Source organism: Neomonachus schauinslandi, chromosome X (genome assembly GCF_002201575.2).
Source record: "Neomonachus schauinslandi chromosome X, ASM220157v2, whole genome shotgun sequence".
NCBI classification, from domain to species: Eukaryota; Metazoa; Chordata; class Mammalia; order Carnivora; family Phocidae; genus Neomonachus; species Neomonachus schauinslandi.
The window spans coordinates 1-269,686 of NC_058419.1; the positions used below are offsets into that span (position 1 = coordinate 1).

Genomic DNA, 269,686 nt, shown 5'->3' on the forward strand with positions numbered 1-269,686 from the left:
TAACCCCTAACCCCTAACCCCTAACCCCTAACCCCTAACCCTAACCCCTAACCCTAACCCTGCAGGGCTGAGGCGGCGGGAGCACGAGCACCACAACAGGCAACCGCTCCCTGACTGCAGACAGCCTGAGGAACCGAATCCGTGTGGCGCATAAACACAGACCCGGGACCCCTGGAGCGGTTCAGAGCCCAGAAAGGGGAGACCCGACAGCCCCCGGCACAGCGCCCACCGGGACCCCACGTCACCGCACACAAAGCCACAGAAACCCCACCGTCCGCACAGCGTGCCCTTCCTCCGCAGGGTCCTGTGAGCACGGGCGCCCTCAGCAGTCCCCGCTCAGGCGGCTTCTCCTCACCTTCTCCTCACGCAGCGGGTCCTGAGGAGTCTGGACTCCTGTCCGCGTGGATGAGCCCGGAGTCCTCCCCAGCGGGTCCTGTCAGCGTGGACGCGGCCCCACGTCCTCCCCAGGCCTCCACAGCGAGTCCTAAGGACGCTGGGCTCCTGTCATTGAGGATGCGAACCCACGTCCTCCAGAAGCCCCCACAGAGGGTCCTGAGGAGCTCCGGCTCCTGTCAGAAGGGACGCGCATGCCCCACACGGGTCGGGGAGCTGGGCTAGGCCGCCCCCTGCAGGCGCTGGAGGCAGTGCAATATGTGGTGCACTCAGTTCAGTGGAGGCACCTGTCCCCTCCCCTGGTCCAGCTGAATCAATTAAATTTTGGAAATTAAAACTGAAATCGACCCCAATATCCCCTAACATCTCCAAAAATAGGAACAATTATTTGGAAACTATATGTAATTAAATTAAATGCACATATAAACTTTACAACTTATACCAAAATTCATTCAAAATTATAGATAAATTTAAAATGCAAAACTATCAAAATACCAAAAAAAAAACACATAAAGGAAAATCTACATAGCCTTGAGTTTGGTGAGGAGTTTTAACGCACAACACCAAAAGCCAATCCACAAAAAGAAAAAAATTGATAACATGAACTTCCTAAAATTAAAACTTTTACTCTGTGAAAGACCTTGCTCAGAAAACTAAAAGACAAGCCACACACTGGGAGAAAATATTTGCAAAGCACATATCTCATAAAGTATTTCTTTCACAATATACAAAAAACTCTCAGAACTCAACAAAAAGCAAATAACCTAATCGATAATGGGTAAATATCTGAATAGATGCCAGGACAAAGAAGATATACACATAATAAAAAGCACACAAAATATGCTCAACATCCATTATCATTAGTAAATTACAAATTTAAACAACAGTGAGATAGCACTGCACACCTATTAGAAATGCTAAACTACAAAAAAACAAGAGTAACAATTGCTGGAAGATGACACATGACAGCAACTGTACTTCACACCGGGGGAATGTACCAACTGCCACTTCAGAAGACAGTTTGGCAGTGTTTTCCAAAGTTAAATAAGTCTCACCTTTAGGAACCAACAATCGTGTTTCTGGTATTTAGACAACTGCTTTGAAAAGCTATTTCCAAACAAAAACTTGCAAGCTTACACACAGCAGCTCTGTATCTAGTGCTTAAAATCTGACAGAAATCAGGTTGTACTTCAGTAGATGAATCCATAAGCAAACTGGAGTGCATTCATGTGAAAGAAGCAGAATATGCCACCCCAAATATGCCTCTTTGGTGCAAGGATTATTTGCGGCTGATTATTTTTAAGTAACAGCAGATACAGAAGAATCTCTGAAAACTGAGCAGAGGTTGCCCATTTGGTGACTGAAATGTACACTTATAAAGGAAAGCTCCGTTTGTAAGACTGTCTCCCTCTCTGTAACAGAACAGAAGAATGACTAAATCTCAATACACTCTTATCAAAGGAGAAGGCACAGACTTGAATCTGTGTAACAACCATACCCTCCTTTGCTGTGCTTGGCCTGATAATGTCCCTTAACTGGGCTTCCCACCGCCCAAAATGTTTGTGTATTTAGCTGAAGATGGCATTTAGGGAGATGGCTGAGCCATTTCAGGGAGTTACTCTGTTTTCCTGGGTATCTTCCATGTAAACAGGACCTATGCATGTTATTAAACTTCTGTTTTTCTCCTGTTTATCTATTCAGCAATAAAAAGCAGTGAACCATCACCCCATACAATGACATGGATGAATCTTACATGTATCTTGGTAAGTGAAAGAATCCAGTCTGAAAAAGTTACACACTGTATGACACCATTTATAGGACATTCTGGAAAAGGCAAAACAATAGACATGATAACAGGATCGAAGGATGGGGGATTTCAAGTATTCCATGATATTTTAATGATTTATACCTGCCACTATACATCTGTCAAAATCCAAACATTTTGACATCCCAAACAGTAATCATAATCTACTTAAATTATTTAGGATGTGGGAGTATCACAGGATGGTGTAGGGGCCAAGAGCAAGCCAAATTGGCACATTGATCATTTTGACTAACAGTTACTTAAGAGACAGCCTATGCAAGAAAGACACTCAGACTCCCCCCTACAAGTCCCCCTGGAAGCAGGAAATAAATATCCCATGTGAAAATCTCCCTGTACGAGGAGGTGAAGAGACTTCCTTATCATCTGTGATGGGAAATTTAGAGCCAAGAAGCCTATTTGAACAACCATTCTTACTTTTTAACTTATTTACTACCCCAGCCTAAATTCTGTTTAGAATTCCTTACAAATTGAAACTCCCAAGGTTACATTTTCTTTGTCCTGTGAATTCCTCACAAGTTTACTTTCCTTTGGTCCAAAAAGTATAAAAACTGACTGCATTGGTCATTTCTTTGAGTCTCAATTTCATTATTGAGCTTCAGTATGTCCAGTTTCATTCTTCTGCATTTTTTTGTCCACTTTTCCCAACACCATTTGTTGGAGAGACTGTCTTTTTTTCCATTGGATATTCTTTTCTGCTTTGTCGAAGATTAGTTGACAATAGAGTTGTGGGTCCATTTCTGGGTGTTCTATTCTGTTCCATTGATTTATATCTCTATTTTGTGTGAATACCATACTGTCTTGATGACTACAGTTTTGTAATATAGCTTGAAGTCCAAAATCGTGATGCCTCCACCTTTGCTTTTCTTTTTCAAGATTGCTTGGCTATTCGGGGTCTTTTGTAGTTCCATGCAAATCTTAGGATGGTTTGTTCTAGCTCTGTGAGACATGCTGGTGGTATTTTGATAGGGATTGCATTACATGTGTAGATTGCTTTGGATAGTATGGAAATTTTAACAATGTTTGTTCTTCCAATCCATGAGCATAGAATGTCTTTCCATTGCTATCCTTCATCTTCAATTTCTTTCATCAGTGTTTTATAAGTTTTTTTTTTTCTACTGGAAACTCATTTTCAGGGTACAGTTCTTCCACCGCTTTGGTTAGGTTTATTCTTAGGTATCTGATTGGTTTTGGTGTGACTGTAAATGGGATTGCTTTCTTAATTTCTCTTTCTGCTCCTTCATTATCGATGGATAGAAATGCAACAGATTTCTGTATGTTGCTTTTTGTATCCTGTGACTTTACTGAATTCATGTATCAGTTCTAGCAATTTTTTTGGAGGAGTCTTTCTGGTTTTCTATATAGAGTATCATGACTTCTGCAAATAGTGAATGTCTGACTTCTTCCTTGCTGATGTGGACACCTTTTCTTATGGTTGTCTGATTGCTGAGGCTAGGACTTTCAGTACTATGTTAAATAACAATGCTGAGAGTGGACATCTCTGTCTTGTTCCTGACCATAGAGAAAAGCTCTCGGTTTTTCTCCATTGAGGATGATATCACCCATGGATCTTTTGTACATGATCTTTATTATGTTGAGGTAGGTTCCCTCTATCCCTACTTTGCTGACGGTTTTTATCAAGAATGGGTGCTGTGCTTTGCCAGATGCTTTTTCTGCATCTACTGAGAGGATCATATGGTTCTTATCCTTTCTTTTACTAATGTGGTATATCACATTACTTTCTGAATATTGAACCACCCCTGCAACCCAGGAATAAAGTCTACTTGATCATGGTGAATAATACTTTTAATGTACTGTTGGATTCAATTTGCTAGTGTCTTGTTGAGAATTTTGGCATCCATGTTCATCAGGGATATTGCCTGTAATTCTCCTTTTTAGTGGGGTCTTTGGTTTTGGAATCAAGGTAATGCTGGCCTGTAGAATGAGTTTGGAAGTTTCCCTCCCATTTCTATTTTTTGAAACAGTTTGATAATTGGTATTAACTCTTTAAATGTCTGGTAGAATTCCCCTGGGAAGCCATCTGGCCCTGGACTTTTCTTTGTTGGGAGATTTTTTATTACAGATACAATTTATTTGCTGGTTATAGGTCTATTCAAGTTTTCTATTTCTTCCTATTTCAGTTTTGGTAGTTTATGTTTGTAGGAATTTATCCATTTCTTCCAGAAGGCCCAATCTGTTGGCAAATAGTTTTTCATAATTGTTTGATTTTCTGTGGTCTTGGTTGTGAACTCTCCTCTTTCACTCATGATTTTATCTATTCGGGATCTTTCTCTTTTCTTTTTGCTAAGTCTGGCTAGGGGTTTATCAATTTTAGTAATTCTTTCAATAAACCAGTATTTCTGGTATTTCCAAATTTTTTCTTGTGGTTGACTTCAAGTTTCATAGTGTTGTGGTCTGAAAATATGTATGGTATGACCTCAATCTTGTTCAGGCCTGATTTGTCACTCACTATGTTATCTATTCCAGAGAACATTCCATGTGCACTCGAAAAGACTGCACATGTATTCTGCTGCTTTACAATGAAAGGTTCTGAACATATCTATTAAGTCCATCTGATTCAGTGTGTAATTCAAAGTCATTGTTTCTTTCTTGATTTTCTCCTTAGATGATCTGTCCATTGCTGAAAGGGGGGTGTTAGAGTCCCCTACTATTACTGTATTGTTCTCAATGAGTTTCTTCATGTTTGTTATTGACTTATATATTTGGGTGCTCCAAGTTGGGAGCATAAATATTTACACTTGTATCTTCTTTGTTGGACAGTCAGTCCCCTTTATTATGATAGAGTGCCCTTCTTCATCTCTTGTTATGGTCTTTGGTTTAAAATCTAATTTGTCTGATATAAGTATGGCTAGCTTTATTTTGATGTCCATTAGCATTTCTCCATCCCCTCACTTTTAATCTACAGGTGTCTTTAGGTTTAAAATGAGTCTCTTGAAAGGCAGCATATAGATGGGCCTTTTTTTTAACCCATTTTGATATCCTGTGTCTTTTCATTGGAGCATTTAGTCCATTTACTTTCAGAGTGATTATTTTTTTAAGATTATTTATTTATTTGACAGAGAGAGACACAGCGAGACATGGAACACAAGCAGGGGAAGTGGGAGAGGGAGAAGCAGGCTTCTCACCGAGCAGGGAGCCCAATGTGGGGCTCGATCCAAGGACCCCGGAATCATGACCTGAGCCAAAGGCAGACACTTAATGACTTAGCCACCCAGGCGCCCCAGTGGTTATTGATAGATACGAATTTAGTGCCATTTTATTACCTATAAAGTCATTGTTTCCGAAGATTTTTCTCTGTTCCTCATCTAGCCATCTAGATGTCTTCTTTGGAAAAAATGTTTATGTCTTCTGTCCATTTCTTAACTGGATTATTTGTTTTTAGGTGTTGAGTTTGGTAAGTTTTTTATAGATTTGGGATACTCTTTATCAGATATGTCATTTGCAAATATCTCCTCTCATTATGTAGGCTGCCTTTTAGTTTTATTGACTGCCATGACTTTCAGGAGCAAGAAACATAATGGGCTTTCCTAACACGCAAAAGAAGAGATCCAGACAAGATGCCAAGATGGAGGAATTCTTCCCAAAAGAAAAACAAGAGATTACAGGCAGGGATCTATTCAAAAGAGGTGTAAGTAATACGCCTGAACCAGAATTTAAAACAACAATTATATGGATACTAGCTGGACTTGAGAAAAGACCACAGAGATAAAAGACCTAAAAACTAGTCAGGCATCCAGTCTTTGTTGCTTTTGGTCTTTCTTTCCCAAAGAGTCCCCCTTTAGTATTCCTTGGAAGCTTGTTTAGTACTCATGAACTCTTAGTTTTTGTTTGTCTGGGAGACTAGTTCTCCTTCTATTCTGAATGACAGCCTTGTGGATAAAGTATTCTTGGCTGCATATTTTTCCCATTCTGCACGTTGAATATATCCATGCCACTCCCTTCTGGCCTGTCAAGTTTCTGTGGAGAGATCTCCTGTTACCTTGTCTTCCCCTGTAGCTTTCCCTTGCTGCTTTCAGGATTCTTTCCTTACCTCTGTATTTTGCTAATTTTACTATGATATGTCTTGGTGTTGGCCTGCTTTTGTCGCTTTTGATGGGACTTCTTTGTTCCTCCTGGATTTGGATGTCTACTTCCTTCCACAACTTAGGCAAGTTTTTTTTGCTATAATTTGCTCAAATAAACCTTCTGCCCCCTTTTCCCCTCTCTTCTTCTGGGACTCCTGTAATACAAATATTATGCTTCATTGAGTCACTGAGTTCCCTAAGTCTACATTTATAATCCAGTATTTTTCTTTCCCTCCTCTTGTCAACCTCATTATTTTCCGTAATTTTATCTATTACTTATTCATTCCTCTGATACCTCCATCCTTGTGGTCATTACATCCGTCAGTGTTGCATCTTGGTCATAGCATTTTTTATTTCGGCCTGATGAGTTTTCAGGTCTTTTAACTCTATGATAACTGTCTTCTATGCTTTTCTCAAGTCCAGCTAGTATCCATATAATTGTTGTTTTAAATTCTGGTTCAGGCATATTACTTATAACTGTTTTGACTAGATCCCTGGCTGTACCTCTGCTTGTTCTTTCTTTTGGGAAGAATTCCTCTATCTTGGCATCTTGTCTGGGTCTCTTCTTTCGTGTGTTAGGAAAGCCTATTATGTTTCCTGCTCCTGATAGTAATGGCTATATTAAGAAGAGGTCATATACTGTTCAAGGCCTGGTGCTTCAGGAAAGGTTTCTGCTTTATGCTGTGTGCACTCTGCTGTTGTGTTTTAGCTGCTCTTTCGCTCAGGTCAGTTCTCTGCAGATTTTCTCCTTGGCTGCAGTGGGGAGTGTTTGCACCTTGTCCGTTGTATAGCAAGTTTTAATTAGGTGTGTTTTGGTCTGCTTGTTAAGAGGCTAGATCTGATTTCCCCTAGAGCTGAAGTTTTGTAACACTCTATGGTCAGTAGACTTGGTGCATATGGTGTGGAAGGAGGGTTGTGCTGGTCTTCTGGGGGAGGGGCCCACTGCTGCTCTCTCAGGCACACTTGCCCTAGTAAAAAAGCACCTGTGGAGTGTGTGGGGGAGGAGGGACAGGGCTTGGTGTAAGTGGCTCAAGCCTCCACTGTGAGTGCTGTGTTGCTCACTGAAGTCCTTCTGTGCTGATGGGTGGGGGTAAACATGGCATCAGCCTACTCTCAGATCCCTGCCTTCACCCTGCATCCAAAGTGTCTGCCCACTTGGCAGCGCAGTGTTCCTGTTTTGTCTCAGGTTCACCAGCTGGGTTTCACAGACCCGTGCTCATCCTCTGGGTGAGATTCTCACCATGCTATGGCTGTGCAGGTTGTCCCACGGCAGTCACACAAATGCACAGGGGTTTGGAGTTTATGGCAAAATACAGCAAAAAGCTGGTGTCCAGGTTAGCTGCCCTCAGCATGTGCCTCTACTCCTATGCTAATGAACGGGGCAGCTCAATGGTGCCCACCAGCTCTTTTGTCCCCAGATAGGCCATGCCACCTCTCCCAAATGCACTTCCAAGAAGAGGAATGGTCTCTCCTGGTGTGACCCAGGGGATCCTCGGGCTACGATATCCACTCAAGCCTCTGCCCTCCTTCCCCACAGGAGCACTGCTAAGCCTGCCAGGCATGACCCCAGCGATGGCACAGACTTCTAAAACTTCACACTTTGAGCTCTGCTGCTTATAAAAACTTGCAATAATCAGCCCCTCTGGCTTTCCATCAATGGTTTTGGGGAAGTGTGTGTCTTGTGCAATGCTCTGTGTACTGCTCTCTCTCTCTTCCCTCTACTCTCCCTGATCAGGACTCTCTCTCCTTCACAGGACCTGAAATTCTTTTGTCCCCCAAATCATGTCTCCACACCTTCTACCGCCCATGGTGTGGCCTTTTTTCTCCCGCTATTTGTGCAGTCTATTCTCTCAGTTCTCAGATTGATTTCTTGAGTATTCAGAATGATGTGATATTTATCTAGCTGTGTTCAAGGGATGAGGCAAGTATAAGGTCTCTCTCCTCCTCCATCTTTAATTCCTCCCCAGGTCACACTTCTTAATGTATTCTTAGTGTAAGTAAACTATGGCAAAATGTCATCAGAAGAAATTAGATTCCAGGAGGAAATTCTGAAGCTCATTACATTACTCTTAAATTTTATTAATGCCTTCAGTTTGTGCGTCATTTAAAACAAGATATGTGCTTTAAAAAGCATTCTTATACATAAATAGACCAATGAACAGTTAAGTAATTTATCCCTAAAACATGCACATCATTTTTATTCAGGTGTGTATAAGAAAGGGAAATAAGCTTTAAGTCTTTTTCTTTGGATTAAAGACATTTGGAAATTATTATTCAGGAATGCCAAATGTTTTCCTGGAACAAATGTGTTTTCCAATAGGAAATGCTGATATAATTAAAAGGCATTAGTGTTGATAAAGAAGACCAAGAAACATTTGCGCCATGTGTGATCACCAAGAAGAGTTCTAGTGGGCCTAAAGTATATGTCAAATAAATGAATCTGGTAGCATGAATCGGAACGTTTAAGATGGAAGAACAGATAGCATGAGCCAGATTATGAGACAGATATATATTCAAGGCACATGACTAGGATTACACAGGTGGCTAAGTTTTATAGACTACTTTGTTCATTTGGAAAATAGTCAAATGTAATATAATTTCCATTTACTGGCATTTATTGATAAAGAAATGATTTAGGGCAGCAAATGTCCTTTCAGATACACACCACAAGTACGTAATAGGTAACAGATGCCAGTGTAGCCAAAGCAGAATGATTACACTCCAGTTTTCCCACACTGCAGTTAAATGGATGGTAAACTGTCTGGTATTATTTCTATATATATATCATACTGTCTATTCTCAAGTTTCACAAAAAAATTCTTCAAAACTAGATTACAGATTTTATTAATCCATAAAAGATACTAAAACTATTATTCAACAGAACTCAAACCCAAACCCTAGAGTTGACTGTTCACTATATTCAGTTTGGGCTTTTCCCAGACTGGAAAAAATTCCCCATACTATCTCTCCCTTATATACCTAAAACACTAGTACATCCACCGTGGTTCTCTTATTTTTCTCTGGGGAGCCAGAAGAATTTGCCTCTCCACCTTCTCCACTACCCATTCTATTAACTATACAATTGCTCTAACTATCCACCAAAAAGAAAGAAGTATATAAGAAACCACAACCTTCAATATTTAAACCATCATCTTTTCAAATCAACTGCAATGGGGAAAGAGAGGATATCATGCTCTGCAAGGTTTGTGAAAGGTCAAACCTTTCTTCCTGGAAGTGAATACTAGAAGGACAAAGTTAATTCTGTGTATTTCTAATGGGCTAGCAAAATGTTCCCCATATGACTGACAGAAAATGTTTAAAACTTTACCTGCATGGGCTCCTAGAAACAAGCAGCACCAACAAATTAATTACAATTCCCCAAATAACGATTCTCCATTTAAATTGTTTTCAAGCACCTAAAACTCTTCAATAGCAAAAGATATTAAGACGAGATGTTAGCAATGCTGTCTCTGGAATACTTTTGTGTGCAAATACAAAGTTCATCCAAAGTCTTAGTAGACAGCTCATAAGACTTGTGGTTTCTACCTTGGTGACAGCTATGTGCAATTACAAACAAAAACGTTTCTCTAAATAGATGACTCTAATTAACAAACTAAAGAAACAAAAGCCTTTTTAAGGCTACTGCTGCAATAAATGGTTAAATCTGAAGTGCACTGGAATAAACTGGACAAAGATAAATCTGGAAGCGTACAACAAGATTTAAAAAAAAAGGAAATAGAAGAGGGTTGAAGAGACTGGCAGACACCATCTGTCAGTATTAAAAGGCTTGAATCACATGGATTGCTTTTAACTCCTTGTTGTCTCATATCCTTGGTTAATGACAACTTTTTTTTTATTTCTTCACACAGCTTGGCCATGTAAATCCACCACAGAGAGGTGACACGATGATATAGATGAACACCTAGAGGGAGAAGGAAGGCAATTTTATTTTCTTGAATCTATCATAGGCTCATAAATAATACATAAAGCATAGTAAAAACCTATTAACAGATACTGATTCCATTACAGTAGTAGTTGTGTAATAATATAATACACCAGTCAAGTATTTTCAAAGGCAGAAGTGGAATTAAAGGGATCCTTTCTGATACAACTCTCACACATTTGAATTCTAGTATACGTTCTTCATTGGGAGAGAAAGCAGTGGGGTTGTTTCTCTTCACTGGAAACCAGGCACAATCAAGCAATATGAACAATTCTTATTGAGACATCATTAATTATCAAAATCACAAGTTATCTTAATTCTCCTGATGTATAATTTTATTATGAAGCATATGTTTAGGTTTTACACACGTGTCACTTTTCATTATTAGCATGATTAGAAATATTTAAAAGTCTGAGTAGAGACTCTGCTCCATATCGCCTATGAGCAAGAATGTGGCTATGAACCTTTTGGTGAATAATGACATGATAATTACAATAACCAAATCAAAAGAAAGCTGATGATACAAGTAACACAGTAAAAATGCTGGTCCTATTATAGATAAACTTTTTAATTGTATTGGATTTTTGAAGTGTTTATATATACATATATATACATATATAATCTATATTTAAAGATTTTATTTATTTGAGGGAGAGAAAGAGAGAGAACACAATCAGGGGGCGGGGCAGAGCCCAAGGGAGAAGCAGGCTCCCCGCAGAGCAGGGAGCCCAATGTGGGGCTCGATCCCAGGACCCTGGGATCATGACCTAAGATACGCCTAACCGACTGAGCCACCAGCAAGCAGCCCCTGAAGTATATTTTTAATAGTATACGCTTGTTCACATTACTAAATTCCAAAAAACAGATTTATTTTAAACATTAGGATCACTGCATTGATTTCATCATTTGTCTTGCTTTAAATTACAACTTTTTTGATATCTTTAATGGGCTGATTTCATTACTCGATGCTAAGAAAAAAAACACATTTATGAATTCCATGCTTGCTCCCGAAAGTCAGCAGACTGCTTTTGCCTTACTTCTCTACAAATGTGAGGGAGGGGGTGGTTTACAGCAAATTCTGGTTCTTAACGAATAAACTACTCACAGGTACACATACAAACACACACACACACACACGTACACAGATATTCCAGTATGACATGAAGTTGACTATTTGCCACAGCTGAAATACAAGGATTTTTAAAGCTGAAGTACAATATATTAGGCAACAACAGCTTTTGGGAGAGACTGATACTGCATTAAGAGCAGTGCTATGTATGTAGTAAGTAATCAATAAATACAATCTGAATTTAACAATAATCCAGCTTTATAAATCATTGTAAATTTGCAGACCCAAGTAGAAGGAAGAAGCTAAGCTGAGCCTAGAATGTGCCACCTGAGTATCCTGAGCAATGTGACATTCCAGGCTCTGGCACAATTTCTAGTATAACATCAACATATTGATGGCCGCTCTTCTCTGTTAGGTAAATGCAGCTATCTAAGGTGGAGGTCTTTCAACAGGGGTCAAGGAAAAGTGGAGCTGAGTCAGAGGTATCTGCACACAGTTAACTTTGGGCTTCTGCAAATGGCAAGAGGATAGGGAGAAAGGCTGCTTCACCCAGCCATAAGCTACCCCCAAAGTAAAGCATCTCCCTCCCACCCTCCTTAGAGCAGCAGCTCTCAAACTTTTGGTTCAGGACCTATTCACACTCTCAAAAATTACTGAGGACTCCAAATAGCTCTTACATAGGGGGATTATAATTATCAACACTTACCATATTAGAAATAAAGCTTTAAAAATACCTATATAATTCATTTAAAAACAAAAATAATAAACCCATTATAGATAAACATAACTATATTTCTCCCAGATCAGTTTTATTTGTGTCAGCTTGGCTAGCTATAGTACAGAGTTACCCAATTAAACACTAACCTAGCTGTTACTGTATTTTGTAGATGTGATTAAAGCCCATAAATCAGTTGCCTTCAAGTAAAGCAGATTATCTTATATAATCCAAATTAGCCTGATTCAGTTAGAAGTCCTTAAGGGCAGAGCTGAAGTTTCCTTGATGAAGAAGAAATTATGTCTATAAATTATGCCTTTGCTCTTGCCCCAGCAGTCCAGACTGCCCTTCCTGACAGTCTGCCCTAAGGATTTTGAACTTGCCAAGCCAACTCCCACCATCACATAAGCTAATTCCCTGTGATGTATCCTTAACATATATCCAGAGAAATTCAAAGAGAGGGTACATCTGTTAACAAGGAGAACTCCACGAAAAAAAAAGGTTACATTAAGAATAATAAGAGTTCTTAGAAATTTAAAGCATATCTATGAAGAATGAATACATAAGATGAACTGAGCTGAAAAGAAAATTAGCTTGCAGGCAAGAGTGAGCTAAATAATTCTCTCAAATGTAATGCATATTAAAAAGGCTATCAGACATTCAGGATAGTTCAAAGAGGTCCAAATATCTGTTTACATAGGAGTTACAAAAGGAGAACAGCATATAGACTCATTTACATTTATAAACATGAGAACTACTAAATAGACATTAGGAAATTGAACTCATGATGCATTAAAAGAATATTACATAATGGCCACTTAGTATTTATCCCAGAAATGAAAGGACAGTTATAAGTACATTTATTACTGTAATTCTATATATTACTATTAAATGCAGATAGTCATATTGTCAACTCATTGGGAAGAGAAATATTATTTCCCAAAATTAAATGCCTATTCATGACTAAAACTTCAGGCAATCTAGAAACAAAAATAAAGTTAACTTTGATGATAAAAATCTAACAAGAATTCGTAATACGTATCACTCCTTTTAAAAAAGATTTTATTTATTTGAGAGACAGAGAACACGAGTGGGGGAGCACGGTAGAGGGAGGGGAGAGCCCTACGTGAGGGAGGCTCCAAATGACCTGAGCCAAAGGCAGATGCTTAACTGACTAAGCCACCTAGGCGCCCCTACGTATCACTCTTATAAATGAAATATTGGAAGCATTCCACTTAAAACTGGGAACTAAATAAAGATGCCCACTGGCACCATAATTATTCAACATTGCTAGTAACTGCAAATTATATATACATATACATACCTATATATAGTTATGTAGAATTATATAGAACGTGTGTATATAAATTTGATAACATTGAAATTATTAACAGACGGTAACATAATTTACCTATAGCATGAGTAGGCAAATGACAGCCCATGGCTTGTGAGCTAAGAATGGTTTTTATATTTTTAAAGGTTTAAAAAAAAAGGATATGTGACAGAGACTACATGCAGCCTGAAAAGCATAAAATATTTATTATCTGGCACTTTACAGAACGTTTGCTGACTCCTGACAGAAGAATCAGAATACAGAAGAATAAACTGACAAACTATTACAACTAATAAGAGTTAGTAACAAAGTTGCCAGACACAAAAACAGATCAGTTAGGAAAAAAAAAAAGAAATAAAGAAACAGAGCATGCAATCAGCTAGAAAATAGAAATATAATTAGAAAATATGGAATTACAAAATGTAATTTTAAAAGAATCCCATTTCAAATGGGATGACAGAAACATTAAATATCCAGGAATATTTGGAATGCCTTGCCTGATTCCTTACATATAAACATTTAGGAAGATGGAGTTTAAGTACAATATTTTGGAGTGATTTCACAGGACAGCTAATCATTGAGAAAGAATTCCAGCATCCAGTTTCTTAAAGATTGAAAAATAAAATAACACACTAAAATAACAAAAACTTACAACTGATACGATGATGATGATGATAGTGAGTTTGAGATTCTTCATACACATGGCTCGTGCAAGATTTCTGCTGGTTGTTTTGAAGGTGACAGACTAGGAAAAAAAAAAGATTTATTTGATCCCTGGCACTGACTACATAACCGATTTATAGTAATACCTGTAAAACTTTTACTTTCATTAATCATGTTGAATCATGAATTCATTACTGTCTTCACAGGTCGAGACTAGCCATTCATAATCACTAGTTCTCAGAAGCAGGACTTGGTCAGGTGTATGGTAAGCAGTACGAGCCCACTGGAAAAGCTTCTCCCCTTTTTCTTGTCCACCGAAGTAATGCATGTGGTGTCAAGAATCACAAATGGCTCTTCCTGCTAGTGTGAAAGCCTTTTCCTCTTTATGCTTCCAGGAAGAAAGGTTCCCTCTAAGCCAGTTGGTTGCAAACACATTTGCCTGTTCTGCCCAATATAAACCTGGGATTTTTGAGCCATAAAAATCTGTTCAATTTCCATAAGAAGATATGTATTTACTTGTATGAGGCCCAAAACCCAAGGAACTTTGCTCCTTCAGTTATTCATTTTCTTTTGCAACATTGACTTCTCAATATCTACTGAACCATTCCCACCAGACACAAAGAGTTTAAAGCAACCAAACAACAAAATTCCCTAACAGCCCAGCAATTCCACTCCTAGGTATATATCCAACAGAGCTGTATGCCCAAGTTCACCAAAAGTGGAATAAACAGTTCAATTGTACATATACTTCATATATTCAAGAAGGCAGAGGAAAATACGCACATGTAAAGGAGACATGTGGAAGATATAAAAAAGAACCAAATCAAGCTTGTAGAGATGAAAAATATATGAGGTGGGAATAACAGCAGATTACAAACCACAAAATAAAACTAACAGAAGCTATCCTAAATGAAACACAGAAGAAAAAAAAGACTGAAAAAAATGACCAGATCAACAGATAATTCTACAGAATCTAGAATTAGAATGGATTCCCAACAGGGGAGCATGGATAAACAAATTGTAGTAGGCAGACTTATACAACTGAATAGTACAAAACAATAAAATAAACTATTACCATATTGAACAATATGAATGAATCTCATCGATATAATAGTGAAAGAGGCCAGAGAGAAGCTAGTATATAACAGATGAATCCATTTCTATACCTTTAAGAACAAACAAAATATCATCTAGGGTAATGTAAGTCATAAAATGGTTACCTCTGTTGGGGATTATTAACAGGAAGGAGCATGAGGCAGCTTTCTGCAGTACTCGAAATGTTTTTTTTTCCTTGACCTAAGTGGCGGTTACATGCATATAGACATAAGTGTAAAAAATAACTAAATGGTACACTTGCTGCACTTTATTCTACATATGTTATGCCTCCACAAAGAGAGACATCTGTTAATCAATTAGTACCTTTTGTTATTCTGGGTCACATAGTCAACAAAATTAAAGACTTATTTGGAAATTACAGGCTAAATACAAGACCATTCTAGCTAAACAGAGTAATCTTCGATTAAGAATTTGATCTGCAGATCTGGGATCAGATACTTCTTTGCCCCATAGCAATGGGTTACAAAGTGAGCCATTATAAAAACCTGGTATTTTGACTTGCTGTATGGTACCACCCTTCCTCCAGTTACCATGTGCTTTGACTTAAAACTATTATCCTCCTAAAAACTACTGTTAATACATGTCCCTATAAAACTAACAATAACAATAAACACTGAAATAGCTCTTACTATGCACAAGACACCGTGTTAGGCACTTTGTGTGCATTATCTGATTTAATGACATATAGCTCCATTTTACAGACAATGATTCCTGAGGCACAGAGAGGTTAAGTAACTTGTCTAAGGTTGCACAACTACTAAGTGGCAGAGAGGGGAATCAATCCCAGGCAGCCTGACTGTAGAGCTTGTGCTCCTAACCACTACAATCTAGCTGCTGGTAGGAATAAACATGATCACTCACTAAACCATTTCAAGGTGTAAACTACTCCGCATTTAAATTTGAAATTGTGTAGACCTAGAATTTCACTGATCTCTGCCCTCCATCTATTCACATCTATTCACTATATATCTATCATCTTTCCTGAAAACCCCCATCCACTATCCAGATGGAAAATGCAAAGACACACACAACTGTAGCGTAAGGAGGTCACAGGGACACACTGACTCTTTTAAGGCTCATTGGCCCTTCCCAATTTGACTCTTGCTTGATACAATGAAGGCTCAAGCTATCATGGTAAGCAAGAAAGTGATATTCTTGTGACTGAATTGTCCAGTTTTCAGGATTCATACTGGATCACAACTGGCCTGCACATTTGTTTCATGTATCACAAAACTTTGGTACAGAAACAAATGGTATATGCAAACTATAAAGGCATTCATCTACAGCTTTAAAAAATTGTTTATGTATATTGAGTATGTTTTCCAAACCAAAATTTCATTAATGGTTTCTAATGGGTTGTGGCTTTTATTCTATGCCGCATTGTTACCCTTATCATCACAACATAATCACATCAAGGAGTTAGAAAGGAAAAAACCCTGTAAATTATTAAATTTAACATGTCTCCCTATTATGTTAGCCATCAACCAGTTTCTCTACTTTATTTAGATCCTGAAAAATATTACCATATCCCATACTTACCGAATCCACAAGATTTTCTGTTTTATCTATCAGTAATTCCAATCTTTCTCCTCGCTGAGCTACCAGATCTGAAAATGTTGGAAAAACCGGAAAATATGTTTATATTACAAATCTGCTATTTTTATCTTTAAGCCAAATCTGATTTTAATTATAGTTGGTATTCTTGACAACTCATATTTACTACAGAAGCACTTTTATCTTTAAGTAATAAAAGACTTTAGTAAAGCTAATCAACTAAAGTAGGGGTTGGCATTTTTTTTCTGTAAAAGGCCAGATACTGAATATTTTAGGCTTCCTGGGCCAAATGGTCTCTGTCGTAATTACTCAACTCTGTTAGACATAGACAATATGTAAATAAATGGGCATCACGGTATTCCAATGAAACTTTATGCAGATTTGATCCAAGGATTATAGTGTGCAAAGCCTAAATTAAGGGTATGATCTGAGAGTTTTAAAAAAGGGAGCCCTCAAAATGAGTGAGAGTTGGACACTTACAGAATTATAGTATGACGAGTTCTACAGACCCTCTCTCCAACAAAACAACTGTAACTTGAAAAATTATGAAAACAAAAGCCATCACCATTTAAAGTCTCTGAAAACTATGAATATCCTAAGGGCATACAGCAAATGGAGAAACATATATAAGAAAATTATCTAATTCTTGTAAGAACAGTGAGTCTATGGCATTTAAGCCATGACCTGCTCCATCCCTCAGCTGAGATAGAAACTCTACTCCAGGCAACTAAAGCCTGGAGGCTCTTTCCCTCCAGGTCTCAGTCAAAAGCTATGCTTTCTCCCCAGCAGGGGAAAGTCATTAACATTTCTCCTCCCATCCCATCCTACCCCTAGCTCCATGATGCAGAAGCTCTATTCCCACAAGGCATGCCCGATAGGTCTGAGGTTCCTTTCCTTCACCTAACCCTACACATAGGGCAGAAGTTCTATTAGAAGCTCTATTAGATTACACTGGATCAATTTATGTCTGGGGGAACTGTTACCAAAAAATACAGTTAGTGGAGGCTAACATCTGGGTGTGACACCAACAGAGGCAGACAAGCACTAGAAGCTTGACAGGGAGATTAGGAAAAGAGACACTCAGAGTTGTGTCACTCCAGTGTGACTACACATGCTCAAGGCTATCCCTCTGAGAAATGACATTAGAGACTGCACACTGTGGGAAAACTAAAGTTCAAAGAAAAAGTCCAGCCCAGTCACTAAGCAAATAACCAAACAACAAACCCCGGAGGATGGGAATCAGTACCCAGAGTTGCTATAATACATTACCTAAAACATGTAGTTTTCAACAAAAAATTATGAGATATGGCAAAAAAACCAGGAAACAGTAATCAATATACAGGAAAAAGAGCAGAGTTGTTAGAAACTTACTTTGGGTGGTGGTGGGGGGCTCAGCTATTGGACTTAGCAATGGGATGATACTGGAAATCAGTAGCACAACGAAAACTTATGGGATAAAGCAAAAGCAGTACACAGAAGGAAATTTATAGCAGTAAACACCTACATTAAAGAGAAGAAAGATGTTACAGACTGAATTGTATCCCTCTGAAACTCATATATTGAAGCCCTAACCGCTAACGTGATGGTACTTGGAGATGGGAGACTTTAAGGTATCATTAGGTTTAGATGACGCCATGATGGCTTATGGTGAAATTAGTGTACAAGTAAGAAGAGACACCAGAGAGCTTACTTTGTCTTACTTTCTACCATGTGAGGACATAGTGAGAGGGGCCTTCTGCAATCTGGGAAGAGAGTTCTCACCAGAATCTAGCTAGGCAGGCACCTTGATCTTGGACTTCAAGCCTCCAGAATTGTTAGAAAATGAATTTCTGTTAAACTATCCAGTCTACAGTAATTTTTTATAGTAGCCTGAGCACGCTAAGAAAAAAAAAGATTTCATACTAATAACTTTCTACCTTAATGAATTGGAAAAAGAACATATTAAATCCAAAGCTAACAGAAAGAAGGAAATAAAAATCAGAGCAGAAAAAATTAAATACAGAACAGAAAACACCAGAGAAAAATAAATGAAACCAGAAATAGGTTTTGGGAAAGATCAACAAAATTGACAAAACCCTGCATAAACTGATCAAGAAAAAAAGACAGACAATTCAAATTACTGAAATAATCACTATCAACTTCACAGAAATGAAAGGGTCCTAAGAGAATACTATTAACAAGAGTATGTCAATGCATTAGATAACTTAGATGAAATGGATAAATTCCTAGAAAGACATAAACCACCAAAACAGATTCAAGAAGAAATAGGAAATCTGAATAATTACAACAAATAGATTGAATAATTATAATTTTTAAGATTTGAGTATGGTTGACACACAATGTTACATTAGTTTCGGGTATACCACACAGTGATTCAACTTCTCTATGTTACGCTATGCCTACCACAAATGTAGCTACCATCTGTCACCATATAATGCTATCATTGACTATCTCTACCTTTCACCCTTGTAACGTATTAATTTTCATAACTGAAAGCCTGTATCTCCCCCTCTCCTTCACCCATTTTGTCCATCCCCCACCACCTTCCCATCTGGCAAACATTTGTTCTCTGTATTTATGGGTCTATTTCTGATTTTTGTCAAAAGAAGATTTTAGGGGGCGCCTGGTGGCTCAGTCGTTAAGCGTCTGCCTTCGGCTCAGGTCATGATCCCAGGGTCCGTCTTGGGATCGAGCCCCACACTGGGCTCCCTGCTCCGCAAGGAGTCTGCTTCTCCCTCTCCCACTCCCCATGCTTGTGTTCCCTCTCTCGCTGTGTCTCTGTCAAATAAATAAATAAAATCTTTTTAAAAAAAAGAAAAAAAGATTTTGAGAGAGACAGAGAGCATAAGTGGGGGGGAGGGGCAGAGAGAGAGGGAGAAGCAGACTCCCCACTGAGCAGGGAGCCCGATGCGGGGCTCAATCCCAGGACCCCAAGAACATGACCTGAGCTGAAGGCAGACACTTAACCGACTGAGCCACTCAGGCGCCCCTCTGCTTTTTTTTGTATATTCGTTTGTTGTTTAGATTCCATATATGACTGAAATCATATATGGAATGGTATTTGTCTTTTTCTAACTGACTTATTTCGCCTAGCATAATACTCTCTAGGTCCATCCATGTAGTCACAAATGGCAAGAGATCATCTTTATAGCTGCATAATATTCCATTATATGTACATACCACATCTTTATCCATTCATCTATCAATGGACACTTAGGTTGCTTCTATATCTTTCCTATTGTAAATAATGCTGCAATAAACATAAGTATGAATATATCTTTTCCAATTAGTGCTTTCATTTCCTTTGGGCAAATACCCTGTAGTGCAATTATTGCATCATATGGTATTTCCATATTTTTTCCTCCTAGGAACCTCCATAGTTTGGACAATAGCTGTATCAGTTTACATACCCACAAATGCTGCATGGGGGTTTTTCTCCACATCCTCACAGATACTTGTTATTTCTTGTCCTTTTGATATTAGCCATTCTCATCAGTGTATGGTGATCTCTCATTGCAGTTTTGATTTGCATTTCCCTGATGATGAGTGATGTTGAGCATCTTTTCATGGGTTTGTTGGCCATCTCGATGTCTTCTTTGGAAAAATGTCTGCTCATGTCTTATGCCCATTTTTTACTCAGACTATTTGATTTCTTGGTGTTGAGTTATATAAATTCTTTGTATATTTTAGATATTAAGCACTTAGCAGATATCATCTGCAAAATTCTTCTCCCATTCTCTAGGTTGCCTTTTAGTTTTGTTGATGGTTTCCTTCACTGTGCAAAAACTTTTTATTTTGATATAGTCCCAATAGTTTATTTTTGCTTTTGTTCTCCCTTGCCTCAGGAGACATATCTAGAAAAATGTCGCTAAGGCCAATGTCAAAGAAATTACTGCCGGTGCTCTCTTCTAGGATTTTTATGGTTTCAGGTCTCACATTTAGTTCCTTAGTCTTTGAGTTTACTTTTTATGTATGATTTTAAAAAAATGTGGTCCAGTTTCATTCTTTTCCATGTATGTACTTGTCCACTTTTCCCAACACCATTTCTTGAAGAGACACTCTTTTCTTCATTGTATGTTCCAGCCTCTTCTGTCACTAACTGATCACATAAGTGTGGGTTTATTTCTGAGCTATTTTGTTCCATTGATCTGTGTTGTCTATTTTTGTGCCCGTATCATGCTGTTTTGATTACTATAGCTTTGTAATATATCTTGAAATCTGGGACTGTGATACCTCCACCTTTGTACTTCTTAAGATTGCTTTGGCTATTCAGAGTCTTTTGTAGTTCCATACAAATTTTAGTATCACTTGTTCTAATTCTGTGAAAAATACTATTGGTATTTTGATAGGGATTGTACTGAATCTGTAGATTGCTTTGAGTAGTATGGACATTTTAACAATATTAATTCTTCCAATCCATAAGCAGGGAATAATATCTTTGTTTGCTTATGTTGTCTTCAATTTCTTTCAGAAATGTTTTATAGTTTTCAGAGTACAAGTTTTTCACCTCCTTGGGCAAGTTTATTCCTAGGTATTTTTTTTTTTTTTTTTTGGCACAACTGCAAATGAAATTGTTTTCTTAATTTCTTTCTGTTACTTTAGTTATAAGCATATAGACACACTACTGACTTCTGAGTACTAATTTTGTATTCTGACAATTTTACTGTATTACTTCTAGTACATTTTGTTGGAGTCCTTAGGGTTTTCTATGTATAGTATCATGTCATCTGCAAATAGACACAGCTTGACTTCTTCCTTACCAATATGGATGCCTCATATTTCTTTTTGTTATTTGATTGCAGTAGTCTGTTGAATAAAAGTGGTGAGAGTGGGGGCACCAGGGTGGCACAGTCAGTTAAGCGTCCAACTTTTGGTTTCAGCTTAGGTCATGATATCAGGGTCATGAGATCAAGCCCCACATTGGGTTCTGTGCTGAGTCTGCTTTAGATTCTCCCTCTGCCTCTGCCCCTTCTCTCGATCTCTAAAATAAATAAATCTTTAAAAAAAGGTGGTGAGAGTGGAGATTCCTGTCTTGTTCCTGACCTTAAAGTGCTGCAATTTTCACCAGTGAGCACGATGTTAGCTATGGGATTGTCATATATGCCTTTATTTGTTAGATCAAGCCCCACATCAGGTTCTGTGCTCAGTGCTGAGTCTGCTTTAGATTCTCCCTCTGCCTCCGACCCTTCTCTCTCTCTCGATCTCTAAAATAAATAAATCTTTAAAAAAAGGTGGTGAGAGTGGACGTTCCTGTCTTGTTCCTGATCTTAAAGTGCTGCGATTTTCACCAGTGAGCATGATGTTAGCTATGGATTTGTCATATATGCCTTTATTTATTAGAGGTATGTTCCCTCTAAAACCACTTTTTGAGTTTTATAGTGAATGGATATTGAATTTTGTCAAATGCTTTTCCTGCCTCTTTTGAAATAACCATATGATTTTTATCCTTTGTTTTATTGATGTGGTGTATCACACTGACTGATTTATAAATATACTACCATCCTTGCATCCCCAGGATCAATCCCACTTGATTGTGGTAATGATCCTTTTAATGTATTGTTGGATATGGTTTACTAATATTTTGTTGAGGATTTTTGAATCTATATTCATCAGAGATACTGATCTGTTTTCTATTTTTCTGATGTCTTTGGTTTTGGTATCAGGGTAATGCTGGCCTCGTAGAATGTATTTGGAAGATTTCCTTCCTCTTCTATTTTTTGGAATAGTTGGAAGAGAATGGGTATTAACTCTTCTTTAAATGTTTGGTAGAATTCATCTGATCCTGAATTTTTCATTTTTGGTAGGTTTCTGATTACTGATTCAATTTTGTTACTAGTAATTGGTCTGTTCAGATTTTCTATTTCTTCCTAACTCAGTTTTGGAATTTTGTAATATGTTTCTAGAATTTACCCATTTCTGGGAACCTGGGTGGCTCAGTTGCTTAAGAGACTGCCTTCAGCTCAGGTCATGATCCTGGAGTCCCAGGATCGAGTCCCGCATTGGGCTCCCTGCTCAGCAGGGAGTCTGCTTTTCCCTCTGCCCCTCACCCCTCTCATGCTCTCTCTCTCTCTCAAATAAATAAAATCTTTAAAAACAAAATATTTACAATTTACCCATTTCTTCTAGGTTGTCCAATTTCTAGGCATATATTTTTTTGTAGTACTCTATTGTAATCTTTTTATTACTGTGGTATCAGTTATTTTTTCATTTCTGATTTTATTTATTTCGGTCCTCTCTTTTTATTCTTTTAAATTAAAAAAAAATTTAATTCCAGTATAGATAATACAGTGTTATAAGTTTCAGGTGTACAATACAGTGTTTCAACAGTTCCATATATTACTCAGTGCTCATCAAGACAATTACACTCTTGGGGCACCTGGGTGGCTCAGATGGTTAAGCATCCACCTTCGGCTCAGGTCCTGATCCCAGGGTCCTGGGATCGAACCCCACATCGGGTTCCTGGCTCAACAGGAAGCCTGCTTCTGCCTCTCCCTCTGCCTCTCCCTCTGCTCATGCTCTTTCTCTCTCCATATCTCTGTGTCTCAAATGAATAAATAAAATCTTTTTTAAAAAAAGATAATTATACTCTTAATCCTCTTCACCTGATTCACACCCCATCATCCACCTCCCTAGTAGTAGTCATCTGTTCACAATAGTTAAGAGTATGTTTTTTGGTTTATCTCCTTTTTTCCCTTTGTTCATTTGTTTTGTTTATTAATTCCACATATGAGTGAAATCATATGGTATCTGTCCTTCTCTGGCATATTTTGCTTAGCATTATACTCTCTAGATTGATCCATGTTATTGCAAATGGCAAAATTGCATTTTTTATGGCTGAATAATATTCCTCTATGTGTGTGTGTGTGTGTGTGTGTGTGTATGTGTGTAACACCTTTATCCATTCATCTATTGATGGACACTTGGGCTGCTTTCATAGTTTGGCTATTGTAAATAATGCTGCTATAAACATAGGCATGTATATATCCCTTTAAATTGGTGCTTTATATTCTTTAGGTAAATACACAGTAGTGCAATTAAGGATAATAGGATAGTTCTATTTTTAACTTTTTGAGAATCCTCCATAGTGTTTTCCACAGTGGCTGCACCAGTTTGCATTCCCACCAAGAGTGCAAAAGGCTTCCTCTTTATCCACATCCTCATCCAACACTTTGTGTTTTTTTTTATTTTAACCATTCTGACTTGTGTTAGGTGATATCTCATTGTAATTTTGATTCACATTTCCCTGATGATCAATGATGTTGAGATCATTTCAGGTGTCTGTTGGCCATCTGGATGTCTTCTTTAGAAAAATGTCTGTTCACGTCTTCTGCCCATTTTTTAATACTTAGGGTTTTTTGGTGTTGAGTTCTAGAAGTTCTTTAATATATTTTGGAACAAACCCTTTAACAGATATGTCATTTGCAAATATCTTCTTCCATTCAGTAAGCTGAATGGAAGCTTAGTTTTGTTCTTTCCTTCTCAGTGCAGAAGCTTTTTATTTTGATGAAGTCTCGATAGTTTATTTTTGCTTTTGTTTCCCTTGCCTCAGGAGACATTATCTAGAAGGATGTTGCTACAGTCAATGTCAAAGGACATACTGCCTGTGCTCTTCTCTACGATTTTTATAGTTTCAGGTCTCACATTTAACTCAATCCATTTTGAGCTCAGTTTTGTGTATAGTGTAAGGAAGAGGTCCAGTTTTCCCACCACTTGTCAAAGAGACTTTTTCCCCATTGCATATTCTTGCCTCCTTTGTCAAAGATTATTTGACCACATAATTGTGGGTTTATTTCTAGGCTCTCCATTCTGTTCCATTGATCTATATGTCTATTTTTGTGGCAGTACCATACTGTTTTGATCACTATAGCTCTGTAATATAACTTGAAGTCTGGAATTGAGATACCTCCAGTTTTGTTTTTATTTTTCAAGATTACTTTGGTTATTCAGGGTCTTTTGTGATTCCATACAAATTTTAGGACTGGTTCTTCTACTCCTGTGAAAAATGCTTTTGGTATTTTGATAGGGACTGCATTAATTCTGTAGATTGCTTTGGGTATTATAGACATTTTAACAGTATTCTTCTTCCAATCCATAAGCATGGAATGTCTTTCAATTTCTTTGTGTCATCTTCAATTTCTTTCAATGTTTTATAGTTTTCAGAGTACAAGTCTTTCACCTCTTTGGTTCAGTTTATTCCTAGGAATTTTATTATGTTTGGTGCAATTGTAAAAAGGATTGCTTTCTTAAGTTCTCTTTCTGCTGCTTCAATATTAATGTATAGAAAGGCAAGAGATTTCTATACATCAATTTTGTATCTTGCAACTTTACTGAATTCATTTATCATTTCTACTGGTTTTCTGGTGGAGTCTTTAGGGTTTCCTTTATATAGTATTATGCCATTTGCAAAGACTGAAAGTTTGGATTCTTCCTTACTAATTTGGATGCCTTTTATTTCTTTTTGTTGTCTGATTGCTGTGTCGAGGACTTCCAGTACTATGTTGAATAAAAGTGGCAAAAGTGGACATTCTTGTTTTATTCCTGACCTTAGGGGTAAAGCTCTCAATTTTTCCCCATTGAGGATGATGCTACCTGTGAGCATAAGGCCTTTAGAATGTTGAAGTATGTTCCCTCTAAAACTACTTTGTCGGGGGTTTTTATCATGAATGGATGTTATTTTTCAAATGCTTTTTCTGCATCCTTTGAAATGATAACATTATTTTTATCTTTTCTCCTCTTGATATGATGTAGCACATTAACTGATTTGTGAATACTGAGCGACCCTTGCAGCCCAGGAATAAATCCCACTTGTGTGTGGTGAATGATTTCTTTAATGTATTGTTGGATTTGGTTTGCTAGTATTTTGTTGAGGACTTTTTTATCTATGTCCATGAGAGATATTGGTCTGTAGTTCTCTTTTTTTTGTGGTGTCTTTGTTTATCTGGTTTTGGTATCAGGGTAATTCTGGCCTCAGAGAATGAATTTGGAAACTTTCCTTACTGTTTTATGTTTTGGAAAAGTTTGAGAAGAATAGGTATTAACTCTTCTTTAAATGTTTGGTAGAAGTCCCCTGTGAAGCTGTCTGGTCCTGGACTTTTGTCTGTTGGGAGTTTTTTTCATTACTGATTCAACTTCATTGCTGGTAACTGATCTGTTCAAATTTTCAATTTCTTTCTGCTTCAATTTTGGTAGGTTGTTTCTAGGAATTTGTCCATTTCTTCCAGATTGCCCAGTTTGTTGGGATATAATTTTTCATAATATTCTCTTACAATTATTTGTATTTCTGTGGTGCCAGTTGTTATTTCTCCTCCTTCATTTCTGATTATTTGCGCTCTCTCGCTCTCTCTCTGATATTTTCCAAGAAACTGCTTGTGTCTTTGATTTGTTCTACTGGTTGATTTTTTTTTTTTAACTTTTCACTTCATTTATTTCTGCTCTAATCCTTATTTCCTTCCTTCTGCAGGTTTTGGGTTTTGTTTGCTCTCTCACTAGCTCCTTTAGGTGTAAGGTTAGGTTGTTTACTTGAGATTTTTCTTGCTTCTTGAGGTAGGCTATAGTGCTATAAAATTCCCTCTGAGAACTCCTTTTACTGCATCCCAAAGATTATGGACCCTTTTATTTTCATTTGCATTTCTCTCCATGTAATTTCTGATTTCTTCTTTGACTTCTTGGTTGACCCATTTATTATTTAGTAGCATGTCATTTAACCTCCATGTATCTGTGGTCTTTGCAGATTTTTTTCTTGTGGTTGACTTCTAGTTCCATAGCTTTGTGGTCAAAAAAGATACAAGGTATGACTCTGATCTTTTTTAATTTGTTGAGACTTGTTTTGTGACCTAATATGTGATCTATTCTGGAGAACGTTCCCTGTGCACTTGAAAAGAATGTGTATTCTGCTGTTTTCGGATGGTATGTTCTGAATATATCTGTTAAATCCATTTGTTGCAGTGTGTCATTCAAAGCCATGGTTTCCTTGTTGACTTTCTGAATGATGTCCATTGATTTGAGTGGCGTGTTGAAGTTCCCTACTATTATTGTATTACTACCAATTAGTTCCTTTATGTTTTATGTATTCGGGTGCTCCCGTGTTGGATGCATAAATGTTTATAATTGTTATATCTTCTTATTGGGTTTTCCCCTCTATTATTATATTGTGTCCTTCTTTGTCTCTTGTTACAGTCTTTGCTTTAAAGTCTAGTTTTTCTGATATAATTATTACTATTCTGGCTTTCTTTAGACATCCATTTGCATGATAAATGTTGCTCCATCCCCTCACTCTCAGTATGCACGCATCTTTAGGTCTGAAATGAGTCTCTTATAGGCAGCATACAGATGGTTCTTATTTTATTAACCACTCTGTCTCCCTATATCTTTTGATTGGAATGTTTAGTCCATTTACATTAAAAGTAATCACTGATAGATATGTACTTATTGCCATTTTGGTACTTGTGTTATGGTTGTTTTTCTAGTTCTCTGATCCTCTCTTCTTTCATAGTTTGTTGGCTTTCCTTAGTGATATACTTGCATTCCTTTCTCTTTATTCTTTGCATATCTATTACTGGTTTTTGATTTGTGGTTGCCATTAGGTTTGTATATAATATCTTCTGCATATAGCAGTCTATATGAGGTTGATGGTCATTTAAGTGTGAACCCATTCTCCACTCCTCTTCCCTCCTCCATGCTTTACGTATATAATGTCATATTTTACATCCTTTTGTGAATCTGACTGATTTTTACAGATATACTTATTTGTACTGCTTTTGGTTTCCTACTTTTCCTACTGTTAATTATGGTCTTTCCTTTCCACTCAGAGAGTCCACTTTAATATTTCCTATAGGGCTGGTTTAGTGGTCATGAACTCCTTCAGCTTTTGTTTCTGGGAAACTTTATCTCTCCTAGTCCGAATGATAGCCTTGCTAAACAGAGCATTCTAGGCTGCAGATTTTTTCTTTTCAGCCCTTCGAATTTATCATGCCATTCCCATCTGGCCTGCAAGTTTCAGCTGAAAAATTAGATGATACACTTATGGGGTTTCCCTGTGTGTCACTGTCTTCTGTTCTGCTGCTTTTAAAATTCTCTTTATCACTACTTTCTGCCATTTTAGTTACTATGTATCTTGGTGTGGACCTCCTTGGGATGATTTTTTCGGGGGATCTCTCTGCTTCCTGCATCTGGATGGTTCCTTTCCCAGATTAGGAAAGTTTTCAGCTATTATTTCTTCAGATACATTTTCTACACCTTCTTCTGGGATCCCTTTAATGTGAGTATTATGGTTGATGGAGTCATTGAGTCCCCAAAGACTGTTCTCATTTGTTTATGCTGGGGTGTGGGGATGGAAGATAATGCCTGCGAGCTACTTTGATCCTGGAAAAGTCTGTCAGCCATCCCTGCTTCATGGGACACACTCTGAAATGAGTAGACTACTCTGCCTCCCATGTGTCCCATGCATTTTCCAAACTGCTGCTTCTATGCTGTATCTCCACAGGCTGTTCACTGTGTTGTCTCTTTAAGGGTGGGGGACTCAGTTTACTCTTACCCTCCAGGCTCTTCCAGAACTGAGCCCCAATTTTTAAAATTCCAGGCCTTAAGTCTCACGGTTATGAGAACTCATGAAATTCGGCCCTTCTAGCTTTCAAAGCCAAATGTTATGTGGATTCGTCTTCCCCATGCAGGGTTCCCGGTGTGATAGTCTATTTTTCTCTCTGCTTCACCCCATGGCTCCCTTCCCTACCCACCACAGATTGCTGTGGTCCATTTCACGCCCCACCACATCTCCCCTCTTACTACCGTCTTCAATGTGGTCTCTTCTCTGCTTTTAGTTGTGGAGTTTGTTCTGCCAGTCTTTGTTTTAAAGCCTATTTTGCCTGATGTAAGTATTGTTAGCCAGGACGTATTTCCCCCACTTCCATTTTCATGGTAAATGTTTTCTCATCCTTTCAGACTGTATGTGTCTTTAGATCTGAGGTGAGTCTCTGGTTGGCAGCATAAAAATGGGTCTTGTGTTCTTTTTAATCCATTCTGCCACCGTATATCTTTTGATTGGAGCACGTAGGCCATTTACAATTAAAGTAATTATTCATAGCTATATACGTATTGCCATTTTGTTACTTGTTTTCTGGTTGATTTTGTAGTTCTTTGTTCCTTTCTTCTTTTCTCACTCCTTCTCTGTCATTGAGGAGTTTCTGTACTGTTATGTGTGGCTTTCTATTTTTTGTGGATCTCTTACAGGTTCTGAGTTTGTGGTTACCATGAGGTAACATCCTAAGTATATAACAGTCTATATTAAGTTGACAGTCATCTAGGTTCAAACACTTTCTAAAAAAAAACATTTTTTAACTCCTCCTCCACATTTTATGTATATGCTGCCATATTTCACATCTTTTTATTCATAATTTTCTTATGTCTACTTCTGGCCTTTTCTTTTCCACTTAGAGAAGTCCCTTTAACAGTTTTTGTAAGCCTGGTTTAGTGGTGATAAACTCATTTTAACTTTTATTTGTCTGGGAAATTCTTTATCTCTCCTCGATTATGAATGATAACCTTGACAGATAGAGTATTCTTGATTGTAGGTTTTTGGTTTCCTTTCAGCACTTTTAATATACCATTTCACTCCCTTCTGGCCTGCAAAGTTTCTCCTGAAAAATAGGGTTTCCCTTGTAGGTAAGTTTTTGCTTCTCTCTTGTTGCTTTTAAAGTTCTCTCTTTAATCTTTGACATTTTAACTACTTTGTGTCATGGTGTGGACCTCATTCAGTTCATCCTGTTTGGAATTCTCTGGTGCTTCCTGAAACGGGATGTCTATTTCCTTCCCTAGGTTACTGAAGTTTCCAACTATTATTTCCTCAAGTAAGTTTCCTGTCCCTTTCTCTCTCTCTCTTCTTCTTCTGGGATCCCTATAACGTGAACATGTGCTTGCTTGATGTCTCCAAGAGATCCCTTAACCTATCCCCACGTTTTCAAATTATTCTTTTCTCTTTTTGCTATTTGCTTTGGGTGCTTTCCATTACCCTGTCTTCCAGATCACTGATATGTTCTTCTGCATCCACTAATCTGTTGATTCCCCCTAGGGTATTTTTTATTGCAGTTACTGTATTCTTCACCTCTGGTTCTTTTTTATATTTTATATATCTTTATTAAAGCTTTCACTGAGTTCTTCCACTCTTATCTTCAGACCGGTGAGCATCTTTACAATCATTACTCTAAATGTTTTATCAGGTATGTTGCTTATCTCCATTTCATTTAGTTATCTTACTGATGTTTTGTCTTGTTTCTTTTGGAGCATGTTGCCTTATTTCCCCCATTTAGTTTAACTACGTTTGTTTCTATGCATTAGGCAGAACAGCTACTTCTAAAATTGAAGGAATGGTCTTGTGTCTGGTTGTCCCGTGTAGACTGTGTATGCTTGGTGATTTCTGCTGGCCGGCTGGAGCTGTGGCCGGCATGGGTTGGGGGTCCCAGGGCTCTCCACAGAGTGGGCGCCCTGGCAGGAAAGCTAAAGCTTGAAGTAGGTACAGGTCAGTATGGTCCCTGGGCTCTCCACACAGCAGGTGGGTGCTATCCAGGGTAGTTCAAGTTTTCCATGTGGGGGTGCCCTGGCAAGGTGGCTGGAGCTGAGGCTGTGTGTGGGCCGGAAGGTCCCTGGGCTCTCCATACAGAAGGTGCCCTGACAGGATTAGCTGAAGTTGAAATGGATGCAAGCTGGGGGGTCCTGGACATCTATGCACAGAGGACATCTTGGCCGGATAGCTGAAGCTGAAGTGGATATAAACCAGGATGTTCCAGGACTCTTCACAGAGGGTACCCTGGAAGGGCAACTGGAGCCAAGGTAGAGTACATGTCAGGGGGTCTTGGGGTGTTCCATGCAGGGGGCATCCTGACAGGATGGCTAAAGCTGAAGTGGACATGGACTGGTGTGGTCCCTGGGCTCTCCCCACGAAGTGTGCCCTGGCAGGACAGCTGAAGCTGAAGTGGGTGCAAGCTGGGGTGTCCTGGGGTGCTTGACGTAGTGGATGCCTTGCCCAGGTGAATGGAGCTGAGGCTGGCATGGACAGGGATGTTATGGGGTGCTGCACCCAGGGGTGCCTTGGTGGGGCAGCTGGATCTAAAGCAGACATCAGACAGGAGGTTCCAGAGCACTCTGCATTGGAGGCTCCCTAGCAAGGCATCTGAAGCCAAAGTGTTGTGATCCTGGAGTGTTCTGGGTGCCTTGCACCTGTGTCACCTTGGCACAATGGCTGGAGCTGTACTGAGCACTAACCGGGGGTATCCCAGCGTGCACTGCTCTGTGGCCACCTTGGTGGGATGGCTGGGGCTGGCCTGGGGCTCACTGAGGCAAAGCAGACCAATTTTGATGCCAAGACTGTGTACTGGTCTGTGCTTTCAAGGTGGGAATGGAGAGAATAGACCATGGCTGTCAGCCTCTCCCATCCAGAGAGTGTTCCAGCAGCTCCCTCACCATTTGGTGGAGTTCTAGTGCTGGCTCTTTTATATGCTAATTGATCTTTTAAACTGTGTTTTTTCTGTGCCCCAGGAGTTCAGGGCTGATGTGAGGTAAGGGACCTGCGGCTCACTGAAACCTCAAACTGGCTATGGTGTCCAGACTGTGCTCGGGTCAGTGCTTTCAAGGGGAAGGGGGAGCACAAACCATGTCGCTCACCAGTCCCTCTGACCCGGAGAGTTCCACCAGCTATTCTGTTGTTTGCTGGAGTTCTAGTTCTATTTTATGAGCTAGTTTCTCTTTTAAACCTGGAGTTCTAGTTCTATTTTATGAGCTAGTTTCTCTTTTAAACCATGGCTTTTTTCCTGTGCCCAAGGACAGATGACTGTGCTCCCAGTCCCTCAGTACTATCTCTTACCACTGCAGTTCGCAGCATCTGGGGTAGGGGTTCCCTGCATTACTGTGTCTCCATCTCTCCTGCTGTTGTTTTGCTATTCTATCTTTTGTTGTGTGGAAGCTGTTCAGGTGGCCCTCAGTTCCTCCTCAGGAGGAACTGCTCTGTAAATAGGTGTAATTCAGTGTGTTCCATGGAGGAGGTGAGATCAGGATCCTCCCCTACGTCACCATGTTGGACTGGAAGCTCTGAATCTATAATTTTTAAACTTTGCAGAAGGAGAAGCCCATGTCCATATCACTTCAAAGGTGAATTCTACCAAACATTTCAAGAAGAATTAATACCAATTTTTCAAAAACTCTTCCAAAATAGAAGTGGAGGGAACACTTCTCAACTCATCCTATGAGGCCAGTTTTACTGATATCAAAATCAGATAACCACAGCACAAGAGGCTGAGAAGGAGGAAGATGGCAGAGGAGTAGCAGATCCTAGTTTTATCTTTTCCCTGGAATTCAGCTAGATAGCTGTCAAATCATTCTGAACACCTGTGAACTCATCTGAGATCTAAGGAAAGAATCGCTGCAATTCTACAAATAGAAAAACAACCACTTTTTGCAAGGTAGGAGGTATGGAGAAGTGAATATGAACCAACATAACGGAAAATAAGCTGTGGGGGGAGGGAGCCTCAATCAGCGAGCTACCTGAAAGTGATATAGCAGTGGACTGCAAAATTGGAACTTCTAGAAATCTGCTCCAGTGAAGGACTTCCCTGCCTGAAATGCACTCAGGTGGTGAAGTAGGGCAGAATCCCAGGTGGGGCAGTGTGGTCTCAGGATCCCCAGGGTCACAGAAAGAACGGGGGTGCCTGAGTGCGGCAGAGATTGCAAGCATTAGAGCAGGGAAGCCGGCTGCAATCAGTGAGCCTATGAGTGGGCTTTCAGCTCAGTTTTGCCATAAACCGGCAACCATGACACGATCAGGTGACTGCTCTTCGAGCAGGGGCCCAGCAAGCAGCAGAACCACAGCAAGACCCTCCTCCTTCCCCCAGGGAGGACCGGCATGGGTGAGCGCCACAGGAATCTGCAGGATTTGGAGACCCAAAAAGGGGTCGGTGCCTGAGATAAAAACGGTTGGTCACAGGCTGGGTGAATAGAGTGTGGATGGAAACCAGGGAGACAAAACTGATTGACTGCTTTTCCCTGAGGGCATAATGAAGAGTGGGGGCTGGGATCATTCAGTTCTGGGGCTGGAGAACTGGACGCCACCATTTTTATTTTCATCCTCTAAAGTGGCACGGAAGGCCTTCAGGGAACAAAAGCCACATAGAGCAATCTGGAGCAGCTCACACTAAGCCCTGGCAAGGGTGGTGCAACTCGGCCCAGGCAAAGACACCTGAGAATTAGCAAAACTGGCCCCCCCACAGAAGACCAGCAGGAACATCTGGCTAATACCAAGTTTACGGATCACACAGAACTGCAAAACTCCAGAACTAGGGAAAAATAGTATATAGATTTTGAGATTTTTTTTTCATGATTCTTTAGTCTTTCAGTTTAAAATTTCTTTTCTTTCTTTTTTTTACTTTTCAACTAGTTTCTTATGTTATCAACTCTTTTTTAAGTCTTTTTTAATTTTATTTTTATGTTTACATTTTATCTATCTATATATATTCTTCATTTTTGGCTTCCTTTCATCATATTCAATTATATTTTTGTATATATAGAAGTTTTTCTTCCTTTATCATTTGGGATCTAGTTTCTTCTAACAGACCAAAATACACCCAGGACCTAGTGTGTTACCCTGTTCTGTCCACCTCTTTGATTATATTCTTTCTGTTTTCCTTTTTTTCTTTTTTGGTTACTGATCTCTTCTGATTTGTTTACTGTATATTTTGCTGGGGTCATGGTTGATATTTTTGTATTTTTTTCTCTCATCCATCTATTCTTCTTTGGACAAAATGACAAGACAAAAAAACTCACCCCAGAAAAAAGAACAAGAGGCAGTACTAACTGCCAGAGACTTAACAAATATGGATATTATAAAATGTCAGAGCTAGAATTCAAAATAACGATTATAAAGATACTAGCTGAGCTTGAAAAAAGCATAGAAGACACTAGAGAATCCCTTTCTGGAGAAATAAAAAAACTAAAATCTAATCAAGTCAAAATAAAAAAGGCTATTAATGAGAATCAATAAAAAATGGAGGTTCTAACTACTAGGATAAACAAGGCAGAAGACAGAATCAGTGATGGAAGATAAAATGATGGAGAATAAAGAAACTGAGGTAAAGAAAGAAACAACTACTGGATCACAACGGGAGAAGTCAAAAGATCAGCAATACCATAAAGTGAAACAATATTAGAATAATTAGGGTTCCAGAGGAAGAGGAAGGGGGTGGCAGAAGGTATATTTGAGCAAATTATAGCTGAGAACTTCCCTAATCTGGAAGGAAACAGGCATCCAAGTCCAGGAGGCACAGAGAAACCCTCTCAAAATCAATAAAAATAGGTCAACACCTCGACATAGAATAGTGAAGGCTGCGAATTTCAGAGACAAAGAGAAAATCCTGAAAGCAGCTCAGGACAATAAATAGGTCCTTAACCTACAGAGGTAGACACATAGGCTGGCAGCAGACCTATCCACAGAGACCTGGCAGGCCAGAAAGGACTGGCATGATATATTCAGGGTGCTAAATGAGAAAAACATGCAGCCAAGAATACTTTATCCAGCAAGGCTGTCATTCAGAATAGGAGAGAGGGGCGCCTGGGTGGCTCAGTCATTAAGCGTCTGCCTTCGACTCAGGTCATGATCCCACGGTCCTGGGATCGAGCCCCGCATCGGGCTCCCTGCTCCACGGGAAGCCTGCTTCTCCCTCTTCCACTCCCCCTGCCTGTGTTCCCTCTCTCGCTGTGTCTCTGTCAAATAAATAAATAAAATCTTAAAAAAAAAAAAAAAAAAAGGGCGCCTGGGTGGCTCAGTTGGTTAAGCGACTGCCTTCAGCTCAGGTCATGATCCTGGAGTCCCTGGATTGAGTCCCGCATCGGGCTCCCTGCTCAGCGAGGAGCCTGCTTCTCCCTCTGACCCTCCCCCCTCTCATGTACTCTCTCTCTCTCATTCTCGCTCTCTCAAGTAAATAAATAAATCTTTAAAAAAAAAAGAATAGGAGAGATGAAGAGCTTCCAGGAAAAACAGAAACTAAAAGAACTCGTGATCACTAAACCAGCCCTGCAAGAAATATTAAAAGGGATCCTGTAAGCAAAGACAGAGCCTAAAATTAACACAGACCAGAAAGGAACAGACAATATACAGTAACAGTGACTTTACAGATAATACAATGGCACTAAATTCATATCTTTCAGTAGTTACTCTGAATGTAAATGGGCTAAAATGCTCCAATCAAAAGACAAAGGGTAGCAGATTGGATAAAAAATAAGACCCGTCGATATGCTGTCTACAAGAGACTCATTTTAGACCCAAAGACACCTCCAGATTGAAAGTGAGGAGGTGGAGAACCATTTATCATGCTATAATGAAGATGGGAAAAAAAGTAATCCTTCTTTCAGACAAATAAGATTTTAAACCAAAGACTCTAATAAGAGATGAGGAAGGACACTATATCATACTTAAAGGTTCTATGCAACAAGAAGAGCTAACAATTGTAAATATTTATCCTCCTGACTTGGGAGCAGCCAATTATATAAAACAATTAATAACAAAATTCAAGAAACTCATTCACAATAACACAGTAAGAGTAGGGACTTTAACACCCCACTTACAGCAATGGACACATCATCTAAGCAGAAGATCAACAAGGAAACAAGGACTTTGAATGACACACTGGACCAGATGGACTTCACAGATATATTCAGAACACTGCCTCCTAAAGCAAGAGCATACACATTCTTCTCGAGTGCCCATGGAACATTCTCCAGAATAGAACACATACTGGCTCACAAATCAGGTCTCAACTGGTACCAAAAGACTGGGATTATTCCTTGCATATTTTCAGACCACAATGCTTTGAAACTAGAACTCAATCACAAGAGGAAAGTCGGAAAGGACTCAAATACATGGAGGCTAAAGAGCATCCAACTAAAGAATGAATGGGTCACAACCAGAAAATTAAACAAGAATTTAAAAAATGCATGGAAACAAATGAAAATGAAAACACAACTATTCAAAACCTTTGGCATACAGCAATGGTGGTCCTAAGAGGGAAGTACATAGCAATACAAGCCTTTCTCAAGAAACAGGGAAAGTCTCACATGTACAACCTAACCCTACACCTAAAGGAGCTGGAGAAAGAACAGCACATAAAGCTTAAACCAAGCAAGACATGAGATTTAATAAAGATCAGAGCAGAAATCAATGAAATAGAAACCAAAAGAATAGCAGAACAGATCAATGAAACTAGGAGCTGGTTCTCTGAAAGAAAGATCGATAAACCCCTGGCCAGACTTACCAAAAAGAAAAAAGAAAGGACCCAAATTAATAAAACTGAATGAAAGAGGAGAGATCATAACCAACACACAAGAAATACAATTATAAGAACATATTATGAGCAACTATCTGCCAACAAATTAGGCAAATGGAAGAAATGGATACTTTCCTAGAAATATAAACTACCAAAACTGAACCAGGAAGAAATAAAAACCTGAACAGACCCATAACCAGCAAAGAAATTGAATCAGTAATCAAAAATCTCCCAAAAAACAAGAGTCTAGGGCCAGATGGCCAAACATTTAAAGAAGAATTAATACCTATTCTTCTGAAGTTGTTTCAAAAAATAGAAATGAAGGAAAACTTCCAAACTCTATGAGGCCAGCATTTCCCTGATCCCAAAACCAAAGATCCCACCAAAAAGGAGAATTACAGACCAATATCCCTGATGAACATGGATGCCAAAATTCTCACCAAGATACTAGCCAATAGGATCCAACAGTACATTAAAAGGATTATTCACCATGACCAAGTGGAATTTATTCCTGGGCTGCAAGCGTGGTTCAGCATCTGCAAATCAATGTGATACACTACATTAATAAAAGATAGGACAAGAACAATTTGAGCCTCTCAATAGATGCAGAAAAAGTATTTGACAAAGTACAGCATCCTTTCTTGATTAAAACTCTTCACAGTGTAGGGATAGAAGGAACATACCACAATATCATAAAAGCCATATATGAAAAGCCCACAGAGAATATCATTCTCAATGGGCAAAAATTGAGAGCTTTTCCCCTAAGGTCAGGAACACAACAGGGATGCCCACACTCACCACTGTTGTTCAACATAATGCTAAAAGTCCCAGGCTCACCAATCAGACAACAAAAAGAAATGAAAGGCATCCAAATCGACAAAGAAGCCAAACTCTCACTCTTCACAGATGACATGATACTCCATGTGGAAAACCCAAAAGACTCCACCCCAAAATTGCTAGAACTCATACAGGAATTCAGCAAAGTTGCAGGATACAAAATCAATGCACAGAAATCAGTTGCATTTCTATACACTAACCATGAGACAGAAGACAGAGAAATTAAGGAATCAATCCCATTTACAATTGCACCAAACACCGTAAGATACCCAGGAATAAACCTACCCAGAGAGGTAAAGGATCTGTACTCTGAAAAGTATAAAACTCATGAAAGAAATTGAGGAAGACACAAAGAAATGGAAAAACATTCCATGTTCATGGATTGGAAGAACAAATATTGTTAAAATGTCTATGCTTCCCAGAGCAATCTACATATTCAATGCAATCCCTATCAAAATACCATCATCATTTTTCACAGAGCTAGAACAAATAATACTAAAATTTGTATGGAACCAGAAAAGACCCTGAATAGCTGAAGTAAGGTTGAAAAAGAAAACCAAAGCTGGTGGCATCACAATTTTGGACTTCAAGCTCTACTGAAGCTGTAATCAAGACAGTATGATACTGGCAAAAAAACAGACACATAGATCAATGAAACAGGATAAAGAACCCAGAAATGGATACTCAACTCTATGGTCAACTAATCTTTCACAAAGCAGGAAAGAATATCCAATGGAAAAAAAGACAAGTCTCTTCACCAAATAGTGCTGGGAAAACTGGACAGCCACAAGCAGAAGAATTTTCTTACACCGTACACAAAAAATAAACTCTAAATGGATGAAAGACCCAAATGTGAGACAGGAAACCATCAAAATCCTAGAAGAGAACACAGGCAACAACCTCTTTGACCTCAGTCGCAGCTACTTCTTGCTAGACACATCTCCAAAGGCAAGGGAAACAAAGGCAAAAATGAGCTATTGTGACCTCATCAAGATAAAAAGCTTTTGCACAGCAAAGGAAAGTCGACAAAACCAAAAGACAACCTACAGAATGGGAAAAGATATTTGCAAATGTCTTATCAGATAAAGGGTTAGTATTCAAAATGTATAAAGAACTTATCAAACTCAACAACCAGAAAGCAAATAATCCAGTCAAAAAATGGGCAGAAGACATGGGCAGACATTTCTCCAAAGACATACAAATGGCCAAAAAGCACATGAAAAAATGCTCAACATCACTCAGCATCAGGGAAGTACAAGTCAAAACCACAATGAGATACCACCTCACACCAGTCAGAATGGCTAAAATTACCAAGTCAGGAAACAACAAATGTTGGCAAGGATGTGGAGAAAGGGGAACCCTCTTACACTGTTGGTGGGAATGCAAGCTGGTACAGCCACTCTGGAAAACAGTACGGAGGTTCCTCAAAAAGTTAAAAATAGAGCTACCCTATGACCCAGCAACTGCACTACAAGGTATTTACCCCAAAGATACAAATATAGTGATCCGAAGAGGCACCACACCCAAATGTTTACAGCAGCAATATCCACAATAGCCAAACTATGGAAATAGCCCAGATGTCCATCGACAGATGAACGAATAAAGATGTGGTAATGTACACACACACACACACACACACACACACACACACAATGGAGCATTACTCAGCCATCCAAAAAATGAAATCTTGCCATTTGCAATGATGTGGATGGAACTAGAGGGTATTATGCTAGGCAAAATAAGTCAGTCAGAGAAAGACAATTATCATATGATTTCATTCATATGTGGAATTTGAGAAACAAAACAGAGGAACATGGAGGAAGGAAGGGAAAAATAAAACAAGATAAAATCAGAGAGGAAGACAAACCATAAGTAAGAGACTCTTAACTCTAGGAAACAAACTGAAGGTTGCTGGAGGGGAGGGGGTGGGGGATGGGGTAATAGGGTGATGGGCATTAAGGAGGGCACGTGATGTAACGAGCACTGGGTGTTTTTTACAACTGATGAGTCACTGAACTCTACCTCTGAAACTAATACACTGTATGTTAATTGAATTTAAGTAAGAATAAGACATCACAAGAGAAAAACAGATCAATATCTCATGAATATAGACATAAAACCTCAGTAATATATTAGATGTAATCCAGCAATATATTAAAGGGATTTACAACATGATGAAGTGGCATTTATTTCAGAAATGCAAGGTTGATTTAATATCCAAAAACCAAAATATATAATATACTGTATTAACAGAGTAAAGGACAAAATCCACACAAACATTTCAATAGATGCAAAAAAAGTACCTGGCAGAATCTAACACCCTGTATATAGAAAATCATAAAGAACTCACTAAAATGCTATTAGAATTAATAAAAAAATGTTCAATAATGTTGCACAATACAAAATCAATATGCAAAAAATCAACTGTATTTCTATACATTAGCAATGAAAAATCCAAAAATGAGAGAGAAAAATTGCATTTACAATAGCATTAAAAAATATAATACTTGGAAACAAGGCAAGAAGGATGTTGGAAGAGAGATACTATTAAAGGGAAATTATTCTGACACTTGCCAAAAATGATAAGGAAGATTTTATTCTTCCTACTCTAGACTACTGCAACAGGGGTCAAGACTATCACAATATAACAAGAAGTGGGGTGATGTCAGCATCATGGCACTGTAAGACATCCCTCCATTTTGCCCCCCCCCCCTTTAAAAAACTAATTAAGGCATCCATCCACAAAAAAAGTGCCTCTGTGGGATCCAGCACCATAGGCCAAAGGACCTGAGGGGGTCTCATGCACCTGCGCATCGGTAACAGGCAGACAAACCTAAGTATAGGCTGTGGAACCAACATGATCAGTGTTGCTTCCACAGCCCTCTTGGTCGCAGTTGGGGAAAACTTGAAGAGTACTGATTTAGGCAGGTACTCGTGGATGAGAGAGAATTTGTAGAAGGCTAGCCTTGCCAAGAGGAGACTTCAGCATGGCACTGAAGCATAAAATATAGATATGAATTTAGATGCACTGGAGAGGGTAAGAGGAACTTTTCCAGCACTGACCATTGCCCAAGGTGACAGAGCATAGGGCTGAACTAAGTTTTTTTTCCCCCCAAAAAATGACCACCTCCCAGCCCCCACAGTCTGGCAGGGTATGGCCTTCACTTGCTGCCTACAGTGACGGCCTTGAGGCTGCCTGCCCACGATGGACTATTTGGCACAAAGAGCAGTCCTGAGGCCTGCTCAGTGCTCTCGATGGGCACCAGGAAGCACTCCAGCGGGACCACCTCATACACAGGAGCATTGGGCATCACATAGGGGCACAGTTCGATTTGCTGGTGGCAGTCTCTCCCCCAGGGGAAAGGGAGAACAGTGAGTGAGTGCCTGGCTACTCCACCTATGTGACAAGCTACTGGAGAAACCCATTTCTCTCCAGCAGCACCCAGGGTACAGAGGCAGGACCTCTAAGACTGGGGGCAGGGAGGAGATCAGGAAAGAGGCCAATAAAAATGTCATAGGATATTAAAAGAACATACTCCCTGATAGCTGTGCTCAGGGCTTAAGCAGGAAGTCCACCCACAAGCCTCTGGGAGACCCTTACTCAATGATTCCCTCACCAGTCCCACAGTCACCTCCTACTCTGCAGCCAGCTCCTTATGCATGCTCCTAAGTGCAGTGGCAAGAGTGAGCTCCAGTTAAAAGTAGTGCTCTCAGAATATCAGACCAGGGTCTGTGGGCAAAGGAGAAACCATAAACTTGAGCTGTAATGTCATCTTCTGGGGGAAAAAAAAAAAAAAAGAGGTTTCCAGCAGCCAGCATGGTAAGTTGTAAGATCAGAGAAGACATAAAAGTTAAGAACTCTGCCACAAGAATGAGTAAGAAGCATGGAGCAGGAGCATCCAGACAAGGATGGAGAGAACCCCAGATAGCAGAACCACAAATGCTATTTCCTACCTGAGGGTAACTAGGAAAGATTTTAGGAGGTGTCTACTACACATCAAAAGGGAAAGCAGCAACACAGAAGTTCAAGGAACATAAAGAATCAAGGAAATATGTCAACACTGTATGGTAACAATCATTCTCCAATAACTGAAATCAAAAGTGTGAAATTTTGCAATCCAGCTAATAAAGAATTCAAAATAACTGTTTTGAAAAACTCAACAAGCTGCAAAAAAAACTCCACAGAAAAACGATCAACAAAATCAGGAAAGCACTATATGAACAAAATCTGAAATTTAACAGAGATAGAGATCATAACAAAGAATCAAACAAATTCTGGAGCTGAAGAATGAATGAGATGAAAAATTCAATAGAAAACATCTACCTCAAAGTAATCCAAATGGAAGACATAATAAGTGAGCTAGAGGATAGGAACTCTGAAACAACCCAGAGGACAACAAAGAGAAAATAATGAAAACCCCAAAAAGCCTATATGATCAATGGGACTCCATCAAACATACAAATATTAGAATTGGGGTTCCAGAAGGAGATAAGAGAGGGAACAAGACAGAAAGCTTATTTAAACAAATAATAGTGGAAAACTTCCTAAACCTGGAGAGAGACCTGGACATCTAAGTTCATAAAGGTAAGAGATCACCTTATTATCTCAATGCAAAAAGACCTTCTTAAGATACATTATAAGAAAATGGTCAAAAATCAAAGATAAAGGGAGACTCTTAAAAGCAGCCAGAGGAAAAACAAGACTGTAACCTACAAAGAAATTCCTATTAGGCTATGAGTGGATTTGCAGCAGAGACCCTAAAGGCCAGCAACGAATATGGAATAACACATCCAAAGTGTTGAAAGAAAAAATTGCCAGCCAAGAATAGTCTATATGACAAAGTTATCCTTCAAATATGAAGGAGAAATAAATACATTCTCAGACAAATAAAAGTTAAGGGAGTTCATTACCACTAGACTTGCCATGCAAGAAATGCTAAAAGGAAAAGACACTAATTAGTGACATGAAAACATAGAAAAGTATATAATACACTGGTAGAGGTTAAATATACAGATTTACAAAACTAATTCTGTAATAGGATGGTGTGTTAAACACTTAAATATAGTATAAAGGTTAAAGAAAAAAAGTATTAGAAATAACTATAGCTACTATAAATTTTAACAAAAAGACAATAGAAAAAGGTAAACTGTGACACCAAGAGTGTAACAGGGGAGTAAAATATGTGGAGTTTTTGTATGAAAAGTTGCTATCACCTTAAAATGGACTATTTTATCTATAAGATGGTTTATGTAAGCCCCATGGTAACTGAAAAGCAAAAACCTAGAGTAGGTTCACAAAAGATACAGAAACAGGAAATGGAACACACAATCCCAAAACATCACCAATTTTAAAAGGTAGGCAGACATTTGGGACAATACAGACAGACCTAGAGGGTATTATGCTAAGTGAAGTAAGTCAGATAGAGAAAGCAAATACCATATGATTTCACTTATACGTGGAATCTAAGAAACAAAAACAGAAACAGATGCATAAATAATGAGAACTGGTGGTTGCCAGAGGGGAGGGGGTTGGGGGATAGGTGAAATAGGTGAAGTGGATTAAGAGGGGCAAACTTCCAGTTATAAAATAAATAAGTTAACAGGGATGAAAAGTACAACATAGGGAATATAGTTAATAATATCATAATATAACTTTCTTTTTTTTAATGTTTTAATTTATTTATTTGACAGAGAGAGAGAGACAGAGAGAGCAGGAACACAAGCAGGGGGAGGGGTAGAGGGAGAAGCAGGCTCCCCGCTGAGCAGGGAGCCCGATGTGGGGCTCAATCCCAGGACCCTGGGATTATGACCTGAGCTGAAGGCAGACGCTTAACGACTGAGCCACCCAGGCACCCCCTCATGATAACTTTCTATGGTGAGAGATGGTAACTACACTTATTGTGGTGAGCATTTCCTAATGTGTATAATTGTCAAATCACTATGTTGTACACCTGAAACTAATAATAATATGGTGTGTCAACTATATCTCAATTAAAAATTACATATATTTTCTGGGATACACAGACACATACATACATATACATATTCTAGGGGAAAAATAATAAATACATTAAAGGAAAAAAATAAAAAGGTAGGCAGAAATGGAAGGGAAAAGGAACAATGAAATTACAAAACATCCAGAAAGCAATGAATAAGATGGAATTAGTATAGTAAGTCTTTACATTTCAAAAATTACTCTAATAAGTTCACCAATCAAAAGGCACAGAGTGGCTGGATGGATAAAAAAAACAAGATCCAACAATATGCTGCTTACATGAGACTCACTGCAGATTTAAATACACACATAGGCTTAAAGTGAAGGGATGGAAAAAGATATTCCATGCAGGTGGAAACCAAAAGAAAGTGGAGATAAAATAAGACTGTACACCAAAAACTGTAAAAAAAAAAAAAAAAAAAAAAAAAGATAAATACAGTCATTACATAATAATAAAGTGGTCAATACATTAAAAAGGTATAACAATTTTAAATATATATGCACACAGGGGCGTGGGCAGCGCAGCTGGTTAAGTGTCCAACTCTTGATTTCAGTTCAGTTCATGATCTCAGGGTCATGGGATTGAGCCCCACATAGTGCTTAGCGAGGAGTCTGCTTGGGATTCTTTCTCTCCCTCTCCCTCTGCCCCTCCCCCACTGGCATATTCTCTTTCTCTCTAAAATTAAAATAAATCTTTGAAAAAAATATATATATGCACACAATATCAGAGCACCTAAGTATCTTTTTTTTTTTTTTTAAGATTTTATTTATGTATTTGACAGAGAGAGACACAGCGAGAGAGGGAACACAAGCAGGGGGAGGGGGAGAGGGAGAAGCAGGCTTCCTGCAGAGCAGGGAGCCCGATGCGGGGCTCGATCCCAGGACCCTGAGATCATGACCTGAGCTGAAGGCAGACGCTTAACGACTGAGCCACCCAGGCGCCCCAGAGCACCTAAGTATCTTAATACAAGCAGATCTGAAGGAAGAAACAGATAATAATACAATAATAGTAGGTGACTTCAATACACGCCTTTCTAACAATGGCTAGATCATCCAGACAGAAATCAATAAGGAAACATGACTTAAACCATACAAGTGGTCATAACAGGCAATACACAGAACATTCCATCCAACAGCAGCAGAATATACATTCTTCTCAAGTGCACAAGGAACATTCTCCAGGATACATCATATAATAGGACACAAAACAAGTCTTAACAAATTTAGGAAGACTGAAATCATACCAAGTACCTTTTCTAACCACAGTAGTACGATATTAGAAATCAACAAGAGGAAAGCTGGAAAATCTATAAATATGTGGAAACTAAACAACACATTCCTGAACAACCAATGGGTTAAAGAAAAGAATCAAAAGGAAAATAAAAAAATAATTGAAACAAATGAAAACAGAAACACAACACACCAAAACACACAGGATGCTACAAAAGCAGTTCTGCAAGAGGTTATAGTGATAAATGCATATGTTAAGAAAACAAAGACCTCAAATAAACAGCCTAACTTGAACCTTCAAGGAACTAGAAACAGAAGAACAAATTAAGCCCAAAGTTAGTGGAAGGAAGGAAACAAAGACCAAAGTGGAAATTAGTGAAATAGAAACCAGAAAAATAGAAAAGATCAACAAAACTAATGGCTATTTTTTTTTTTAAATAATAAAATTGACAAACCTCTAGCTAGACTAAGGAAAAAAAGAAGATTCAAATATAATCAGAAACGAAAGAGGAGACATTAGAACTGATACTACAGAAATACATAGGATCATAAGAGACTCTTTTGAATAATTATATGACAACAAACTGAATAAAGAAGAAATGGATATAGTCCTAGAAACACATAACCTACCAAGACAGAATCATGAAGTAATAGAAATTCTGAACATTCCAATAATGAGTAAGGAGATTGAATCTGTACCCAAAAACCTCCTAACAAAGAAAAACCCAAAACCAGATGGCTTCATTGGTGAATTATACCAAACATTTAAAGCAAAATTAATGCCAAACCTTCCCAAACTCTTCCAAAAAAAACCAAAGAGGAGGAAATACTTCCAAACTCATTTTACAAGGCCAGCATTACCCTGAAACCAAATCCAGATAAGGACACAACAAGAAAACTATAGACCAATATCCCTGATGAACACAAATGCAAAAATTCTCAAAAAAATATTAGCAAATTGAATTCAACACCACATAAAAATGATCATATACCATGACCAAGTGGGATTTATCCCTGGCATATAAGAATGGTTCCACATATACAACTCAGTACATGTGATACACCACATTAATATAATGGAAGATAAAAACTTGAAATCAAATCAATAGATGCAGAAAAAATATTTTACAAAACATAGCATCATTTCATCATAAAAAACTTCAACAAACTTAGTATATAAGGACATATTTCAGCATAATAAAGGCCATATATGACAAACCCAAAGGTAACATCATACTCAATGGTGAAATATTAAAAGCTTTTCCTCTAAGATCAGGAACAAGACAAAGATCCCCACTCTCACCACTGTTACTCATATAGTACTGGAAGGCCTATGTAGAGCAGTCAGACAAGACAATTAAATAATAGGCATCAAAACAGAAAAGGAAGAAGTAAAACTGGCATCATTTGCAGATGATATGATAATATATACAGAAAATCCTAGACTCAACCAAAAACTGAACTAATCAACAAATGCAATAAAGTTGTAGGATATAAAATCAACATACAGAAATCAGTTAAATTTCTATATACTAACATAAAATATCCAAAAAAGTAATAATGAAAACTATCCCAATCACGATACCATCAAAAATAATAAAATACTTATGAATAAATTTAACTAAGGAGGTGAAAGATCTCTGCAACGAAGACTACAAGACACTGATGAAAGAAATTAAAGACACAACAAATGTAAATATATCCCATGTTCATGGATCAGAAGAACTAATATTGTTAAAATGGCCATACTACCCAAAGCCATCTACAGATTCAATGCAATGTCTTTCAAAATTCCAATGGCATTTTTCACAGAAATAGAAAAAACAATCCTAAAATTTCTATGGAACCATAAAAGACCCCAAACAAATAAAGCAATTCTGAGAAAGAACAAAGCCAGAGGCGTCACAGTTCCTGATTTCAAACTATACTATAAAGCTATAGTAATTAAAACAGTATGGTACTGGCATAAACATAGACACATGAACCAATGGAACAGAACAGAGATCCCAGAAACAAACTCCCACATATACAGTTGACCAAGATTTTACAAGGGAGCCAAGAACTTCACTCACTAGGGAAAAAACAGTCTCTTCAACAAACAGTGCTGGGAAAACTGGATAACCACGTGAAAGAATCTAAAATTGGATCCCTTACAACAGCTCCCCAAAAAATAACTTAAAATGGATTAAAGACTTAAATTCAAAGACTAAAACCATTAAATTCCTAGAAGAAAACATAGGGAAGGTTTTTTCTCACTGGTCTTTAAGCAAAACTCAACAAGTGGAACTACATCAAACTAAAAAGCTTCTGGCCAGCAAAATAAACAATCGACAAAATGAAAAGGTAACCTACAGAATGGGAGAAAATATTTACAAACCATATACTAGATAAGGGGTTAATATCTAAAATAAGGAATCCATACAACTCAGTTAACAAACAAACAAAAAAACTATCAAAAACAGGCAGAGGAACTGAATAGACACTTTTCCAAAGAAGACATCTAGATGGCCAACAGACACATGAAAAGATGCTCAACATCACTAATCATCAGGGACAGGCAAATCAAAACCACAATGAGATACTGTAGATATCACACCTGTTCGAACAGCTATCATCAAGACAAGAAATCACAAGTGTTGGTGAGGGTTTGGAGAGAAGGAAACCCTTATGCACTGTTGGTGGGAATATAAATTGGTTCAGCCACTATGGAAACTAGTATGAAGGTTCCTCAAAAAATTAAAAATATGGGGCGCCTGGGTGGCTCAGTTGGTTAAGCGGCTGCTTTCAGCTTGGGTCATGATCTCAGGGTCCTGGGATTGAGCCCTGCATCGGGTTCCCTGCTCAGCGGGAAGCCTCCTTCTCCCTCTGCTGCTCCCCCTGCTTGTGTGTGCACGCTCTCTCTCTGTCAAATAAATAAATAAAATCTTTAAAAAACACAGAGAGAAAACAGTGATGGTTACCAAAGGGGGAGGTGGGGTGGGAGAATGAGTTACATAGGTAATGGGGATTAAGGAAGACAGCTGTTGTGGTGAGCACTGTGTGCAGTATGGAACTGCTAAATCACTATATTGTACATCTGAAACTATTATTACACTGCATGTTAACTAACTGGAATGAAAGTGAACATTAAAAAAAAAGTTTCTCCCTTTTGATTTTTAATCTCATTCCTGGGACTTAATTTCAAGAAAATAAGAAAAATAGGCACAAAACCATTTAGAGCAGTACTGTTATTGTAACACAAACCTCTAAATCAGTGCTACCTAAGAGTGTTTATTATTGCTTCAACTAAGTCTCTAAGCACACAACTGACATATTCATAATAAGATGTTCTCAATGAAGGAAGCACAGCACTGACTTACATGCTGGCGCAAGCTCTTTATCTGGTTGTAAAACAGTACTCTGAGTAACATTGCTCTAAAGAACCAAAGTGTCCAAAATAAGGACATGATTCTAACCTATAATATAACCCAATGAAATACTGTATGAGCATGAAGTAGATTCATGATAGCTAACGATAATTCAGCTCTTACTATGTGCTAGGCACTGTACAAGATGCTTTACATACATTATCTCCTTTATCCTGGTAACCTTAGGTTCTACCATCTCCTTTTTGCAGATTAGGAAACAAAGCTCAGAGAAGTTTGAGGATGACCAAGGGCTAACAGCAGGTTGGAAGTGAAATCATGACTCAAACTCAGGCACATATGACTCTAAATCTTGGTCACTATATTGTACTGCCTCAACAAAACTGAATATGTGCGATTATTATAATACGTATATATAAAATATTATTATTTTATGTGCGATTATGTGCGATTATTATAATACGTATATAAAAACCTTAAAAGAAAAAATGGAAATGAATCTTTAGGATGCTGGGATCAAGAGTATTTTTTTTTCTAAAATGTCTTTACAGCTTGTACCTGTGCTAACAATAAATGTACAAGTAATTCAAATAGTAAATCCAAGATTATAAGTAAATTGACATTTATGAAATTTGACAATGTCTCAATTAAATATCTTATAAAACAATATCATTTTCATTCAATTTTATACAAGTTATTGTCTGAGATATTCCCCTTAGAAAGAGTGGTTCTCGAACTTGAATATGCATTCAAATCCTCTGGAGGGCTTGTGAAAACACAGATTGCTGGGTCCCATTCACAGAGTTTCTGATTCGATAGCTCTGGGGTGGGTCCTGAAAACTTGCATTTCTAACAGGTTCCCAAAGGATGCTGATGCTGCTGGCCCAGGGACTACATTTTGAGAACCAATGATTTTAAAAAATTAGCATCATCCTAAATCTAAATACAATTGCATAATCAATTAAAAAATAAACCTGATGCATTTCTCTGGATTATTTTAATGTGCTTAAATAGCTTGACAAAACATAGGCTGACAGAATTTATATCATAGTTCATTCCTTGAAAAGTACAACAGTTTTTTTGGACCAATTCTTTCTTTCTCTCAATCAAGTGTTACAAACTTTCTGAGGAGGTCAAAAAGTTATACTTTAAGTATCTACTGATAACATCAGCTATCTGGGTATCTCCAGCCAAAACTGACTAAATTATTCTTAATTGCTGAACTGTTGCAAGAATCTCAAATTATTCTTGCTAAGCCAACTAACAAATTAGAATGAAGAACAATCATAAGTACTAAGAAATAAACATTCATACAGGAGACAGTATCATAGGTAGACAACATCCATATCTCAGCTGATAGTTTCCAAAAGTAAGATTCAGGAAGTACTATTTCAGCCTTTCTAGAATAATTTGACCCCAATCAAGTAATCAATTACCATTTTTGCCCATATGCATGTGGACTATGCCACGAAACATACCTATGTTTCTGACCATGATTCCTTTCAGTTCATCCACTTGGGCTTGAGTCTCCACCACTTTGTCTATGCCCTTATTCTCAGAGTGATGCTTCTATAAGAAAACAAGATTTAACTTATCCAGACATTACTTACAATAGGAAAACAAAAAGAAAAGGAATGACACTGAGGAATGCTATTAAATTATGCCTGTATTGATATAAAAGATACATGCCATTTCATTTAAAAATTGTTATCAGGGGGCACCTGGGTGGCTCAGTCATTAAGCGTCTGCCTTCGGCTCAGGTCATGATCCCAGGGTCCTGGGATCGAGCCCCGCATCGGGCTCCCTGCTCAGCGGGAAGCCTGCTTCTCCCTCTCCCACTCCCCCTGCTTGTGTTCCCTCTCTCGCTGTATCTCTCTCTGTCAAATAAATAAATAAAATCTTTAAAAAAAATTGTTATTAGGCCTAGGGAAAAATATAGGCAGCATAAAATAAAGGTCAATGTATTTTATCAATATATATACCTGAGACTCTTGGGGCAGAAGTACAGGGTTATATAATCTGTGCTCAGACAAGAAAGAAAAGAAGACCATAGATGGGGAGAACAGGACAGGGAAAAGCACACTAAATTGTTCCCCAATTCTTGGGTATGATGAGGAGAGGCTGGCCCACCTTCTGAGCATCTATTCTTCTATCTGTTGGGATCAGAGTATGCATCCTATTTTCATTGGCTTCTTATAGGATCTAGAAATCTAAGCATTGATAATTGTATGTATTTTGAAATTATTATCCATAGCTATCCATGAAGTCCTTAATATACAATATTCTAGTCACTTCACTGTGCTAAATGCTTCAAAGAGAGGACATTATTTAATCTACCCAAAAACTCCATGATGAAGATGCTCTTATTATTATCTCCATCTGTAAATGACAATCCTGGCACAGACTTGTTCAGAGGGTCACACATAGATACGGAGCCAATGACAAACTGGTTAAGTTGAAAGTTTTGCTGCCAGCTCACCTGTTACCTTTGACTATATACTGGTATATTTTTGGTTGGTGATGTTTTACACAGTATCACATGTATGAATGTTTTCTAGTGGGAAGTATGAAACAAACAAACTGACTGAATAAAGATTTATAACTATTTAAAGGAACTTCATCCCCCAAAGAATGCATATTTAGAAGTGTAACACTCAAAAAGTACTAAAAAGAACACTTAAAGAAGTGAAAAGTAAAGTATTCAATCACAATAATGCTTTTGTTTCTCATTCACAATACAATCATAGATAGAACATATGTCTTTGCACTCAAATAGTTTCATCGCTAAAAGGGAAGCATTTTTAAAGGTTTTAACATCATTAGTCATCAGGGAAATGCAAATTAAAACCACAATGAGATATCACTACACACCCACTAGGATGACTAAAATTAAAAAGATAGACCGTAACAAGCATTGGCAAGAATGTAGAAACACTAGAACTGCTGGTGGGAATATAAATGGTACAACCACTTAGAAAAAAAGTCTGATAATTTATTACAAATTGTGGTATATGCACACAACACTACTCAGCAAAAAAAGGGAACTACTGATTTACACAACATGAATATCAAAAGCCTTACACAGAGCATCCAGGACACAAAGGATTATGTAATGCATAATTCCATTTAGAGGAAATTCTAGAAAAGACAAAACTAATTCATAGTGACAGAAAAGAGAGCACAGGTTGCCTGGGGCAGAGTGTTGGGGAGGGGATTGACTGCAAAGGGACATCAGGAACTTTTAGGGTCATGGAGATGTATTTTGAAAAGGGTGTTATTTCATAGGTATATACGTATGCAAAACTTCACTGAGCTGACAGTTTGGTATTCACATAGATGAGCAGACTTTCAAATGACTAAGTTAAGCTGTTCAAAAATTACAGTTGCCTTGGGGTGCCTGGGTGGCTCAGTCGTTAGGCATCTGACTTAATTTCCAGCTCAGGTCATGAACTCAGGGTTGTGAGATTGAGCCCTGCATTGGGCTCCATGCTGAGTGTGGAGCCTGCTTGAAAGTCTCTCTCTGCCCCTCCCTCACTCTCCCCTTCCTTCCCCGCCACGCAGGCAGACATGCACTCTCTCTCACTCAAAAAAAAATTACAATTGCCTCATGGGAGGGTAGAAGGTTAATGTACAAGTTAAGAGGCCATTTGGCATACTGAGTGGATTTATGCATTAGATGGGTAGCTCAAGTAGATGATCTTTAATGTTTTTCCCCATTCCTAGATACTTTGAACACTATATAGAGAGTATCACTGATTATTTAAAGTTTTTCTATCTGGGAAGTTTTATTACGTTGCCATTTAATAGCACAATCAGAAAAATATATTTGCAGGTCAGAGTCCCCTATATTCAAAGTGCCTGAAGGTAATAAAGAAGATATGAATCAAAATACTATATCCTGAAAAAGATCTTACCAACTGTGCAGCCAAGACACTTGAGAACTCGCTATTCATGGCATATGGAAGTGCTGTCTGTGCTCTCGAACCATATGTAGTCTGGAACCTCTTCTTTATCTCATTCAGAAAATTAAAGGCTCGAGAACGTTCAAAATCCTGAAAAGAGACCAACACAGAGTTCACATTAGAAAATAAACAAAGATGATATGGATGATTAACAACAACCATAATAACAGCTAACATTTACTAAGCAATGATTCCATGAGGAGGAACTAGCACTGACCTCATTTTACAATAAGAGAACAAAGGCTCTTAAAAGGTAACTTGCTAAAGGTCAAACGACTAATAAAAGAAAGAACTGAGAGTCCAATCCAAACATATTTATTTGACTACTGCCAACTAAAGATAACAGTATCTAGGTTAGTTTCTTGAGAGTAAGAATTGGGTATTACTTCCTCCATATCTTTCACAGGATCTATCAGAAGGCCCAGCACAAGAAGATGCTTAATAAATCCATAATAATAGTACAGTCTTTCACACACAAAGATAACACTACTTTGAATTGAGTTTTTTTTTAATAGTGATGGTATACTTGAAAAGATCAAGTCATGTACTCTTGTCTGGTCCCAGTCAAGAAATAGAAAACTCAACTCTGATGAACCCAAATTTAGTCATATTTCTTATCTATTCCAAGCCTTTTCACATTAGTCATTTCAGATATAGCTGAATTTTTAAAATAATTTTAGAAAACACTCTGAAACTAAGGATAAAAATCACTGTGATGATCACTATGGTTGACACTCATCTCCATGTCACCCAAGATGATTAGTCTAAGCTAAGTGTTCTTACACTGGCGTCAGTGGTCCAAATTCAAGGGGTCCATGTACTTGGATAGAAAATAAACCACATTAAGTTTTAACTTAAGTTTCAAATCTGACTGTAGGTAACAAACCAGAATAGTACCAACAGTACCTGTGACTGTCACCAATAGAAATCTTTTTTTCACATACCATCAGTTATAGATATCTCAAAATATCATTTATACTCATCACTTCAAAATTATTATTAGTTATCAGACCTATGACTAGATCTTGTTACTTAATGAATTCATAAAAATCATATATATTACTATATCAATTTTTAAAATACTCTGAATACTGTATTTCAGTATAATTGGTTTTGTTTATAATCATGTATTTCATACATTTAAAAACATCCTGGGAGGGGCCCATGAGTGTCAAAGGGGTCTGTGACACAATAAAGGTTAAAAACCCTGACCTATGGCAATCATGCCAATTCCACGCCTCTTGTCATTGATCATTTTAGAAATAAGTATGTAACCTAGTCCTAGCCAATAAGACATGAAAAGAAGTTCACTTTGAAAGAGGGGGAGAGGAGCGTGTGCTTCTGAGAACTTTCCTCATTCTTACAATAAGAGATTTGGGAAGACACAGTTCCTCTGGACACAAATAAAAAAGCATGTGGCTCCATGCAACCATAGGGGAATGTACTAGGAAGAAGCTGACGCTAAAGATAACAGAGGAGAGAAATGACCTTGATGGCACTGTTAAGTTACTGAGCATTTTGGTCTAGAACCTGTAAATACTCAAAAAACCACCTACCATTGTGAACTACAGGTTTACAAAGCTGATCATGACGTATTGTGATTTTGTTTTCCAAAGGTCATTATACATTAAAAAATTCACTATTCACATGAGCACTGGGTGTTATACGCAACTAATGAATCATTGAACATTATATCTAAAACTAATGATGTACTATATGTTGGCTAATTGGATTCAAATAAAAAAATTCAGTATTGAATAAAATAACCTATTTAATATTTCAGATAAATACATTTTGAGGATTTGATATCAAAGGGTCATGATGATGAAGACCAATTCTCACTACACAATGGGAGAAATGCAGAAGTTGCAAGAGGTTAGTTAAGCTAAAACTCTACCAAAACTGAGCTGATTTGCATATATCCAGACATCAACTCTTCTTGTCATTTGCTGCTCCATATGACAAATGCAAAGTATAGAAAAAATTTCCAGCTATGGACAGTTATAATCACATCACCTTTACCTACTAAAGACACAGATAATTAAGAACTGACTTTATTAACAGTACACATAGTTAAATAGCAACATGTCTTCAAGTTACTTACATCATCAGTGATACAAAGATATACAATCCTATCTTGGCAGATGTAATGAAACAAATAACTGTAGAATAAAAGATATAAAATTTATTATGGTTATGAGCAATATCACTTTCACTTCCATCTTCTATCTATGTATAAGCAAATTTAGTACCACCAATGTGACCATATCATTTACAGATACTATCTATTCTCCCTCTCCCCCTCCCCTATACACCTGCTTCTCTCAAGTCAAACTGATAAGAATAAATAAAACATTAAAATAAAGTCTCTACCCTAACTATGTAGCACAACGGTATGCACATTACCCATTAAAATGGTAGCTGCAAAAGCATAATTGGACTCTTAGGGCCTCAACAAGAGATGACATCTTAGGAGGGACACATAATTAAGATTAACCTCCAACGAGCCATACATCTTCCTTGCCTTCTTTTAAAATCTCAGAGCAATCATTTTTTGTACCAAATGCTCAACACTAACAACTGTTTGACATCTACTTTGAGCCAGTTACTGGGTTGGGTGCTGAGGATACAAATAAGCAAAACCATCAGTCCCTGCCTTCACAAAGATCACAGTGCAGGGAATTACTGAGCAGCATGGTAAAACAGGATGAGGAGTAAAAGGCAGTATGGTGCTCTGGCAACATAAAGGAGACACCTAACAGAGTTTAGCAAAGGGTAATGGGAAAGACATCCTGGAGCAAGTGATGTCTGAGTCAAGACCTGAAGAATAAGTAAAAGATGGCAAGGTAATGAGGAGACAAAGAGGGTTCCAGAGTGAAAAACCAACAAGCATAAAGGCCTGGAGATTTTTTTTTAAAAAAAGCACATGACTTTAGTACAGTTAAATGAGTTCACATGACTAGAAAGTGAAATAAAAGGAAAAAACAAATTACCTGCACAGATGAGGCTGGAGAAGTAAGCAAATATCAGGTTATGTAAGATGTTAAAACCTCACTATGCACTATCCTAAGAAAAATGAACAAGCATCAAAAGGTTTTAGCCTGAAGAGTGTGTAGTAAGATTTGTCATGCAAAAGGATGTTTTGGCTAGAGCATTGAAAACTCACTGAAAGAAGGACCAGAGAGAGGCGCCTGGGTGGCTCAGTCATTAAGCGTCTGCCTGCCTTCAGCTAAGGTCATGATCCCAGGGTCCTGGGATCAAGCCCTACATCAGGCTCCCTGCTCCACGGGAAGCCTGCCTCTCCCTCTCCCACTCCCCCTGCATGTGTTCCCTCTCTCACTGTGTCTCTGTCAAATAAATAAATAAAATCTTTAAAAAAAAAAAAAGAAGAACCAGATAGGAGAGTACTGTAGTACAGCAGGTAAGCAAATGAAGAGGGAAATAAACTCAAGTACTACGGGCAATGAAAAAGAAAAGGCAGGAGACATAGAACAGAACTTGATAACTGGATACTGGAAATGAAGCAGAGGGTAACTCAATTTTGCCTCCCAGATTTCTACCTTGGGCAAGTGGATAGGTAAGAGTACCTGTTGAATTATACTTTTAATGTTCACATAAAGGCTTGATATGAATTACAAGGAGGTATGGTAACTCAGGCAAAATGTCTTCCTCCACTACCCTAAAACTGTTCACATCAATTCCACCAATAACTTCCACGTCACCATATCCAGTGGCCCTCTCTGAAACATGATACTGTTGACCACTTCTTTCTTCTGAAAAGTGCTTTCTCTCCACTAGATTTCCCAGCACCAGGCTTGCTTGGTTAATGTGGCAGTCTCTTTCCCTCTCTATTGATGTTTTCCAACATCCTCAGCTCTCTGCTCTTCTCACACACAGTCCCTGGATGGTGGCATCCACTGTCATGTCTTGCTGTTGTTTTCAGCTACCACAATTATGATGATAATTCCCAAACCTAGATCTGATTTACTTCCTGAGCTCCAGGCCTACATACACTACTGTCTACTAGACACATCCAACTGGACATAGCATAGACAACTTAAACACAGTGTCCAAAATGGAAGTCATCATTTTCTCCAGAAAATTTATACCCTAGGGAGTAACTTGGTGTGAAGACCACAAGAAGTTACAATAATGGTCCCTGCCACCAAGCAGCCTACAGTCAGATGACAGAGACAAAAAGTAAAGATTGCAATTATACTACAGTGTGCTAAGTGCTACAGTATGAAAAACAAATGATACTATGGAGACAAGCAAAAAGGGGGCACCTGGCCTGGTCTTGGAGTTCAGGGTTTCTAGAAAAGAAAATATCTAAGCTCAGAAAGGCAAAGTCAGATTTTTAAAAAGAAAAACATATTCAAGTAAAAGGTAATAGCTACTGCAAAGAATAGAAAGAGAAAGAACCCAGCACTGAAATGCAAATAGCTAAGTATGGCAGGAGAACAAAACCGAAGGCTAAAGTAGTGAGATATGAGGCCAGAGAAGGAAACAGAGGCAGATACTGAAGAGTCTTCCGAGTCACCAAGAAACTTCACCCTGAGTGCACAGAGTAACTGCTGAATAAAAGGGACGTGATCAGAATTGCCCTTTTAGAAGGATTAAATAATGATGAAGAAAGTATCTCATTTGGGACCTATAAAATGAGCAAAAGTTTACCACTGGGCTGGGAGGGGAGAGAAAGTTCAAAAGCATGAAAAAAAGATGTAACGAAGCTTGAAATAACACAGCTAGGTCAGAGAACGGCAAGGACTCCTATAGAGATAAGGGCAGAAAGGTCAGGAATGGACAAACTTATGAAGGTAGAGTTTGGGCTTTACTCTAAAAGTAATGGGTTTTACTTTTTTTTTTTTTAAAGATTTTTATTTATTTATTTGACAGAGAGAGACAGTAGAGAGGGAACACAAGCAGGGGGAGTGGGAGAAGGAGAAGCAGGCTTCCCGTTGAGCAGGGAGCCAGATGCAGGGCTCGATCCCAGGACCCTGGGACCATGACCTGAGCCAAAGGCAGAGACTTAATGACTGAGCCACCCAGGCGCCCCAAAGTAATGGGTTTTATTTATTTTTTAAGTAATGGGTTTTAAGCAAGAAAGTGTAATCATAGGAGCGTGAAATACAAACTTAAGGAAGGAACAACTAGAAGCTGAAAAACAAGTTATGAGGAGGTTATTAAAAATGAAAACCAGGGGCGCCTGGGTGGCTCAGTCGGTTAAGCGACTGCCTTCGGCTCAGGTCATGATCCTGGAGTCCCGGGATCGAGTCCCGCATCGGGCTCCCTGCTCAGCGGGGAGTCTGCTTCTCCCTCTGACCCTCCTCCCTCTCGTGCTCTCTGTCTCTCATTCTCTCTCACAAATAAATAAAATCTTTAAAGAAAAAAAATGAAAACCAATAAAGGCCTAAACTAAACACTTTGACAAGTGGGGATAGAGGATAGGCAATGGATTGAAAAATCTCTTGTAGGAGAATGGCAAGGATTTGGTGAGGAAGTCAAATATGATTCTTCAGTGTTAGGCTTAGCCAACTGAATGGCTGGTGATGTTGTTAAAGAAGAGAGAAATAGCAAGAGGAAGATCAAATTTCAGGGGGAAATGGTTGTCTTACAGTAACATGGACTTTTTCTTTTAGTGTACAATAATGGATATTTTTAATCAAGATGATGGAATATGATTATAGGAAAGAAACGAAGGCAGAATGTTAAAAGAAAAAACTGAGTGCTGGAACCTCACTCCAGAGGATACTAGGCAGGACTGGATCAGGATACAAGTGGAGAGGCACAACAGATGGACAATGTTGCCTTCTTGTACTATAACCACATTTTTACTGGATTACATACTCTAGCTTCCCTTGTAGCTAGATATGGCTACGTGACTAATTTTGGCTGATAAAATGTGAGTGGAAGGTATATCCCCACTTCCCAGTCTTGCCTCTAAAAGGACTGAATGTGCTTTCCCTGGGCATTTTCCTGGGAACTGAATAGGAACACAGAGACCGTAAGTCTAATAAGTTTTTGAAAACACTATAAAGCCATACTCACAAGAAGCTGGGATCATTTGACCCCTAAGACAACGTCTGGACCTCTAAACCATACCAGCAGGCAGCAGACTACAAAACCTGTACAGTTCCAAAAGATGACACACATTTTGGGTGTGGCCAGGTGATAATGGACAAGGAAGAGCCTCCTGGAGAACAAAACCAGGATTCAGGGAGAAAAGACAAGGGAGTTCCTCCAATGAACCAGAACCACTAACCACTCCAGGGTCAGAATAGGGAATCTTTGTAATTGCTGTGAAGTAGTTACTGGAACACTGTGAGGAAGCAGTGACTTCTATGTGTTTCTCATCCTTCTCTTCTCTAAATGTGAATTTGTAACTTCGACGTTGATGATGTTGTTCTACTTCTACCATTGTCTAATGTGTTGGACAGGGGGAGCAGGAAGAACATGTCACTTCTCTTCTAGTTTATGGTAAGTCACAAGAGCCACCCCTGGGCCTGATGGAGAAGACTGTGTCACCCAGACTCTCTGAACTGGACAGTGACCAGATGAGTTTTTGGAGCCATCTCCTGCAGATAGGATATGTGCTCTTTGTTTGGGAAGAAGAGTACACCCAGATATTTGAGTGGCCCAAAAGAGTAGAATGGAAGACTGCAAGTTGTCTCCTAATATCCTATAACTTCTTCTAATGTAATAGAATTTTACCTGAACATACAGCTGCACAGCTATAAATGACAAAATCTAGCCTCCCTTCCAGCTAGGTTAGCTACATAACTATGTAGAGAAAAATAAAACATAACCCAAAACTTCTGAACAATAAAATGTCACCCTACTTCTGGGCTTTGCCCTTAAAATTACTGAGCACAGGATTTTAACAAGAACTAAAGGAGCTGCCTTGGCCAGAGCTAACTGAAGACACTAACCGAAAATGACAGAGCCACCCCACCAGCCTGGAAGTACTCATCTCTGGGCTATCTCATTTAAGTAACACTGTATTTTGGGTATCTCTCTTACAGTAGTTTAGACTAGAGTAGGTCCTAAATTATACAAAGAGCTAGCTCTGGAAAGTAGTAAGGACCTCCTTCTGAGATAGGAACTAAGGAAATTAGGATGGGTTAAATGACAAAAGTTTTTTAAGTATTGATGAGGAAGGTTGAGGTACTTTTTATCTGATTACTAAGATTTCCCACCTATGCCCTCCCCAATCCATTCTCCAATCAGCCACCAGAGCGATCTTTCTAAAGCAAAAGCTGACCATGTCACACCCCAGCTGAAAACCTTCAGTGCCTTCCCACTGTCCACAGGGTAAAATCAATCTCTTAATATGGCCTATGAGACCCTATATGATTTCTCTTTTACCTATCTCTCTAGCTTTATTTTCACCATGCTGGGTACCAGTCACAGAATACCACCTGCAGTTCCCTAAACATGTGCTATGAACTTATAACTCCATACTTCTCTACCAGCTATTCCTTCTAGCTAGAATGCCATCCTCCTATCCACTACCTTCCACCATCTACTACAATTATCTATGGATTTGACTGTCTCCTCCATTAAATTGTAACCTCTATGAGGGCAAATACTGTGTAATTTCTTGTTGCATCCCCAGCACCAAGCACAGTGCCTAGCAATAGTCAAGTGCTCAGTAAATATTTACTGAAGGAACAAAGGAATAATATATCTTTTATCTGTATCATGTTGCACATATCCTAGAGCTCTATAGCAAAGTCATTTTTTGTAAGTAACATTACCATATCTTTCTTTAAAATATTAATATCACTTTGATGATAAAAATAATTTAAATTCAAATTTATAATGAATAGAAGCAGACCATTATCTAAGCTGGTAAAGATTACTGTTCTGTCAGCTTATTTAAATTATCTACCAAGAACCCTGTTTTCTGTTGTTCTGATTATAATACAGCTCACTTCTTTCACCCTCTACCCATGCAGAGCAGAACTCACTTGCCATGTGAGTACGTTAGTTTGTTATTTTCAGAAGGTATCTTAGCCAGAATCTGCTCTGTCACCTCCAGGAAGTTTCCTCCACACCAAGCATGTTTGGCAAGGATAGTCGTTCCCCTGGCAACAACTGCAAAAAGAATGGCCATGGCTTCAATCTATCAAAAGGAAAAAAGACACAAAAAATTAGGATATTTCCTTGACATGATCTTTCAAAAAAAAACTATCATCATTTACCAACGTCTACCTGAAGAGAGTATTTTTTTCAATATTCATTTATTTTTTAATTGAAGTATATTTGACACACGTTACATTAGTTTCAGGTATACAACACAGTGATCTGACAAGTCTACAGTTTATGCTATGCTTACCACAGGTGTAGCTACCATCTGTCACCATGCCAAACTATTTCAACACTTTGACTTTATCCCCTATGGTGTACCTTTTATTCCCAGGACTTATTCATTCCATGAATGGATGCCTGTATCTCCCACTCCCCTTCACCCCTTTTTGCCCATCCCCCTTCCCTCTGTCAACCATCAGTTTGTTCTCTGTATTTATAAGTCTGATTCTGCTTTTTGGTTTTTTTAATGCATTTGTTTTTTTAGATTCCACATATAAGTGAAATTATACAGTATTTGTCTCTTTCTCACTTACCATAATACCTTCTAAGTCCATCCATGTTGTTGCAAATGGCAAGAGGCTCATTCTTTTTCATGGCTGAGTAATAATATTCCATGGTGTGTGTATATATCCATATATATATATATATGTATATATATATGGATAAAGAAGATGGATATGGATATATGGATAAAGAAAATATGGTGCATGTATATATGGTGTATATCTTATCTATTCATCTATCGATGGACACTTGGGTCGCCTCTATATCTTAGTTATTGTAAATAATGCTGCAATAAACATAGGGGTACATATATCCTTTCAAATTAGTGTTTTTTAGTTCTTTGAGTAAATACCCAGTAGTGGAATTACTGAATCATATGGTATTTCTATCTTCAATTTTTTAAGGAACCTCCATACTGCTTTCCACAGTGGTTGCACCAATTTACATTCCCACCACCAGTGCATAAGGGTTCCCTTTTTTACACATCCTTGCCAATACTTATTTCTTCTCTTTTTGATACTAGCCATTCTGACAAGTGTGAGGCAATATCTCATTGTAGTTTTGATTTGCATTTCCCTGATGGTTAATTAATGATGGTGAGCCTCTTTTCATGTGTCTGTTGGCCATCTGTATACCCTCTTTGGAAAAATGTCTATTTGGGTCCTGTGCCCACTTTTTTAAGTGATTATCGGGGGGTTTTGGTGTTAAGTTCTTTATATATTCTAGATACTAATCGCTTATGAACATATCATTTGCAAATATCTTTTCCCATTCAATAGGTTGCCTTTTAGTTTTGTTGGTGGTTTCCTTTGCTGTGCAAAAGCTTTTAATTTTGATGTATTCCCAATAGTTTATTTTTGCTTTTGTTTCCCTTGCCTCAGGAGACATATCTAGAAAAATGCTGCTAAGGCCTATATCAAGGAAATTACTGCCTACTTTTCCTCTAGGAGTTTTATGGTTTTGTGTTCCACATTTAGGTATTTAATCCATTTTGAGTTTGTGTATGGTGTAAGACCGTGGTCCAGTTTTCCCAACATCATTTGTTGAAGAGACCGTCTATTCCCTGTTGTATATTCTTGACTCTTTTGTTGAAGATTAATGGACCATATAATTGTGGGTTTATTTCTGGGCTCTCTATTCTGTTCCACTGATCTATGTGTCTGTTTTTATGCCAGCACCATACTGTTTTGCTTCCTATAGCTTTCTAATATATCTTGAAATCTGGGACTGTGATACCTTCAGCTTTGTTCTTATTTCTCAGGATTGCTTTGGCTATTCAGGGTCTTTTGTGGTTCCATATAAATTTTAGGATTATTTGTTCTACTTCTGTGAAAAATACTATTGGTATTTTGATACGGATTGCACTGAATCTGAAAATTGCTTTGGGTAGTATGGACATTTCAAAAATACTAGTTCTTCCAATCCATGAGCACAGACTATCCTTCCATTTGTTTGTGGACCTGGAAACAGTATTGACCAAGGGGCTATAATATTAATGTAAGACACTTAATAACAGGCTTAACACAAAGGTCACAGTCTTGTACAAGCTTACAACCCTAAAACATGTTGATATGCATACATATATAGAGACACACCAAATATGTACACACGTGTGTGTATACACTGTAATGTATATGTCACATAGACACTGATAGATACGGTGCATTTACAAATTATACAGCATAATTGGATATCACCATTTGAAAAGCAATTACCATAAATAGTAAAGGGACATAAGAGGTGGTTCATCCTTTTTTTATTGAAGCATAATTAACATACAGTGCTATATGAGTTTCAGGTATACAATATAATGATTCAACAATTCTACGCATTACTCAGTGCTCATCACCATAAGTGTACTCTTAATCTCCTTTATCTATTTCACCCATCCCCTCCACCTCCCCTCTGTCAACCACCAGTTTGTTCCCTGTATTTAAGAGTCTGTTTTTTGTTTGTCTTTTTGTTTTGTTTCTTAATTCCACATATGCAATAATCCCATCCTGAAAATTTATCCTAATAGTTCAACAGAAATTTGACTCTAGATTCAGAAAGATACATATTAACAGTATTAATAGCCCATATTTATTAAGTGCTTACTGTGTACCAGGCACCATTTTAAGCTCTTTACAACTATTAACTGACTCAATACTTACATCAATTAAATTATACACTATTATGATACTTATACTAAAATGAGCAAACTGCAGTATAGATGACTTACAAAGTTTGCCCAAAATTACAGAGCTAGTAAATAATAAGAGTTGGGATTCAAACCCAGGCAGTATGGTTCTAGAACCTGTAATTCTATCCCTATAGTACATACTGCCTCTACTATAAAGGCATTATCCATAATAGAAACAAAGTGAAAAGAACCCAAACCTTCCACAAGAGGAATGGTTCTCTAAATTATGTTAAGATCCTTCATAAACAAAACATTTCTTAAAAAAAATACAACACGAGTTTAAGTCTCTTTTTCTCGTGTTAATGAATTTGTACTATTTTTTTCACCTAACAGCCCCATTTCTTTTATCTAATGGAATAAATTTATAAAAAGAGATGTCCAAGTACCTTCCTATTCTTCTACTAACTCTTCAACTTACTATTATTTGTTAACATGTTCAGTTTCATCCAACAGGCCAGTGGTTCTTAAACTGTAGGTGAATGAGTTATCTTGGGTGGAAGAGTGACAGTCACTGTTAAAAATTCAAATTCTTGGCATCATCACCTAAAATTCTGATTCAGTAGGCTTGAGGTAAGACCCTGGAATAACATACTTAAGACAAGCCTATCTAGATGCAGGTCATTCACTTAACCATATTTTGTGAAACACAGCAACAGACCATAAAGTGCTTGAAGTCAGGGAATCCAGAGATTCCTTCTTGGAATCCCAGCACTGAAAAACCACACATAGAGCAGAAGCACTCATCTGTGTCCTGAGCTGAACACCTCTCAGGGTCTCTTCTTCACTCTCTAAATGAGGGTATTCCTCAGGGTTGTGTCCTTAGCCATCTTCTTTCTGGATTTCTCTTTATACATACGTAGTAAGTTACAATTTCCAAATCACTTTCTCATACATCATATCTCTCAATCTTAAAAGCCTCAACTGACCCTATAACATGCTCCAGGTACTGCTCCATTTCTGAATATCATAATCTATACACCATCTCTGCTTCTCTACTTCTTTTTTTTTTTAAATAATTTATTCTGCCCTCATTCTTTCTTTTTTAAATTTTTATTTATTTGACAGAGAGAGAGACAGCGAGAGAGGGAACACAAGCAGGGGGAGTGGGAGAGGGAGAAGCAGGCTTCCCGCAGAGCAGGCAGCCTGATGCGGGTCTCGATCCCAGGACCCTGGGATCATGACCTGAGCCGAAGGCAGACGCTTAATGACTGAGCCACCCAGGCGCCCCTCTACTTCTTTTTAACTCTTCAACTTACTGGGTTTTGCCCTCAACAGTCCACAAAACCATGCTTGCTAAGATCATCAACAGCCTCTATGCTACAAAATTCAGTGGACACTTCTCTATTCTCACTTACCTGACCTCTTAGGAAGAGTCAACATCGTTGACTAACCCTCCTTCTTGAAACACTCCCACATATCTGGCTGCTTCTTGTTTTCTTGATGGGCCCTCCTCCTCTAGCTGACTTCCAAATGTTGACTTTCCATGGGTCTTGGTTCTATGCTCTCTCATCCCAAGAAGAGCTCATCTACACCTGTCATTTTAAACATCATCTATTTGTTGAAGACATATTGCATATAGAAAAAAAAAAATCAGGGCACAACCAAAGTTAAGAGAAAGCCAAAGACAAAACCCAAGGCACAACAAATAGTTGAGGGAAAGGTAGATGAACAGAGACCCACAAAGAAGACTGAGGAGGACCAACTGAGAAAATGAGAGGAAAGCCAGAAGTGTGTGGTGGCCTAGAAGCCAAAGGGAAAGCAAGCTTCAAGAAGGAACAAATGTCAGCTCCTACCTGTGTTTACTGATGCACAGTAGGAAGACTATAAAGAGTCACTGAAATTTTATAAAGAAGGAAGTTATTGGTTAGTCAAACAGATATGCAGTAGACTGGAACAATAACACAAAGAGAAACCGAGATGAGAAATTACATGGTCCCTGAAACAAATGAAAAAGTAGCAGCTTCAATCCCTTAGTAGCTTCAAGAAGAAAACTGAACTGGCAACAATACAAAAAAAAAAAAAAATCTAGTGTCTTAGTGGACCATAAGTTCATTATGAACTGACATTAGGTAACTGCTTAAAATGCTTACATAATCCTAAATTACATTTAAAAACAGGGTGTCTTGATCTTTTTAACTACTATTACCATTATACTCTCTGCTGGTTAGAATATATGTGGAATACTGAGTTCAAGTCTGGGTACAGTATTTCAAGACTGGATGGGTAAGAGACCTGGACAGAGACCTGGACATTCTATCATTTGAAGAATGACTAGAGACACTAGAAATATTTAATATTAAAAAGAGAAGATTTAGAGGGAACAGCCTTCAAATTTACATGAAGTACAGTCACCTAGAACAGGGAGTGCATTATTTGGACTTGGAACAACGGATATATGTTACAGGGAAGCAGTGTTTTGTTCAAGAAAATCAGTCCCCAATTAAAAAATGTCTGTTAAACATCAGGTACATAGCAACAGAAACTTTCTTCTCAGACATCAATAACAGCAATTTCTTACTCTCTTCTAGACTGTTAAAAACCTCACCTATTATCAAGTCTCATCTGCCACCACTGTAACTCTCTTGCAATAGAATCTGTAATGTCTTTTTAAGTTTTTATTTAAATTCCAGTTAACAGTGTAAAATTAGTTTCAGGTTTATAATTTAGTGATTCAACACTTCCATACAACAGCTGGTGCTCACAAGGGTATTCCTTAATCCCCATTACTTGAATCTAATGTCTTAATGAATATTGGGATAATAGAAACTATGAAAGAATACTGCATTTAAAGTGAGAAAACCTGGTTCTGCTAATTACTAGCAGTATGTGAATGTCTAATAAACCATAAAGTGCTATATAAATATAATATGCAAGAAAAAAAGAATGAAAAAGATAAGCCAGAGGGAAAAGAGAAGGAAAAAAAACCCAATAATGAAATATAAAGGAAAGCCCTGTCTCAACACTGTTCCTCCGTTCTCTAATTCATGCCTTGCTTGGTCCCACAGCCGTTATCCCAGTTCTACTTCCTTCCTGCTAAGAATCCTGTATGAGTTTCCTGTGGCTGCCTTGACAAAGTATCAAAAGCCACAAAGGTTTAGAACAACAGAAATTTATTGAAATCAAGATGTTGGCAGGGCCAGGCTCCCTCAGAAATCTATTAGGGGACAATCCTTTCTTATCTCTCCCTAGCTTCTGGTAGTCTGCTGACAATCCTTGGCATTCCTTGGCTTTCAGCTGCAGCACTTCAATCTCTGCCTCCATAGTCATATGGTATTCTTCATGTGTGTCCATGTCTTCACATAGCAGTCTCTGGGTCTTTTCTCTTATTAGGACACCCACTCCGCTATGACCTCATCTTAACTTACATCTTAACTATACCTGCAAAAACCCTTATTTCCAAATAAAGTCACATTCACAGGTACCACTGGTCAAGATGCAACATATCTTTTTTGAGGACACAAAACATCTTAGAAACTCACTGTTCCTCCCAAATCATTCTTACTCTTCCCGCTCTCTATATTCACATCATTCTTTCCTTACTCTCATTAGAGGCCTGTCCTTAAAGAGATGGGCCAGAAGGGCAATCTCCAACAGCTTGGAGTTAGAAAGGCCTGTTTCTACTGCCTAGAAGATTCCAAGGAAAGGACATTTTTGTTTCAGTTGCCGGGATTCAAAAAAAAAAAAAAAAAAAAAATTGCTATGGGGGAATCCTACTGAGAATTCTAGATGTAGTTTTTTAGAGAAATTATTAAATTGTGGTGAAGATCTTTAAGTCCATTAAAGATTAAGATGTTACCAATTGGCATAATAACGGAAATGCCCTGAATAGCATTATTTATAATGAAAAAGGCATCAAGTTTCAAAAAATCTTAAAAAGTAATTTTCAAAATATATCCATTTATAAGTAAGGGATTACCTGTGTTATAAACAAATTGCTCAGGGCCCCTGGGTGGCCCAGCTGGTTAAGCATCCAACTCTTGGTTTCGGCTCGGGTGTGATCTCAGGGTCATGAGATTTAGCCCCGTTTCGGGCTCCACAATCAGCGCAGAGTCTGCTTAAGACTCTCTCTTCCTCTGCCCTTGCCCTCCCACACACACTCTCTCTCAAATAAATAAATAAATCTTAAAAAAATTGCTTCCCACTCCCCATGTCCCTCTCTAGAAAACAATACATAAAAATAAAAATAAAAATAAAAAACAAATTGCAAATATAACAGCAACAATTGAAAACACTGCTCCTCAGTGGAGGCATCTTCAAGTAGAGGGTGAAGATGGTTTTAGGGAACTGAATAAAGAAAAAGGTCAAGTCAGTTTTTCTCACATTCGAGTCTGTGTATTCTGAGGATTTTTTTTAATTCTATATTTTTATTTTGATAACATTAAAAAATGTATGTTAATATTCTGGATCCACACATATACCTTATAAATGAGTGATGGCACACAATTCCATGCTGCATTTGCATTATGAAGGCCTAAAGGCCAAGAAATTCTCTAAAATGACAGTGCCTAATTTTTAATGTCTTGGAAGCATGTCTGGCTGCTCTTAGGCTGGCATATCCTAAAATCATAATGACAATCATGACTCCAGCACTCTTGTGTTCCTGTTGTGTTTTTTAATCAGTTATAAAGACAAAATTTATCTTTTGCAGTAACAATTTACAGTTGAATGATATCTGCATAATAAAAACCTTTTATTTGAAGAATTGAGACTTACATTCTGAAAACAACAGAGTGACAAAATAGAAATTATCTCAGGCTAAGGAGAAAATAATATTTAAAGATGTGTCTCTACCAAGTGGAAACCAAATGACACTATAATGTGTTGTATGAATAAAGGTTGTGCAACTGTTCAAACAGAAAAAAAAGGTGGAAGAATTAACTTCTCACATAGCACATGGTAATAGTCAATGCAAAATCAAAAGAATGCATTCTGTCGCATTATTTATATTATTGCAAAGGAATGTATTATGTTAATCCTTGCAACAGTTCATTAGCAGAATGTTTCATAGGAAATACACAATGGAAATTAGATTGTTTCCACCCTTATATACTATTAAATTGGCCCATTAAATTAAATGAGAAGGGGGCATAGGAAGTGCTCACGAAGAGATGGGAACACATTTTATGGGAGAGCTATGGAACAAGAGAAGGCATAGAAGTGAGAACAAACTAGAGAAGGTAAACTAGCCTGATGAGATAGACTGGTCCACATTTGATGAATGAGAAGTTTTAGGGATAAGTACAATGACATTTTATAAAGAAAACCTTGTGTAAATGAAATAATTAATGGATTGGATCAAATCGTTTTTCTATTTCAGTTCAACACATATTTTTCCAGGATTTACTATATGACAGCCAAAGTAGTAGACACTGGAGATACGAAGGCCAGTAAGAAAGGACCTCTATACTCAAGGGAGCCATAGTACAATGGGAAACACAGACATAAACAAATAAGTGCAATGAAGGGTAACCAGTGAATAATCTAAAAATGTACAAAGTTATTCAGACTTCTTAAAGGTTTGTGATTATCTCACCCTGGGTGAAGAAAAAATGCAGGCATCAGCCTATGTATTAGGAATTTCCTCTACATACTGTTACAATTATTTCTCTGGAAGAGAGGTCAAGGTCTATTTTATCCTCACTAGCTTTCCAGTGCCCAGCACAGTGCCTGGCATATAATTTTCCCTCAAATATTTGTTAAATAAATGAATGAATACTGAGCATGTTTTGGTTTAAACAACAGATAACTTTATATTCAGTAGGACCTAGGAAGAAGGATATTTTGATTACTAAACTATCTCCTTAATTAAGATAAAGCAGTTGAGCTGCTTTAATCTAATCTAATCCCCAACTTTCTGTCTGGGTCTTAGGAGGAAATAAACCAACGACAGATAAACCACCAGTTCTGATGTAATAACCTTGGAGGAGACAGAAGAATGAAGAACAAATATTGATATGACAGAGGAAAAGGAGATGTTTATGAAAAGCCTGAAGTCTGGTTAGAGACTTCTTGTATTCTTGTTGGTGTTACAAATACTCTTTTATGGTGATGTTCTGAGACCCAACCCAATCCCTCTGACTTTCTCAGGATAGGAGCCTACCCCGTCAAGTCAACCACCTGTTCTACTTTGCATTAACCACCACATCACATCACATCATCTGGATTATTCCTGTTTGCCAACACACACATACAAACATCTAAGCTACTGAGAGTGACGATCTCCTAGGTCTTGTTTCTAGCTATATCCCTTGAACTTAGAAGAGTCTCTAGCACATATTAGCTGTTCAATAAATATTTATTAAATATACGAGTGAGTCTGCTCTCAGCCACAGCTATTCAAAGGGAACACATGTCTCTGGGATCGAGGGTGGGACAATGGAGGTACAGGTAGTTGAGCGCAATTAATAAGAGAAAGAAAAGGACTTGACAATTGCTCATTTGTGGGGGTTACGGGAGAGGGAGATGTAAGACATTTACCAGCCTAGTACATGGTCAGAGTTTGTTAAATATTGGCCAGTTATAACAGTAAAATACAGGTCGACGCTGTGGAAATAGGTCTGGGCAGAGATAATGAGTCCCTATCCGAACTGAGGCAGAAGAGGAATGAAACAATGGGCGGTGAAGAATGGGCACGCGGAGGTGTACAAACCCACGAAGGAGCACAGAAGTAGGTGAAGCACAAAGTGACGTCATCAAAACAAGGGCGCAGAGACTAGTTTTTAGAAGACTCAGATCTCAAGATTGAATCTCAAACGCTAAAGAAAGGTCCTGCAAAATGCGAACTGAAGGAAAGTTAACATTTCGCCCTCCTGTAACAACAACTTCAGTGACGCATTCTGACACTCTTTATCAGCGGCACAAAACGCAGTTCGCCAAAACTGAACCTGCCCGACAATTCGCACCGTCGACACCAGAGAAGCCCAAGTCACCCTTGCACTGCCTCCTCGCTCCACCCCAGCACCCTCTCGTCCACCCCTCTGCCCTCCCTCCGCCGTCGTCTCCCCGCCTTCTGCCGAGCGCGCCCCGTTCCATTTACCTGTCCGTGCACCCCCTGAAAGCGCGTGGGCTCAGAACCGAGGGGCGCAAGTCTGAGCCGGGCCGCCGACTGCCCGCTCCCAGAGGAGGCTGGGACCGGACGCCACCGGCTTCCGCGTAAAGCGCCCCGCCCGCGCGCGGCCTCCTGGGAATGTGAGCGCTCCTCCAATGGGGAGTGGGCTGTAGGGCGGGGCCTGCTGCATTCCCAGCCCCGGCACTTCCCAGTAGCCGCACTGCATTCTGGGAGTGGTAGTCCAACTGGCATATCGCCCAGTCCGTCCCACAGTCAATAACTTGTGGTAAACAACATCAAGCGCTGTTCCTCCGGCAAAAGGAAGGATGCAGGGCCACAAAGAGTTCACCAGCATTAAGTCGGTAGGGATAAATGAAGAGCGAAGCTTGCCCCGCCATCTCCGTGCTTAGTCTCAGAAGGTAACGTCTCCTGTTATTTCACAAAGTAGAATTCGTGTCACAGGAACTCTCTACTTTCGCCACGAAATTTCCTAACCTCCTTAGACCCCTCAACAATCCTTTCTCCCATTCTTTTACAATAATAATAATAATAATAATAACCGCTCCTCCTTCTCCTCCTCTCATCTGATATAAGCTCCCCCCGCCCCGTCCCCTTTACATTCCTATTCCCTCTTGCCAACTGAGTCTAGCCCCACTGATGAACCCTTCTGTCTCATGACTCAAATGGCTCCCTGCTTACTCGCTGCTTATTATCAGCATTTAAAGATTGGCAGAATTGCTCTCATCTAAAACATTCCAAAGTCACCTTTCTCAATTTCACACCCCCCAAACCTGTCACCACACAAACTTAACCTGTAGTCTTTTTCCCACCTCTCTTTTCCAGTCAAAATTATCAACTGTGTTGCTAAAACAATTACCATACTTCAAACTTGCAGGATTTTACGTTGATTATTTTCCTCTTCTTTAAATCCTCTTAGTATGGTCCGCCTTAACAAAATATCACAAACTGGATGGCTTAAACAACAGAAATTCATTTCTTACAGTTCTGGAGGCTGGGAAGTTTCAGACAAGAATGCCGGTATGGTTGAGTTCTGGTGGGAACCTGCTTGCTGACTTGCAAACTGCTATCTTCTTGCTGTATCTTCACATGATGGAGAGATATCAGCTCTCCATATCTCCAAGAGATATCACACATCTCTTATAAGGGCAGCAATCTCATTCATGAGGACTCCACCCTCCTGGCCTAATTAACTCAGAAAGGCACCACCTCCAACTACCATCACATTGAGGAGCAGGACTCCAATATATAAATTGGGGGGAGGGACACAAACATTCACTTCATAGCACTTTCTATTCTTTTATCTCTAAGATGGTGCACATTCCTCATTCCCCTCCCACTTTTATGGCAGCTCCTCATTTTCCTTTGAAATGTTCACGATCCATAGTGCTCTGCCCTATGCTCACACGTTTCTTGGGTGATCTTACCATTCCCACTGATTTGGTTGTCATCTCTATGCTGAGGATTCCCACGTATAGGAAGCCCAGAAAAGACTCCTGTAACCCAGACTGAAATATCTAATGACAGCTGGGCATCTCTTTCAAGCACTTAAAAGTTAATGTAGTCCTCAGATGACCTAGTACATTTCTACTCTCCCCTCTCCCATAACCTGTTCTTCCTTCTCCTCTAATCCCACCTCAGTGAACAGCACAACCGTGCAATCAGTTGCTCACACCAGAAAGCTGGCTATCATTTCACTCCCTCAAAGTTCACATCCAAACAATCAGCAAGCCATATTAATTTTATCTCCTAAATACCTCACTTGTCAAGCTTCAGTTTTCTCATCTTTCAAATGAGGATAATAACAGCACCTGTCTTCAAGGGTTGTTGCAATGATTAATGAACAGTAGTGCCAGGCAGAGAGTAAGCACTTGAGGACAACAAGTATTTATCAAACAAGCACTGTGTTTGTCATTGGTTCTCCTTCATTTGGTCTTACATAACGATAACTAACATTTACTTTTATTTAGTTTATATTCAGGGAGAAAGAAAAGGAAAAATGGGAAATGGTGAGATAGTTTGTGCAAATTACCTCTACTCCATTCCTCTGTATTTTTCCAAGCATGTCAAAAATGTAGTACTGGTCATGAGGCACTATACACATGGTTCTAATCTAATATGTGCAGAATATACCATACCTTAGTTATTGTTATTGGCTCTGGGTGGGCTAGAGACAAATTGAAGTACATTAAGAGACTCATGACTACAATGATCAGGGCACTAGAAATCAGAAATAATGTCTGTACCTATAGTATCTCCTTCACCATCTCCCCACCCACCCCTTCTTGTCACTTGAGATTATTCTATTTAAAACAAAATCTGATCACTTTGAAATCCTACTTAAAACCTTCATTGGCTCCACATTATATAGAGGATAAGGTCTAAGATTCTTAACAGAGAATTCAAGGCCCTCCATGATCTGGCCTCCCTCTACCTCTCCTGCTTCATATTCTGTCTCTCTCACCAACACACTCTGTGTTCAACCCTGCTTCTCTGTGGTGGCATTCATTCATTCATCCATCCATCCATTCCTTCCACTAATATGTACTAAGTGTCTACTATGAGCCAGGCCTATTATATATCCTGGAGATATAGCAGTGAAAAAGACAGACAATGCCCTTGCCTACATGGAGCTAACACTTCAGTACCATGCTCTTTCATGTCTCAACGCCTTTGCACATGCTGCCTCTCCTGTCTAAATCTTATTTATTTTTCAATGCCTATCTCAAATATCACTTCTTCATTTTACATCAAAGTATATGCTTCTTTTTTCACTTTTATCCACCGTCTGTAAGGGTTTAATTTTCGTATTAGTATTAATTTTATTCAGTACCTATTCTTTGTGAGAGGGAATAGTATCTTAGAGAATGAGTTTTGGAGCTAGACAGTCCTGAGTTAAGAGCTCTGTGAACCCTAAATGTTGCCTCAATTTAGAGATTTTAGGGCTCTATCAAAGCCTCTCTTCTTACTCCATGTTCTCTCCTAAAGTAACATATCTGTGCTCCAAAACTTGTATTTCTAGCAAAACCCTTTACATTGGGAAATCAGGGAAGGTCTCTCTCAGGAGGTAACATTTAAGCTGAAATCTGAATGTCAAGAAGGAATCAGCCACAAGAAGATAAGAGAGAACAGAATTAAGCCAGAGTGACTGGAAGGTAGTAGAAGTGAGAGAAGAGTGGTAGGAGGAGAGATCACACCACATTTCTTTCTGGTCTTTAAATATTGTGAGCTCCTTCCCATTTTATGATCTTTGCACCAGCTCTCTCTGCTTGGAGTTCTATTATGTCTTGTCTTATGGCCAGAGGGTCTTGCAAGGCTGTGGAAGCCAGAAGGAATTTGGATTTTATTCTAAGTGTAACAGAAAATCTTTAGAGAGGTTAGAGCAGAGCAGTGATATGATCTGATGTAAGGTTTTTTTTTTTTTTTAAATTAGCTTTATTTAGCATGCCAATACACCGTCTATCCTGGTAATAAATTAATATCTACAGTTTTAAAAATATGTTGGGTAGTTTCCAAGAAAAATACTTCTGGATGTGTATACTAACGTGCATACAGAACCATTTAAATAGGTGGCTTTATAATTTTATAGTTTGCAAATTCAGAAATCCTGTTACTAATTCATCAAGTTACTGAAGAATGGAATCTCTTTTTTATAATGCATGATTTTAGATAGTTTGAGCGTATGGAGTAAAGGCTTCAATTTCCATTTCAGTTCCTGCAGCTACCAAGCCTGGAATTATAGAACTGATGGTTTAGATAACCTAATCCAGTCTCCTAATTGTATGCATTAGAAATCTTCTGGTCTTGACAAAGATTACAAAACTAAGAAACGATGGAGTCTGGATTACAAACCAGCTCTCATGTACTAGATGCTCCAGAAATGTCTGTTGGGCTAAAACAAGATACATATATTACACAGAGCTCTAATCCTATCTAGGAGACCCTGGTTTTACATTCCATTTAACAGGATTGGATCCTGATGTGTTATTTTGTGATTCACAAACAAATCCAGTGACTGTTGCGTTGGCATCAAAATCATGCACATTGTTGCATTCTATCACTGATCACCAGTGCTGTTTATGCTTCTTTTCTCCTGGATATTTGGCCTTGGGCAAATTTTCTTCTTGTTCTGTGTTCAGAATAGACCTGCCTCAAGAGTGCCTGTTCTCCTTTGAAATTCACAATCAGCAGAGGGAGCTAACACATTATCAATATCTACAAAATCATTGGCATTTGAGCATGGGAGAGTTCATTTTTTCTTTGTGGCTCAATTCCAGTCAGAGTCATCACTTATCCTGCTCTGTTTCTCTGAGCCATCAATGATTCCAACACCAGCTTTGGCAAAGCAATTCTGAGGTGTCTTTCCCACACAGCAGTGAAATTTCTCATTATATCAAGAACATGCCATTTATTTACATCTGCAGTAGGACAATGCTTCTCATAATGTACCAAACACTTTCAGCATCCAGCTTTTGATGATTTATTGTTTCTCAGTCTAATAGCTACACATAGCCATGGTACTTGTAGGAAAAAAACCCTATAGACTTGTTTTAATTTAAACCTCCAGTGTCTATGTGCAGCTATCAGTAATAGAATGTTTTCTGGTAAGCCATTTTTCTCTCTAATTGCAGGAGCCATTTCCCAAACAACCTACCAGATGTCAGTGCATTTTTGTTAACTTTATATACACACAGGAAATTTACATATACAAAGGGGGTTTTCAAACCTCCATATAAGTGAATCTAATTTCTTGCTTCTCCCAGCACTGTAACAAAGGAAAGCTGATGACCCATCTCTCTTTATATATTTATTTTTCTCCAGGACAACATTCTTCTGGCACAGTGTGCCTCTAGTTTGGTTGCAGATTATAGAGGTTCATTAGATGTACCCCATGAGCGCATCTACTCAGATTTGGCCTCTTATTTTCAAGACAATCTTCAGCAGTTACTTTAGAGATCCTTTATTTTTTAGGTGATATGATATGATACTGTGAAAATGCTGGGAACATTGTTGCCAGTCATGAAGAGTTGACATCAACTCCCATCTAGAGAGCAATTTCATTAGCCCTTTCTAAAAACCACTGAGCATCCATATATAGAAATATCTGCCCTGGTCTGGCAAAATTATTTAAGCATTTTATTTACTAAGTTGGTATATATTATTCTTCTCATTCTGTTATCAATTTTGCTTCCCTTGGCTGTTTGACTTTTATCTTTTCCCAGTTTTTCAAGAAACATACGGAGTATTCATAAGGAAATTCCAAATTTGGTAACCATTTCACTTTTTTACTTTTATGCATGAAATTTTAGTTCTGGAGAAATTTTCTCCACTAAATTATCTAAATTTTCTTTTTAATAGCATGACTAACACTAAATGGTATGTAACAGAAAAGACCTGCTTCACAGAACATGAACATTCTAAAAAGGACCAAAACAAGGGCAAGCCTAAGGTTTGGTACAGAACATGGAAGTGCAACACTAACAAGACGACTCATTTTCTTAAGCTTTAAAGTTTCTAAAGCAAAGGTGATGTCAAATTACAAGAAGGGTTAGTTTGAATTATCTTCATAACCAAATCAAAAAAAGGGATACTAATAACTTTGAGGTAGATACTGCTGCTATCAGATAGTGGGTGATTAGGTTTAAGGCATAAAAATGATCAAATGGAGGGAAATAAAACACTGATTGGAAATTATCCTCCTTTAAAATTCTGATGGAAAATTAAGAACACTTCCAGTTCAAAATTCTAAACATAAAATCCAAGTATGTCACATCTTTTCGCTTGTTTCTAATATGATGTAAAGAATCTACATTCTAATAGAATAGCTAACCACAAACCTGGTGTCCCTAGGGAAGAGGCCTGTAACTTGGCATTTGGTTTTTTCCACCTTGGCTCATTCCCAGTTGTTCAGGATTTTGACTCCTCAAGCCTTCAGCATTTAACTAATCATTCATTGGTGGAAGGGACTGGGATTGTTTCTCTACACGTAAACTGACCTTTGTCCATTTTATAATGCCAGAACATCCAGGACATGTAGCTACTTCTTCCTCATTCTCCAACTCTTACTTGGTGAAGATGAAGATGCCCATATAAATTATCTTCACATGTGCAGGGGTAGAAATACATCTCCAAGGCATGATCATATTGCAGGTGCATGAGTTCCACCTTGGAACAGATCAAGTATGTTCTCACCTTTGAGTTTTTGTACCAGCTGTTTACTCAGCACTGAATGCTGAACCTCCAGATCTGTGCACATATCTTTCTTGTAATTCAGGTCCCAGCTTATATGGTCCCTCCTCAGATGGACTCTCCATGACCACTGATCACTAAACATTTTTCTGCTTTGTTTTCTTTACAGAATATATGCTCAAAATAATTTTTCAATGTTTCCTTGTTTATTGTCTGCCCCATTTAATTTTATTCAGTAATAGAACATATAAATTTCATACAGGAAGGAACTTTATTGCTCTTGTCCATCGTTGTATCTCCTCAAGGTGGCATAGAGTTGGTGCTCAATTACAGTTTGTTGAAAGAATCCATACTAAGAAGAAGAGCTAGCACTTCTCTGGTACCAAATAATATTCTATGGTAAATATATATCACTGCACTTAATCACCACAGTAATGCTGTGAACTAATTATTATTATTGTCAACCTCATTTTCCAGACAAGGAAACGGAGGCTCCAAACAGCACAGAAACTGAGTGGGGCCAAGGTTTGCCTATGGAGGTCTTGGCTTCCTGTCTGCCCCTCTTGTGTAAATTTCAGAAGCTCTTTAAGAGGGAACAAAAGGAGGGGTGGGCAGTTGGTGTTGATTGCCTAAATGGAGCAGTCCCCAGGTCAGTACACAACCTATTTGCTTCCCTAGTCCTCCTCCATTTCTGTTCCTGCCTCCTGGGCTTCCGTGCCTAAAAGATATATATATATTATATATCCCTTGATTTTCTTTGTGTTGCATATGTATTCACAGCTTTCAAATACTCTAAACAGAATTTTTGTTACAAGTTATCACCATGATTTTTGTTTTGACCTCCTAAAATTAAACAGAACACTTTAACAAACTTTTACTGAGGCATCATGTGCCAAGAAGTGTGCTAAGTACTAGAAATACATGCTCTCAAGGAATTCAATTAATATACATAATTGATTCATTAAAAACATGCAAGTGTAAGAGTCATTGTGTCCTGAATTTTGTCACAATTCTGGTTTTAATACAATTCATATGACTTTACCTTTGTGACTTTCATCTGTAAAATTATGAAGTTGTATTAGCTGATCTTTAAGAGAGATTTTTATGATTTTGCTGTATTGAAATCTATTGAAAAGTTTGCTTTAAGTGATTGCTTTTCTCTTTCTTTTTTCATTTTATTTTATTTATATTTTTTCTTTTTTTAATTTAAATTCAATTAATTAGTATATAATGTATTATTTGTTTCAGGGGTACAGGTCTGTGATTCATCAGTCTTATATAATACCCAGTGCTCATCTGGGGAGGGTATGTGTTGTGTTGTAATGCCTTTCTCTTTCAAATTTTGCTGCATTCTAATGTTTGATACTTGATACTGAGGATCATTTGCTTTCTCTTGGTTGGCAGGTGCTGGCATTGATATGATACAAATAGAAATTGCACCATGTTTGTATTACCCAAGGAAGGCCATACCCTAAGAAATTCTCTTCATTATAGGATCATAAAGAAGTGAATGTAAATGTCCATTCACCAAGAGTTTGGTGATTTCGTCCCAGAACCATTGGACTAAAACACTGATTCCTCAACACCAGTGTATGTATAGGGCTACATCAGAATCACCTGAGGGTGTTAGCTGTTAATATAGATTCCTGGCCTACAAAGTCACATTTTTAAGAGCAGAAGAAGAGGATCTGTATTTGTAGCAAGGGACCTGGGTCATGCTGATAAGCTTAGAAAATACTGGAAAAGACTATGAAAAACTATTTATTTAATCCCTCAATCTCAAATTAGGATCAGATTTAATCCTAAACTAGAATCAAATTTTTCAATTTGTAGTAGTGCCTACCAAAGTTAACAACACAAACTGTCAGAATGTTATTTAGTAAATAAAACCCAAATCTTTCATTCTGTAGTTTCAGGTCTGTTTACTATCCCTAGCAAGTGGTACCCTATAATTCTGGGCTTAATGACTCTAGGATATACAAGTATCAAGGCCTAATTTCAGTTGCCAGTTTGTAAAACCAATGCAAACAAAATCTGTGACTAGACAAAGACCTTAAACCTCATTATTTTCAAATATTAATCAAAGCTTACTTTCATTTGATAAATCATACAGGTTTTTTTTTAGTTACACAAATCATGTATGATCAGTAATAGAAAAATCAGAAAATGCAGGTAGGTAATAAGGAAAATATAAAAATTAGCTTTAATCCTACCGTTTAGGATATATATCTCACAAGATTATATATACATGTATAGATGTGTATATGTATGTGTGTAGAATTACATTACACTTTTCCTGAGTGCTTATATTTTATGAGGTTTTATAGGAAAGCAAAATTCATTATACCATGGATAAGATCACCAATAAATTGATCACTTATAAAATTATTTCTCCTCAAAATCCCTCCCTGTTTAGCAATAGCCTCTATATCATCCATCACATCATTGGTCCTTTGTTGACTAATGAATGCTAACAGTGCCAAAATTACAAATTAATCGCAAGGTAAAATTATAATTGTTGCACAAGATATAAGATTTCGTAAAGTTGAAAGTGGTGTTGGATAACTGCTTCAACATACCATAGGCACTGATACATGAATTAGATCACTTAATTGAAGTGACGAAAATCTACATGGATGATGAGTGATATGGGTTTTGATATCAAACTGATGAGGGGATCTTTAGAAGAAATGAATTGTTCAAATGTTTGGGCAAAAATAACCCTTTTTATGCTAGGAGAATAAAAAAATGTGGTGAAGGATACTGTATCATGTAATACTTTTATTGGAGCAATGCCCCAAATCCCCCAATTATTTCATTCTTTGTCCGTTCTAAAAATTAGTGCATAACTGCAATCAAAACCTAAAATCTTTTAAATATGAGATTAACAAGCATATTTTCACAATTTTTGGTTTTATTTTCATAGATGAAATCCTAAACAAACCTTGTTTTTTCCATTTGTGATGAAATTTTGTTACCCTTTTAGGTTGATTCTCTTCAGGTATCATTTTAAGTACTAGTTGTCCTTAGATAATGAGGACTTTGTATGTATGTGCATGGTAGTGTTTTCTTTTTGTTTGACATATAATAATTGACATATTGTTCCAGTTGTACAACATAATGATTTGATATTTGTGTATATCATGAAATGATTACCACAGTAAGTCTACATCCATAACCACACATAGTTACATTTTTTTTTTGTGATGAGAACTTTTTTGGTTTGTTTCAAATTTTTATTTAAATTCTAGTTAGTTAACATAGAGTAATATTGGTTTCAGGAATAGCATTTAGTGATTCATCACTTACATATAACACCCAGTGGTCATCATAACAAGTCCTTCCTTAATACCCATTGCCCATTTAGCCCATCCCCCACTCACCTCCCTCCATCAACCCTCAGTTTGGAGAACTTTTAAGATCTATTCTCTTGGGGCACCTGGGTGGCTCAGTTGTTAAGCGTCTGCCTTTGGCTCAGTTCATGATCCCAGGGTCCTGGGATCAAGCCCCACATCGGGCTCCCTGCTCCGTGGGGAGCCTGCTTCTCCCTCTCCCACTCCCCCGGCTTGTGTTCCCTCTCTCGCTGTCTCTCTGTCAAATAAATACATAAAATCTTAAAAAAAAAGATCTATTCTCTCAGCAGCATTCAAATATACAATACAGTATTATTAACTATGGTCACTATGCTATGTTGTACATTATATCCCCATGACTTATATTTTATAATTGGCAGTTTGTACCTTTTGACTACCTTCACCTTTGCAGCCTACCCCTATTCCCCACCTCTGGCAACCATGAGTCTGTTCTATAGGAGTTTGTTTATTTGTTTGTTTGTTTGTTTTTAGATTCCACATATAAGTGAGATCATACAGTATTTGTCTTTCACTGTCTGACTTATTTACTTAACATAATGCCCTCAAGATCCGTACATGTTGTTGCAAATGGCAAGATGTCCTTCTTTTTATGGCTGAATAATATTCCATTTTGTATGTATGCACCACATTTACTTTTCCATTAATCCACTGATGATACCTTAGTTTGATTCCATGTCTTGGCTATTGTAAATAATGCTGCAATGAACATGGGGGTGCATCTATCTTTTAAGTTAGTGATTTGTTTCCTTTGGGTACCTATTCAGAAGTAGAATTGCTGGATCATATGGCTCTATTTTTAATTTTTTGAGGAACCTCCATACTGTTTTCCATAGTGACTACATCAATATATATTCCCACCAACAGTGCACATTTTCTCCATATCCTTGCCAGCACTTGGTATTGTCTTTCTATGATAACCATTCTAACAGGTATGAGATGAAATGAAGTGAAATCTTATTGTAGTTTTGATTAGCATTTTCTTGATGATTAGTGATGTTGGTTATTTCATGTACCTGTTGGCCACTTGAGTATCTTCTTTGGAAGAACATTTGTGGAGTTCCTCTGCCCATTTTTATTTGGATTATTTGTGGGGTTTTTGTCATTGGTTTGTATGAGTTACTCATATATTTTTGATGATAACCTCTTATCAGATGTGTGGTTTTCAAACATTTTCTCCCATTCCATAAGTTGCATTTTCATTTGTCCATCATTTCTTTTGCTGTGCTGAAGCTTCTTAGTTTGATGCAGTCTTAATTGTTTATTTTGTTGCTTGTGCTTTAGGTGTCATACCCAAAAAATCATTGCCAAAATCAAGTTCAAGGAGCTTTTCCCCTTTGTTTTCTTCTAGGAGTTTTATGGTTTCAGGTCTTACATTTAAGTCTTTAATCCATTTTGGGTTATTTTTTATGAGTGGGTGTAAGGTAGGACTATAGTTTCATTCTTTTATATGAGAATATCCAACTTTCCCAGCACCATTTATTGAAGAGACTGTCTTTTCTCCATTTAGTATTATTGACTCCCTTGTCAAATGTTAGTAGACCATATATGCAGGCGTGTATTTCTAGAATCTTAATTATGTTCCATTGGCCTGTGTCTGTTTTGTGCCACTACCATACTGTTTTGATTATGATATCATTGTAAGATTGTTTGAAATCAGGAAGTGTGATGCCTCCCACTTTGTTTTTTTCTCAGGATTTTCTGGTCTGTTTGGGGTCTTTCGTGGTTCCAAATGAATTTCAGGATTTTTTTTATTTCTATAAAAAATACCATTGAAATCTTGATAGAGATTGCATTGAATCTATAGATGGCTTTGGGTATTATGAATATTTTAACAATATTAAATCTTTCCATTCATGAACATGGGATATCTTTCCATTTATTTGTGTCTTCTTCAGTTTCTTTCATCAGTGTCTTAGTTTTCAGTGTAGAGATCTTTTGCCTCCTCAGTTAAATGTATTCCCAAGTATTTTATGTTTTTGGACCCTTGAATTTGTTGATTAGATCTAATAGTTTTTTGTAAAGTGTTTAGGATTTTTATATATAAAATCATGCCACCTGAAAATAGAGAATTTTTACTTCTTCCTTTCTGATTCTGATGCCTTTTATTTCTTTTTGTTGCCTGATTGCTCTGGCTAGGACCTCTACTACAACAGTGCAATAGGTAGACTGACAGAGAGACTTCCACTACAACAGTGCCATAGATGATAGATATAGATATATCACATTTTGTTTATCCACTTATCTGTCAATTGACACTTGGTTTGCTTACACATTTTAGCTATTGTGAATAATACTGCTATGAGCATTGGTATACAACTATCTCTTCAAGACCTTGTTTGCTTTCAGTTCTTTTGAGTATAACCCAAAGGGGAATTGCTGGGTAATGTACTGCTATTTTTAATTTTTTGAGGAATTGCCATATTGTTTTCCCAGTGGTAGTTTCATTTTACACTCCCATCAACCATGCACAGGATTCCAATTTCTGCACATCCTTGCCAACACTTATTTTCTGTTCTTCTGATATTAGTCATCATAATGGGTGTGAGTTTTGATTTGCATTTCAAGATGTTGAACATTTTTTCATGTTCATATTGGCCATTTCATGAGCATATCTTCTTTAGATAAAGTGTCTGTGCAAGGACTTTACCCATTTTTGTATCAGGTTGTTTGTTGTTGATGTTGCTGAGTTTTAGACATTCTCTATATATTCTGGATATTGATCCCTTATCAGATATATAATTTGCCAAATATTTTCTCCCATTCTGTGAGTTACCTTTTTACTCTGTTGATACTGTCTTTTGATGCACAGAATTTTAAATTTTCATGAAGTCCGATTTGTCTGTTTCTTTTTCCTCTTTGTGTATGTCTTTGGTGTCATATCCAAGAAATCATTGTCAAATCCAATGTCATGAAACTTTTCCCCTATGTTTTTTTCTAAGAGTTTTATAGTAATGTCTTACATTTAGATATTTAATCTATTTTGAGTTAATTTTGTATATAGTGTTAGGATCCAGCTTCATTCTTTTGCATGTGGATATTTAGTTTTCCTAGCACCATTTATTTAACAGACTGTCCTATCCCATTAAATAGTTTTGATATCCTTGTAAAAAATCATTTGACCATATGCATGAGAGTTTATTTCTGGGCTCTTTATCCTATTCCATTGGTCTATATGTCTGTCTTTATGCTGGTACCACACTGGTTTTGATTTGCATTTCCGTGATGATTACTGATGTAAGTGCCTTTTTATATACTTGTTGTTTATGTATCTTCTTTGGAGAAATGTGTATTTAGTTCTTTAGCTTGCTTTTAATCTGGTTATTTGTATTTTTTTTGCTATTGAGTTGTTTGAGTTTCTTATATATTTTGGATATTAACACTTCGTTAGATGTATGGTTTGTAAATATTTTTTTTCCCCATTCCATAGGTTATATACTCTGTTGATTGTTTCCTTTGCTTTGCAGAAACTTTTTGGTTTGATGCAATTTGACTTGTCTATTTTGCTTTTGTTGCCTTTGTTTTGGGGGTCTGTGATAGTTCATTTTATCTACTAACTTGACTGGACTAAGGAATACCCAGGTAGCTGGTAAATCATTTCTGGCTGTGAGGGTGTTTGTAGAAAAGATGAGCATTTGACTCAACAGACTTGAGTAAAGAGATCTGGCCTCAACAATGAGGGAGGGGAACATCTGATCTTCTGAGGGCCCAAGTGGAACCAGAAGGGCAAATTCTCTTTCTCCTCAAGCTGAGATGCCCATCTTTTCCTGCCCTTGGACATTGGGGCTCCTGGTTCTTGGGTCTTTGGACTCCAGGACTTATAACAGTGGCCCCTTGATTCTCAGGCCTTCAGTGTCAGACTGGGAGTTACAAGATTGGCTCCCCTGGTTCTCAGGCCTTCAGACATGGACTGAATTTTACCACTGGCATTCCTGGTTCTCCAGCTTGTAGACATCAGATTATAGGACTTCTTCATCTCCATAACTACATGAGTCAATTCCTATAAGCAACCTCTTCATATATCTATATCTGTAATCTATATGTAAATCTATATCATCTGTATCTATATCTATATCATTATCTATCCTATTGGTTCTGTTTCTCTGGAGAACCCTGACTAATACAGGGTCATGTCCAAAAAAATCATTGCACAGACCAATGTCAAGAAATTTGTGCTCTATGTTTTCTTCTAGTAGTTTCATAATTTCAGATCTTATGTTTCAGTCTTTAATCCAGTTTGGGTTAATTATTGTATATCGTAGGAGATAAGGGTCCAATTTCATTATTCTGCCTGTGGATATCCAGTTTTCTCAGCATCATTTATTGAAGAGATTATTTTTTCTCATTGTGTGTTTTTGAACCCTTGTCAAAGATCAATTGACTGTAGATGTATGGATTTATTTTTGGGATCTCTATTCTGCTCCATTGATACAGATGTCTGCTTTTATGTCAGTATCTTACTGTTTTGATTACTGTAGCTTTGTAATACCTTTCAAAAGTAGGACGTGTGATGCCTCCATCTTTGTTCTTCTTGTTCAAGCTTGTTTTGGCTATTCAGGGTCTCTTGTAGTTCCATATTAATTTTAGGATTGTTTTTTCTATTTCTATGAAAAATGTCATTGAAATTTTCATAGGGATTGCATTGAATCTGTATATGGCTTCAGGTAGTGTGGACATTTTAACAATATTAATTCTTCCAATCATGGACACAGGATTTTTTGTCCTCTTCAATTTCTTTCATCAGTGTTTATGTCCTCTTCAATTTCTTTCATCAGTGTTTTATAGTTTTCAGTGTACAGATCATTTACCTCCTTTGTTAAATTTATTCCTAGGTGTTCTTTTTGATACTATTGCAAGTGGGATTGTTTTCTTAATTTCCTTTTGGGATATTTGGTTGCATATAGAAGTGCAACTGATTTTTGTGTCGATGTATCCTGAAACTTTACTGAATTCATTGTTTAGTTCTTTCAGTGGCATCTGTGGGTTTTCTATATATAAAATCGTGTCGGGCGCCTGGGTGGCTCAGTTGGTTAAGCGACTGCCTTCGGCTCAGGTCATGATCCTGGAGTCCCGGGATCGAGTCCCGCATCGGGCTCCCTGCTCGGCGGGGAGTCTGCTTCTCTTTCTGACCCTCCCCCATCTCATGTGCTCTCTCTCTCAAATAAATAAATAAAATCTTAAAAAAAATAAAAAAATAAAAAAAAATAAAATCGTGTCATCTACAAAAAAGTATATTTTTACTTCTACCTTATTTGGATGCCTTCCATTTCTTTTTCTTGCCTAATTGCTCTGGCAAAGTCTTCCAATACTATGTTGAATTAAAGTGGTGAGAGTGCACATCCTTGTCTTCTTCCTGATCTTAGAGGAAAAGTGTTCAGCTTTTGACTATTTTACTGTTGACTATGATACTAGTTATGGGTTTGTCATATACACCCTTTATTATGTTGAAGTACGTTGTTGGTTCACAACCTCAGGAACTTCTTGGTTATAATCTGAAACCAGCCCCTATATGCAGAGGGCAGGGAGAGACCAAAGAAAGAGGCAGACCACTCCAGATTGGTATGTGGCAGATTTAATAAGCAAGGGAAACTACATAGGAGGCTTGTCTGAAGTGGCCACAAGATGAGTAGATCTCCTCACGCACCTGCCAAATCTTAAAATTTTATATAGATGCCTTAACTGGGTTCAGTCACATATACTGTCCAGATGGTCTAAATACCATATCACTGTCTCAAGGCTGTGTCTTTAGGACAGCTTCTGGGAGCAAGGAAGGCAAGCAGAATGCACATTCAAAGGACTGGGGAGGGGATGAGGACCCTTTGATCGCTGGGATCCAGCTCATGGGTCAGCCAGTGGTCACACCCTCTCAGTGACCTCCCCCAATATACATTCCTTTGATACCTAATTTATTAAGAGTTTTTGTTGTGAAAGGATGTTTAATTTTGTCAAATGCTTTTTTTCTATATCTATTGAGATGATCATGTACTCTTCATTCTGTTACTATGCTGTATTGCGTTTATTGATTTGCATATGTTGAACCATCTTGCATGAGAGGGATCGATCCCACTTGATCATGGTATAGGATCTTTTAAATATGCTATTGAATTCATTTTGCTAGTATTTTTTGGTTGTTTTTGCATCTATGTTCATCAGGGATATTGGCCTGTAATTTTCTTTTCTTGTAGTGTCCTTGTCTGGCTTTGATATTAGAGTAATGCTGGCCTCATAAAATGAGTTTGGCTGTGTTCCGTCCTCTTCAATTTTTTTGGAAGAGATTGAGAAGGATTGGTGTTAATTCTTCCTGAACGTTTGGTGGAATATACCAGTAAAAGCCATCTAATCTTGGACTTTATTTGTTGGGAGATTTAGATTATTGATTCAATCTCCTTATTCATTATTGGTCTATTCAGATTTTCTATTTCTTCATGATTCAGTCTTGGCAGGTTGTATGTTCCTAGGAATTTATCCATTTATTCTGGGCTATCAAATGTGTTGGCCTGTAATTGTTCATAGTAGTCCAATATGATCCTTTGTATTTCTGTAGTATCAATTATAATGTCTACTCTTTCATTTATAATTCTATATATTTGAATCTAATCTCTTGTGTTCTTGGTAGTCTGGCTAAAGGCTTGCTAATTTTGTTTATCTTTTCAAAAAACAACTCCTAGTTTTATTGATTATTTTTATTGTTTTCTAATCTATTTCATCTATTTCTGCTCTAATCTTTATTATTTCCTTCCTTCTGCTAACTTTGGGCTTAGTTTGTTCTTTTTCTGGCTCCTTGAGGAGTAAATTAGGTCATTTATTTGAGGTTTTTTTCTTAATGTAGGCACTTATCACTGTAAACTTCTTTCCTAGAACTGCTGTTGCTGCATCCCATAAGTTTGGTATTTGGTGTTTCCGTTTTCATTTGTCTCGATATTTTTTTGATTTCCCACTTAAATTCTTTGACCCTTTGGTTGTTTAAGATGTGTAGCTTAATTTCCACATATTTGTGAATTTTTCAGTTTTCCTCTCATTATTGATTTATAGTTTCTTATCATTGTAGTTGGAAAGGTACTGATATGATTTTAATCTGCTTAATTTTATTAAAACTTGTTTTGTGACCCAACATATGATCTATTCTGGACAATGTTCCATGTACACTTGAGAAGAATATGTATTCTGCCAGGGATAGAATGATTTGTATATATCTGTTAGGTCTATTTGGTCTATAGTGTTATTCAAGTGTTCTGTGTCCTTATCCATTTCCTATCTGGATGATCTATCTATTGTTCAAAGTGAAGTCTCCTTGAAGTCTCCTACTATTATTTTATTATTACTATTTCTCCATTTGTTAGTATTTTCCTTACATATTTAGGTGCTCCAGCGTTGGGATACTTATTTTTATTTACAATTGCTATATCCTCTTGATGAATTTACACCTTTATCATTATATAATGATGTCTCTTCTGGCAGTTTTTGACCTAAAGTCTATTTTTCTGATACGAGTATAGCCATCCCTGCTCTCCTTTGGTTATTTTCATGGAGTATCTTTTTCCATCTTTTCACTTTCAGCCTGTGTGTGTCCTTAAAGTTGAAGTGATTCTCTTATAGTTAGATCATGTGGGTTTTTAAAAAGCCTTTCAAGCACTCTGTCTTTTGATTGAAAAAATTTAATCAATTTAGATTTTTTTAATTTGTAAATTCAACAAATGTTTATTGCACACTGTGTATCAGGCACTATGCAAAGTGCTGGGGACATAGAGAAAACAGCCTGATCCTCAAGTTCACAGTGCCAGCATTCAGTCTATTTTTGCAGCAATGTTTGAACCATCCCCATTTTTACAGATGAGGAGAGCGGTACAGTCTGGCTAGAAATAACAGCTAATTAAGCATGCAGCCAGGGAACTCAAATCTAGGCTTGTCAACTATAGCATAAGGCCTCTCAGACAACACTTACTGTGTTCCTGGTAGTGTTCTAGGCACTTTACAGATATCAACTCATTTAATCCTCTCAGCAGTCCTAGGAGATAGGTACTATCATACCCATTTTATAAATGAGGAAACAGGCACTGAGAGACTAAGTAATTTTTCCACAGTCACAGAGCTACTTACAGGCAAAGCTAGGATTTCAACCCCAGAAATTCTGGCTCTTTACTACACTATACTGCCTTCTGATAGGTTTTTTTGTTTGTTTTTTGGTAGTTTCTTTTTTAAAGGGGGAGGGGTAAAACCGGCTCTTGAAGGTAGCACCCTTTCAGGCAGAGAAGCAGTACAGTAATGCTGTAGCAAAGTCATGGAAAATGTATTTGTTTGGCAAAGTACACAATGGCCAGTGTCTAGAGATCATTGATTGCCTGGCTGAGCATTTTGAAGTTCTCTAAACCAGTAGCCATCAACCATTTTTTTCCTACAACCCATGGTAAGAAGTAATTCTATATTGCAACCAAGTATACACACACATACACATACTTTATATTTTATATGTATATTCATGATTATATGCTGAAAACTTAAATTCCTTAAAAGAATGCTTCCCATTCTCTGTGCCATGCACTCTGATACTTTTTATTCTATTTTACTCTGTTTTTTAAAGGCTGATTTAACCCCCTAAATTGATTTCATGATCCACACTAAATTGGTGGTAACCCAGTATGAAAAACACATTAGGCACAATGTGAAACAAGTAGTAGAGATACATAAAACCAGTGATGTGCTTTGAAAATGTGCTCTGATGATCAGAGAAAAGGAGACTGGGTGGGAGAATACAACAATACAGTGAATGGGAATGGAGAGAACATTTCAGAAGCTTTTGTTTAAGACAGAATATTCTGAACTTACTTATTGGATATGCAGGGAAAGGGAGAGGGCAGAACCAGAGATAATGCTGTGGTTTCCAGCTTAGGTGGCTAAGCAGATGAAGTGCCTTTAAAAGGAATGGGGAAGTCAGGGGGAGAAGCAAGTATATGTGCATGTAAGATGATCAATTCTATTTTGGACAAAGAATGTTGGTAGGATTTGGAGGAAATTGGGAGTAGGTAATCTGACTATACCACAGTAATTGAGATTAAAGCCAAACAGAAATGTAGGATTTAACCCAAGAGGGTAGTTCAAGTTATGATAGAGAATGAGATACCCCAGAAATAGAGAAGAAAATGAAGGATTAGAGTAGTACACTTTTATGGTTAAGAGAAGAAAAAAAAACCCAAGAGGAAGAGAACTTCCACAAGGGAGTGAATTAAAAGTGGCAGATGCTACTGAGATAGAAAGATGACTGAGAAAAAGCACTGGATTTGGTTAATAAGAGTAAAAGGTACCTTGAGTGAATGGTGGGAGAAGCCAAATTCAAACAAGTTCGGCAGGGAGTGATGGTAAGAAAGTGAAATAAATTCAAGTTTGTCCAAACCCCTCTCTGAATGTGTTTTGTCCTAGAAATGTTGGTTGGATTAGTAGTCATATGGCTCTGTCTCACACTTGCTCGCTTGCTTGCTCTCTCTGTCTTTTTATTTTCTTTGCTCTGTGGCCCTAGGGAAGTGTCCTAGCAATCCCAAGCTAAAATCTGCTTGTTGGTCTCTTCTGCACTGTCAGTGCCTGGTACCAGCACCGGCTGCAGCCCTGGCCTGGATGTGAGAGGCAAGGCAATGAGCATTTCCTGGACCATGAGGTGGTCACCGTACATAATCAGGCAATGCTTTCTCTGAACAGAACATCCACACAATCACCAAGCAGTTGAAGTTGGTGGAATGGACCTTCTTGCTGCTCACTGCCTGGAAGAAGGTCCTCATCGACTGCAAACTTGCTTCACAGACCAAAGCCCAGGCCAAGCCAAGGCTGCTGGTGACCTCTGCCCCAGAAGTAATCAATTTAGATTTAAAGTAATTATTGATAGGTAAGGACTTACTTTTGCCATTTTGTTAATTGTCTTATGATGGCTTTATATTTCCTTTTTTTCTTTTCTTCCTCTCTTGCTGTCTTCCTTTGTGATTTGATTGCTTTTTTGTAGTGGTATTCTTTGATTCCTTTCTCTTTATCTTTTGTGTATCTACTAGAAGTGTTTTCCTTGTGGTTAGTCTTAGGATTACATAAAATAGCTTATAGTCTGTTTTAAGCTGATAAAAACTTTACTTCGATTGCATACAAAAATTCTATCTTTTACTTCTACCTCACATTTTATGTTACTGATGTCACAGTTTATATCTTTTTATAATGTGTGTTCATTATCAAATTATTGTAGCTCTTGTTATTTTTAATACCTTTGTCTTTTAACTGTTATACTAGAATTAAAAGTCATTTAAGCACCACCATTATAGTATTAGATAATTCTGATTTGACTGCATACTTGCCCTTACCATTGAGTTATACTTTTATATGTTTTCATATTATTAATTAGCATCCTTTCATTCCAACTGAAGGAACTCCCCTTAGCATTTCTTGTGAGGCAGGTCTAGTGGTGAAGAACTCCCTCAATTTTTGTTTTTCTGAGAAAGTTTTTATCTCTCCATTTCTGAAGGACATCTTTGCTAGGTATACTATTCTTGTTTGGCAGGGTTTTTTTCTTTCAGCATTTTGAACATATCATCTCACTCTTTCCTGGTCAGTAGGGTTTCTGCTGAGATATCCACTGATAGCCTAATGGGGTTTCTTCTGTATGTGATGAGTTGCTTTTCCTTTATTGCTTTTAAATTTCTTTTTCTCTTTGAGTTTTGAGAATTTGATTATTATGTGTCTCAGTTTAATCTTCTTTGGGTTGATTCTATTTGACTATTTGAGCTTCATGCATCTGGATGTCTATGTTCCTCCCATAATTTGGGAAGTTTTCTGCCATTATTTCTTTAAATAAACCTCTGGTCTTTTCTGTCTTCTTTTTTGAGTCACATAATGCATATATTCATTTGATAGTGCCCTATAAAACCAATAGGCTTCCTTTACTCTTCTTCATTCTTTTTTCCCCTTGATTGGATAATTTCAAATTATCTAAGTTCACAAATTCTTTCTTCCATTTGACAAGTCTACTGTTGAAGCTCTATTGCATCTTTCACTTCTTTCATCATACTCTTCAGCTCCAGAATCTATTTGTTTCTTTTTTAATGATTTCATTTTCTTTGTTGAAATTCTTTTGTTCATGAATTGTTTTCCAGATTTAATTGCATTGCTTGTTTTCTAAAAGCTTTCTGACCTTCCTTTTTGAATTATTTGTTAGACTATAAATCTCCATGTTTGGGGGGTTGATTACTGGGAAATTATTACACTCCTTTAATAGTGTTATGTTTCCTTGATTTTTCATATTCCTTGAATTCTTTCATTGCCATCTTTGCATTTAAAGCAATCACCCCTTCTGGTCTTTACTGATTAGCTCTGAGAGAGAAAGACCTTCACCAGTCAGCCTAGCTAGGCACTCTGGGGGTCTCTCAGACATTTGCTATGGATGTACCCACTCCACTCCTCTTGTTCCCTCTTGGGGGTAATTTTAGGATTGTATGCACTTTCTCAATCCTACAAAGCCAGGCCATGTGCTGAGAGCCTCCCATTTATTTTCCCTAGGCAGTGCCCTGAAACATTCAAGGTTATGTGCCTTCTCCCAACCCAGCAGAGTTGAGCCACCTGTATGTGCTTGTGCACAAGCTATAGAGGCTTGCATGTGTATTTTGTGGGAGTGTGGGGAGGGGGGCAGGCACCAGCTCAAAAGGGGTGAGGGATGCATGGAGATCTAGGGGTCACTTGCAGAGTAATTGGGAGAGACTGCAGGTGATGTATCATACAAGGTTTACGAGTGGGCCTCTTGGCAGATTATGCAAAGTGAGTAGTAGAATCCATGACTCTTTGTTGACTTCAACCCTCCAGTTATTCTGAGTCCCCACCCCTTTTCCCTGCTCCTTGCTGCCCCCTGACTACTCAGCTGTGCCAATCTCCTAAGTGTCATGGGTAGGATGAGAATGGAGCAGCTAAGGAAGTCAGATACTCACTTTCCCCCATGGGAGAAATCACAGGCTGCGGGGATCTCTCTCTCTCTAACATAGGTAAAGTGAAACGGCTCTTGTTGATCATCTTCAATGAGTCTATTCTCAGATTTTTTAGCTCCAATGAAGTGCTAGAACCTCTCTGTGGATTTCTTTTTTTTTTTTTAAAGATTTTATTTATTTATTTGACAGAGAGAGAGATAGCGAGAGCAGGAACACAAGCAGGGGGAGTGGGAGAAGGAGAAGCAGGCTTCCTGCCGAGCAGGGAGCCCGATGTGGGACTCGATCCCAGGACCCTGGGATCATGACCTGAGCCGAAGGCAGACGCTTAACGACTGAGCCACCCAGGCACCCATCTCTGTGGATTTCTGTACCTCATCCATGGGTGGTTGTCAAAATCTGTTTCTTTGTGGGGGATGAGGGCTAAAACTCCTATTCTACCACGTTGCTGACATTACTTTCCTGTGGATTTAAAACCAGGTTTGTCTCAATCAAACATCATGTTCTTTGCACGCTACAACACCTTATTTGCTAATTCTATCCACTTAGAATGTGTATATAAAAATTAAACATGCATTTTCATTTTATCAGATCTATCAATAGCTTTCAGCACAATTGACCCTTCTTTCCTTAAAGTTCTTTTCTACCTTGGCTTCCATTAAGCTGTATTTTCCTGGTCTCCCTCCTATTTATGTGGCTACTTCCCAGTCTCTTTTTCTGGGTCCTTCTCCTCAACATGGCCCTTCAGTGTTGGATATTCAGGACTCTTCCTGGGCCCTTTGCTTTTCAATTCTACACACTTTACCTAGAAAATGTCTGTTATCCATTCTTATGACCAACCACCATCAATATGCTGATGAATCCCACAATTGTATCTCCAGCATCCACCATTTTTCAAACTGAAGACTATATCCAACTGCATATTCTATATCTGCATATATCTTAGTTACCTCAAGTTCAGTATGCTCAAACTTGAACTAATTATCTTTTTTCCCCTCAAAACTGCTCATCTTCTGGGGGTCTCAGACTCAAATATGCTAATACTGTCCACTCAGCTACTCAAGCCATAAGTTTATGAATCGATCTTATCTTCTCCTTCAACCCATATATACAATGAATCAAAATGTCTGGTTGATTCTCCTTTCTTTTTTTTTTTTAAGATTTTATTTATTTATTTGACAGAGACAGACACAGCGAGAGAGGGAACGCAAGCAGGGGGAGTGGGAGAGGGAGAAGCAGACTTCCCACTGAGCAGGGAGCCCAATGCGGGGCTCAATCCCAGGACCCTGGGATCATGACCTGAGCCAAAGGCAGACACTTAACGACTGAGCCACCCAGGCACCCTGATTCTACTTTCTTAAAATCTCTCCAATTGATTAGCTTTTCTACATCTCTACAACCATAACTTACTGACCACAAAGCTATTAACAATGCCAGATTGTAGTGTTTCAATAGCTTCTTAGCTAATTTCCTTATAAAATCTTTTGTTTAGAGGTGCCTGCTTCTCCCTCTCCTTCTGCTGCTCCTCCTGCTTCTGTGCGCACTCTCTCTCTCTCTCAAATAAATAAAATCTTATAAAAAATATCTTGTTTCCACTCCAATATTTTCTCCACATAGCAAAGAGTAAAAAATTTTTAAATACAAATTTGATTATGTCATTGCTTTGATTTCCATTGCTTTTTGCAGTTCCCTAATTACTAAATCAAAGTTAATATTGCCAGGTCACTGCCTGCTTCTCTCCTGTCACATATCCTACTTTCTTCCCCTCACTTTACTCCAGGTATACTAGGCTTCTTTCATTTTCTTAAACATTCCAAGCTATCTCCTGCCTCAGGCATTTGCCCATATCTATCTTAGTCTATCAAACCAACCCCCTTCACATAGCTTACTCCTCATTCTTTAGATCTCTTAACTATCCACTTTGGTTCTGGTCCCCTGAACACTAGATTATGTCCTTCATTATACACTTCTTTAGCATTCAGTGCTCTCACTACTAGTAATTACATGTAATTGTTCAATACCATATAATTATTTAATTGCATATTTCTTTCTTTCTTCTACTAAAATATGAACTTTATGAGGGCAGGGATAATACTTGTATTGTTAATTATTGTGCCCTCCCTACCTGGAATATTATAAAACTGCTAGAAAAAAATAATACATATCAATGTACTACAGTCTATTCCACTGACAAATATAACTGTTTCAAATTATTTTTCATTATAGATCACTGTCTTTACTCTGTTATACTGAAGCATAAAACTGAGGGATATACATATTTCAACCATGTCTATGACTTAGACCTATTCTTCATTTTCTATTACAATCCTATTATAAAGTGTACCTGAGCTGCCGACTCAAAATTTTTAATTTGCATTATCTACTGCTTAAAAGTCATGCATTATTCATTCAATGTCAAAATGCCCAGAAATACTTTTAATTCTTCCTTATTTCCTACTGCAGCTTTTCAAATCCTGCTGGGTCAGGCAGTGTTGACTCATCTTGGAAAATATACTCATTTGACTTCACTTACTTTGACTTTCAAATAAGAGTTTCTATATTACAAAAAAGAAGAAGAAAAAAAGGAAAGAATCATTTTCTCTGCTTGGGTTTAAACCAAGACACAACTATATGTTGTCTATGAGTCTCACTTTATTATAAAGACACAGATTGGTTAAAAGGAAATATGTGACAAGCAGTATACAATATAAAAAATCAAAGAAAGCTGGAGTACCTATATTAATATCACATAAAATAGTACATGGAACATTTATCAAAATAGCCATATTGTGGGCCACAAAACTAGTCTCAATAACTTTAGTAAGAGTGAAATCATGCAAATTACGATGCACAGTGGAAATAAATTAGGAATCTATAGCTATAAGATATCTCAAAGATTCCTGAATGTTTGGAATTAAAAAGATATTTATACATAACACATGAGTCAAAGAAGAAATCATAAGTTAAATTAGAAACTTTTCAACTAAATGAAATTGAAAACATGGCATACCAAAATTTGTGTGTTGTAGCTAAAGCAGTGCTTTAGGGAAATAACTTAAGGTCCTCATTATATTAGAAGAAGAGTATTCAAATCAACAATCTAAGCTTCTACTTGATTAGTAGAAATAGAACAGAGAATGGGAATCAATGAAATTGAAATCAGAAAAACAATAGAGGAAATCAGTAAGATCAAGATCTGGTTATTTGAAAAGATTCATAAGCCTTAAGTAATAATGATAAGATAAAAAGGGAGAAGATACAAATTAGAACTAGCAGGAATGAAAGAGGGAATGTCACTGCAGATACTACATATATGAAAGGTTAGTAGGGAAATATTATGAATAATTTCATGCCAAAAGACTTGACAGCTTAGATGAAATTGACAAATTCCTTGAAAAATCAAATTTTGAAGTTGACTAAAAAAATAGAAAATCCGAATAAGTTTATATTTCATAAAGACATTGAATTTAAAATACTCCTAGAGGAGAACACAGGCAGCAACCTCTTTGACCTTGACCACAGCCACTTCTTGCTAGACATGTCTCCAAAGACAAGGGAAACAAAACCAAAAATGAACTATTGGGACTTCATCAAGGTAAAACGCTTTTGCACAGCAAAGGAAACAGTCAACAAAACTAAAAGGCAACCTACAGAATGGGAGAAGATATTTGCAAATGTCTTATCAGATAAAGGGCTAGTATCCAAAATCTATAAAGAACTTATCAAACTCAACACCCAAAAAACAAAAAATCCAGTCAAGAAATGGGCAGAAGACATGGACAGACATTTCTCCAAAGAAGACATACAAATGGCCAACAGGCACGTGAAAAAATGCTCAATATCCCTGGGCATCAGGGAAATACGAATCAAAACCACAATGAGATGCCACCTCACACCAGTCAGAATGGCTAAGATTAATAAGTCAGGAAACAACAGATGTTGGCGAGGATGTGGAAAAAAGGGGAAATCTCTTACACTGTTGGTGAGAATGCAAACTGGTGCAGCCACTATGGAAAACAGTATGGAGGTTCCTCAAAAATAGAGCTACCCTATGACCCAGTCATTGCACTATTAGGTATTTATCCAAAGGATACAAACAGTGATTTGAAGGGGCACATGCACCCCCAATGTTTATAAGCAACAATGTCCACAATAGCCAAAATATGGAAAGAGCCCAGATGTCCACCGACAGATGCATGGATAAAGAAGTTGTGGTATAGGGGCGCCTGGGTGGCTCAGTTGGTTAAGCGACTGCCTTCGGCTCAGGTCATGATCCTGGAGTCCCAGGATCGAGTCCCACATCGGGCTCCTGGCTCGGCAGGAAGCCTGCTTCTCCCTTTCCCACTCCCCCTGCTTGTGTTCCCTCTCTCGCTGTCTCTCTCTCTCTCTCTGTCAAATAAAAAAAAAGAAGTTGTGGTATATATATAATGGAATATTACTCAGCCATTAAAAAGAATGAAATCTTGCCCTTTGCAATGATGTGGATGGAACTGGAGGGTGTTATGCTAAGCGAAATAAGTCAGTCAGAGAAAGACAAATACCATATGATTTTGCTCATATGTGGAATTTAAAAAACAAAACAGATGAACATTGGGGAGGGGAAGGAAAAATAAAATAAAATGAAAACATAAAGGGAGACAAACCATAAGAGACTCTTCACTATAGGAAACAAACTGAGGGTTACTGAAGGGGAGGTGGGTGGGGATATGGGGTAACTGGGTGATGGGCATTAAGGAGGGCACTTGAAGTAATGAGCACTGGGTGTTGTATGTAACTAATGAATCACTGAACTCTACCTCTGAAACTAATAATACAGTATATGTTAATAAAAAATAAAATAAAAATTTTAATAAAGGAAAATAAATTTCAAAAGATAAAATACTACAGGACAGATGGTTTCACTGATGAATTCTATGAAACATTTAAGGAAGAAATAATATCAACCTTACACAAACTCTTTCAGAAATTAGAAGAGAGAACATTTCTCAAGTAATATTTAGGCCAGCATTATCCTAATATTAAAACCAGACTAAGATACTGCAAGAAGAGAAAGCTACAGAACATCCCTTATCAACAAAGATATAAACATACTTAACAAAATACTATCAAAGTGGATCCAGCAATATATATAAAGGATAATGCATTACATCCAAGTGGGATTTATTCTGGGTATGCAAGGTTGTATTAACATTTGAAAATAAATTGTTGTAAAACAAACTAGGGGAATAAGAAGAGAGAGGCAAACCAAGAAAGACTCTTAAGTATAGAGAACAAACTGATGGTTACCAGAGGGGAAGTGGGTGGGGGGATGGATTAAATAGGTTATGGTGATTAAGGAGTGCACTTGTGATGAGCACCAGCTGTTACATAGAAGTGTTGAATCACTAAATTGTACGCCTGAAACTAATATTACACTGTATGTTAACTAACTGGAATTTAAATAAAAACTTTTAAAAAAGAAAATCAATTGTTGTAATTCACCATAAACAGAATAAAGAATAAAAGCCATATGATCATCTTAATGGATTTGGAAAAAGCATTTTAAAAAATCAAGACTAATTCATTAAAAAGAAAAAACAAACCTGAAGGTTACTTCCTTAAACTGATAAAGGGCATCTACAAAAAAATTTAAAAATTAAAATTAAAAAAGCCCTATTGTTTTACTCTTAAAATTGAAAACAAACTAAGGATGTCCATTCTTGCCATTTCTTTTCAACACTGTACTGGGGGCCTGAGCCATTGCAATAAAGTCAGTATAAAAAATAAAAGACATAAAGATAGAAAGGAGAAGCCAATACCATCTGTAGTCACAAGTGACATTATTGTATATATGGAAAATCCTAATAAATCTCCAAGAGAACTGTTAAATACACAAATGAGCAAGATCATGAGATATAAGATCAACATACAAAAGTCAATTGTATTTCTATAAACCAACAAATAACAATTGCATGTTGACATAAAAAAGCATTTACATTCAAAATAGCATCCCAAAACATTAATTACTTAATGTTACATTTAACAAAATATGTGCAAGCCTGTACATTTAAAACTTCAAATTTTGCTGACAAAATTTGAAGAAAAATAAATGGAGAGATACATCATATTCATAGATCAGAAGACTCAGTTGTGTCAAAGTGTCAATTTTCTTCATATTAATTCACAAATGTAACTCAAACAATCAGTATCCCAACAGGTTTTTAAAAGGTATTTACAAACTGATACTAAAATTTATATGGAAATGCAAACAATCTAAATGCTGAAAAAAATTTTCTAAAATAACAAAATTTACCTGATTTTAAGACTTCATACAAAGCTGCCGAAATCAAGATAATTTGATGTTGGCAAAAAGACATTCATTTAGATCAATGGAACAGAATAGAGCATCCAGAAATAGACCCACACAGTTATGGGTAATTGATCTTTGACAAAGGTGCCAAATAATTAAATGGAGAAAAGAAAATCTTTAAAGCAGGTGAGCTGGAACAACTAGATATCCATATACCAAAAAAAAAAAAAAAAAAAAAACCCCACAAAACTTGACACTTCATGCCACACAAAAATTCACTTTAGATGGACAATAGAGGGGCGCCTGGGTGGCTCAGATGGTTAAGCATCTGCCTTCAGTTCAGGTCATGATCCTGGGGTCCTGGGATCGAGCCCCACATCAAGCCCCACATCAGGCTCCTGGCTCAGCAAGGAGCCTGCTTCTCCCTCTCCCTCTGCCTCTCCGCCTGCTCATGCTCTCTCTCTCTCTCTGTATCTCTGTGTCTCAAATGAATACATAAAATCTTTTAGAAAAAAAAGATGGGCAATAGAAAAAGACAAGACAAAATATTTTCAACCTTGGGGTGAATAAAAATTTCTTAGGACACAACTGTGAAGCATGGGCCACACACACACACACACACACACAAAAACAAAACAAAACAAAAACACTGATTAACTGGAGTTCTCCAAAGTTTAAAACTTTTATTCTTCAAAATATACTGTTAAAATAAGACAAGTAACAGATTGTGAAAAAATGTTTGCAAAACATACCTGAAAAGGTTTTGTATTGACAATATACAAAGAAGTCTCAAACTTAATAATAAAAGGAAAACAACCTACAGAAAAAGTGGGCCAAAAATTTGAACAAGCATTTTATAAAAGAAGATATATAAGCCAATAAGCACATGAAATGATCCTCAGCAAAACTAGTCAACAGGAAAATACAAATAAAATCACAAAGTGATACTAATGTATACCCACTAGAACGGCCAAAATTAAAGGATGTAATAATACCCTGTATTGGTAAGGATGTGGAGAAACTGAAACTCTCACATCTTATTGGTAAGACCATTAAATGGTACAACCACTGCAGGAAACAGTTCAACAGTTTCTTATAAAACTAAACATATGCATTCCATACAACCCTGTAATTCCATTCCTAGGTACTTATCCAATGAATACAAAGATATTTCCATAAGAAGGCTTGTACTTGACTATTCATGTCAGCTTAGTAGTTAGTAGGCCTAACCTGGGAACAATCAAAGTTCCCATCAACAGATGAATAAACAAATTATTACTTCCATACAATGGAATACTACCCAGTAATATAAATAAATAAATAAATAAACTACTGATACCTGAAACAACATAAATGAATCTCAAAAACTGTCTGCTAACTGAAAGAAGCCAGATACCACAGGGTACCTTTTGTCTGAATCCATTTTTATGAAATTCAATTGTAAACTGCAGTGACAGAAAGCAGATGGACTTGAGGGTTGGGGGAGGGGCTTGAGACTACGTTCATGGGTGATGGAATTACTTTCATGGGTAAGAATACTTTCATGGGTGAACTTTCATAAGAAGTTCAACATCTTGGGCGCCTGGGTGGCTCAGTTGGTTAAGCGACTGCCTTTGGCTCCAGTCATGATCCTGGAGTCCCAGGATCGAGTCCCGCATCGGGCTCCCTGCTCAGCAGGGAGTCTGCTTCTCCCTCTGACCCTCCCCCCTCTCATGTGCTCTCTCTCTCTCATTCTCTCTCTCTCAAATAAATAAATAAAATCTTTAAAAAAAAAAAAGTTCAACATCTTGATATTGATGGTAGTTACATGTTTATATACATTTGTCAAAACTCACCAAACTATAATGGGTACGTTTACTGTATATAAAGTATATCTTAGTGATTAAAGGTGGTTAAAACATTACAAAAAAGAACAAAGCAGAAGTACTTTGTATAAAAAAGAATACAATATCTAAGATAAATAAAAAACAGTATAACATTTGGGATAAATAGGAGAATGGATACAGCTAAGGAATGGATTAACAAATTATAAAACTAGATTGAAGACATTTTTCAATCAAAAAGAAAATGTAAAAGAAAACCTTGGAAGTATGTGTAATAGAAGTAAAATATCTGAGTAATGGGAGTCCCAGAAATGAAGAAGAAAATTAAAATACGAAAGAGAAAAATTTAAAGAAAGAATGTAGATAAACTTTCCAGAATTAAAGATAAACAACATTTCTTACTGATAGTGCTCTTAAGGATAAATAGGGAAAAACCCACACCTAGTGATAGTGAAATCTTGGAATCTCTCTCTCTCTTTTTTAAGATTTTATTTATTTGAGAGAGAGAGAGTGCGCAGGGGGAGGGGCAGAGGGAGAAACAGACTCCCTGCTGAGTGCAGAGCCTGTCCTAGTGCTCAATCCCAGGACCCTGAGATCATGACCTGAGCCAAAATCAAGAGTCAGATGCTTAACTGACTGAGCTGCCCAGGCACCCTGAAATTTTGGACTATCTTAAAGACAAAATTCTAAGAGCCTATAAAGTGAATGAGCAAATTGCCTAAGAGTGGCATACCTAGTGTATTTATTACTGGAGCAGATCATTTTTTAGTGTTCTCTTCCTTCATATGGCAAAATTATTTTCAATGATAATCATGTAATAATAAGTAAAAATCTTCTTGGTTTCATCCTTATTTTTTTGGTTTCTTTTTTAGTTTAAAAACAATATCTTAAAAGGACTAAATTTCAATTTTAAGCACTTTATTCAAAATGAGCAAAATATTTCATGTGTGAATTAAAATTTTCACTATGACACAAAAATATTGTATCTTTCAGTTCATACTCTCTTACACTAGTAACAGAGTTCAAAACAAAAACCCCAAGTGATCAAACAGAATGATGGAAATGAAGTAACTCAAGGGTTTTTTCTTAATCTTTACAACCACTGTACTATCATTATTTTAAATCCACCATTTAAATGCAGGAATATGCAGTAATAGAGGAGTACTAGACATGAACTGTACCTGCAGCAAGCTTCAACAATTAGAAATAATTATGAACTAACTGCCCAATTGAATGTGTGTCATTGAGTCTGCCTATGTTATGGGCCAACTGCATAATTGGGATTTCTCTGAATTAACTTCCATGTACAATTAAAGGGTAAGTGATCAAAATGTGCCAATTTGAAGGTTACATATACATTGTTAAAATTCTTAAAAGTCGACAATAATAGCATCAAGTGTTTAGAACTTAGCCAAAAAAAATTTTTTTTAATTGGTAGGATTACAGAAAGAAGTTGATAAATCTACTACATGGGGATTTTAATACATTTCTTTCGATTAGTGTAAGATCAAGGAGACAAAAATAATCCAGAAGAGTATAGAAGATATCAACATCACAAGAAGTTTGACCTAAACTAACCAATACTGACCTAAAAAGAAAATAATTTTGAATAGTCCTAGAATCATGAAATAAAGCAGTACTTTAAAAATATTCCTCCAATGAAAATACCTGGTCCAGATGGTTTCACAGGCAAGTTTGACTAAATTTCAAGATGATCATCCTAATTTTAATCAAACTCTCCCAAGCAACAGATAAAAAAGAATACTTCATAACTTATCTTTGAAGACAGCATAATCATAGAACCAAAGAGACAAACACATTATATAAAAGGAAAATGACTTTTCAGTTTCATTTATAATTATAAATGTTAAATCCTACATGAAATATTAATAATTGAATACAATGGTTGGTCTTATGCTAGAGAGGCAGGAGTGGTTTAATATTAGAACATATATAAAAGTAATTCACCATATTAACAGATTAAAAGAGAAAAGTACATGATAATGGAAATCTGTTATAGAAAAAACCTTAAAAATAAATAACATTTTGACTGTGGGAAGCAATGCAGTCTATTTTTCACTAGATAGGAACAAGGAAGAATGTAGTTCCAATGTGTGCCATCAGCCATCTTATGACTTTAAAGGGAGTCAGCCATAGGATGAATCTCACAACATGGATGTCAGAATTCAACAGGGAGATTTGAACAGGATATACACATTTTCTATTATCAACATATATATGGTATTTAACACTACAAAACTGGTTGATGGAGGAAAGTAAGTGTAGACAGGGAAGAGATCCAAGGATGGAGCCCCAATGTTTGAAAGTTACTCAATCTAATGGGAATCCACTGAGACTTACCTTAAAGTGCCAGGAGAACAAAACAGCTCTGAACTCAGTGATCCTAATAAAAGAGCAAATTCTGTGCTAAGAGTCAGAACTTGACAACCACAGGGTCAATAACAGCCTAAAGATATAGACTCAGGTATGCTGATGTGGCCTCCCTAGGATTTCTCTTATTTCTGAGAGAGAGTAGGCCAAGATTTTCTCTGGTTGAGGAAAATATCTGTTACCTGGCTACAGAGGGGAAACGTGGGTAGATCTGAGGATGGGAATAACATAGGCCATGTCATTTTTAATTGAAATATAATTGACATACAATTTTATATTAGCTTCAGTTGTACAACATATTGATTTAACAATTCTATATATTACTCAAAATTCACGATAATAAATGTAGTCACCATACATTATTTTTTTTAATCTGAGGGGTTTTTTTAAAGATTTTTATTTATTTACTTACTTATTTGACAGAGAGAGAGAGAGTGCAAGCAGAGAGAACAGTAGAGGGAGAAGCAGGCTCCCCACTGAGCAGGGAGCCTGATGTAGGGCTCGATGCCAGGACACTGGGATCATGACCTGAGCTGAGGGCAGATACTTAACTGACTGAGCCACCCAAGCACCCCACCATACAACATTATTAAAATATCATTGATTGTATTCCTTATCCTGTACTTTTCATCTCCATGACTTATTTATTTTGTAACTGGAAGTTTGTACCTCTTAAACCCCTTTATATATTTCAACCATCCCCTCACCCACCTCCCCTCTGGCAACCATCAGTTTGTTCTATGTATTTAAGAGTCTAGGGGTTTTTTTGTTTTGTTTTTTTGATTCCACATATAAGTGAAATCACATGGTATTTGTCTTTATCTGATTTATTCCACTTAGCATAATACCCTTTAAATCCATCCATGTTGTTGCAAACGGTAGGATTTCATTTTTATGGCTGAGTAATACTCCATTGTGTGTATCTCCTTTATCCATTCATATTCTTTAATCATTCATCTATGCATGGACACTTGGCTTGCTTCCATATCTTCTCTGTTGTAAATAATGCTATAATAAATAAACATAAGGGTGCATATATCTTTTCAAATCAGTTTTCATTTTCTTTGTGTAAATACCCAGTAGTGGAATTACTAAATCATGGGTTATTTCTATTTTTAATTTTTTTAGGAAACTCCATGCTGTTTTCCACAGTGGCTGTACTGATTTACTTTTCCACCAGTAGTGCACAAGGGTTCCTTTTTTCCACATCCTTGCCAATACTTGTTATTTCTTGTCTTTTTGATACTAGCCATTCTGACAAGTGTGAGGCAATATCTCATTGTGGTTTTGGTTTGCATTTACTTGATGGTTAGTAATGGTGAGCCTCTTTTCATGTGTCTGTTGGCCATCTGTATGTCTTCTTTGGAAAAATGTCTATTCAAGCCCTCTACTCATTTTTAATCAGATTATTTGTTTTTGTTTATTTTTTTGGCTTTGAGTTGTGTAAGTTCTTTATATATTTTGGAGATTAACCTCTTATTGGATATATCATTTGCAAATATCTCCTCCCATTCAATACATTGCCTTTTTGTTTTGTCTGTGGTTTCCTTTGTTGTGCAAAAGCTTTTTATTTTGGTGTAGTCCCAATAGTTCATGTTTTGCTTTTGTTTCCTTTGCCTGAGGAGACATAGCCATAAATATATTGCTAAGACTGATATCCAAGAGATTACTGCCTGTTTTCTTTTAGGAGTTTTAGGGTTTCAGGTCTCACATTTAGGTCTTTAATTCATTTTGAGTTTATTTTTGTGTATAGTGTAAGACCGTGGTCTAGTTTCATTCTTTTGTGTAGTTGTCCAGTTTCCCACCACCATTTATTGAAAACAATGTCTTTTCCCATTGTATATTCTTGCCTCCTCTGTCATAAATTAACCGAACACATAAACATGGGTTTATATCTTGGCTCGTTATCCTGTTCTATTGATCTATGTGTCTATTTTTGTGCTCATACCATACTGTTTTGATTATTATAGCTTGGTAGTGTATCTTGAAATCTGGGATTGTGATATCTCCGGTTTTGTTCTTTCTCGAGATTACTTAGCCATTTGAGGTCTTCTGTGAATCCATAAAAATTTTAGAATTATTTGTTCCAGTTCTGTGACAAATGCTGTTGGTATTTTGATAGGAATTGCATTGAATCTGTAGATTGCTTTGGGTAGTATAAACATTTAAATTATATTAATTCTGCCAATCCATGAGCATGGTATATCTTTCCATTTATTTGTATTGTCCTCAATTTCTTTCATCAATGTCTTATGATTTTCAGAGTAATAGGTCTTTCACCTCCTAGGTTAAATTATTCCTAAATACTTTATCCTTTTTGGTGCAATTGTAAGCAGGATTGTTTTCTTAATGTCTCTTTCTGCTACTTCATTATTAGTGTATAGAAATGCGACAGATTTTTGTATGTTAATTTTGCATGCTGCAACTTTACTGAATTCATTTACATGTTCTAATGGTTTCTTGATGGAGTCTTTAGAGTTTTCTACTAATAGTATCATGTCATCTGCAGATAGTGACAGTTTTATTTCTTCCTTGCCCATTTTGGACTTTTTAGAAATTTCTTTTTCTTGTATGATTGCTGCAGCTAGGACTTCCAGTGCTAAGTTGAGTAAAAGTGGCCAGAGTGGACATCTTAGAGGTCCTGATCTTAGAGGAAAAGCTCAGTTTTTCACCATTGAGTTTATCAGCTGTGGGTTTGCCATATATGGCCTTCATTATGTTGAGGTGTGTTTCCTCTAACTCTATTTTTTAAGAGGTTTTTTTTTTTTTTATCATGAACAGATGTTGTATTTTGGTAAATGCTTTTTCTGCATCTATTAAGATGATCATATTGTTTAAATCCTTCCTTCTGTTAATGTGACATATCACATTGATTGATTTGAAAATATTGAACCACCCTTGCATCTTTGGAATAAATCTCACTTGACCATGGTGAATGATCCTTTTAATGTATTATTGAATTCAGTTTGCTAATATTTTGTTGGGGATTTTGCATCTATCTTTATCAGTGATATTGGCCTGTATTTTTCTTTTTTTTCTCTTTTGTACAGTCTGTCTGGTTTTGATATCAGGGTAATGCTCTAGGCCATGTCATTTTAAGATTTACTTTTCAGTATTTCCTATGTAGGGTTATGGATGGAAGAATAAACAGATATAAGAAAATTATCACTGAGTATAACTGGAAGGACTGATTGAAAGTACATTAAGAGAAAAAACTGAACTACAAGTTTCTATCATATGTGTTTCCAAAATTAACTGCCCTATGGTTATCTTATGTAAAATAGTAACCAGAGGACAAAGATGAATTAGAACAGTTCCACAGGGAAACATAGAGACCCTGATATATGTTTATTTTTAATTAGACACCAGAAGGGTTAATTATATGAGGTCATTAGAAGAACAACTGCTCCAGATTATCTCTCTGTTATGTACAAAAGTGGAGAATTGGCAATAGCAGATATATTCTCCCAGCAACAAAAATACTAAGTCCTACACTTTAAGTAGAACACCACTGAACTGGAATTAGTCCAAAGGATAAGGAGGGTGATAGAAAATCAAATAAGTTCAGGAATTTTTAGCCTGAAGAAGAAATGATTCTAGGGTGGCAGGATCACTGTCTACAAATATTCAAAAAGTTGCCATGTAAAAGATGAAAGAGAATTGATTTGTGTAGCTATCATAGGAAAATGAGCCACCTCTTAAAGTTGCTGAGTTGATGATTTAGGATCAACATAAGATACAGTTCTTAGCTGTTCAACAATTGAACAGTCTTCTTCATGAAATAATGAGTCCTCTGTTCAAAACAACACTTAAGAAGTACAATGATTCTTATTTAGGATACTTGTAGGAATATTATAGCATGGAGTGGCTGGATGAAAGAAACTTTAAGATCTAATTTAAGATTATCTTACTTTATGAAAAAAATACTTTCATCTTACTGGATTCAACCCCGCATGTTATCTGTGGAATTCGTATTCCCTTGAAGATTTATGTAATTTGCACCTTCTTTTTTCTTTCTTTCTTCTTAAATTTTTTAAAGATTTTATTTATTTATTTGTCAGAGAGAAAGAGAGAGCACAAGCATGGGGAGTGGCAGGCAGAAGGAGAAGCAGGCTCCCTGCTGAGCAAGGAGCCTGATGTGGGACTGATCCCAGTACCCTGGTATCATGCCCTGAGCTGAAGACAGATGCTTAACCAACTGAGTCACCCAGGCATACCTCTTCTCAAATTTTTGATAAAACTATTGAATAGTACCACATCATGCCTTTCCAAGCAGAAAGCCATCTATGAATGAAAACACATTGGACATAATTGCACATAATAGGTATGCAAAATATTTAATGAATGAATCTGCTATGAATATCCTAACAATACCATTCAGCCCACATTTCACCATCTCACTCACAAGAATAATATCCAGATACCCTTAATATACCAAACCAGAAGTCTATTTAGAAATGGAAATAATAACAATAATTCTTTGCTCATTTGTTTTGTTTCTTAAATTCCACATATGAGTGAAGTCATAGGGTATTTGTCTTTCTCTGAGTGACTTATTTCATTTAGCATTATACCCTCTAGATCCATCCATGTTGTTGCAAATGACAAGATTTCATTCTTTTTTATGGTTGGGTAATATTTTATTGTATATATATGTATATACCACATCTTTACCCTTTTATCTATGGATGGACACTTGGGTTACTTCCATATCTTCCCTATTGTAAATAATGCTGCAATAAATATAAGGTGCATATATCTTTTCAAGTTAGTGTTTTCATTTTCTTTGGGTAAATACCCAGTAGTGTAATTACTGGATCATATGGTAGTTCTATTTTTAATTTTTTAAGGAACCTCCATACTGTTTTCCATAGTAGCTGCATCAGCTTGCATTCCCACCAATAGTGCAAGAGGGTTCCCTTTTCTGCACGTCCTTGCCAACATTGGTTGTTTCTTGTGTTTTTGATTTGAGCCATTCTGACAGGGATGAGGTGGTATCTCATTGTGGTTTTGATTTCCATTTCCCTGATGGTGAAATAGATGAAGGGGATTAAGAGTACACTTATCATGATGAGCACTGAATAATTATAGAATTGTTGAATGATTACATTTATACCTGAAACTAATATAACACTGTATATTAATTATACTTGAATTTAATAAATGAATAAATTTTTGAAATAATAAAAATGGCAGAGATTTATTGATCACTGACTATGTGCTAGGCAGTCTTATAAGCCTCTTTCATATATTATTTTAACACAACCCTGAAACAAGTACTATTGTTTTTTTTAAAGATTTTATTTATCTATTTGAGAGAGAGAGAGTGCACACATGAGAGAGGGGGAGGGGCTAAGGGAGAGGGAAAAGCAGACTCCCCACGGAGCAGGGACCCCAACATGGGGCTTGATCCCAGGACCCTGAGATCCCGACCTGAGCTGAAGGCAGACGCCTAACCCACCAAGCCACCCAGGCGCCCTGAAACAAGTACTATTGTTATCTCCATTTTAAAAATAAGGAAATAGGGGCACCTGGGTGGCTCAGTTGGTTAAGCATCTGCCTTAGGGTCAGGTCGTGATTTCGGGGTCTTGGGATCAAGCCCAGCATTGGGCTCCCTGCTTGGCGGGGCGCCTACTTCTCCCTCTCCCTCTGCCTACAGCTCCCCCTGCTGGTGTGCGCTCTCTCTCCCTCTCTTTCTGTCTGTCAAATAAATAAATAAATAAATCTTTAAAAAAATAAAATAATAAAAATAAGGAAATAGAAGCACGGAGAATTTATCCATCTTGCTCAGACACAGCTACTAAATTGCAGAGCCAGAATGTAAACCCAGGAGGTTGCACTCCAAAGCCCCTGTTCCTAGCCACTTCACTATGTCATTTGCTATTACTTGATTGCAGATAGTTACATGTAATTGCTTTACTCTTTTATATTAGATAAAAGATAAATTTGCAAGTAATATGTAAATATCTTTTTATTATAAAATGAAAACATTACTGATAAAGCTAAAAGTTCTCTTTACCAGCCACCCACATTAGTATCCTACCCAGATAGAGCCAATGTTATCTGTTTGTTGTATAGTATTTGAAATACTTTTAAATTTGAATACACATATGTAACTATATGTATATACACATTCACATACACACACATAGTTTTTTAAAGTTATCAACATAGAAGTAGAAGTATTCCTGTGCAACTTGCGTTTTTTATTCAACAATATACCTTGAAGATCTTTTCATTACAATACACAGAGATATCCTACTTTCTTTTTAACTGTTGCATAATATTCCATAGTGTGAAAATATTTTTAATTTAGCCATTCCCCTGTCAGTGGACATTTGGAATGTTTCAGATTTTTGCCATTACAAATAAATGGGAGTATTCTTGTCATGTTTGCTTTTGCTCATGTACAAATGTAACTCTAGGGTAGATACAGAGAAGTGGAATTGGTCATTGAGGATGTGCATTTTAATTTTAATACATACTGTTAACTTATCCAAAATGGCTGAACACACTGGCACTCCCTGTAGGAATGGTAGAAACTGTAAAAAACAGAATAGCTCCTACCTAATCTAGAAAGTATTAAAGACATGTGGATGGATGAGTTCACATAGGGAGAGTATAAACTACACAATCTGGAGACACCAAAATTACATCTCCAGCATGACCTCTCAGGGAGCATATGACTCTCCTATCTGCTTGATATCTCTACTTCTACTACTTCTTGATATCTCTACTACTTGGTATCTCTACTACTGCTTAATGTCTCTACTCCTACTACTTCTAATAGGCATTTCAAATCTAATGTATCAAAAAGAGAACTCCTGATCTGCCAATCCCTTTGTCCCAATCAAAACCTGTTTCTCTCTCTGACTTTCCTATCTCACTAAGGAAGGTTTGGCTCCAGCCAAAACCCCAGGTTCTTAGCCATTCTTGTTTCATCTATACCCCCACCCACAGCCCTCCATTTTGAAACAAGACCAAGATACATCATTTTATCTATAAACATTTCAGTATATATCTCAAAAAGATAAGGACTCATTTTTAAACATAATCACAATACCACATGTAAAGATAACAACTATCCCCTAGTTGCATCTAAATATATTATCACATCTAAGGATAACAGCTATTCCTTAATGTCACCAAATATTGTGTCTAAGTTTCTCTAGTTTTCTCCCACATTATTTTTCAATTGGTTTGTTTGAATTAGGATCCAACCAATGTACATAAGTCAAACTTGATTACTATGTCTCTAATATTTTTAATCTATAGATTATATTTCTCTTCTCCTTCCTCTCAGTGTATTTGTGGAAGAAATCAGTTGTTTGTCCTGGAAAATTTCCCACACTCTGGGTTTTGCTAAATGCTCCTCCCCATGGTGTCATTTAACTTCTTCCAGGGTTCCCAACTCATTAACTGGTACCACCAGTCACCAGTTCCTCTGACTCTTGTATTTCCTGTAGCTAGGTATAGAGGTTTATCAGATTTAGATTCAACTTTTAACAAGAATAAGCTATAAGTGGTGTTGTTTGTATTTTCTATTGCATCACATCAGGAGACATAATATTTGGTTGTCTCTCTTTTTTTGTGATGTAAACACTGATTAAATTGTTTATGTGTTGACAGCCTGATCAATCTATTTTAAACTTACCCAACCACTTTTCACCTAATAATTTTTGCAGTTCTTGATGATCTCTGCTTAGAACTATCATTTCATTATATGTTTCAAAATGGTGATATCCCATCATTCTTCCTGCATTTATAAGTTGGGATTCTTCTGTAAAGAAGAACTTTTCTACATCAACTGTTGGGTTACCTTGAAGGACTTTCATCAAGAAAGGCAGAAAAAAGGTTTGGTTCTTTCCATTTATTTACTAGTTATAATAGATGGTTATTGCCTGAAATAATGCCATGCAACAAACAGCTTCAAAATCTCAGTGGCTTACAACAAATATTTATTTCTTGTTCACAAGTCTGCTACTTCTTTGTGGTTCTGCTGAGCCTTGCTGGGATTGGCTAGTTCAACTGTAGACCCAGAGTTGGATTCAGGTCTTCACCTATCATTGTAGGACCACACCAGAGGTTATCCAAGGCAGGTTCTTCTCATGGCAGATAGCAAAAGTAGAAGAAAAAGCCAACACAAAGCAGATACATTTAAACCCTCTGCTTATGTCATGTCAATTCATATTCTAATAGCCAAAGTTACACAACTAAGCCAAATATACCGGGTGTTCTACTGTCAACTTATTTGAGCTTGAAACTACATTTCCTAGAAACCCTTTATATGAATGGTTCCACGTTAAAGGAATCTGCGTGAGATTTAGGAGGTAGAAGTGAAACAATGGCTATAATTCTTGGAGAGTCTTCATGATCAGATGGTGTTCTGATTATCTATTATTACATAAGAAATCATCCCCAATCTTAGTGGCTGAAAAAATTATTATTCTCTCTTATTGTTCTGTGAGTTGACTGGGATCAGCTGAGTCGTTCTCACTTGGGGTTTCACAACTTCATTCAGATGGTATCTGGTGCTGGATTTATCTTAAAAATCAACTCAGCTGGACATCCAAGATGGTTTATGCACATGGTTAGCTGTTGCCTGGGAACTTAGCTGGAGCTGTGGACTATATATGGCCTCACAATATGGCTTGGGCTTCTATAGTATGGAAGCTCCACAAGGGACTGTATCAATAGTGAGTGTTCCAAGAGGCAGGAATCAGAAGTTTTATGCCAAGTAAGTGCTGTGCCTAGAACTGCCATAGTTTCACTTACACCATATTCTTTCAGTCAAAATAGTCACAGATAGGGCCCAGATTCAATGGGGTGAGAACTAGACCGTACTTCCTGATGGGGGAGTGGCAAAGTCATATTGCAGAAGAGCATATAGGATGGAATATTGTTGCAACCATCTTTGAAAAATACAAATCTGTTGTTGATATGGTGATAGACAAATGCAGAGGTGCCTTGGAGATTCCAGTTTGTCATTGCTCTCCTCTGCTCAGCATCTATCTCTTCTTTCCAGCTGCTGACCCTGCTGACCAACAGTGGCCCCAGATATACCATCAGATACTAAGCCCCAAAGAAAAGACAGCTTACACAAAGGCAACAGCTTTCCATAGACCTCTACATAAGCTCCTACTTCATAGTCCTGATGAGGGAGCACAGGGCTAGCTGAGGACAAAGCAGAAGCTGACACCTCACAACCCACCTACCCCCCAGGGAGGATATATGTGACATTCCTCAGGCACTCCTGGCAGCTCTAAAGCTAAGGAAAGGAAAAACAAATAGTTAACTTATAGAGATCACAATCCTGCAAGACACGAGTCTCCCTCAGTTTACAAGAGTCTTAGCAATTTATAAGAACAAAGCATTTCTATCAATAACCTAGCTTCCAGAAGGAAATGTAGATACAATTAAATGTCCTTATAACCTGCAGCCCAGTAACAGGTACTTGAAGTGGGCAGAGTATAATGTTCCTCCTGGAAGTTCCCAACAATCTTAATGTTAATGCCTTGCTAGAGGGAAAAACAACCTTAACTTGACAATGGCAAGGCCTCTGGTATCCTCTGAGTCTTCTTTAACTTGTGAAAATCCTTTTGAAACCTCCCTTTTCCTTACCTTCCCCAACTCCCAAATATATAATCAGCCACCCCTCACAAACCTGGGGCAGCTCTTTCTGCCCACGGGTCCTGTCCCCGTGCTTTAATAAACCACCTTTTTGCATCAAAGACATCTCAAGAATTCTTTCTTGGCCGTCGGCTCCGGACCTCACTCCACTGAACCTGACCTATATTCCAAAACCCCATCAGTCCTACTTTAATTGCTTGCTGTAATTGGATTTTTAGATTACCCTGAAAAGCTCCAACTTACCCATTTGCTCTAGTGCTTCAGAGGACCTATCAGCAACTCTTTCTCTGATCCTCAGTCCTACAACTGCAAGGAACTAAACTCTCCAATAACCAATGAGCTTGGAAGAGGACCCTGAACCTCAGATGAGATCACAGCCCTGGCCAACACCTTGATTTCAGCCAGCCTAGCGAGACTCTGAAAAGAGAGGATCCAACTAACTTGTGCCTCAACTCCTGATTCACATAAATATGAGATAATAAGTTTGTGTCATTTTAAGTCATTGAGTTTGTGGCAATTTCTCACACAATAGAAAATTAACACAACATCTAAAAAACATTGAACATTCCAATAAATGACCATGGTATATCTCTCTGTTTATTCATCTCAACAATGTTTTGTATTTTTTGGTGTATACGTATTGCACATATTTTATTCAATTGACCCATCCATGTTTAATGTTTTTATATACTTCTGTAAATGACATTTTAAAATTTCAATTTCCAATTGTTTATTGCTTAGTACATAGAAATACAATTGATTTTTGTATATTGACATTATGTCTTGTGACCTTACTAGTTCAAATAGCTTTTTATATAGATTCCTTAAAATCTTATGCATACATGATCATGTCATTTGTGAATAAAGGGTTTACTTCTACCTTTGCAATCAGTACCTATTATTTCTTTTTCTCCCTTACCTACTGACTAGGATTTCCAGTACTATGTTGAACACAAATTTTGAGAGTTGGCAATCTTGCCGTGTTCATGATCCTAGAAGAAAGTATCCATTCTCTTATTTTTAGATATGATGCATGTTGCAATATTTTTGTCGATATCTTTTATAAAGCTGAGCTGCAGGGAGGCTTTTTTCCCTTTGGCTCCTTAACCCAGAGTTGGTGCTGTCTCTTCTCCATGAACCTCCTATAGATCAGCAATGGCCCAGGCCCAGTTGCTACCTTTTTGCCCCCACAAATGCTGCTGCATGTTTTCCCTGTAATCCTCAATGTTTTTAAACCCCCCCAGGACCAGATAAGATGGTGACTTGGGTGCTTATATCTAACAGTTATGAAAGTTTGAGTGCCTCCTCTCCCCACAAATTCCCCAGTATACTTGTTTTTGTTTTTGGTTTTTTTCCTAAATCACTTGAGATTGGGATGGAAGAGAGTGATCAGGGGGTGTAGAGTGAGAAAGAAATTTCTTTACATTTACTTTTGTTTTCAAGTGAATACCTGCTCAAGCTCAACAAGTGAACTTCTAATGTTTTGCTCCACTCAAAGCTCTATATTCTCAATGCTGACACTATATCCTTATGGGAGGCCTTTTGACTCAGCAGTCACAACATTCATTGCATTTTGGTTGGAGTCCCAGGGCTTGCTGCCCCATTGTCATGATAACATCCCTACAAACTCCCACCCAGAGGAGATTCAACAACAATCAAAACACCTTTGAAGTGGCTTTTTCTTTTTTTAAATTTAATTTTATTATGTAATGTTAATCACCGTACATTACATCATTAGTTTTTGATGTAGTGTTCCATGATTCATTGTTTGCATATAACACCCAGTGCTCCATTCAATACGTGCCCTCTTTAATACCCATCACCAGGCTAACCCATCCCCCCACCCCCTCCCCTCTAGAACCCTCAGTTTGTTTCTCAGAGTCCATAGTCTCTCATGGTTCATCTCCCCCTCTGATTTCCGCCCCCCCCTTCATTTTTCCCTTCCTAATATCTTCTTTTTTTTTTTTTTTAACAAGGCTTTTTCTAATTCCTGGTCTCATTAACAGATAGAGCAGTGGAGAACCCTTATTTCCACATTGGCCCTCTCATCACTGGGGAGAAAGCATTCTTTCTCTATTACATATTGGGGAATCTTTTCATATCCCATATCACAGCACACACCCATCCTCATTGCCAAAACTATCAGGAACTGTGAGGGTCTAGAATTTTACCCTGCTTACAAGCTAATTGAGATTTACTATTATTATTACTATTACTAGTTCATGAATGCTGGCAGAAAACATGAGACTCCTAGATAGATACACATTCTATGGGCTGCATTACAGGACAGAAACACTGAGATTAGGGTGTTTGCCATTTTTATAGTGAACCACTGCTCTTTGTCTAAGGGACAGACATTACCTCATCCTTCTAGGCTGCTCACTGAAAACACAACACTGAGAAATGACCAAGGCAAAGAGTGCTCAGGGCCTTGTATTCTTGGCATACCCAGCAAGAACTTGAAGGGATACTCAGGTCCTATCATAGATGGCCTCTCCCAATTGAAAAAAAAGGTTCACTCAAGAAGTAATAAATCACTTGAGGAGTCATGGCTTTGAAAGTTATTCCCCGTGATCTCCTTATTTGCTGCAAATAAAGTTTCTTTCGTGTGACAACTCCACCTGGTGTAGTCTCTATCTGTAACTCACCAAGGAGCAAACTCATATTAGTTCAATTACAAATTTGGTGACTCAGATGGGACACTTGTCCTTCTGAAGTTCTGCCCTCTAGTTACCTGGGTTAAGCTACCAGGGCCTGGTTTCAACTCCTTGGAGGACTCACCTTGGTGCTTGTGAGCACTGGCCCAGTGTTCTGACCTCACCTGAAATCCAAAGGCCACTTTGAGTATTTTTTACTCAAAAGGATCGCAGTTGGGATAAGTTACGCTGGGTTTATAGCACAGCTTTTAGAGGAAAACTAGAGTTGTCTCACAAAGTCTAGGCAAGCAAGAATAACAGAGTACTCTGGGGGATTGAATACTTATTCGAGTTGAGCCTATGATGAAGGATCACACAACCTGACCATTCAGAGGCTTGGATGCCCCAGCCTGGCAAAACAAGGAATGGTCCAACAGAGACTAGTTTAGAATCTGGGAGGTTGAAAGAAAAATCTCTGCCTCACCTGGTTGTTTGGTGTGTTTGTGAGGCATGCCAGACACTGTTGTTGTTCCCTGTTTAAATCTCCACCCTGGATACTTGGTCCTTGTACTTCTCTTTCTTCCTTTACAATCCCAGACAAAGGAGACAGCAGCAACCTGAGTCATTGGAAACAGGTCCTTGATTACTTAAAAAAAAAACCTGAATCTTCTCAATATTAAAGGAGCTAAGTTTCTCTAATACCTGTATAACCCTCTATATTTGCCTTTGGAATCTCTTGTCACCACCTTGGTTAAATAGATAATAAAATATTAAATTTTATAGTGATCTGTGATCCTACTTAGGTATGTGCTTTAAAACCTTCTGGGTTTTTTTAACAAATTTCCCAGAAATTCAAATTCTAAATGAAGTCTTTCTGAATAATCAGACTTGTTTATTTGGTATGTTAATTTACATGACAAGCATTGTCAAACAAATGATGATAAGCCTTCATAGGTTATATTGTATGGGTAAATGCTATAACAGTTCCAGAAAGTATATGAAATTCCTAAAGTTTTAATATGTACTGATATAATGTCATCACTTAAAATTCTAATTATTAAAATGTGTGTCACAAAAATAACTGAATTTCATTGTCAACTACACTATAATGAATTCTCATCAGATCTTTAACCATGTCCATTTTTGAATCTTTTGTCATTAACAGTTATTGTTCTCATGCTCTTGCAAAAATGTTTCAGCTTCAAGGAGATTCATGAGACGGACTTTCAACAAATACAGGTTTTTGATCCCCTTAGAATTGTATAACTAAACTGGGTAAGAATTTCTGGAACTAATGAAAAAACTGCATTCAAACAGAATTAGTAACATGGGACTAAATGATTTGAGACAGATGATTATAGTTTTTATCACTTTTGTATAAAACGTTGCTGGTTCTCTAATATTTGTTCTTCTAGATTTAAAAAACAAACATTTTCTCTTAAGCTATCTACGACTTACAGAAATTTGGTAAAATATTCCTTTGTGAACAAATTGGAACATTTATCTTTTCTCCCTACCTGAACCCTCCAAAATTAAGAAACTCTCACTGAGTATTCTTTCTTTCATGGCAATTGTAGTTATTTGCGTATGTTCAATAAGAATCTGCTTTCCTTGAGCAGAACACCATTGGAAACACTGGTTATATTACCAAGACTTTGACTGGAATGTCATATTTGAGAAAGACTTACATAGATTCAGATATGACCAGACAGCTTTAAAGAACTAAGGTTGACTTTAGGAAGCCAATAAAGCCCCTTGGAGATGTTGGCTTGATACCTTGCTTACAGAGTTCCCAGCAACTTTATCATGTGAGTAAAGAATGTCACTTTTTGGCAGGTGCAGGAACCTCAGGATGTTTTGGGGACCTCAGGAAAAGAAGAAGTAACCCAAATTTATAGGTATTGCAGGTGAGTCTGATGGCAAGTATTTGGCTTGGCTTCCTAGCCTTGAGAGGCTATTAAAAGTTCAATCTAAAATTCCTTATGAAAAGTTCCAGCAAAGTAGATTTAAGGAAACCTATATGGCCAATCACTATTCTTGCTACACGTATGTAAATAGGTAAAATCTGTTAAAACTGGATTTGTTTTACAAACAAAATTAGCCTTAATTTGGCTATCTTTGACAGAAATGAGTGTGATTTTAGAGAAAAATTGTTTCAATAACACATCTTTGTAGATGTTAGATTCTAGTTCTGATTAATTATCTTTGACTGTTTGTTGTTTCCTATAAAACTGGGCTGGATCCTGAATTCTTCTGGTTTCCTTGAATATCTGGCTATGACTCTCCAAACTAAAGTTTCCAATTTTCTTTCATTCTCTTGATTTGGAATCACTGAGACCTAAAACTGCCCTTTTTCCTGAAGCCCTGAAAACTGAAGCTAGACAACTTAAGGTAAACTTCAGAGAAATTGCCTCACTGGCCCATGTTTACACAATCTTTTTTATTACGATTTTATTTATTTATTTGAGAGAGAGAGAGAGTGCAGACCTGGGGGAGGGGCAGAAGGAGAGAGAGAATCTCAAGCAGACTGCTCCAACATGGAGCCTGAGCTCACAACCGGAGTTGAAATCAAGACTTGGTCACTTAACCGACTGAGCCACCCAGACACCCTGTGTTTACACAATCTTCATGCCTATTGTTGTATTGGCCACTCAGATCACTAGAGACATTTGAGTTCAAATAAGTTCAAACCAGAAACAATCCATCAGATTGCCACTGCCTGCTCCCACTCCCACTGAGGATGCTTCCAACCCAACATCTAGAAATATTTCACTGGCAACACTCAGGACTCAGACACTGGGTTTATAATTTGCTCCAGTCATTAATCTGTGTTTTTCTTTTGTTTCCATAGAAATGTCTCATTAATTACCTAATTGCTTGCACAATATAGACCTAATTTTGAGAGCCCACCTGCAAGACTGCCTCCTGAAATGAGACAACTGTTAAACTAACCTATTTTCAAGACTAAGACCAGTTCATAAGATATGGAGCAAATTTCTCACCTATGGTCCAGAACAGAACAGTTAAGTTCCAGCTAAGAGAAAAGAATGTTGATCTATGTTGTTTTTCTAAGAAAAATCTTGTCAAAGGAGAAAATTTTAATCTGTAACCACACCACAAGAACTTTTGATAGAAATTTATTCCAGATATGAGACAGATTCTTATAGATAACCCCCAGTTATGATAAATTAAGTCAGAGAACTACATTATACTGGGAACAAGTTAATCATACTAAACACTGGACCCTTTTTCTGGAATCCCCAAAGGATTAAATCAATGTTACAAGGACTAGTAAAATTTGGGTTATATGTAATAATGAAATGTGCTTTCCAAATATTTTGGCCATGCAAAATGTACACTGTTAGCCAAGTACCAGGGTAGATTTCCAACAAAGTGCAAAGTTGTTTTATTCCTCAAACTCCAAAACTTCATTCCATTTTAGCAGGACATAGCCAGAGTGGTCATTGTCCCAATTCCTTCAAAACTGAGGAATGATCATAAATCTAGGGGAGATTGAAACCATGCCCCATGGGGTCAATGAGGTTAAAACTGTCATCAGAAAGGTCCCCAATGACCCTCTCTTCTTCTTCACAGGAATGTTAACCTTATCTTTTAGAGGCAAACAACAGGAAGAGCTCCAGCCAGCCTAAACCCAGTTTGAGCTCAACCATCCCCTCACACCTGTGCAGAGAGAGCATGGAGTGTCCAATAGTCACGTTTACCTCATAATAATGTTAAAATCTCCACTCAAGGAGGAACATAAACCTCATTAACATAACATACAGTACATGTATAAGCATGTTTCCTAAGTAAGCATCAGTTGCTTTATACCCACCTCTACATGTGATGACAAAACTTCCTTTTCTGAGTATTCATCCTATCCTTAAATAAAAGAAACTCACTCACCCCCATTTGGGGAGTCACCACTTTGAAGTTATTCCCGTGATCTCCTTATTTGCTACAAATAAAGTTTCCTTTGTGCGACAAAAAAAAAAAAATAGATCGCTTGAATATCCTTATATTTTTAATTTATAATGAACTCCCCCATACAGACATACACCAGGCTCAGATTGTCACTGATGAATTCTGCCATTTAGGGAAGAAATGTTTGTTCTACACAAACTCTTAACAAAAATTGAAGAGAAAGGCATACTTACCAGCTTATTCTATGAGGCCAATGTTACTCTGATATCAAAACCAGACAAAGACATTGCAAAAAATTACGAGAAATGATAAACCAATATCTCTTGGGACCATAGATGCAAAATTCAACACAAAGTATTAGCAAGTTGAATTCAGTGATATATGAACATAATCTCCAAAAACCATATAGAACTAATAAGTGAGTTTAGCAAGATCAAAGGATATAAGGTCAATAATAACAAAAATATATCATATTTCTATATACTATTAGTGTACATTTGGGAATGAAAAAATCTAAAAATAATACATTTACAATAACCCTCCAAAAGTGAAATACTTAAGTATAAATCTAACAAAGCATGTATAAGATCTGTATGCTGAAAACTATAAAATGCTCATGAAAGAATTAAAAGAAGACCTAAATACACCTAAAAATAAATATACCATATTCATGGATTGGAAGGTTCAGCATATAAAAATATAAATTATATTCAAAATTAATTATAAATTTAATGCAATTCTTTTTTTAAAGATTTTATTTATTTATTTGACAGAGAGAGACACAATGAGAGAGGGAACACAAGCAGGGGGAGTGGGAGAGGGAGAAGCAGGCTTCCTGCCAAGCGGGGAGCCCGACGCTGGGCTCGATACCAGGACCCCGGGGTAATGACCCAAGCCAAAGGCAGATGCCCAACAACTGAGCCACCCAGGTGCCCCAATTTAATGCAATTCTTATCAAAATCTCAGCAAGATTTGTTTCTGTAGATATAAATAAGTTGATGCTAAAATTTATAAGGGAAACAAACAAAATAGAATAGCTAATTATATTTTTTAAAAAGATTTTATTTATTCATTTGAGAGAGAGAGAGCACAAGTGGGAGGAGGGGCAGAGGGAGAGAATATCAAAGTAGACCTGCTCAGTGCAGAGCCTGACACAGGGCTCAATGTCATGACCCATGAGATCAAGACCTGAACTAAAACCAAGAATCAGATGCTTAACTGACTGAACCACCCAGGCACCCCTAGCTAAAGCAATTTTGAAAAAGAATAATCAAGTTGGAGCAATCACACTACCTTATTTTAAGAATTACTGTAAAGCTATGCTAATCAAAACAATATGTCATTAGCAAAGGGATAGACATATAGATCAATGGAGCAAAATAATGAGCCCAGAAATATGCCCAGAGAGAGGGGAAAATGGCAGCAGAGTAGGAGGACCCTAGTCTTGCCTTGTCCCATGAATACAATTAGATAATTATCAATCATCCTAAATACCCCAGAAATCAACCAGAAGTTTGGAAGAACAAACTCCACAACTAAAGGTAGAGAAGAGGTCACATCAGGAAAGTAGGAAATGGGGAAAGACACAGTTTGGGAGAGAAACAGATCATGGCCACTATGGTGGGGAGAGAGACCCAGTCACAGAGAAGGGCAAGAAACAGACTAGCACACAGGGGAGTGCACAGGGAAAGTGAATCCCCACAGCAATTGGCTTGGAAAGAGAGAGGGCCTGAATTTCATGAGTTCTTGCAACCAGCATGGCTTAAAGTCTGGAGTGTTAAAGATAGAGCCCAGAGGGCATTGGGGTTGCTATTGGAGAGAAGGCAGGCAAACCTCCCAGGAACGTACAGCATGGAAATAGTGATCTGAAGAGTGCCTGGGGCACACAGTGGGGAGGTTATTTGCTCATTTCAGAGCACATCCCATAAAGGTAGCCATTTACAGAGAGACCCCTCTGGGAACAAAGGAACTGGCCAGTTCCATTTCCCACTCCCTCCTCTCAGCATAAGCACACTGGTGGGAACCAGCACAGAGCAGACACTCACTACCTAACTTGCTTACACCAAGACCTGCCCCCCTCCCCCACATGCTCCTCTGGAACTGCCCCTCCCAGTCACATTTGCTTCAGTCCCAATGCAGTGAGACCCCTCCCCAAGAAGACTGGCCCAAACTCCTGCCAATACTTTGTCTCCCACCTGAAGCTTTGCGCAGTGGCAGTATGAGGTTTATCCGAGGCGCGATTATTGCTAATTAAGGAAAACTTTGTCTCCCACCTGGGAGTTTTGCAGAGCCTTGGTTCTGGTGGCAGCAGGTCTCATTTCACAAGCAGACCAGTGCACACCTAGTTAAAACACACTGCGTTTAGGGGCACCTGGGTGGCTCAGTTGTTGGGCATCTGCCTTAGGCTCGGGTCATGATCCCAGGGTCCTGGGATGGAGCTCTGCATTGGGCTCCCTGCTTGGCAGGAAGCCTGCTTCTCCCTCTCTCACTCTGCCTGCTTGTGTTCCCTCTCTGCTGTCTCTCTCTGTCAAATAAATAAAAAAAATCTTTAAACGCACATACACACACACAGACACACACACTGCATTGAGGTCAGGGGCCAAACACTGCCCACAACAGGCAAAGAGAGCCTATGCAGATGACTGGTCTAAAGTGGCCAGTACTCAAGAGCAGAGCACATGCAGCACACAGTGGAGCCATTCCAGAAGTGCCAGGCTGTGGGGAGGAGGGGACACTGCAGTGCAAGGCACTACAGGACCTCTTCTTCATAAGGCCATTACTCTCAAGAACAGGAGACTTAGCTGACTTTCCTAACACAGAAAAACAGGCACAGAGACTTAGACAAAATGAGAACACAGAGAAATTTATCCGAAATGAAAGAATATGACAAAGCCATGGCCAGAGATCTAAGCAAAACAGATATAAGTAACATGTCTGATGGAGAGTTTAAAACAATGATCATAAGAATACTTACTGGACTCGAGAAAAGAGTGGAGGACTTCAGTGAGACCATTAACACAGATATAAGGAATAACGTACCAGAAATAAAGGGCTCAATAAATGAAATGAGCAACACCCTTGATGGGATGAACAGCAGGCTGGAAGAAACAGAGAGAGTTGGGGTTAGGGTCCCCTAGAAGGACCCTAGGCTCACTTCATCCTATGAACGCAACTAGATAACTATCAAATCATCTTAAATACCCCGGAAATCAACCTGAAGACTGACAGAATGAACTCCATAACCAAAGGGAGAGAAGAGGCCACACTGAAGAAGGTAGGAATTAGGGAGATGTGGTTAAGGAAGAAATGTACTACGGCTGCTGTGGAGGGGAAGAAGCCATTTTTATGGAGAAAGGTGAGACAAAGAGGAGCACACGGAGGAACACACAAGAACTCCCCAAAGCCATTGGCTTGGAAATCCGGAGGGGCTGAATTTCAAGGGTTCTTGCAACCAGCAGAGCTTAAAGCCTGGAGTTTTAAAGGTCAGCAGGCTTGGCTGGGAAACAGCCCAGAGGGCACTGTGCTGCTCTTGGAGAGAAGGCAGGCAAACAACCCGGGGCGGTGGGGGGGCAGACAATATGGAAACAGCAATCTGAAGAACACCTGGGGCACACAGTGGGGAGATTATCAGCTCTTCTTGGGTGTCCCTGAGAGGCAGCATTCACAGAGACACCTCTCCAGGAACAAAAGAGCTGTTTGGAGCCTTTTTCCTCCCGGCCCCTCAGCATAAACACAGAGCAACCTGCAGGAAGCAGCACAGTACTGACCCTGGCTACCTAACTTGCTTACACAAGGCCCCACACCCCTGCACTCTGGCTGGACTGCCCTTCTCAATCACACTTGCCTCAGTCCCAGTATGGCAGGCCCCTCCTCCAGAAGATTAGCACAAACCTCAGCCCACACCAGTAAGTGTAAGTAGCAATACCTGTATTGAACAAGCTAGACTTTAAAACAAAGACTGTAACAAGAGATAAAGAAGGGCATTATACCACAATAAAGGGGACAATCCAACAAGAAGATATACCAATTGTAAATATTTATGCACCCAACACAGGAGCACCAAAATATATAAAACAATTAATAACAAACATAAAGGAACTCATTGATAATAATAGAATAATAGTAGGGGACTTTAACACCCCACTTACATCAATGGACAGATCATCTAAACAGAAGATCAACAAGGAAACTATGGCTTTGAATGACACACTGGAACAGATGGGTTGAACAGATATATTCAGAACATTCCATCCTAAAACAGCAGAATACACATTCTTTTCAGGTGCACACAGAACATTCTCCAGAATAGATCATGTATTAGATCACAAAACAGGCCTCAACAAATACAAAAAGAATGAAATCATACCATGCACCTTTTCTCACCACAACCCTATCAAACTAAAAGCCAACAAAAGAAAAAATCTAGAAAGACCACAAATACATGGAGGTTAAACAGCATCCTACTAAAGAATGAATGGGTCAACCAAGAAATCAAAGAAGAAATTAAAAAAAAAAAAAAACACATGGAAGCAAATGAAAATGAAAACACAACAGTCCAAAACCTTTGGGATGCAGCAAAAGCAACCATTAGAAAGAAGTATATAGCAATACAGACCTACTTCTAGAAGTAAGAAAAATCTCAAATAAACAACCTAACCTTACACCTAAAGGAGCTAGAAAAGACAATAAATTAAGCCTAACGCCAGCAGAAGGAAGGAAATAATGAAGATCAGAGCAGAAATAAGCGAGATAGAAACTAAAAAAACAAAAACAACAACGAACAAAAAACAATAGGACAGATCAATGAAACCAGGAGCTGGTTCTTTGAAAAAATTAATAAAATTGATAAGCCTCTAGCCAGACTTATCAAAAAGAAAAAAGAAAGCACCTAAATAAATAAAATAATAAATGAGGGAGGAGAAATAACCAACACTACAGAAATACAAACAATTATAAAAGAATATTTTGAAAAATTATATGCCAACAAATTGGACAACCTAGAACAAATGGGTAAATTCCTAGAAGTATATAACTTCCCAAACTGAATCAAGAAGAAATAGAAAAATTGAACAGACCAATAACCATCAAAGAAATTGGATCAGTAATCAAAAACTACCAACAAACAAAAGTCCAGGGCCAGATGGTTTTACAGGTAAATTCTACCAAACATTTGAAGAAGAGCTAATACCTATTCTTCTTAAACTATTCCAAAAAATAGAAAAGGAAACTTTCAAATTCATTCTATGATACCAGCATTACCCTGATAGCAAAACCGTACAATGACACCACTAAAAAGAGAACTACAAGCCAATATCCCTGATGAACATAGGTGCAAAGCTCTCAATAAAATACTAGCGAACTAAATCCAATGATATATTTTAAAAAATCATTCATCACGATCAAGTGGGATTTATTCCTGGGCTGCAAGTGTGGTTCAATATTGGCAAATCAATCAACATGATGCATCATATCAATAAAAGAAAAGAACCATATGATCCTTTCAATAGATGCAGAAAAAGCCTTTGACAAAATACATCCATTCTCAATAAAAACCCTCAACAAAGTAGGTTTAGAGTGAACATACCTCAACATAGTAAAGGTCACATATGAAAGACCCACAGCTAATATCATCCTCAATGGGGAAAAACTGAGAGCTTTTCCTCTATGGTCAGGAACAAGATAGGGATGTCCACATTCACTGCTTTTATTCAACATAGTAGTGAAAGTCCTAGCCACAGCAGTCAGACAACAAAAAGAAATAAAAGGCATCCAAATCAGCAAGGAAGAAGTGAAACTGTCCCTATTTGCAAATGACTTGATACTCTATATGGAAATCCCAAAAGACTCCACCAAAAACTGCTAGAACTGATACACAAATTCAGTAAATTTGCAGGATACAAAACCAATGTACAGAAATCTTTTGCATTTCTATACACCAATAATGAAGCAGAAAAAAGAGAAATTAAGGAATCAATCCCATTTACAATTGCACCAAAAACAATAAGATACCTAGGAATAAACCTAGTCAAAGAGGTGAAAGACCTGTATTCTGAAAACTATGAAGGACTGAGGAAAGAAATTGAAGACATCACAAAGAATTGAAAAGGCATTCCATGCTCATGGATTGGAAGAACAAATGTTGTTAAAATGTCTATACTACTCAAAGCAATCTACAGATTTAATGCAATCCCTATCGAAATACCACTAGCATTTTTCACAGAGCTAGAACAAACCATCCTAAAATTTGTATGGAACCACAAAAGACCCCAAATAGCCAAAGCAATCTTGAAAAGGAAAAGAAAAGCTGGAGGCAAAACAATTCCTGACTTCAGGTTATATTACAAAGCTACAATCATCAAAACAGTATGGTACTGGCACAAAATAGACACAGAGATCAATGGAACAGACTAGAAAACCCCAAAATGAACCCACAATTATATGGTCAATTAATTTTCAACAAAACAGGGAAGAATATTCAATGGGAAAAAGAAAGTCTCTTCAACAAATGGTGTTGGGAAAACTGGACAGCAATATGCAAAAGAATGAAACTGGACCACTTTGTTATACACAAAAATAAATTCAAAATAGATTAAAGACCAAACATGAAGCTTGAAACCATAACAATCCTAGAGGAGAACACAGGCAGTAACCTCTTTGACATGAGCCATAACAACTTCTTTCTAGGTATGTCTCCTGAGGCAAGGAAAAAAATTAAAAATAAAGTATTGTGACAACATCAAAATAAAAAGCTTCTGTACAGTGAATGAAATAATCAACATAACTAAAAGGCAACCTAAGGAATGGGAGAAGATATTTGCAAGTGACATATATGATAAAGGGTTAGTATCCAAAATATATAAAGAACTTATAAATCTCAACACCTCCAAAATGAATAATCCAATTTAAAAAATGGGCAGAAGACATGAATAGATATATTTCCAAAGAAGACATACAGATGGCCAACAGGCACATGAAAAGATGCTCATCATCATTTTTCATCAGGGAAATGCAAATCAAAAGTACAATGAGATATCACCTCACACCTGTCAGAATAGCTAAAATCAACAACACAAGAAAAAAACAGGTGATTGTGAGGATACGGAGAAAGAAGAACCCTTGTGTATCATTGGTGGGAATGCAAACTGGTGCAGGCTCTGTGGAAAACAGTATGGAGATTCCTCAAAAAGTTAAAAATAGAACTACCTTATAATTCAGCAATCACACTACTGGGTATTTACCCAAAAATACAAGAATACAAATTCAAAGGTGTACATGCACCCTTATGTTTATAGCCACATTATTTACAATAGCCAAGATATGGAAGCAGCCCAAGTGTCCATCAATAGACAAATGGACAAAGAAGACATGAAGACATGGTATACATACGTGTGTGTGTGTGTGTGTGTGTGTGTATTATTCTGCCAAACAAAAGAATGAAATCTTGCCATTTGCAACAACATTGCTGGAGCTAGAGAATATTTACGCTAAGTGAAATAAAGCAGAGAAAGACAAATACCAATGATTTCACTCATATGTGGAATTTAAGAAACAAAACAAAGGGTCAAAGGGGGGGAAAAAAGGGAGAAAGGTAAACCAAGAAACAGACTCTTTTTTTAAATTTTATTTTATTATGTTATGTTAGTCACCATACAATACATCATTAGTTTTTGATGTAGTGATCCACGATTCATTGTTTTCAGACTCTTATTTATAGAGAACACACTGATGGTTACCAGGGGGGAGATGGGTGGGGGATGGGGGAAATAGGTAATGGGAATTGAGGAGTGCATTTGTTGTGATGAGCACAGGGTGATATATGGAAGTGTTAAATTACTATACTATAATCCTGAAATTAATATAACACTGTATGTTAACTAACCAGAATAAAAATAAGAAGTTAAATAAAAAAACAAAGTGTTAAATTAAAAAAAAGAAATATGCCCATACAAATGTGGCCAAGTGATTTTTGGCCAAGGTGCAAAAGCAATTCAATTTAGTAAAGATAGTTTTTTCAGCAAATTGTGTTGCAACAATTGAACATCAGTATGCAAACAAAATAAAACAAAAACACCCTCAACCTTAACCTTACACCTTACAAAAAAATTGGCTCAAAGTGGATTGTAGATGTTAATGTACAATGTACATTTATGTACAGAGCCATATTCACTTATAATACATTTGAATTTTATTTATTTATTTGGTGGTGGTATCTGTTTTTTATTGAGGTATAATTTACATAGAATGCAAGTCATTATTTTTACATTTTAAAATATGCACCAAATCAAAGTATAATACGGTTCCATCATTCTCCCAAATTCACTTATGTCCCTTTTGTCATTATCTTTACCCCCCATACTCAATCCCTGGAGTACAAAACCCTTCACTGAATTTTTTTGCATCCCTATAGTTTGCCACTTTCAGAATGTCATATAAACAGAATCAGACACTATGTAACTCTTGAGTCAGCTAAACAAATTATTTTTATTTAGCATAATGCATTTGAGATTCCTCCATGTTTCTGTACGTTATCAGAAGTGTGTTCCTTTGAATGGCTAAGTAGTATTCCATCGATGGATGTACAGCTGGAGGTCACGTAGCTTGTTTCCAATTTTGGCAATTAGATGTCAAACTGGCAAACTGCTATAAACATTTAGTTTATTCTTACTGTATTCTTAAATCCCCATTTAGAGTAAGGATGAATTCATGGAAATGGGAATGGTTGTAACAATTCACTCTTACCAAAGCATTACAATATAGTTTTTTTTTTTTTGAAGGCATTTTCCTGACAAAGCAATATATTACCTATCATCAAGGTATAGGTAAGTATTTCTTGTCTGATATCTTTATCCATTTGAATTTTAAAAAGCAGCACAAGGATAGTTGTATATGTCCATATATACTTACAAATAAGTTAAATACTTCTGAAAAGATACACTTGAAACCAATAGGTTTATCCTGGTTAGGGGGAGAAGCAATGGAGGATTTTATTTTACATTTTTTTGCCTTTCTGGTGTATTTCCTTAAAAAAATCAACTCATGCATCCTTTACTTTTATAACAAAAAAGAAATTTGAATAAATATTGATACTACCAAGCACTGACAAGGATATGGGCAAATGAGACTCTCATACACTACTAGAAGGAACAAATATGTGACAGTCACTCTGGAAAATGGTTTGGAAGTTTCCTGTGAAGTCAAACATAGACTTACCATATGACCTAGCAATCTCAATCCTGAGTCTCTCCTCCAGAGAAATGAAAACTTATGTCTAAGCAGCAATGTGTATATCAGCTGTATTTATAATTGTCCAAAACTGGAAAGAATCTAAACGTCATTCCATGGGCAAACACTGAACAAACTGTAGTACACTCATACAATAGAATACTACTCAGAATAAAAAGAACAAACTATTGTTATACAGAACAATTTGGATGACTCTCGAAGAAAGACATGATGCTGCATGAAAGAAGCCACTCTCAAAGGGCTACATATTGCATTATTTCATTTATATTGCATTCTGAAAAAGGCAAGACTATAAAGGATGGAGAACAGATTGTCAGGGTTTATGGGTGGAGGGAGAGATGACTATAAAGTGATAGAATGAGGTAGCTATTTTTGGCTCTTGAAACTGTTCTGTGCCCAGATTGTGAGGGTGGTTACATGTATCAATACATATGCTAAAATTCATAGAACTTTACATCAAAATAGAAAAAAGTGCTTTTTTGTATGATAATTTACAAATAATATTTAACATATTTGGTAGGTTAGTATTTGTTTTAAATGTTAAATGTTAGGAAGTCCACTCCTTTTTATTCTACCTGAAATGAAAACTCAAATGTTTCCAGAGGCCAAATAGGTAAAATATATTTATGAAATTGAAGTTGTTCAGGTATAAGAAAATAAGGAATGATATGGACTGTGTTTGAAGTATAGAGTGTGTGCCCCAACGGAAGACATTCAAATCCAATTGAAAACAAGACTGCACATGCACACACACACATACACATATTTGCACGTGCACGCACACACACACACACACACAAACACCCCTCTGGGGGCCCCTGCTCTGTATGTTGTTTTTAGGTGACTTCATGGAATTTTATAACTTCAGTCACCATCTGAATAAATTTTCTTTTAATATCTGCTACCCAGATCTACTCTGAGTTCTAAATCTATTATCTTTACATGACATCTGGATATCTTCAACTATGTTTCCCACTGATACTCCAAAACTTAACATGTTCAAAAAATGAGGTCATAATTTTGTCTTTCACTCAAAACCTTATCCTTTTGCATTCATTATGTCTCCCTGGCATACTTTGAGATAGCATTCTGTACTTTCCTTACTTAACACCTAACATGGTTTAGAACTACTTTTTTGGTATATTTTGTTTATATCCTGTTTCCTCCACTAGATTGTAACATACATGTGGACAAGAACTATGTCTGTTTAGCTTACTGCCCTATTTCTAGGACCTGGTATATAGTAGACATCAGTAAATTTTTGTTGAATGAACAGGTACCATCATCTATCCAATCACTCAAACCAAAAACTTGAGAGTCACCTTCCCTCACTTGTCATGTTTTCACTCACCAGTGAGTTATTAACTCATAGATTTTAACTTCTTAACAACTCTCATATCTATCTCCATTGCTTCTGCCTGAGTTAATCTCACATAATTTCTTAAAACATACAAACATAGTTTTCTTTTAAAGGCCTTTTTTCATTATATAAAATTTCTTTTTATTTTTTAGGTTTTTATAAGTTTTTAGTTAACATACAGTGTTATATTAGTTTCAGGTGTACAATTTAGTGATTCAAAATTTCCATACATCACCCTGTGCTCATCACAACAAGTGCACTCCTTAATCCCCATCACTTATGTAACTCAACCCTCCACCTACCTCCCCTCTGGTAACCATCAGTTTGTTCTCTATAGTTGAAAGCCCATTTCTTGGTTCGCCTCTCTGTTTCTTTTTCTTCCCCTTTGAGCCTTTGTTTTGTTTCTCAAATTCCACACATGAATGGAATCATATGGTATTTGTCTTTCTCTATTTCCCTTAGAATATTATAATACTCTATAGATCTATCCATGTCCTTGCAAATGGCAAGATTTCGTTCTTTATCCACTCATCTATTGATGGACACTTGGGGTGCTTCCATATTTTGGCTATTGTGAATAATGCTGCTATAAACATAGGGGGTGCATGTATCCCTAGATATGTCTCCTAAGGTAAGAGAAACAAAAGTAAAAATAAACTATTGGGATTTCATCAAAATAAACAGCTTCTTCACAGTGAAGGAAACAATCAACAAAACTAAAAGGTAACTTACAGAATGGGAGAAAATATTTGCAAATTACTTATCTGATAAAAGGTTAGTATCCAAAATATATGAAGAACTTACAAAACTCAACACCCAAAAAACAAATAACCCAATTAAAAAATGGGCAGAAGACATGAACAGACATTTCTCCAAAGAGGACATCCAGATGGTCAATAGACACATGAAAAGATGCTCATCATCACTTACTTTCAGGGAAATGCAAATAAAAGCTACAATGAGGTATCCCTTCACACCTGTCAGAATGGCTTAAGTCAACAACACAAGAAACAGCAGATGTTGGTGAGGATGGGGAGAAAGGAGAACCTCTTGCGGTTCTGTGGAAAACAATATGGAGTTTCCTCAAAAAATTAAAAATAGAACTACCTTATCATCCAGCAATCATGCTACTGGGTATTTACCCAAAGAATACAAAATCATTATGTAAAATTTCTAAAAAGGGATACTCTCAGCTATTTCAGCTGTCATGGTAGCTTTGTTCACAGTATATTTTGACATGGAATTTTAAATTCCCATTGCCTTTACAGCTTATACAATACAGTTTCCTACTTAATCGTATTTATTTTGGTTTTTTGTTTTGGGTTTTTTTTATTTTTTTAGATTTTTTTAAATTTTTTTATTTATTTGACAGAGAGAGAGAGAGAGCACAAGTAGGGGGAAGCCACAGAGGGAGAGGGAGAGGGAGAAGCAGGCTCCCCGCTGAGCAGGGAGCCTGATGCAGGGCTTGATCTCAGGACCCTGAGAACATGACCTGAGCTGAAGGCAGTCACTTAACTGACTGAGCCACCCAGGCGCCCTTAACTGTATTTATTTTGATGAGTAATAAAGGCTACCGTTACCAAATACCTGCTATGTGATAGGCAACAATATTATGTGGTAAGTTTTTCTTGTTATCATTATCCTAATTTTACAAATGGGGAACTGAGGCTTATAGAGTTTAAGTAACTTTCCCAAGGCCACACAGTAAATGACAAGGACAGGATTCTAACCCAGATTTGTCTATCAGAGTGTCTGGGGTTTTTTTTGTTTGTTTGTTTGTTTTTACTATATCATTATTACCTCCAGTCATTAGCAACTGTATTGTCATTGACCACATGTGATTAGCTCTTCATAATTTCTGAGGTACTGCCACATATTATCACATTAAATTCTATTTCAATGATCTGGGAATCTGAAACTTGGAGAGAAGTCCCTTACCAAAGTCACAGAGTAAGCTGGTGGAATCCAAGACTTCTGATTTTCTGTCCTTAACTCTTTCCATTATATTATGCTGTCTTTGTAAGTACTCTCAGGTAGGAATCTCATTTCTTTCTCATGTTTTCCATAGCATTTAGCACAGAGTTGAGCACAAAGTAGCTGCTTAATGTGTTTCTTGGTTTTATAACTTAACGAAATGCTCAGGTTTTTTAAAATACAGCTTCCTGACAACCTGAGTGATAATATCTATTCCTTTAGTTTCTCAGAAAACAGAAATTTCCCTGAATTAATCTCTTAGTAGGTGCATGGGCAACCCTTAATTCTCATTTTCAGATCTTTAACACCTTAACACTCTCTACAGTCTTCCAAACAGGATCATATTATCTTACTTTATGATCCCTTTTTCTAGTCTTCAACTTAAATACGAGTTCAGAGAAATAGCAAGGGACTTTTCTACATACATAAGAATTATCACCATTTACAATATTCTTATGTTCAAATACACAGTGAATTAAAGATGGCTTTTGTCTCAGCTATTAACATTTCATGTGGGGACTTTCGTTTAGTCTGTGGACACTAACACAGACATTGTTGCTACCAATCAAGTGACACTGTGCAGTTTTTTTTGTGGGGAAGGATTCAATCCTGGGTGAAAGGGTATAGTGACAATGAGTCAGGAGCTGCCAGCATTGCTACAGAATCTCTTGGTGGAAAGCCCAGATCTTTTCCAGTAAACTGCTCAAAATGTTTGATTCAATTTTTTATTTGGTTGCCAATTTATTAAGTGGTTAACCTTGGACTGCATCTATCCAGCATTTAATTAATTAAAGCCAGTTTGAAATACCTTTAGAAACCTCACTAATTTCAATACACCAAGCTGGCACATTTATAAGCATCTAGCAATTGCTGAAATACTAAATCATCTTCACTAAGATGCTGTTGTTGCCAGCAGAGCATTAATCAACTGAAGAGCTAATTGTTAAGCTGAAAGAGTAAAAGCAATCCAACACATCTCTCTCTCCCCACAGTTTGGGAGGAGAAAAGTGGTGAGAATTACAGCTTCATTGAATTTCAGAGCTAGAAGGGTCCTCAGAGATTATTTAATTTATCGTCCTTATTGTAAAATGGGGAAAGTGCGTTAGAACAGAGTTAGTAGCAAAATCAGGATTAGATCCCATGGCTCTAATGCATAAGTATTCTTCATTCTCAGAATGCTTTTTATTATGGAAAATGATTCTAACTTACTACTCACCCACTCTATACCTCCATAGAGAATACTGGGAGAAGAGTATAACGATACTAAGCAGTGCATCTCATAGAAAATTTCTGGCCCACATTGTTTTATTCTGTATCATGTTGGTGCAGAAACTCAGGACATAAATTTTGAACGTCTAATTCTAAAGTCATTGCTTTCTATTAAAATGAAAAGTAATCGTTTTCCTCATCACCTTTATTCCTCTTTACCTACTATAGGTGCATCCCTGATATCTGGAGTATCAGGCCACAGTGGTACCTATAGCCACCGAATTACAAACAGTGGTTTAGACAGAAAGCATTTCTCTTTGGCATTGAACTTCAGGACATGCATTTGTGGAAGCACTAAGCCTCATTAATATGCTAAGCCAAACAGAATCACAATTTCCATTCTCTGAGTCCACCAGTTGAATGCATGGCTCTGCATGTGGTAATATCAGAAGAAAAATAAAAGTCAGCTATCTGTGCATGCTGGGAAACCAACTCCTCCACATCATATCAACAGTCTATGAAAGAAAAAGGGAGAAAGGGGATCGGATTCAAAGTAACCCTGGGCCAAGCAACAATAATAAATATGTCAGTGGTGCTCAAACTGGAGTGTTTATAAAAACTACCTGAAAAAATTACTAAAAATAGTCTGAATGTAGATAGAGGTAGCAGTGGTTCCCAAACCTGGCTATGTGTGTGGTAGTTACACAATTGTATACAATTATCAAAATTCATCTGACTGTACACTTAAAATGGATGAACTTTATTGTATGTAAATAATAACTTCATAAAAATTTTAAGCTATTAGGTCATTTTGTGAAGGGAAAAAGGTCTTCTCCCCAAATCTAGGTAGCCACAAAAGTAAACTCAGTGAAATCTTATTACAATAAGCAAATGGTAGAGATGTTAGTATTGACCTGAGGAAACACTACGGACAAATATATTTAAAAGAGAAGAACCAATGAGCTCCTTTCAAAATTAGATCATTTTATTCTTCAAGAAGCCAATTGGAACCACAATTGGTTAATACTTTTTTCTATAAGTATGAGAAATGAGGCTAAAACTTAACACATTGGTCAATGACTATACAGATCACATTGGGAAGCATTGATAACAGAAGCCTAGACATGCTCATTAACATAAGGCGAGTACTAAATAGCAGATTCAATGCACATGACATGTGAAATTTCAATCAGGTAGTTGAACAGAGCCTGATATTGGGAAAGTGTTAACCAACTATACAAATTGGCCCAGGTATATGGTCAATTTCTTGGGCGAGTTTGTCAGCAGGAGGGTGACAACCATAGGATTGAAGTTTAAAGTTATGACTCTATTACTATAGATGAGAGGTATATGAATATCAAAAAGATTTCAATATAAAAGTACAAGCACAGGTTTGGGAACAAGACAGGCTGTCAAAGGATCTGCAATTCAAGTTGGTAGCTTGGTCATGTAAGAAGATGAAATGGGGAGATGTTAAAAGGATCTATTGAGATTATATTTTGAACTTGGAACCAAATATTAAATAAAAACTCTAGTAGGCTGGTGTGAGTCACATAGAAAAATTCTCTCTCTGTTTCTCTCTCTCTGCTCTGCTCTCCCTCCCTCCCTCTCTCTTTTAGCCTAAAGACTTAAGTGGCTTCCTTCCAAGCCCAAACCAGAACCTCTGATGTTACCTTCCAATAACATGAAAGGCCACATCTCCCAATGCCATAGAAATGGAATCAAGGAAGAAAAACATTGCTCAGTACCTACAGCTATGCTGACTTAGACTGTTTTCCCTAGACCTGGACATTATGTTTGAAAAAAGAAAGGGGACAGGAGAGAAAAAAGTAAGCTATGGTTTCTCCTAGGAGCTACAGTCTGGCAGTCATCATTAAAAACACTTATATACCTGTCTCTTACTCTTTAACCATCTGCAATCTAAGAGAGTTCCCATTAAAAACTTTTTTATAGCTAAATTCAATAAACACTGTTCAGTCCTCATCTCATTTGACCTTTCCATGCAACATTTTACTTAGTGAAACACACTCTTCTACCTTCCATGGCACCACGCTCTTCTTACTTTCTTCCTACCCCTCTGAATTCCCTCTTTCAATATTACTTGGAAATTTCTCCCCCTCTCCCCATTATAAATGTTGAGAGTCTCTCAGAGCTTGGGCTTGAATTCTCTTACCTTCTTATTCTACATTTCAGCTCCACCTGATTTCATTTGGTCCTATGCCTTCAATCAGCAACGATGTGCTGAAGACTTCCAATTTTTTATCTTCAGATCAGACTTTTTGTCTGAGCTCATATCCACACACACAATCTTTGTGAAACATCACTTAGGTATTTACTCATTGGCATTTCCTAGTTTGGACCATCATTATTACTTGCCTTGGAGTTGTTATTGGAGGGAAAGTGAGCAGTGGGTTTCCCTGCTCCCATTCTTATCCCCTTGTAATCTATCCTTCATATAACAGCTAGCTTCGAAATACAAAATTAGATCATGCTTGTCCACCACCTTAAATATCGCAGTGGCTTCCCAATTAGCCTAGAATAAAATTGAAGTTCTTACCATGGTCCATAGAGGCCCTGCATAATCTTGTCCTTCTCAAACTTTCCAACTTAATCCCATACAATTCTGGCCCCTTGTTCATATGGCTTTAGCTGCACCAACTTCATTTCTATTATGAATAAAAACACCAATCTCTTTTCGGCCTCAAGGTTTTCACTCATCATGTTTCCTTTGTTTGAAATACAACCTATGTAAACTCTTTCCCCCAATTATTTGTACCTAGAACACTGTGGAAAAAAGTAGCTGCTACACAAGTATTTCTTGAGTAAATATATCTCAGACATTTCTTTATATTAATAACAATATTTTAACCCATCTTTTTTATTCTTTTCAATTTCCTAATTATTAATTCTACAATAGTATTTTTTAAAAGATTTTATTTATTTATTTGACAGAGAGAGCACAAGTAGGCAGAGAGGCAGGCAGAGGGAGAGGGAGAAGCAGGCTCCCCGCTGAGCAGGGAGCCCGACGTGGGGCTCGATCCCAGGACCCTGGGATCATAACCTGACCCGAAGGCAGCTGCTTAACCAACTGAGCCACCCAGGTGCCCCAATAGTATTGTTTTGATCTTTGATTTGATTCCTGAGTTCTACACTCTACCTTTTCATCTTATTTTGTTGTTTTATCATTTGTCTTTCAGTTCTTGTTTTATCGGATTCATGCAGTGTATTTATTAGGGTATATTCAAAACTGCTGTAACAAAGAGACCCCAAAATACAGTAGCTCAAACAAGATACGATTTTATCCTATTTCACATTATAGTTCAGAGGTAAGGTGGTATGTGGCTGGTAGGACAAACTGTGTAGTTTCAATGTCTGTGTCTAAGCAGGCTTCTCTAGTTACCATTTTCATATCTACAGCCAGTAAGAAGGGGAAGGGGAAGGTGAGCATACTCATTCCTTTCAAGAGGAGGATCTGAAAGTGAAGCATATTACTTTTTCCCACATCTTATTGGCCAGAACTTAATTATATGGCCACATCTAGCTGTAACAAAGGCTGAGCAATGTCATTTTCTAACTGTGCAACCGTATGCCCAGACATAACACAGGAATTTTATTACTTGAGGAAGATGAGGGGTGACTTTCAGTATTTGTTATATATTTTCTTCCAGATTTAGTTCTTTTGACTACTTTTCCCCTAGTGTGTTTGAATATTGGCTATGGTATTTCTTTTCACCTTGCTTATATGTTAACATGGGTGATCCTACCTATTCTAGACCTCCTTTTTTGCACTAATAAAATGTTGGCAACTTAAGGTTCTTTCTACCTATATATTATGCTCTAAATTTGCATTTATCAAACTTTGCCTTAGCTAAGGGTCACTTGGAGGGCTTGTTAAAATACAAATTCCTAGGTCTGAGGAGGGGCCCATGAATTTTCATTTCTAAGTTTGGGGGCAGGTGAATATAAATGGGAAGCTCAGTTAAGATTTGTGCACAGCTTTAGTTGGAACACCGGGGTTCTTCTGAAATTTGTTAAATTGTTGGTATGAGACTTTATTCTACCTGGTCAGGAGTATATAACTTATTCCTGATTATATAGTTCTAAGCCACAAATTGTTTTTATAATTTGACATGAAGTTCTGAAAAAGAGCAAGCCCTGTGTGTTTTTCCTACCTTTGTGTAGTGGTAGACAAGGATTTCTACTATCAAAAGTTTTCCCTTGATTTTTTTCCCCAGGCTTCTTTACTCAAACCTTCCTTTCCAAGATATTATTGATTCACATTCTTATCCCAGCACTCCCCACCATCCCACAATTTCCTTATCTCATTTATAGCTATATGAAATTAACTTGTGATTATTTCTTCACAATAGAATGTAGGTTTCATGAGGGTAGAGACTGTATATGTCTAACTCACGTAGAACAGTGTTTGGCACAGAATAGGTACTTAATATTTTTAAATGAATGAACAGATAAAAAAACAAAGAATAGCTCTGGTTAAGAAATAGCTTAGCCTCTTCTAAAGAAGAGTATGCCTCAAACCACACTTATTTTTTCAGTTTTTGGGGGAAGAGTATACAAAAGAAGTAGCAGGAGAGAAGGCCAAAGTTTCTGAGTACACCTAGCTGAAAGTACCCTTACCATTACAAACAAAAATGAGGAAGAAATAGGGAAAGAGAAGAAAAATATGTTATCTCTCCACACTTTTAGAAGAAAACAATGCTCTCCCAAGTGAACTACCATTTAAAACCTACCCTCTAGAAAGATGGATATCTGAACAAAGCTCACTTTTCCTCTACTAACTCTGAATTATCTGCCTCACCTGGATCAAATGGCACCTATAGCCTGGAGACAAATGGAGTTTTTGATACTGTGATAATTATAATAAAAAGAATTGGTGCTGGGCTTTTTACACTGTGAGCTACACAAGTGCCTAGGCATCAATATCAAAAAGCTCTGTGGCATGGATCTACATTGATATATAGATGCAGGAAGCCAAATATGTGAATAATTTCAGCTCCAGAAGGAGAAAAAACCATAGTAACCAAATTAATCAAACAATAGGGGAATAATCCCTGAAGAGAAAAAAAAAAAGTCTGCATATGAAATATAGTAGTTAATGTAAGTGGATAATAATAGACTATCTAGAAATGGGTAATATAAATGTTAAATAAGGACTTTCGAAATAGAAGTTCCATATTTCTGTCTAGAACTAAAAGTACTACCTCATCTATGAAAAACAAGAGTTGTGGATAAAAAAGGAGTGCAAACAGAGAAGTAAACACATTCTAAAGATCTTATTAGAAAAAGTATGAATTTAGTAGAGGGAAAAAAGTGAAAGTATTCCAAATAAATAAGAAAATATTCTAAATAAAAATATTGGAGTAGCTGAAATCTTAATAGGGAAGAAATCATGTTTTCAAATAATAGTGGAGGCAAATGTGTTTGAAAGTTGAGGTAACAATTAATGAAATGGTAAGGCATATTAGAGCTCACAAATTAACAAAGGAAAGACTGAACTAATAGCTTGATCAAATTAGCAAACTTGGGCAAAACAATGTAAAATAGATAACATTCATTAAATAACGTGTATTAAATAATATGTAAGAAATTAAATAAAGTGTATCAAATATTATACAAAATATGGATAATCTCAGTTATGTCTTTAAAAGACAAAGGCTGTAAAATTGAGTAACAAATCATCTAAGCATGTGTTGTTTGCAAGGAATGAAATGAAAAGAGGTAAAAAATAAGAGGCTGTGCATATTCATTCATTCAACAAATAATTTATGGAATGTTTACAATGGACCAGGCACTATTCCAATTCCTGGGGACACAGCACAAAATAAAACAAAATTTCTGTTTTCATTGAGCTTATATTCTTGTAGTAGATATAGGCAATAAATGAATAAAGATATAATGTATTAAGTGGTGGTAAGTGCTAAGAAGAAAACTAGACAAGGCGATTTTCATAGCAACCTGAATGAAGAGCTCAAGCAAAACATGCAAGTACTGGGCAGAAGAATATATTCAAAGCAGTGGGCACATCAAATGCAAAGGACCCAAGGCCAAAACATTCTTGGGATTTTTGAAGGACAGCAAGGAAGTTGATATGGCTAGAGTACAGAGCCAGGACAAGGGTTAGGCACTCACACGACCCTGAGAATGAATGCTTCCTTAAGTTTTGTGTATTCGGTTCCTCTTTTGCCTCACTCTAGTCCTGGCCCTGCTAAGGTGGAATGATCAAGGAAAGAAAATGATCTGGGAAGCTATTACAGATTTTGAGATGAGATATGACGTTATCTCACTTATCGTTTAACAGAACCACTCTGGTTTTTCTGAGGAGATAGAATGTGGGGAGTACAGTAACAGAAGCAAGAAAATCTGTTAGGAGGCTATTAAGGTAATATAGGTGAGAGATAATGCAAGCTTTGATGGGGTAGTAGGAGTTCAGGTCATAAAAGGGGGTTGTATTCTATATATATTTTGAGGAGCATAGCCAAAAGAACTTCTTGATACAAGTTCTAACATGTGGGGTGTTAGAGAAAGAAAAGACTCAAGGATGGACATAACAACTAGAATAATAGAGTTGTCACTTATGTAAATGGACACTGGTATAGAAGAAGGTTTGGAAAGAAAGGATAAAGGAATGAAGACTTTAGGGTTTTTTGAGTTTTTTGTTTTGTTTTGGTTTGGTTTTTTGCACCAAACACCTTTGCATTTTTTTTAAGCAAATGACAAAGATCCAGTTTACCAGCTTTACTTTTTTAAACCTAAGCTTGATGTTACATATTTAAACAATTTTTAAAACTTACTAAATTGTCTGGGGCACCTGGGTGGCTCAGTCGTCAAGCGTCTGGCTTCAGCTCGGGTCATGGTCCCAGGGTCCTGGGATGGAGCCCCGCATCCATCGGGCTCCCTGCTCCGCGGGGAAGCCTGCTTCTCCCTCTCCCACTCCCCCTGCTTGTGTTCCCTCTCTCACTGTGTCTCTATCTGTCAAATAAATAAAATATTAAAAAAAAACTTACTAAATTGTCAGCATTCATTCACAACTAGAAAAGCATCCTCAATTTATATTAAATGAAAAATCTATTACCATTAATGCATTAATATCTCTCGTTATTAAATACTGATAAAAATTGAAATTATTTTTGTGGAAGATTCATCCTGGCAATGTTAACTTCACAGCGGGCTGACTACTTGGGCCACATTTGAAACACAACGGAAAAGCAGGTCCATGCTGGTGTTAGTGTAAGAATCATGGCCACCTTGGATTATGTTTAATAAAAAGCAAAGTGCATACAGAGATTTACAACAATTTTAAAGACAAAAGCAAAAAGCAACAATAAAAAAAACCTCAACAAAACCAAAAAAACAAAATCCCCCCAAATTAATGTCCTACTATGTGGTCCTAACAATAAACTCAAAAGTTTCTGACAAATAGGGCTCCAATGTGTATAAATACTTCAGATTAGTTACAGTTATGCTGAAAGTTGAGTTCGTTTGAAATCTTCAAAAAAAATGTTCCTGTTAATCCTCGATGGTGCTGGTTACAGGTAACATTTCTGTCACATGTATGCATTGATTTTTTTTATTATGTTCAATTAGCCAACATGTAATACATCATTAGTTTTTGATGTAGTGTTCAACGATTCATTAGTTGTGTATAACACCCAGTGCTCATCACCACACGTGCTCTCCTTAATACCCATCACCCACTTACCCCATCCCCCCACTCCCTCCCTTCTGTAACCCTCAGACATATGTGCATCGAGTTGCTTGTTATCGAAGTGTAGCAGCTGCTCCTTACCATTTATCATTAAGGACTTAGCTGTTTTCTTCAACTTCTACTCTTTCTTCACCACTCAATAATTCTCTTTGTAGTGATTTTTCTGCCATTAACCATTTTAGTGAAGTTGATATAGATTTGAGGTTGCCCATCCCACTACCACCAAATGCCATGGAAAAGAATGAAGTGAGGCCATGATCTGGTAACCTGAGGGAAGTAAATTCTGTATCAAAAGACGAAAACCCTCTCCAGAAGACAGAAATCCACTGAAGGCAGAGAAAAGTGACCCTGTTCCTTGGCTCCTGCTTCCACGGGGGGACTCTTAGACTCCCAAAAAAGTCCTCAAATAGGTCTTTGAAGAAGTCTAATGAAAACAGACGTCTTCCACCAAAAAATTCCCTGAGAATGTCATCTAAGCAACAGAATGTGAAGCCAAACTCAAACGGATTGTCAAAATGAGCTCCACCTCCACCTCCATCATTTAATCCTTCTTTGCTGTATTTGTCTTAGATGTCCTGTTTTTTTAGCATCTCATAACACCTCATATGCCTCAGCTACTTGTTTGAATTTATGCTTCTTCTTTATTCTCAGGGTTTTTATCTGTTGGAGTGAGTCCAAGGACAGGGAGCTGGCAAGACTGGTGGCAGCTCCTCACTCACTTCCCTTTCTCTCCTCAAGACTTTAGTTTTAAATATGTGAAGCTTCAGATGTCCATTAAACATTCAAGTGAATATGCCAGTTGACTATATACATCTGGATTTGAGAGAAGTCCAGGCTGGAAAATAAATTTTGGAGATGTGTCAAGATATAAATATTATATAAAGCAATAAGATTGGATAATATCACCTAAGGTATGAGTATAGAAAAAAGAAAATGTCTGAGATCCAAATTCAAACCTTAACATTTGAAATTATCTTCCCACTATAAACAATGAAAAAGGTGGACAAATATATATGCAATGACAGTTTTCAGACTTTGGAAAACAAGAGCAAAGGATTGTGACCTCTAAAACAAGGAAAACAAATAAAGTGGGCCCTATTAGGATTTTGTGCTTGGAGACACCTTCTGGACCATGGTGCTGGGAGAATACCAAGCAGAACACATCAGTCTGAGTTGACAGGACAGAGAATTGAGTTTGAGGATGCTTGGGATGTTAGAACTTTGGGGGTGGAGAACTGAGGAGGGGAGGATTAGTCAGGAAAACCTCTCCAGAAATTTGTATAGGGGTCTTCATAAGTCTTTGGTTAAACATCAATCCACACATGTATATGATGAAACCCCCACAACACAAATCAAATAACAACTACCCAGAGCTCACACAGAACTGAGAGCTATGTGAGTTCCGACCAACCAGAGTAAAAATACCTCTGATAAATGTTAGACATTCAGTAGAAACCCCAAAAAGAGTCACACCTTAGTAAATTAGCCATAAAGAAAAAGCTATCTAGACTTTCTCTGGCAGAACTTAAAAAAAGAAATCTCAAGAAATCACCTTGACACAAAAGTTTATCAAACTTTAACACTCTTTAAAAAAGACAATGAAGTCCATTGTTCAAAAATATTCTCATAGTCAATGAAAAATTATTAGGCATGCAAATGTTACTCATACCAGGAGGAAAATTGTAGAATAGAAACAGTCACAGAAATATTCGAGATAATGTAATCAGTAGGCAAATACCTTAAACAAGTATGATAAATATTATAATATGCTCAATAGTTTGAAGAAAAACATGCATACATAGCACCTGGGTGGTTCAGTTGGTTAAGTGTCTGCCTTCAGCTTGGGTCATGATCCCTCTGTCCTTCCTTCCACTCGTTCTCTCAATCTCTCTCTATTTCTCTCTCTCAAATAAATAAATAAAAATCTAAAAAAAAAGAAAAACATGCATACAATGAAAATCACAATGAGACAGGACTAACACACCGATTAGAGTAGCTAAAAAATTTTTTTAAGTAACAGTACCAGGTGCTGATGCAGATTTGGAGCAATTGAAATTCTGACATATTCCTGGTGAGTGATGGTACAGCCACTTTGGAAAACAGTTTGAAATTTTCTTATAAAGTTAAACATACATTTCTTATTATATGACCTAAGAATCACATTAATAAGTATTTGCTCACTAGAAATAAAAACATATTATTTACGTAAATACCTGCATATGGATATGGAGAGCAACTTTATTCAATTGCCGAAAATTGGGAACAATTAAAATGTCCTTCAAATTGCAAGTGAATACAGTAGAAACAAACTAGTAAAACATACAAAAACATAGATGAATCTCAAATATATTATGTCAAGTTAAAGAAGCCAGACTCAAAAGCCTACATACTGCATGATTCTGTTTATATGACATTCATGAAACTCTTAACTATAGAGACAGAAATCGAACCAGTGGTTGCCAGCGTCTGGAGATGCAGACATGAGTTACCTACAAAGGATTTGCATGAAAGAATTTTAGGGGTATCCTGATTATGGTGGTGGTTATGCAGTTCAATATCCTGATCATGGTGGTGGTTATACAGTTTGATGCAATTGTCAAAACTCAAAGAATTGTACATCAAAAAGCATAAATTGAGCTTTATAGATTAAAAATAAATTTTAATTGTTTAGAAATACTAATAATGTATTTTGGAATTATAGTCTATGACAACAATAACGCTAATGATGGGAGGAGGATAATGGAAGTTTGTTGTTGTAAAGTTCTTATCCTGAACCTGAAAGTGTAATGCATTTGAAGGCAGACTGATAAGTCAAAGATGTATATTGTCAACCCTAGGGCAAATGGTTAAAAAAAAAATTAAGAGGTAAAGCTAATAAGGCAATGAAGGAAATAAATTGCAAAACAATAAAAATAACCTCTCAACACAAAAGAAGGAGAAAAAGACAAAAAGGGATAAATAATTGATAGAACAAATTAAAAACAAAGAGTGAGAATGTAGAATTACATCAACCACATTATTACATTAAATGTAAATGGCTTAAAAAATACAATTAAAAAAATATTACAATAAAATACCTATATATGCCTATATAAGAAACTATATGTGCCTACAAGAAAACAACCTTAGATCTAAAGCCATAGGTTAAAAGGATATAGAAAAATTCACTATGCAAATACTATACAAAAGAAAGATTGAGTAGCTATATTAGTATCAGATGAAGTAGACTTCAAAATGAGATATATTATCAGGGATGAACAGGATACCACATAATGGTAAAGGAGTCAATTCTGCAAGAAGACATAACAATCTTAACTGTGTATATGACTAAAAACAGACATTGAATATACATAAAGCAAACTCTGACATAAATGAGAGGAGAAATATAGTACAATTAGAATTGGAAATATCAACATACTTCTTTCAGTAATTGATAAAATAGGCACACAGGAAATCAGTAAGGATAAAGAAGACTTGAACAACACTAAACACTAATAATGGTTCAATTAACATTTATAAAACACTTCATCCCAAAACAGCAAAAAAAAAAAATCAATGATCTAGGGCAGGACTTCCAGAAATTCTGAGTGAGGACGTGGGCAAGTCCACTTCACCAAAAAAAAACCCCAATAAAACTAGAAAAAGTTTCAAAAACTAAGATTACAGAAATCTGTAAACTAGCCAAACGTGTAAAACAAATTGAGAAGAGTCTATTCAAGAAAAACTACTAAACCTCAATAAGAATGATGAAAGTTTGTGTCATTTTAGTCTGGAACTGCTCCTATACCCACCTCCAGCTCCATGCCATGGTAATTCTCCAGAGATGAGGTAAGTCATAAGGACCAGCAACTTCACTGCTGGAGGAAGTGGTCCTGAGTTAGAGTTGGGCATAGAAAAAGCCATGACTGGTATTGTTGAAAACAAGAACAACCTCAATGACAAACTAACAGGAAAGGCCAGCATAACAGCTAGCTCGAGATCTTGATACTGGTTGTGGCAAGCAACAGACAAGCAAATCAGCCAGAAACTTAATGTGATTTTTTTTGTATATGACATCAAAAGCACAAGCAACATAAGCAAGGAGAGATAAGTGGGATTGTGTCAAACTAAAAATCTGTACAGCAAAGGAAACCATCAACAGAGTGAAAGACAGCCTATGGAATGGAGAAAATATTTGCAAACTATTCATTTGATAAAGGTTAAAATCCAAAATACATAAGGAACTCACTACTCAATAGCAAAAAAACAAAACAAGACAAAACAAAACAATAAAGCCCCCAAATAACCTGATTAAGAAATGGGCAGAGGACCTAAATAGACATTTCTCCCAAGAAAACATAAAAATGTCCAAAAAGTATATGAAAAAGCATTTAACATCACTAATCATCAGGAAAATACAAATCAAAACTACAATGAAGTATCACCTCACACCTGTTAGAATGTCCATTATCAAAATCATGAAAGATAATAAACGTTGATCAACTGTGCAGAATTGGGAACCTTTGTATATTGTTGGTGGAAATGTAAATTGGTACAGCCACTATGGAAACAGTATGGAGGTTCCTCAAAAAAATTAAAAATGGAACTACCATAAGATCCAGGAATCTCACTTCTGGGTACATATCTGAAGGAAATGAAATCAGTATCTCAAAGAGATATTTGCACTCCCATGTTTATTGCAGTGTTATTCATATAGTAGCCAAGATATGGAAACAACTTAAGTGTCCATTGGTGGATTAATGGATAAAGAAAATTTATATATATATATATATATATATATATATATGAATATTAGTCACCCTTAAAAAAGAAGGAAATTTTGCCATTTGTGACAACATTGATGAATCTGGAGGTCCTTATGCTAAGTAAAGTAAGCCAGACACAGAAAGACAAATACTGCCTGATCTCATAGGTGGAATATAAAAAAGTCAAACTCATATAAGCAGGTAGTAAAATGGTAATTGCCAGATGCTGGTAGGTGGAGGAAATGGGGAATTTGAAGGGTACAAAGTTTCAGTTATGTGGTATGAATAAGTTCTAGAGCTCTAATGTATAACAATGTAAGTTAATACTATATTGTGTACTTGAAATTGCTGAGACTAGATCTCAGGTGCTCCCACCACACACACACACACACACACACACACACACACACACACACACACGTACACACACACAATGTGAGGTCACCAGTCAGAATGGCTAAAATTAAAAACTCAGGAAACAACAGATGTTGGCAAGGATGTGGAAAAAGGGGAAACCTCTTACACTGTTTCTAGGAATGCAAACTGGTGCAACCACTCTGGAAGACAGTATGAAATTTCCTCAAAAAGTTAAAAATAGAACTACCCTACAACCCAAGAATTGCACTATTAGGTATTTATCCAAAGGATACAAACATACTGATTTGAAGGGGCACATGCTCCCCAATGTATAGCAGCAATGTCCACAATAGCCAAAATATGGAAAGAGCCCAGATGTCCACTGACAGATGAATGGATAAAGAAGATGCGGTATATTTATTTATTTATTTATTTTTATTCTTATGTTAATCCCCATACATTACATCATTAGTTTTAGATGAAGTGTTCCATGATTCATTGTTTGTGCATAACACCCAGTGCTCCATGCAGAATGTGCCCTCCTCAATACCCACCACCAGGCTAACCCATCCTCCCACCCCCCTCCCCTCTAGAACCCTCAGTTTGTTTTTCAGAGTCCATCGTCTCTCATGGTTCGTCTACCCCTCCGATTTCCCCCGCTTCATTCTTCCCCTCCCGCTACCTTCTTCTTCTTCTTTTTTTTTTTCCCTTAACATATATTGCATTATTTGTTTCAGAGGTACAGATCTGAGATTCAACAGTCTTGCACAATTCACAGCGCTTACCAGAGCACATACCCTCCCCAGTGTCTATCACCCAGTCACCCCATCCCTCCCACCCCACCCCCCACTCCAGCAACCCTCAGTTTGTTTCCTGCAATTAAGAATTCCTCATATCAGTGAGGTCATATGATACATGTCTTTCTCTGTTTGACTTATTTCGCTCAACATAATACCCTCCAGTTCCATCCACGTCATTGCAAATGGCAAGATCTCATTCCTTTTGATGGCTGCATAATATTCCATTGTGTATATATACCACATCTTCTTTATCCATTCATCTGTCGATGGAAGAAGATGTGGTATATTTATACAATGGAATATTACTCAGCCATCAAAAAGAATGACATTTTGCCATTTGCAATGATGTGGATGGAACTAGAGGGTATTATGCTAAACAAAATAAGTCAGTCAGAGAAAGACAAAGATATGATTTCACTCATGTGGAATTTAAGAAACAAAAGAGATGAACATAGGGGAAGGGGAGGAAAAATAAGATGAAAACAGAGAAAGAGACAGACCATAAGAGACTCTTAACTATAGGAAACAAACTGAGGGTTACTGGAGGGGAGAGGTGGGGGGATGGGGTAACTGGGTGATGGGCATTGAGGAGGGCACTTAATTGTAATGAGCACTGGGTGTTATATGCAACTGATGAACCACTAAATCACCTCTGAAACTAATAATACACTATATGTTAATTAAATTGAATTTAAATAAAAAAAACTATGTGAGGTGATGGCTATGTTAATTAGCTTGACTGTGGTACTAATGTCACAATATATGCATATATCAAAACATTACATTGTCTACACTGAATTATACAATTTTTATTCATCAATTGTACCTCAATAAATCTAGAAAAAACCTTGTTAACTGTATTGCCTTATACAAATCACTTAACTTTCCAAAGCCTCAGTTTCCATATCTGTTGTCAATAGTGATAAAAAATCTATATCATAAAGTTGTTATGAAAATTAGATTTTATACTTGCAACATAGAGGATTCTTGACAATTGGTATGTATTATTTTTATACCATAGTTATTTCCAAACATACATTTATAGAAATACTTTAAAGAGGCCCGGTAAACCTGCCTTTGTTAGTAATTGGAGTAATTTGTTAGTAATTGGAACTCTTACCAGTAGAAGTCTCTTTCTTTGCTCTAATTACAATAGTCATCACTTTAAAGGAAAGATTCTATTAGTGTTCTGCATTTCTCCAGTGTATACTTTCTGCCAGAGAGAGATCATACACCCACACAATTTCAACCAACACTTTTTATGAAGAGAATACTCAAATCTTAATCTCCCTGGAGTCTAGGCTGCATTGTGAACGAAGTGAAGTCATATATGGGAGAATAAACAGCAACCACTAGAAAGTGCTGAAGGGGAAGCAGTGTAATTTCAGGGTGTTAGTTCCAGAAGTGGAAAAATAAAATAGAAGGGCAAGGGAAGAGTTTTGGGAGAGAACACAGTGGAATAATACATAAAGCAATGTGTGGCACACAGGCACATTTGTCAATATTTGTTGACTTTGATAAATATTGCCCATATGATTTCACTCATATGTGAAATTTAAGAAACAAAACAAACGATCATGGGGGAAAAAAGAGAGAGACCAACCAAGAAACAGACTTAAATATAGAGAACATACTGATGATTACCAGAGGGGAGATAGGTGGGGGATGGGTGAAATAAGTGATGGAGATTAAGATGGGCACTTGTGATGAGCAGTGGGTATTGTATGGAATTGTTTAATCACTATATTGCACACTAGAATTTAATATTACACTATATGTCCACCAACTGGAATGAAAATTAAAACTTAAAATAAGAATTTGTAGTATTTCTGAAAATGGGTGCAAAGATAGAGATTGAAAAAGAAGGACCAATTGAATATCCAGGTGAGAGTATTTATAGTGTCAATTTCCCTCTTTACTTCAGCCAGAATATGGTTGCCATGTTTATGCTCAAACCAACAGAAGTCTGAGGTTTTATTCTCTGGAGAGGTTTCTGAACTGCAGAATACAAGGCATATACACTCACCCTCACCCTAACCCTAGCTCTAAACCTAATCTGAACCCAAACCTTAACTATAACCATAACCATAACCACTAACCCTTAACCCCTGAACCTAGCCCTACCATAACCCTAACCCTAAACTTATCCCTCTGCAGAGGTCTCTGAACTGCAGGAAATAGGCACATACCATCACCCTGGCCCCAACCCTAACCCTAACCTGTGTTCTTCCCCTAAACCAAACCCTAATCCTGGATCCGAGAGGGAAAAAAAAAAGATCTGGCATATATACAAAGGAATATTACTCAGCCATAAAAAAGAATGAAATCTTGCCATGAGCAATGACACGGATGAGGCTAGAAAGCATTATTTTAAATGAAAACCTAATCCTAACCCTAACCCCTAACCCTAAATCTAATCCTAAATTTATCTGTCTGGGGAGGTATCTGAACTGTAGGATAATAGGCATATACCCTCACAGTAGCCCAAATCCTAACCCAAACCATTATTCTGGCCCTAAATCGAACCCTAATCCTAGACCTGAAGGGGAACAAAAATTGGTATATATGTACAATGGAATATTACTCAGCCACAAAAAAGAACGAAATCTTGCCATTTACAATGACGTGGATGGAGCTAGAGAGTATTATTCTAAGTGAAATAAGTCAGTCAGAGAAAGATAAATATGATTTCACACATATGTGGAATTTGAGAAGCAAAACCCATGAACAGATGGAAGAAAAAAAAAAAGGAACAGAGAGGCCAACCAAGAAACAGACTTTTAACTTTAGAGAACACACTGATGGTTACCAAAGGGAGGTGGGGGGTGAGTTACATAGGTGATCAGGACTAAGGAGGGCACTTGTTGTGATGAGTACCCAGTGTTGTATGGAAGTGTTCAATCACTAAGTTATACGCCAGAAACTAATATTACACTGTATGTTAACTAACTGGAATTCAAATAAAAACTTTAAAAAAATTAAAAAATAACCTTATAAAAATAAAAAAAGAAAGGCTGCTCCAACTTAACTACCATGATATCCATTTATTTATTCATTCAACAATAAAATATAATAATGAGGTAGTAAGAAATCCTATGGGGGGGAAATGAAGCGAAATGAGGATAGAATGGTGAGCAATGCCGATTTAAGATGGTCAGGGAAGTCCTCCTTGAGGAAGTGAGATTTGAGTGGACTCCTGATTTAAGCGAGGGACTGGGCCATATAGATACCAGGAGAAAAGTAGGGCTTTATAACCATGATAGAAATTATGAATCTGATTCTAAGTGAATGGGACGATCACTGGAGGATTTTATGCAGGAGAATGACAAGATCCAGCCTTCAGTTTTAGAACAATCACTCTGATTTCTCTGTTGGGATTAGACTTTGGGGGAGGGGTCAAGAGTAGAATCAAGGAGCTGCCGCAGTTATCAAGGGAGGAGATAAGGGTGGATGAGACCAGGTAGTAGCAGTGATAATAGAGAGAAGTGGTCAAATTCTGGATTTATTTTGAGGGTAGAGCTAACAGGATTTGTTGGACAACTGATATGAGGAAAAGGTAGGAGTCAAGGATACCTCAAAATGGTTGGCTTGAGTCATTGGGAGAATGGAGTCATAATTTACCGAGATGGGGGAAACTGAGAGAGAAGCAATTTTCAAGAGTATAGAAATCATTTATCGCCTAAATATGTTGTTTTATATTATTATTAAACTTTTAAGTGGAGATTTTAAGAAAACAGTCTGGAATTCGGGGGAGAGCTCAGGGCTAGAGATATAAATTTGGGAGCTGTGAGTATATAAAAATGGTGCTTAGATGCAGGAGACTAGATGAGATCACCAAGAAAGTGAGTGTAGATAGAGAAGAGAAGAAGATTAAGAACTGAAATTTTTGGCACTCTAATATTTAGAGTTCAGAGAGATGAAGAAGAACCATAAAAGGACTTGGAAAAGGAGAGATCATTGAGGCAGGAAGAAGACTAGGAGGGTGTCATTGCGGGATGACAAGTAAAGAATATATTTCAAGAAGGAGGGTGTGTTGAACGTCTTTTATGCCCCCCGTCACATGCTCCTGGACCACCTTTTTCAGGACATCGCTGTAGCAGCTGTATGCAGGGGTAAGTTGATGCTACCTCATTCAGCTGTTTCTTATACTATTTCTTCCTGCCTTGTGGCTTCTCTGCTATCACCAGGTAGAACAACTGCGGGGGCCTGCTCAGTGATTCTAGTTCACGAACAAACCTACAAGTGCCAGTGAGTTAATACTCTCTCAGATTACCCTTGGTCAATGGGAGATAAAATATGATGGATAAACACTCCTCTATTTTATGTCTGATGGAGAATTCTAAAGCTCATCTATACAGTTCCAAAGGGAGTCCTCAGTGGGAATAATTCACAGTTGCCTACAGTGGTAAACAGATTAATAACATACCCTTGAATTGATGGTGCCTCCTTTCCTGATTCATTCTTCTCGGTCCCCTTTCCTGTTTCCTGAATCAGTCCCTCAAATAAACTAACTGCATGCAAGTCCTTATCTCAGGCTCTGCTAGGCTTTTTGGGGAATGTAAGTTAGGATAGAGGGCATGATCAGCTGGGACAAGTGCTGCTGACAAGTTGAGTAAGATGAAGACTGAGAATTTACCATTGGATTTAGAAAGGTAGAATCATTGGTGACATCAATAAAAGCCATTTCAGTGGAGGACTGGTTCAAAAAGCCTGGCTGGAGAAGGTTTGGGAGAGAATGCCTCTATTTTCTAAATGATACGTGGCAACGTCATAAACAGAGTGAAGGTATGAAGGAGGTGGTGGTATTTGACATGTGATGAGAGAAGTATGAGATAGCCTTTTTGAAATTTGGAAAATAAACTGAAGAGAGAAATAAAGTAGAAATGTCTGGTGGCACTGTGGGCTCACTTGAAATCTGTGGTTGTGTATTTTTCTCCAACCACATTCCTCTCTTTAGATGAAAATGTGGAACAAGTGGTTTTAATGAACTTAGGTTTAGATTTTTTTAAAGCAAGTGTGCTAGGGAGAAAAAAGGTGAAAGGTGCTATGATGGACCAGGAAATGCAAGCTGGGTAAGAAGGGCTTTAGAAAGGGGGGCAGGAGGAGATCAATTTTGGATGGTGTTTGAGGATAATAGGAGCAATGGGCCAACACTGAAATTATCCAGAACTCTTTTTATGCAATGATTCTATCAAAGTTAGCTGATTAAGCATACTCTTACATATTATATCCAAGTTATTTCAGGATAAGTTCTCAGAATATAAGAAGGCACTATTAAATATTCTGGGAAACAGGTATCAACTGAGACTGTCCCAGGCAAATGGGGACGTCCTATGACTCTACTCATATAGCCATTTTTATACTGAAAAGAAGTAGATTATAGTAGTTAAGAGAACAAAATATTTAGAGTCACGGTTTCTAGGTTCAAAACCAGGCACAGAAAGCCTAAGTAACCTACCAAAGGTGCCTAACACAGAGTGGAGCAACCAATAATTCTTTGGGTGAAATTCATCAAGGTTGGCTTCTCTCATCTCATACTGTCTTGTGTGTTATTACTTTTACCTTCTGATTCTAAATTTAATATTGCTTCTATACTTTAGCTTATGCTCTAGTCTTTTATGGAGTAATTACCCTTTATTCTCCTCAGGTCCAATCTCCATTCTGTTTATTTGAAGTTCTCTTGAAATAGATTTCAATGTTCCTACTATTAATGCACAATCAAATTTGACCATTCATTAGAACTAGAGACAGTCTGATTTCTCACTCTGTCCACATGCTATTTTATGCAGCTCATCCTAGGTCATTGTGTTAATTGTTGTCAGGCAAAATACAAGCACTTCATCAGCAGCGTAGCTATTAGCAAGGAGCTTTTGGGGTCATATTTTCTAGGAAATCATAGACCCCTGAAACATGGCTTCTAACAACCCAAGTTTTCCTAAGCATAGGTCGTCATCTCTTAATTACCTGAAAGGTAACCCCTGCCTGAGGCAGGTCTGGATTATAAGCAACCATCACTATACTTTTAGGTCTCTTGATTCTTTTAAATTCCTTGTCTCTCTGCCTCCCCCTTAAAAAGGAGGCATTTCAAGATGAAATGATGATATATATACTAAGTAGATTTTTTAAAAGATTTTTTAATTTTATTTGAGAGAGAGAGAGAGAAACAGAGGGAGAGGGAGAAGGAGATGCAGGCTCCCTGCCGAGCAGGGAAGCCTGATGTGTGACTCGATCTCAGGACCCTGAGATCATAACCTGAGCAGAAGGCAGACTTTTAACCGACTGAGCCACCCAGGCATCCCTACTAAGTAGATTTTTAAAACTAGTTTGTAATGTGACATATAGAAATACCTACTTTAATCATGGCTTGTTTTTAATTTATTAGGATGGCTGAAATAAAAGGATGAAGGAGTGCTTTGTTAAATAAATATATTTTTGTATTTAAAAATAACTTTCAAATAAATACTTAAAAATCATTGGCAAAAATGAATGATGAATTAGGAATGTGCATTATACTTTCAAAATAAGGAAGACACAAGAGGTCCATTTTATAAATGGTACAGAATTCCATTTTTACCAAATAAACAAGTAGCCAGATGTATGACTCCTAGGGGAATAGAAGTGGCCCCCTTTGGAAATTCCTAATATCTGGGATGGATAAAACAAGAATGGATCTAGAATTCTGTTCTGGGGCCCTGGAATTCAGAAAATGTGTTCTTTGTGGTTACAGATCATTCTGGGGATACTAGACTGCCAAATAATCTACTTCCTCAGATCAGCCAAATCAGAAAACCTCTTCCCTCCTGTCTTGCTTCTTTAGCAGGAGCTCCTCCTAATTAGAAGCCCTCCCCTTGCCTTTCCATGCATCCTGCCTTTCAGAAGAGACACCTTTTTTTTTTTTTTTTTTAAATCCCTTCCCTCCAAACCCCTAACAGTCCTCAGGAATCGAATCTACAAGTCCCATAGAAACCCTGGGCTAGTTCAGTCCTAAGGCCATGTTGTAGTTGACTGACTATAAGAAGCCCAGATATCTCATTACTTTTATATTTTTTAAAATTCCAATTGCAGTGAGGGAAAGAGAAAGAAAAGATTAACCTCTCTCATCAACTCTGAATTTCTTGTCACTGACACCAAGTTAAGGTTAAAGGTACACACAACCCACACAAGGGGTCCTTCTTGATATATGTTATTAGGTAGACACAATACACAATACCCAAATAATTGACTGATTAAAATAGGAAAGCAAGAGGGTATGTCACACATGAGCAGTGACTCTGCCCAACAGTAAAATGTGGCCTGCCATCTATTTCAGAGACTTAAGTATACATTAGGAGGAAAGACTACTCCCAGTAATATATATTTAATAAAATACGCGTTTGGTTACTTTTAAATCTAATGTGCATAATTCTCTATCATGGCGGATGGTAAAAATTCCGTTAGATTATACCAGACTCTTTTTGTATTTTAGTTTTATAGCTTTATTTCACACATTATCATGAATATCTGTCTTACATACTCTCAGAAATAATGTTCTGTTATTCAATTAAATTATATAAATATCTTCAAAAAATAAAATAAAATAGGAAACTATTTTCATTGTGTTATTTTATAGACTCAGCTTCACATATGTGTTGTATATTAATTCCCTCAAGTGTAACATTCCTCCATATTTGTGCAGAACCTTGTACATTAGAAATGTGTCTGTTTTAATGACTCTCACAAAATCTCTAGGATTTATTATCTTCATTTTACAAATGAGAAAAACAAAGGTCCAGAAAGCACAGGAGAGAAAGAGAAGCAGTGTAGTATGAAGATAAGACCTCTGGCCTAAAAGTCAGGAGACCTGGGTTTTTATAACTCCTAACTTTGTTTCTAACTCACTATGTGGTTATGATTAGGTCACTTCCCCTCATCTGAGCTTCAGTATCTGCATTTGTAGAATGAAGTGATTAGGCTTTCTCAACCCTGTTTGCATATTATAATCATCCAGGAAATTAAAAAAAAAATCCATTCTTCAGCCCTACCTCCAAAGATTTTGATTTAATTGGTCTCAGGGTACTGTGATTTCCACAACACCATGTTGACTGAGAAGAAGCCAATCCAGAGAAAGCCACAAATCCAGTCTGGTATTTCTGAAGGAAAGAAAGCTCGACATTTAGTGTAAGATCAGGAACTCTGGGACACGTCCTAGAAGGGAGTTTGAAAGGCTGAGAGTGTTAGTGGGCATACTCTTAACTTTGAACCTCTAGGGGAGAGCTCAAGGCTCCATCCACATCTCTCTCTCCCTCTCTCCTCTCTCTCTCTCTCTCTCTCACACACACACACACACACACACACAGACACAGGAATCATTCCAGCAGATGTGCTATAGGAGCTTGAAAAAGAAAGAAGAGTGTTGATAAAGGTCAAAGACAAAAAGGAGTTCAAGAAGCTGGTGAAATGGAGTTTTAGATGAGAGAAACAAACTGATTACAGAGCTTTTTTCTTTCATATGGCTCGTTTTCTTAACCTTTTAAAAAAATTTCTCAACCCACATTTAGTATTACTCCTCACTACTTTTTCTTTCTTTCCTTTAATATAGCTCATGTATTAATATAGCTGGAGACTTCTACTTGGGAGGCCTTCACTCCCATTGGAAAAGGTCCCTTTCATAGAGTAAAACTGTTACCAACTAATCTCTGATATTATAAAAATTAATATTCTTTTCCTTGGATTTCCTTTTCAGTTTTTTGTTTGTTTTTTGTTTTGTTTTTTTTTGTTTTGTTTTTGTCTTCAGAGTGGTAAGACTTTGAAAGCTAAGATCAAAGCATAGACCTAAGAGAAAAGGGCCAAGTGAGTCATTCAGTGTCCCTTTAGTTTAAGCCTTAGAACATATGTTCAAAATGAACCTTCAGAATGCTTGTATAGTTCACCTCATCTTGTCACAGTAGGAAAACATACAGGTGACTTGAAGTTAAAGCCCTATATTAATAAAACTAGTGTGTTTGCCTAAGTGACTGTCTCTGTTTTCTTTCCTTAGTAACCTGCATCAGCAGTGTTTGTTAGTTGCTAAAGGACTTGGAGACTTTCAGATCTTTGTCATCTGTGGCTTTTACCATCAGAAACATGACAATTATATGGTATAGTCAAAAGAATTGCCTGAATGGTTGGAGAGTGACAACTTGTGGGTCAAGATTACTACTTTTCTAGGAGACTGGCCAGTAAATACATTTGGGAGTAACATATATAACTTTGATTGCGATCTCAAGATCCCGAAACAATGAAGGTGTCGTTCTCAAGATGTCTTCCCTTGAGGGCTGTGTGTCTTGTCATTCTGGCCTTTGAAAGCAGCAACACTGGTAGTGTGTTGATCAATTTGAGGGTCAAGATAAGGATGTGGGCCTAAATTAGGATAAAGGGACCAAGGATTTTAGTCTTATCAAACCTTAGGCCAAAGGTTCAAAGAGGTACTAATGACCATATGCTAAATCATCAGAGTAGAAGGCTAATTGAGGATTTGGAGGTTCAGAATTTTAGCTACATTTGTAACTGATAAAATGCCTAGTGGGTAAGTACAGTTTTTTATCTGAGCAACTAGAAATTTGGAATTGGCATTAAAAAAGATAGGAAATGCTGCAAAGGTCAGGTTTGAGGAGAGAAAGATTAAGAGCTTTGTTTGAACATGTTATGTTTGAAATTCCTACTAGATATCAGAGTAGAGATGTGAAATAGGCAGTTGGATATATGAGTGGGAAGTTTAAGAAAGTAGTCCAGGCTGGAGATATAATTTTGAAACTCATAATGGAAACGGTAGCCAAAGAGCATATTTCAAAGAACAATTGCTGGGATACTTGAATATGAAGAGGTGAAGAAAGTGAGGGGGTCCAGCAGAGAATACAGAGGAGGAGCAGACGGTGAAGTAGGAGGAAAACCAGAAGAATGTGGTATCCTGGAAGCCAAGTGATAAAAGTGTTTTTAGGAGGACAGAATGAACAACTATGTCAATTGGTGCTAGTAACTCAGGTACATGAGAACTGAGAAATAACCACTGGACTCAGTAAAGTAGATGTCATTAAAGGAGAGTTTTGCTGTATTGTTTGTAGTGATAGCATGATTTCATTATTTACCTGGAAAATTTTTCAGAATTTTCCTATGGTCATCTTTTTTTACATGAAAAAGGCAAGAATTCCATCAGTGAAATGCATTCAATGCTTTTATGACATTGCCCATAGATATGAAACCATACCCATGGGATGTTTTTATTGACTAGATGCTTTGACTTCATGTAAGAATGGTCTATAGGGCACAGGGAACTACTGTTTATGAGAATAAATGATAGTATAGCACTTAGAATGTGTCTATGTGATATCATCGTAATTAGTGGCTGAAATAGAAAAAGATTCAGTTGACCAACAGAATGTTTCATTTTTATGTTGCAAAATAACTTGCTTAGCCATTTTTTCCTGAATTTATTAACTTGACCAGTTTTCCTGCTATTATGCTGATGAAGCCTAAATGATTATAAAGGCATTCATGTACATGCATTGGATTAGACATGCTTTTTGAAGAGTTCAGTAAGATAAAGTTTCTTTTTATGGTAAGAAGAAGGATATTTTGAGACTTTGCTACTCCTTTAGTTGAAACAGGGACTTCATTTCCATGCAGAAGGAAGCCCTTCAAAGCAAGTCAAAGAATACATAGGTTCTCAAGTTCATACGTCTCCCTATATCCACACACTTGCCTTGTGTGTAGGGGAGCCACTATGCTAGCCCTTGCTTCTGAGGTGTGAGATGCCAAGGTACATGCTTGGGCATCCACACATGTACTGCCCAGAAGTGTAGGGGAGTTAATATTCCACAGGGAAGGTATTTGACTAATGAGATAGGAGGCAGGAGATAAATTCTTCTCCATTCTTCCCCCAGATGACCTATATGGAGATGCAATATGGCCTGTCATAAGAAATTGAGAAATTAGCTTGTCATGAAACAGATTGTAGCCAACACAATGATACATTCTTTTATGTTTGCTCTCCTTCCTTCCCTACTTCACTACTCTTTTTCCTTACTCTTACTTCCTTGGGATTGCACATAAGCTTTTGCTTCAAGTTCTATTTTCTAAGAAACCCAGATATCTGGAAATAAGTCATAATTCCACCCAAATTCAGAACTATGTGACTTTGGACAGGTCATATTCCCTCTCCGTGCATCTTTTTCTCCCAACTATACAATGTTGATGTTGGAATAGATGCTCTTTAAGAGATTCCTTCTGGCTCTGAAATAGCATCAGGATATAAAGAATTGCCAGTATGAAGGAGGAGACGGGAAAAGGTAAGAAATTATACTGAACAATGGTCATCAGTGGATTGCTTACATTTGAATCAGAAGAATACACTCAGTATAATCAATGAACTTAAATGTTAACAGTTCCAACTGATCTCAAATTCCAAAAATAGTTTTAGTTCTACTTTCTGCAGAAACAAATCAAATTAGTTTTCCTGGGCCTATAAAGAAAAAGTTACACTCTTAATTCTTACCTTCTCCTGCACAGTGAAAATATTTCTCTACTAGTTCTGCACTGTAAACTGTCTGAGAAGTGGCAACTGGCTGCAAACATGTTTTCAGAGGGAGTAGTGGAGAAGTTTGTAATGCCACCATCTTGGGAGCCAAGACAGCTAAGATATGATGTCTGTAACTATTGCTTCACTCCTAACATAGGAGCACATTTGTTTCTACTCCTAGGCTACAGATAAACTGGAGTTAGGCAAAGGACTCTTCACTGTTTGAGGCTTGTTATACCAGAAGGGTTTACATTATATTCCAGACTTCTATACCTACCTCTGGAGCATGGACTTTGGACTCAGACAGCCTAGGTTCAAATATTAGCTCCTTCACTTACAAGCTTTGTTACTTTTGGCAAGTCAATTAACCTCTCTGTGCTTCAGTTTTCTCATATGAAAAATGGCAATTGTAACTGTACCTACATCTTAAAGTTAACGTGAGAATGAAATGAGCTAATATAGGCAATGTGCTTAAAATAGTGCTTAGCACATAGTAAGCACTATATAAATGTTCACTATATTTATTATAGCCATCGTGATGAGGGAAGATGGGCTGGAATCAAAGGAAAACTCTTGACTAAGCCATGTGAAATGTATCAGGGAACCAATATATGGAAAGTAGTGGAAGTAGGGGGTAACAGATGACTTAACTGCAAAAAAATGCTAAGCAGGAAACACCCTCTAAATATTCCTGTTTATACAGTACATGACACAAAGTAGAAAAATAATGAAAACAGAGGCCTTCTGCAGGATTTAGAGTTCTTTCATATATATTTTAAATATACATGTGCAATACATTAAAATATATAGAGATGTGTGAATATATATATTTACACACACACACACACACATATATATATACACACACACATATATACATATATGTGTGTGTGTATATATATATGTATATATATATATATATATAAAATTTCACAGAAGGGTACATATGCACACTCACACATCTGTACACATACCCCAACAGGACCCATCTATACGTAAACCAGATGCAGCCCGTATCAGGCCAACTTGGACACAAGTGAAAGCCCTGACTCAGCAGCAGATTGCAGATTGCAATTGCATTTGAGTAACCCTTCAGTTTCTTCTACCAAGTGTAAGGCCATTTAGAAATACACTGAGAAGAGCTCTTCTGGGTGTATGGCAGAGCCCAGGGCCCCTCTGGCAGTGCACAATTTGCCTGAGTAAGGACTGCAGGATTGGGATATCAAGGAGCTATCGAGGAAGAGGGACTTGTGTTGTTTGGGGCCCTGAAACTAATAAGCAAACATCCATAGAATAACTTTAGCTCCAGGAACAATGCACTAGTGTCATAGAATCCTTATATATCTCAGCACTAAGCAAATTTCAGGCATAAGCGGGGAGAAGTGTGTGTTGCTACTCATCACCATCCAGCCGGACCCAGAGAACTGGGCACAGCTTTTAGGAATAGATAAGTCAAAGTTCAATCAGGCAGACTCGTAAGATTTTAAGAAGCTACTTAAAATGGAAGGATCTGAAAGCAACTTAAGAGGTTACAGGTATTGGTTTGGGTTTATAATGTTCCAAGAAGCCAAACCTTATATATGGCACCATTTGCAGCAATATCATTAACATTATTAGTAATCATCATAACATATTTGTATATACAAAAATAGAGCAAAGCGATTCTAGAAGAGGAGGCGAAAGTGAAAGCATGGGCCTGTGTGCAGCCCAAATGTCAGTACACTTCAGGAAGATTCAGAACCAACAAAAAGTAAGTGGCACATCTTTCTATAGTATATATCCAACAAAGGGATGTGGATGTTCCCTTCTTCTTCCCCCTGTGTATGACTCTACATTTCTCCCCACCTCTCCACTCTGCAATACACATCCATGCACGCTTTAAAAGAGATGATATATAAAGTTAGAGTCTGGAAGTCTTAAACTAAGTTGGAGCACCTTGATTTCAAGCAAGTGCCCTCAATCTCTGAATTCCTTAGTGAATTTTGGATCCGCTTACAGAGGGAAACTGGATCTAACTCTTGTGTCTTTTAACAGCTGTCTTTAGGAGCCTGCCATCCCCACTGCAGCCTTTTCCCGTTGAAGTGGATTCACAACACAGGCTCTTGGTATATTTTTAAAAGAGAAGTCAGTTCTCTGCTTCATATGTCTTTCATCTCAGGTTTCCACTGTTGCCGAAATTTCGGTTCTCAGGCAATTGCCATTGCAGACAAAGCCAGGAGTGAGCACAACATGTGTAGCAAAGAGAAGGCGAAGATACAGCTTGGTTAGGGGTTCCTTGTTTTTGTTTTGTTTTGCTTTGTTTTCCACACTTGAGCTTCTACAAGTGACAGAGCCAAAGGTGATGTCCACTGGTGGCAGCCTCAACACCTGATAGTTAAGTAGCTACCCACCGTGCACTGCATAAAGACCACCACACTAACTTGGCATGGTTCCAGAAAAATTGAATGGCAATGGCTTTCTGTCACTGTTAATAGAGTCCTAAGAGAAAAGTCCCATGACCTGATGTGATGTAGGCTAGAGAATACTGAACTAGGAGTCAGAAGGCTTATATTCCAGTCCCAACCCTGCTATGAACTCAGTGTGTGGCCTTGGGAAAATCCCTTCCTATCTCCAGGCCTCAGTTTTCCCAGCTGCAAAATAAGGGCATTGAACTAGATTAACAATTAAGATTCCTTCCAGCTCTAAAGTTTTATGACTTTTTATGTCCATAATTAAGGCCTGAGCCATGCAGTCTCAGGGCAGTTAGCTTCTAAGAGAGAACAGACCTCTGTAGTATCCCTTGTTTTGTTCATTTAGCTATAAAGCACGTCTGCCTTTGGCACTTGGGTCAGACATACAAAGTTATGAGCATCCTGATTTACTATCCTACTCCGCATGCTAGTGGAATCTGTCAGTACTATAAGTTGATTATTGGGAAAGGGAGTAAAACTCCAACTAGTGAAACCTGGAAATGTAAGATAATTTTTGCCTCATATGCTCACAAACAGGTGAGTGTGGTTATGAGTGCACACACACACGTCAGGATATAGACTATTGCTAGTGATCAGTTCATTACAGTAATCCGTTTCCCTTAATAAAATTTAGTAAGTAGCGTAGCATAGCAAAGTTTGGCGTCAAAGGAAACACCTATGGAAAAACAGCACTTCTGGACATAGTAGAGAAAGAAGGACAGGCAGAGAGAGACAAAGACAGATCAAACAAGATAGAGATATAAGCAGAGAATGGGTTAGTCGGAAAGAGAGAGGAAAGGAATGGAAGGAAGGGAGAGAGAAAGAAAAGAGAAGAAAAATAAAAATAGGGTGGGAATGAAGGGGAAAGGAACAAAGAAGAAGAGGAGAGAGGGAGAAAAAGACTAAAGAAGAAAAGGGCAGTAAAGAGGGAGAAGGGGTCAGATTCCCTGGAACATTGAACACTGTTCCACGTGGACCTGTGAAAACCATCTTAGAAGAAAGTTTCCAAAGGCACTGTGGAAAGTAGAGTGACGCTCAGAGCCTGCATCAAGAGGCATTCTGCTGCGAAGCCCCTAAACCTCCACGTTGCTGGCTCCGTCAGTCCTCAGTGTCCAAATCTCATGCCTATATATCACCTGAATTTGCCATGACAGCCACAGGGCTAAAATGGCAAGGTGTACAAAGGTGGAAGAGGAGTGGGATAGATACTGTGAGAAAGAACAAGGCATCCTGCACCAGGATGTACTTGGCCATTCCCCTGACACTGCAGGAGCAAAACTGGTGAGGCCTTAACTTTGGCTGCTTTCCTCCTTCTCCCCGTCTTCAAAGATGAGGCCTACACTTTACTAATGGGAGTTAGAAGGAGAAAGCTCTGGATCCATTTGGTGGGAAGGTCATACGGACTTTTCCTGGGCCTTGGGGAATGGTGCACTACCAGAAGAGATTTTTCTGCACACAGTGTTGGTGTGCCTCTTACAGCGGCAGCCTGGTCGCCTGAGGCTATCATAGCCCTGCTGGCACAGATGGAGGCATCCACGGGTAGGCAGGTAGCAGCAGAGGCAAGGGAGGAAGAGGGAGATGAGACTCATGGCTGCCCAGCGGACAAAGCAAGAGCTAGGCCCACAGGAGCAGGGCTCATCAGCGCAGTTGTCTTCATCATCAGTGGAGCAGTGGTAGAAGAGACCCTTAACACAGCAGAGACAAGTGCCATAATCGAGGAGGCTCTCAGCAGAGCAAAGGCAACGCTGGTTGCACAGCCAGCAGGAGGGGAGAGGACGAGCTGCTGTGCAGAGGACACATTTGCAGCGCCCACACTCCTCGCAAATGAAGAGGTGCTCACTGGGGTGCACAGCAGATTGCTCAGCTTCTCCCTTCAGAGCACCATCAGCCTTTGGGTGGGCCCCTGCTCCAGGCTGCGTTCGGATGATGGACTGGCCTGAAGGTGAGGGCGTAATGCTGGCCAAGAGCCTTTGATCAGAGGCAGTGGTGCTATGGGACATTGAGCTGGCGATGCTAGATTGGCTCAGATGCTGAGGCAAGGGCTGCAATTGATGGCACTGGCTGAGACTGCGGGGAAGAGCAGTAGGCATGGTAGCCAGCGACCAATCAGATTTGTGGGTTTGCACTATAAGGGAGGGGCTGGAGAGGGCTTGTTTACAGGGGACTGGAGGCCGTTCCACATAATCATTGCTAGCATGAGTAGAGCGCAGTTGTTCAATAGGGAGAATTTGTTGGAAATCATCTGTCACTGCGGCATCCATTTTGCTTTGATTCTTGAGTTCTGAGTGGTTTGGGGTCAGGGTGGCACTTGTGGTGATAAATAGCCCTTGTAGTTACATGGACCTTAGGGCACATCAGAAAATCCTAGAAGAGAAGAAATAGAAACAATACATGAGAAGACACAGACATGACTACTTTGCAGGGAACTAACAAGGCTCCAGCCCTATCTCTACCACTACCTTCAGTTACTTTAGGGTAGTCTTCCTGTTATACCTTCATTCTGTAATTGACCTTATCCACTTCTTCACAGGCAAATCTGGTCAACCCATCCAGACTATAAAGCACTCTGGGAGCAAAGCTCACATCATTGATTCCTTTTGTATTTCATCATATGACTAGGGTCACAGGAGAAGCTAGCTCATTCAGATGCTTGCTAACAGAGGAATCTAGGCCTTGAGCATCAAAATTCTAATAAAAATGGAAGCTAATTTCAAATGCAAAGGCTACAGCCTGAAGTGATGCTAATGTAAGAGAAAAAGCCTCAAAGGTCTTCCATGAGAAGTTGCATGTGTATGTGTGTGAGACATATATACACATGTACATATATATATATATATATATATATATATTTGATTGATGGTATATAAATATTCTCCTTTCAGTAAAATTTCTGATAAGCATAATAAACAGATCAGCAAGGAATTGCTTGATGCAATGAATACAGGCAGGCAAGATGCGATAATGACAGTGATATGGCAGAGACACAGAGAGCAAAAATGAGGCTCTCTGTAGAATAATAGGAAAAAAACTTCCCCAAAGCGGATGGAAGTCGAGACTAATCATCTTGCAGTTCTCCTCACCTTTGGTCTACTTTAACTTATTGAGGAGATAATTCTTTCTAAGTGGTAGTGTGGCTCCAGAATCAAACTTTTATATATGTGTGAGTAACACTGGGGATGGGGGGACCATATAAGATGATCCCTGAATTTTTTGAAATACCACCTGTAACTGTACCTATTTAAACCAAGTTGAATATCTAGAAAGCATATGCTTATGTCTCCGTCATACCACAATCAGGAAGAGCTGGGTGGTCATTCCCTGAAGGATCTGATGGAGCCTAATACTGATAATGGTGACTATGAGGAAAATATTGTACAAACAGTAGATCACTGTATTACACCACCTGGAAGACTGAACGGCCAAAAAAGTGTACACAAGAAAACCTAAGCACAAAGCCAAGAGTCATTCTGGAGGCATTAGGACCTAGGAAACACTAGCACGAATAAAGTGTGTATTTGAAATCCATCATATTTCAGGCCTCCTCAAAATAGATCGATTACTCACACTACTGTATGGAATGCAAAGCTTGAATGAGTAATAGAAATGAACAAGTGAAAGAGGATAGTGCTTGATTAGGTTTCCATAAGCAAGCAAACACGACACTGAAATGCGCCCAAAGCTCAATAACAGGAAAAATAAGGATGCCGTTCATAAAGGACTCAGTGGCTAATAATATGACCGGACTCATTGCCTTTTGAGGCTATATCCCCATGCAAACCTGTTTAGTTGAATTTACATCTGTTCGCTTTTTGAAAAGAAGATTTAATTTGGTTAAAAATAACTTTTCTGGCACATCACAGAAAAGAACCAGTCTGACTATAATTTCACTTTTTAGCTGGTTGTTTTGGTGTTATTTAATGCAACACAAGAGAATGCAAATAAACACTATGGACATTCTAAGGCTCGAATATCTATGAAACTTTTGTCAAATCACTTGTTTGTGTGGGCCTCAATTTCACTATCTATATAATTATAGGGGTAAACTAGGTGATTTTGAAGGACCCTACCCCATTATGTTCTATAATTCTATAACTACACAATTTGACAAAAATTTCTCTTCATCTACACCTTCTATATCTCCAATCCTTGAGGGTGAACTAAGGAACATGCCCTTTTTCATTTCGGCATTCAAAAGCAAAATTTATGTCTCTTTTATTTACTTGGACTCAGGCCCCTGAAGCCTCCCACATCTACCTTTACTGTACTTTGCTAAGATTCACAATCTCAGCACTGGAAAGGAAAAAGTAGTTTTCATTCGAACACCTAAATAAACAAAAACACGGGACATCTGGGTGGCTCAGCCGGTTAAAGGTCTGCCTTTGGCTCAGGTCAAGATCCCAGAGAGCCCCACATGGGGCTCCTTGCTCAGCGGGGAGCCTGCTTCTTCCTCTGCCTGCCGCTCCCCCTGCTTGTGCTCACTCTCTCTCTCTCTCTCTCTCTGACAAATAAATAAATAAATAAAATCTTAAAAAAATAAACAAAGACACATTGTTCAGCTGACTTGCAGGGTATGTGCATGTAGAAACTTTGCATCAGGAAGAGTCTTTTGACAAATTTATAAGAAATGGATTTATTCCCCATTGATCAGATAAAGAATGCATGGGGCCCCTTGTGTCCTTTATACTATAAGAACAGTAACAAACACACTGGATGCATTTTAGACTAATTGATTTCCCAAAGGAAATTAGATTCAAAACATATTGGAAATTCCAAGAATCAATAACTCAAAGGAAGGCATACAAGGTCTCAAAGTTACAAAAGATAATCCTATGGGATTCCAAAGATATCACTAGGTATCTCAGGGACATGCCCAGAAGGTTGAAAAGCTAAGCTTGGAGGAATCTAGGTCATAATAGAAATGACTCAGAACCATGTTCAAAGGGGATCCTGTCTTGGCAGCAGAAGGGTATATGGTGCTTAAGTTGAGAAGGTGTATCTGGATATTGATTAGATTGCTGTGAGACTGAAAAGTTGAGCTGCTGGGTTGTATAATTAAAGGAAGCTTTGGGCATTGGTCTGGGATGATGAGGTACTACTGTCTTGTTTACAAGGCGCTTAACAGGATGAACTCCTGACCTGCAAAATCTTTTATGAGAATGGACTGTGGAAAATCTGCAATACAGTGGGAAGGAGGACCTGGGCAAAATCAGAGTGTAGAGAAGGATAAAACAGTATTGAATGACAATAAAATGTTTGCCGATCCGATCTGGCTAACAGGATGAACTGAAGTAGATACTGTACGGAAAGGTAAGAGGGGGAAAGATTGAGAAGCAAAAAGGCAAGAGCTGCTACAGCACATAGATGAGATGAAAAACTACTACTGCATGCATGTTTATGATTCAGAAATCCACTCATTAAAGGGCCATTCATTGTGAACAAAAACAGTTAAGAAACTGTGCTGTTGGTCAGTTCCATATTCTATTAAATGAGAGAGAGAATATGCATATCACATATTATTACATAGGAGCCAAGGTGATTACAAGTCTTGGCTGCACATTGGTGGGATCTAGTGATTTCTGTCACGTAGTGCCTCTGCAGTAATGAATGATGCATTGTAAACCCACTCCCATCTCAGTTCCTCTGGCCAGGTGCTCCTAGCTTTCTCAACAGTTTTTCTGTAGCCCTGAAATTTTCTGTTCAACCTAAACAGAAATTTCTTTTCTTATGCCAACTTAGGGACTAGAGAGCTAAGTCTCTTCAAGAAATGTTGTTCGTTAATGAAAGGAAAATGTATTTACTCCCTGGAACCTAAAATCTGCCATGTTGAGACTAAAGTTGAAAACTTCCCTATCTAAAGCCCTACTATGCTAACACCCTTAGACGGTTCTGATTTCTCTGGTAAATCCTTTCTGATACAATATGACTCAACCTCAATTTCAAAGAAGGGAGGGGAGAGAAGGAGAGCTTGGCTCCTGTTTTCTCCCACTCCCATGGGTTCAATGCTGTTTTGTACCTTACTGTGTAACAGCTCTGGGGTGTGTTACTTTTTTCTGTGCTCTGCTGTTATATACACTCCTTCTCAGAATAACTGAAAGCAAACATAGGGGGAATTTCTGCTATGGCTTTATATGTTTTCTTAGTTCTACTGTTCCAAAGTCTGCTCTCCAAAAACCCCTCTCTGTGCAAAAGCATTTGCATCTCTATCAAAGCACTCCCCCCTTACAAATACCAAGTTGTATATAGTTTACATTACTAACCTCTCAGCCACTGACTGGGCCTCCCTCCTACCACATACATCTTGCTGGAGCTGCCAGGTTCTCACCACATTTAACTCTTAACTTGTCACTTTGCTACCCTAGCCGTATTCATTACTTTAATAGTTTCATTAAGACTCATAGCAGTTTATTTCAAACTAGAGAGTCTAGCAGCTTTAAGACCTTGCATTTTTAAAGATATAGGTGTTTTAGTGATGAGCACTACAGGGAAAAGTTGTAATATCAAATGAATTCACACACTCCTAATCCTGAAGAAAATGCTAGTTGTTCACTTAAGAAGCAGGAATCTTTCTTTAAACACCATATCCTTTTACAAGATACAAGAATTTTAAGTTCTAGTGTTAACTACTTTATTGTGTGACTGTGGGCAAATGACTTCTGTCCCAAGCCTCAGTTTATCTACAAAATGAGGGGCACTAAAGGAGGGCTTTTAAAGCCCTTTCTTGTTCTGAGGCTCTAAGTTTTTTTATGCTGGGTTTGTTGGTTGCATGTCTCTGTCTCAAAAGGTCTTTCATGAAGAATTAGTCTCCTTCCTTCAGGTTTTTTAATTCCTCACTACCCAACTCCTCAACTCTGAATAAAAACCTTCCAAATCCAAGGCACTCAGATCACTAGATTGTTTCACAGCTAGAAAGACCTAAAAACAGAACACAAAGAAACAAAAATACATAGAATAAGGTCTTAGTACATGTTTATTTAGAGGTACAGGGAAGAAGACTAATACTTCCTTGTGGATAAAATGCTAGTCTGCGCCTTATTGGTATGTATGTATGCAGCTGACTTGTTGGGAACATAATTTAACACCTGGTATATCCAAATTCATGTAATAGCACATTATGTTACAATGAGGTTTTAATGTACCCAGAAAAGAAACAATAGTTTGCATTTCAAAATAGATTTTCTGTTTAAGAGTTCAAGGTCTGTTTTCTGTTCATCCAACTTGGTTTGCAACATGCAGAGGTGAATGCTAATTATAATTAGCTAGAGGAATGGAAGGGAGTGTAAACCACTGTACTAGGTCCTATCAAATGCCTATTGGCTAACTGGACATGCTCACAGGTTCTCACTTTTGACAAAATTTCCGTATGCCACACAGAGACATGTGCACACACACCCAGGCATGGATCCAGAGATTTCTAAATCACTGCTCTGACTCAATGTAAGTAGGGGGTTATGCCGTGTCAGCTTGCGCCATTTCTACCCAGGGCAAGGTGATGTGATGAAATCTGAACGATGCACAGCCCAGACTTGTGAGCCAATAGCAGACTAGCCCCACGCTGACAGGATGCCCGCTGGGCAGCCAGACTGGCCTCAGCACGGGCTCTCCCTACGTCCTCAGCTTGGGTGGTTAGGCTGCGCTATAAGGGGCTTAGGCAAGAACCAAAATGCGTTTAAAGGTCAACAAGCTAAAAATTAAATTGACATTTGGCTACAAAAGGGTTATTTTGAAGTTCCATTTTGATTTATAAATTTCCAATACGGATAGTTTTCTCCAAAAGCTGATTCATTTAAATCAAATTTAAATGGTTTTCATTTTATTTTACCCATGCGTTTGCTCTTGTACGCGTGCACACACACGCGCACGCGCGCGCGCACACACACGCGCGCGCGCGCGCGCGCACACACACACACACACATACACACACACACACACACACACGATGGCCGGAATGAATGGCAATCTATGCATTGCATAGAAAGAATTCTAGGGTCTTTAAGAGCTAATCTCTATGGCTTACCTTGAGGAAAAGGTTTATCCATGCTGAGGAAAGCAGAAGAACTAATGCCCCATTTGGCTCAAAAGACCTCTTCTTCTCCTGAGTCTTTAGGTTTCTCCACCTCTCTTCGGAAAGTCTGAATGAAAACTCCTTCACTGGCAGTGGAGCCAGAAACAGAGATAGTTCTGTGTCGGTCTTTCTGACACAGCAGAGAAAACGGAAAGAAAAAAAAAAAAAAAAAAACGGTGGTGCGGGGGGTGGGGTGGGGAGGAGAGTCAGACCTGTAGTGGCAGATACTTTGTATAGATTTTACATGCAGATCTAAATCTTGATGCACGTATTCCCCAAAGAAAGCTCAGCAGGGTAAGTTGTTCATCTCCTCCTCCTCTTTCTCCTCCTCCTCCTCTTCTTTCTCCTCCTCCTTCTTCTATTTCTCCTCCCCCTCCTCCTCCGCCTCTTTCTCCTCCCCTTCTCCTCCTCCTCCTCTTTCTTTTCCCCCTCCTCCTTCAGCGTTTTCCTTCCCCTCCTCTTCCCTCCCCCTTCCCTCCTCCCCTTCTTCCTTCTTTACCTCCTTCCCCTCTTTCTCTTTTGCCTCCGCCTCCGCCTCTGTCTCCTCCAATCTGACGGATGAACCGAAGCAGCAGAAACTGCAGTTGTAGACACAGGGTATCTCAACAGAGCAATAGATACCGCTAGTGTGTGATTATTTATATAGCTCAGGGTGTGTTGGTATATAATCTGCAGAGACGGGGGGAGGGGAGTGAAATTGCAGTGTGTTCAGCTCAGCTAGCTGGCTGTTTTGTGAATGTACATGATTTCTGAAGGTCTTGTGAATGGATTATAGGGGAGGAGGGGAGGAAAGGGATTTATTGCTCCTTGTTATAATTTCTTTCTCTCCCTTTCTCTGTGTCGTTTGCTTTCCCGGAGCTGTAGCTCTTAATGCTTAGCTAAGTGGCGTCATCCAGTTGAAATTGAATCGACCCATTAGAACTCCCCATAGGAATCTCTGTATCCGGTCCTTGGGTAATGACTGAAACAAAATTTAAAGGGGAATGGGGGTGGGGTGGAAAGTAACAATTTTAAGGAGGCCTCATTTAAATATCTCTGCCGATCACAGCCCTACCAAACCACTCAGCCCTTGTAGCTTCTATCAGATAGAGCTTCTCCTTTGTTTAAGGGTTTCTCCCACTCTTACCCGCATTCATTCCCACTTTTTCAGCACGAATAATGATTGTCCATCCATCATCCATTGGGAAACCATTACCCAACTTACTTTCCCTTTCTGCCTTTAGTATGCCATATAATCAACAAAAATTTTTTTGTGCCTTCTGTTGTCCTAGGTATTGTGGATTCAATAAGGAAGACAGAATCCCTGCCTTCATGCAGCCTCCTTAGGACTGCCAGTCTTCTGAAAATAAAGCAGCTTTGGACATTTTCTCTTAAAATGAAGGACAAAGTTTTCTGTAAATTATCCTCAGTCCACTAATTAAGTAGAAATGGGTCTTCCTTTTGGGCATCCAAACAGAAGCACTTGCATGAAAACAAGTCTCATATTTAAAATAAAAGAGATCTGATTTCAAGTCCTGCTTCAATGGACAAGTAGCAAGAGCTTGATCATCAACATTCTTAGGATGCCTTGCTTACCCCATCTATAAAAATGAGATGGTAAATGGTGACAGTTGTGAGTAAAACAAACCTGTGTGAGTCACGAAACTGAGATTCTTAATCTTACTCTAACTCCTTGTGTGACCTTTGTAATTTACTTTCCCTCTAGTGCCTCAATTTCTACATTTACATGAGAAGATCTGATTAGGTAATTGCTAAGGTCCCTTCTAGCTCTGACATTATATTATTTACACCCTCTCAGGAGGATTAAGAAAACAAAAGAAAGCATGGGATTAAAAATATATATGGTTGTGTGGGTCCGCATGCTCATATGTGTATGTGTGTGTCAAAGGTGCTCCAAACTCTTTTGTTGATGGGTAGGTATGTATAGTGTATACACACACATATACGTACATACATATGCGTGTGTGTGTATATATAATTTCTAAGCAAATCCAGTTCTCTTCCTAATCAGAATTTCTAGAGTCAAGAGATTTGCCTATGTAAATTCTTCTCTTTTATGGCTCAAACATCTTCTTTACTCTTAATATTGACTTGAGCTTATCAAGATCATGAAAAACATTAAAGCTAATCTGTAGTTTTATCTGCAGAAGAGGAAAGATTTACTGATATATTCATTCACCCATTTTTTCAACAGGTATTTATTGCACATCAACTATGTGCCAAGTACTGAACTAACTAGATTTGGGTCAAACAAATCAGGGTTCAAATTTTTGCTCCTAAATTTATGAGTTATCTGACTTTGGACATCTCAATTCACCTCTCTGAACCAGTTTCCTCCATTCATCTATAAAATGAAGGTAACAATAGTCCCCACATCACAGAATTGTGCTATTTCCTATAGATTGAATAAGGTCTTGCATTTGAAAGTCTTATCATGTGTCTGGCATATAGTAAGTGTTCAATGAACAGTAAATATGAACATTAAGAAAATTAAGAAATTGTTCTCACCCTAATGAAGCCCATAGGAGAGGGAGGAGATGATTTCAATTTGAAATCCTTTTATTTGTTTAAGCTCCATTTTTAAATTTGAGCAGATATATGCCAAATATATCTTTCTTAAATGTGGCTTATTTTCATACTTTATTCCTTTGTTCAAAAACTTCTTTCTAATTCCTAGAGCATTAAGTTTAAATTGCTTTGCCTGTCAATCAAGTTATTCTGACTCTATACATTCCACTTCTCAACATACCTTTCAACATAAGATAAGTTGAGTGTTTGACTCTTCTAAGATACCAATCCAGCTTTCCATATGTATCCTTCACATGACTTGTGTATATTTATTCATTTTCTACTTTGGGGTCCTAATTCTTCTGTGAATACTTCCCTGGCTCTAAGGCTCCTTTCTGTTCTAAAGCTCTATGATAGTTTTTACTAATACCCTAACTTATTTCTACATTTGTAACTCCTATAACACTCTCATCTATGTTCTGTCCTGCTTATTCAGTAGACTTTGTTAGATACTTTACCTTCTTTCAAAATCTTTTTGACTTAATTGTCTTATCAGAAATGATTTGGACAACCAGTTGCTCTAAGTATGGAAGGGTGTGTTTAATTAATTATAAAACTATAACTTAGAGATTTCTAAAACATAGTAGTAAGGAAGATATTTGGAGGGCAGAGTGATTTTTCTGGTGTTCTTCAAGGTTACTTATTTATTTTTTGAAATTACTGGCTTTTAGAAATAGGTGGGTTGAGGGCGCCTGGGTGGCTCAGATGGTTAAGCGTCTGCCTTCGGCTCAGGTCATGATCCCAGGGTCCTGGGATCGAGTCCCACATCGGGCTCCCGGCTCAGCGGGGAGCCTGCTTCTCCCTCTGACCCTCTCCCCTCTCATGCTGCTTCTCTCTCGCTCTCTAAAAAATAAAAAAATAAAATCTTAAAAAAAAAAAAAGAAATAGGCGGGTTGATCTGTGCTAAGACAGTATTTCCAAATTCAACTGGATTTGCGTTAATGTCAGCAAGGTGTCTATAAAGAGAAAAAAACCATTGGATTGGGAGACAGGAGACCTGTGTTTGCTCTAGGCCAACACTGTCACTAACTAGCTGTATGATCTTAGACAATTCAATGAATATGTCTAAATGTGTTTCCTGAAAAGCACACCATTAACTAAAGAGCTAAGAAAGCATGTTTCCTGAAATACACTGATTCTAACAAGTTTGTAAAACAAGTTGTCAGACATCACATAGTGAATTTTGTAATGTCTCAACATCAATTTCTGTATATAATTGTACTATGCCAGTATCTTTTCAAAAATCATAAAACTGCAAATAATCTTTCAGAAACACAACAGCTTAAAGCACAAATAAAAATATTTGTTGATTTCTAAGAGTCAGTTATTTATTCATTTAATAGGCATTAATTGAGTGACCAGTGTGCTGGGCCCTGGGGATACAACAGTGAAAACAAATATGATAAATGTTATATCTACCCTCAAAGAGATCACTGTCTAGAATGGGGGACAGACAATTATAATTAAGGGTGATAAAGAAGAGGACAGTTACCTAAACTGGTGTTTTGGTGGGCAAAAGAGTATATAATGACATGGAATATTCAGGGATATCAAGTAATTTGGAAAAGTTAGAGCAAAAATCCTTGAAGCGATTTGCAGATGAGAGGGTTCTGTGGTGTAGTGATTAAGAGTGTAAACTCTGAAATGAGTCAACCTGAGTCGAATTCCAGATCAGCCACTTGCCAGCTATATATCCTTGGCCAAGTTACTTAATCTCTTTGGGCCTTGGTTTCTCATTTGTAAGATCAGTACAACTTACAAATATACCTCATAGGGTTGTTGTGAGAATTAAATGGGTTAAAACATGTTAAATGCTTAGAACAGTATCTGACACAGAACAAACATCTTTCCCTACCCACTTGAGTGTCATCAACTCCACAAGAGTAGGAAATTTAGTTGTTGAATAATCAGCACTTAGTGAGTGGCCCATAGAAGGCATTGTTGAATGAATGATCATTAACCTAATTATTATTTTTTATGGGTATCATCCTAAGAGGTGAGAAGGTTGAATAATCTCAGTTATTTTCATTGTTGCCTTAATATAGGCTCACAGTATAATAATATAGTAATAAATTAATATATAAAAATAAATTAATTCTATGTTATTAATATAGATACTAGATTATATATGCTATTAATTAATTATAATTAATCAATGAATCCCTGGTCTCAAGGGGCTCAGAATTTGGTAGGAAAGGTAGCAAACAGACAAATGTAATAAAGAATAAGTGCTATGGAAGGGAGTAGAGAGGAAATACATCTAATCCAATATTGAGGGGGTTATTGAATGCTTCCTAGAAAAGGTGATATTTAAATATAAATTTGAAGGATGAGAAGGACATTAGAGCCAGAGGGAATAGCATGTGTGCAAAAGCCAAGAGGTAAGAGGGGGATGACAGAATGAACTGCAAAAAGAACCATCACTGAATCTCCCAAACTCAGCATAATGCCTGGCACAGAGTAGATGCTCAGAAAATATTTGATAAATGAAAGAATGAATGAAAACAATTACAAGCAGATATAAGAGAACTAATGAAGATACAAAGATGTAAAAACAGTATGTTTTATAAGCCATTCTAAAAGTTAGGAGCAGAAATTTTCTCTAGAAGGCACCACCCACATATTTTCTTCATATTCCTAGAATGTACTGAGCTTATTTAGGTTTCTTACTTAGTTTTTACTAAATTGTAGCAAGTGGAAATAGATTATACATAAAAAAAACAATTTGTATGATAGTCCAATACAGTGTCTAAAATAATCATTATCAGAATCTTCATCCATAAACCCAATAAAATATCAATTTCTGTCACCTATAATTATAATCCATACTCTCTTAATTTGTCTACATAAAACACGTATTCTACACAAATTCTGGAAGTTTTTCCTCATTCTGTTTTTCCCAGACTGCCACTAAATCCATTTGAGAGCCTGCAAGTTCCTATATAAGGCCAGTTTTATCCATACTCTACTGAAGTCAAGAGGAAATCTTTAGAAATGTCAGATGAAAAGCTGACCTATGGTCATCCTGATTCAGCAGTGATGATGCCAAAAGAAGTAAACAATGCCAAGGAAATACAGATTCTTAACCAAAAGGCCTATAGGGATGATGATAATGATTTTTCCCATAGAAGCTGGCAAACAAATATAGGAGCAATATGACCAATAATGAGAGAATGGTATAGAAAAGTCAGAGAGAAAAAAATAATGTAGGAGAGCATAGAAGGGTAGGAGGTAGGGACAAAGTCATTCTGTGGAAAGAAAACTGGACTAAGAGTAAGGAAATGTAGATTTTAGTATCTTAATCTGTGTGGCTTTGGCAGTGTGGCTTTCACCTATTTTCATCTTCACCATTTCTTCTCATCTGTAACATAGTAAGTTTCAACGTAATTCAATAAAACAAACATATACTGAGCATCTACTTATTGTCAGGGAATATACTTGATATGAAAGATACAAAGATGAATACATACTGGTTGAATGAATAAATGAGTGGTCTTAGCCTCTCATTACTCACAGTCTGATAGAATAAATGGACATGTAAACATATAAACTGCAATACAACCTGTCACTAAATCAAATGAGAGATAATTGTGGCCTGAATCAAGGTAGGGTCAGTGTGGATGAAGAAAAGTGGATGATATGCAGAATATAGAATAAACAAGACTTAGTGACTTATTAGATATGAGGTATTAATCATGCTATATACTGAAATATGGAAGGAATATTAAAAAATTGGGTTTGAGAATGTTGGGTTTGAGGTGCCCATGTAGTATATAAATGGTAATCCAGGCAAAATTATACGTGGGTTTTGACTTTATGAGAAGATATGGATCAGTTTGATATGAATTTTAGGATTGTTTGTTCCAGCTCTGTGAAAAATGCTGTTGGTATTTTGGTAGGGATTGCATTAAATGTGTACATTGCTTTGGGTAATATAAACATTTTAACAATATTTGTTCTTCCAATCCATGAGCATGGAATGTTTTCCCACTTCTTTGTGTTATCTTCAGTTTCTTTCGTAAGTGTTCTATAGTTTTCAGAGTACAGATCTTTTATGTCTTTGGTTAGGTTTATTCCTAGGTATCTTATGGTTTTGGGTGCAATTGTAAATGGGATCAATTCCTTGATTTCTCTTTCTGCTGCTTCATGATTTGTGTATAGAAATGCAACAGATTTCTGTACATTGATTGTGTATCCTGCAGGTTTACTGAATTTGTGTATCAGTTCTAGCAGTTTTTTGGAGGAGTCTTTCAGGTTTTTCTACATAGAGTATCATGTTGTCTGCAAATAGTGAAAGTTTGAATTCTTCCTTGCCAATTCAAATGCCTTTTATTTCTTTTGGTTGTCTGATCTTTGAGACTAGGATTTCCAGTATTATGTTAAATAACAGTGGCCAGAGTGGACATCCCTGTCTTGTTCCTGACAATAGGGGAAAATCTCTTAGTTTTTCCCATTGAGGATGATATTAGCTGTGAGTTTTTTGTATATGGCCTTTATGATGTTCACGAGTATGTTCCCTCTATCTCTACTTTGTTGAGGGTTTTTATCAAAAATGGATGTTGTACTTTGTCAAATGCTTTTTCTGCATCTATTGAGAGGATCATATGGTTCTTATCCTTTATTTTACTAATGTGGTATATCATGTTGATTAATTTGTGAATATTGAACCACCTTTGCAACCCAGGAATAAACCCTACTTAAACGTGATGAATGATTCTTTTAATGTACTGTTGGATCCGATTTGCTAGTATTTTGTTGAGAATTTTTGCAGCCATGTTCATCAGGGATATCGGCCTGTAGTTCTCTTTTCTTATTGGAGTCTTTGGTTTCAGAATAAGGTAATGCTGGACTCCTAGAATGAGTTTGGAAGTTTTTCTTCCATTTCTATTTTTTGGAACAGTTTAAGAATAGGCATTAACTCTTTAAAGGTCTGGTAGAATTCCCCTGGGAATCCATCTGGCCCTGGACTTTTTTGTTGGGAAATTTTTTATTATGGATTCAATTTCTTTGCTGGTTATCGGTCTGTTCAAGTTTTCTATTTCTTCCTGCTTCAGTTTTGCTAGTTAATATGTTTCTAGGAATTTATCCATTTCTTCCAAGTTGTCCAATTTGTTGGCATATAATTTTTCATAATACTCTCTTATAATTGTTTGTATTTTTGTGGTGTTGGTTACTGTTTCTCCTCTTTCATTTGTGATTTTATTTATTTGGGTCCTTTCCTTTTTCTTTTTGATAAACCTGGCTAGGGGTTTATCAATTTTATTAATTTTTTCCAAGAACCAGCTCCCGGTTTCATTGATCTCTGACTAGCCAAAGCAATCTTGAAAAAGAGAAAGAATGCTGGGGGCATCACAGTTCTGGGCTCCAAGTTATATTACAAAGCTGTAGTGATCAAGACAGTACGGTACTGGCACAAAATAGACACAAGGGTCAATGGAACAGAATACAAAACCAGGAAATGAACCCATAACTATATTGTCAACTAATCTTCAACAAAGCAGGAAAGAATATCCAATGGAAAAAAGACAGTCACTTTAACAAATGGTGTTGGGAAAACTGGAGAGCCACATGCAAAAGAGTGAAACTGGACCACTTTCTTTCTTTCTTTTTTTTTCTTAAAGATTTTATCTATTTATTCATGAGAGACAGAGAGAGAGAGGCAGAGGGAGAAGCAGGCTCCCAAGGAGCAGAGAGCCCGATGCGGGACTCCATCCCAGGACCCTGGGATCATGACGTGAGCCGAAGGCAGACGCCTAACCATCTGAGCCACCCAGGCGCCCTGGACCACTTTCTTATGCCATACACAAAAATAAACTAAAAGTGGATGAAAGACCTAAACGTGAGACAGGAAACCATAAAAATCCTACAGAAGAACAAAGGCAGAAACATCTTTGACAGTGGCTGTAGCAACTTCTTACTAGATATGTCTTCTGAGGCAAGTGAAATGAAAGCAAAAATAAACTATTGGGATTTTATCAAGATAAAAAGCTTCTACACAGTGAAGGAAACAATCAACAAAAGTCAAAGGCAACCTACAGAATGGGAAAAGATATTTGTAAACGACATACCTGATAAAGGGTTGTTATCCAAAATATAAAGAACTTATGCAACTCAACACCCAAAAAACAAATAATCCAGTTAAAAAAATGGGCAGAAGACATGAGTAAACATTTTTCCAAAGAAGACATCCAGATGGCTAATACAGACACATGGAAAGATATTCAACATCACTCATCATCAGAGAAATACAAATCAAAACCACGATGAGATATCACCTCACACCTGTCAGAATGGATAAAATCAACAACACAGGAAACAATAGATGTTGGCAAGGTTGTGGAGAAAGGGGAACCCTCTTACATTGTTGGTGGGAATGCAAACTGGGGCAGCCACTCTGGAAACCAGTATGGAGGTTCCTCAAAAAGTTAAAAATAGAACTACCCTACAACCCAGCAATTGCACTACTACTTATTTACCCAAAGGATACAAAAATACAGATTCAAAGGGGTACATGCACCCTGGTGTTTATAGAAGCATTATCAACAATAGCCAAATTATGGAAAGAGCCCAAATGTCCATTGACTGATGAATGGATAAAGAAGTTGTGGTATATACATATATATATATATATATATATATATATATATATATATAATCAACTAATCTTCACAAAAGTAGGAAAGAATATCCAATGGAAAAAAAACAGTTTCTTCAACAAGTGGTGTTGGGAAAACTGGACAGCCACATGCAAAAGAGTGAAACTGGACAACTTTCTTACAGCATACACAAAAATAAACTAAAATGGATGAAAGGCAATGGAATGGAATATTATTCAGCCACAAAGAAGATGAAATATGCCATTTGCAACAACATGGATGGAGTTGAGTGTATTATGCTAAACAAAGTAAGTCAGCCAGAGAAAGACAAATATCATATGATTTCATTTATATGTGGAATTTAAGAAATGTAACATGAACATAGAGGGGAGAAAAGAGAGAGGCAAACCATAAAACAGACTCTTAACTATGGAGAATAAACTGAGGATTGCTGGAGGGGAGGTGGGTGAGGGGATGGGTTAAATGGATGATGAAGATTAAAGAGGACACTTGTTACTAGCACTGGGTGTTGTATGCAAGTAATGAATCAATAAATCCTACACTTGAAACTAATATATTACACTGTATATTAACTAACTAGAATTTAAATAAAAATTTGAAAAAGAGAAGATATGGATCAGGAATGGAAATATGGGTACTGGTAGTACACAGATTTAAGTCATGTGAATGGATGAGCCTAGTAGGAGTGTTTGGAATGTTAGAATGACAGAATGGAAGTCAAAACCATGGAGATCACAGATATATAACGGATTGGCAGGAAAGAAGTCCATAAAATAGACTGAGAAGGGATGGTCAGACATGTGGCAGGAGAATCAGAGTATGATGCCTGGAAGCCAAGGAAGTATAGTGTTTGAAGTTGAGTGATCAACTATCAATTCCAACAGAGTTGTCAAATGAGATAAAATATCCACTGGTTTGGCATTGTGGAGATTATCAGTAAATTTGGTGCAGGTGCATGTATCTTTCAAGCAGTGGTTCTTAACCATGGCTGCACATCAGTATAATATGTGAAACTTTACCAAGGTACATATTCCCAAGTCTCATCTCCAGAGATCTTATTCAAAAGATCTTGGGTGAGACCAACAAATCTGCATTTTCAAAAACTCACACATGGTCCTTGAATACACCATGTTTTCCTTTACCTCTAGACCATTATCAAACACTATTATCCTTGCCTGCAGTGATGGAAACTCCCAAATCTGGTCCAGACCTCCTAGGTGAACTCTAGACCCAGATATCTAACAGCTTACCAGACATCTCCACCCATCATCTTTCTTTTTCCAACGAACGTGATATAAAGTAAGGGGGTTGCTAGTTCATGTATGGCGTCATGGAAAGTCTCTCTCATTAAGTGACATTTGAGCTGATTCTCAAACAAAGTGAGAAAAAAAACCATTTGGTTATATGGGCACAGCATCTCCCGCATGGAGGGTAGAGTAAATGCAAATCCCAAGGCCAGAATGTGCTTGGAATGTTCTAGGAAGAGCAAGAAGGTCGGCATGCCTAGACTGCAAGAAGTGAGGGGATACTGGTAGCAAAGGAAACCAGAGAGGTAGAAGAGGGCTGGATCCAGAGGAGTTGAAATAATCTGACTTGTAATTTTAAAACGATCTCTCTGGCTGCCTTGTGGAGTACGTATTCAGGAGAGGGGCTTAGGGTGCAAGCTAAGAGGCTGCTGAAACAGTCCAGACTAGAGAGGGGTAACAGTGGAAGTGATGAGAAGATAGAATTGAAACTTAGAATCCTGGAACTCTGGTGGTATTTTCTTCCACAGGGGCACCTGCCTGGTTCAGTCTGTAGAGCATGTGACTCTTGATCTTGGGGTTGTGAGTTTGAGCCCCATGTTGGGGGTAGAGTTTGCTCTTTAAAAAAGTATATCTTCTCCCATTGAAATACCTGTTTTATCCTGTTTTTTTTTTTTTCCATTTCAGTGAAAGGCATCACCTATACTTTCCCAACACAGTTTGTGTGTGTGTGTGTGTGTGTGTGTGTGTGTGTAAAAGTACTTTAGGTCTCTGTCTTTTCCTAATGTAGCCTGACCTTGGCCTGTCTGCATGCCCTATGTGAGCTCCCTAAGTTGTATATGCATGATATCGCCACAGGACTTATCTCTATGCCACTTATAGTGTACCTCAGGTGTATCCTTCTCTATGGCCTATCACACTTCCTCCTGGGCCCCAGGGTTCACATTCATGTATTGGGATTGTACCATGGAAGTAGCAAATGTTGTATTAAGCATCTGGCCACATGGTGTTTAGATTCTGGTTTATTTAGCAGGACACTTCCTTGCCCCACATATATACTAACATACATTTCACTTTCTCCACCTATGCTACTTTTTCCCCCACATTAATCAGAAGTTTTAAAACTTGATAATGGAGCAAAGCAAGTGCTTGTCAATGTCAGGAACTCTAAGGTAGCTGATGTGTCCATGTTCCTCATTCCCCTGGAAGGGAGGCCAGCCTGCTGCAGGTGACAACAGCACAGAGGATTACATTTGGTTCTGGGAGCAGTTTATTTTCAGAACTGACATCCTACCCAGTACTAAATATAGCCAGTCTCTTCCTTTCAAACAAGGTTTCTTTTCTGTTAAACTTCAATAAAGCTCTTAGCTCTGTATTACAAGGTCGGCCTCCCTTCTCTCTCTCTCTCCACCCCCCCCCCAACCTCATGAACCTTATTCTTGTTCTATTCCCTCTCCCAACTACCTTCTTTCCTCTATCTGGCCTCCTTGGTTTCTTCTGTTTCTAACTTTCTTCTCTTTCCTATCCCTCTTCTCTGCTTTCTTGGTGTCCTTCACTATCTCCTCTGGGCACTTTCCTCTTCATGTCTCCAGTTTTTTTAAGAAAGAATCTTTTTTTTTTTTTTTAAGATTTTATTTATTTATTTGACAGAGAGAGACACAGCGAGAGAGGGAACACAAGCAGGGGGAGCGGGAGAGGAAGAAGCAGGCTTCCCACTGAGCACGGAGCCCGATGCAGGGCTCGATCCCAGGACCCTGGGATCATGACCTGAGCCGAAGGCAGACGCTTAACGACTGAGCCACCCAGGCGCCCCCCAAGAAAGAATCTTTTAGGAATCTCCTCCCTCAATAGGTCAAGAGAATACAGATGCCCTAAGGCTAAAATGGGATATTTTGTTTACTCATTTTTAAATATTCCCAGCCTGGAGATAACTATGTCTGTCTCCTTATGTGCAAACTGACATGTAACATTAATGAAATGCTAGCATCTATTGAGCATTAACAGTGTATTGTTACTATTCTAAATACTTTATACATATATTCCTCAGGGAGACAAACCATGAGAGACTATGGACTCTGGGAAACAAACTGAGGGTTTCAGAAGGGAGGAGGCTTGGGGGGATGGGTTAGCCTGGTGATGGGTATTAAAGAGGGCATGTAGTGCATGGAGCACTGGGTGTTATATGCAAACAGTGAATCATGGAACACTACATCAAAAACAAATGATGTCTTGTATGGTGACTAACATAACATAATAAAATTTTTTAAAAAAGAGTACAGTTATCATGGTGAGCACTAAGTAATGTACAGAATTGTTAATCAGGGGCACCTGGGTGGCTCAGTTGGTTAAGTGTCTGACTCTTGGTTTCAGTTCAGGTCGTGATCTTGAGGTCTTGGGATTGAGCCCCATGTCAGGCTCTGTGCTCAGTGTAGAGTCTGCTTCAGATTCTCTCTCCCTCTCCTTCCCACTCACACTCTCTCTCTCTCTCTCAAATAAATAAATAAAATCATAAAAAAAATTCTCCAAGTTAGGGCACCAAAATCATCTCCATTTTAAGATGGGGCAACTGAGGTCAAGAGAACTAAAGGTAAGTTACCTTAGGTCAAACAGCAAAAATATAGCATAAATGAGATTTAAACCCAGGCAGTCTGATTCCAGAGCTTATGCACTTAACTTCCACACCATACTGTTTCTCTAGAGTAGGACTGATGTCTATTGCATGCCTTGTAAATAAAAAGGGAGCAAGGGAAGCAAATAAAGAGGGAAGGAAGAATGGGAAGAGTAACTGCATCTAAAGTAGCTTTCAGTTAACTGAGAAGATTGTACTCTTTTTAACTTTTGCTTTTACTAAAGCAAAATGTGAAGGAATTCAGAGAAACTGGAGTTAAGCAGGAATGAATTAGAAAGGACTTTGCTTTCACTTTTTTACTAATTCTGAATCTTAGGCATTGATAATCTCTTTACTCTCCAGTTAGACCATGTGAGTTCATCAGGACCCAAACAATTTTTACAGTTTTATTGCAAATTCTGCACCAATTACAGGGGATGAGTGGTGGAGTGGTTATATCCATACAATGGATTACAATTCAACAATACAAATGACTTGCTTTTCTCCACTACTATTACCCAACAGCCTGTGATTATTATTTGTAACAGACTTCCTGAGCAATTTCTTTATCTAAAACACACACACACACACAAAGGTACACACACATTCAGCTAGATGACAAGATACAAGATCAATATACAAAAATAAATTGTATTTCTACACACTAGCTATGAAGAATCTGAAAATGAAATTAAGAAAACAATTTCATTTACAATAGCATCATAAAGGATAAAATACTTAGGATTAAATTTAACAAAAGAAGTGCAAGACTTCAGGGCGCCTGGGTGGCTCAGTTGGTTAAGCGACTGCCTTCGGCTCAGGTCATGATCCTGGAGTCCCGGGATCGAGTCCCGCATCGGGCTCCCTGCTCGGCAGGGAGTCTGCTTCTCCCTCTGACCCTCCTCCCTCTCATGCTCTCTGTCTCTCATTCTCTCTCTCTCAAATAAATAAATAAAATCTTTAAAAAAAAAAGTGCAAGACTTATACACTGGAAAATACAAAATATTGTTGAAAAAAGTTGAAGGAGACCTAAATAAATAGAGGGGCATTCCGTGTTCATGGATCAGAAGATTTAATAAGTCTTCTTATCAGACTTGTTAGTCTTATTAAGATGGCAGTACTCCCCAACAGATTCAACACAACCCCTATCAAAATCCTAGCTGGATTTTTTGCAGAAGTTGATGAATCCAAAAATTTATATGGAAATTCAAGGGGACACAGAATAGCAAAAACAATCTTGAAAAGGACAAAATAGGAGTACTCAATCTTTCTAACTTCAAAACTTACTACAAAACTGTAGGAATCAAGACAGTGTAGTACAGGCATAAGAATAGACATATACATCAATGCAGTAGAATTGGGAGTCCAGAAATAACCTCTTACAATTATGGTTAATTGATTTTCTATAAGAGTGTCAGGACAATTTAATGGGGGAAAAGAATAGTCTTTTCAACAAATTGCACTGGGACAACCAAATAGTTACATGCAAAAGAATGAAGTTAGACCTCTACTTCAAACCATATACACAAATCAACTCAAAATGGATTATCAACACAATGTATGAGCCAAAACTACAAACAACATTCTTAGAAATAAGCATAGGAGTAAATCTTTATGACCTCAGATTATGCAAAACTTCCTTAGATACAACAACAAAAGCACAAATGACAAAAGAAAAAATAGATACATTGCACTTCTCCAAAATCAAAACTTTTTTTGCTAACAAACATACCGTCAAGAAAGTGAAAATACAACACACAGAATGGGATAAAATGTTCTCAAATCATGTATCTGATAAGGAACTTGCATCCACAATAGATAAAGAAATCTTTAAACTCAACAACAAAAACGAGTAACTAAATTGAAAAATGGGCAAAGGATTTGAATAGACAGTTCTCCAAAGAAGACATACAAATAGTGAATGTGTGCATGAAAAGATGCTCAACATCACTGGTTATTAGGAAAATGCAAAGCAAAACACAATTAATTACCTCCTCTTACCAACTAGGATGGTTAAAATCAAAACAACAGACAATAACAAGTGTTGACAGGGATATGGAGAAATTGGAAGCTTCATATACTGATGGCAAGATTGTAAAATGGTTCACTTTGAAAAACAGTCTGAAACTCAAAATGTTAAACATGAACTTCTATGATATAGAAATTCTATTTCTAAATATATATCCAAAAGAATTGAAAACCTACATCCACGCAAAAACCTGTATACAAATATTAATAGCAGCATAATTTAGAATAGCCAAAGGTAGAAACAACCCAAATGTCCACAACCTGATGACTGGATAAATTAAATGTTGTATATCCACACAACAGAATATTGTTTGGCCACAAAAAGGAATGTGGTACTTATTCATGCGACAATGTGGATGAACCTTTAAAAGTCATAATAAATGAAAGAAACCAGAAGTAAAAGACCACATATTGTATGATTTCATTTATATTAAAATGTAATCTCTGACTGATAGACGTTTAGAATGTTTTCAGGATTTTTTGTATTACAGACAACACTGCAATAAATACCTTTACATATATTTTTGGATATTTGTGCTAGTCTATTTGTAGGATAAATTTCTAACGTGAAAAATGCTGGGACAAAGAATACATATATTTTAATTTTACTTAATATTACCAAATTGTTCTCCAAAAAACTGGCACCAATTTACACTGCCACCAAGAGTTTAGAAGGATGCTCTTTTTCTAACATTCTTGCTAACAAAGTATATCACATTTCTTGACATTTTTCCATCTGAAAAATAAAAAATGATATTGTGAATTTTTAAAAACAGTAAGAGTCAACATATTTTCACATAAATATTGGCTAATCATATTTCTCAATCTGAGAACTGCATTTGCATATTCTTTGTCCATTTTTCTATTGAGTTGTGTTTTCATTATGGACCTATAAGAACTTAATATATACATTTAAATATTAATATATAAATATTAAGGCAATTAGGCCTTTAGCATAAAGATACATTTTTATCAGTTTCCCATTGGCTTTTTAACTTCATTTATAAATTCATGTTTTGCAAATATTTTAAATTGTTATGTAGTCAAACTGATTGATCTTTTTTTGTTATGGGATTATGACTTCTCGGTTTTGCACCATATCTCCCCACATTTTCTTCTAGTAATTTTATATTTGGATGATTTCATATTTTTTGATAATCTTCAGTCCATTTGAATTTATTTTGCTGTATGGATGAGTTAGTGATCAGGCAGAGCTATACCATAGGAATGTGTAGTTTATGTACTACACAAAGATGACTTGAAGAGAATATTTTCTTTGACTTTAGAATTTAAATTTTTTACTAAGATCTATCTAGATATGTGCCATTCTTACCATTCTTCCTTCTTGAGACTTGGTGGACTGTGTATTTATTTAATATATTTTAAAAATTTTAATTGTAGTATACAGTGTTATATTAGTTTCTGGTATACCATATAGTGATTCAGCAATTCTATACATTTCTCAGTGCTCATCATGCTAAGTGTATTCTTAATCCCCTTCACCTATTTCACCCATTTCCCCTCCCCCACTCCACCCTCTGGTAAGTATGAGTTTGCACTCTATAGCTAACAGTCTGTTTTTGGTTTATCTCTTTTTCCTTTGCTTGTTTGTTTTCTTTCTTAAATTCCGCATTTGAGTGAAATAATATAGTATTTGTATTTCACTGAATATTTCACTTAGCACTATACTCTCTAAATCCATTCATTGTGTTGCAAATAGGAAGATTTCATTCTTGTTTATGGCTGAATAATATTCCATTGTATATATATATGCCACATCTTCTTTAACCATTCATCTATCAATGGACACTAGGCTGCTTCCATAATTTGGCTATTGCAAATAACACTGCAATAAACATAGGGGTGCATATATCTTCTTGAATTACTGTTTTCATATTCTTTGGGTAAATAACCAGTAGGAGAATTACTAGATCATATGGTAATTCTATTTTTAATTTTTTGAGGAACCTCCATACTGTTCTCCAGAGTAGCTTCACCAGTTTGCATTCCCACTAACAGCACAGGAGGGTTTCACCATCCTTGCCAACATTTGTTTCTTGTGGTTTTTTAAATTTTTTAAATATAAACACTTTTAATTTTATACTTACAATAACTTTGTGAAATACTGTCTTCATTTTAGCTGTAAGTAAACAGAAGCTTACTCAAAATCACTGGTGCTTAAGATATACACATGTTCAAACTTATGGCTACCATTGACAATTTTCCAAAGCGGTTGTACTAATTGATTCTCCCATTAACAGTGTTAAGAGTTCTTTCTAGTTGCTTCACGTTATTTCCAACACTTGGCCTGTCTTCTTCCTTGTAAACATTGTAGTATGCATGTGACGGTATCTCGTGGCAGTGTTACTTTTGCTTATAAGCACTTTTTGTATGCCTTTTTGACCATTTGGAGATCATCTTTGGAAGTGCTCTTTTCCCCATATTCCTATTGTCTTGTGTTTTTTATTTTCACCATTCTGACAGGTGTGAGGTGATATCTCATGGTGGTTTTGATTTGCATTTCCCTGATAATGAATAATGTTGAGCATCTTTTCGTATGTCTGTTGGCCACCTGTATGTTTCCTTTGGAGAAATGTTTGTTCATGTCCTCTGCCCATTTTTAAATTGGATTATTTGTTTTTGGGGTGTTGAGTTGTATAAGTTCTTTATAAATATTGGATACTAACCAGTTATTACATATATCATTTGCAAATATTTTCTCCCGTTCAGTAGGCTGTCTTTTAGTTTTGTTGATTGTTTCCTTCACTGTACAGAAGCTTTTTATTTTGATGTAGTCTCAATACTTAATTTTGCTTTTTTGTTTTTGTTTCCTTTGCCTCAGGAGACATATCTAGAAAAATGTTCCTATGGCTGATGTCAGAGAAATTACTGCCTGTGATCTTGTCTAGGATTCTTATGGTTTCAGGTCTCACATTTAGTTCCTTGATTTGTTTTGAGTTTATTTTTGTGTATGGTGTAAGAAAGCAGTCCAGTTTTATTGTTTTACATGTAGCTGTCCAGTTTTCCCAACAGCATTGGTTGAAGAGACTGTCTTTTTTGTGCATATTCTTGCCTCCTTTGTTGAAGATTAATTAACCATATAATCTTAGGTTTACTGCCTAACTTTGTATTCTATTCCATTAATCTGTCCTTTTTTGTGCCACTGCCATACTATTTTCATTACTACAACTTTGTAGTATATCTTGAAATCTGGGATTGTGATACCTCCAGTTTTGTTCTTCTTTTTCTAGGTTGCTTTGGCTATTCAGGATCTTTTGTGCTTCCATACAAACTTTAGGGTTGTTTTTCTATCTCTGTGAAAAAAGCATTGTTATTTTTATAGAAATCATTTAAATCTGTAGATTGCTTTGGGTAGTATGGGCATTTTAACAATATTTATTCTTCCATCAATTGGCATGGAATATCTTTCCATTTGTATCCAATTCTTTTCATCAAAGTTTTATAGCTTTCAGACTACAGGTCTTGCACCTCCTTGGTTAAGTTTATTCCTAGGTATTTTATTATTTTTGGTGCAATTGTAAATGGGATTGATTCCTTAATTTCTTTCTGCTACTTCATTATTAGCGAATAGAAATGCAATGGATTTCTGAATATTGATTTTGTATGCCACGATCTTCTGAGTTCATTTATTAGTTCTAGTAGTTTTTTGGTGGAGTCTTTAGGGTTTTCTATATAGAATATCACGTCATTTGCCGATGGACTCTGAAAAACAAACAGGGTTCTAGAGGGGAGGAGGGTGGGAGGATGGGTTAGCCTGGTGGTGGGTATTGAGGAGGGCACATTCTGCATGGAGCACTGGGTGTTATGCACAAACAATGAATCATGGAACACTTCATCTAAAACTAATGATGTAATGTATGGGGATTAACATAAGAATAAAAAAAAAAAAGAATATCACGTCATTTGCAAAGGGTGAAATTGTATGTCTTCCTTACCAGTTTAGATGCCTTTTATTTCTTTTTGTTGTCTGATTGCTGTGTCTAGGATTTCCAGTACTATGTTGATTAAAAGTGGTGATAGTGGACATCTTTGTCTTGTTCCTGACCTTAGGGGCAAAGCTCTCAGGTTTTCACAATTGAGTATGATGTTAGTTGTGGGTTTTTCACATATGGCCTTTATGATGTTGAGGTATGTTTCCTCTAAGCCTACTTTGTTGGGGGTTTTTATCATGAATGGACGTTGTACTTTGTCTAATGCTTTTTTCTGCATCCTTTGAAATGATAATATGGTTTCTCTTGTTGATGTAATCTATCACATTGATTGATTTGCAAATATTGAACCAGACTTGTATCACAGGAATAGATCCTACTTGATCATGGTGAATGATTTTTTTAATGTATTGTTGGATTCAGTTTGCTGATATTTTGTTGAGGACTTTTGCATCTATGTTCATAAGAGATATTGGCTTGTAGTTCTCTTTTTTTGTAGTGTCTTTATCTGGTTTTGGTATCAGGGTAATGATGGCCTCATAGAATAAATTTGAAAGCTTTCCTTCCTCTTTTATTTTTTGGAAAAGTTTCAGTAGAATAGGTGTTAACTCTTCTGTAAATGTTTAGTAGAATTCCCTTGTGAAGCCATCTGGTCCTGGACTTTTGTTTGTTGGGAGTTGGTTTGTTGGGAGTTTTTTGATTACTTATTCAATTTTATTGCTGGTCATCTGTGTGTTCAAATTTTCTATTTCTTCCTGATTTAGTTTGAGAGGTTATATGTTTCCAGGAATTTATCCATTTCTTCTAGGTTGCCTAATTTTTTGGCATATAATTTTTCATAATATTCTCATAATCCTTTGTATTTCTGTGGTGTTGGTTTTTATTTCTCCTCTTTCATTTCTGATTTTGTTTATTTGAGTCCTGTCCCTTTTTTTTAATGAGTCTGCTTAAAGGTTTATTGATTTTTTTGATCTTTTCGAAGAACCAGCTCCTGGTTTCATTGATCTGTTCTATTGCTTTTTTACTTTCTATATCATTTATTTCTGCTCCAATCTTCAGTATTTTCTTCCTTCTACTTGTTTTGGGTTTTTGTTTGTTCTTCTTTTTCTAGCTACTTTAGGTGTAAGATTCAGCCTTTTGAGATTTTTCTTGCTTCTTGAGGTAGGCCTGGATTGCTTTAAACTTCCCTCTTAGAATTGCTTTTGCTGCATCCCAAAGATTTTGGACTGTTGTGTTTTTATTTTCATTTGTCTCCAGTAATTTTTGATTACTTCTCTGAGATCTTGTTTAACCCATTCACTGTTTAGTAATATGTTACTTAACAGCCATGTATTTGTGTTTTCTAGTTTCATAGCATTGTGATGAATAGATGCATGGTACGACTTTCATCCTTTTGTGTTTGCTGAGACTTGTTTTGTGGCCGAATGTGTGACCTATTATGGAGAATGCTCCATGTGCAATTGAAAAGAATGTATATTCTGTTGTTTTAGGATGGACTGTTCTGAATATATGTTAGACCCATCTGATCCAATGTTTCATTCAAAGTCACTTTTCCTTGTTGATTTTCTGATTGGATGATCTGTCCATTGATGTAAGTGGGGTGTTCAAGGTCCCTACTACTCTTGTATTACTATCAATTAGTTCCCTTATGCTTGTTATTAACTGCTTTATGTATTTGGGTGCTCCCATGTTGGCTTCATATTTACAATTATTTTTTTTTGGATTGTCCCCTTTATGATTATATAATGACCTTCTTTGTCTCTTGTTACAGTCTTTTTTTTAAAGCCTGTTTTCTCCAATATAAGTATTGCTGCCCCAGCTTTCTTTTCACTTCCATTTGTGTAATATGCTTTTCATCCCTTCGCTTTCAATCTGCAGATGTCTTTAGTTCTAAAATGGATCTCAGGGTGCCTATGTGGGTCAGTCAGTTAAGCATTCAGTTCTTGGTTTTGGCTTAGGTCATGATCTCATGGGTCTTGGGATTGAGACCCACCTCAGGCTCCATGCTCAGTGGGGAATCTGCTTGAAGATTCTCTCCCTCTGCCCCCTCCCCACTCTTTCTCTCTCTCAAATAAATAAATCTTTAAAAATAATTTAAAATAAGTCTCTTGTAAAAAATAAATAAAATAAAATAATAAATAAAATAAAATAAAATGGGTCTCTTGTAGGCAGCTTATAGATGGGTCTTGCTTTTTTATCCATTCTGTCACCCTATGTGTTTTGATTGTAGTGTTTAGTCCATTTATATTTAAAGTAATTATTGATAGGTATGTATTTATTGGCATTGTGTTTCTTGTTTTCTGGTTGTTTTTGTAGTTCTCTGCTCCTTTCTTCTCCTATTCTCTCTTCTCACAGTTTGTTGGCTTTCTTTAGTGATACACTTGAATTTCTTTCTCTTTATTTTTTGCGTATCTATTACTGGTTTTTGATTTGTGGTTACCATTATGTTTGCATGTAACATCTTATGCATATAGCAGTCTATGTTAAATTGATCGTTGCTTAAGTGTGAACCCACTATTTACTCCTCTCCCCACCTCCACATGTTAGGTATATGGTATCATATTTTACATCTTATAATTTTGTGAATCCCTTGACTTATTTTTATAGATATACTTATTTTTATTGTTTTTGTGCTTCTTTCTTTTCTTACTCCTACTTATGGTCTTTCCTTTCCACTCAAGGAGTCCACTTTTACATTTCTTGTAGAGCTGGTTTGGTGGTCATGAACTCCTTTTGTTTTTGTTTGTTTGGGAAACTCTATCTCTCCTTCTATTCTGAATGATAGCCTTGCTGGATAAAGTATTCTTGGCTGCAGGTTTTTCTCTTTCAGCACTTTTAATATGTCATGCCACTCCCTCTGGCCTGCAAAGTTTTGGTGAAAAATCAGCTTACAGCCTTATGGGGGTTTTGTATGTAACTATCTTCTTTTCTATTGCTGCTTTTAAAATTCTCTCTATCATTACTTTTTGCCATTTTAATTACTATGTGTCTTAGTGTGGACCTCCTTGGGTTGATTTCCTTGGGGACTCTCTGTGACTCCTGGATCTCGATTTTTGTTTCTTTCCTCAGATTCAAGAAGTTTCCAGACATTATTTCTTCAAATAAAATTTCTGCTCTCTTTTCTCTCTCTTCTCCTGAGATCTGTATAATTGAGTATTATTATGCTTGATGGTGACACTGAATTCCCTGTCTGTTTTCATTTTTTATTTATTTTTCTCTCTTCTGTTCAGCATGGTTGCTTTCCATTACTCTGTCCTTCAGATCACTGATCCATTCTTCTGCTTCCTCTAGTCTACTATTTATTCCATCTAATTTTAATTTCAGTTATTGAGTTCTTCATCTCTGATTATTTCCTTTTTTATATTTTCTATCTCTTTGTTAAGGGTCTCACTGAAGTCCTCCACTCTTTTCTTAAGGCCAGTGAGTATCTTTATGATCATTACTTTAAATTCTCCATTACTTATCTTGGTTTTGTTTAGCTCTCTTGCTGTGATTTTGTCCTGTTCTTTCATTTGGAACATATTCCTCTGTCTCCTCATTTTGTCTAACTCTCTGTGTCTGTTTCTATGTGTTCAGAAAGTCAGCGACATCTCCTGCTCTAGAAAGTAGTGACCTTATGGAGAAAAGATCCTGTAGTGTCCTGCAGTGTAGTGCTCTGAAGAACCTGGTGCTTCAGGAATATCTACTATGTGTGTTGAGTGTGCCCTACTGTCGTGGCTGAGCTACATTTGCCTTTAGTCCAGCCATCTGAAATGGCTCTCATTGCTTGTTGTGGACAGGGTTTGGTCCCCATGTTGTTTATGGGCCAGTCTGGGGTTGCCTTGGGCTTGAGTTTAGTCAGACCAGGCATTTGCTATAGAAGCAGCAGTACTGAATTGCAGGGAATTTTCTCTGAGAAGCTTTTGTTGGTGGCCAGGGCCTGCAGTCAGATGTCTGCCCCTAGCCCACTGCTTGAGCTGCAGTCTAGTGTGTGTGATTATCTTCCCTTCTCCCCAGGGTAGGAGTCACTTTGGCATGATGCTGGCCCCTGTCAGGGTTGCTTGCACACCCCAGGCTTGTGACACTGCTTTGGATGGGCTCTGGCCAAGGGCATATTAGAGGGGACAGGTCTGCAGGAGAACATGGGGGTGGGGCACATGGTGCCATCAAGGTTTATTGCAGTCTGTTGTGGGATGGGACCTGCAGCCACTGGGAACGAAGGCAGGCCAAATTGGAGGGGGCAGATCCACAGAATCATGCACATGGGCAGGACATATGGTGTTAGCAAGGTTTGTGCAAATTTGCTGTGTGAGGGGAATTAGAACAGCTTTAGAAAACATGGGGCCAGAGGGAGCATATCCACAAGAGAACATGGGAGTAGGGTACACGGTTAGCAAGTTAGGTAGTGAGTGTTGGCACTGTGCTGGTTCCTGCAGGTGTGCCTGTGTCAAGGCAGGGGACTGGAGAAGGAAATGGCACTGACAGCTCCTTTGTTCCTGGACAAGTTTCCCAGTGATCCCTGCTCCTCCAGCACATGCTCTGAAATTAGTAAATAAATCTCCTTCCTATACACCCCAGGTGTTTTTCAAACTGCTGCTTCTGTGATATATCTATCAGGCCTGTCTGTTGTGCTATCTCTTTAAGGGTGGGGACTCAATTTCCTATCACCCTCTCAGCTCTCCCAGAGCAAAGCCCACTGATTTTTAAAGTTCCAGGTGTTAAACCCCACTAACTATAAGAACTCCTGAAATTTGGCCCCTCTGATTTTCAAAGCCAAATGTTATGGGGATTCATCTTCCCCCTGTGGGTTCCCCAAGCCTGGGGTGCCTGGAGTGAGGGTGTTTTTGTCCCCTCTCTATGCCTGAAGCATCCTCCTTCCTGTGGGCAGTCGAGGATCTATTTAGCTCCTGACTGTATCTCTGCCCTTCCTACACTCTTTGATGTGGTCTCATCTCTACATTTAGCTGTGGAGAGTCTGTTCTGCCAGTCTTTGGGTCATTTTCTGGGTTAGTTACACTGATGCTGTGTTATCTAGTTGTATCCATGGGACAAGGTGAGCTCAGGATCTTCCTACTCCACCGTCTTCACCAGCGTCCCTTTGGTGGACTCTTTAAATCTTATCCTAAGATTTAAAGTCTTATATAATGACTTATAAAGATATGTTATTCTTCAATTTAAGGACATTTTAGTACAGCATTTCTTTGATTCCTTCTTCTTCCTTCTTTCCTTCCTCTCTCTCTTCTCCTTTCCTTTCCTTTCCTCTCGTCTCCTCTCCTCTCCTCTCCTTCCCTTCCCTCCCCTCCCTTCCTTTCCCCTCCCTTCCCCTCCCCTCTCTTCTCCTCTCCTCTCCTTTCTTTCCTTTTCTTTCTGTCTGCCTATCTGTCTCTCCTTTATCTTCCCTTCTGTTCCCTTGCTGTCCTTTCTGAAGCTCTCATTAAATAAATATTGGGATTCTCAGAAAGATCTGCATGTCTCTGAATTTTTCTTATCTTTTCGCTTTTTGCTTTTTGTGTTGCATCTTGGGAGAATCTCTGTGTTCAATCTTCAACTAAAGTATAACTCTAGTTTTAGTTGCATGAATACTTACTCCTTTAGCAATGGGTAAATTTTTGACAATTATGTTTTTAATTTCTAAAAATATCTATAGTAAAATTTTGTCATATTGTGTCTGACCAACATATCATGAATGGCCTTTTGATATTTGGGAAATTCTTGCATTATAATATTTACCTATCAAATGTAAAAGTCAAAATTCAAACTTCTTGTCTGGGTTGAAACTAAGATGTAGGAATATGATTTAGTGTCTACCAATCAGATGCCGCAGCATGAGAATTTGATTTGGAATTGCAGACATGAATAAAGTGGTACTGTGTGGTTTCTATTTTGCTGGAATAGATAGCAGTGAAGGAACTTGGCTTTGAAGGATGGCAGAGATTGCAAGGTCAAGTTCTTAATAAAGTAGTGGCATCAGTACTGGCAGCAGTAGCTGTTGCAGTAAAGTCAATTTGTTGGCATATAATGCAGTAGCAACAGTTTTTCGAATCAGACCAGTTCTGTGGCATTGGCCCTGGGCAATTGTTTCTGGAAACTGAGCCTCAAAATTGGTTTTCCTGCTTTCCTTTAATAAATAACTGCACTATGTATATAGTCTCAATTTTAACATCCTCCTTCTCAAGCCATTTTCCCCTATCTTTTTTGCTCACTCCTTGTAATGTCCCAATTTCAATATTTTCTTGACCTTTCTGGGAACTCCAATCCATTGGCCTTTTACTACTACTTTCCTTTTTATAATTTTATATTTCTTGGTCCACTATTACAATAACTCCCAGGCATATACCATTAACTCCTTTGCTCTTCTTTCCATTCATTATACTCTCCAGAAAAAATAATCCCAAACCCGCTTAAACCCAATTCTTCACTTTCTCTGTTTTCATTTTAACTGGTTTTATCTCCATTTAATTTTCATCTTCAAATTCATGACCATTAACCTCAGAGGGCCTTTAGCACTGCCTGGCAATGCTATGACATTTTCATAACACGTTCTCTAGATGACTATTGTATACCATCTACTCTCTCCTTAAACTTCCAATATCTAGGGGGTGTGGGAAGGTAGCAATGGAGTAGGAGGATCCTAGTCTCACCTCATCCCATGAATCCAACTGGATAACTATCAAATCATCCCAAATATCCCAGAAATTGACCTGAACACTGGCAGAACAAACTCCATGATGAAAGGTAGAGAAGAGGCCATATCAAGAAAGTAGGAAGTGCAGAGACATGGTTTGGGAGAAAAATGGATCATGGCCACTACAGTGGGTGAAGGAGCTGTAATCATGAAGGTTTAGTGACAGACTAGCACACAGGGAAGCACATAGGGAAAATAAATCCCCATAGCAATTGGCTTGGAAAGTGATAGAATTTCATGAGTTCTTGCTATGAGCTGAGCTTAAAGCCCTGAGTTTTAAAGGTCAGCAGGCTTGTCTAGGATAGAACCCTGAGGGTATTATGCTGTTCTTGGAGAGCAGACAAGGGAAACAGCTCACCTGAAGAGCACAAGGACACAGTGGGGAGGTAATTTGCACATCTTGGAGCACATCCCAGAAAGGCAGCATTTAGGAGAGACCCCTCTGGGGTCAAAGGCTAGCCAGCACCATTTCCATCTCTTACCCCTCAGCATAAGCATAGGCAGGGCCACCTGTGGGAACCAGGGCAGCACTGACACTACTAACTTGCTTACACCAAGCCTCACCTACACAATCCCTGGGCTCCCATGGAACCACCTCTCCCAGTTAGCTTGCCTCAGTCCCAGCATGTAGGCCCCCTCCCCAAGACTGGCCCAGACCCCTGTTCATGCTACATCTCCTGTTTAAGAGTTTTGTGGAGCCTCATTCCAGTGGTGGTGGCAACAGGTCTCAATTCACAAAAAGACCAGAACACACCTGGTTAAAATGCACCACATTCAGGCCAGGAACCAAACACTGCCCACAGCAGTCAAAGACATCCTCTGCAGATGACTGGCCTGAGGGAAAACATTCAGAACAAAGCAGCAGAGCACATGCAGCACACATTGGAGACAGTTAGAAGCTCCAGACCCTGGAGAACAGGGAACACTACATGGTAGGGCACTATAGGACCTCTTCTTCATAAGGCCATTACTCTCAAGAGCAAGAGACTTAGCTGACTTTCTTAACACACAGAAACAGGCACAGAGGCTTTGACAAAATGAGAACACAGAGAAATTTATCCCAAATGAAAGAACAGAATTAGACCACCGCCAGAGATCTAAGTGAAACAGATATAAGTAACATGCCTGATAGAGAATTTAAAGTAATGATCATAAAGACACCCACTGGATGTGAGAAAAGAGTGGAAAACATCAGTGAGACCCTTAAAACAGAGATAAGGAATAACACATCAATAAACAAAATAAGAAACACAAGAGGGAATGAACAGCAGGCTAGAAGAAGCAGAGGAATGAATTAGTGACCTAGAGGACAGAGTAATGGAAAGTAATGGAGCTGAAAAAAAGAGAGGATAAAGAATTGCACAAAATGAGAATAGACAGGGAACTCAGTGATTCCATCAAATTTAATAATTTTCACAATATAGGAGTCCCAGAAGAGAGAGAAAAGGGAGTAGACTAGTTGAAGAAATAATAGCTGACAACTTCCCTCATCTGGGGAAGAAAACAAATACCCAGATCTAGGAGGCACAGAGAAATCAAAATCAAGAAAAGCAGATGCACACCAAGACATATTGTAATTAAATTGGCAAAATATAGTGGTAAAGACAAAAATTTAAAAGCGGCAAAGAAGACAATAATTTACAAAGGAAAACTCATGAGGCTTATAGGAGATTTTTTGACAGAAACTTTGCAAGGCAGACGGGAGTAGCACAATGCTAAATGAAAAAATCTGTAACCAAGAATACTCTATATAGCAAGGCTATCATTCAGAATAGAATAAGAGATAAAGAGTTTCCCAAACAAAAACTAAAGGAGTTCATGACCACTAAACAGCTCTGCAAAAAATATTAAAGGGACTCTTTGAGTGGAAAGGAGATACCAAAAATGACAATGTAGAGGTAGGAAATACAAAGCAGTGAACATGAATATTTCTGCAAAAAAAATCAGTCAAGGAACTCACACAATAAAGAATATAAAATTAACAACATATACCTAAAACATGGGGAGGAGAAAAGAGAATGCATTCAACTTAAATGACCATCAACTTAATATAGACTTCTGCTATATGCATAAGATGTTATATACAAACCTAATGGTAACCATATATCAAAAACCACTAATAAATATGTGAAGAATGAAGAGAAGGAAATAAAAATATATCACTAAAGAAAATCAGCAAATCAGAAAGACAAGAAAGGATCAGAGAAAATCTTCAGAAACAACCACAAAACAAATAAGAAATGGCACTAAATACATATCTATCAATAATTACTCTGAAAGTAAATGGACTAAACACTCCAAACAGAAGACATAGGGTGACAGAATGAATAAGAAAAGATATTGCTGCCTACAAGAGACTCATTTTCTTTTTTTAATATCTCATTTTATTTAAATTTAGTTAACATGTAGTATATCATTAGTTTCAGATGCAGAGTTCAGTTATTCATCAGTTGCTTATAACACCCAGTTCTCATTACATCATGTGCCCTCCCCATCACCCAGTTACCCCATCCCCTCACCAACCTCCCCTCCAGCAACCCTCATTTCGTTTCCTATAGTTAAGAATCTCTTATGGTTTGTCTCTCTCCCTGATTTTGTCTTATTTTATTTTTTCCTCCCTTCCCCTACGATCCTCTGTTTTGTTTCTTAAATTCCACTATGAGTGAAACCATATGATAGTTGTCTTTCTCTTATTGACTTATTTTGCTTAGCATAATATCCTTCAGTTCCATCCACATTATTGTAAATGGTAAGATTTCATCCTTTTTGATGGCTGAGTTATAATCCATTGTATATATTTACCACATCTTCTTTATCCATTAAACCTAAAGACACCTGCAGAATCAGAGTGAGATGATGAAGAAATATTTACTATTCAATGGATGTCAGAAGAAAATCAGAGTAGCAATAATAATTTTGGAAAAAACAGACTTTAAAACAAAGACTGTAATAGGAGACAAAGAAGGACACCATATAATAATAAAGGGGATAAAAGATATATAACAGAAGATATAACAATTATAAATATTTATGCACTAAACATAGGAGCAACAAATACATAATACAATTAAAACAAATACAAAGGAACTAATAATAATAATGAAAAAATAGTAGGGGACTTTAACACCCCACTTACATCAATGGACAGATCATCTAAACAGAAAATCAACAAGGAAACAATGGCTTTGAATGACACACTTGAACAGATGGATTTAACAGATATATTCAGAACATTCCATCCTAAAACAGAATACACATTCTTTTCAACTGCACATGGAACATTCCCCAGAATAGATCAAATGCTAGCCCACAAACAAGCCTCAACAAATTCAAGAAGATCAAAATCATGCCATGCACCTTTTGTGACCACAATGCTATTAACCAGAAGTCAACCACAAGAAAAAGTCTGGAAAGATCACAAATACATGGAGGTTAAACAGCATGTCACTAAACAATGAATGGCTGAACCAGGAAATAAAAGAAGAAATAAAAAAATACATGGAAATGAATGAAAATGAAAACATAATGGTCCCAAACCTTTGGGATTCAGCAAAAACGTTCTAAGAGGGAAGTTTACAGAAATACATGACTACCTAAAGAATCAAGAAAAATCACAAATAAATAACCTCACATTGCACCTAAAGGGACTAGAAAAAGAACAACAAAGAACCCAAATTCACCACAAAAAAGGAAACAATAAAGATGAGAAATAAATGATATAGAAACTAAAGCAAAACAAAAAAAACAATAGAACAGATCAATGAAACCAGGACATGGGGTTCTTTGAAAAAATCAGCAAAACTTATAAACCTTTAGTCAGACTTATCACACACACACACACACACACACACACACACAAAACACAGAAAGGAATCAAATAAATAAAATCACCAAAAAGAGAGAGGATAAATAATCACCAACACCACAAAAATACAATTATGAGAATATTATGAAAAACTACTTTGAGTTTATTTTTCGTGCATGGTGTAATAAAGTGGTCCAATTTCATTCTTCTGCATGTTGCTGTCCAGTTTTCCCAACACTATTTGTTGAAAAGACTGTTGTTCAAAATGGTTGAAAGACCTAAATGTGAGACAGGAGTCCATCAAAATCCTAAAGAACACAGGCAGCAACCTCTCCAACCTCAGCCGCAGCAATTCTTCCTAGATACATCACCAAAGGCAAGGGAAGCAAGGGCAAAAATGAACTATTGGGGCTTCATCAAGATAAAAAGCTTTTGCACAGCAAAAGAAACAGTCAACAAAACCAAAAGACAACCGACAGAATGGGAGAAGATATTTGCAAATGACATATCAGATAAAGGGCTAGTATCCAAAATCTATAAAGAACTTACCAAACTCAACACTCAAAGAACAAATGATCCAATCAAGAAATGGGCAGAAGAGATGAACAGACATTTTTCCAAAGAAGACATCCAAATGGCCAACAGACACATGAGAAAGTGCTCAACATCACTCGGCATCAGGGAAATCCAGATCAAAACCTCAATGAGATACCACCTCACAGCAGTTAGAATGGCTAAAATTAACAAGTCAGGAAACAACAGATATTGGCGGGGATGCAGAGAAAGGGGAACCCTCCTACACTGTTGGTGGGAATGCAAGCTGGTGCAGCCACTCTGGAAAATAGTATGGAGGTTCCTCAAAAAGTTGAAAATAGAGCTACCCTATGACCCAGCAATTGTACTACTGGGTATTTACCCCAAAGATACAAATGTAGGGATCTGAAAGGGTACATACACCCTGATGTTTATAGAAGCAATGTCCACAATAGCCAAACTATGGAAAGAGGCAAGATGTCCATCGACAGATGAATGGATAAAGAAGATGTGGTATATATATACAATGGAATATTATGCAGCCATCAAGAGGAATGAAATCTTGCCATTTGCAACAACGTGGATGGAACTGGAGGGTATTATGCTGAGCGAAATAAGTCAATCAGAGAAAGACATGTATCATATGACCTCACTGATATGAGGAATTCTTAATCTCAGGAAACAAACTGAGGGTTGCTGGAGTGGTGGGGGGTGGGAGGGACGGTGTGGCTGGGTGATAGACATTGGGGAGGGTATGTGCTATGGTGAGCGCTGTGAATTGTGTAAGACTGTTGAATCACAGACCGGTACCTCTGAAACAAATAATGCATTATATGTTAAAAAAAAAAAAAAAGGAAGGAAGGAAGGGAAAAAGGAGGGGGGGGGAAATCGGAGGGGGAGACGAACCATGAGAGACTATGGACTCTGAGAAACAAACTGAGGGTTCTAGAGGGGAGGGGGATGGGAGGATGGGTTAGCCTGGTGATGGGTATTAAAGAGGGCACATAGTGAATGGAGCACTGGGTGTTATACGCAAACAGTGAATCATGGAACACTACATCAAAAACTAATGATGGAATGTATGGTGATTAACATAACATAATAAAAAATGTAAAAAAAAATAAAATAAAATAAAAAGAAAGAAAAGACTGTCGTTTTCCCATTGGATATTCTTTCCTGCTTTGTCAAAGATTAATTGATCATATAAATGTAGGTCTATTTCTGGGTTTTCTATTTTGTTCCATTGATCTATGTGTCTGTTTTGTGCCAGTACCATACTGTCTCGATGACTACAGCTTTGTAATACAGCTTGAAATCCAGAATCGTGATGCTTCCAGCGTTACTTTTCTTTTTCAGGATTGCTTTGGTTATTTGGGGTCTTTTGTGGTTCCATACAAATTTTTGGATGGTTTGTTCTAGCTGTGTGAAAAATGCTATTGGTATTTTGATAGAGATTGCATTAAATGTGTAGATTGCTTTAGGTAGTATAGACATTTTAACAATGTTTGTTCTAATCCATGAGCATGGAATATTTTCCATTTCTTTGTGTCCTCTTCAATTTCTTTCATAAGTGTTCTATAATTTTCAGAGTACAGGTCTTTTACCTCTTTGGTCAAGTTTATTCCTAGGTATCATATTGTTTTTGGTGCAATGCAAATGGGATGGATTCCTTGATTTCTTTTTCTGCTGCTTCATTATTGGTGTACAGGAATGCAACAGATTTCAGGGTGCCTGGGTGGCTCAGTTGGCTAAGTGTCCAGCTCTTGGTTTTGGTTCAGGTCATGATCTCAGGGTTGTGAGATTGAGCCCCACATCTGGCTCCCCACTCAGCATGGAGTCTGCTTGAGATTCTCTCTCTCCCTATCTCCCCCTTTGTGCTCTCTCCCTCTCTCTCTCTCAAATAAATAAAATCTTAAAAAAAGAAATGCAACAGATTCCTGTACATTGATTTTATATCCTGTGACTTTGCTGAATTCATGTATTAGTTCTAGCAAGTTTTTTGGTGGAATGTTCCTTGTTTTCTAGATAAAGTATCATGTTGTCTGAAAATAGTGAAAGTTTGACTTCTTCCTTGCTAATTTGGATGCTTTTTGTTTCTTTTTGTTGTCTGATTGCTGAGGCTAAGTCTTCCAGTACTATGTTAAACAGTAATGGTGAGAGTGGACATCCTGTCTTGTTCCTGACCATAGGGGAAAAGCTCTGTTTTTCCCCATATATGTTAACAAATTGGACAACCTAGAAGAAATAGATAAGTTCCTAGAAAGATATAAACTACCAAAACTGAAACAAGAAGAAATAGAAAATTTGAACAGTCTGATAACCAGTAAAGAATTGAATCGGTAATCAAAGAACTCCCAATAAACAAAAGTCCAGGACCAGACGGCATCACAGGTAAATTCTACCAAACATTGAAAGAAGATTTAATACCTACATTTTTCAAACTATTCCAAAAAAATAGAAAGGAAGGAAAACTTCCAAATTTATTCTATGAGGCTAGCATTACCCTCATACCAAAACCAGATAAAGACATCACTAAAAAAAGAGAACTACAAGCCAAAATTCCTGGTTAACATAGATGGAAAAATTCTCAATAAAATTTAGCAAAACGAATTAAACTCTACATTAAGAGAATCATTCACCATGATCAAGTGGGATTTTTTTCCTGGGCTGCAAGTGTGTTTCAATATTCACAAATCAACTAATGCAATACACCACATCAACAAGAGGAAAAATTAGAACCATATGATTATTTCAATAGAGGCAGAAAAAATGTTAGTCACAGTACAGTATCCATTCTTGATAAAAACCCTCAACAAAATGAAGATAGAGTAAACATACCTCAACATAATGAGGCCATATATGAAAAACCCACAGCAACCATCATCCTCAATGGGGAAAAACTGAGAACTTGTCTCCTAAGGTCAGGAACAAGACAAGGATGTCCACTCTCACTACTTTTATTCAACATAGTACTGGAAGGCCTAGCCACAGCAATCAGAGGAACAAAGAGAAATAAAAGGCATCCAAATCAACAAGGAAGAATTCAAACTTTCACTATTTGCAGATGAAATGATACTCTATATAGAAAACCCAAAAGACTTCACCAAAAAAGTGCTAGAACTGATCAATGAATTCAGTTAAGTTGCAGGATATAAAATCAATATATAGAAATCTGTTGCATTTCTGTACACCAATCATGAGGCAGCAGAAAGAAAAATTAAGGAATCAATCCCATTTACAATTGCACCAAAAATAGTAAGATACCTAGGAATAAATTCAAGTGAAAACTATAAAGCACTGAGGAAAGAAATTGAAGACATCATAAAGAAATGGAAAGACATTCCATACTCATGGATTGGAAAAACAAATATTGTTAAAATGTTTATAGTATCCAAAGCAATCTACACATTTAATGCAATCCCTATCAAAATACCAACAGCATTTTTCACACATCCTAAAATTTGTATGGAACCACAAAGACCCCTACAAACCTATAATGCCAAAAACTGTATGGTACTGGCACAAAAACAAGACACATACATCAATAGAAATCCCAGAAATAGACCCACATTTATATAGCAAATTAATCTTTGACAAAGCAGGAAAGAATATCCAATTGGAAAAAGACAGTCTTTTCAACAAATAGTGTTGGGAAAACTGGACAGCTACCTGCAAAAGAATGAAGCTGGACCACTTTGTTACACCACACACAAAAACAAATGGAAAGTGATTAAAAACCTAAATGTGAAACCATAAAAATTCTAGAAGAGAACAAAGGCAGCAATTTCTTTGACATCAGCCATAGGAACTTGTTTGTAGATATGTCTCCTGAGTCAAGGGTGTTTAAACAAAACCAAAAATAAACTATTGAGACTTCATCAAAATAAAAAGCTTCTGCACAGCAAAGGAAACAATCAAGAAAACGAAAAGGCAACCTAAAGAATGGAAGAAGATATTTGCAAATGACATATCCAATGAAGGGTTAGTATCCAAAATGCATAAAGAATTTATCAAACTCAACACCCAAGAAACAAATTACCCAGCCAACACCCAAAAATGAATAATCCAATTAAAAAATGGCAGAGGATACGAACAGACATTTCTACAAAGACATCCAGATGGCCAACAGACACATGAAAAGATGTCCATCATCATTTACCATCAGGTAAATGCAATAGATATGCAATGAGATATCCCATCACAGCTGTCAGAATGGCTAAAATCAACATAGCTGTCAGAATGGCTAAAATTAACAAGTCAGGAAATGACAGATGTTGGCGGGGATGCGGATAAAGGGGAACCCTCTTGCACTGTTGGTGGAAATGCAAACTGGTATGGCCACTCTGGAAAACAGTATGGAGTTACCTCAGAAAGTTAAAAATAGAACTACTCTATGATCCAGCAATTGCACTTGGATATTTACCCACAGAATACAAAAACACTAATTCAAAGGAATGCATGCACCCCTATGTTAAGAGCAGCATTATTTACAATAGCCAAGATATGGAAGCACCCCAAGTGTCCATTAATTGATGGATGGATAAAGAAATGTTGTATATATATATACATACATATATATATAACAGAATATTACTCAGCTACAAAGAAGAATGAAATCTTGCCATTTGCAATGACATAGGTGGAGCTAGAGTATTATTTGAAGGAAAATAGGTCTGTTAAAGAAAGACAAATGACATATGATTTCACTCATATGTGGAATTTAAGAAACAAAACAAGCCAGCAAATGGGGAAAAAAAGTAACAGAGGCAAACCAAGAAACATACTGTTAACTGTGGAGACCATACTGATAATTACCAGAGGGGAGAGGGGTGGGGGGGGGATGAGTTACATAGGTGATAGGGACTGAGGAGGGCACTTGTTATGATTAGCATCAGGTGTTGTATGGAAGTGTTGAATCACTGTATCTAATATTACACTATATGTTAAATAAAAACTTAAAGAATTTGTAGTATTATTTGAAAATGAGTGTGAACATAGAGATCAAAAGAGAAGGACCAATTGAATATGCACTTAAAGAGTATTTAGAATACCAAATTCCATCTTTACCTCAGCTGGGTGGATGGTTGCCATGTTTATTCTCACCCCAAAGATAACTGAGGTTTTATTCTCTGGAGAAGTCTCTGAAAAGCGGACAACTTTCCCACACCCTCACACTGACCCTAAACCTAACCCTGACCCTTATTCCAACCATATGTCAAGCCCTACTCCAAGATCTGAGGAAAGAAAAGATTTGGTGCGTATATACTATGGTATATTACTCAGCCACAAAGAAGGAAATCTTGTCCTGTGCAAGACATGGATGGAGGTAGAGAGTATTCTTCTAATTGAAAACCTAATCCTAAACCAAACCCTAACCCTAACCCTAATGATAACCACTAACCCCTAACCCTAAGCCCTCACCATGACCATAACCTTGCCCTAAACTTAACCCTCTGTAGAGGTCTTTGAACTTCAGTACAATAGGCTCATACCCTCACCACAGCCCTAACCCTAACCCTTACCCTTATTCCAGCCCTACACTGAATGCTACTCCAAGATATGAGGAAAGAAAAGATGTGATATATATATACACAATGGAATATTATTCAGCCATAAAAAGAATGAAATCTTGCCATTTGCAACGACATGCATGGAGCTAGAGAGAATAATGCTGAGTGAAATAAGTCAGTCAGAGAATACCATATGAGTTCACTCATATATGGAATTTAAGACACAAAACAAAGAGGGGGAAAGGAAAAAAAGAGAGATAAACCAAGAAACAGACTTGTAATCATAGAGAACAAATTGATGGTCACCATAGGGGAGATAGGTGGGGGGAAGGGTGAAATAGGTGATGGGGATTAAGAAGTGCACTTGTCATGAGCACCAGGTGCTGTATGTAAGTGTTGAATCACTAAATTGTACAACTGAAACTACTGTAACACTCTATGTTAACTAACTGGAATTAAAATAAAAGCTTTTTTTAAAAAGCCCTCAATATCTAGTTTTCCATTCTCACACTTAACAGATAACCCTATTTAACAAATTACCCCTAATTTTACCAATGACCTCCATATTGCTAATATTGAAGGTTAATTATTAGTCTTCATCTTAGTTGACCTGTCAGTATTATTTACATCGTCAATTACTGTCTCCTTCTTGGAACACTTCATTTATTTGGCCTCCAGGATACCTGTTTATACTTCTCCTCCTATCTCACTGGTTATTTCTTCTCCATATTCTCTAATGATATTTTAGCCCCCAGCTGCAAAATACTGAAGTAACACTAGACTAAGTCCTTGGTCCTCTTCTCATTTCTGTCCACACTCATTCCTTAGCTGTTATCATCCAGTCTCATGGCTTTAAATGCCTTCTATATAGAGACGGCTGTCAAATTAATATCTATAGCTTTGATTCCTCCTCTGAACTTCGGAATAATATAACCCACTGCCTACTCAATGTCTCCACTTGGATGTTCAATAGGTGTCTCCTACTTAACACGTCCAAAACCTCAGCTCTTCATTCTCCAACAAAAATAAGCTGGTTCTCTGGGACACCTGGGTGGCTCAGTGGTTAAAGCAGCTGCCTTTGGCTCAGGTCATGATCCCAGGGTCCTGGGATCGAGCCCCGCATCGGGCTTCCTGATCAGCGGGAAGCCTGCTTCCCCTCTCACACTCCCCTTGCTTGTGTTCCCTCTCTCACTGTCTCTCTCTGTGTCAAATATATAAATAAAAATCTTTAAAAAAAATTAACTGGTTCTCCTGCAATTTTCTCCATTATAATAAATAGTACCTTAGTTATTCTAGTTCCCCAGGCAAAAATATTGGAGTTATTCTTGTCTTCTCTCTCTCATGCGCCAAATTTAATCCATCACCAAATTCTGTCCATATTTCCTTTTAAATATACCCAGATTCTGACCATATATCCTCATTCCCACTGATAACACCCTGCTCTAAGCCACAATCATCTCATTTCCGTATCACTCTAATAACCTGCTAACTGGTCTCCCTACCTATACTTTTGTTCCTTCTAGCCTATTGTCTACACAGCCACCAAAGTGAGACTGTTAAAATGTAAGTCAGATTATGTCAGTCTTCCGCTAGTAACCATACAATGGCTTTCCATATATCTCATGATGAAAGCCAAAATACAATGATTTACAAAATCCTATATAACTGAGCCTGCTCCTATTGCTTTCATTTCAACTTCTACCACTCTTTATTCAGTGTGCTGAAGCCACACTGGTCTCCTTACTATTAATCAAAAAACCCCTAGACACTTCTTTTGCTTAGAACATTCTTCTTCTATCCTCTTGGCTCACCTTATCACTTTCTTTAATTCCTGGCTCAAATATTACCTTATCAGAGAGGCCTATTCTGGCTGGCATCTACAATAGCACACACAATGTGCTCACATAGTCACAGACACACATACATATGCCCCTGTCATTTGCTGTGTCCCTTACTCTGCTTGATATCGCTACCTGAATCATATGTTTTTTTAAAAAAAGATTTATCTATTCATTTGAGGGAGGGAAGAGCAGAAGGAGAGAGAAACTTAAGCGGAGCCCGACGCAAGGCTCAATCTCACTACCCTGAGATCAGGACCTGAGCCAAAACCAAGAGTCAGACGCTTAACTGACTGTGCTACCAAGGATCCCCTTGAACCATATAATTTTGTAGTCTCTAGACTTTCACTGAAATACGAGCTTTATAAGAAAGGAACTTTGTTTTACTTGCTGCTGTATCTCCTATCTCCAATGTCTAAAAGAGTAGTTGGCACATAGTAGCCACTCAATAAATATTTGCTTATTCTTAGACAAACTTATATGGATTATATTATTTACAAATAAGAACCCCAGGGGCACCTGGGTGGCTCAGTCAGTTAAGGGTCTACCTTCAGCTCAGGTCATGATCCTAGGGTCTTGGGATCGAACCCCACGTCGGGCTCTCTGCTCAGCCGGGATCCTGTTTCTCCCTCTCCCTTTGCCTGCTGATCCGTCTGGTTGTGCTTGCTCTCTGTCTTTCTCTATCAAATAAATAAATAAAATATTAAAAAAACAAGTAAGAACCTTGATTATTTCCCTTTTTTGAACAGGAGCTTATTTTTATTTTATGAATGTGAATTATTTAATGATGTATTCCGAGGGTGATGAATCTTTCTCTAAATACTATTTAAGCATATTTATAGTTCTTTTCTGTTTTCTCCATTTACTATTTCTTGGACATTAGTTACTAAGTTGGTTGAGTCTGGTGACTCCCTTCAATGTTTTTACTTTTCAGTAAATATTTGGTGAATCTTGGTTGCCTGTCTATATTTATAAATGAAGACCTAGATTAAAAAGTGTTTGTAGCTGGAATTCATATTCTCTATAGATGTGAAAATCTTTATTCCCTTAGCAGTTAATGCAGAATCTGATTTCTATATCCCTAGTTCATTGTACATGGGAGCTGGGGAAAACCAGGATTTCCCCTTCATGGTAGATGATTAGCTTCTAATCAGTCTTGTGATTCCATGTAGCAGACACTCCATGAAGTACTGCCCTGCTCATCAGCCCTAATGCCCAACCTGATAGCCTTCAATGTCAGACTTCTTCATTTAAAAAAGTTTTCATCCTGAAGCAAACACCAGTGACAGAGGAAGGCAAATCATGTAACTATTCCTCAGTTCTTTAATTAAATATACCATCTATCATTTTATGGCCCATTCCCTTCTACTTTTTGCTACTTCTGACCTAAGGTTATTCCAGAGTTCTGGAAAACTTAGGGGTCTCTCTTTTCTCTTTGTGGTCATGCCACTTCCTGAACTCTATTTCTGGTGATTACCTAATTGAAAAAATGATGTTTGATATAACCTACCACCAGGCAAACATATTTTCCCTTACACATATGATTAGCCAAGATTTCATAATTAAACTACTTCAAACATGATTTATAAATGGCAATTGGTTTCACTGATTGGCTCAGCATAACCAAGTATTTACTATATCCTTAAGCATGGCCACTCATTTGTATTTAACACACACACATTTGGTGCTTACCAGCGGCAGGGTTGCTTGAATTAGCATGTCACTTGAACTATGCTGAAAGGATTAGGTTGCCAAATGTAATTCTCAGCCTTTCTTACTCAGCGTGTGTTCCACAGACCAATACCAGTCCTAAAACTGTTGTCAATCCCTGATAAATATGATAAATATACAAATCATACAAGCATAAGTATATTAATCAAATATGCTAATGGAAAGTATTTAGAAATTTTTAGAGCATTTTGACATTGCTGCTACATTCAAGTGCATGATTTCCTATTTCACAAAAGTCTATGGCAGATTGGAATAATAATTTTTTAAAAAGGTCCACCACAAAGATTTGAGAAGCCCTGCTTTAGAATGTCTCAAAAATGCTTTCGGTGTGGTGGCATAGTTTCCCTTCTTGTATTACCTTTGCCTTACTCAGGGTTGGCCTTTATGCCAAGGGACCTGGCTGACTTCCAGGCAGTTGTTTCCACATAGTATAATAGCTATAGCCAGTGAACTGAAAGTGCATTTCCTGCCACCATACTGTAAAATATTATTAATGTAATAGGAGAATGCACTTCTGGTTTTGGCACTGATATTTGGATACTGCATCAGGGCTGGTAGCTTTAAAGACTAGACAATATTTTGGAATTTGGATTAATGGAGATAGAACCACTATGAATACTTCCTGTTAAAATATGCCATATTTGATCCATTTAGAGATAAATGTACATTTTGATAGTACAACATTTTAAATGAAAATAGGGAAATCTTATATTGGACTATAAACCTTTCCTCAAAGAAAATTTAGGGAGGTGGGTCTTATTTTAAGAAATATTTTTCTAACAACTAATAAAGTAGTCTTCCTTATCAGGTAAGTACTCAATTAGAGTCTGATTTACAAACTACCATTGATTCTGTAATAATGAATCCTGCAAAGAGCTGATAATTAGATTAAACGCTAGGGCCCTTTTCAAAGCAAGATTCTGTAATTATGCACTGGGGTAATTTAGGCATCTAAGGAAAGAAAATTAATTTTGAATCAAGAGCCATTAAATGTGATTTCCCTTTAATTTAGAGAAAAATTCTGTTATGCTTCAGAAAGGATGCAATCCTGTGGGCACTTAAGGGCTAAAAGTTTGTTTGGAGATACATATGATCCCAGATCCACAGTTTGGAGCCAAAAGGAGACAATGAAGAATTCAAAGCAGTAAATGAAAAATAAGTAAAAATACAGAAATATAGTACCTGGAAACTTTGTATGTAAACTGAACATTTCCATCAGCCTTCTTACAAAATTATGGCCAATCATCCATCCCTCAAAAACTATTCCCATGCTTCTAGTCTAGAATTAGTTGCAGGTTCTGCAAGAGTTCATTCACTGAGGTTATACAACAGTCCATTATAGATCAACCAGGTTAGTCCTTCCAGAACTTGAGGGCATCTTAGTGAAGAAAGACTAATGCAAATGTGTAGTTATTTATTAATGTTAGAGAATATAATACTCTAAACACAACAGGGTAGAGTGAAAAGTAACTGGTCACTATTGGAACCCTCTTAAGGCTTGACAAATACATAAGTAAAAATGTTTTTCTCCTCTGTACAATTATAAATTGAAGATTAACCAATATCCAAGTTATTATTGGAGATACGAAATCCTAGAAAATAGAAAAGTTAATTTAAGTTGAGGAGATTTTCCAATTGTTTATAAAGCCTTTGTATTGTCTTTCGTTCATTAAAATGAAAAAAATGCAATAACAATATTAGAAACTATATTAGAACAATATTAAAAGAAATATTAGAAACATGTTGCTAATGAAGCTCTTCTCTACTGAAATAATTTCTTAAAATCAAAGCAATAGGAAGAATTTAATGTCAAATTCCCCACAGTGTCTAAACCAGTTCATTTCTATAAATTATTTTTGACCAAATGTCCCAGAAACAAATCAATGTAAAAGATTATTAATATTTATTTGCTTACAGGTATGAGAGAAAGTAATGTGAAACGCTTTTTGAAGAGAAGAATTTTGTTATGAGCCAATTCATACTGCTGCAAATATCTTGGATCCAAGACTGAAAGGCAGAAATGTAAATAATGATAGCACTGCTGCTGCTGCCCTAGATTGAATTACAAAACAAGCAGCACATTTAGAAATTTATGCTGGAAAAATCCTTTCAAATGGGTCTGAATACAGAACAGTTACAGTGTTTGTGCAGTCATGCAGTTTGGACTTGAGCCAAGTGTAACGCTCTTATTCCGGGTCCCACCCTCCTGATGAGGAATCTGAAGGCCAGGTTACAATTCAAGGTCTCTATGGCTGGCTCAAATTCCTACCCAGTGTTTCAGAGCCTTCGGCCTTACTAAATTTGCTAGTGAAAATAATATTAATAACCTTTGGTGTTTACTATGTACCAAGCATTATGCAAGGTTAATTACATATTTTATCACAATTAAGCTTCACAAAAAACTTAAAAGGTAAACACTCTTATATTCAGATGGGGAAATTGATGCTCAATGAGGTTAAAAAATTGCTCAAGGCCAAATTGTTTTATCTGTTCAATTAGAAGTCTACTGATATATTAGTAGTCAATTCTGATGTCAAGGATGATTTTTGTTTGGAAGACAAGGCCAGGTATGTTAGTATAGTAAGGTCTCCCAAGCCTGAACATTTAGTTGCTGCTCTCACAGGTGATCCCTGCTGACTGGAAGTTTTTGTTATTCCTGTTGATTGCTTACAGTCACACCTTTATTTTTTTAAGATTTTATTTAAATTCAAATTAGTTAACATTTAGTGTATTATTAGTTGCATAGGTATAATTTAGTGATTCATCCGTTGTATACAATATCCAGTGCTCATTCCATCAAGTGCCTTCCTTAATGCCCATCACCCAGTTACCCTATCCCTCTACCCACCTCCCCTCCAGCAACCCTCAGTTTGTCCCCTAGAGTTAAGAGTCTCTCATGGGTTGCCTCCCTCTCTAATTTAATCTTCTTTTGTTTTTCCTTCCCTTCCCCTATGTTCATCAGTTTTGTTTCTTAAATTCCACATATGATTGAAATCATATGGTATTTGTCTTTCTCTGACTTGTTTCGCTTATAGCATAATACAGCCACACCATTAAAAAGTTGTCAGTGGCTCTCAATAGCTATGCTTCATGATGCTCCTTGTACCAACCCCCAGTTTCATGGGTTCCTCAGTAGTGATGTAACTTTATTACAACAGGGTCTCTGATGCACCCTTACTGACAGAAACAGTTAGGTAATAGGTGAAAGACCCTTACCACTCTCCAAGAAAACCAATCTATGGAACACCAAGTAGCTTATCCCTTCTAGTTGCCTATTCTTTGATTTAAACAAAATTTAGGGAATTAAAGTTGGTCTTGGATGAGGTGAGTTTCTCCAGCTTAGACAAAAATGGTTTTCTCTAGAGCTCTTCCTGAGACTGGAGTTGCATTGGATCTCTCTGTTCTCCATAAGCAATGTTTGAGTGGTGGCAAGAGACTAGGAATTTAAGGTGTTTCCGTGTTCCTTAGACATGAATTCATACATTATTGGAAGTTAGTAAAGGAGTTTTGCAGTCAGTACTTTACCATTCTAGTCTTCCTTGATCCATGTTTTCCTAGAATACAATTTGATCAGATGCACATCAAAAAAAGCCCCCAAGGCCCAATCCAATGAATTGAGGCAGCCTGAAAAGCTAGGCATTACTTGGAAAGGCTGCTATGAAACAATCCACAAGAGAATGGCCCAGGCCAAGCCAAAAGAGTCCATTGCTAAGAGTGGTGCAGCAGGTTTCTGTGGAAGACTTCGTTTCCCTCTACAGTGTGAGCAATGGTTGTGTGAAGTTGTAGCTCTGTCTCTGACTTTAGTGTTCTGGGTCTGTGCTCATGTCGGACTTTTATCTTCTGTTTGGTGTGTGTGTGTGTGTGTGTGTGTGTGTGTGTGTGTGTGTGTGTGGCTAATTCTCTCTGTGGGATTAGTGTTTTTCTGTACAACATGACACCGAGAGAAACATTTTAAAATGCATTTGCTAGGAAAGGTCCCTTCCCCTTGGAATCTGAAGTGAAACCAATACCACACTTTGCAGAGATATAGATGGCAGGAATGTTGAAGGGAAATGTCACCCCAATTGCCCTAGGAAGCAAGAGCCCTTTGGTTGCTGATTAACCACTTCTTGCCTGTTACTGTGGCAGGTTGGCTTCTTTTCACACAAATTAACTTAGATCTTCCAGATAATATTGTGCCTGACCTTGCAAGAGCACATTATTATGATAAGATGTTACCTGTTCATGCTGTTCTTATATCTCCAACACTCTTGCTTATTCATAACATTTGGCCAGAATTTTTACAGTAGGAATGCACACACACACACACACACACAAACCACCAGAGTTTCAGAGTTGCCTTGAATGATGCCTTTTGAATATTCAAACAATTTTCCCAGACCCCTACCTGGTTTAATAGGTCGGTTTACCTCCAAAGTCCCAGAGTGGCAAGATACCTTGAGTGTTAGGCTCTCTTCTCTCTTTTTTCTCCTCTCTATACCCCTCTCTTGCCAAAGGCACTGGGCTACACTAAATTGCATACCTTGCTGTGTGGCATTATTTCTGTGGGCAGTCCAGCTCCCAAGAAGAGAAGAGAAAATTGGGCTATGCAAACACATCTTTTTCTTAATATAATGTAAATATATAAAACATATAATATAAATTGAAACATGAAATATTTGTCCTTTTGTGTCTGACTTATTTACCATAATGCTTTCAAGGTTCATCCATATTGTAACATGTGTCAGATTTTCATTCCTTTTTAAAGCTGAATAATACGCTATTGTATGAACAGACCACATTGTCTTCATCCATTCATCTGTTCATAGACATTTAAGTTGTCCTCCACTTTTGGATACTATAAATAGGAATCCTATGAAATTTGGTGTACACGATTTTGCTTGAAAACCTGTTTTCCCTTCTTTTGTGTATATACTTAGGAGTGCAATTGCCGTGTCATATGGTAATTCTATGTTTAACATTTTGAGGAATTGTCAAACTTTTTCACAGGGGCTGAACCATTTTACATTCCCACCAGCAATGTACAAGGGGTCCAATTTCTCCACAGTCTCACCACTTGTTATTTTCCATTAAAAAAATTTGTTATGGCCATCCTAGTCAGTGTAAAATGGTATCTCATTGTGGTTTTGATTTGCACTTCCCAGATAGAAGAATGAGTGAGAATCAAAGAAAAGATAGATATGTTTTTGTTTTCCTTTCACATAAAATATACCAGGAAGAACTGTTTCTCTCAGAATAGATCTATGAGATAAGGTACTATTATTACTTTTATAAATAAGGAAATTGAGACTCAGAGAGCTAAAATTATTTACCCAAGGTCACACAAATAGGTGATAAAGCCATGTCACCCATGCAGTTTGACCTCAGAGTTTGTATGCTTAACCACAATGCCACAATGACACTCTGAAACTAAACTAAAAGGTCCCTAAGAACAGACACCATGTGTCTCCTTGCTTGCTCCACCTCTCTCACAACTAGACAATATTGGACTATGCACACAAGAAGAACTCTAGAAATATTTGTTAACCAATCATGGAAATACCACAAGCCCTGCTGAAGGGCTCAGAATTATTGAAACGGAAATTGTATGAGCAGAGTAATCATAACTAGAAAGAGTTTTATTAATACTTCCTGATGCAGCTGTTCTGATCTGAGTGCTTCTTATCTGTTATCTCCCTGGGAGCTATGTTTTTCTTTCTTCAGGACCTACGTTTTTCTGTGTACTGTGTAAATAAAAGAGGAATTTAAAAACCCCATCTTGTGGGAAGACATTCTTCCTGCTTAAAGTTCAAACTTAAAACCAGTCTTGCACTTTGCTCTAGCTTGTCTGATAGGAAAAAGAATTAAAATAAAAGTACTTACAACTTACACTCCACACATCCACTTAAGAGAATTCTGCCCTTACACACTCTGTTCTTGGACTTTGTTCCAAAGATCGGGATAATGGTTAAGAGAGAGAGATGAAACAAACCAGGATTTGTTTGATTTATATTGGAAAGAGTAGACAATTACTAAAAGAAGAAAAAATTAACTTGGGCTGGGTATCAGTGTTTTAGGTAATTTTGAGAGAGATAGAGATTGGAGTATCTACTATGCCATGATGAGTGGAGATTTTGGCAAGTAAATGGGTGAAAATTATTTTTTAAAGATAGTTTGCTGTGTGTTGTAAAAGGTATATTAAGAGGCAAAAATAAAATGTAATTATTTTATTTTCTTTTTGGATTTTAGATAAGTGTTTATTTGAACATGACACCATGCTGAGACTGCCATGAGGTGGATTGATTTTTTTTATAGGTTACAGTTTGGAAGAGAAGATCTAATTTTAGTAAAGGTGTGGGGAAATGATAGAGGTATAAATTGGTACAGCCACTTTGGAGTATAATCTGGTAGTTGTAGTAAAGTTCAAAACGTTAATCTATGACACATTAATTTTATTTCTTCCCCAGAGAAAAACATACATGTGTATGAGGAGATGTACAAGAATATTTTCTACAATACTGCAAAAATTTGAAAACAGCCTGAATGTCCAATAATAGAGAAATAGTTAAATAAAAATTGTATATCAAATGGAATGCCACCGTCACAATAAATTTATTAAAGCTATACGTATCAATATGAATATATCTTTAAGATATAACATTGACTGAAAAAAGCAGGCTACAGAATGACACACACTATATGATAACATTTATGTAGAAAGCATGCAAAAATAATACCACATATTTACATATATTTTTATAAGTACATATATGTGTGCATAAAATAAAAAAGAATTATGAAATGGTACATACTAAATTTATAGCAGTACTGACTTCTGGGGTGGAGGAGAAATGAATATAATCAGAAATAGTGACCCAAAGAGATTTTAGACTTATGTGATTTCTTAATTCTTTTTTTTAAAGTCGGTATACCTTTAATATAATACTACCCTTAGTGACACCTTATATTTCTATATCACATTACAGTTTTATAAATTGCTTGCATTTATATTATCTCACAGTCTTCATAACAGCCCTCTTAAGTAAGCAGAACAAGAAAAATGACCCCAGTTTTATAAAGAGGGAAAATAAAACTAAAAGAGATTAAATGACTTGCCTAAAATCCTATAGTTGAGAAGGGCGGAGATAACAAACCAAATCTCATGTCTCCTGGCCCCATGAGATCCCACCCCACCACAGGTGTCTCCAGACCTGACATTCTCACAAGTTGCTATTATTTGAAGCATATTTGGACTTGTCTTTATTGCCTTAAGTGACAAGGTAGGAAATACAAAAGAAAATAGTCTTACTGTTCCAAAGATACATCTTATGTCTGACCTAAATTATATGTTCCATGTGCTTTATTCACAAGTATAAGACTCTGATGATGCATAACTGTTTTTAAAAATCAAATTGACTTTCAGAAGAGAAATAATCCAAAATATACCTCAGATTGTGGTGATATTTTAAAAGAGGAGTTATACATTTTTTGATGCATTTGCATTGATCAATGCAGTTTTTTTGTTCAGTTCTCTTTATGACCAAAATAATTTGAAGCAGTTACAGTTAGAACACAGTAGTTTGTCTTGAGAAAAAAATAATACATGTCACAACTGAGGATTGAATTCAAGGTTTTTGTTATTAATTTTCTTAAGTGTTTCTTCACAATCTAGGAAAGTATTCTTTTAAAACTTATTTTGAAATAGGAAGCTACAAAAATAGTCTATAAAATTTTGTGAACACTTATCCCAGCTTCCCCAATGGTGACATCTTATATAATTTAGTATAATATCAAAACCAGGAATTTGACATTGGTAAACTACCGTTAGACCACAGAATTTATTCAGTTTTCACTATTTTAAAATCTGCATCTCTGTGTGTGTGTTGGTTCTGTGCAATTTAATTCCATGAGTAGTTTTGTGTAACGATCAACACAATCAAGATACAGAGCTGTTCCATCACCATAAAGGAACTCCTCTGTGCTACCTATTTGTATTCTCACTCACCCCCTACCACACCCCACCTCCATCCTTGTCCCCTGGCAACCACTAATCTGTTCTTTATTTCTGTAGTTTAGTAATTTTGAGAATGTTATATAAATGGAACCAGACAGTATGTAACATTTTGGAATTGGCTTTTTCATATTTATTGCTGAGTAGTATTCCATAGTATGGATGTAAAATAGCTTGCTCAACCATTCACATGTTGAACAGCATTTGAGTTGTTGCCAGTATTTTTCTATTTTTATTTATTATTATTAACATTCATGCACAGGTTTTTATATGAATATAAGTATTCATTTCTTTGGTTGAATGTCCAGGAGTGTAAATGCTTGGTTTTATGGTAATTGAATGTTTATAAAAAACCACAACAATGTTTTTCATAGAACCTTTACTATTTGGCATTCACACCAGAAATGTATTAGACATCCAGTTTCTGTGTATCATCACTAGCATCTGGTATTATCACTATTTTTCATTTGACTATTATAATAGGTCTGTGATGATATTGCATTGTGGTCTGAATTTGCATTGCCCTTACAGCTAATAATAGTGACTCTCTTAAAGGGGAACCCTCCTACACTGTTGGTGGGAATGCAAGCTGGTGCAGCCACTCTGGAAAACAGTATGGAGGTTCCTCAGAAAGTTGAAAATAGAGCTACCCTTGGACTCAGCAATTGCACTACTGGGTATTTACCCCAAAGATACAAATGTAGTGATCCGAAGGGGTATGTGCACCCCAATGTTTTAGCAGCAATGTCCACAATAGCCAAACTATGGAAGGCGTCCAGCTGTCCATCGACAGATGAATGGATAAAGAAGATATGGTATATATATACAATGGAATATTATGCAGCCATCAAAAAACCCAAAATCTTGCCATTTGCAATGATGTGGATGGAACTAGAGGGTATTATGCTAAGCTAAATAAGTCAATCAGAGAAAGACATTATCATATGATCTCACTGATATGAGGAATTCTTAATCTCCGGAAAGAAGCTGAGGGTTGCTGGAGTGGTGGGGGGTGGGAGGGATGGGGTGGCTGGGTGATAGACATTGGGGAGGGTATGTGCTATGGTGAGTGCTGTGAATTGTGTAAGGCTGATGAATCCCAGACCTGTACCTCTGAAACAAATATGTTAAAAAAAAAAAAGAAGATAGTAGGAAGGGAAAAATGAATGGGGGGAGATCGGAGGGGGAGACGAACTATAAGAGACTATGGACTCTGAGAAACAAACTGAGGGTTCTAGAGGGGAGGGGGTGGGGTAATGGGTTAGCCTGGTGGTGAGTATTAAAGAGGGCACATATTGAATGGAGCACTGGGTGTTATACGCAAACAATGAATCATGGAACACTACATCAAAAACTAATGATGTTTTGTATGGTAATTAACATAACATAATAAAATAAAATTTAAAAAAAATAGTGAACCTCTTTTCATGTGCTTATTTGTCATCTGTATATTATTCATCCTCTTTGGTGAAATGTCTGTTCATGTCTTTTAACCATTTTCCAATTGGATTAACTGTTTTTACTGTTGAGTTTTGAGCACACTTTATATATTGTAGATACAGGTCCTTTGTCAAGATATGTGGTTTGCAAATATTTTCTTCCAATCTGCACCCTGAGTTTTCCTCTTAACATTATTTTCACAGTGCAAAAGTTTTAATTTTGATGAGGTCCAATTTATCCATTTTTTTCTTTTATGGATTGTGCTTTTGCTATCATGTCTGAGAATGCTTCGTCTATTTCTAGGTCCCAAAGATTTTATCCTATGTTACCTTTCTAAAACTTTTACAGTCTTACATTTTATATATAAGTCTATGATATATTTTGAATCAATTTTTGTCTAAGGTGTGAGGATAGTTTTACATATTACTTGGAGAATTCAAATTGAATTAAAAAATAAAACCGGAAGTGGTAATAATATAGGGTTAAATACATCCTATATTTTCCTACTCCAATTCATTCTCCATTTTGAAGGCAGAGAATCTTCGTTTTTTTTAGTTTTTATTTAAAATTCCAGTTAGGTAACATACAGTGTAATGTTAGTTTCAGGTGTACAATTTAGTGATTCAACACTTACATAAAATACCTGGTGCTCATCACAACAAGTACACTCCTTAATTCCCATCACAACAAGTGCACTCCTTAATCTCCATCCCCTATTTCACCCATCCCCCCACCCACCTCCCCTCTGCTGACATCACTTTGTTCTCTATAGTTATGAGTCTGTTTCTTGGTTGGCCTCTCTCTTTCTTTCCCCTATGATCATTTCTTTTGTTTCTTAAATTCCACATATGAGTGAAATCATATGGTATATTTCTTTCCCTGGCTGACTTATTTCACTTAGCATAATACTCTCTAGCTTTATCCACATCTTGCAAATGGCAAGATTTCATTCTCTTTGATGGCTGAATAATATATATAATGGAATATTATATTGAGATATATATATATATATATATATATATATATATATATATATATGGCACATTTTATTTATCCATTCATCTACCAATGGGCATTTGGGCTCTTTCCATAATTTAGTTATGGTTGATAATGCTGCTATAAACATCAGGGTGCATGTATCCCTTCGAATTAGTATTTTTGCATCCTTTGGGTAAATACCTAGTAGTACAGTTGCTGGATCATAAGGTACTTCTATTCTTAACTCTTGAACCTCCATACTGTTTTCCAGAGTGGCTGCACCAGTTTGCATTTCCAGCAATAGTGTGAGAGGGTTCCCCTTTCTCCACATCCTCACCAACACTGGTTGTTTCCTGTGTTGTTGATTTTAGCCATTCTGACAGGTGTGGGATGATATCTCATTGTAGTTTTGATTTATAGTTCCCTGCTGATGAATGATATTAAGCATCTTTTCATGTGTCTGTTGGCCATCTGTATGACTTCTTTCGAAAAATGTCTATTCATGTCTTCTGCCCATTTTTTAACTGGATTATTTGGTTTTTGTGTGTTGGGTCTTACAAGTTCTTTATATATTTTCTATACTAACCCTTTATTGGCTATATCATTTGGAACTGTGCAGAGCTTTTTATTGTGATGTACTCCTAATAGTTTATTTTAGCTTTTGCTTCCCTTGCCTCAGGAGACATATCTAGAAAGAAGTGGCCACAGCCAATGTCAAAGAGATTACTGCTTGTATTCTCCTCTAGGATTTTAATGGTTTTCTGTCTCACATTTAGGTCTTTAATCCATTTTGAATTTGTTTTTCTGTATGGTGTAACAAAGTGGTCCAGTTTCATTCTTTTGCACGTTGTTGTCCAGTTTTCCCAACACCATTTGTTGAAGAGACTCTTTTTTCCATCGGATAGTTTTTCCTGCTTTGTTGAAGATTAATTGACCATACAGTTATGTGTTTATTTCTGGGTTTTCTATTTTGTTCCATTGATCTATGTGCCTATTTTTGTGCCAGAACCATACTGTCTTGATCACTACAGCTTTGCAATGTAACTTGAAGTCCAAAATCATGATGCCTCCAGTTTCAATTTTCTTTTTCAAGGTTGCTTTGTATATTTGGGGTCTTCTGTGGTTCCATATAAATTTTAGGATGGTTTGTTCTAGCTCTGTGGAAAATGCTGTTGGTATTTTGATAGAGATTGCATTAAATGTGTAGATTGCTTTGGGTAATGTAGACATTTTAACAATATTTGTTCTTTTGATCCTTGAGCATAGAATGCCTTTCCATTTCTTTGTGTCATCTTCAATTTCTTTCATTCCTAGGTATCTTATTATTTTTGGTGTAATTGTAAAAGATTAATTCCTTGATTTCTCTTTCTGCTGCTTCATGATTGGTATATAGAAATGCAACATATTTCTGTACGTTGATTTTTGTATCCTGTGACTTTACTGAATTTGTGTATCAGTTCTAGCAGCTTTTGGTAGTCTTTCTGGTTTTCTATATAGAGTATCATGTCATCTGCAAATAGTGGCAGTTTGACTTCTTCCTTGCCAATCTGGATGCTTTTTATTTTGTTGTTGTTGTTGTCTGATGGCTGTAGCTAAGACTTCAATAGAGAATCTTTCTAATACACAGTTAAAATCACGTCATTCACCAGCTTAAATTTTTTCAATGGCTCTTTACTTATCTTTGGACAAATTCCAAACTCCCTAATATGAGCAAAAGTCTTCACATAATTTGGGCCTTCTCCAGTCTCATTTTGCCACCCTGCCCTCTAGTCCCAAATCACAGTGAAATTCTTTAAGTTCCTAAAAAAAATGTATTGCTAACTATCACCTCCTGTTCTTCAAACATATTTGAAACACTTTTTAATTCCCCTTTTCCTGGTTAGCTTCTATTCATCCTTTAGGTCTCATTTTGGTCATAATTTCTCCCAATAAAGTCTTCTCTGACTCCCTAGTCTGTATCTGTCCTTCCTATGTTCTTACATAAAACTCTATATGATCCTTATTATGGCACTTTTCAGATTGTATTATAGTTGTCTGTTTAATTGTCTGCACCTTACTTCCAGATTGTGAATCTCACAAAACCAAAGATTTTTTCTGTTTTGTTCATCATTGTTTCACAGGTAACTAACACATTGCCTAAATCATATTGATTTCCAACAAGTATTTGTTGAATGAATAAATAAGAACATAGAATAATATAATTAATTAACAGCGTTGAACCAATTTAGCATATTGTTAGAAGTTATTTTTAAAGATCTACAGAAAAGTTATAAAATTTATTGTATAATGTGCTATGAAGCAAACGCAAAAATTTTAAAAATAGGACTTAAAGGACAAATTCTCTGAGCACAATTTAATTAAAATAAAAATAAAAAACAAAATGGAAACACCTGGAAAATTTTAAACTTCACTTTAAATATGTTAGGCAGATACAATTCTTAAAACATAATTACATTTAATAAATAATAAAAATTAAATAAAAAACTCCTGGTTTCTGGACTGACATGTAAAGAGGTTGGAAGTCACCATTCCTGTTCTCACAACCAGAAACAAATGCTGAAAACTGAAAATCAACAACTCTTCTTAGATCCATCAGAGAATTGAAGTCACAGGGCAAGCCACCTCCACAAAAACTGGAAAAGCAGAGAAAACAGGTGGGTGTAGAGAATCATAGCTTAGTGGGAGCAGAAACTGCACTGAAGCCAGTATGGGATAGAAACACAAGGTAATTGGCTGGTTGTTGGAGACTAAACATGGATTAGTTTGAGAGATGAAAAAGTTCTAGAGGTCCAGCCTTAGGGGAGACTCCACACTTTCAAGAGTTTTACCCCTGAGAATCCCACCATGGTAAAGATCAGAGAAAAATCCGGGGGCGCCTGGGTGGCTCAGTCATTAAGCGTCTGCCTTCGGCTCAGGTCATGATCCCAGGGTCCTGGGATTGAGCCCCACATCGGGCTCCCTGCTCGGCGGGAAGCCTGCTTCTCCTTCTCCCACTCCCCCTGCTTGTGTTCTTTCTCTCGCTGTGTCTCCCTCTGTCAAATAAATAAATAAAATATTAAAAAAAAAAAAGATCAGAGAAAAATCCCCTCGTGTTTCCATCAGAGGGAGGGGGAAAACTAATGATTTTTAAATAGACCCAGAGTATTCTATTCTCCTTAACAAAGCTCTGTCCTCAAGAGAAACTACTATACCAAAAGTACACTGAGATATCACCTCAGAATGGCTGAAATCAACATCATATGAAACAACAGGTGTTGGCGAGGATGTGGGAAACGGGAACCCTCTTGCATTTTGGGTGGGAATGCAAACTGGTGCAGCCACTCTGGAAAGAGTTATGGAGGTTCCTCAAAAAGTTAAGAATAGAACTACCCTACAATCCAGCAGTTGCACTACTAGGTATTTACCCAAAGAATACAAAAATGCCAATTCGAAGAGATACATGCACCCCAGTGTTTTTAGCAGCATTATCAACAATAGCCAAATTATGGAAATAGCCCAAGTGTCCATGGGCTGATGAATGAATAAAGAAGATGTAGTATATGTACACAATGGAATGTTACTCAACCATAAAAAAATGAAATCTTGCTGTTTGCAATTATGTTGATGAAGCTAGAGAGTATAATGCTAAGTGAAATAAGTCAGTCAAAGAAAGACAAATACCGTATGATTTCACTCATATGTGGAATTTAAGGAACAAAACAAATGAGTAAAATGAAAATAGAGAGAGAGGGGGTCAAACCAAGAAACAGACTCTTAACTGTAGAGAACAAACTGATGGTTACCAGAGGGGGAGATTGGGGGGTGGGTATGGGTGAACTAGGAGTGCACTTGTTGTAATGACCACCAGGTGTTGTATGAAAGTGTTGAATCACTATATTGTACACTTGAAACTAATATTACATTCTATGTTAACTGGAATTTAAATAAAAATTTTAAAAAAGAGAAGCAACTTTACCAGAGCCTAACCAGTGTGGATTTTACCAGAGTCTAAATGATTTGAGGAAAGGAAAATACCAAACTCCAGAATTTTCTATTCTTCCTGGTAGGGGAAGATAAATACCTCATTCTAGCTTGAAGCACTTGTGAAGGTCACAGCCCAGAAGTGCATACTCACTAAAAGACTGAGATAGGAGGGGCGCCTGGGTGGCTCAGTTGTTAAGCATCTGCCTTCGGCTCAGGTCATGATCCCAGGGTCATGATCCCAGGGTCCTGGGATCAAGCCCCGCATGGGGCTCCCTGCTCTGCGGGAAGCCTGCTTCTCCCTCTCCCACTCCTTTGCTTGTGTTCCTGCTCTCGCTATCTCTCTCTCTGTTAAATAAATAAATAAAATCTTTAAGAAAAAAAAAGACTGAGATAGGAGATTTCTAACATAACTATATTTTCACATATTATTTTCAATATACCATTCAATTCAACTTGCCAGTATTTTATTTATTTATAATTTTAACACATAAATCCATAGGTAAAATAGATCTATAATAACCTTATTGGTGATACATTTCTTGGTGTTCTGTGTTAGGATTTTGCTAGCTTCATAAAATGAATGAAGTATCTTTCAATATTTTCCTGTGTTCTGGGATAATTTCTATAGGATTTGAATTAACTGTTTCTTTGACATTTTCTAAAATTTATCCAAAAGTTTGTAGGGCTCAGGTCCCCTTTTTCTTTGTTGGTTATTGGTCTATTCATTTTTATATGTCTTTACTTAATTTAGGTAATTTATATTCTTACAAAAGATTGTCCCTTTGAGATTTTCAAAAGTATGTATTTTTATATATTGTAATTTTCCCTCTGTATCTACTATATTATCCTTCTTTCCAATTAATTGGAACTACTGATAATAATCAATAATTGTTTTACATTGACTATATTTGCCTGAGATTTTTCTACTTCATTGCCTTTTTTTCTAAGATCACCTTCTTGGAATTATTTACAATTTTTCAGTTTTATAATTTACCTATTTTGCTTTTTATATTTGTCATTTTCTTCTTTTTGCTTTATTGTGTCCTTTTTATAACCTTTTGAGTTGACTTTTACATTTTGACTTTATATTTGGATAGAGCTTTCATAGTATTTCATGAATTTAATTTAGTTTAATTTTTTTAAATTTTTATATATGCTTTATTTGCTTTTGTACCTATTGATATCCTATTTTTATCTATTACAACTGGGCTGACAAAAGGATTTTCCAAACTTTAATCCAAGATTGGATAAATTTTTAAATATTTATTAGACCCTAGTTTTTAGAGCAGTTGTAGATTTATAGAAAAAAATGTACAGAAAGTACAGAGAATTCTCATTTTCCCCTTCACACATACAGCGAAAGAGAGATAGAGAGACAGAAACAGAGTCTCTCTTATTATTAACATTTTGCATTAGTGTGGTACATTTGTTGTAATTGATGAACAAATTCTGATATATTATTTTTAACTAAAGTCCACAGTTTACATTAGGGTTCCCTCTTTGTGCTGTACACTTCTGGGTTTTGACAAATGCATAATGTCATGTTCCCACCATTACAGTATCATACAGAATAGTTTCACTGCCCCCCAAAAAACCCTGTGAACCCCCAATTCATCCCTCTTCCATCTTCCTGAACCCCTGGCAACCACTGATATTTTCACTATTTCCATAGTTTTGTCTTTTTCCCAGAATGTCATATACTGTACTATAGTCCCCATATAGTATGGAATCATACAGTATGTAGCTTTTTCAGACTGACTTCTCTTACTTAATAATATGCATCTAAGTTTCCTCCATGTTTTTTCATGGATTTATACTCATTTCTTTTTAATCACTCCATTGTCTGGATATACCACAGTTTATTAAACATTCACTTATTGAAGGACATTTTAGTTGCTTCCAATTTTTGGCAATTATGCATAAAGGTGCTATAAACATTTGTGTGCAGGTTTTTGTGTGGATATAAGTTTTTAACTCTGTTGGGTAAAAACCAAGGACACAATTACTTGATTATATGGAAAGAGTATGTTTAGTTTTATTTGGTGTCCAAAGCGGTGATACCATTTTGCATTTCCACCAGCAATGAATGAGAGTTCTTGATATTTTTGGTGTTGTTAGTGCTTCGGATTTTAGCCATTTTAATAGGCATGTAACGATATCTCATTGTCATTTTAATTTTCAATTCCCTAATGATATATGATGTTGAACATCTTTTCGTATGCTTATTTGCCATCTGTAGATCTTCTTTGGTAAGATGTCTGTTCAGGTCCTATGCCTATTTTGTAACTGGGTTGTTTGGTTTCTTTATTGTTGAGTTTTAAGAGTTCTTTGTGTATTTTGACTACAAGTCCTTTATAACATATGATGTATTTTACAAATATTTTCTTGTAGTCTGTGTCTTATCTTTTTATTTTTAACAGTGTCTTTCACAGAGCAGAAGTCTTTAATTTTAATGAAGTCTGACTTTTCTTTTCACAGATTGCACTTTTGGTATTGTGTCTAAAAAGTTATCACTAACTGCAAGGTCACCAAGATTTTCTCCCGTGTTATCATCCAGAAATTACAGTTTTGTATTTTAAATTTAGAATTATGATCCATTTAGGGTTAATTTTTGTAGAAGGTATAAATTTTGTGCAAACCTTAGAATTAATTTGTCAGTATCCACAAAATAACTTGCTGGGATTTTTTTTTTAATTTTATTATGTTATGTTAGTCACCATACAATACATCAGTAGTTTTTGATGTAGTGATCCACGATCCATTGTTTTCATATAACACCTAGTGCTCCATGCAGTACGTGCCCTCCTTAATACCCATCACTGGGCTAACCCATCCCCCCTCCCCCCTCCCCTCTAAAACCCTGTTTGTTCCTCAGGTCCATAGTCTCTCATGGCTCATCTCTCCCTCCAATTCCGCCCCATTTTTCCCTTCCTTCTCCTAATGTCCTCCATGTTATTCCTTATGTTCCACAAATAAGTGAAACCATATGATAATTGACTTTCTCTGCTTGACTTATTTCACTTCTTGCTGGGATTTTTGACTGGGGTTTTGACTGAATCTATAGATTAATTCTTACTAGCCTTACTAAGTCTTCCTATCCATAAACATGGACTATCTCCCCATTTATTTAGGGTTTTTTTATTTTCTTCCTCAGCTTTATTGAAGTATAATTGACAAATAAAAATTGTATGTTTTTTTTAAAGATTTTATTTATTTATTTGACAGAGAGAGACATAGCGAGAGAGGGAACACAAGCAGGGGGAGTGGGAGAGGGAGAAGCAGGCTCCCTGTGGACCAGGGAGCCCAATGTGGGGCTCAATCCCAGGACCTGGGATCATGACCTGAGCCAAAGGCAGACACCCAATGACTGAGCCACCCAGGCGCCCCAAAACTGTATGTATTTAAAGGTGTACAATGTATGTTTTGATGTATGTTGTATTGTGAAGTAATTACCATAATCAACCTAATTAACATATCATCACCTCACATCAGTAGTGAGTGTGTGGTGAGGATACTTAAGATCTACTTTCTTTTTTTTTTTTTTTTTCAGAGAAAGACATGTATCATATGATCTCACTGATATGAGGAATTCTTAATCTCAGGAAACAAACTGAGGGTTGTTGGAGTGGTGGGGGGTGGGAGGGATGGGGCGGCTGGGTGATAGACACTGGGGAGGGTATGTGCTATGGTGAGTGCTGTGAATTGTGTAAGACTGTTGAATCACAGACCTGTACCTCTGAAACAAATAATACATTATATGTTAAAAAAAAAAAAGAAGATAGTAAGAAGGGAAAAATGAAAGGGGGGAAATCGGAGGGGGAGATGAACCATGAGAGATTATGGACTCTGAGAAACAAACTGAGAGTTCTAGAGGGGAGGAGGGTGGGGGGATGGGTTAGCCTGGTGATGGGTATTAAAGAGGGCATGTTCTGCATGGAGCACTGGGTGTTATATGCAAACAATAAATTATGGAAGACTACATCAAAAACTAATAATGTAATGTATGGTGATTAACATAACATAATAAAATAAAAAAAAGAGTAGATGAAAATTGAAAAAGAAAAAAGATCTACTTTCTTAACAAATTTCAAGTATACATACAGTATTATTAACTATTGTCACTATGCTGTGCATTACATCTTGAGATTTATTCATGCTGCATAACTAAAACTTTGTATCCTTTGACCAACATCTCTCCCACCACCAGCCCCTGGCAACCTCCATTCTATCTCTGCTTCTAAGAGTTTGACTTTTTTAGATTCCACATATAAGTTAAATCATGCAATTTTTGTCTGTGTCCTTATATAGATATTGTACATATCTTGTAAGGTTTATACCTAAGCATTTCATTTTTTGTGCTAATGTCAATGGCATTGTGTTTTAAATTTTATATTATAATTGTTCATTTCTGGTATATTTGAAAGCAATTGACTTTTGTGTATTAACCTTGTGTCCTGCAACCTTCCTATAGTCTCTTATTAGTTCCAGGAGTTTTGTTTATTTGTTTTGTTGTTTTTTTTGGTCAATTTTTCTACATTGACAGGCATATCATCTATAAAGACAGTTTTATTTCTTCTTCCAAATCTGTATATCTTTGACTTCTTTTTTTTGTCTTATTGCATTAGCTAAGACTTGGAGAACAATGTTGAATAGGGGTGGAGGAGTGGTGAGTGGGAGTATTCTTATCTTGTCCTCTATCTCAGTAGTAAAGCATCTAGTTCCTCACCATTAAGTATGTGAGCCACAGGATTTTAAAGATGTTCTTTATAAAGTTGAGGAACTTTCTCCCTATTCCTGATTTGTTGAGAGTTCTTATCATGAATGGGTGCTGGACTTTGTCAAATGCTTTTCCTGCACTTATTGATGTTGTCACATAATTTTTTTTCCTGCACTTATTGATGTTGTCACATAATTTTCTTTTTTATCCTGTTGATGATGAACATTAGTTGATTTTGAATGTGGAATCAGTCTTGCATAACTGGAATAAATCCCACTTGGTTGTGGTGCATAATTCTTTCTGTACATTGAATTTGCTAGTATTTTGTTGAGGGTTTTTGCATCTATGTCCATGAGCAATAATTGTTTTTTTGTTGTTGTTGTTCATTTGTTTGTTTGTTTAGATCTATTTTATTTATTTTTATTTTTTATATCTTATTTTATTTAAATTTAATTAGTTAACATAGAGTGTATCATTAGTTTCAGATGTAGAGTTTAGTTAATCACCAGTTGCATATTTTGGTTTTCCTTCCTAGTAATGTCTTTGTCTGGTTTTAGTGTTAAGATCATGCTGGACTTATAGAGTGAATTAAGAAGTGTTAGCTCTTCTATTTTTTGGAAAAGTTGTAGACAAGTGGTATCATTTTTTCCCTAAATGTTTGGTAGAATTTCCCAGGGAAATCATCTGGGGCAGGTGCTTTCTGTTTGGGAAGACTTAATTGTTGATTCAATTTCTTTAATTAGATATAAGCCTACTCAAATGACCTATCTCTATTTGTGTGTTTTGTTATATTGTGTCTTTTAAGGAATTAGTCTATTAAATCTAAGTTGTCAAATTTGCATGCTAGCTTTTCATATTACTTTATTATCCTTTTAGCATCCACAAGATCAGTTGTGATGGCCCATCTTTCACTTATGATATTAGTAATTTTGTCTTCTTTCTTTTTTCTTAGTTACCCTGGCTAGAGGGGTTTTCTTAATTGATTTTTAAAATCTATTAATTTCCTGTTTTCAATTTCATTAATTTTTACCTTATTTTTATTTCATTTCTTCTGCTTCATTTGGATGAAATTTGCTCTTCTTTTTCTAGTTTCCTAAGGTGGAAGCTTAGATTATTGATTTTAGATCTTTCTTATTTTCTAATATATGCATTCAATGCTATAAATTTCCCTCTAAGCACTACTTTTGCCATATCCCACAAATTTTGATAAGCTGTATTTTCATTTTCATTTAGTTCAAAATATTTTTAATTACTTTTGAGACTTCAGCTCACATCCATGTGTTATTTAGAAGTGTGTTGTTTAATCTCCAAATATTTGGAGGTTTTCTAGTCCATTTAATTCCATTGTGGTCTAAGAGCAAACATTATGTGATTTTTCTTCTTTTAAATTTATTAAGTTATATTTTATGGCCCAGAATGTGATTTGTCTTGGTGACTATTCCACATTGGCTTAAGAAGAATTAGTAGTCTATGGGGCGCCTGGGTGGCTCAGTTGGTTAAGCAACTGCCTTCGGCTCAGGTCATGATCCTGGAGTCCCTGGATGGAGTCCCACATCGGGCTCCCTGCTCGGCAGGGAGTCTGCTTCTCCCTCTGGCCCTCCCCCCTCTCATGTGCTCTCTCTCTCATTCTCTCTCTCTCAAATAAATAAATAAAATCTTTAAAAAAAAAAGAATTAGTAGTCTGCTGTTGCTGAATGAAGCATTTTATAATGTCAATCAGATCCAGTTATTAATGGTGCTATTAAGTTTAATTATATATTTACTGATTTTCTGCCTTCTGGATTTGTGAATTTCTGAGAGAGGGATGTTGAAGTCTCCAACTATAAAAATGGATTTGTCTATTTCTCCTTGCAGTTCTATTAGTTTTTGCCTCATGTATTTTATGCTTTGTTTTTAGGCACATATACATTAAGGACTGTTGTGTCTTAGAACATTAACCCCTTTATCGTCATATAATGCTCCTCTTCATCCCTGAAATGTTTCCTTGCTCTGAAATCTGCTTTATCTGAATTCATATAGGTACTCTAGCTTTCTTTTGATTGGTATTAGCAATGGTATATCACTCTCCATCCCTTTACTTTTAATCTCTCTGTGTCTTTATACTTAAAGTGGGTTTTTTGTAGATAGCATATAGTTAGGTCTTGGTTGTTTATCCACTCTGATAGTGTCTGCCTTTTAATTGGTGCATTTAGACTATTTACATTTGAAGTCATTATTGATATAGTGGATTAACATCTACATTATTTGCAACCGTTTTCTATCTTTTGTCCTTTTTCTTTGTTTCCTTTGCTTTCCCACTCTTTTTTTGCTTTTTTGGTTTCAATTGTGCATTTTATATGTTTCCATTTTCTTTCCTTTTAACATATTAATTATAGTTATTAAAAATTTTAAGTCGTTGCCCTAGAGTATATATACACTTACAATTAATCTACATCCACTTTCAAATAATACTATACTGCTTCACGGGCAATGTGACCAACTTATAATAACAAAAGAATTATAAGTCTTTTCTTCCATGCCTTATAACATTGCTTATTCATAAGCTATAGTCATTCAATATATTGTTGATATTATTATTTTGAATAATATTTTCTACTAGGTCATTTAAGAATAAATATTGAAGATTTTATTTTACCTTCATTTATGTAATCACAAACACCCTTCCTTTCTTGATGTATGAAAACTTTTGAAAGTTTGAAAGAAATTGATCTTATAAGTAACATTCTTATGAAATAGATCATTGTAAAAGAAAAAATCAATATTTTAGAAAAGGTTTTATTTTTTTAAATTTTATTATGTTATGTTAATCACCATACATTACATTATTAGTTTTTGATGTAATGCTCCATGATTCATTGTTTGCATATAACACCCAGTGCTCCATTCAGTATGTCCCCTCTTTAATACCCATCACCAAGCTAGCCCATCCCCCTACCTCCCTCCCCTCTAGAACCCTCAGTTTGTTTCTCAGAGTCCATAGTCTCTTATGGTTCGTCTCCCCCTCCGATTCCCCCCCTTCATTTTTCCCTTCCTACTATCTTCTTTTTTTTTTTTTAAACATATAATGTATTATTTGTTTCAGAGGTACAGGTCTGGGATTCATTAGTCTTACACAATTCACAGCGCTCACCATAGCACATACCCTCCCCAATGTCTATCACCCAGCCACCCCATCCCTCCCACCCCCCACCACTCCAGCAACTCTGTTTGTTTCCTGAGATTAAGAATTCCTCATATCAGTGAGATCATATGATACATGTCTTTCTCTGATTGACTTCTTTAGCTTAGCATAATACCCTCTAGAAAATGTTTTAAATAATATTATCAACAATATTCAAGAAAACATTATACCTATACAACTAAATTAGAGAAGGCTGGGGACACCTGGCTGGCTCAGTTAGTTGGACATCTGACTCTTGGTTCTGGCTCAGGTCATGATCTAATGGGTTGTGGGATTGAGCCCTGCATCAGGCTCTGTACTCAGTGGGAGGTCTGCTTGAAGATTCTCTCCCTCTGCCCCCCCAATGAAAAAATCTTTAAAAAAATAATTTAGAGAAAGCTGTTATGAAACAGCCTAGAAAGGGAATATAACAAGAGTGGGCCAAAATGAAGACATCATGAAAGAAATCGCTGAAAATCTAAAGCACTCATTTATAATCAGGAGAAAGTAAACTACTCTAAGGACAAAAATCATAGTTCTTATTGGAAGAGAATCAAGGCAGAAAACTTCCTAGTAATCTATTTTAAGATAGCCAGAAACAAAGGCAGAAATAGAAAATTTAAAAGCCTCACTCAATTAGATTAAAAGAAGGTAATCAAGATTTCTGACAATCAAAATAAGCTCAATGTTTTTCAAATGTAAAAAGGAAAGAATTTGATTATAATGTAAAGTTTTAAAAATATTAATAAAATATTTAAAATGAAAGAGAAGAAAAAGAAAAGGCTTGGCTGAAAGTTTGAAAAAACAGCAGAAAATCTAAAGAAAGATATATTCCTATGTTTATTCATTATATATATCACAGTAGGGTTACCAAATATTAATAATATATTCCACAGAGGCCATTGCGCATAATTTTACAATATGACACTGGTTCACTGAAGACTAAAAGCTTTTACTCTAAGTCAAGGAATAAGATAAAAATGTCTGTTCCCACCACTTCTATTCAATCAACATTGCACTACATATATACAATGGAATATTACTCAGCCATAAGAAAGGATGAATATCCAACTTTTACTCAACATGGATGGGACTGGAGGAGATTATGCTAAGTGAAATAAGTCAAGCAGAGAAAGTCAATTATCATATGGTTTCACTTACTTGTGGAACATAAGGAATAGCATGGAGGACATTAGGAGAAGGAAGGGGAAAATGAAGGGGGGGAAAATCGGAGGGGGAGATGAACCATGAGAGACTATGGACTCTCAGAAACAAACTGAGGGTTTTAGAGGGGAGCACGGTGGGGGGATGGGTTAACCTGGTGATGGGTATTAAGGAGGGCACGTACTGCATGCAGTACTGGGTGTTATACAAAAACAATGAATCGTGGATCATAACATCAAAAACTAATGATGTATGGTGACTAACATAACATAATAAAATAAAATTTTAAAAAATTGCACTACAGGTTCTGTTTGAGCAATTAGGCAAGGAAAAAAAGTCGTCCATATTTGAAAGGAAGAAGTAAAACAATCTATTTACAGTTGACCTAAACTTGTATATAAACATTCCTAAGGAATATACACACACATGCACATATACACACATATTTAGAACTAATAAACAAAATTAATATACCAAAACAACTTTTATTTCTATACACTAGCAATGATCAATTTGAAGATGAAATTAAGAACAATTTTATTTACAATAGCATCAAAAAGAATAAAATACTTAGGAATAAACTTAATGAAACACGTACAAGACTTATACACTGAAAAGTATAAAACATTGTTGAAAGAAATTAAAGAAGAAATAAATAAAGGGAAACACATTCCATTTTCATGGATCAGAGAACTAAACATTGTAAACATGGCAATACTCCCCGAATTGATTTGTAGATTCAATGTAATCCCCATCAAAATCCTAACTGGATTTTTTTTTAGAAATTGATGAGCAATTCCTAAAATTCATATGAAAACGCAAGAGGCACAGAATAGCCACAACAGTCTTGAGAAGGAAGAACAAAATACAAGTATTTAAACTTTGTGAATTCAAAATATACTGCAAAACTATAGTAATCAAAACAGTGTAGTATTGGCATAGGAACAGATAAAGAGGTCAATGGAATAGAATTGAGTGCTTCGAAATAAACTCTTTAATTTATGGTCAATTGATTTTCTACAGAAGGTCAGGACAATTTCATGGGAGAAGATAGTGTTTACAAAAAATGGTAGTGGGACAATAAGATATCCACATCCATATAATAAATTTGTGCCCCTACCTCATACCATACAAGAAAATCAATTCAAAATGAATATAGACATAGATGTAACAGATCAGACTATAAAAATCTTAGAAGATGACAATCTGGCTTGTGAAGATGGTAGTGGAACAGGAGGACCATAGGCTCAGCTTGTCCTACAAATACAACTATCAAATCCTCCTAAATATACCAAAAATTGACCTGAAGACTGGCAGAACAAACTCCACAACTATAGGTAGAGAAGAGACCACAGTGAAGAAAGTAGAAAGTGCAGAGGTGAGGTTTGGGAGAGAAACAGATCATGGCCACTGCAGTGGGGAGGGAGCGGCAGTCACAGAGAAGGGTGAGAGAGACTGACTAGCATGCAGGGGAGCATACAGAGAAAATAAATACCCATAGCAATTGGCTTGGAAAGTGAGACGGGCCAAATTGTGTGAGTTCTTGCAACCAGCAGGGCTTAAAGCATAGAGTTTTAAAGGTCAGTAAGCATGGCTGGGATAGAGCCTGGAAGGCACTGGGGCTACTCTTAGAGAGAGGGCAGGCAAACAACCCATGGAAATATAGCATGGAAACAGAGATCTGAAGAGCACCTGGGGCACACAGTGGGAAGGTTATTTGCTCATCTCTGAACACATCCCAGAGATATGCCTCTGGGGGAAAAAAAACCTGGCTGGCACCATTTCCTTCCTCCACCCTTCAGCATAAGCAAAGAGTCAATTGCAGGAAAGAGCACAGAGCAGACATTACTTAACTTGCTTACACCAAGTCCCAACCTCCCATGCTTCAGTGGAACAACCCTTCACAGTCACACTCACACTAGTTTGAGGGAGGCAAGCCCCCTCCCCCAGAAGACTGGCCCAAACCCCTGTTCACGTGACATCTCCCAACCTGGGAGTTTTGTGAAGCCTCAGTTCTGTCAGGGTGGTGACAGGTCTCATTTCACAAACAGACCAGAACACACCTAGTTAAAATGCACCACATTCAGGCCAGGGACCAAACACTGCCCACAACAGGCAAAGAGAGCCTCTGCAGACAACTGGCTTGAAAGATAAAGCAGCCAGGAAAAAACAGCACGTGCAGCACACATTGGAGACACTCCTGGAAGTGTCAGGCCCTGGGGGAACAGAGGACACTACATGGCAGGGCAATACAGGAGCTCTGCTTCCTAAGGTCCTTACCCTCAAGAACAGGAGATGTAGCCGCCTTTCTTAAAACAGAGAAACAGGCACAGAGACTTAGACAAAATGAGAAGATAAAGAAATTTATCCCGAATGAAAGAACAAGACAAGCCCATGGCCAGAGATCTAAGCAAAACAGATATAAATAACATGCCTGATAGAGAATATTAAGTAATGATCATAAGGATGCTCACTGGACTTGAGAAAAGAGTGGAAGGCATGAGTGAGACTCTTCACAAAGAGATAAGGAGTAACATATCAGAGATAAAAGGCTCAATAAATGAAATGAGAAACACTCTTGATGGAATGAACAGCAGGCTGGAAGAAGCAGAGGAATGAATTAATGACCTAGAAGCATAGTAATGGAAAGTAATCAAGCTGAACAAAAGAAAGAAGAATTACACAAAATGAGAATAGACTTAGGGAACTCAGTTACTCCACCAAATGTAATAACATTCATAATATAAGAGTCCCAGAAGAAGAGAGAGAAAAAGGGGCAGAACATTTATTTAAAGAAATAATAGCTGACAACTTCCCTAATCTGGAGAAGGAAACAGATATCCAGACCCAGGAGACACAGAGAACCCCATCAAAATCAACAAAAGCAGACACACACCAAGACGTATTGTAATTAAATTGGCAAAATATGGTGATAAAGAAAAAAAAATTAAAAGCAGAAAGACAAAAGAAGACAGTAACTTACAAGGTAAAACCCATAAGGCTAGCAGGGGATTTTTCAGCAGAAACTTTGCAAGCCAGAGGGAATGTCATGATACTTTCAAAGTGCAGAATGGGAAAAATCTACAGAAAAGAATTCTCTATCCAGAATGGTTATCATTCAGTACAGAAGGAGAGATAAAGAGTTTTTCAGACAAATAAAAACTAAAGGAGTTTTTGGACACTAAACCAGCTCTGCAAGAAATATTAAAGGGGACTCTTGGAGTGGAAAGGACAGACCAAAAGTGATAGTATGAAGGTAGGAAACACAAACGCAGTAAAAATGAATATCTCTGTAAAAATCAATCAAGGAACTCACAAAATATAAGGATGTAAAATACAACAACATATACCTAAAATGTGGGGAGGAGAGGAGTAAGAATGGGTTCAAACTTAAATAACTATCAGCTTAATATAGACTCTTATATGCAGAAGATGTTGTATACAAGCCTAATGGTAGTCATATATCAAAAACCACTAATAAATATGCAAAAAATAAAGAGAAATAAATCCAAATAAAATACAAAAGAAAACCAGCAAGCCATGAAAGAGAAAGACAAGAAGGATCAGAGAAAATATACAGAAAAAAATTGCAAAACAAATAATAAAATGTCAATAAATACATATCTATTAATAATTAATTTGAATGTAAGTGGACAAAATGCTCCAATCAAAAGAAATAGGGTGACAGAATGGATAAAAACCAAGACCCATCTATATGTTGCCTACAAGAGACTTATTTCAGACCTAAAGACATCTGTAGATTAAAAGTGAGGAGATGGAGAAGATCTATCATGCAAATGGATAACAAAAGAAAGCTGGGGTATCAATACTTATATTGGACAAAATAGACTGTAAAACAAAGACCATAACAAGACACAAAGAAAGACATGGCATAATAATAAAGGGGACAATCCAATAAGAAGATATAACAACTGTAAATATTATGCACCCAACAGAGGAGCACCCAAATACATAAAGCAATTAATAACAAACATAACAGAACTAATTGACAATAATACAATAATAGTAGGTGACTTTAAAGCCCCACTTACATCAGTGGACAGATCATTGAAACAGAAAATAAACAAATAAACAGTGGCTTCGAATGACACTCTTGAACAGATGGATTTAACAGATATGTTCAGAACATTCCATCCTAAAACACCAGAATACACATTCTTTTCAAGTATACACAAAACATTCTCCAGAATAGATCACATATTAGCCCACAAAACAAGCCTCAACAAATTCAAGATGAAAATCATATCATACACCTTTTGTCATCACAGTGCTATGAAACTAGAAGTCAACCACAAGAAAAAATCTGGGAAGAAAAAATACAGGAAGGTTAAATAACATGCTACTAAATAGTGAATGGGTCAACTAGGAAATAAAAGAAAAATAGAAAAGTACATGGAAACAAATGAAAAGAAAACACAATGGTCAAAACCTTTGGGATACAGCAAAAGTGGTTCTGAGAGGGAAGTTTATGGCAATCCATGCCTACCTCAAGAAGCAAGAAAAATCACAAATAAACAACCTAACGTTACACCTAAAGGAACTAGAAAAATAACAACTAAACCTAAAGCCAGCAGAAGGAAGGAAATAATGAAAAGAGCAGAAATAAATAATATAGACATTAAAAAAAACAATAGAACAGATCAATGAAACCAGTAGATGGTTGATAAACCTCTAGCCAGATTTATCGAGAAAAAAAGAGAAAGGACTCAAATAAATAAAATCACAAATGAGAGATGAGAAATAACAACCAACACCACAGAAATACAATTATAAGAGAATATTATTTTAAAAAACTGTGTCAACAAATTGGACAACCTAAAATAAATGGATAAATTGCTAGAAACATATAAACTACCAAACCTGAAACAGGAAGAAATACAAAATTTAAGCCAACTGATAACCAGCAAAGAAATTAAATTAGTAACCAAAAAAAAAACAAAAAACAAAAAAACCCCAAAAAACTCCCAAGAAACAAAAGTCTAGGACCAGATGGCTTCGCAGGTGAATTCCACCAAGCATTTAAAGAAGTGTTAATACCTATTCTCAAACTATGCCAAAAAAATAGAAAAGGAAGGAAAACTCCCAAACTCATTCTATGAGGCCAGCATTATTACCCTGATATCAAAACCAGATAAAGATGCCAGTAAAAAAGAGAACTATGGGCCAATATCCCTGATGAACATAGGTATAAAAATGCTCAACAAAATACTAGCAAACTGAATCCAACAAATACATTAAAAAAATCATTCACCACACACAAAGGGAATTTCTTCCTGGGTTGCAAGGGTGGTTCAATATTCACAAATCGATTAACATAATACATCACATCAATAAGAGAAAGGGTAAGAACTATGTGGTCATTTCAATAGATGCAGAAAAAAGCATTAGACAAAGTACAACATCCATTCATGATGAAACCCTCAACAAAGTAGGGATAGAGGACACATACCTCAATATAATAAAGGCCATATATGGAAAACCCACAGTAACCACTTTTATTCAACATAGTACTGGAAGGCCTAGCCACAGCAGTCAGATGAACAAAAAGAAAGAAAAGGAATCCAAATAAGCAAGGAAGAAGTCAAACTTCCACAATTTGCAGATGACTCTATCTAGAAAACCCAAAAGACTCCACCAAAAAACTGCTAGAACTGATTAACAAATTCAGTAAAGTCACAGGATACAAAAATCAATGTACAGAAATCTGTTGCATTTCTATACACCAGTCATGAAGCAGCAGAAAGAGAAATTAAGGAATCAATCCCATTTACAATTGCACCAAAAATAATAAGATACCTAGGAATAAACATAACCAAGTGAAAGACCTGTACTCTGAAAACTATGAAACACCGATGAAGGGAATTGAAGACATCACAAAGAAATACTTTCCAAACTCATAGACTGGAAAAACAAATATTATTAAAATGTCTATATTACCCAAAGCAATTGACACATTTAATACAATCCTTATCAAAGTACTAACAACATTTTCTCAGAACTAGAACAAACCATCCTAGAATTTGTATGGAACCACAAAAGACCCTGAATAGCCAAAGTAATCTTGAAAAAGAAAAGCAAAGCTGGAGGCATCATAAATCTAGACTTCAAGATATATTGTAAAGCTGTATTAACAAAAACAGTATGGTACTGGCACAAGAATAAACAAATACATCAGTGGAAGAGAACAGAAAACCCAGAAATGAACCTACAATTATATGGTCAAGTAATCTTTGACAAAGCAGGAAATATATCCAATGGGAAAAAGACAGTATCTTCAACAAATGGTGTTGGGAAAAGTGGACAGAAATATGCAAAAATTGAAACTGGACCACTTTATTACACTATACAAAAAAATAAATTCAAAATGGATTACAAACCTAAATGTGAAACCTGAAACCATAAAAATCCTTGGAGAGAACACAGGTGGTAGCAATTTTTTTCTAGGTATGTCTCCTGAGGCAAGGGAAACAAAAGCAAAAATAAACTATTGGGACTTCATCAAAATAAAAAGCTTCTGCACAGTGAAGAAAACAATCAACAAAATGAAAAGAAAACCTATAGAATAGGAGAAGATATTTGCAAAAGACATATCTGATAAAGGGTTAGTATCCAAAATATATAAAGAATTTATAAAACTCAACACCCAAAAAACAAATAATCCAATTTAGAAATGAGCAGAAGCCATACACAGATTTTCTCAAAGAAGACATACAGATAGTCAACAGACACATGAAGAGATGCTCAACATCCCTTACCATTACGGAAATGCAAATCAAAACTACAATGAGCTATCACCTCACACGTATCAGAATGGCTATGATCAACAACACAAGAAACAACAGGTGTTGGCGAGGATGTGGAGGAAAAGAAATTCTTGCACTGTTGGTGGGAATGCAAACTGGTGCAGCCACTCTGGGAATAAGTATGGATGTTCCTCAGAAAGTTAAAAATAGAACTACCCTATGATCCAACCATCACATTACTGGGTACTTAGCCCAAAAATACAAAAACACTAATTCAAAGGGATACATGCACCCCGATGTTCATAGCAGCATAATTTACAATAGCCAAATTATGGAAGTAGCCTAAGTGCTTATCAATAGATGAATGGATAAAGAGGAAGTGGTACACACACACACACACACACACACACACACACACGAATAGTATTCAGCCATGAAAAAGAATGAAACATATAACACTGTATGTTAACTATATTGGAATTAATATTTAAAAAAAGAAAAAATCTTAGAAGAAAATATAAGAGTAATCTTTACTATCTTGGGTCAGGCAATGGTTTCTTATATTGATGACCAAAAACAGGTAACAAAATAAAAAATAGATAATTTGGACTTTATCAAAATTAAACATTTTTGTGCTGTCAATGGTACAGTCAAGAAAATGAAAAGACAACCCTCAGAATGAGAGGAAAATTTTGCAAATCATGAACTGATAAGGGACTTTTAAAAAGTTTTAATTTAAATTTTAGTTATCATACATGTAATATTAATTTCAGGTGTACAAAAGAGTGATTCAACACTTCCATACAATACCTGGTGCTTATCACAAGTGCCCTCTTTAATCCTTTTCACCTATTTAACCCATGCCCCAACCACCTCCCCTCTGGTAACCATTAGTTTGTTCTCTGTAGTTAAGTGTCTGTTTCTTGGTTTGCCTCTCTTTCTTATTTTCCCCCTTTGCTCATTTGTTTTGTTTCTTAAATTGCACATATGAGTGAAATCACATATTTGTCTTCTGAGTGACTTATGTCAGTTAGCATACTACTCTCTAGCTCCATCCATGTCATTGTCAATGGCAAGATTTCATTCTTTTTCCCCCCAAATTTTTATTTAAATTCCAGCCAGTTAACATACAGCACAATATTAGTTTCAGGTGTAGAATTTAGTGATTCACCACTTACATATGACGATTGGTGCCCATCACAACAAGTACCCTCCTTAATATCCATCATCTGTTTAACCCATCCCCCAACCCACTTCCCCTCCAGTAACCATCAGTTTGTTCTCTATGGTTAAGAGTTTGTTTCTTGGTTTGCCTCTCTTTTTCCCCCAGTATGTTCATTTGTTTTGTTTTTTAAATTCCACATATGAGTGAAATCATGTGGTATTTGTCTCTCTGACTTATTTCACTTAGCATATAATACTCTCTAGCTCTATCCATGTCATTGCAAAAGGCAAGATTTCATTCTTTTTTATGACTTAGTAATATTCCATTGTATATGTATGTGTGTGTACATATACACACACACACACGTGTGTGTGTGTGTGTGTGTATACCACATCTTCTTTGTCCATTCATCAGTCAATGAACATTTGGGCTGTTTCCATAATTTGACTACTGTTAATAATGCTGCTATAAACATTGAGTTGCATGTATCCTGATAAAGGACTTTTATCCAGAATACATGAAGAACTTTTACAACTCAATAATATAAAAACAAATATCCCAATTGAAAAGTGGGAAAAGGATCTGAATATACATTTCTCCAGAAAAATTATAAACAAATGCATAATAAGCACAGATGCTCAACATCATTAGTCATTATGGAAATGCAGAGCAAAAATATAAGAGATGCCATTTCATACCCACTGGGATAGATACAATAAATGCAGACATTAACAAGAGTTTTCAAGAATATGAGGAAATTTCAACCCTTATACACTGCTGGTGGGATTATAAAATGGTGGCACTCCTTTGAAAAACAGTTTGGCCATTCCTCAAATTGTTAAACATAGAATTAAAATATTACCTATCAGCTCTACTTCTAGGTATATGCCAAAGAGAAATAAAAACATATGTCTACACAAAATCTTGTACAAGAACAATATTAGTAGAATCATGCATAATAGCTAAAAAGAAGAAATAACACAAAAGTCTATTAATTGATGTATGGATAAATAAAACATTGTATATTCATACAATGAAATATTATTTTGGAATAAAAGTGTGAAGTACTCATTCAGATTGGCTCCTTTGCCCTTTCAGTATGACTTCATCTCTCCTTTTTTGATCAGTTAGTTTTGGGCCTTACAAGATTCTCCAAGCTCACCTTAGATTTTCCCTTCCCCAGCCCAGTAATCACTCATTTTTCCAAGTAGCTCTGGTTCCTTTATTAGAGAATGGTATTTAGAAACCAAGATCTGAATGTTAGGTGTGCTTGTTGCTACTGAATGTCATCCATGTTATTGCATAAATCAACAGTTTATTCCTTTTTATTGCTGAGTAGTTTTCCATTTTTTAGATGTGCCACAATCAATTTACTTGTTGAAGGACAGCTAAGTTGTATCCATTTTTTGTGATTATAAATAAATCTGCTATAAATCATCACATACAGGCTTTTGAGTGAGCATAAATTGTTATTTCTTCTGGGCAAATGTCTAGGACAGGGATTTCCAGATCACCTGATAGGCATATTTTTAGAAGAAACTGCCAGATTATTTTCCAAAGTGGCTATACCAATTTGCATTTTCACCAGCAGTGTATGAGCATTCCACTTCCTCTGCATATTCACCAGAATTTGGTATTGCCAGGTTTTTAAGTTTTAAACCTTGTAATAGATGTGCTGTGGTATCTCATTGTTTCAAATGGCATTTTCAAAATGATTAATCATGTTTCTTTTCACATGTTAATTTGATATCTGTATATTTTCTTTGGTTAAGTGTCTGTTCAGTTACCTTGATCACTTTTATTGGTTTATTTTCTCATGTTGAGTTTTGAGAATTCTTTATATATTCTAGATAAGTCCTTTGCCAGAAGTGATTTGCAGATACTTTCTCCTAGTCTGTGCCTTGTCCTTTCTTTCTCTTAACAGTGTCCTTTGCAGTACAAGTGGTTTTTAAGGTATAATGAAGCCCAATTAATGATTTTTTAAAGATTTTATTTATTTATTTGACAAAGAGAGAGAGAGAGAACAGCAGAGGGAGAGGGAGAAGCAGATTCCCCGCTGAGCAGGGAGCCCGATGAGGGACTCGATCCCAGGACCCCAGGATCATGACCCCAGCAGAAGGTAGATGCTTAGTAGCATCTGAGCCACTCAGGTGCCCTGTAATTAATTATTTTTTTAAATGGAATTTACTTTTAATGTCAAATCTAAAAACGCTGCTTGACTCAAGACCATACAGATATTCTCTTGTTTTCTTCTAGAAGTTTTATGGTTTTTACAATTAAGATTACGATCTGTGTTGACTCAATTTTTAACAGATTTATTGAGATATAATTGATATACAAAGAATGTATATATTTAATGTGTGTAATTTGATGAGTTTGGAATATACAAGCACCTGTGATACCATCACCACGATCAAGGTAATAGACATATCAAACACCTCCCATGGTTTCCTTGTGCTCTGTGTGTGTGTGTGTGTGTGTGTGTGTGTAAGAATACTTAACACAAACTGAGGGTTACAGAAGGGAGGGGTGTGAGGGGATGGGGTAACTGGGTGATGGGTATTAAGGAGGGCACATGTTGTGATGAGCACTGGGTGTTATACGCAACTAATGAATCATTGAATACCACATCAAAAATTAATGATGTACTATATGTTGGCTAATTTAACATAATAACACAAAAAAGAATACTTAACATGAGATCTACCCTCTTAACAAATTTTGAAGTGCACAATACCATATTGCTAACTATAGGCAATATGTTATATAGCAGATCTCTATAACGTATTCATCTAGGATAACTGAAACTTACTGAATTACAACTCTCCATTTTTCTTATCCCCTAGCCCCTAGATACCACTACTGTATTCTTTTCTTCTATTAATTTGATTATTTTGGATAATTCGTATAAGTGGAATCATGCAATATTTGTTCTTCTGTAACTGGCTTATTTCACTTAGCATGATGTCTTCAAGGTTCATGCATGTTGTAGCATGTGACAGGATCTCTTTCCTTTTTAAAGCAAAATAATATTCCATTGTATGTATATACCACATTTTCTTTATCATTCATTTGTTAATCTGTCAAGTTAATTTTTGTGTAAGTTATGAGTTGGTATACAACAGAATTTGTTTGCACATTAATGTCCAATTGTTCCAGGACCAATTTTTGAAAGGGCTACACCTTATACTTTGAATTCTTTTCATTTTTAAAAAAAATCATGTATTTATCTTTGGGCTCTCTGTCCTGTTCCGTTGACCTATGTGTCTATACTTTCAGTCTTAACACCTACAGTTATCTTGATTATTGTAGCATTATAGTAAGTCTTGAAATCAGATAGCGTGGGTCCTCCAACTTTGTCTTTTTTTCAAAATTGTTTTGGCTGTTCTTGTTCCTTTCACTTTCCACGAAAATTTTAGAATAAACTCATTATTATGTACAAAAAAAGACTTCTGGGATTGTATTGAATTTAAAGATCAAATTGAGAGCTGACATCTTACCAATATTGAATCTTCAATATTGAATATGGTATAGGTCTCCATTTATTTAGGCTTTCTTTGATTTCTTTCAGCAATGTTTTTTAGTTATCAGCATACAGACAGTGCACATATTTTATTAGATTTATATCTAAGTGTTTCATTTTTGTGCTATTATAAGTGGTATTTTTAAAACTTTGAAACCCATTTGTGCATTTCTTGTCTACAGAAATATAATTGGGGCGCCTGGGTGGCTCAGTTGGTTGAGCGACTGCCTTCGGCTCAGGTCATGATCCTGGAGTCCCAGGATCGAGTCCCGCATCGGGCTCCCTGCTCGGCGGGGAGTCTGCTTCTCCCTCTGACCCTCCCCCCTCTCATGTGCTTTCTCTCTCATTCTCTCTCTCTCAAATAAATAAATAAAATCTTTAAAAAAAAAAAGAAATATAATTGAATTTTCTATGCTGACTTAGTATCTTATGACCTTATTAAACTCATATATTAAGTCTAGGATCTTTTTTGTAGATTCTTTGGTATTTTCTTCATTAAATAATTGTCACCTGAAAGTACATAGTTTTATTTATTCTCTTTCAATCTCTATGCATTTTATTTTTGTTTTCCCTTATTGCATTGATCGGGACTTCCAGTATTTTGTTGAATAAGCATTAATTATAAGAAAGTATTTCCCTACTTTGTTTTTCATCTTTCAGAGAAAGCATTCCATCTCATCATTAAGTATGGTATTAACTGTCAGCTTTGACTGTATCCCCTTTATCATGTTAAGGAAGTTTCCCTCTAGTCCTAGCTTTCTGGGAGTTTTTAAAATATCATGAATAGATGCTTAATTCTCTTAGATGCTTTCTCTGCATCTATTTAAATTATCATATACTTTTTCTTATATTACTAATATGGTGAATTACATTGATTTTCAAATGTTGAACCAGCCTTTCATTACTAGAATAAACCACTACCACCTTGGTCATGATGTATTATGCATTTTATACATTGTTAGATTTGATTTGCTAATATTTTGAGTATTTTTGCATCTGTGTTTATGAGAAATATTGGCTTCTAGTTTCTTTTTTGTAATATCTTTGATTTGGTATTAGAGTAATGCTTGCCTCATAAAATAAGTTGAGAAGTGTTTCTTCTTCTATTTATAAAGAACATTATATGACTAATAATCTTAAATTTATTGAGGCTTGTTTTATGGCACAAAGTATGATTAATAATGGTGAATATTCCATGTGCACGTGAAAAGAAATTGTATTCTGCTTTTGTTAGGTGGAGTGTTTTATAAATGTAAACCAAGTCTTGTTGTTCAGGTCTTCTTTTTTTAAAGATTTTATGTATTTGAGAGAGAGAGAAAGAGAGAGAGAGCATGAGCAGGGGGGAGGGGCAGAGCGAGAGGGAGAAGCAGGCTGCCAGCTGAGCAGGGAGCCCCATGTGGGGCTTGATCCCAGGCCCCTGGGACCATGACCTGAGCCAAACTTAACTGACTGAGCCACCCAGGCACCCCAAGTCTTCTATATCCTTACTGATTTTCTGTTTACTTGTCTTACCAGCTGCTACAAAAGAAGTGTTGAAGTCTCCAACTATAACTGTAGACTTATATACTTTTTTTAGTTACAGTAATTTGTGATTTTGCCTTATGGATTCTGAAGCTCTGTTGTAAAGAGTGTAAACACTTAAGATTATGTCTTTTGGAGAATTTATCCCTTCATCATGTGTAATGTCCCTCTATATCCCTGTTAATACTCCTTTTCTGAAGACTTTTTTGTCTGATAGTGTAACCACTATAGTTTTGTTTTGTTTAATGTCTGCATTATATATCTTTCTCTATCCTTTTATGTTTAACTTATGTATGTCTTTATAATTAAAGTAGTTTTCTTGTAAACAGCATACAGTTGGGTCTTGAATTTTTTTAATCCAATATGACACTCTCTGCCTTTAAACTGGTATGTTTAGATTTTTCACATTTAATGCTTACTGTGATTATTGATATGCTTGAATTAAAATCTGCCATCTTGATAGCTGTTTTCTAATTGTTCTATGTCATCTCTGTTTCTTTATTCCTCCTTTTCTGCTTTCTCTTCTTTTAGCTGAACACTTTAAACTTCTATTTTATCTCCTCTTGATGTACTATTTATACTCCATTTTAATAAATTTTTAGTGGTTACTCACAGTATGATATTCATATTTTAATCAGAGTCTACTAGCAAATATTATTTTCCCACTTCACAAGGAGTATAAGACTTTACAACAGTATATTCCCAATTTTTAGTCCTTCTTATCCTTTGTGCTTTAGTTGGAATAACTTCCACTTTTATATATGTTATGAAAATATAATAAATTGTTACTATTTTCCCTAGATGGTGTTATCATTTAAACCAATAAACATAAGAAAGAGTAAATAATTCAATTTTAAATTTTATTTCATTTTCAGCATTGTTTATTTCCTCATGTAGTCAGTCCCACGTTTATCTGATACAGTATTATTTCTGCATTAAAAACTTCCTTTTATCTTGTAGAGTGGGCCTTCTGACAATGAATTATCTCAGTTTTGGCTTCTCTGATACAGTATTTTACCTTCATTTTTTTTTTTAAAGATTTTATTTATTTGAGAGAGAGAATGAGAGAGCACATGAGAGGGGGGAGGGTCAGAGGGAGAAGCAGACTCCCTGCCGAGCAGGGAGCCTGATGCGGGACTCAATCCCAGGACTCCAGGATCGTGACCCGAGCCGAAGGCAGTCGCTTAACCAACTGAGCCACCCAGGCGCCCTTTACCTTCATTTTTAAAAGAATTTTTTTCTGGGCAAAGAATGCTAGATTAAAAGTTTCTTCTTTCTACACATTTAAATGATCCCTCTATTGTCTCCTGACTTGCATGGTTTCCAACAGGCAGTCTGTTATTCTTTTGTCTCTGCCTTCAAGATTTTCTCTTTGTCTTTTGTTTCCAGCTGTTTGAATATCATATGCTTAGCATCTTCATTCCTGTTTAGAGTACTCTGAGTTTATGAAAATGTGGTTTGGTGTCTGTCATTAATTTTCAAAAGTTCTCAGTCATCATTTCTTTAAACACTTTTTCTGCATCACCCTTTCTCTTCTCTTTCTGAGATTCTAATTAAAATGATGTCACCTGAAGTTTTGTTGTTGTTGTTCTTATTATTGTTGTTTTTTCTTTTTTTTTTCTTCCTTTCTTTTCTGGACAAAATGACAAGAAGAGAAATTTATCCCAAAAGAAAGAACAGGAGGTGGTACTCACTGCCAGGAATTTAATCAATATGGATATAGGTAAGATGTCTGAACTAGAATTTGAAACGATTATAAAGATACTAGCTGGGCTTCAAAAAAGTATAGGAGACACTAGAAAATCCCTTACTGTAGAGATGAAAGAACTAAAATCTAGTCAAGCCAAAATTAAAAATGCTATTACGGAGATGCATTCCCAAGTGGATACCATAGAAATGAGGATGAATGAAGCAGGAGAATCAGTGATATAGAAGACAAAATAATGGAAAATAAGGAAGCTTAAAAGTAGAGAGAAAGAAAACTATTAGATCACGAAGGGAGACTTATAGAACTCAGCAATTCCATAAAGCAAAATAATTTCTGTATATTAGGGGTCCCAGAAGATGAGGAGTGGAAGAAAAGGGCAGAAGGTTTTTTCAACAAATTATAGCTGGGAACTTCCCTAATCTGAGGAAGGAAACAGGCGTTCAAGTGCAAGAGGCACAGAGAACTGCCCTCAAAATCAACAAAAATAGGTCACAACTTGCCATATTGTAGTGAAGCTTGCAAATTTCAAAGATAAAGAGAAAATCTTGAAAGCATCTTGTGACAAGAGGTCCTTAACCTATAAGGGTAGACACATAAGCCTGGCAGCAGACCTGTTCACAGAGACCTGGCAGGCCAAAAAAGACTGGCATGATATATTCAATGGGATAAAATGGGAAAAATATGCAACTAAGAATACTTTATCCAGCAAAGCTGTCATTAAGAATAAAAAGAGAGATAAATTGTTTCCAGGACAAACAAAAAATTAAGAAACTTGTGAACACTAAACCATCCCTGCAAGAAATATTAAAGATCCTTTGAGTGGAGAGAGAGCCCAAAAGTAACAAAGACCAGAAAGGAAAAGACACAATCTATAGGAACAGTGACTTTACAGGTAATACAATAGCACTAAATTCATATCTTTCAATAATTACTCTGAATGTAAATGGACTAAATGCTCCAATCAAAAGACATAGGGTATCAGAATGGATACAAAAAAAAACCCCCAAGACTTATTGATATGCTGCTTACAAGAGACTCAATTTAGACCCAAAGACACCTCCAGATTGAAAGTGAAGGGGTCGAGAACCATTTATCATGCCAATGAACATCAAAAAAGAACTAGGATGGCAAACCTTATAGCAGACAAACTCAATTTTAAACCAAAAACTGTAATAAGAGATGAAGAAGAACACTATATCATAATTAAAGGGTCTATCCAACAAGAAGTTCTAACAAATGTAAATATTTATGCCCTAACATGGGAGCAGCCAAATATATAAACAAATTAATAACAAAATTCAAGAAACTCATTGACAATAATACAATAAGAGTAGGGGACTTTAACACCTCACTCACAGCAAAGGACAGATCATCTAAGAAGATCAACAAGGAAACAAGGGCTTTGAATGACACACTGGACCAGATAGACTTCACAGATACAGTCAGAGAATTTCATCCTAAAACAGCAGAATACACATTCTTCTTGAGTGTACATGGAACATTCTCCAGAATAGATCACATACTGGGTCACAAATCAGGTCTCAACTGGTACCAAAAGATTGAGATAATACCATGCATCTTTTCAGACCACAGTGCTTTAAAACTGGAAGTCAACCATAAGAAAAAATTTGGAAGGACCACAAATACATGGAGGTTAAAGAGCATCCTACTAAAGAATGAATGGGTCAACCAGGAAATTAAAGATTTTTAAAATAAATGGAAACAAACAAAAATGAAAACACAACAGTTCAAAACCTTTGGGATGCAGCAATGGCAGTCCTAAGAGGGAATTATATAGAAATACAGACCTTCAAAAAACAAGAAAAGTCTCAAAAACACAACCTAACCTTACATCTAAAGGATCTGGAAAAAGAACAGCAAATAAAGCATAAATCCAGCAGGAGAAAAGAAATAATACAGATTAGAGCAGAAATCAATGACATAGAAGTAAAAAATAAACAAAAAAAATAAAAAACGAGTAGAACAGATCGATGAAACTAGGAGCCAGTTCCTTAAAAGAATTAATAAGATCAATAAACCCCGGGGCGCCTGGGTGGCTCAGTCGTTAAGCGTCTGCCTTCAGCTCAGGTCATGATCCCGGGGTCCTGGGATCGAGCCCCGCATTGGGCTCCCTGCTCGGCGGGAAGTCTGCTTCTCCCTCTCCCACTCCCCCTGCTTGTGTTCCCTCTCTGGCTATCTCTCTCTCTGTCAAATAAATAAATAAAATCTTAAAAAAAAAAAAAAGATCAATAAACCCCTAGCCAGACTTATCAAAAAGAAAAGAGAAAAGACTCAAATAGATAAAATCATGAATGAAAGAGGAGAGATCACAACCAACACTGAAGAAATACAAACAATTATAAGAACATATTATGAGCAACTATATGCCAACAGATTAGGCAATCTGGAAGAAATGGATGCATTCCTAGAGACATGTAAACTGCCAAAACTGAAACAGGAAGAAATAGAAAAGCTGAACAGACCCATAATCAGCAAAGAAATTGAATGAGTAATCAAAAATCTCCCAACAAACAAAAGCCCAGGGCCAGATGGCTTCCCAGGGGAATTCTACCAAACATTTAAAGAAGAATTAATACCTTTTCTTCTGAAGCTGTTTCAAAAAACTGAAATGGCAGGAAAACTTCCAAACGCATTCTATGAGACCAACACTACCTTGATCCCAACACCAGACAAAGACCCCCCCCAAAAGGAGAATTACAGACCAATATCCCTGATGAACATGGACGCAAAAATGCTCACCAAGATATTAGCCAATAGGATCCAACAGTACATTAAAGGATTTATTCACCACGACCCAGTGGGATTTATTCCTGGGCTGCAAGTGTGGTTCAACATCCACAAATCAATGTGGTACACCACATTAGTAAAAGAAAGGACAAGAACCATATGATCATCTCAATAGATGCAGAAAAAAGCATTTGACAAAATACAGCATCCTTTCTTGATTAAAAAAAAAAACTTTTCACAGTGTGGGGATAGAGGGAACATATTTCAATATTATAAAAGCCATATAGGAAAAACCAGTAGTGAATATCATCCTCAATGGGGAAAAACTGAGAGCTTTAACCCTATGGTCAGGGAGCACGGCAGAGATTCCCACTCTCACCACTGTTGTTCCACATAGTATTAGAAGTCCTAGCCTCAGCAATCAGACAACAAAAAGAAATAAAAGGCATCCAAATTGTCAAAGAAGAAGTCAAACTCTCACTCTTTGCAGAAAACATGATACTCTATGTAGAAAACCCAAAAGTCTCCACCCCAAAATTGCTAAAATTGATACAGGAATTCAGCAAAGTCTAGGGATATAAAATCAATGCACAGAAGTCAGTTGCATTTCTATACACTAAACAATGAAGCAGAAGAAAGAGAAATCAAGGAATCAATCCCATTTAAAATTGCACCAAAAACCATAAGAATAAACCTAACCAAAGAGTTAAAGGACCTGGACTCTGAAAACTATAGAACACTTATGAAAGAAATTAAGGAACACACAAAGAAATGGAAAAATATTCCATGCTCATGGATTAGAAGAACAAATATCGTTAAAATGTCTATGCTACTGAAAGCAATCTATACATTCAATGAAATCCTTATCAAAATACCATGAACATTTTTCACAGAGGTGGAACAAACAATCCTAAAATTTGTATGGAACCAGAAAAGACCCTGAATAGGCAAAGGAATGTTGAAAAAAGAAAACCAAAACTGGAGGCATCACAATTCTGGACTTTAAGCTCAATTACAAAGTTGTAATCATCAAGACAGTATGGTACTGGCACAAAAACAGACACGTAGATCAGTGGAACAGATTAGAGAACCCAGAAATGGACTCTCAACTCTATGGTCAACTAATCTTTGACAAAGCAGGAAAGAATATCCAATGGAAAAAAGTCTCTTCAACAAGTGGTATTCAGAAAATTGGACAGCCACATGCAGAAGAATGACTTACACCATACACAAAAATAGACTTAAATGGATGAAAGACCTAAATGTGAGACAGGAATCCATCAAAATCCTAAAGGAGAACACATGAAGCAACCTCTGTGACCTCTCTGTCACCTTGGCCACAGCAACTTCCTGCTAGACACGTCTCTAGAGGCAAGGGAAACAAAGGCAAAAATGAACTATTGGGACTTCATCAAGATAAAAAGCTTTTGCACAGCAAGGAAACAGTCGACAAAAACCAAAGGACAACTGACAGAATGGGAGAAGATATTTGCTAATGTCTTATCAGATAAAGGGCTAGTATCCAAAATCTTTAAAGAACTTACCAAACTCAACACCCACAAAAACAAAAAATCCAGTCAAGAAATAGAAGACATGAACAGACATTTCTCCAAAGACTTACAAATGGCCAACAGGCACATGAAAAAAGGCTCAACATCCCTGGGCATCAGGGAAATACAAATCAAAACCACAATGAGACCACCCATATTGGTCACAATGACTTAAGAACAACTCAGGAAACAACAGATGTTGGCGAGGATGTAGAAAAAGGGGAACCCTCATGAACTGTTGGTGGGAATGCAAACTGGTGCAGCCACTCTGGAAAACAGTATGGAGGTTCTTCAAAAAGTTAAAAATATGACCTATGACCCAACAATTGCACTATTAGGTATTTATCCATAGGATACAGACATAGTGATCCGAAGGGGCACCTGCACCCCAAAGTTTATAACAGCAATGTCCACAATAGCCAAACTATGGAGAGAGCCCCGATGTCCTTCAAATGATGAATGGATAAAGAAGATGTGGTATACATGGAGCCCTGGGTGTTATACCAAAACAACGAATCATGGATCACTATATCAAAAACTAAGGATGTATTGTATGGTGACTAACATAACATAATAAAATTAAATTCAATTAAAAAAAGATGTGGTATATTTATACAATGGAATATTATTCAGCCATCAAAAAGAATGAAATATTGCCATTTGCAACCACATGGATGCAACTAGAGGGAATAATGCTAAACAAAATAAGTCAGTCAGAGAGTGACAAATGCCATGATCTCACTCATATGTGGAATTTAAGAAACAAAACAGATGAACATAGGGGAATGGAAGGAAAAATAAAATAAGATGAAAAGAGAGGGAGGCAAACCATAAGAGACTCTTAAGTATAGGGAACAAATGGAGGGTGCTGGAGGGGAGGTGGATGGGGGGATTGGGTAATTGGGTAATGGGCATTAAGGGCAGTTGAGGTAATGAGCACTGGGTATTATATGCAACTGATGAATCACTAAATTCTACCCCTGAAACTAATAATACTTTATATGTTAACTAAATTGAATTTAAATAATTAAAAAAATTTAAAAAAATAATATAAAAAATAAAAAATAAAATAAAATAAATTATGTCAGAACATTCGATATTGTCCCATATCTTTTGGCTATATTTTGGTCTCTTTTTTCTCTTTGCATTTCAATTTAATCTATCTTCAAGTCCACTGATCTTTTTATTGAGGTATAATTGACCTATAACATTATATTAGTTTCAGGTGTACAACATAATAATTTCATATTTGCATATATTGTGAATGATCACCACCACCGGTCTAGTTATCATCAATCACCATATATGGTTACAAATTTTTTTGTGTGATAAGAATTTTTAAGATGCACTCTCTTAGCAATTTTCAAATATGCAGTACAGTATTAACTATAGTCACCATGCTGTACATTATATCACCATGATTTATTTATTTTATAACTACAAGTTTATACCTTTTGACCCCCTTCTCCCATTTTCCTACACCCACACCCACCTCTGGCAACCATCCACTGATTTTTTTTCCTCAGAGCTGTCAATTCTGATGATCCCCTCAAAACATTATTCATTTCTGTTATTTTATTTTTCATTACTAGTATTTCTTTTGCGGGGGGGATTCTCTACACAATCTTATTGTCTGTGAATAGAGGGTTACATTTCTTCTTTTCTAATCTGTTTGCTTTATATTTGTTTTTCTTGCTTAATTTCACTGGCTATGACTTCCAGTACAGAGTGGTGTAAGTGAATATCCTTGATTTCTTTTCAGTCTTAATGGGAACAAGCATTCAGTCTTTCATTATTATGATGTTGGCTATAGTCCTTTGTGGGTACTGTTTAACATCTTAGGTTTTGATGTAAAATATTCACTGGCTAGGGAAAGCTCTGGACCATTAGTTTTCACATATAATAGTCAACTACATGCTGATAGCCATACTGTATTAATCAGCACAATCTAACCATACTGTCCGTAATGCCAAGGGGAAAAGGAGTCACAGATATTTAGAGTGGATGGTTAGAATGAGATAAGTAGTGGATTACTTCTTTGCTTCTCAGCATCCATTACCCCTTTATTCAGATAACAGTTCTTTGAATTCCCTTTTGGAAATTACCCTTCTCACATTCGTAAACATCCTGGTCCTAGTAATTAGTTTAGGAACTGGCATGTAATTCATTCACAGCCAGGGAGATGCAAAAAATATTTTACTGGTAAAAGAGACTCTCTCTCTCTCTCTCTTCTAGGAAATGGTAGTATAATGTGAGGTTTGGAGCTACAGCAGGTATCTTGCCACTATATGAGGGCCAACTTAAGGATAAAGTTCACACAGTAAAAAGAAAAAACTAAGAGTTACAGAGAAATGGAGTGTGGCAGACACTGTTTATTGGTTGAACTAACATTCATTCCCAGTTGTATCTTTTTCCTTGTGGATTGCCATTCTAAAGCTTAGAAAATCTGAATATTCACTTTACTATTCTACCTTGTAAATGGATATGGCCACATGGCAGTTTCGTCAATGAGATATAAGTGAAATTTTGCTAATGATGTTCCAGAAAACTTTTGGGTTTTTGATAAAGGGAACATATATGGGTGGCACTGCTCATCCATTTCTTCTGCATTGAATTTAAATTTGGTTTCTAGAGGTGCAGCACTATCATGCAGCCATGTAGTGACAAGCATGAGGGAAATTCAAGAAAAAATGTAAAAATGGTGATATTGTCAGGCTGTTTATCAAACTTGCAGCAACCTATTTACAGACTTCTTGGTATATGAGAAAAATACATAATTCTTTGAATAAGCCTCTGTAGGACATTATTTACCAAAGCATAAGTCATCCAATTTGATGGTTTTACTTGAGAAAGAGTACATTAGGTTTTCTTGTATTTAGAACCAAATTTTTCTAATGGATACAGACACTATTATAATGGAATTTCTCAAGTACGTATGTATACCTAAATTCAGCCTTACCTCATCCGTTCCTCCTGCACATGGAAGAACCATAATTCAAACCCATGCTTACATTTTTTTATCTGCAAAGGGGGTATAATAATAATACCTATTTCACATGGTTATTGTGAAGATTAAATGAGATGCTACACACAAAGTACTTAGAATAGTGCCTGATGTACATTTTAAGTACACATTAAATTTTAGCTTGTACTACTCTGATTCTTAAGAGCATCGAAAAAGCCCCTAATTATAGATCTAATCTTGACATTTTAAAAGGAATAACTACAGAAGTCCAGTTCTCTTTTTATATTATTATTGATGTATAGTTGACATACAATGTTACATTAGCTTCAAGTGTACAACATTGTGATTTGACAATTCTATACTTTACTCAATGCTCACCATGGTAAGTGCAGTCACCATCTGTAACCAAACAACATTATTATGATATTATTGACCATATTCCCTATGCTGTACTTTTTATCTCTGTGACTTATTTATCTTATTTATCTGTGACCTCTGAATCCTCTTCACCTATTTTGCCCTTCCCCCCATCCCCTCCCCTCTAGCAACCACCATTTTTTCTCTGTATTTATGAGTCTGTTTCTGTTTTTGTTTGTTTGTTTGTTTGTTCATTTGTTTTGTTTTTTAGATTTCACATATAAGTGAAATGATATGGAATTTGTCTTATTCTGTCTGACTTATTTCACTTAACATACACTCTAGGGGGCGCCTGGGTGGCTCAGTTGGTTAAGCGACTGCCTTCGGCTCAGGTCATGATCCTGGAGTCCAGGGATCGAGTCCCGCATCGGGCTCCCTGCTTGGCAGGGAGCCTGCTTCTCCCTCTGACCCTCCCCCCTCTCATGTGCTCTCTGTCTCTCTCATTCTTTCTGTCTCAAATAAATAAATAAAATCTTTAAAAAAAAAAAATACACTCCAGGTCCATTCATGTTGTCATAAATAACAAGATCTCATTCTTTTTTATGACCAGAGATCAGGTAGATGGATAGGAGGATCCTGAGCTCACCTTGTCTCATGGACACACTGAGGCAACAAATACATGTATTGCAGCTAACTCTGAAAACTGGCAGAAAAGATCTTTCACAGCTAGTTATAGAGAAAAGGCTACATTTAAAAAGGTGGAGGGGCACATGGGTGGCTCAGCTGGTTAAGCATTTGCCTTTGGCTCAGGTCATGATCCCAAGATCCTGAGATCAAGCCCCGTGTCAGGCTCCCTGCTCAGTGGGGAGCCTGCTTCTCCCTCTGCCTGCCACTCCCCCTGCTTGTGCTTGAGCTCTCTCTCTCCCTCTCTCTCTCTGTCAAATAAATAAATAAAAATCTTTTTCTAAAAAGGTGGAGGGTTAGAGACATGGTTAGGAACCTAACCCTCAGCACGACTAACCACAAACAGGAGGGACATCACAAGCATGAAGGAGCAAGGGAAATAGGCCCCACACTGTGCACCCCCAGCCCTGGAGAGCTACACTGAGAAGATGAGCCCCCATAATGTCTGATCTTGAAAATCAGCAAGGTTTAACTGAGAGCTTTAAAAATCAATAGGGCTTAACTCTGGGAGAGCTGCTGGGCTATAAGAAACAAAGTCTCCATCCTTAAAGAGCCAGCATGCTAAATAACTTGTCCCAAAACATGGCACAGAAGCAGCAAAACCTGCGGTATACATGAAGAAGAATTTTTTATTGATTTCAGGACATGTGCCAGAGGGGCAGATATTTGCAGGAGAGTTCTCTGAAAACAGGAGTTCTAGTTTTCTTAAGGATAAGGGTCACAATCATCAACCCAGAATTTTCCAATATTCATGCCTTTGGGAGAGTTATATCTTTTACCTAAACCAGGAATTCAGTTGGATTGTCCATACTGTATTTGGACATTATGGAGTAAAACACAAAATAAAGGTTATGGTTTTGTTGGTGATAGCTACGTTTATTTAGCATCTTAAACTTTATTTCATGACCAAGTTACTCTCAAAGTCAATAAAAGAGGGTCTAAACACAGGGATCCTGAGACTATTCTTTGCCCAATTACGCTTTGATTTGGTTGAGCAATATTAATTACAAGAACAGAAAAGATTGTAAGAATAGAATTACAAGACTGATTTCAAGGCATGACTTCTGGGGAAATAATTGTTCATATTTAACAGATTGCTCACTATATCCTTGGAGTCAGTGTGAATGTATTTTCACAATCTTAGACCTCGATGAATATACTGGTAAATGGTTACACTCAGTTATCAATCTCTTAGGGGTATAAATAGAAATTTCAAATATCAAATTTACCTTTAAGGAATCAGGAAGGTCCTGCCTCAGATATGGCAACATAAACCCCCTTATAGACCAATTTTTCCCACAAGCAGCAACTATTAACTTAGACAAAAACAACAACAACAACAACCCTGAGAATTCTGAAGTATGAACAAAATAAGACATATAAAGTAGGGTAGTCAAAACTTAGAAAAACAACTGGCAATAAGGTGAGTTTCTTGTTTTAGTGTCTGAGAAAACGAAACATCAACATTCTTCAGATAACTCTAAAAGAACCCAGAGCCTCTACAACATAATGTCCACGATATTCAGGGTACAATCTAAAATTAATGTATTACACACACAAAAAAAAGGGACAATGTGACTAATTCCCAAGGGAGAATACAATTAGCTGAGGCCAACCTCGAGATGACCCAATGTCAGAATTATCATACAAGGACTTTAAAGCAGCATTATAACTATATTCAATGAAATAAAATGCCCTAGAAATTAATGAAAATTCAGGAAACCTCAGCAGAGAAATAGAAAGTATTAAAAAAGAAGAACCAAAAGGAAATTTTAGAAATAAAAAATACAATAGCTGAAAAACTTTATTAGGTGGGCTTAAGAAAAGAATGGAGGTGACAGAGGAAAGAAAAAGTGAGCTTAAATATAGATTTATAGAAATTATACAGTCTGGAAAAGAGAACAGGTTGAAAAGAACAGATTCTCAGAGATTTGTGGGACTGTATAAAGAGGTTTGGCTTATGTCAAAATGGAGAAATGGAGAAAAAAAATGGGGCAGAAAAAAAAGTGATAAAATAATGGCTGAAAGCTTATCAAATTCAATGAAAGACATAAATTTTAAAATTCAGAGAATTCCAAAGAGAATACATTCGAAGAAAATCAGTCCTAAGTACATAATAACAAAACTACTGAGAAAGAAGAAAAAGAAAGAAAGAAAGAAAAGAAGAAAGAGAGAAAGAAAGAAGAAAGAAAGAAAAACAAAGAAAGAAAAACAAAGAAAGACTCTTAAAAGGGCATTGTACACAGACATGAGAATGAGTAATCTAGAACTACCTATAACAACATATTAACTGAAAGAAGCCCAACCAAAACAATAAGACGTATAGTATTTTTTTTATATAAATTAACAAAAATAGCTGAAAATAATTTATGCTGTTAGAAGGCAGAATAATGGTTATTCCTGTGTGTTTATGTGTGTGATAGGAGAATGAAGGATTCTTCTGGGGTCCTGAATGTTTTATTTTTGTTATTGTCTAGCCATTTAATCTGGATTCTGATTACATAGTTGTGCTGGATTCGTAAAAATGTATGATGTACGGATTTGTTAACATGTACATTATACTTCAATAGTAAGTTTAAACACTAAAAATAAGGCAAAACACGTTTCCATATATATTGTTATTACTTGTAAATTTTTTAAGGATGCAGTCAGCATCATTCAAACATCTTCATTCTGTCCCCAGACATAAAGTCTAGGGGTTGAAATTTGGGGTTGAAGAAAAATGAAAATACCTTTCCTATGATACAATATGTTGATTCCAGATCTGGGTTACAGTAGAAACACTTAACCAGGAGACACTATGGAAAGTTTTCTAACAGAACTTTATTTGTAGAGGAATATAAAGATATCCTGTATAATTAGCAGATACACCATAACTTCCTTTGATGCTTTTAAAACCTTTGGTTTAATTAACTTGCATTCTTTCTCCTCGGGGAGAGCATCAAAGCAGGAAAGACACCCATACATCTTTCTCACTGGGTGTGTTAGGAACACATGGGAGCACAGAGAGATTCCTCCTCAGAGTGTAGGTTTCCTGAATGGTTTGCATGGACAAACACAGTCTAATACTGTGGAAAGAATTCATTTCATTGGGAATCACAGGAGTCTCTGAGCTGCAGGCTCCATTGCTGAGACTCTTCCTCACTGTTTACCTGATCTCAATGGTGGGTAACCTGAGCTTGATCATTCTCACCAAGATAGACTCTGGGCTACAAACACTGGTTTACTTCTTCCTCAAACTCCTGGCTGTCACTGATCTGCGTTATTCAACAACTGTGGGACACAAAATGTAAGTTTTGCTGTGGAAGCAAATACGAGCTCCTATTATTTGTGCACCACCCAGGGAGCTTTCATTAGGTTCATTATTAGTGAGCGGTTCATTCTGTCAGCTATGTCCTATGACCCTTACAATGGTCATCTGTAACCCACTCTACCCTGTCATCATGTCATAAAGGGTGGATCAGGTGCTGGTGGTAATCCCCTATCTCTACAGCACATTTGTGTCTCTTGTAGTCACCACTGAGGTTTTTAGTTTATCCTTCTGTGGCTACAATATTGGCAACCATTTCTACTGTAACAGCCTCCCCTTGTTATCTTTGCTCTGCTCAAATATGCATAAAATTGAATTGATGATTTTTTAAAAAAGCATACAGAGAAACATGACATAGTAATTACATAGAGACAAACAATGATTTGGATGACTGCAAATGTCTTATCAAAAACTGTAGAGACCAGAAGATAGTTTCATGATATCTTTAATGTGTGGGAAGAAAGAAATGTCAATCCAGAATTTTATAACTAGTGAAAATATTCTTCAATAATGGAGATGAAATAAAGACATTTTTAGAAAATGAAAACACAACTGTTCAAAATCTTTGGGATGCAGCAAAGGCAGTCCTAAGAGGAAAGTATATAGCAATACAAGCCTTTCTCAAGAAACAAGAAAGGTCTCAAATACACAACCTAACCCTACACCTAAAGGAGCTGGAGAAAGAACAGCAAATAAAGCCTAAACCCAGCAGGAGAAGAGAAATAATAAGGCTTGGAGCAGAATTCAATGAAATAGAAACCAAAAGAACAGTAGAAGAGATCAACAAAACTAGGAGCTGGTTCTTTGAAAGAATTAATAAGATTGGTAAACCCCTTGCCAGACTTATCAAAAAGAAAAGAGAAAGGACCCAAATAAATAAAATCATGAATGAAAGAGGAGAGATCACAACCAACACTGAAGAAATACAAACAATTATAAGAACATATTATGAGCAACTGTATGCCAGCAAATTAGATAATCTGGAAGAAATGGATGCATTCCTAGAGATGTATCAACTACCAAAACTGAACCAGGAAGAAATAGAAAACCTGAACAGACCTATAACCACTAAGGAAATTGAAGCAGTCATCAAAAATCTCCCAACAAACAAAAGCCCAGGGCCAGATGGCTTCCCAGCGGAATTCTACCAACCATTTAAAGAAGAATTAATACCTACTCTTCTGAAACTGTTCCAAAAAATAGAAATGGAAGGAAAACTTCCAAACTCGTTTTATGAGGCCACCATTACCTTGATCCCAAAACCAGACAAAGACCCCATCAAAAAGGAGAATTACAGACCAATATCCCTGATGAACATGGATGCAAAAATTCTCACCAAAATCCTAGCCAATAGGATCCAACAGTACATTAAAAGGATTATTCACCACGACCAAGTGGGATTTATTCCTGGGCTGCAAGGTTGGTTCAACAACCACAAATCAATCAATGTGATACAATACATTAATAAAAGAAAGAACAAGAACCATATGATCCTCTCAATAGATGCAGAAAAAGCATTTGACAAAGTACAGCATCCTTTCTTGATCAAAACTCTTCAGAGTATAGGGATAGAGGGTACATACCTCGATATCAGAAAAGCCAACTATGAAAAACCCACAGCGAATATCATTCTTAATGGGGAAAAACTGAGAGCTTTCCCCCTAAGGTCAGAAACACGGCAGGGATGTCCACTATCACCACTGCTATTCAACATAGTACTAGAAGTCCTAGCCACAGCAATCAGACAACAAAAAGAAATACAAGGCATCCAAATCAGCAAAGAAGAAGTCAAACTCTCACTCTTTGCAGATGATATGATACTTTATGTGGAAAACCCAAAAGACTCCACCCCAAAACTGCTAGAACTCATACAGGAATTCAGTCAAGTGGCAGGATATAAAATCAATGCACAGAAATCAGTGGCATTTCTATACACCAACAACAAGACAGAAGAAAGAGAAATTAAGGATTCCATCCCATTTACAATTGCACCCAAAACCAGAAGATACCTTGGAATAAATCTAACCAAAAAGGCAAAAAATCTGTACTCAGAAAACTATAAAATACACATGAAAGAAATTGAGGAAGACACAAAGAAATGGAAAAACGTTCCATGCTCATGGATCGGAAGAACAAATATTGTGAAGATGTCAATGCTACCTAGAGCAATCTACACATTTAATGCAATCCCTATCAAAACACCATCCACCTTTTTCAAAGAAATGGAACCGATAATCCTAAAATTTGTATGGAACCAGGAAAGATCCCGAATAGCCAGAGGAATGTTGAAAAAGAAAAGCAAAGCTGGTGTCATCACAATTCCAGACTTCAAGCTCTATTACAAAGCTGTCATCATCAAGACAGTATGGTACTGGCACAAAAACAGACACATAGATCAATGGAACAGAACAGAGAGTCCAGAAATGGACCCTCAACTCTACAGTCAACTAATCTTCGACAAAGCAGGAAAGAATGTCCAATGGAAAAAAGACAGTCTCTTCAACAAATGGTGCTGGGAAAATTGGACAGCCCCATGTAGAACAATGAAACTGGACCATTTCCTGACACCACACACAGAAATAGACTCAAAATGGTTGAAAGACCTAAATGTGAGACAGGAGTCCATCAAAATCCTAAAGGAGAACACAGGCAGCAACCTCTTCGACCTCTGCTGCAGCAACTTCTTCCTAGAAACATCACCAAAGGCAAGGGAAGCAAGGGCAAAAATGAACTATTGGGACTTCATCAAGATAAAAAGCTTTTGCACAGCAAAGGAAAAAGTCAACAAAACCAAAAGACAACCGACAGAATGGGAGAAGATATTTGCAAATGACACATCAGATAAAGGACTAGTATCCAAAATCTATAAAGAACTTAATGAAACTCAACACGCAAAGAACAAATAATCAATCAAGAAATGGGCAGAAGACACGAACAGACATTTTTCCAAGAAGACATCCAAATGGCCAACAGACACATGAAAAAGTGCTCAACATCGCTCGGCATCAGGGAAATCCAAATCAAAACCTCAGTGAGATACCACCTCACACCAGTCAGAATGGCTAAAATTAACAAGTCAGGAAATGACAGATTTTGGCGGGGATGTGGAGAAAGGGGAACCCTCCTACACTGTTGGTGGGCATGCAAGCTGGTGCAGCCACTCTGGAAAACGGTGTGGAGGTTCCTCAGAAAGTTGAAAATAGAGCTACCCTACGACCCAGCAATTGCACTACTGGGTATTTACCCCAAAGATACAAATGTAGTGATCTGAAGTGGTACGTGCACCCTGATGTTTATAGCAGCAATGTCCACAATAGCCAAACTATGGAAAGAGGCAAGATGTCCATCGACAGACGAATGGATAAAGAAGATGTGGTATATATATACAATGGAATATTATGCAGCCATAAAAAAACCCAAATTCTTGCCATTTGTAATGACATGGATGGAACTAGAGGGTATTATGCTAAGCTAAAGAAGTCAATCAGAGAAAGACATGTATCATATGATCCCACTGATATGAGGAATTCTTAATCTCAGGAAACAAACTGAGGGTTGCTGGAGTGGGGGGTGGGGTGGGAAGGATGGGGTGACTGGGTGATAGACACTGGGGATGGTATGTGCTATGGTGAGCGCTGTGAATTGTGTAAGACTGTTGAATCACAGACCTGTACCTCTGAAACAAATAATACAGTATATGTTTAAAAAAAAAAAAAAGAAGATAGTAGGAAGGGAAAAATGAAGGTGGGGAATCAGAGTGGGAGATGAACCATGAGAGACTATGGACTCTGAGAAACAAAGTGAAGGTTCTGAGGGGAGGGGCATGGGGGGATGGGTTAGCCTGGTGATGGGTATTAAAGAGGGCATGTACTGAAGGGAACACTGGGTGTTATATGCAAACAATGAATCATGGAAGACTACATCAAAAACTAATGATGTAATGTATGGTGATTAACATAACATAATAAATAAATTTTAAAAATAAGGAAATAAATAAATAAAAGAAATTTTTAAAAAATGGAAAACTAAGAGAATTCATGCCCCATAGACCGGCACTACAAGAAATGCTAAAAGAAATTCTTGAGGCTGAAGGGAAACATGTATCTTCCAGAACAAAATCAAGAGCATCAGAAGTGGTAAATAGGTGGTTAAATAAAATGATGATTTCCCCTCATAATTTCTTTGAAATACATATGCTTAAATTCTACACTAATGTGTAGTATTGAAGCCAATAGTACACTATATGAAGTAACTAGAATTTAAATAAGAAGTTGAAAAAATAAAATAAAATACATATGCCTACTTAAAACACAAATTATGGGGCACCTGTGTGGCAGGTTTTGGTTTTGACTCAGGTCGTGATCTCAGTGTCATGACATCGAGCCCAGTTTCAGGTCTCAGTGCAGGGTCTGCTTAGAGTTTCTCTCTCCCTCTCCCTCTCCCTCTGCCCCTCCCCATCCTCTCTCTCTAAAGTAAATAAATAAATCTTTAAATAAATAAAACAAAAATTATAACTTTTTTGAAAAATACATTTTTATTCATTTTCATCAATATCAATCATAATGATATATTTATTAAAGGTCTTAGTTGATAAAATAATGATATATATAACCTTAATATCATTCAATCCATTTCCCCTAAAAAAGGCAATTTACTAAAACCTTATTTGACAGTAATGACAACTCATCATTGTCCCATTTAAGCAGATGTTTACATAGCCAAATGGTATGTTTAAAATATTACAGTTTGGTTTTTTTCCCTAGTCTCAAAAGTTACAGCAAGCCCAGAAAAATAGGACTAAAAACATTGATAATTTTTTTCTTTTTCAAGTTTTTATTTAAATTATAGTTAGTTAACATATAGTGTAGTATTGGTTTCAGGAATAGAATTTAGTGATTCATCACTTACACATAACACTTAGTGCTCATCACAAGTGCCCTCCTTATACCCATTACCCATTTTCTTGAAAGTTCTTTAATGTATGTAGTCCTAATACATATGAGAACCAGAACATAAAGAATAGTCAGGAGACGTAAAGAGATCTATGTGTTTCCAAGGTGTCTACATTTTCCAAGAAGTAGTACAATATTAACTGTAAGTGGACTATGAAAAATTGATAATGTATATTTTTTTTAAAGATTTTATTTATTTATTTGAGAGCGAGAATGAGAGAGAGAGAGAGCATGAGAGGGGGAGGGTCAGAGGGAGAAGCAGACTCCCCGCCGAGCAGGGAGCCCGATGCGGGACTCGATCCAGGGACTCCAGGTTCATGACCTGAGCCGAAGGCAGTCGCTTAACCAACTGAGCCACCCAGGCGCCCGATAATGTATATTTAAATCCCTAGAGAAGTCATTAAAATAAAACACACACATACACACACACAGACAACACATTATCTAAAAAGACCATAAATAAAATTTAATATGTAAAATATTGCAAACATCTAAAAGAAGACAGGAAACAGAGGAACAATAAAATAGAGGGGACAAAGTAAAAATATTACAATGGTAAACAAACTCAATCATATTAATAATAATGGTCTAAACACTCCAATTAAAATTCAGAGATTATCCATATGTAAAAGAAATATAATTATATCCTACCTCAAAACAGCACATTTTAAATATAAAGATACAGATAAGTTGAAAGTAATTGGTTGGAAAAAGATGTATCATACAAGCAGTAAGCATAAGAAGGCTGGCATGGCTATGTTGATATGAGATAAAATAGACTACAAGTTAAAGAGTAATGCCAGAGATAAAGAGGGACATTTCAGAGTGATAAAAGGAGCAATTTATCAGGAAGACATAATAATGATATATGTATATTTGCCTCAAAATGCATGAAACATACTTTGACAGCAATAAATGGACAACCTCACAATTATTGTCCATTTATTGCTGTCCATGTTTCAGCAATTGACTCAACTAAAAATAGAAATCAGTAAAAATATATATAACATAAGCAACACTATCAACTATCTTGACTTAATATTTGTAAAACACTATCCCAAACAATTGCATAATACACATCATTCTTCTAAAGTACACATGGTACACTCACAAGGGTAGACTGTATTTTAGGCCATAAGACATGTTTCCATAAATATAAAATGATTGAAATTATACAGAGGAAGTTGTCTGGCCATAGTGGAATTAAATTAGAAATAAATAATAATACACTGAAGAAAATCTTAATATTTGAAAATTTTAAAACACACTTCTAAATATAAATCATGAGTGAAAGAATAAATGAGGGAGATTAGAAAATATTTCTAGCTGAATGATAATGAAAATGCAACATATGAAAAATTGTAGAATTAAAATAACAGAGGTTAGAAGAAAAATTAAAGGTTTAAATTTGGGGAAAAAAGATAAAATGTCTAAAATTAATGATTGATAAGCTAGAAAAGGAAGGAAAAATGCTAAATGAAATAAGTCAGTCAGAAAAAGACAAATACCATATGATTTCACTCATATGTGGAATTTAAGAAACAACAAAGGGGAGGGAAGAGAGGGAGGCAAATCAAGAAACAGATTTTTTTTTTAAGATTTTATTTATTTATTTGACAGAGAGAGACACAGCGAGAGAGGGAACACAAGCAGGAGGTGGGGTGGGAGAGAGAGAAGCAGGCTTCCCACGGAGCAGGGAGCCCAAAGCAGGGCTCCATCCTAGGACGCTGGGATCATGACCCCAGCCAAAGGCAGACACTTAACGACTGAGCCACCCAGGGGCCCCAAGAAACAGGTTCTTAACTATAGAGAACACACTGATGGTTACCTGAGGGGAGGTGGGTGGGGGGATGGGTGAGCTAGGTGATGGGGACTAAGGAGGGCACTTGCTGTGATGAGCACAGGGTGATGTATGGAAGTGTTGAATCACTAAATTGTACACCTGAAACTAATTACATTTTATGCTACTGGAATTTAAATAAAAACTTTTAAAAAAAGAGAACAAAGTAAACATGAAGTAAGTAGAAGAAAAGAAAATTTATAAAGAGGATAAAGTAATGAAATAGAAAACAAACAACAAACAGAAATGATAAACTTCCAGCTACACAGATCCAGAAAATAAATAAGAGAGAAAACAAGGCAGCCATATCAGAAATGGAAAAGAGCATATCACCACTTATCATTTGGACAAAATGTAATAAGTAAATATTGTAAATAATTGTATGCAAGAATATTTGAAAATTCAGATGAAATGGACAAATTCCTGAAAAAATACAAGCTACAGGGCGCCTGGGTGGCTCAGATGGTCAAGCGTCTGCCTTCGGCTCAGGTCATGATCCCAGGGTCCTGGGATCGAGTCCCGCATTGGGCTCCCTGCTCCTTGGGAGCCTGCTTCTCTCTCTCTCTGTCTCTGTCTCTCATGAATAAATAAATAAAATCTTTAAAAAAAAAAAAATACAAGCTACAAAAGTGGACAGAAGCTGAAACAGAGGATATGAATGATCTTAGATGTATTAAATAAATTAAATTTGTCACTAAAAATTTAAGGTCCAATTCCAAGTCCAAACCCAACCCTCTGTTAGAATCACACTCCAAATCAAAGTCAGCTTCAAAAACACAGTCTCGGTCCGAGTCCAGATCCAGGTCTGCATTCCAGATCGCCATCTGGGAATAGATCCAGGTCCCACGCGAGGTCCTAACTGGCTAGGAGCACAGCTGGAACTCCCCGAGAAGTCTTTTGTACATGTTTTGTCGCCGTAGCACAAGTGATCCACATAGAACATATGTCACTGCGGTACATTTTTAACTCCCCTAATGGTGTGTCTACAATTGTTCAATCTAAGTGCTTCCTCTCTGTAAAGCCTCCTGGCGCCAGGCCTTCCTGCTCGACTGAAAACAATCTTTTCTTTGAAAACCCCCTTTACTCACAGCCCACAGTAGAATATCCAAACCACCACGGGCCTCAGCCTGGCCTTTCCTACAGGGAGCTCAGAACTTGGACGGCTTGCAGGCTGGAATGCTGACATAGGTAGGTACAGTGAGTTCAGCCATTTTTGTCCTCAAATTGACGCCCTTTGATGTTTGCCATTTAGTGAAAGTGTGAAGTCTTAAGTTTCCTACCACTTTGGTTTCATACTTTTGGACTTAACAAAGTTATGAATACACAGTCGAGGAAAATTGATACCTGCAGTAACCCATAGGGAATAAACTGTAGAGTTCCATATTCTGGTATTGCGATTATATTGTTTTATAATAAAAAAGAAAAGAAAATGATTTTTTTTATTTTGTTTTTCCCTGTCTTGCAAAGTATAGTGACCCGTTTCCATTAGATTTGAATAAAAACTGGGCACCTGGGTGGCTCAGTTGGTTAAGCGACTACCTTCAGCTCAGGTCATGATCCTGGAGGCGGGGGATGGAGTCCCTCATGGGGGTCCTTGCTCAGCAGTGAGTCTGCTTCTCCCTCTCACCCTCCACCCTCTCATGCTATCTCTCATTCTCTCTCTCTCAAATAAATAAAATCTTTAAAAAATTTTTTGAATAAAGACTATTTTTGCTTGAAAAAAAATTTAAGAAAGTCTTTAGTCCATTTTAAATCTATTTTTGTGTACATTGTAACAAAGTGGTCCAGTTTCATTCTTTTGCATGTAGCTGTCCAGTTTTCCCAGCACCGTTTATTAAGAGACTGTCTTTCTCCCATTGTATATTCTTGCTTCCTTTGTTGTAGATTAATTCACTGTATAAATGGTATAAGTGTAGGTTTATCTCTGGACTCTATTGTGTTCCACTAATCTATTTTTGTGCCAGTAACATACTGTCTTGATTACTACAGCTTTGTAGTATATCTTGAACTTGTGATACCTCCACCTTTGTTTTTCTTTCTTAAGATTATTTGGCTCTTCGGGGTCTTTTGTGGTTCCATTAAAAAATTAGTGTTTGTTCTAGTTCTGTGAAAAATGCTGTTGGTATTTCAATGGGAATTGCATTGAATCTGCAGATTGCTTTGGGTAGTATGGACATGTTAGCAATATTAATTCTTCCAACCCATGAGCATGGCACATCTCTCCATTTGTTTTCTTGTCTTCAATTTCTTTCATCCATGTTCTATAGTTTCCTGAGTACAGATTTTTTGCCTTCTTGGTTAAGATTATTCCTAGGTATTTTATTATTTTTGGTGCAATTGTAAATGGGATTGTTTTCTTAATTTCTACTTCTAACAGTTTCTGGTGGAGTCTTTATAGTTTTTGGCATATAATATCATGTCATCTGCAAATCGTGACAGTTTAATTTTGTCTATACTGACATAGATGCCTCCTATTTCTTTTTCTTATCTGATTGCTGTGTTTAGGACTTCCAGTGCTCTGTTGAATAAAAGTGGTGAGAGTGGACATCCTCATCTTGTTCCTAATCTTAGAGGAAAATCTCTCCATTTTTCCCCATTGAGTATGATATGAGCTGTGTTTTTACATATGTTGTCTTTATTGTGTTATGGTATGCTCCCTAAAGCTACTTTGTTGAGAGTTTATATCATGAATGGACATTGAATTTCATCAAATGCTTTTTCTGCATCGACTGAAATAATCATATGACTTATAACCTTCATTTTCTTGATGTGGTGCATCACATTGATTGATTGCAAATATGAAACCATCCTTGCAACTCTGAAATAAATCCCACACACAAAAGCCACGATGGTGGCAAATGATCTTTTTAAAGTATCATTGGATGCAATTTGCTAATATTTTGTGAAGGACTTTTGCATCTATGTTCATCAGGGATATTGGCCTGTAGTTTTCTTTTCTTGTGGTGTCTTTTTCCGGTTTTGATATGAGGGTAATCTGGCCTCATAGAATGTACTTGGACACTTTCCTTCCTCTTTTATTTTTTGAAATAGTTTGAGGAGAAAAGGTTTTAACCCTTCTACAGATGTTTCATAGAATTTACCTGTGAATCCATCTGGTCTTGGACTCATTTTTTGGTGGTTTTTTTATTATCAATTCAATTTCATTACTAGTAATTGGTCTGTTCAGATTTTCTGTTTCTTCCTGATTCCGTTTTGGAAGATTATATGTTTCTATAAATTTATCCATTTGTTCTAGGTTGTCCAATTTCTTGGCATATAATTTTTTGTAGTATTCACATAATTCTTTGTATTTCTGTGGTATCAGTGTTAGTTCTCCTTTATTTCTGATTGTATTTACTTGGGTCTTTTCTCTTTTTTTCTTGATGAATCTAGCTAAGGGCTTACCAATTTTGTTTGCTTTTCAAAGAACCAGCTCTTGGTTTCATTAATTTTTCTTTTCTTTTCTTTTTTAGTCTCTATGTCATTTATTTTTGCTCTGATCTTTATTCTTTCTTTCCTTCTACTCACCATGGGCTTTGTTCTCTTTTTTATAGTTCCTTTAGGTGTGAGATTACATTGCTTATTTGAGCTTTTTCCTCTTTCTTTAGGTAGATCTGTATTACTATATAATTTCCTCTTAGAACTGCTTTCATTATGTTCCAAGATTTGGACTGTTATGTTTTCATTTTAATTTGTCTCCATGTATTTTTTGATTTCTTATTTGATTTCTTCATTGACTCACTGGTTGTTTAATATCATATTGTATAGTCTCCATGTGTTTGTGTTTTTTCCATTTTCTTTCTGATTTCTAGTTTCATACCTTTGTGGTCTGAAAAGATGCATGGTATGATTTCTGTTTATTGTTATATTTTCTTGTTGGATTGATCCCTTTATCGTTATGCAATACCCTTCTTTGTCTCTTATTACAGTATTTGTTTTAAAGCATATTTTGTCTGATATAGGTATTGCTACTCAGGCCTTTTTTATTTCACTTCCAATTTCATGGTAAATGTTTTCCCATCCCTTCACTTTCAGACTGTATAGGTCTTTAGGTCTGAGGTGAGTCTCTGATTGGCAGCATAAAAATGGGTCTTGTGTTTTTATCCATTCCGCCACCCTATATCTTTTGACTGGAGCATGTAGGCCATTTACAGTTGAAGTAATTATTCATAGGTATATACTTATTGCCATTTTGTTAATGTTTTCTGGTTGATTTTGTAGTTCTCTGTTCCTTTCTTCTTCTCTCACTCCTTCTCTGTCATTGAGGAGTTTCTGTACTGTTATGTGTGGCTTTCTATTTGTGTATCTCTTACAGGTTCTGAGTTTGTGGTTACCATGAGGTAACATCCTAAGTATATAACAGTCTATATTAAGTTGACAGTCATCTAGGTTCAAACACTTTCTAAAAAAAAACATTTTTAAACTCCTCCTCCACATTTTATGTATATGCTGCCATATTTCACATCTTTTTATTCATAATTTTCTTATGTCTACTTCTGGCCTTTTCTTTTCCACTTAGAGAAGTCCCTTTAACAGTTTTTGTAAGCCTGGTTTAGTGGTGATAAACTCATTTTAACTTTTATTTGTCTGGGAAATTCTTTATCTCTCCTCGATTATGAATGATAACCTTGACAGAGTATTCTTGATTGTAGGTTTTTGGTTTCCTTTCAGCACTTTTAATATACCATTTCACTCCCTTCTGGCCTGCAAAGTTTCTCCTGAAAAATAGGGTTTCCCTTGTAGGTAAGTTTTTGCTTCTCTCTTGTTGCTTTTAAAGTTCTCTCTTTAATCTTTGACATTTTAACTACTTTGTGTCATGGTGTGGACCTCATTCAGTTCATCCTGTTTGGAATTCTCTGGTGCTTCCTGAAACGGGATGTCTATTTCCTTCCCTAGGTTACTGAAGTTTCCAACTATTATTTCCTCAAGTAAGTTTCCTGTCCCTTTCTCTCTCTCTCTTCTTCTTCTGGGATCCCTATAACGTGAACATGTGCTTGCTTGATGTCTCCAAGAGATCCCTTAACCTATCCCCACGTTTTCAAATTATTCTTTTCTCTTTTTGCTATTTGCTTTGGGTGCTTTCCATTACCCTGTCTTCCAGATCACTGATATGTTCTTCTGCATCCACTAATCTGTTGATTCCCCCTAGGGTGTTTTTTATTGCAGTTACTGTATTCTTCACCTCTGGTTCTTTTTTATATTTTATATATCTTTATTAAAGCTTTCACTGAGTTCTTCCACTCTTATCTTCAGACCGGTGAGCATCTTTACAATCATTACTCTAAATGTTTTATCAGGTATGTTGCTTATCTCCATTTCATTTAGTTATCTTACTGATGTTTTGTCTTGTTTCTTTTGGAGCATGTTGCCTTATTTCCCCCATTTAGTTTAACTACGTTTGTTTCTATGCATTAGGCAGAACAGCTACTTCTAAAATTGAAGGAATGGTCTTGTGTCTGGTTGTCCCGTGTAGACTGTGTATGCTTGGTGATTTCTGCTGGCCGGCTGGAGCTGTGGCCGGCATGGGTTGGGGGTCCCAGGGCTCTCCACAGAGTGGGCGCCCTGGCAGGAAAGCTAAAGCTTGAAGTAGGTACAGGTCAGTATGGTCCCTGGGCTCTCCACACAGCAGGTGGGTGCTATCCAGGGTAGTTCAAGTTTTCCATGTGGGGGTGCCCTGGCAAGGTGGCTGGAGCTGAGGCTGTGTGTGGGCCGGAAGGTCCCTGGGCTCTCCATACAGAAGGTGCCCTGACAGGATTAGCTGAAGTTGAAATGGATGCAAGCTGGGGGGTCCTGGACATCTATGCACAGAGGACATCTTGGCCGGATAGCTGAAGCTGAAGTGGATATAAACCAGGATGTTCCAGGACTCTTCACAGAGGGTACCCTGGAAGGGCAACTGGAGCCAAGGTAGAGTACATGTCAGGGGGTCTTGGGGTGTTCCATGCAGGGGGCATCCTGACAGGATGGCTAAAGCTGAAGTGGACATGGACTGGTGTGGTCCCTGGGCTCTCCCCACGAAGTGTGCCCTGGCAGGACAGCTGAAGCTGAAGTGGGTGCAAGCTGGGGTGTCCTGGGGTGCTTGACGTAGTGGATGCCTTGCCCAGGTGAATGGAGCTGAGGCTGGCATGGACAGGGATGTTATGGGGTGCTGCACCCAGGGGTGCCTTGGTGGGGCAGCTGGATCTAAAGCAGACATCAGACAGGAGGTTCCAGAGCACTCTGCATTGGAGGCTCCCTAGCAAGGCATCTGAAGCCAAAGTGTTGTGATCCTGGAGTGTTCTGGGTGCCTTGCACCTGTGTCACCTTGGCACAATGGCTGGAGCTGTACTGAGCACTAACCGGGGGTATCCCAGCGTGCACTGCTCTGTGGCCACCTTGGTGGGATGGCTGGGGCTGGCCTGGGGCTCACTGAGGCAAAGCAGACCAATTTTGATGCCAAGACTGTGTACTGGTCTGTGCTTTCAAGGTGGGAATGGAGAGAATAGACCATGGCTGTCAGCCTCTCCCATCCAGAGAGTGTTCCAGCAGCTCCCTCACCATTTGGTGGAGTTCTAGTGCTGGCTCTTTTATATGCTAATTGATCTTTTAAACTGTGTTTTTTCTGTGCCCCAGGAGTTCAGGGCTGATGTGAGGTAAGGGACCTGCGGCTCACTGAAACCTCAAACTGGCTATGGTGTCCAGACTGTGCTCGGGTCAGTGCTTTCAAGGGGAAGGGGGAGCACAAACCATGTCGCTCACCAGTCCCTCTGACCCGGAGAGTTCCACCAGCTATTCTGTTGTTTGCTGGAGTTCTAGTTCTATTTTATGAGCAAGTTTCTCTTTTAAACCATGGTTTTTTTCCTGTGCCCAGGGACAGATGACTGTGCTCCCAGTCCTTCAGTACTATCTCTTACCACTGCAGTTTGCAACATCTGGGGTAGGGGTTCCCTTCATTACTGTGTCTCCATCTCTCCTGCTCTTGTTTTGCTATTCTATCTTTTTTTAAATTTTATTTTATTATGTTAATCATCAAATATTACATCATTAGTTTTTGATGTAGTGTTCCATGATTCATTGTTTGCTTATATCACCCAGTGCTCCATTCAATACATGCCCTATTTAATACCCATCACCAGTCTAACCCACCCCCCATCACCCTCCCATCTAGAACCTTCAGTTTGTTTCTCAGTGTCCATACTCTCCCATGGTTCGTCTCCCCCTCCGATTTCCCCCCCCC

At 37.2% G+C, this 269,686-nt stretch overlaps 2 protein-coding genes and 1 pseudogene across 2 annotated transcripts; all 3 read right to left on the reverse strand.

The window, feature by feature from the left end:
• Positions 1-10,123: 10,123 nt before the first annotated feature.
• VAMP7 (vesicle associated membrane protein 7) lies at positions 10,124-69,323 on the reverse strand. The gene is made up of 8 exons (XM_021682597.1): positions 69,194-69,323; positions 59,351-59,505; positions 53,485-53,542; positions 51,333-51,470; positions 48,897-48,987; positions 16,679-16,746; positions 14,013-14,105; positions 10,124-10,222 (listed from the first exon to the last, which is right to left on the reverse strand). The coding sequence occupies exons 2-8, from the start codon at positions 59,494-59,496 to the stop codon at positions 10,154-10,156; spliced, it is 663 nt and encodes a 220-aa protein (XP_021538272.1). The 5' UTR covers positions 59,497-59,505; positions 69,194-69,323; the 3' UTR covers positions 10,124-10,153.
• A 178-nt stretch (positions 69,324-69,501) lies between these two features.
• Positions 69,502-142,830, reverse strand: LOC110574390 (annotated as a pseudogene).
• A 17,376-nt stretch (positions 142,831-160,206) lies between these two features.
• On the reverse strand, positions 160,207-161,073 carry SPRY3 (sprouty RTK signaling antagonist 3). The gene has a single exon (XM_021682609.1). The coding sequence runs from the start codon at positions 161,071-161,073 to the stop codon at positions 160,207-160,209; it is 867 nt and encodes a 288-aa protein (XP_021538284.1).
• Positions 161,074-269,686: the final 108,613 nt, after the last annotated feature.

Bases quoted from the DNA above. Each gene is read 5' to 3' on its own strand.
- SPRY3 (XM_021682609.1), bottom strand. From the start codon at position 161,073: ATGGATGCCGCAGTGACAGATGATTTCCAACAAATTCTCCCTATTGAA.
- VAMP7 (XM_021682597.1), bottom strand. From the start codon at position 59,496: ATGGCCATTCTTTTTGCAGTTGTTGCCAGGGGAACGACTATCCTTGCC. The intron at 48,988-51,332 runs GTAAGATCTTTT...GTTTTCTTATAG, and splicing joins GTGTCTTGGCTGCACAGTTG to AAGCATCACTCTGAGAATAA. The intron at 10,223-14,012 runs GTAAGTTTTTGT...TTCTCCCTCTAG, and splicing joins TCATCATCATCGTATCAGTT to GTGTTCATCTATATCATCGT.